Here is a 225,109-nt window from a genome sequence, read left to right as displayed (position 1 = left end):
CAAAGCACTAAGACTTTCTGATGAAGGGAAACAATTAATAACTTCATTTTCACCTTCCCAGATGTTTTCCCTTTCTTTGAGCTGAGCCGCGACCCTCACAACAGCTGGCAGAGAGGATGGGATGAGCATTCCCATGTTCAATACATCTTTGCAAGCTATTTGTGTTGTAAAGCTCAAGGATCACAGAGCAACAAATAGGCCATCAAGAGCCATTCCTTCTACAAAAGACCCACAAAACACATTTAGCACGCACAGACACATAGACACAGCCTAACAGAATGGCCTGCATTTTTTTCCTGCCTCAGATTTTACCACTATACCACTGGTGGCCATGAGACGCTTTTCTTGCATTATCATTATCATCATCCTTCTCCTCCTCATCTTGGGACGTCAGCTGTCCTCGTATCTATTCTGAGTGTGGATCCAAAAGCTCTCATCAAAGTCATTCATAGATTAATGGAGCTGGAAGGGGCCTCGAAGGCCACAGAGTCCATCCCCCAGGAATCCTGATCAAAGCAGATCGGACAGAGGGAGATTGTCCGATTTCCTCCAGTGTTGGGAGCGCTCCCCTCTTCTTAAGGTCATGGGTTCTACTGTCATACCGCTTGAACAGTTAAGAAGGTTTTCCTACTATTCAGCCGAAATCTGGCTTGCTGTCGCTTGAGCCCATTATTGCATGTCCTCCTCTCTGGGAGGATGGAGGACAGATCCTGCCCCTCCTTTGTAGGACAGCCATTCAAGTATTTGATGAGTGCTCTCCTCTCTCCCCTCTGTCTTCTTTTCTCAAGGCTAAACATGCCCAGTTATTTCTGTCTTTCCTCGCAAGACTCGGTTTCCAGCCCCCTAATCCTCCTTGTTGCCCTTCTCTGAATGTGCTCCAGTTTGTCGGCCTCCTTCTTCAAGGGGGGTGTCCAGAAATGGACGCAGTCCTCTAGACGAGACCTAACCAGTGCTGAATCGAAGGGGACTAGGACCTCACAAGACTAGACTTCCATTACTGCAGCCTAAAATCACATTGGCTTTTTTTGCAGCCACCTCACACTGTTGGCTCATATTCACTGTGTGATTTACAACAATTCCAAGATCCTTCTCGCTCGTAGTATTGCTGAGGGAGGTAACCCCCATCCTGTAACTATGCATTTGTCCTCCCCCCCAGTGTAGAAGTTCGCACTGATCCCTGTTGAATTTCATTCTGTTCTTTTCAGCCCAGTGTTTAAGCCTACCAAGATATTTTTTTTCAAATTTGTTCCTGTCTTCCAGGGTGTTAGCCATTCCACCCAATTTTGTTTCATCTGCAAATCTGACTAGCATTTCCTGCATCCTCTGTATCCAGGTCACTTTATGTAAAGACAAAAAAAAAAAAAAAAAAAAGACAGAAAAATTACATTACCTCTAAATCAGGCTCCCAGATTTATCCACCAAACATTTTCACCTCCTTCCCCCCTTCTTTTCCCATTTATTTTCACCTTGAATGATCAGCTGTTACAAACTCTCGTTCTCATTTCTCTTAAGAGCAAGATGCTCGTCATATTCTTACAAAGCTTCTTCATTTATTATTCTGCCGTGATGGGTACTAGAGGAATTACAGCCTCCCTCATCTATCGGAAAATGCGAAGCCTACGATAATAAGGAGGGGCATTCCCCCCCCTTCCCGGGTGCGGCTCCTTTCCACCAGGGACGGTTCAAATCACTTTGGTAAACACTCATTTCCACCTCCTGCCCCGTTATCTGTGAAATGAGGTCACAACAGGCTCCGTTTCGCACATTCCCCAAGGCAAACAGCCCAGCCTTAACTTTATTCTCTTGGCAGTCATTTCCCTTAATTACAAGCCTGCTGGCTTTCTATATGTTAAACATTAAATAAATACCGGTTTGGAGCAGTAAGGCAGCATGAAACCTTAAAAACCAACATTCCTGTTTCAAAACTTTGATTTGTTGTCCCCCCACACCAGACGGAAACCCTGTTTTCCCCTCCCACCATCTATTCCAGTGGTTGCTAAACGTGAGTCTCCAGACGTTCTCAGACTGCAAACCCCAGCAGGGCTAGTGGTGAAGGCTTCTGGGAGTTGTAGTCCAAGAATACTTGGAAACCCGAGGGTGGGAACTGCTGATCAAATACAAATAAAGCCCAAGCAATTTGGAGGAACAACATCAAGGCATCTCCGTGTTAGATTGGGCACCTAAGCGGCCATCTAGTCCAATCTAATGTGTGATACAGGAAATCCGGAACTAGATCATCTCAGACATGACTTTTCCGTGTGTCCTTGAAGAATCCTCACAAGGCAGAGCCCACCTCTTCTCTGGCTTTCCTCATCAAGGAAATGGTCTACTCCTGTAACTCTAGAAACCTTGCACTGCTTAAGAATATGCAAAGTGATTGGGGACCTTTAAAGCCAAAGTGATGGTTTTTCCTGTCGTGATGTATGGAAGTGAGAGCTGGACCACAAAGAAAGCAGACCGCCGAAGAATTGATGCCTTTGAATTGTGGTGCTGGAGGAGGCTCTTGAGAATCCCCTGGACTGCAAGGAGAACAAACCTATCCAATTTGAAGGAAATCAACCCTGAGTGCTCATTGGAAGGACAGATCCTGAAGCTGAGGCTCCAATCCTTTGGCCGTCTCATGAGAAGAGACGACTCCCTGGAAAAGACCCTGATGTTGGGAAAGTGTGAAGGCAAGAGGAGAAGGGGACGACAGAGGACGAGATGGATGGACAGGGTCATCGAAGTGACCAACATGAATTTGACCCAACTGCAGGAGGCAGTGGAAGATAGGAAGGCCTGGCGTGCTCTGATCCATGGGGTCACGAAGAGTTGGACACGACTAAACAACTAAACAACAACAACAAGGACAAGGAGCTGTGGTTTTGTCCCCCTAATTGCCATGAGAACGCTCCAGCAGAAGGAAGAGTCCGGACCTAGCGAGGTCGGAAAAAAGAGAGAACCAATTGCCAGAATCGAACTGGATGTTCACACCAGCGTAAGTATGAACTGTGAATAGCCACTAATCAGCAAGTACGGGGCGAAATTTCTAGCTGTGTGCCAAGCCACCTCCTTCATGGATTGCTGCCTTGTCGTGGCGAAGGGGCTTGAGTAACTCAGAGAAGCTATGGGCTATGCCGTGCAGGGACACCCAAGACGGACAGGACATAGTGGAGAGTTCCGACTAAACGCAATCCACCTGGAGTAGGAAATGGCAAGCCACTCCAGTATCTTTGCCAAGAACGCCCCATGATCAGAAACAAAAGGCTAAAAGATATGATGCTGGAAGATGGGCCCCTCAGGTCGGAAGGCGTCCAACATGCTACTGAGGAAGAGCAGAGGACAAGGACAAGTAGCTCCAGAGCTAATGAAGTGGTTGGGCCAAAGCCGAAAGGACGCTCAGCTGTGGACGTGCCTGGAAGTGAAAGGAAAATCCAATGCTGCAAAGAAGAATACTGCATAGGAAACTGGAATGTAAGATCTATGAACGTTGGGAAGCTGGAGGTGGTCAAACAGGAGATGGCAAGAATAAACATCGACATCCTGGGCATCAGTGAACTAAAATGGACAGGAATGGGCGAATTCAGCTCAGATGATTATCATATCTACTATTGTGGGCAAGAATCCTGTAGAAGGAATGGAGTAGCCCTCATAGTCAACAAAAGAGTGGGAAAAGCTGTAATGGGATACAATCTCAAAAATGATAGAATGATGTCAATACGAATCCAAGGCAGACCATTCAACATCACAATAATCCAAGTTTATGCACCAACCAGCATTGCTGAGGAGACTGAAATTGAACAATTCTATGAAGATTTACAACACCTTCTAGAACTGACACCAAAGAAAGATGTTCTTCTCATTCTAGGGGACTGGAATGCTAAAGTAGGGAGCCAAGAGATAAAAGGAACAACAGGGAAGTTTGGCCTTGGAGTTCAGAATGAAGCAGGACAAAGGCTAATAGAGTTTTGTCAAGAGAATAAGCTGGTCATCACAAACACTCTTTTCCAACAACACAAGAGGCGACTCTATACATGGAAATCACCAGATGGGCAATATCGAAATCAGATTGATTATATTCTCTGCAGCCAAAGATGGAGAAGCTCTATACAGTCAGCAAAAACAAGACCTGGAGCTGACTGCGGTTCTGATCATCAGCTTCTCATAGCAAAATTCAAGCTTAGACTGAAGAGATTAGGAAAAACCACTGGGCCACTCAGGTATAATCTAAACCAAATCCCTTATGAATACACAGTGGAAGTAAAGAACAGATTTAAGGAACTAGATTTGGTGGACAGAGTGCCTGAAGAACTTTGGATAGAGGCTCGTAACATTGTCCCGGAGGCAGCAACGAAAACCATCCCAAAGAAAAGGAAATGCAAGAAAGCAAAGTGGCTGTCCAACGAGGCCTTAGAAATAGCAGAGAGGAGAAGGGAAGCAAAATGCAAGGGAGATAGGGAAAGTTACAGAAAATTGAATGCAGACTTCCAAAGAATAGCAAGGAGAGACAAGAGGGCCTTCTTAAATGAACAATGCAAAGAAATAGAGGAAGATAACAGAAAAGGAAAGACCAGAGATCTGTTCAGGAAAATTGGACATATTAGAGGAACATTTTGCGCAAAGATGAACGTGATAAAAGACAAAAATGGGAAGGACCTAACAGAAGCAGAAGACGTCAAGACGAGGTGGCAAGAATACACAGAGGAATTATATCAGAAAGATTTGGATATCCCGGACAACCCAGACAATGTAGTTGCTGACCTTGAGCCAGACATCCTGGAGAGCGAAGTCAAGTGGGCCTTAGAAAGCCTGGCTAACAACAAGGCCAGTGGAGGTGATGGCATTCCAGTTGAACTATTTAAAATCTTGAAAGATAATGCTGTTAAGGTGCTACATTCAATATGCCAGCAAGTTTGGAAAACTCAACAGTGGCCAGAGGATTGGAAAAGATCAGTCTACATCCCAATCCCAAAGAAAGGCAGTGCCAAAGAATGCTCCAACTACCGTACAATTGCACTCATTTCGCACGCTAGCAAGGTTATGCTCAAAATCCTACAAGGTAGGCTTCAGCAGTATGTGGACCGAGAACTCCCAGAAGTACAAGCTGGATTCCGAAGAGGCAGAGGAACTCGAGACCAAATTGCTAACTTGCGCTGGATTATGGAGAAAGCCAGAGAGTTCCAGAAAAATATCTACTTCTGCTTCATCGACTATGCGAAAGCCTTTGACTGTGTGGACCACAGCAAACTATGGCAAGTTCTTAAAGAAATGGGAGTGCCTGACCACTTTATCTGTCTCCTGAGAAACCTATATGTGGGACAGGAAGCAACAGTTAGAACTGGTCATGGAACAACTGAGTGGTTCAAAATTGGGAAAGGAGTACGACAAGGCTGTATATTGTCCCCCAGCTTATTTAACTTATATGCAGAATACATCATGCGGAAGGCTGGACTGGAAGAAACCCAAGCCGGAATTAAGATTGCCGGAAGAAATATCAACAACCTCCGATATGCAGATGATACCACTCTGATGGCAGAAAGTGAGGAGGAATTAAAGAACCTTGTAATGAGAGTGAAAGAGGAGAGTGCAAAAAACGGTCTGAAACTCAACATCAAAAAAACTAAGATCATGGCCACTGGCCCCATCACCTCCTGGGAAATAGAAGGGGAAGATATGGAGGCAGTGTCAAATTTTATCTTCCTGGGCTCCATGATCACTGCAGATGGAGACAGCAGCCCTGAAATTAAAAGGCGCCTTCTTCTTGGGAGGAAAGCGATGACAAATCTTGACAGCATCTTGAAAAGCAGAGACATCACCTTGCCAACAAAAGTCCGAATAGTCAAAGCTATGGTTTTTCCTGTCGTGATGTATGGAAGTGAGAGCTGGACCATAAAGAAAGCAGACCGCCAAAGAATTGATGCCTTTGAATTGTGGTGCTGGAGGAGGCTCTTGAGAATCCCCTGGACTGCAAGGAGAACAAACCTATCAGTTCTAAAGGAAATCAACCCTGAATGCTCACTTGAAGGACAGATCCTGAAGCTGAGGCTCCAGTACTTTGGCCATCTCATGAGAAGAAAAGAGTCCTTGGAAAAAACCTTGATGTTAGGAAGGTGTGATGGCAAGAGGAGAAGGGGACGACCGAGGATGAGATGGCTGGACAGTGTCTGCGAAGCAACCAACATGAACCTGACACAACTCCGGGAGGCAGTAGAAGACAGGAGGGCCTGGCGTGCTCTGGTCCATGGGGTCACGAAGAGTCGGACACGACTAAACGACTAAACACACAACACACGTGCCAAGCCACCAAATTGGCACAAGACTATGCATTCAGTTGCTGACTTGTTCATTAGCAGCAATTTGCTAATCCTAGTTATGCCAGAATAAATATTTGTATCTGGCCAATAATTCTTGGGCAAGCTAGAACCTTTTCTTAGATTTCTCAAATTGCAGATGATTTCACCATGTCCTCCCTGTTTAGCTTGCATCTCCGTCATTTAACCACCAGATCAGCACTTCTATGTAAAACCTATACTTTCTGTGGGGGAAGGCGTCAAACGGCCTGTAAGTGAGCATCCACCAACCACTTGGTATGACCTTCCTTACTTAAAATTAAGTCCCATAAATGTGCTTAAGACTCGGGCCCTCGGCTGCAGTTCCTCAGCCAAGAATGTTTGTTATTTATGATCCAGACGTATTATCTCTGCCTGGTTTAGTAAAAATAATAATCATCACAATACATTATAAGGTTTCAGCCGAGAGCCGCACATTACATTCCAAACCATTCGTCATCCCATAATGTTGGTTTTTAAACTGGCAGCGCCGTTTCCAAAATCAACATCCATTTCTGCAGGACCGGGGGGGGGGGACGTTTTCCTATTCTGTTGAGAGCGCCTTAATTTTAAAAACATGGTTGGAAGTGAAGCACTGGAAAACATTTTAAACAAGAGTTTCGCTGGGTCGGCAGTCGGTCAAAGGGGTTTACAAATCCTCGAAGACGGATTTGTAAACTGCTTTGGAGGACTTCCTATCTAGAAACTCCCAGGAGAGCTGGCATGAGTTAGAACAGACTCGATGTCCCAGGGTGGCAGGGCATGTAAACCCATCATCCACACAGACCCCGGGTGATTTCAGCTGACCCTTCTCCTGGGACACACTACAGGGACTTGAATTCGTGGCCCCTGGCTCCACAGCCAAGCATCCCAACCCACCGATCTAGACCAGCTCAGATAATAAGGACATTATAACCCTGGTCTCCTCCTCCTCGCCCTCCCTTTTTCTCTAACCAGCTGTTCCTATTTTTGTTTGATGGATTTTATATATCTATTATTTCATCAGCTCTGCTCCAAGCAAACGGTTTTCTACGAGGGCCTTGGCCTAAATCTGGAACGTGCCTGGATACCATCTGGCTACCTCTGGGTTAGACCGCAGGACTGTTGTGCATTTGGACAAAGCTGAATGCACACAAAAAGAGAAAGAGGCAGACAGACACACACATATATATACACACAAGCAAAACTCCGGGCAGGAAGAACTAATTGTGAGGCTCACAAACATCTCACTCTCCCCAGCTTTAGCTCAGAAACAAAACGCTCTCCCCACAGCGAGAACATTTTGTTCAAACTGAAAACAAGGACCCACCCCAGCCTAGGAACTTCTCTAACTGTGAAAAGGGAAATTTCACAGTAAAATTTCAAAGGGAAATTTCTCTTCCACTTGACCCACACGTTGCCCCAGCAGATACCTTTGCTTTATTTATTCCTAATATTTATTTAACAAATACAGTGATACCTCGCTAAACAACGATCCCGCTAAATGACGAATCTGCATGACGATGACTTTTGCGATGGCTATAGCGATTCGCAAAACAGTCATTCCAATTGGGGGATTTTCGCTGGACATCAATTAGGTCCGTGTTTTGTGAACCGTTTGTTCGCAAGACAACAATTTTTTCGACTCCGCAAAACGGCTGCTCTGTGTTTTCCGGATCTATGCTTCGCAGGGCAGCCATTTTTACAGCTGATTGGCGCTCACAAAATGGCTTCCCTATGGGCGATCTTCGCTGGACGACGAGGTATTTCCCCCATTGGAACGCATTAAACCAGGTTTCAATGCATTCCAATGGGGAAAGGGTTTGGGGGTTCGGTACCTGATTAAAAAAAAGAAAAGAGCCAGCCCGTGAGGCCTTGGGCCGGCTGCACGGTGGCCCCAGGGCTACCTCCGGAGGAAGGGAAGGGGAAACCACTTCTGAGTACTGCACTTTCTACCTGGAAAACCCTGAAAAGTCAACATTGACGTGACACACTCAATTACTACTATTTCAACACTTATTTATTTCGCCTCTCTGTGCCACCTCCCTCCCAGTGTAGGGACGGAAGACCGCTCACAACCGATTACAACGTGGGTACGGATAAAAACACAATGACCAAGATCCTGTTGCTTAGCGTAGTAAATCGCACTAGAGGAGGCCCACTGAATTGGGCGGGGAGGGGATTCCCTGAGCCAACTCCACCGCAGGTCCCACTGATTCAAATGGGCCTCCTCTAATCCGCGACTTCCTATGTGCCAAGACGTTTTGCCAGTTTGTTAAAATGTTAAATGACGATTAATAATACTGTATTAAAAAGACAACTGATATAGAAACAATGTGAACATACTTTAAACACACACGACTTGTTTATAAACGATTTAGAAACACTTTTTGACACACACGACCAAACAGTAAAATGGGCGCAGTATCCTCCCATAAGTTACTTCTCGGCCATCTGAGTCCGTTTCCAAAAACTCTGTCTAGAAGGAAACGTTTTTGGCTGGTGGCCGAAGGAAGGATACGAAACTTATCTACATTTACTTTGCATGTTTATTTGCCTCCACGAAACTCAAGGTGGCTCAACAGAAATCCTTCCCCAACACTGTAAGATACTTCAGACGGCTGACCATGCTGGCTGGGGCTTATGGGAGTTGTAGTCCAACACTCCTGCAAGGCGCCAGCAGCCAAGCCCAAGATGGGAAGTGAAAGTTTAAACCCTCTCCCGTAGAAAAACATAGGAAAAAAAACTGCAGCAAATATAAACTTGAGAAGAAGCTTTTGTTCCTGTACGAGAGTGAAACAAAGGAGAGCCTCCCCTAAGATCAGGATCAGCACCTTGAGCCTTTCTCAATGTTGCTGGACTCCAGCTCCCATCAGCCCCAACTAGAAGAGCCAAGGTTGTGATGGATGTCAAGATCTCTTGCCCACCAACATCTGGAGGGTCGCCTGTGGCCAACCTTTGCAAGAATTCACCACCACCTGTATTGTAAGTGCTTCTTTGGAGGTGCTAGAGAAAACAAGGAAGCAGCAGGAAAAGAGGAGGACCAAATACGAGACGGATCAACCACACTAAGGAAACCACAACACCAGAGTTTGCAAGAGATGAGCAGGGCAGTTAAGGAGAGCATATTTTGGAGGTCCCTCATTCATACGATCATGATAACTCAGAGAAACTTAACGACACGTAACAAAAACAGTAAGGAGGCCTATTTCTGAGTACAGTATAGATGTTTCGGGTTCCAGAAAAGGCAACGTCTTAACACCACGTGGGTCTCTCTCTCCCCTCTTTGCTGCCCTAAGAGGTTTTTTTCAGCGCCAAGGAACAGAGAACGCCAGAAAACAGGATGAGGATCCCAACGGAAGTGGCTTAAACCCCTGCAGAATTCCACCGCCAGGGCCAGAGAATTCAGGGCCTACCCCAGATATTTGGACGCCTGAGGCTACATACCACCTGGCACCGTGTAAAGAAGGGCACCACACTCAAGAACTGAATCTGAATTCAGGGTTGGTCATGGGTTCAGGTCTTACGCGACCCCTCCAGGCAGGAATGGCTAGCTTGTGGGAAGCGGATGCAGGAGGCGGCGTATAAAACCCTTGTCTTCCAACCGAGAGGGGGACCAGGCAGGAGCAACAGAGGTTTAGAACGGCACCGCTGACCCCCCAACCTTCGCCACCCGAGGCAGGCGCTGCGGTCTACTTCACGCTAAGGCTGGCCCATAAAATGGGAGGGGGGGGGAAGAGAAATCCATCCTTAAGCACCCTCTGAAGGAAGCATCAAAATATTCATTACTCCACCCTTTCCTTTCATTCCCGCTACTTTCAGAAATTAAAAAGAAATGACAAGAAGCGGAAGCAGGAGTGGAAGACCAGAAACAGACCACCGTTCCTCCGGGGGACCCCTCCTGCCTGCAGAATCTTAAGAGGCAGGCAGGATGATGTCTCTGAACGCCACTCACCTTCTTTATCTCAGGAGTAAAGCCGATTAGAGGCGGCCGGCGGGCCGGACCCCTCCCTGGCCTTGAGATCGGGCTGGGCTGCGGGTTCGAGTCCCACCCATCCCCGGCCGAGCCTCTCCCGGGGAGGAGGGCCAGCCTGGGCGAGGGGTCCCCGGGCGCTCTTTTTAGGAGGAAAAGCCGAGGCAGGAGTCGGGGTCGTCCCCCCACCCACGGGAGGAAAGCCAGCCTGGAGAAGAAGAACCCCCCCCTTAAAAAAAGAAAGAAATGCATCTTACATCTCACCTGAGCGCGCCTCTACTTGGCAAGCCCTGGAAAAGGTCGCCCGGCGTCGGAACGGACTTGCTTGGCCATTGCCTCCCCCCCCCCAACTCTCCTGGATTCCTCCCGTGGGGTTTACTCCCGAGTAGACTTTTCCCTGCCTTTTCCCACCGACCTTTCTTTTTTTGTTCTTCCCTCCGAGGGTTCAGCCCCGAGGCTTTCCGACGACGCGCGCCTCCCGGTTGCTTAGCAAGCCCGGAGCCCGACGCGCACGGGCGGCGCCCATGAATGGGTGTGTGTGGGGGGGGAATCTCCGTCCCCTCCCCTCTCCTCCCCTCCCTCCCTCCTCGTCCCGGAGGTCACCCCGGCAACCCAAGCGGCTAGTCCCTAAGAAGGGGCCAGGCACAAAAAGGGAGGCGCGCGGCGGCGGGGGGGGGTTTGAGGCGGCCAAGGGGGGGGAACCCTCTCCCAACATCTGGACCCGACCGGGATGGGGTGGGGGGAGAGGAGACAAGGATCGGGGCCCCTTTCCTGACTCCAACCACCGGGGAAGTCCTGCAAGGGTGGCCTTGCAAGCGGCGGGGGGGGGGGAAGACCGGCAAAGGGACCCGATCCTGCTCCTGGACTGCGCCCCCTCGTACCCCCCTCCCCATCTCAGCCCCGATCCTCGCCTTCCTCTTCCTCCTCCTCCTCTTCTTCCTCTTCCTCCGCCTGGAGGCCCCTTTTTTTCCCGGACTTGGAAGTTGGCGGCTCTCAAAAGCGCCCCCCCCGCCACGGCCCGGGAGGAGGAGGAGGAGGAGGGGCTCATCTGCATATCCCCCGCGCTTCCGCCACTCAGCGCGCCTCCCGGGCGACCTCGTTAGCATAAATCGCGGCATTCCAGAAAAGGGAGCCTCGCCGCCTTCGGAGTAGGAGAATCCCAAAGGGAGGGAGAACGGGGCGGGGGCTGCATTTGCATAAGGGAGGCGCCCCGGCCAATCAGGACGCCGCACTCACCCAGGGAGGCGGAGCCCGGCAGGGGGAGGGGCGTGCAGGAGGAGCGCGCCGGCGGGAAAGTTTGGGAAAGTTAGTTTTTGCAAAACTCCGGGAGCGCCTCCGGTCGCGTCCCCGGAGCTGCCCGGGAAGAGGAGGAGGATGGAGGAAGGGGGCCGTGCTTTCGATTTCGATGGGGGCTGGTCTTTTCATGGGGGTTGTCATCATCCTCAAAGGCGTTCCCCCCCAAAAAAAGGTGGCGGTGCGTCTGTCGGTTGCACCCCGCGGAGCACAACCCAACACGCGGGCGGGCGTGCACACGCGCACCCCGAGGAAGGGGGTGTCTTCTTCGGGTGCCCTTCTTTCTGGCCATCCTGGAGGGCCGACGGGCTCCCGGGTCGAGGGTGATGCCCGAGGCGCCCTTGCCCGGCCCTGCAGCGCCCTAGCCCCGGGCTCCCCGCTGGATGCCCACATGGGGGGGGCTTCTCCGGGTTTCCCCAGGGAGAGAATAGCCTGGGGGGGGGTGTTGGTCGCCCTGAGACCCTCCGTGCCGCTGGCCCACGGCTAGCCGCCCAGGGCTGCCTCTCTAAGATGAGATTTGATCGCAAAAAAACATTGAAAGCATAAGGGAGTTGGAAGAAGGGAAAGATGGGAAGGATTTGGGGGGGGGGGGAGAATAGCCTTCAGGATCAACCAAAGCAAGATTCAAGATTCCCAGACACGTTTTGCCTTGACGAAAGCTAAACCAGAATTGATGTATTTATTTGATGTATTTATTAATCTCTTTATATGTATTTACTGTATTTTAGACTTCTACCCCACCGATGTAGTTGACAAGCCCCGATGCTGGACAGCTTCCAGGATTTTCAAAATGAGCATATAATGATATGATGATAATATTTTAAAATTTTTATATAAAACCCTCAGTCAAACAGATAGTCCAAGACTCCTCCGGAGTGGCGAACCATGAGACGGCATAAACTCAGTGCAAAATTAGTACTATTACAAAAGGGGAGAATTTTGCAAAAGCCTGGTGGGGAAAAAAAACCCACCAGGTTTTCGCTGGCTTAGGGCAGCTCTGGAGGGTGGGGGCCGATAAGTTAACAGTACCTTGAATTTGGCCTGGTAGCATCCTGGCCGCTGGCAGAAGCGGTCCAGGACGGGCAGAATATACAGTCAATTTTGGACCAACCTGGCCCCCACCTTTTGCGCTTGCTGCAGCTTCTGAACCGCCTTCAAGGGCGGCCCCACGTAGAGCGCCTTGCAAGAGTCGCTCCTCAAGATCACCAAGGCATGAATCCAACCTCAATCCTTCCCCCCCTGCCCCCACATGCTGGTCGTGGATTAGTGGGTCTTCTGTCCTCATTGACCGTTGCAGGCCGTTTCCATGGGTGTAAAGAGAGGCTGGGCATCACCCTCCAGCCAGCAGAGAGAGAGAAGACCACCGCTGCCACCATGTGCCGCAGTTGCCCTCCGCCCCCAGGATCGGCTGCCTGAAATGTTTGCCTCGTTATCTCTCTACCCAACGGTAGGGCCGGCCCTGCACGCTAGCTGTTGGTTCCAGTCAAGGTCTGACTGCACATGGGTCATTCGATTTGCTCCCGATCCTGCTGGACAATGTCTAAGAACCTTCTCTGAACCAGCGTCCTCGGTCACAACCATGGCGAGCTAGAAGCCGCTGGGGAGCCCAGATTCTTTCCCTCAGCTCAGGGGGTCGAGGTCTCTGGCGGTGGAGCCAGAGGTTGGGAGTTTGACCCCCACGGGAACCTTCAGGGAGAAAAAGCATCTTGGGTGGCCATGGGCGAGCAGCACCGTCCTCCAGGAGAACCACTTCTGAATGTTCTCCACCTGAAAAACCCTGAAAAGGGCCATCATAAATCAGAACTGACTTGACAACGCATGATGATTATTATTCCTTGTTAAAGTTTTAATAGGTTATGTGTTTGTTTAGTCGTTCAGTCGTGTCCGACTCTTCGTGACCCCCATGGACCAGAGCACGCCAGGCCCTCCTGTCTTCCACGGCCTCCCAGAGTTGGGTCAAATTCATGTTGGTCACTTCGATGACACTGTCCTACCATCTCGTCCTCCGTCGTCCCCTTCTCCTCTTGTCTTCACACTTTCCCAACATCAGGGTCTTTTCCAAGGAATCTCTTCTCATGAGATGGCCAAAGTATTGGAGCCTCTGCTTCAGAATCTGTCCTTCCAATTTGGCTATTTACTCTGTTATTCGTTCCTGTTAGTGTTTTGGTGAATCATAACAACAGTAATAATTGTTTAGTCTTTTGCAGAATTGTTCACAATTCAGAACTTTGTTTCTATATGTATCAGAAGCCTTTTTTTCTTGCTTTATAAGAGTATATATATAAACACTCTTATAAAGCAAGAAAAAAGAGGCTTGTGATACATATAGAAACAGTTCTGAATTGTTAACAATTCTGCGAAAGACTAAACAATTATTACTGTTGTTATTATTTTATATTATTATTATTTGTGTATATATATATATATATATATATATATATATATATATATATATATATATATAGAGAGAGAGAGAGAGAGAGAGAGAGAGAGAGAGAGAGAGAGAGAGAGAGAGAGAGAGAGACCAACCCAGGTTTTATATGATTAATGTCTACTGCAGCTTTATTTCTCGAATGGTATGTTACATTTCTGAGCTATATTTAGCCCGGTTTTCCCAGGCTCTGCTTCATGGGACCCAAGACAGCCTTTGGGAGTCTTGTTTCCAGATGCTTTTATCAAAGGTTCATTTTTGCTCATTAAATGGCAGCTAAAAATAAGCATTCAACCCGTTTTCTATTGAAGTGAAGTTTCCAAATCAGAAAAGTTTAAAGTCCTTTAGTGTAAGAATGTAGTGTGTGTGAGTGAGTGAGAGATCAAAAGGGTATCCATCTATTGAATCAGGCATACAGTGGTGCCCTGCATGACGATAATCCGTTCCGGGAAAATCGCTTTTAAGCGAAATCGTTGTCATGCGAAAAACAATTCCTCATTGGAATGCACTGGAACTCATTTAATGTGTTCCAATGGGGAAATTACCTCATCGCCCATAGGGGAAGCCATTTTCTGAGCACCCATCAGCTGTTAAAATGGCTGCCCTGCGAAGCATGGGTCCGGAAAACACAGGGCAGCCATTTTGTGGAGCCGGAAAAATCGTCTTGTGAACAAACAGTTCGCGAAGCACGGACCTAATCGACGTCCAGCGGAATTTCCCCATAGGAATGCTATAGCAATCGCAAAAAGTCACTGTCCTGCGGATTCGTCATACAGCTGGGTCATTGTCTAGCGAGGTACCACTGTATTCCTATTTTTACTTTGGCACAACTCTCTTAAATTTCACCCATTTCTTTATTTTAAGTACTGAGCAAACGTCTTCAGTGGGATACCAGAATTTAAAAACAGGTCAGTAACTAAGGAGACAGGTCAGTGGAGCCTGGTAGCCAAAACGAAAACCCAAATCAGTTGCGCACCTTCGCAATTCACAAATTCAGTGCCGTGATACTCTGGGTGTTGAACTTCCTTGGTTTATGGCTGAAATAGACTGAGGCGGCTACACCTTGAAAACTTTTTGAACCCAAACTGTAACTCGGCTAAAAGGCTATATTCATCAATTTCCCAGAAATCCTGGCCAGCACAGCTTGTGGCAAAGGCTTCTGGGAGTTGTAGTCCATGAACATTTGGAGAACCAAGTTTAGGAGCCACTGCCCTCGATAATGATGGACTATGTTTCCCATCATCTTGAACGGTAATCCTCAAACAAGGAATACGAAAATGGCTGCATGTTTAAGAAGGAACCAGGGATTTAAATGGGCATGCCGAGTTTGGTGTACACCGTTCGTGAAACTTAACAGTTGAAGTGACAAATGACGAACTTCCAATTCGCTGCAGTTCTCATTGATTCTCCGTGATGTTTAACATAATCTATGTGTCTCTTCCTTGTGGGCAAGGTTATGATTTGCCTTCCTCTATTTTATTTCTTAATCTGAAAATATCTCCACCATTTATAATATTTGCTTTCACCATTTGATTTTTTTTTTAAAAGTAATCTTCATTTTATTCACGTAGGCTGTTCTGAAAAATTATCAGATCCTGGAAATTGTAGCGCTAATTCAGTAATACACATTAAAAACCCTTTTTTTAAAAAAAAAATCTCCCAAGGATAAGAACTTTATTTCATCAATGTGCTGATAAAGTTGCTCAATTCATTAACTTTAACCTATTAATTCAATTTCTGGAAGTAACAAGTCAATTAACTTAGACAGAAATATGGGGGGGGAATCATCATTTGCCATTTTCAGGTGTAAAGTTAGCATCTTGTAAAGCTGTTGTTGCAAAATGGAACAAACTGATTTCTAAAAAATTATTTCCAAGCTCTGAAAACAATGGTTAACACAAACTTGAGTTTTGCAAAGGTTTTTAAGCCGGCCACCAGGCAAAAAGGCACACATCACTTGTTTTTCCCTAAGGTGTCAGCTTTATTGAAAAATTAAAAGTACAGACTATTTTGTATATAAATACCGTGACTCTCAATGCCCTTTACAAGGCATATTCCATGGCTGGCTGTGAATGGATGAAAAGGCAGCAAGACGGTGGGCGCTCACTTCAGGTGGGCTGGAGGGATTGAATCCCAAAGAGCTACAGGTGGTACACTTTGGAGGCTCCTCCCATATCTAGCAAATGCTCAGGGACCAAGGTGTGGGGCAATGCGTGGCTCTTCCCCTTTCTGGTTCACCATGGTCCTACAGTGTTTGCATGATGCTTCCGGAAGGGGAGCAAATGGACAGCTGGGGGGGGGGCGCAGGTGAAGTTTTGGAATGAACCAGCAACCAACCGTTCGAGGCATTCCAACACAGAGACAAAAGTGTGTGTGGAGAGAGGTGAGGCATTGAGACCATGGTTGGCTCAACCAGGTAGACATGATCGACAGGAAGAATTGGTATCAGGAGATGCACCTCTTGGTCCCTAATCCCCTTCCCCCCTCTTCCATTCCCCGTCTCTCTTTTTTAGGTCGATCAGTTGTGGGATATGGTGGCAGCGGTGGGATATCCTTCCAGAAAAGCAGCCTCCACTTTGGGAACACCAGCCCAAAGTCCATTTAGTAGGAAAGCCTGGTGTTTTCCACCAACGATGTGTTTCCTGGCCATGCTGGGCTGCACAAACGTGGCGACCGTTCCCCTGTCTGCCCGCCATCTTGCCACCCGACTCATTCCGTCTCTCTTCCGTCCCTGTTTCTCATTTGGCTTCGGGGCTTCAAGACCCCCCTAAAGTGCAACATTAAACTCTGTGACGAGGAAATCGACGTAGTCTTGGTCCTTCCTTTTAAAGGCCTCGGCAATGATGCGGGCCGTCTCCCGGTGCTCCTTCCCCCGCAAGGCCACGCCGTTCACCTCCAGGATCACGTGGCCCACCTTCAGCTTCCCACAGTTGTGGGCAGAACCGCCCCTCTGCCGTTTGGGTAGAGGACAAGGGAAAAGAGAAAAAATACAGAACAAATGAATGTTCTCCTTAAGGCCGTAAGCCTGAACTCAGCTGGAGCAGATTTGCTGAGGACCTGCTGAGTGAGTGCTAGAGTACTTGCTAAATAGTAATGATTAGTAGAGTACCTGCTGAATCGTAATTAACGCTACCCATTGAATCTGCGGGTCTACTCGAGATGGAAGTAGCAAATGGATGTATACAATAATGTAAAGATCCAAACGGAGCGGGTGACTACAGTGGTGCCTCACTAGACAGTTACCCCGCATGACAGTTTTTTCGCTAGACATTGACTTTTTGCGATCACTATAGTGATTAGCAAAACAGTGATTCCTATGGGGGAATTTCGCTGGACAATGTTTGGTCCCTGCTTTGCAAACCGATTTTTGCTAGACAACGATTTTGACAGCTCCCCCCGTGCTCACAAAACGGGTGTTTTCGGGACCTAAGCTTCGCAAGACAGCTATTTAAACAACTGACTGGCGGTTCGCAAAGCGGCTTTCCTATGGCCGATCTTCGCTAGACAACGACGATTCTTCCCCATTGGAACACATTACACAGGTTTCAATGCATTCCAATAGGGAAATGCTTTTCGCTAGACAATGATTTTGCTAAACAGAGATTTCAGTGGAACGGATTATCATCGTCTAGCAAGGCACCACTGTAGTTCTATTTCTATTCCATCTTCCAGCCACTCTTGACTTCAACAAGGAACAAAGGTGTTACATATCAGAAATGACATACTCTTGTTACTTTCTTTGGGTATAAGAAGCAATGTTTTGTGGTCACTTTTCCAAAGCCTTGTTTTAATGCCTAAAGGGCAAATCATATGGGCACCAAAGTTAGGAGAAAAATTGTGATGAATTTGGTGGAATGAGCAAATGTGTCCCAGTTACTTTTTAAAAAGTTCCTATGAAAATGAGGACTGTTTGGCATTTTGAGCAACTGTCTTAAAGTATCACCCTGTTCTTTTATCAACCCCAAGATCCGTCCCCAAAAAGGAACGAAAAAGGAACAATTAGCAAATAATGTTAAGAAGGTGCAATTTTTGGGGGTGCACAATATTTCGGATGGGGAGGAGAGTACTTTGTTACAAGTAATGTAATGAATGACTTTTAAAGTACAGTGGTGTTTCGCTATGGGGAAAATCGCTATACGGATCAAAAAAACCCATTGGTTTTTTTGGCGTTCCAAATGACGTTCCAAACACCCATTGGCGTTCCAAATGGGCCCAAAACTCACCGTTTTGCAATGTTTCCCCATGTTCCGGTTGCCATTTTGGGTGTTCCGGCGGCCATTTTGGGTGATTCTGGCGGCCATTTTGGGTGTTCCGGCCACCGCCGAACAGCTGTTCCCCCTCGCAATGCGAAGAAACATCGGTATGCAATCGCATTAGTGATTGCAAAATCCGCATCGGTATGCGGATTCATCGTTAAACGGTGCGCTCGTTATGCGAGGCACCACTGTATATATATATTTCCAGGCTCTTTTAAAAAAATGCTTTATGGCAGTCACCATGGAAACCCCTCCATCAGTAACGGCCCGTTGCTGTCGTCTTTACCTGTATGGTTACGATCCGAGGCAGGGGCTGTCGGGTGTTGGCGCCTCCTTCAATAGCGATGCCCAGGGTGGGCGCACTCTTCGCCACCCGGATGAGATGGGATGTGGGTTCCAGGAGGCCAGGCTAGAAAAGAAAACAAGCCCCCAAGCAGAGCCCATTACCATGGCTAGCGAGAAAACTCTGGGGTAGATGCTCGAAACCAGAACCACACCAGGTTGTGATTTTAAGAATTTCGAGAGTTGTCATCCAGAGCCACAGCCAGAGCGAATCTCTGCAACAGACCCCCCCTCCTTCTTGCCCTGAATCAGTTTCTTTTTTCAGAGGGTTGGAATTACAAGGGCTCCCCTTTCAATATCTGAAGACATTCTGCACATTTTGGAACATTCTCATTTGTTTAAAAAAATGGTAAAGAAAAAGATAGAACAGAAACTGAAAGGGAAAACCAGATTTCAACCAATCCTTTAGAACAGAAGTCGTCAACCCCTGGTCCGCAGCCCGGTGCCGGTCCACGGCCTCAGCTGGACTGGGTGGCGGAGACAGACCTCCTCCCTGCACGTACTCCCCTCCCCACACCCGCTTTGCGTACATGCACGTGTACTAGTGTCGGCATGAGCACTCCCCCATCCCTTCACGCATGCACCCGAGAGCACGTGGGGGGGGTGCCCCACCTCTGTCAGAGGTTCAGCCAGTCCATGGTCCCAAAAAGGTCGGGGACCGCTGTCCTAAAGGATACATGGTGGCTTACAGTATCAAAGTTAAACGCTAAATAATAAATTGTTGTTGTTTAGTCGTTCAGTCGTGTCCGACTCTTTGTGACCCAGTGGACCAGAGCACACCAGGCCCTCCTGTCTTCCACGGCCTTCCAGAGTTTGGTCAAATTCATGTTGGTCGCTTCGATGACACTGTCCTACCATCTCGTCCACTATCATCCCCTTCTCCTCTTGCCTTCACACTTTCCCAACATCAGGGTCTTTTCCAGGGAGTCTTCTCTTCTCATGAGATGGCCAAAGTACTGGAGCCTCCGCTTCAGGATCTGTCCTTCCAGGGAGCACTCATAGTTGATTTCCTTCAGAACGGAGAGGTTTCTTGTCCTTGAAGTCCAGGGGACTCTCAAGAGCCTCCTCCAGCACCACAATTCAAAAGCATCAATTCTTTGGTGGTCAGCCTTCTTTATGGTCCAGCTGTCACTCCAATACATCGCTACTGGAAAAACCATAGCTTTGACTATGCAGACATTTGTCGGCAAGGTGATGTCTCTGCTTTTTAAGATGCTGTCTAGGTTTATCATCGCTTTCCTCCCAAGAAGCAGGCATCTTTTAATTTCGTGGCTGCTGTCTCCATCTGCAGTGATTATGGAGCCCAAGAAAGTAAAATCTGTCACTGTCTCCATATCTTCCCCTTCTATTTGCCAGGAGGTGATGGGAACAGTGGCCATGATCTTAGGGTTTTTTTTATGTTGGGCTTCAGACCATTTTTTGTGCTCTCCTCTTTCACTCTCATTAACAGGTTCTTTAATTCCTCCTCACTTTCTGCCGTCAGAGTGGTATCATCTGCATATCAGAGGTTGTTGATATTTCTTCCGGCAATCTTAATTCTCGAGGTGCTTAATTCTTAGAAGCTCAGTCGGTTCGTGTTCCCAAAAAGGTTGGGGACGGCTGCTTTAGAAGCTCAAAAAGTGGTGTGTGCTGCCCTCTAGAGTCTGAAAGGGTCTCTGCAGGACCTGCTGATCTCCGTGTGGTTGCACTGTAACTGTTATCCATGCTATGTGATCATGGGATATGTAGTTTGTGGAGCTACTTTAAATCCCCTTGTTGAAGTGCCAAGGAGATTGTGCTTTATTATAAGTTCACAGAAATGCCCCCTGGGTCTAAACTACCCAAACGTCGCATCCCATTCTCTCCTCCTGGGGTCGCCCTCGGACTGTGCGGCTTTGCCCACGGCTGGCTCTCCTCCTGGAGAAGAACGCGACCCCCGGGGCCAGAAACCAAACTCTCTGAGCGACCCTCCCGCAAACCTGAGGTGGCTTTTCTCTTGCAGAGCCCTGTTCCAGGCAGTAGATCGACCCCATAGAGACACAAATGAACAGACGGCTTTCCAACAGGGCTCTGAGGTACTTCATCCCTCCAGAGGTGAAGCACGCTTGCCCAAATCCTGTTGCTGTGTTACGCCTGCAGAAGGCAAGGGGTGTAACCCTTGATGTTAATTAAGGAACCACGGCTCAGATTTTCAACGGCACGCCAGCCTGGTTGGTTTGTCACGTATCCAAAATCCTAGCAGAGACCATTGAATAGCCAGCGAGAAGGGTCAGTGAGTTACTCCATTTGCTGTCCGCAGGCGCAACTAAGCAACAGGATTCAGACTGCTGAGTCATTTTCAACATAGGGCCTTTAAAAAAATGACCTATTGACCAATACTTGAGAACCAGCCCCTCCTGGCCATCCCTTCTCCATAGAAGCCAATACAAAGATGGCTTGAATTCTCTGCCTCAGTGGTTCCCAACCTGGGCTCCCCCCCAGATGTTCTTGGACTGCAACTCCCAGAAATCCTGGCCAGCACAGCTAGTGGCGAAGGCTTCTGGGAGTTGTAGCCGAAGAACAGCTGGGGGACCCAAGGCTGGGAAACACTGTTCTTCCTAAAGCCCCACCGCGCAAAGGATGACCAGGAGTGGCTTACGGGTTTCGGGCCTTTCTCCACCGGCCTGTCAGCCTGCGAGGCATCCTGAGAGCTCCGGCTTTTGATGGGACCCTGCGGCTGGCTCCGGTCTTTGGTGCCGAGTTCGGTGTCCCCGATGTCCACACCACTGTCCTCGCTGAGGGTCTGCCCGCTGTCCGACAGCTGGGAGAGGGTGGAGGCTGGGGCAAGCGACAATGAGAGAAAGGCTGTTAAGGAGACAAGCAACCCCGAAAGAGAGAGAGAGAGAGAGAGAGAGAGAGAGAGAGAGAGAGAGAGAAGGTGGCCTGGTGAAAAGTTTCTTTGACATTGCAACAGGTTCTACCGCACTTGGGGTCCCCTCCCCGTCTCCAGACAACAAGGCCAAGCTTGTTTTATCCCTCCTGGTCTCTGTAATTTGCACCCAATGCCTCTAGGGGGGTGTCTTCCCCTCCGAGCAGCAAAGAGCAAGCAGGGGGAAAGTGGAGGATTGGCAAGAAAGATACAAACAACCCATCTAAGGCTGCAGATTCTTGAGCAAATGTGGCCATTTCTCCAGCTCACGGAATTGTGCATATTATGCATACTCTACAACTGTGCACAAATTACAGTCTATCTAATGCAAAAAAAAAAAAAGGGGGGAGAAATTCAGCAATTTTTGCATCAAATTGACCTCAGTAGAAGAACTATGCTGGTGATTTCCTCCCATTGTTCTGAGAAAAATAATAATAGCGTCGGTTTTCACCTCACTCCCGCAATGGAAAGAAGCACAGATTTGCACCATTCTCTCCCATGCTGGCACAGGACTCCTCACTTGTCTCCTTCATAAGGTTGCTGTTGAGTCAGAAATGACTTGCTGGCCCTTAACAGCAGCAACACAAAGGCAGGAAACACACTGCCTTGGAAAGACTGACAGTCAGGTACTAAGAGGAAGGAGTTTTGGGGAGAAAAGGAAACATGGGTGGAATGTGCAGTAAACCAACATGACCACGGGGGGGAGACCAAGTCACATTAACGGCCCCCTTGCAAAGTTGGACAGCAGCACAAAACCCACAAAGCCTTCTTTTCGGCCAGAAAGTGACTCCTTTTTTTCACAGCTAACGACATCTCTAGCAGAGGTGGGAGAATGGGTGGCCCTCCGAGATGTAACTGGACAGCAGATTGGAGACAGAAGTTTGCTTCTCCCTCCCTCCCTCTGCAGTCAAAATCCACTAAGAGTAACCGTTGGTTGCTCTTTCACAACCAGGGATATTTAGAATCGGAATCCTCCTCCCTGACAGGCCTACTGAGGCGGCTGCCTCTCCTGGCAGGGTGCTGAGGGTGGCAACCATGTCGTTCCGCTCCCAACACCCCTGCAGGCTCAGGGCCCTTCTCCTACACACCCCCAATATCAGCAGGGTGCTCCCCAACAAGAAACGTGGTTGAAATGGAAGTATACTTTGAGCAGAGGTGGTTTGCCCTTCCGCAAGCAGGCGGCCAATTTGCTGCATTGCCTGCTCCTTTTCTGGTGTGTGTGTGTGTGTGTGTGTTAGCGAAAGGACCCAGGAGCAAGCAAAGGACACGGCGCCTTGCTGAAGGTTCTCTCACCTCGGGCTTGGGGCAGTGGTCTGACCTCGTTCACGTCGGGCTCGCCGTTGGGGCGATGGACTTCCACCATGATAAAGTGCTGGCTTGTCCCCGGTTCCGGGCTGCTTTTCTGGCTGGGCGGAGGGGGCGCCGGGTGGGTCGGAGGGGGTGGAGGCGGAGGGGACCGGGGGGCACCGGCTGGCGTGGCTTCGGGGGAAGAGGAGTCCTTCGGCCACGTCGGGGACTGGACCCGGGGAAAGGGCCCAATGGGCCGTGGGTTGACCAGCAGCAGGTGAGCATCCATAAGCTTCCTGGAGGTGCGGGTGATGGACGCGTAGATGGCGCTGGAGGCTGAGCCCTCGGTGGAGGTGGCAGATGAGGAGGTGATGCTCCCGGTGTCCCGCTCGGAGGGGCTGGGGGGCGGCGTGGGGTTTCGGGGGGCCACGAAGAACAGGCCGGACTGGGAGGACTCCGAAGAGGGCCTCTTGAGGGTGTCCTTCGACCTGACCTTGCCCTGTGACGGGGAGGCGTCCGAGGCCCTTCGCGGAGACGGCGGCGGAGGTTTGAAAGCAGGGGGATCTTCCGGGAAGGCAGAGACGTCGTCCTGGTGGAAAGCAGAGACATCCCCTCAAACAGAAGGCTTCCACCCAGGAGTGGACCACTGGCGGGCCTGGAGAGAGGACCCTCTCTGCCCTGGCTTCATCTACCTTCTCAGGCCACCAGAGGAGGTCACGGCCCCTTTCCTTGAAACCGGGGGGGGGGTGTCACTTGCTCTGCCAGCAAGGAAGAGTTTCCATGGAAAACACCCCTTCTGGAAGGCCACCTTGCTTACCGGCCACTGTGACACTTCGGGGGCTCCTCTGTGAACGTGCACAACCCCCCCCCGCGAGGCAGGCGGAGGGCCTCAACTGTGCCACCCACCGAGGCCCCCGTCCCAAAGAGACCAGAAATTCATTTCGAGACCAGAAATGTTTCTCGTCTTAGAGCCGCCGAGCCGGAAGGGACCCAGTAGGTCCGGCCCCTGCCAAGGAGGCACCGAGGGGGAACCGAACCCCCCTCCCGTCCCCTGGCTCCCCAACCCCCTAGCGGTCCAGAGACTTTTGAAGACTCCCCACCCGGATTGAAAGGGCTCATCCCGAGGGCCCACCGTTCAGGTTTTTCGGGGACTGCCTCCAGCTGTTTGCACGTCAGCATGGATGCGTCGCCGAGGAAGAGAAATGTCAGACACATGCCAGATGGCTCCTCCACACCCTGGGCCGCGTGTGTGGAAACGATATGCCAATTACATTAATTCAGCGTGTCAAAACAGACACACGGGGGGGGGGGGATTGGGCAGCATCCAGGATCAGCAGCCAAATCCCAGGAGAGCAAGCATTCTGCTCAGGGGGTGTCTTACCAGAGAGATGTCGGGCAAGGCGTTAACGCTGCCTTCACTTCGGTTCCCTCCCGCATCGACATCCGACGTATTCTAGCAGCAAGGAAGGAAAAAGAGACGTTACGTTGCCCGTGGGATCACAAGGGGGGAAAATGTACAGCATGGATCTCTCCTTCTGGGGTTGCTAGCTGGACACAGAGCGGGGGACATTTTAACACGGCTTCGCGTACATTATTTTTCACAAGACAGGAGGCACCGGGAGCAGATCTTCCTGCTCAGTGTGGGAGTAACGGATGTGCCGTTCACGTATGAAATCGAACCCGTTACTTCTGAGCTCCGGAAAGCCATGTGCACATGGGGAAAAAAGCTTTAAAATCCACACAGGGGAAAAAGAAAACCTTTTTTATGTAGCCCTCATGATCTAATGTGAAAGGTCAGGAAGAAACAGCAGGTGGGGTTTAAAGAAACCCGACAAAATTTAAATGGACTGAATTTTAAACCCCTTTTTAGGCAGCACAGTTTGATCCTGGGGGAGAATCTGCACTTTGGCCACATTTACGGGGACCGCGTTTCCACCTCTCCCTCTTCCCCCTGTCACTGGATCATCGTGGAAATACGTGAGCGCCAGATGTTCAGTTTTACCCCACCTCGTCATTATAATTATAACCCCACTACCATGAGTGAATGTCAAAATACAGCTCAGAACGAATCAACGGAATCGGCGGAGCTTAGCAAATGGCACGTAGCGAGTTCCGATCTTCGGCCGGCAAGCTTGGCCTGGCTGTCAATTAGGGAAATATGTCTCTGGGGTGGGGTTTGGGGAATAAAGAGGAAAGATGGGGAACAGCCAGGAAAGGCAGGCGCCTCCTGCTGATTTCGTTGAGCTTGGGGAATTGGGGGTGGGGAACGTGATCTCTATGGGCAGAGCTGATGAAGGCCAGGGGTGCAATTTTGCATTCAAAGGCCAAACTGATGTGAGAGAATGAAATAAGAATCTCCGTCTTGGGGCACCGTCTGGCCAGCCCCCCTGGGATGCCCTAGAGATCACAAGCGTTTCCAAAAACGGAGACTTGTTGTGATCCATCAGAACACACCCGATCAAGTTGTTTTTCATCCTTCCGGAGAACAAGTCTTTTGTAAGGCTAATGGGTCTTGATTGCCAATTTAAGAAAAAACACCACAAAACACTGCAGGATAGGAAGGATCACTTTCAACAATATACTGCTGCTGAGAACATTCATTCCACTCTCACCGACGGAGGGCTGCGGCTGAACTTGGAAGGGACCAAAGGGCGACAGAACGTCACCTACCTTGTTGATTGACAAGTCCTGAAAGCTCTAGTTTGACCGCAACACAGAATGTGTATCAGGTCTTTTATATAATAATCTTAATAACCTTAGAACTGCAGAGTTGGAGGGGATACTTTGGATCATGGTATCCAGCCCCTTTCAAATAAGGCCCAGCGGGGGAATCAAACTCCCATACTCTGGTTCTACAACCAGAGGCCTCCGTCTATCTATAGGGCCTTCATCTCTTTGAAGAGCACGTCTTTCATAAGCTCGGTGGCTCTTAAGATCCAGCTCACCCCTTCCAACAGGGGCCGTCTCCACAATCCAATCACCATGCAGACTGGGGGGGGGGAATTCTGGTTCTTGTAGTGCCCAAACAGCAACTTCTCCTGCCTCTCCATGCACAAATGCCCAACCCTTTGTTGGGCACTAATTTTCTTTTCCAAAGGAGAGGATCCGGGAGGACGCCGCTGGTTCGCTTGAGAGACGGCAACCGTTTGTAAAGCGAAGGAACTTCAGCCGCCTGGGTGGTTGCGTTGGAGAGACTGATGGGGTGGTCAATGACCCGGTGCCCGGGGGGAAAGAAACCCATTAATGTTGTCCATGGCTCTCAATTCCGTTCCGCTCTGGCCTCTGCCTTCTGTCATTCATCATCCTTTAAGCACTGAGCGGAATGAGAGACAGTTCCCAGCCCAGTGTTGACAGCCTGCAGAAATATCTGGACACCGCTTCTGTTCACTGGCCCTGCGCTGCCGTTTCAGAGACGCACTCCGCAGGCAAGGAAGTCCTGGGCCGAGCGCAGCAGGCTTTCTTTCTTTCTTTAATGACATAGCCCAGAATCCCCTTGCTCTGGTGGCTGGGGGTGGGTGGGTGGGTTCTGTAAGGTGCCATCCCCCAAAACAACTGGGACGAGTTCTCGCCCTCTTTTCTGCCACAAAATACTTCTCAGAGGAGAGGAGAATCATTTCTCAGCTCGGCCTCTGGCTGTGCCAGGACTTGACACGCCGGGCGTTGCATCCCCATGCCCAGGTTTCGTAATTTTGGCAGGACTTGAACGCGGGGCCTTGGTCGTGCCTGGCCTATGCGTCACCGCTGAACTGTGAAAGGGAGTTAAATTAAACGGACGCTAGGTGGCCCCCGCCTGTCAGGGATGCTTTAAGCTGCGGGCTCCCTGCATCGACAAGGGGGGTGGAATAAATAACCTCCTGGGGTCCCTGCCTGTTTCAGCCTATGACTCTGCGATCATTATTCCACCATTGGGGACAAGAAGCAGAAAGAAGAGGCGCAAAGCAGCCAGCGTACATTCTCCCGCTCTCCCCTTTGCGCCGGGCTCTGATTTTAAGTCAATTAGAAATAAGCACGGCCGCCGTGATCGGACAAAGCTGTTTCCAATTATGAAAGCAAGCAATTAACCTCCCACTTATAGGACCCGGCGGTGATTCGGAAAATCATTAGCTAGGGAGGTGAGGAGGAAAAAGGCAGATGGTCTCCGCTTGGCCAAGAACACACACAGAGAGAGAGAGAGAGAGAGGGAGGGAGGGAGGGAGGGAGGAAGGAAGGAAGGAAGGAAGGAAGGAAGGAAGGAAGGAAGGAAGGAAGGAAGGAAGGAAGGAAGGAAGGAAGGAAGGAAGGAAGGAAGGAAGGAAGGAAGGAAGGAAGGAAGGAAGGAAGAGGGAGGGAGGGAAGGAAGGAAGGAAGTATGGAAGGAGGGAGGGAAGGAAGGAAGGAAGGAAGGAAGGAAGGAAGGAAGGAAGGAAGGAAGGAAGGAAGGAAGGAAGGAAGGAAGGAAGGAAGGAAGGAAGGAAGGAAGAGGGAGGGAGGGAAGGAAGGAAGGAAGTATGGAAGGAGGGAGGGAAGGAAGGAAGGAAGGAAGGAAGGAAGGAAGGAAGGAAGGAAGGAAGGAAGGAAGGAAGGAAGGAAGGAAGAGGGAGGGAGGGAAGGAAGGAAGGAAGTATGGAAGGAGGGAGGGAAGGAAGGAAGGAAGGAAGGAAGGAAGGAAGGAAGGAAGGAAGGAAGGAAGAAAGAAAGGAAGGAAGGAAGGAAGGAAGGAAGGAAGGAAGGAAGGAAGGAAGGAAGGAAGGAAGGAAGGAAGGAAGGAAGGAAGGAAGGAAGGAAGGGGGCTGTTTTCCCCTCCGTGGCTGGTTTTTATCATCATTTGCCCATTTCTCTCCATCCGCAGCAACCACACAACTATTGGGACATCCATCAGAGAGAATGGGAGGCCGTCCCTCGCCCCCTGCCCTCTGATGGGCTGCTCTTAGGGAAGAGACAGTGAAGGGAGGGGGGGAGCTTTACCGGTTGAACGTCTACCTGCTAGACACATCACCAACACTGAACATGGGCAACTCCTACAAAAGTCTTCCCCAGACAGGCACCACCGAGAGGCATATTTCTGGCCAGGGATAGTGGACATTCTAGTTCCAGTGCTTTGAAGGCCATCAGGTGGTTTTGGGTGCAGGAGATGATGGGGAAAAAGCCTTTGAACTCTTCTCTCACGGTGTTGTGATCCAGAGAGGGAAAAGTCCAGGATTTTTTTTTTTTTTTGGTAACTTGAATTCTCCACTCGTGTCGTTCAAGCGATGGCTTTCAGAGGTCAACCCGGTTGCACCGGGCACCATCTAAGGGTTAAAGAGGAATCTGGCACATCAGAGCTGGCCACTCCGAACAAATTTTCCCTTGGGTTTTGGCTCTGATTCGGCCAAAGTGGGTGGTTCTAATATCAGAGGAGTGGTCGTTACAGGGAGAAGAGCCAGGGATTCGGAAAACGCTGGTTAAAGTTTGGGCAAAACCAGGAGTGGCCGCTCCGCTCCCCACTGATGCTGGAGCTGAAGGCCTCCCCTTTGACCCTTACTCAGCCTCTCTGAGGAGCCCCAGATCACATCCGTACCCAGGAAGCACTGCTTACCTCCATGAGGTCAATGAGCCACAGAAGCCGCTCCTGGGGGCGGGGACGACGAATGGAGCGATCAAAAAACGAACAAACAAATGAAAAACGGACCGTTAGATAAATTCATCACAAGCAAGGTAGAACAAGGAAGGCAAATGTCATGAGACGACTTCCCCGGCTAGTGCCTATTGGAAGCTCGTGCAAGGTAGAGATCTAACAACACAACCTTCCTATCTGTGCTCCCAAGGGGCTGGAAATCAAGGTAGACTGCCTCTACCAATGGAGGCTCCATTAGGAAAACACAGGCATGGAACTTCCCGTTGGCGGAGAAGGCCATTCCGGACCAGACCCAAACATTTATTCTCGGAGCAGAGGAAGAGGAGAAGCGACCAACATTTCCAGGACGAGTGGCTTGGGGAGAAAAACAAATGGCAGTGTCCCCCCCCCCTTCCCGCTTCCAAGCCCCGAGATGCTTTCGGTTCAGCTCTGCTCCTCGTTTATTAAAAGCAGCTTTCAATTCCCACGCCCGCTGATGCATTTATGATGAAAGGTGTTTTACAGCCGGGCAAATTGATTTCGCGTCCGCGGGGCTGAATACTTAAGAGGTGATTATGCTAACTTAATTAGGTGCGCCGTGCATGCTTGAGGTCTTGCCGATTGGGCTGGGATGACACTGGCTTGCCAGCAGGAGAGATGGTTGGTGGAGGTGGGGAGGATGAGTGGATGAAGAACCTGCCCATCGGTCCTCAAGAGTACTGATGCTTGCGGCCTCTGCTGCCCAAGTCCACCGGCGGGGTAGGGGGCACTTCGCTTAAAGTCCCTACCACCTGGAGGAAGTCCTGCATCTCATCCCCCACCGAGCTGATTTACTTCTTTGTCGATTTCAAAGGTCAGGGCCAAAGTGGAGCCTGAAAAGTCCCTTTGAGCCTCCCTTGCCCCCACCCCGTTAGAAATAATTTTCACCAATATTTTAGCCTTCTTCTGGATTTTGCACTGGTGACGTTTTCTCCAAAAACCTTCTCACCGATCCCTCCCAAACTGGAAGCAGGCATCTGTTCCTTTCTGGTTCGCCCCCCCCTTCCTCATCTGGGGTCCTCTGGAGCCATACTGGGCCCACCCCCACCAGATGTCGGGGGCAAACATTTTGGCCCCCTCAACTCACCAGAGTTTGCATGTCTCCAGTTTAAGGGTCAAACGTATAGCCTGCCTTTTTCTGGAGAACGCGACTCGTGGAGCCCCATGATTTTGACGAAGAGGCAGAATTAAAACACTCTGCAAGGTGCAGACATGGAACCCTGATTGGTTGGCCCCACTTGGCTACAGCTGCTGTCTAACAAAAAAACAATTTAAAACATTTCTGCAAAAATCAGAAATGGTGTAGGGGGCTAACCCCATGGCTAGTTTCAAGCTGAGAAGGCCTATGGATTTGTGGCATTTGTTCACTGGCTACCTGGAAATAGCAAGTGGATTGGGCCCATATGGTTCACTAGGTATCCACTGCTCTACACAGTCATGAGCCACAGAGGCCAAGAGGTCCTTAGGTTCATCAGGGTGGAGGAGCATGCAACGACAACACGCACAACCCCCAACTCTTACCCGAGCTGAGCTGACGGTGGTGGAGGTGAAATGGCTCCCGGTGGAAGAGATGGTGTCGCTGTAAGACATCATGGAGTACGAGTCGGTGCCTGTCCCTGTCCCCGAGGGTTGCCGGGCTTTCATGAATTCAATCTCCCTCTTTAGGACCAGGTTGTCGAAACGGTCAAGGTCCTGCGGAGAGATCACTCCCCTGACTTCCGACAACAGAGAGAACTGGAGAAGAACAGGAAGGACGATAAGTTGAAATGAAAGTGCCAGGACACCCTTCTCTCTCCTCTGGGTGTGCACTCATGCGTGTGTTTTATAAGAGATCCAGTGCTTGGACAAAAAAAAATCTGGACAACTTCCAGAATCCCCAGTTAGCAGCGAACTTCAGCTCCCAGTACCCTCAGTTAGCAAGACAAAGTTAGCAGTTTGTCTGAAAAAAAAAAATCAACTACAGTGGTGCCCCGCTAGACGATGAATGGCAAAATCTCATGATGATGAATTTTTTTGTGATCGCTATAGCGATCGTAAAATGATGTTTCCTATGGGGGATTTTTGCTTCACGATGATTAGGTCCTTGCTTCGCGAACCGTTTGTTCGCAAAACGACGATTTTTCCGGTTCTGTAAAATGGCTTCCCTTCGCAAAATGGATGGCTTCCCTTCACAAAATGGGTGTTTTCCGGACAGAAGCTTCATAAGACACTGATTTAAAACAGGTGATTGGTGGTTCTCTATGGGCACTCTTTGCTGGACGAGCAGGTATTTTCCCCATTGGAACGCATTAAATGGTTTTCAATGCATTCCAATGGGGATTTCCCCCCCTGCATGATGACAATTTCGCTGTACAGCGATTTTCCTGGAACGGATTCTCGTCATCATGCGGGGCACCACTGTACTCTGGGGATATCTGTTTGGTGTGATTCTAATAGCTGCTGCCTAACCCCTGACTGTTTGGTCCCACTTGCCTACTGCTGTTGCCTAAACCCTGATTGGTTGGCCTCGTCCTTCCTACGGCTGCTGATTAAGCCCTGATTGGTTGGTCCCATTTGTTGTGCTGCTGCCTGAACCCTGATTGGTTGCTCTCCTCTTTCCTACCCCCCCCACCTGAGCTCTTCCTGTCCCACCTTGGCATGAGTGTTGAGCAGTTCAAAGAGAGCCATGACGAGGGCATCGACTGGGATGTTGTTCTCCTTGTACTCATCCAGGTAGTAGGCCATGGTGGCCCTCTCGGGCTCATTCAGGAGGTGGCGGGCTTGTTCCTCTAACATCACTCGGCTTTGATTCACCAGGCTACTGAGCGTCACCTGGGATCCGGCCAGGCCTTTATAGAAAGAGGGCTGGGAAAAGGGAGAGGAGAGGAAGGGGAAACAGAAAAGAGCATATGGGATGTCTGGTTACAACCCTCAGTGGTCAAGAGCTTCAAAGTGGGCAGCAGGGGTCTAGTGGGAAATTCAGAAGTGTTCGCGCTCAGCATGGGCTCCTATAACCACTCCTCTAAAAGGAAAGACCAAAAAACACCCCACTGAATGGGTGCATAGAAGCGAGTGAGAAGCCAGGTCTTTTGTAAAGCTAATGGCTCTTAACTGCTTGCGGAAATATTAAAATCTTTTCTCTTGGAGAATCCAAGTGTGGGTTTTCTGGCAATGTTTCAGACGTGTATATGAAGTATGAAATGGAGGGAGATGTCATGTTTGAATCCTGTTATAGCAGGTTGTTTAAGCCGAAAGCTGGAACTGCCTGTAACTGAGGCTTCAGGGAGGAAGGCCAATACTGTAGAATAGGGAACATCCGGTACAAAACTCAGGGGTTTATGTGGAAAAGCTAAATAAGACAGATTTGGCATGAGGGCCGGAGTCTGCTCACCCCCACATGCTGCAGAGTGGGTATTGAAACCGAATGGAAGGAACCTGGCTTATAGGGTGGGAATACCTCATGATTTTTATTTAAAGCAAAACAGGCAGCTCGTCTGTATTCGAAAAGTGGCCTGTGGGTGGAGTGAGGGGAGTCCTCACCCCAACATTTGAAGGGAGAAGCTATGCTGTGCTCCGGAGAAAGGCAACGGGGGTCTCTTCGGCTTTAATGGGATTCATTCCCGGGCATATGAAGGCTGGAGTGCAACCGGTTCCGGAACTCAGCCTGGTTTTTGCAAACGGAGCGACGCTCATTCTTCCACGGTCAATGCAGCGGGGGGGGGGGGGATGTAAACCGTAGGTGCTGGGATTCTTGCCCTGAAAGAAATATCGCCGGCTGCGCCAGCAAGCCGTAAAGACCGGCCAATGCGACTCATGGAAGAAAGACCCTCATAAATCTCTTTATCAGCACCGGCCACCTGTGCCACCAAGCTCCGGGTTGCTGTTTTGAAAGCACAAAGCCTCGGCCAGGCAGGCAGGGGAAGGGCCCCTTGAAATGGGATTTTTGCACACTAAGGGGGGGGGGGGAGAGGCAGGCAGGGGGGAAGCACGTGGCGCCCGGGTGGACTGCGGACAACCCAGTCACCAAACCCCCAAACAAAGCGAGGACAAAGGGCCCAAAATGTACGAGGGCAGCGCTCTTCCCTGCGGTCCTTACAGAAGACAGGCAACACTTGCGATTAGTGCACCGATGATATGGCTGAGAAAAACAACCAGCCTGGGGCCAGCCGGTCGGAAGCCGGGGAAATGGACATGGGCCCGTTGTGAAGCTCAACACCCCCCCTGGAGCAAAAGGGTCCCTCTCTTCCTGTAGAAAAGTGGCCGGCACTGGGGCCGTTTCACGACGCTCGGCGGGAGGACCCCAGGGCAGCCCAAGCGATTCTGCTGCCTGAGGCAGGAGGCACACCCCAGTCTGCAGGGCAGAGGGTGTGCCACCACACATACACAGACATACAGAGCACGTGGGTGCCCATCTTAGAGAAATGCTCAGAGGGGTGAAGCCGTAGGTCGTTCTGATGATGAGGGATGATGGCATCCTCCCAGGCTTTCCTGTGGCCTCCGAGCTGAGCCGCAGCCCTCCTGGTCACCGGGAAGAACCCCCCATTTCCCCACACGCCGGCTACAATGTGAGCCATCCATGTTGTCAGGCCACGTATTTTGGGCAAGCAAGCCTCCTTAGCTTTACAAAAGACCTGCTTTTATTTGGTGGCATGAAAACCAGCTAGGAGTGGTTTGTAGGTGCAGGCCCCAATTGCGGCTTGCCCCAGGGCCCTCGTCCAAATTCTGGCGGGGGAGACGGTTGTGGTGAACGCCTGTGCTTCAAAGCATGCAATGATCCGGCTGCCTGGAGGTTTTGCTGAAGCTGGCTGACAGAGAGAGTGCTGGAGGTGGCCCCAGAGTTTTTGCCACCTGAGGAGAAAGACAAAATGGCACCTCTCCATTGGGGATGCTCAACCGACGGCCGGTGGGATCCGACGGCAGCCCCGGGGACATCAGGTGAGCCAAGGAAGCCTGCCCACCCCGCCCTGCCGGATCGGGTGCCCACGCCTCTGGCGCATGCTGCCTGAGGATGCCGCGCCACTCCGCCTTGGGACAGGATCCACACGCTCCCGCTGGAGCCCCACTGACGCCCCTCCTGGGTCTCGACCCGGAATCTCAATCCATCAAAACGGGGTCATGGACCGACACCGGGAGGCAGGAAAGGGCCCTCGTCAATTGCTCCTGATTCACTCATCGTCTTCCATCACACGTCTGCTGCTTCCCCCCCACATTTTTTTTATGATCTCTCCCTCCTGGTTGCAGCACAGAAACAGAATGAATAAAGGAAAAAAGGGGGGGATGTGAGATGCTCTCTCTCTCTCTCTCTCTCTCTCTCTCTCTCTCTCAATTCTTGCTGAAACACAGGATGGCTGCTGGGAAACCAAGAACAGATTTTTGCCTAGAAAGGTCCGTGAGCTCAGTTCTGGCCCCAGAAACCCCGTTCCCGAGCTGATCAGCTGTTCAGGTGCGCTCCTCTTTGGTCCTCGTAAGCCCATAGCGGACAGAGGGCAAACGTCCAGGTGCTGGGAGACGACACATCCCATCATCCCTCACCGTCCTAGCCCCCACCTATTCTAAGCATGCATCTCCGGGCTGAGGCTCAGCTGTAGTTCATGATCAAGTCACCGTGAGATATCTTTTTTTGCAACTCCCGTCTGTGTCCTGGGTGTGAGGAATCGCCGACAGAAAGGGAGCCGAGTGCGAAACTCCCCAAACAAGAGAGAGAAAAGGCTCTGCTTTCAAAAAACGGAACCCGCTGAGGCGGGGGGCCGGATGTGCTGCCCCTTATTTTCCTAACCCTCGCCCCTAGGCCCTTTTCCAGATTTTGGCCCCCTCTCCATTTTGGTGCCCTGGGGCAAAGGCTCACGTGCTCTGCCCACGTAGCAGTTAGGGTTGGTGAATCCCCGGGGGACTGGATTTAAGAAGCAGAAACTTTAAAAGGTCTTCTGTTCCTGCATCAGCTGCAGCTGAGGTAGGGAGCACCAGGGGTGGGAAACATCTGAGTTTTTCCTCTTGAGCGCCAAGCCAGATTTTGGGAGGCGGTGGAGGCCTCGGGGAGCTGCAGTCCGAGAACCTCCAGGGACCCTTAATTTTCTCTGGAGCGAAGGAAATGGGGCTGCCTGAGAGACCCAACCGGGCAGCCCCTCAAGATGGTTCCTCTGACTTACACCCGACACTGGGAAAATGTCTTACCTTTGCGGTCGCGTCCGTTGCGGGATCGCCAGAGGCCCTAAGAATTAAGACAGTCGGAATGAAAACTAGAGGAAGGCTTTAACCACTATTCCCCGCCACCAAAGAGGGCAGGAATTCAACTGGAGAAGAACAGTTTGTCTTTCAATGGTTATGTTAGAGACTGCTGTTTAAAAAAAAAATTAGACATTTGCCTTAAACAGTTGTTTCCAAGAAGGAAGTACTATAAGATTTGGAATAAATCCAATTGTTAGGGGAGTAGAAATATGGTAAATCCCAATAAAAACCTGGCAAGGCTGAACAGCTCAGGGATTGGGAGTTTGATTGCCCCATGGGGCTGATCTAGACTAGAGGGTCCCTTCCGGCTCTGCAGTTCTAAAATGATGAGGATGAGGATGAAGGCAAGATTTTTTTTTCCTGCAATGGGTCTGTTCTAGTTTGGATGAACACCCAGTTTAGGTCCTGGTAGCATTTTCTCCTATCTCTGTTTCTGTACTTTTGAGTATTTGATCCTAGCTCATCAGAGATCATACCATATACCAAAAGAGGTCATGATGAAATACAGCCAGTCAGTTTTTGCTATAAAGTGTTATTAGGTATTTTTTTAAAACTTCATAGAGCAGGAACACGGACATGAATTTGAATTACTTCCCCAAACTGTAAGGGAACAAAGAACTTCCCTTAGCGTATGGTGAGAAAGGGGACATCTTTCAATTGCTTCAAGAGTGAAGCTCCAGAGATGTAGCCATGTTATCACTCCGAAATAAACTTGTTAGCACGAAAGAGCTAGAAAATTTTACTTTTATTTCTTTAAGAGCAATGAGAAGCACTGTTCCCCCACCCCCAATGTATGTAATGGCCAAAATATTTCCGTCCTTCACATCCAGGCGAAATTGCACTTTTTTATTTTTTTCACATGATATGACAAATATTTCCATAATCTGGATTTCAGAGATTAGCATTTGAAGGTCAGCCCCGGCTTGAAACAAATAAACCACAGCCACATTGAAATCCCTCAAGTGTCAAGGTTTAAGAGAACAAAGCACGTCACCAGTCAGAAGTATTCAGAGACTTATAAATGCGGGACTTAAAAACAGACTCAGCGGCCATATTTCAAAGGCATACAAACCTTGCCGGATTGATGATGGTCTCACTGATCTGCGAGCTGGTGATCCACTTGGTCTCGTCCACCGTGGTCCGAGCGTGGGGCAGCCTGCCGACGTCTTTGACCGTCATGATGAGGTGGCGTGAGGATTTGAGGAGCTTCACCGCCTCATCGTGGGGGATGCTGAGGAAGCTGCGGCCGTTCACCTCCAGAATCTGGTCCCCAACCTGTGGGTAGACGGAGGGGAGAGACGGTGGCATAGAGAGAGACAGAAGCTTTGAGGAACCTGATGAGCACCCCGGACGGTCTAAAAATAATGTAAAATTTGTTATCTTGTGTCTCGGAATCAAGTTCTAAGGCAGTGAGTCACCCGGGCGTTTTTGGGGTGCTCTTCCAAGAAGGCTTCACCACCAGCTGTGCTGGCCAGAGTTTGTGGGAGTTGCAGTCCAAGAACACCAGGGTTGCCTAAGATTGGAAACTATTGTTCTAAGGTATAGGAAATGGGAAATCACAGGTTCATCCAGCCCAGCCCTTCCCAAACTGGGGTCCCCAGATGTTCTGGGACTACAACTCCCAGAAATCCTGCCCAGCACAGCTGGTGGTGGAGGCTTCTGGGAGTTTTAGTCCAAGAACATCTGGAAACTCAAGGTTAGGAACCACTGATCTAGCTCACGTTATCTACACTATCTGGAAGAAACTCTCCTGGCTCTTTCTCAGTTGCCAACGGGGGTGGGGTGGGTGTTTAAAAGTGCTCTCCAAGGTGCTGAATGTAAGTTGACTGCCTGGGTTCAGCAGCTTGGCCCTGCTCCTGTAAAGTTCAGACCACAAACCCGGAACTAATTCGCCTCCGCGGCTTCGCCCGGAATAGAAACAAGAATCGCAGGCCACTGCTGAGTCCGCACAGCACAACTGGAGAGATGGGAGGTTCGGAATTCAACAAGAATTGTGAGGACGGAGTCCTGAAAGAACTGCTGGCAGAAATTGCCACCTTCCAGCTATGTGGAATAACCGCCAGTCCCATTCCCCCCACCCCAGGATCCCTCAGGCTGTGCCTCGACGGCCACCTCACAATACCGCCGGACCAAAAAGCTCAAACTGCGCATTAAGGAGAACTGTGCGATTGTTCTTTCTCTCCACCCCTTCCTTTTCCCTTTTCTTTTTCGAGACAAAAGCAGATTAGGATAGGCTTAAACTGCAACAAAATTAGAGCAGGAGTTTGCTTAACTCTTTGTCTACCAACCCTTTTCTGCTTCAGAAAACCCAACATTAATTGTTGGTTGTTTTTTTTCCCCTGTCCCATTTCAACCCGTTCGCCTGAACTCAAAGTGGAAACGGACTGCAACAAGGACAACTTGGAGATTGGGCAGCATCAAGGCAGGGTCCTGTCCAGCAAAGTCGGGACAGGTCAAGCTATGGCACAGTCATACCGAGGAAAGCAAAGTAGATGTAGGCCACTCCTCAGATTCCTGCAGATGCCCTTCAGTGCTGGATGGCTCAGGGGTTTTGGGAGTTTGATTCTCCACTGTGCCTCCTTTACCGGGGCTGGACTTGATGACCTATAAGGTTCCTTCCAGCTCTGAAGTTCTAGGATGATGATCATGATTGCAGCATGATTTGGCTCAGACAAGCATCTTCAGCACCATGGACAGATCTCAGGAAAAAAGCTGGGCAGCAGGAAGACCCTTTGCTTCAGCAAAGCTGGTCAGGCTTTACGGATGTTTGGCCATCCACCTACTGTCCTCTCTCTGGGAAGGATGGGGCCCCCCGAATCAAAAACATAAACACAGTGGTGAAGATTGTTTTAACATTATGAGAACTGGGAGGAAGACTCTCTCTCTCTCTCTCACTCACTCTCTCACTCTCTCTCCTTCTCTCAATCAGTTTTCTCCAAACTGTCTTGTATTTCTTTATTCGGGGAGGGGAAAGCAAACATGATTTGGAAAGTGGGTCACAGAAACAGAGCACTGGGCAAAGAAACGGATGAAACTGAGTTTGCTTCTCGTTGTTCTTTTCAATCACGTCTCTCGTTTGGCTTCTTCCTCCTCTTCTTGGTCCAGAATTTCTATTTTTATTGATGTATTTATTTGGGAGGAGGAAGGAAAAGGGAGCCGAGAGGGACGGATTCTCACCAAAGGCTTCCAGACACGGGGCACTCCGCCCCCCCCACCCTCCACTGTCTTCCTACCATCATTATTTCACCAAGTTCTCTTTCTTTAATTTCCCTTTCCCGGTTTTACCTGCAGGCAACAAACTGGCTCAAAAAACCTTTTGCTGCTTGTCAGAGATTTCTTTCTCTGCCAACGGAGGAGTGACAGCATAAGGCTTTCAGCTTCTCCCTTTGCTTTTTCCCTCTTTCAATTGGGTCATAAATCATCTGCCAAGTTTTGGACAATCCAGGCTGTCCTTAAAAGGAGCAGGATTAATGCTGGCATTTCAGCACAAAGTTTCAGGCTGGATAAAAAAGGAAATGGATTCCTTTCCTGCCAGCAACACAGAAATAGTGCAGCTTTCCCCTTAAAACAGCCCTCCAGATTGACCACTGGTCAAACCACAGAAGCCTCTGTGCTGCAAGGTCAGAAGACCAAGCAGTCGTAAGATTGAATCCATGCAACGGAGGGAGCTCCTGTCGCTTGTCCCAGCTCCTGCCAACCTAGCAGTTCGAAAGCATGTAAAAATGCGAGTAGATAAATAGGTACCACCTCGGTGGGAAGGTAAACAGCATTCCGTGTCTAGTCACTCTGGCCACGTGACCATGAAAACTGCATTCAAACAAACGCTGGCTCTATGGCTTGGAGATGGGGATGAGCACCACGCCCTAGAGTGGACACGACTGGACTCAATGTCAAGGGGAACCTTTACCGTTACCATAAGACTTATTTTCTAAAATATTTTTTCAGGGCGCATGGGGAGCACTGGTTTCATGAGACTAGACCAAGAGCGGGCACCCTCCATAGGTCTGGGACCCACACGTCCCTCCCTAGATCTTGGAGGGCCATACAATGTCCTGCACCCATCAGCTCCCAAGTTTTTAAAACATTGTTTTAAGTGCAAAAGTCCTCTTGCCCCCTCTAGTGGCTAAAAATAATTTTAAACAATTAAGTACATGGCGGGGGTGGTCGTTTGGAGGGCCTTCAAACCATGTACAGTGAACATGTAACGTTCTGAAGGCCTAAATGTCAGAGATGGACAATCGTGAGCCCATTTCCCCCACCTCTAAAATTACTTTAAGTGGCGGAAGTGCCCAGGTTGCCCTTGGGTGCTTAGGGCTGTGTGCAGGTCCCAGGCTCCGTGTCGCCCACCCTATCGAGGACAGAAAAGGTGCCAGAAAGATGGGGAGAAACAGACCGGAAGGGAAGATGGAGCAATGAAGGGAAGGAGGAATGATACATGAAATGAGGAACGGGTGGCTGGACTCAGAGGTGGATGGAAGTAGATGGAAAGAACCAGGATCGCTTTTATCACCTGTTCCTCCCATTGGCTTTGTCCAAGTATGATGACGACAATGATGATGATGATGATGATGATGATGATGATGATGATGATGATGATGATGATGATGATGGTGATGGTGATGGTGATGACAATGTTGATGTGCCATCAATTCTTACCTACAAGGTTTCCCAGGCAGAGAACACTCAGAGGTGGTTCCCCCCTTCCCTTTTTCTGGGGAAATCCAGGGGCTGTGCAGCTTGCCCAAGGCTACCCAGGCACAACGTGGGGGGACTCAGACTCACAACCTCGGGCTCCACAGCCAGGTGCCTAAACCACTGGGATCCCATGATCCTTCAAGGTTGGCTGAGCAGGCTATGAAGGGCAGGAGGGCCAGTTTAGGTACCAAATACACAGAGGGCGACCTGGCCGCCGACCCTGGATGTCCGAGATGCCAGGCACCTTCTCCACTCAGTGAAAATAAAGGATGATGGCTTTTGCTGATGAGACGAAGATTCAGGAAGATGACAGAATGCAAGCCAATGCCCGGGAATGGCCTTCCTTCCCCACCCTCCCATTTCACAGGATGTGTGGAATCTATACTAAATCTGAAATACCTTCACTGCTGTGGCTGAAGGTCTCCCAGAAGGGCAGGCAAGTCAATTGCACCACTAAACAACGAGCGCCACAACAGCCTGCAACAAATACATCCCATCTGACATTTGTGACAATGAATCTGGACCGCATTTCTCTCCTTTCTAATAAATAACAACCCTTGCTTAAACGCCTGTGCTTTAGCCTGTGGGTGCCATTCGCCGAACCAGCTTTGAAGCACGACACCGCGCAGTCTATCTCATTTAACGCTTTGATTCTGAAGAGGACGATGGGTTACTTTAAATAACTCTCCTTTTCAAAGAATTCTTTGGCCGTTCTCCTTTTGGTTGTTGCTTAATGCCCTGCAAGGCCCACAAAATAAATTATTTTCTGTTGTGATCCTTCTCGTTTCATCCCATTCATCCATTACGCCTTGACGCGAGTATTCGGAAGGTCACTGGAGTGGGGTTCTTCGTTGACCATGGACCATCTTGACCTCTTACGCTTCCCGAAGTTAGCAGACAAAGGGGCAACCCTGTGTCATAGCGTCCCCACCCTGGAAGGTGGAGTGGACCTCTGAGGTCCAGATGTGTCAGACTTCAACTCCCAAACCTTATCAGGAGAGCTGTCAGACCTCTCTGTGATGGAGCAGCCTTCCACTCCACTGGCTCTCTTAGGACTGCAACCTAATACATTTTAAACAGAAGGGGGTGTCAGAATTCAGAATTCATCATGTTCTGTTCTCATCTCCATCCTAAATGGCAAGAAACAAACTTGCACAGCAGGTCTGCTTTAAGTCTCTCTTTCAAGCGATCGTAATGAAGATCACGTGGCAACTGTGCAACATTTCCGCAATCTCACAAAATCTAGTTTGCGTACAAATCCTGTTTCTGCACCAGACCGGTCTCTTCCTCCGTTGCGAAGCGAAGCATCCACAAAACAAGCACAACAGAACAGGCTGGTCACTTTCCCATTTCCATCACCCCAAACCCCTAGTTTACAAACAACGCAACTGTTTCTGCGTTGGTGCCTGTGAGGAAAACCTTTTCCCCAAAAATGCACACACACAAAAAAACCAGATTTTTTTTGGCGAAAATGCAGAAAAATGATACTACGCCTCACGGTACCCCTTTTGCAGCTGCTAGCATCAAGGCGGGGGGGGGGGAAAGAGAAAATGATGTTTTACGATTTGTCACCTGAGAATGGATCAAATCCAGATGACCTCTCCACTCTGTAGACGCGGGCATCCTTAGGGACGGAAGACCATGATGGGCAGAAAGGTAAGCCCTCTATCACCGCACCTGCTTGGCAAGGGTTTCCCTGCCAGCTTCTTTTCCAGCACTCAGACCCCCGGATTCCCCCCTCTGTGCCCCCCTCTCCCGTATCAGGGCTGCCAACCAGCACTAAGGCTGGAATTAAATGCCAAAGGATGCCCGTATCTCAGGGGGCCTCTTTCTGCCAGCAGGGAATCCTGCTTCTAAAACCAGGGGGTTGCATCAGCCCTCTTAAAATGCCAAATGGAGCAGGAAGAAAAGAAAGAATTTTTATCTCATCCATGATTTTTAACTGCTTTCATACAAGGGGCTCCTTTTAAAAAGAAAACAAGGCAGGCCGGGTGTTTTAATGAGCCGTCTCATCATTTTTTTCATTGCTTTCTCCTTGTAGATGGAGAGCAGTCCAGGATGGAGAGAGGAGAAGGGGGTCTTGGGGTTGTCGGTGCTTCCCTTAGACCCGATCCCCCTCCGTGCAACAAGCTCGCCACCTCGGAGGGTGGCATGACATTAGGCAGCGTGCAATGTCACCGGATGCCTTGTGGTGATGAATAATGCACGGCCGCGCTCGGCAGCCCTTGGTTTCTAATGATCCGCCCAAGCTCAGGGACCGGGCCAGAGAATCCTCTTTCATTCCCAGAGAGGCAAGTGCCTCTGCACCGTTCCGCTCATCCCGCTTCTGGGCCGTGTGGAGATGAACAGATCTACCGAAACCTCAGAGAGGAGGGCTGAACATCTGGAGGTGTGCCAGGCAGAGAGAGAGGGAGGAGGTTGAGAAGTCTGGCTTTGCCGGAGAAATGAGGCACGGAAGCTCCCACATTAATGGTCTTGGACATTGTTCAGGGGTAGCAAATCTTCTTGAGGGGATCAGAATGGAATCCTGCGGTACCTTTGGCTCCCTCTTTCTGGCTTCATAGGGAGCTGAAAAGCAGCTCTCCATCTGACCCTAACGGTCTTAGAGTCGCTTCGCCTGTCTTTCCTTTTGCCTTTCGAAAAAGCAGGAGAGAATCCCAGAGGATTCAACCTGTCTCTCTTAGGATATAATTTACTCCCCCGCTTCCATTTCATGCACAAGACAAAGGAATCCAGAGAGCCCCATCATTGCTGACGGGGAGCATGGGATTGGGTTCGGGAAGCAGGGGAAATCACAGATCCCACATTACCCGGTACGAAATTATCCTCCCGAGAATTTGTCCAGAGCATAATGACTGATCAGAAAGTCACACCAGAGCAAGGAAGGGGGGGGGGGAGAAGAGAGAGCTTGGTGGCTGCTTGGGTGTCTTTGGACAGAAGAACAAGATATAAGTGACCATAACAAATCAAATAATAAAATAAATTGGATGCAGGCAACGAAACATGGAGCTCAAGGAAAAGACAGAAAATAATAGCTACAGGGTAGACAAAGGCCCGCAAGAAACATCAGCTTCAACCTGCAAGCCACCTCACAAGATTGGCAAGCTCTAATGCATCTCATTGCCATGCCTGCATTTTGGAAGAAGTTTTAATTCAATGGGAATCCAATCTAATCATTGTGGTATTATTCCCCCCTCCCCCCACTTCCACCTGCTGATTCCAGGTAATTGAGGATGGACGGCTGCTGTTTGATATGCAAATGAGTGCATCAATCTGCTTGCAACCTGGAGCTTCAACTTTCAGACTTTTTTTTTTTTTAAAAATGCCACTCAGTGTTCATTTAATTTAATTTGGGGTGGGTGGGTGTTGGTCTTTTAAGCTTGAAAGGATCTCTTCCACATCAATTAACTTGCTGAACGAACCTTTTGTGGCTTTGAGTGGGGAGATGCTGGGTGCTCACCCTCAGGCCGAGAAATGGAGAAAGTAACTGTTTAAAACAACAGTTCCCTGGCCGGGAGGTCCAAGAAGATGTATTCGAAAAGAGCAAAGGTCCCCATGACTCTTGGCTTTCACCGTTGCTCCATGTGAATCAGACTTCGGTTGGGTTTCATCAACCCTTCTTGTGGTTGACAGCCACCATTTTTAAAAATTCTAACCAGCATGCCCCTTGGGAGCCCAGCGTGAACCATTCCTGGTGGTGGAGGGGGAAAAAGAAGAAAGGAAAACAGCAGGAAGGAAGGGGGAAATGGAAGGGAGTATCCTGGAAGAGGTTGTCGTTGGCTGGCTGGCAAGACAGCTTCCGGAAGTCCAAACGACCAAGGGCGTGGATTCCGGATATACAGTAACTGAATGCAGTGATTCAAACCATGCAGGCACCAAACAAGCCCAACATTTTTAGGATGTACTCACATATTTGGGAAGCATCCATGCCACAATCCCATTGCAATGGACAGAAAGGAGCAACAGAATGAAATTCAACAGGGATCAGTGCAAAGTCCTGCACCTCGGAAAGAAAAAACAGTTGCACAGTTCCAAGATGGGGGAGACCTGGCTCAGTGAAACAATGAGCGAGAAGGACCTTGGAATGGTTGTCAATCACAAGGTGAATATGACCTAACAGTGTGATGTGGCTACAAAAAAAAGGCTATTGGCATTTTAACATAGGCTGAATTAAATAGAAGTATAGTTTCCAAATCCCGCGAGGTCCTCGTCCCTCTCTATTCAGCCATGGTTGAGCCCCGTCAAGAGTATCATGTCCAGTTCTGGAAACCCCACTTCAAGAAGGAGGCCAACAAATTGGAACGTGTTCAGAGGAGGGCAACAAGGATGATCAGGGGGCTGGAAACCAAACCCTAGGAGGAAAGGCTGGAAGACCTGGGCATGTTTAGCCTTGAGAAAAGACAACAGAGGGGTGATATGATAGCACTTTTCAAACATTTGAAAGGCTGTCCTCCAGAGGAGAGGCAGGATCTGTTCTCAATCATCCCAGACTGCAAGACATGTCATGATGGGCTCAAGTTAAAGGAAGCCAGAGTTTGGTTGAATACCAGGAAAAACTTCCTAACTGTTAGAGCAGTACGACAGTGGAACCAGTGACCTCGGGAGTGGGTGAGCGCTCCAACCCTGGAGGCCTTCAAGAAAAACTTGGATAATCTCCTGGCAGACATGCTTCGATGTGGATTCCTGCACTGAGTATGGGGTTGGACTTGATGGCCTTGTAGGACCCTTCCAACTTCACTTTTCTATGATTCTATGATCCACTCAGGAAATCTAACTTAGTTCGGTTTGTATTAAAATGAAAACAGCCCATTTCTCCCCATGCCTGGGACTAGAGAAGTCATCAAGGAAGAATATCTAACCATACCTACGGCCGCTTCGAGATTATTGCTTATGTCAAGATTGATTAATACGAGCACTGTCAAAATGTGGCACAATAAAGGTGGCTTTTGCGACTGCGAGATGGATCAGAGTTTCAGTTTTTTAATAAAGCAAGGAAGAAAGGGAAACAAAGATAAGACCGTTAGGTTGATTGCTCATTGTGTTAATCGCGACATGTGTGGGTTTTGTACAGAATGCGGCCCCCAATGGTGAAGTTAGACCAGGGGAAAACGGGGTGGGGAAATCTATGGAAACATGGCAGAAGATCTTCCACATCACCTTGATGTGGTAGCTGTTTTATGCGCCAGTGTTTACCTGTGATGTTGGCTCGTTGAGAAAAGGCTCCTAAAAGGATATTTTTTTAAAAAAAACATTTATTTCCACAGGCCGATGAAGGATTGCTCCCATCACGGTAGGAGTATAGGGGCAATGCCAGCTTCTGAAAGAACACGAGGACGTTTGCTTGGCTGATACTCAACGAGAATGGCCCTGGGGGACACACGGGGGCAGAAATTCAACCAAGAAATGCTTTGGATATATAATAACATTCATATACCATCACCCCAATTCTGACTTAGGGTGAGCCTTTCCAGGTAGAGTGCTTAGAAGTGCTTTACTCTCCCCTTCCTCTAGGGGCGCTGTGGGACTGTGCAGCTGGCCCAAGGCCACCCAGGCTGGCTCTTCTGGTAGGAGGCATAACGAGGCTAAATGCCTACCTGGATGCCTGGGCTTTGGATAAATAATAAGTAAACAGAAATAACTCTCCTGCATTTAGATATTGATTTGAAATAAAGCATATTTTGTGCCTATTTGGAGAAAGAACACATAGAGTAGACGACATATACTGCCTGCTGTTGTTAAGTTGCTTCTGTCTTGTGGCGGCCCTAGTAGGGGTTTCAAGGTACGTCAGAGCTTCAAGAGATGGCATCCCCATTGAGACCATCTCCCCCAGTGAGTTTCCGTGGCTAAGCAAGGATTTGAGCCCATGTCTTCTGATTCTTGTTCTGGCACACAAACTACTATATCACCGGTTCTTGATTAGTTAGCCTTCGCCATGCAGTCTGGGCTATCTGGAAGTTGACATCTAAAACATCTGGAGGTCCAAAGGTTCCCCACCCTGCAAAAACAGAGGGGTGTGTGAAGCTTGGGTCTCCCTCTCTCTTCCAACCGTTTCAAGATCTCTCAGCTCTGACTGAGATGCCAGTTTCTCCCCTTCTTGGTTTTGCAATTTGCCCAAAAGGCAACTCAGCTAAAACTCCCATCTCCGTACAAAAGCTCTGTCATCCTCCTTTATAAACTTAAACACAAACCTTCAGCGCACACAGTGCAACAGGCGGACGGAACACAAAGACACAAATGACCCACCCAGCGCAAATACAACCCTTGTACAGAAATTTGCCAAAATCACACAATTTTCTCAAAACAAAGGCAACGAGGAGGAGGGGGAGGAACCCTTTCCATCTCACACAAAGGATAATTTTTCAAAAGTGGTCCCATTTACCACGTAAGGACCAATCAGGCCAGAATTTGCACCCCCCCTACCTTCAATCCGGTGCTTTCTGCTTCAGAGCCCTTGTCCACGCCCGTGATGTAAATCCCGAGAGCGTATTCGGCTCCTCCTCGGATCATGAGCCCCAGGGACCGCCCTTCGTCCAAGACCAGGTTCACCTGTGCCGAGAAAGAAAGGGTTAATTCCGAATGCCCATAAGCATGCGCAGAGTCCCTCGCATGGAAATGGTGACCTGGATCGTCTCTCCTTTCATGCATCCGGTTGCGGTGGCTCATTTCCAAAACCAATGGACAAAGACTGTCCTCCCTTTAGGGAAGGGAGTGTGATGCTTCTAGAGACTGGGGTGCGCGTGTTTCCTCGCACGGTCCCGGAGGCAGTCAGTGGTGATGTCCCAGAAACCGGGCGGGCGAGGGCTGGGAGAGGCACTGGGGGCTGCCCCTGGGGCCCACGGCTGTCCACGGAGACCAGGTGGCTTCAGAATCTAGGCCACACCGACCTCATCAGGTCAACCCTGCTTAGGTAGATGCGCACAAGGGAGCCCAATTTGGAAGTGGCCGTTCAGGGCTCATGGACAGGTGCAAGGGGCAAAGGGGGCTGAGCATACTTTGCGAAATCCTGCCGAAATGTGCACTTTCCCAGGGAGAGGGTTCCCTCCGGGCGGACTCTTTGTGCCTGGAGGGAAGGACAACAAATGTTAACGGTCAACACCACCAAGAAAGAAATGTTGGTTCTGGAGGAGGCTGAGGGAACCAAGCGGGGGCTTCATGAAACATTGCTCTGCCCGCCGTTCTTCGTCTCCTCGTTCCGTGGGTTGCCCGCCTTCCCTCCGTGGAGCTCACGACGGAGTGCCATGACCCACCAGCTCCCTCCCAGCTCTGATGTTCTAAGATGGTGTTGTTGTTGTTGATGATGTGAAACATCCACATTAGAGTCCAGTCATGTAGCTGGCTGGATGGTTGAGGCATCTGGCTGCAGATCCAGAGGTTGGGAGTTTGGCCCCCGACAAGACAAGGGGATGGAGCTCCCTTAGGATCCCTCTCAGCTCAGTTGGTCTACAATGACCTGCCAAGCACTGCAGCTTCTCGGCGTTGATGTGGGCGGCTATCCGGCTCAGAGCCGGTGTGGGGGGGAAGCAGGAACAAGACGGCTGACCCCCAGTGACCCCCCTCCCAGTACAAACAAAGCAAGACAGGAGAACCGCATGAAAGGCTCCTGAAACAGCAAACCGAGGTGGGAAGGGGAGCAGGAATGGAAAAGCCCGCAGGCATCAGCCTCTCTTGCTGGAGAGAACAGGTTACAGATCAATGAGGAGGAAGAGGAGGAGGAAGGCCTGGGGCTACACACAGAATATCGCGTCCCTTTCAGTAACTGCCTTAACAGACAGAAACGGGAGGAACTGCTTCCCCCACAGCCTACATTTATTTCATATTTTGACGCGCCCAGTTAAACACCTTTGAAATATCGAATGACACTGTCCCTGCCTTCACCTTTTCCTTAGATGTCCCCTGCCTTACATCCAGCTCCCTCCTGGCCAGAGCCGCCATTTGGCCGTCCTGGCATAAAACCACTTTGACCTTCTTCTATGTATTTAGTATATATATTCATTCCCTTTTGCAAATATCTTCTTAGCATTGCCATGATTTATGGGAGATGTGGGTCTATAAGCTTCAGGGTCACTAGGATCATTATTCATGTTTTAAAGTTAATATAATTATTGACTGCTTCCAGGATCACGGACCCCTTTTCTCCCTTGGTTGATTTAGGCGCCAACGTTTTCCTTAAAATAATTATGATACTCTGGACCCAACCCATCAATTCCTGGTGTCTTCTCTATTCTTAATTTCTTAATTCTTTCCACCCTCTCTTCTCCTCTTATCGGCTACTCCATTAGATCTCTATCCCCATATTTTATTCCCCACACTTTTCTCTCTATTTTCCTTAAATCCTCCTGGAAATAGCTTCCCCACAGTATATAATTTTTGAAAAAAAGAAAATCTTGGAAGGCTTCTAATTGATCTCTCATCGGATCACACATTATATCTCAGCTCCAATATGGCTCTTAGCTTTTAAAAAAACTTGTGTTGCTCTGACTGACATTCTTGAATTCTTATTACTAAACTCAAATAACCTCTTTTCCAATATATGAAATTTCTCTGAATTTCTTGCCGTTTCAGTTATTCTCTATCCTTTCTCTTTTGCCAGTGTATGCTTTTTTGAATCCTTATATATAATATACAGTGGTGCCTCGCTAGACAGTTACCCCGCATGACAGTTTTTTTCGCTAGACATTGACTTTTTGCGATCGCTATAGCGATTCGCAAAGCGGTGATTCCTATGGGGGAATTTTGCTGGACAATGTTTGGTCCCTGCTTCGCAAACCAATTTTTGCTAGACGACAATTTGCTTTTCGCTAGACAATGATTTCGCTAGACAGCGATTTCAGTGGAATGGATTATCATCGTCTAGCGAGGCACCACTGTATATGGGAAACAGGGGTCTGCTTGCATTGATCTCATCCACCGCCTTGGGTCTTGCATCAGAAAAAGGCAAGACAGTACGATGCAAAATCAAGGGCCTGGATAGGTCCATTTGGGTCCATTTACGTGTACTGGGGAAAAACCCATCAGTCATAGAGGTTTCCCTGCTTCTTCATTTTGGAAGATTTCTTTTTAAAGTGGGGTCTCCTAGGTTACCTTAGAAGTCATAAAAATCCTCCAATGGGCAGCATGTACCCCGCATGCCGAAGGTTGCCAACCCTGCAGTACAGCATCATTGAGAACTCAGTAGAGTCCTTGCAGTTCTTCTGTTGTTATTTTTATTCTTATTCCTATCCTTACTCTTATCTTTTTTTTACCCTGGGTTTCCATGAAATGACGGTGCTCGCGGCGGCTAACACGTGCCTTTAAAAAGACATTAAAAGCTCATTAAAAAGGAATTACACAACCAGACCATTAAAATGTCATAATCATGGAAAGCATTAAAATGCTCCCAAATTATTCCAAACCTCAAAAGGAATTTAGGAAGCGGGTCTGAAGAGGGGATTCTCAGCACGGCCCTCTTAAAAACATGGAAGGGGAAACTGATTAAAAAAAAATCTGGGAAGGAAGACGGTCTACTTTTCCTGCTGTCTTAAAATGAAGTTTACATAGGAACCCACTCAGAGTTGGGAAATATTAAGTGACCAATACAGTGCTACTTGTATGTTTGATGGTATTTAGAACTTCTGGATAGCTCAGGAGGGTTAGGTTGGGAGTTCGAATACACCACTGTGTCTTTTTGGCCGGGGTCAGACTTGATGATCCGTAGGGTCCCTTTTAATTACTATTAATTAAACTGTAGCTGAACTCTTTTAAGTCACAGTTATACTGCAAAGCCAGTTTTTTTAGTGTACATGTTTCGATTTCTCTCTCTCTCTCAAATAGGTGAAATCCACTGCAAAATTCAGAAAAATGGAAATACTAAAGGAGAACTGAATTTCAGTTTGGAGACCAAGTCCAAGGGTGAAATTAGACCCTTCTGCATTAAACAGCGAGCTGAAGAAAACTCTTACCCAAATTCTGCTTATCTCTAGAAGACAATTAACGTGGCCGCTTCCAGAAGGAAGACAGACTTTTGAAATCCTGGTCGCTCTGAGTCAAAAACTGTGGATCAGAAGGTGGAATGTTTTAATTGCATTTTGCCACCAAGCTCTCCGGAGGAAACCCAAGACAGATCTGATTTTGATTAAAATTCAGGCTTCGCACCGCTTCAGCGGATGTGGAAAGAGGAGGGAAGAACGACCCCCTTCTCCTTTAAATATTACAGCATACGACTTATTGACAAAACTCGGCCGCAGGCTGCATGCCGAAGCGCTCAAAGGAAACAGATAACTGGGGGAGTAAATTTATTTCTCTTTAGACTGTGGAGCAATTATCTGGGCAAAATAGATGGAAAAATTATGAAGGCTTTCCAGGAGGCCCCCGCTGATGGAGACAGATGCTTTTTATTGCAACACTAGAGAGAGAAGTACATTAATTCCACATTAATTGGGGTGTTTAGCAGCCGGCATAAAAGGCAGGAGAGCTAAAGGCACAGATAAGTGTAATAAGAGGTAAAAGTGTAGATCCTGGAGAGGGTTTTAAAAAAAGCTCTCTCTGCTATTTTTGATATGATTAATTGTGAAATGATACCAGGAAGTATCTATTTCATATGGCTATATTAAGAAACATGTGGAATTAAAATATTGGACATGCGGGTTTGAATCAGAGATGGATTCCTCCCCACCCCCTACCCCCAGACCACAAGAATGCTGGCTAAAGAATTCTGGGAATTGTAGTCCAACAAAAACTAATATTTCCAAGCTCTGGTTTGGATCCAGCAGATTACGGGCTAACAAGCTGTCAAGGGGCCACATTTCAACCTTGGATGGCGGAGATTGTCCTCACGGTTTTCTCACTTCTTTTCAGGCCGAGAGCCCAGTGTTCTAGCTCAGACCAGCCCTCCCAGAGGGTTCCTGAGGACTACAAGTCCCATTATCCCCATTCACCAGGAACACGAGTCACGCTGGTCACAGGCTAAAGTCTCCAGGCGGAAGAACACACGCGGTGGCTGCCATTATAACTTGTGTGGACCCATGGCAGGCAGAAACGTAGACATAATTGGGCAATGCAGATTTGAACTCGTGTCTCCCTGGTCTTTCTTGAAAACCAATGAGGCGTAGAAACTGCTGAGCGTTTCTTTCCTTCTCTTTAGGCAGTTTATGGTTCATTTTGCTGCTGATCTGTTCTCCACGGTAGGTAATGACACACTTTTATTCTTTCTCCTACCCATGTCCCAGAGTGAGTTCTTGAGACTGTAAGTGCCAGTCGATGAGAAAAGGGGCGGACTAACTGGGGAACGTGTAGCTAGGCTACAACAGCAAAAAAGGAATTATAAGCAGGAATTCAAAACCCTGTAATAACTACGATAGCAGTGCCGAGCTGTGCACACACGGAACGTCCCGTTTTATGGCAACCGGCCTCAAAGGGTGGGCGGATTTGGCTCCTCGAAATTCCAGGAGCTGGACCATTCTGGCCAGAAATGGTGGCCACAGCTCTCTCCCTGAGAAACTGTACAGCCTGTGGCAATGAAGAGATGGCCAGTATCAGACCACAGTGGCTAGTGAATGGCACACGGAGGATGAGGAGATAATGACAAATTCCAACAGTTTCTTTGTCCCGTTACAGCCCAGAAGGAGGAATCGGTCCCTTGAAAGCCGCAGATGCTTTTAAAAAAATATGGATCACCTGCTTCTTCCAATTCAAGACAATTCAAGCCTTCACGAACCTGTGAAACTAGGCAACGGCTATTTATTCCAGAAAAGAAGAACGGAGACGCAGCACCGGGAGCCGTCCTCATCAGCAGACACAGGCACACGGATTAAATTTGGCTGGGGCTAATGGAAAATCATCAGAAGGTTGAAGGTTCCATGGAAAACATTCCCCTTCTGCCACGTGTGCGCAGCGTGGCAGGATTTCTCCCCTTCTTTGTTGTTTGCCTGGAGACTAGGGAGGCAGTTTTCTCCACTAAATTATTCTCTCACCTCTGTTTTTCTTACGCCTTCTCCTGCCTCGCCCGCTCCACCGCCACCGCCACCATGGACTGTTATGTGGCTGGATTCGAGAAACAAGCCCTCGCTATTTGCTGCTGCCCTCGAGTTGCATGGAATTCAAGGTCTGTGAGATATTTAAGGGGTGGCTTTGGTGGGGCACCACCCTCGGTGAGTTACCATCTTGAACCCAGTTCCCCTGGGTCCTCTTCCTGGTCTTCACTGCTTCTCGCTTTTATTCTACTTGTAAGTAAAGGCAAATCTACCTCAAACTTGTGCTAAGCTGGCTTCCTAGATCTATTTCAATGACTTTGATAAGAGTAATAAACGAGTCATTTAAAAAAAAAGACCCATAAAGATGTCAGATGGGTTATGGATGGTTCTCCAGGGATTACAACTCCCATTACCCCCCACAGGTGGCCAAGCGGTGTCCTCTCAACCCGCCAACCTAGTCCAGCATTCTCTTCCCAAACAGATGTCTCCGGAAAGCTCTCCAGCAGCAGGAGAAACACGCTCCCCTTCCTCCGCCAGGAGGATTCAGCGAGACAATATTATATTCCCAGCAGACAAGGGCTTGGTAGGGTTGAGAATTGCGTGAAACCTCTCTCCCGATCTGAATATTGGCACAAAAAGTGTGGATCTGGTCTGGTCACTTCAAAGGGAGGGTCAGAACATTGTGCAGAGGTCATCGGGTGACAACGGAGGCCCGGGAGCAGCTCAGCGTCAGAGCAAATGGCGTGGAGTGTCATGGAAATGGGGCCACTTCTGATCGGCTGTCTGGAGCCTTGAGTCAACTCATCCCACCGTGCAAGGGGTTATTGGAGGTCCTTCAGCTTAAGGCACACCGAACCCAGTGGAGGTCAATGTAGAAAAACCCCTCAAGCATGTCTCTCTTTCCTTGGCTGTAAACTTACAGTAACAATCCTGTTTCCAGGCAAGATGTCCCCAGCAATGTCATTTCACAGCCCCAGGTCAAAACAAGGAAGGTTACCCATAGCTAGAGAACAGACGAGGGGAGAGGAAACCAGAGGATAGGTCAAAAATAATCAAACTGAGGTCAAACAAACAGACTCGTGTTGGTAAGTCAGGTAAACTGGGCGAAGGAGATCCAAAACCATGGATTGGGAACAAACCTAGTAACCAGTGACTCAAGTACAGAACAATAACGAGGCAGGATGGACAGACACATCATTCCTTATACCAAGTATGGAAAACTTTTGGCTTTCCAGTTATTTTGGACTCTCGTTTCCAGAACTCAGATATCATGGCCAATGGCAAAGGAATATGGGCAGTGGAATCCAAAATTCGAAGGGCAGATGGTTCTTCACCCCTGGCTTATATAATGTGGCGAAGGTGGTCTATAAACACAATTCGATCCATCTACAACTCTGCCTTATGCTGGTCTTTGATTATAAGAAATTAAATTCAGTCCATCCATCCATCCATCCATCCATCCATCCATCCATCCATCCATCCATCCATCCATCCATCCATGCATCCGTCCATCCGTCCGTCCGTCCGTCCATCCATCCATCCATCCATCCATCCATCCATCCATCCATCCATCCATCCATCCGTCCATGCGTCCATGCGTCCATGCGTCCATGCGTCCATGCGTCCATCCATCCATCCATCCATCCATCCATCCATCCATCCATCCATCCATCCATCCATCCATCCATCCATCCATCCATCCATCCATCCATCCATCCATCCATCCATCCATCCTATACCTTTGCCTTTAATGCTCATGTTTTATTTAGTTACATTTTCAAGCTTTCTTTCACCCACCTCACCCTGCTTTCATCAAGTACGTTTCCTATTCAAAAACCCTGTTGTTTACTCCAAGATGCTTGGTATGACTGAGAGCCGAAATAAGAACATTTTATAAAATGAAGGTGAGGAGAAGGAGCCCCCTCCAGATTCAACTGCTGATTAGACATCAAATCCATTTGGGGGGTCAGATCGGGGGGGGGTTGATCCTCATAGGCTTACCACGCAGAGGATGTCAGAAGAGCATCCCACTAATAGCATATACAAGAGAAGGAAAATCTGCATGAAATGAAACTGGGTGGCTCAGAACAAACCTGAAAGCGAAACAACGACTAAAGAAGAATAGAGCACCGAGACTCATGAGTGAAATGCCTTATTTTAGAACTTCTCAGAATAATGTAGTTGCACATAATGGCTTGGGTGTTGCATTTACCCCCCTGAAGGGACACAGAACAAAATTGACATAAATCTCCCACATTACTGCAAACATATTCTAATACGGTTGCTGAGTCACGCTCCTGCTGGCGCCGTTTGATCATTTCCACACGCACGCACACACACATATATATTTGGTCGGAACTCGGTGGAGGTGAGCCACCTCGGTGTCAGCGGCTTGCAGAGAGCGCACCGATTAAGCAAGATTTGTCATCTCCTGCGGCTTTCCCCAGCTCCAAATGTCATGGAAATGTGTGCTTTTAGCTTCCGGAAATTAGTTGTTTGGATTGCCTTTATTTTAAGCCTGCCATTCTGGCTTGAATGTTGCAACCTTCCAATGCTCCCCCTCAGAGCATAATCATAAAACAAAATCGTAAAATGTACCCTATCCTCCCATCCCATCGTATCAGTGGCTCGTCCTATTTTAAGACAGGCTGTTGAGGCAGTAAGGCGGTCGCCGAATCCTTCCGTTCTTACACAGGTGTCACTGGATTCCAGGATCATCTCAAGAGGTAGATCTCCTGTGTCCAGACTTCGCACACGAGGACCACAACAATGCTATATTCGCCACGGTTAAGATATCTCAGAAGACAAAGGCCTTCCATATTGCTCTTCTCCCTCTTGCTAAAGTATAACACCAAGTTCAAAAATGATCACTGCGCTCAACGCAAGAGCAATGAAGTCAACATTCAGCCCATATTCCGACACTCCCTTGGTTAAGTGAGGCCCAAGCGTCTTGATATTTACAGACCTTGGCCACTATCCTGGTGCATGCAGGTAATCATCTTCAAACTGTGGAGCTGGAAGGGACCCTATCGGTCATGGAATCCAGCCCTCTGTCAAGAAGGTGCAGGGAGGGAATCAATCTCCCAACCTCGGGCTCCCCAGCCAGAGACCTCAACCACTGAGCTATCTAGCAGTGCAGTCAGACGGAGGCAACGCTCTGTCCGGGCGTCATCTCCCTTTCGGAGGCACAGAGGACCTGGGTGAGCAGGAACACTGCTTCCTCATGTGTAAGGAAATCCTGCCCACCAAGCTCCATAGATCTCCAACTGCTCAAGCAACAAAAGGGCCATTATTTCCGTACGTGTCGTGCTTTGACTTTTCGAGAAAGAGAGGGATGTCTCTTTGCACCTATACAAAATGGCCCATGGCAGATCAACCTGTTCTGCGGTCTCCTTGTGGGCAAGAAATGGGGTCTCTTGGGGGTGAATCCAAGCTTCTTCCTCTTTTGCGCTGTTGATTCAAAGGACGCCCAATATAATCCAGAAAGGGCTAACGAATGACTCATGCTTCCTATTCCAAAACAAAGCTCCCCCCCTTCCCCACCCCAAGTGGCGTTATGCAGCTCTTCTGAATCATCGGTGCTGTCAACAACGCCGGACGCAAATCAGCAAGCTTAACAGTTCGGGCACTTTTTTTTCTCTGAGCTACCCGGAGCTGCTGATGGACAGAACTACAGGCAAGTGAGGGCATTTACATCAGACTCCAGTGTCTTTTTTGGCCCGTGCAGTCCAACGATACAAAATGCCCCTTGCAGAGCCATCTGGTCCGTAATCCAATCTGATCTGGCTGCAAAGGGAAGAGGGAGGCATCCTAGAGGCTAGTCTTTAATCCTGAAATCCTTATGATAAGGCACGAGCCGAGTGCCTGGAACTGGGAGCTTCCAGTCAACTGGCTTCCCAATCGGAGCGGCCCACACCAGAAACACAGCGGTGCTTCTCTAAGCTTAAGGGTCAAATTGCACATTACAGAGAACACATCATGAAAAGAGGGGATCCTTTAAGTGCTGAATGCCTCTGATTGTCACTGCAGCAGCTTTTCACTCCTGATGTCAATCAACTGGTAATGGCTTAGCTTTTCTCCCCCAACTGCTCCATTCTGAAGATTGAGACACCATCTGGTCACCTCTTGTCTCCCGAGGCCTCACTTCTTCTCTAGTGCCAACGTTTTGCTAAGAAATCCTGCTCGCAGAAGGGTGACGGGGGGCATGGTCTCTCCCTCCCTGCAGGCTGGCCGCTGCGGCATGCTCAGTCGCCCTTCCACAAAGATGATTCTCAACCAATGGGATTCTGGCCCAAGAATTCCCAAAGATTACGAGACAGATCCTTGCAGACGGCTTTGCCCACGTGGCTTTGTTTGGTCAAGGAGTCTTGCCTCTAAAGGAGCTCCGTCGTCTTTTTGGGAAGAAGACAGAGGTTGAGCAGAGTTGAACAGGTCCAACCTGGTGGCATCTGTCGCTGGAAGGGACAGCCTTCATCAATCTAACGGTAGGGCCGGCTCTGGTCAATGGCGCTAAATGGTTGGGACACTGATCTGATGCAGCAGGCCGGTGAATCCCCCTTCCACGAGGACCTCTGTCGTATCCTTACTACTCTGCTGCAGGACTTGTAGCCAAGGACAGCTCCACGAACCGCTCTCCATCTTTTGAGCAGAGATACAAAAGAGGAGAGGAGGAGAAAAGGCGAGGAGGATCGCTAAGCGGTCACGTCTTGCGGCTGGACCTTTGAAAGGGACTCGTGCTGGATGTGCACGAAGGGAGCATGATGTGAAGGATGAGCATATCAAGGGAAGCACTCCTTCACAGAAGAGCCGGCGTCCCTCCTTCCCCCTCCCTTCCCTCATCGTCTGGTTTAATTTCAGCATCTGCTCCCTGAGGGTGGAAGGAGACCCACAGTGCGAGGGCCAGGCCAGACATGCAGAGTCTTCTATGTGCCATGTGCCCCCAAGGAAGGAACCCCATAGCAATGCCTTTGAAGAGGGGTGAGGGTGTGGGATCCACAAAATACGGGCTCCAGAGAAGGCTAATGCAGATTCAGAACCTTGGAGAGCACTTTAAAAGTTCATATTAAAACTCAAGGTGGATTCAAGCTAGCCAGTCCCCGCTGCTCTGAGCACCAGCTGAAGTCTCAGGACATTGCGACGTTTCCCTGAGAAGCCTGGGGGGTGGATCTCAAGGCAAGAGGCACTGCTGGATTTTCAAGCAGGAGATGTCTTTGAAGCTTGGGTGCTGGTCTCCAACCAGCCCCACTGGCCCAGTAAGGATGTGTCCGCTTGCCTCCCCCCTTGACCTTGGCCTGCCTATGCAACATCCTACAGGCCCAATCTCAGGACCTCACAAGGACCGACCCTCCTGTTGTCGGTTTTGGCCTTAAAACCCAAAGGATGTGACATGGACGACTCAGCACCTCTTGCCCCCAGGTATACCCAGGGAGAGTTGTGAGCATTTGCAAACCTTTGGAAAATCCACCGCTCGGATGGCACCAAGGGGCAGACCCAAGACATTTTGCTGCCTGAGCCAAAGAACAAGATGGTAGACTTTCCACTTCCATGCACAGAAGCCAGCTACAGAGGTGGTTAGATCTTCCCTAGCCTCCCTGATCATACGGGAGGCTTCTCTGCAACAGCTAAAGGCAGCTGACCAGTTCAGGGGGTGCTCAGTGGGTCACTGGGCTCCCAGTTCTCTCCTCCAGTGCCTCGCTGGAGCCTCCTTGCATCTCTGCCTCACTTTGCTTGAGGCCTGGTCGTGTTGGGAAGCTGTGGCGGGCGGTGGAGCTTTCATCGTCTCCGAAGCTAAGAGACCGAAGGGACTACGGAGGTCATCAGGCTTGGTGCAAGAACAGCAGTGGAGGCTTAACCTAAGAAAGTCAGGCGTGCAGGCGAAAGAGAGAGGAAAGGCCAAACCAGCAAAAAACAGAAAGAGATGACCTGTATTTCCTTCTTTTCTTGAGAACTACCAGTCCTTCCCCCTAAATGAGGTAGGGCTGCTAGACCAGCTGAGCTGAAAGATCGCCAGGGACTTGACTAAACAGAGGAGCCATTTATGCATCACACACACACACACACACACACACACACACACACACACACACACACACACACACACACACACACACACACACACACACACACACACACACACACACACACACACACACACACACACACACACACACAAAGACCACAACTTAGGAGAATACTTTCATAAGTCCACGGGCGTGTTAGCTCTTAGACACCATGCTTTAATTTAAAGAGTAATCTGACAGCCCTGTTTTGTAAAACACAGCCGCCGTGATGTGTTTTAAACAGTCCTTTCAATTTAATTGCATTTTAATCTTGTAAAACTGTAGGGACTTTAAGGGAATGTTCTATTTAATCTCACTGAGCATCACCTGGAAGAATCTGCAAGAATCCCCTGACTTTTCCTCGTTGAAATGATTTTCCAAACACCAGGGGGCCAGTGGAACTCCCAGCAACAGGAAGCTGCTATTTGTGGACGGGCGATTCTGAGGATCCTGTTTTCTGTTCCTCTTATGAACCTTTACCTTTCCACTGGCTTTGATCTGGCAGTCTTTTGACGTTCACATCCGATTCTTTTCCTGCCTCATTATTCAGTGAACGTCACTTAAACGTTCTGTCCTACAGGCAGCCTCGGAGTGTCCAATGGCTTTTTTCAAAGGCGGAAAAGAAAACTCACAGGGGAAGGAAATATTACTGACATTTACAAAACCTTTACCAAGCGCAGAAATCAATAAGGACTCGCTCATTACTATAATGGGATGTGGTGGAATAATCCTGAATTGTCTGAAATATGAAAGGATAGTGATTAGATGGTTGTCTGAACCCCACTGAAATTCAATTTGGCCTGGCAACGGGGTTTGTATTAATTTTAATCATATGCTGTCAAGTCAGTTCTGGCTCATGGCAACCCTTTTGTGGCTTTCCAGGTAGAGACGACTCAGAGGCGGTTGCCCATTTTTTCCTTTTATTTGGGACTTTGTGCAGCTGGCCCAAGGCCCCCCAGGCTGGCTTTTCTCCCAGGAGGGCCCATGGGGGGAATCGAACTCCCAACGTCTGGCTCCACAGCCCGAGAACCTAAACTGTGCTATCCAACCGGCTTGGGTTTGGACACTGGTTGCCAAGCTCTCAGATTCAGAAAGCTGATGGCTAGAGTGTCTGAAAACGGCCTCTCAAACACATTCCCTATTTTATTAGTGGAGAGAATAAAGACCAGGGAGAAAGCTTTTCACCAGAATTCCCCAACGCGAGGGGTGGGGAAGTTCTGATACCATTTCCTCAGAGGTGGGGTTTCCCACGAGCAGCTTCCATACCGTATTGTTTCGGCTTTTCCTCCCAATTATTAGCGGGTAGCCCTGAGAACAAAATATGGCGAGGAATATATTCAAAGCAAAACGTGCAAAAGGTGGGAGGGGGGGCCTCGCCATCTCTTCCAGCATGTGTGGGTGAGAGAAAGCAAACCATTTCAGAAATTTTGTGTGGTGAACGACGTCAGGAGCACAAGCTCCCGCTGAAGACAACGAGGTTTGGGTTTTACGTTGCTGAAATTTAGCACCTCCTTTTAAAACTAGGAAATCACAAGGTTCCTCTTCCACTCTCATCCTTTACATTGGTGGTTCCCAACAGTGGGTCGCCCCAGATGTTCTTGGACTGCAACTCCCAGAAACCCACAAATTTTCTGGGAGTTGTAGTCCGGAACCACGTGGGTGATCGAAGCTTGAGAAACACTGCTTCACGTCAAGAAGTGGTATAAACACACAAGACCAAGGTACACCTGTGGACGGATGGACGTACGTACGTACGGACAGACAGACAGACAGACAGACAGACAGAGAAAATAATATTTCATTGGTTCTGTATAATCCTGGCTCTCAGCTACTTTTCCTTTCAGGAAATGCCACTGCTATATTTGATCAGCGGTCACACACACACACATACACGGACGCATTCTAGCCCAAGGAAAACCACATTTATAGTACAGTAGACCCTTGACTTACAGACGGCTTGACTTACAGACTTTTTGAGTTACAGACTTCTCTGGCCGCAAAATTTAGGTTTGACTTGCAGACTGAGATTTGACTTACAGACCAGAAAGAAACCAAAATGGAACAAAAATGGCCTGTTACGGGATTAATCGGTTTTCAATGCACTGTAGGTCAATGGAGACTTGACTTACAGACTTTTTGACTTGAGAACCGCCTTCCAATACGGATTAAGTTCTCAAGTCAAGACCCCACTGTACTGTAATTCAATATTTCCCACCCACACTGGGCCGTATCATCCCCTCTCTCTCAGCACGAAGATCACGAGGACCAAGAACGGGTGAACGGCATGGAATCCAGAGGAAAACTAAGCTTTGCAAATTAACACTTCACCACTAAAAATCTCTGAAAGTAAATCTGGGAATTAGCCCGTTTAAAAGAATGACAACAGGCAGTTCTAAATTCAGACCTGTCGTCTCTGCCCTGGTCTGTTTCTTATCCTTATTTGCTCTCTTTCCTTCCTGTCTTGCTTCAAAGAGTCCAAGGTGGCTATGAATCTAAAGGTGCCCCTACAGATTTGGTCCCCACAAACACCCTCCCCAAAAAAGAAAAAACTGGTGCAGAGATCCCCCGGCTGCCTGCTCTTCCTTGTCCTCTTAGGCGAGCATGAGGAATCCGTACCTTCAAGATGCTTTCTGGGCTCTGGCCGGTGTTGTTGAAACACAACGGAAGTCATGACTGGACCAGAAACGGAACATGATAAAGATCCTGTCCTTCCCTAGGTTCTGAGTCTTGAGGTCGGGTCCTACAGGTGGGGACAACCAGCCATGGACAAAGCAGAAGCCAGCATTCCAACAGTGGCTGAAATCCAGGGGTAAGGCACCACTAGAGTAGGCCCATTGAAGGAATGGACCTGACGGTGGGCTTGGCTTACCAAATACCCACTGGTTCTCTTGTGACTTACTATTGGGTTTTAGCCACAGAATCTGAAAATGATGCCTTTCCAGATGAGTTACAGCTCACCTCCTAGAATTTCTCCCCATTGCACAACCTGGTAGATGAAAACCAAGTCATCTGGAAGACTGAAGGACAGAAATCCCTAGTTTAAGGAAAATACCAGTGCTTGGTGTTACATACAGCACTGATGTTACCTGTCTGTCATGGGTTTGGAGGGAAAGTTCCATCCTATGGGGAGTGGAAGGCGGGACATCAGGAGGAGGGGCTGTACTGTATATATATGGGAATCTTGTGTGGAGAAGTTTAGAAGAAGAAGAAGCAGCTGAGAAGAAGAAGCTGGTGTGGGAGTCTGTGTGTCAGACAGGGTACTACTATGTGTCAGTCAGTACCAACCTGATAGGTTCAGGTGTCTGTATGGTTAGCCAGAACTGATAGGTTCAGGGTCTGTGCTTTATTTAAAAGTGTTCTGTGTGAACCAAACTGGTGTATGCATGATTGAGACTAAGCCACGTTACTGTATCTTATTCACTTGATCATTTTATTTTCCCTGTGTGTTCTTTAAATAAACCTTATTCTTTTATTTGTTGAAAATCCATTCCTGGTCTGTGTGACTCCTTACAGGGAATGGTTGGTGGCAGCTTAGTGAAACTGTGGCATATCCCAGTAGGTCTGGGTTTGTCACATTGATTGGTGTCCAGCGTGTGGGATACGACTGGTCCAGTTGTCCAGTGGTCCAGCAAAGCCTTGGCAAGTGTGCCCAGAGCAAGGGGGGTCTAGTCAGGGACAGTCTGAGGGCGCGTAGGTAATCTTCTAGGCGTACCTCACGGGGAGGTGCGCTAGTGGAAGAACGTGCCAACTGGGGACTAGATTAGGGAGCTCTGAGGCAACCTGTTTTGGCGGGAAAAAAGCTGAGGCAAAACTGTGGAAAGTAGCAGTGATCTAGCCTGTCTGCTGAGAGGCCTAGCAGAGGGGGGTGGACTCTGGCTGGCTACAGTTGCAAGTTAGTGCTGAAGAACAGCAGCAATCTATAGAAGGCTGGTTCTGAGGCAAAAGAGAGAGAGAGAGAAAAAAAGTGGTCGCTTTATTTTGAGGCTTGACTTTTGAAAGCAGCCTGTTCTGGGGGGGGGGGGAATTATGCCCTTGACTCAAAGCCAAATGGCAGAAATGGGTGAAGTGAAAGACCCACAGGTAGACCAAGGTTCTGAGGATGAATTTGGCTCAGTGCAGGATGACAGCACGGGAGAACAGAACCCAGAACTCAGGAAAATGCTCATAGCCCAACAGCATGAACTGAGGATGAGGCAATTGGAAAGAGAAGAAAGAAGGGAGGAAAGGGAAAGGCAAAGACAATTTGAAATAGAGAGAATGGAAAGAGCAGAAAGATTAGAGAGAGAGAAAATGGCGTTTGAGTTGAGAAAATTGGAAATGATGAATCAGAACAATAATAACAATAGGGATTCTGAGGGAGGCCAATTGTCTAAAACTGACCTAAAGAAATTCCCTGTGTACCACAAGGGAGATTGCCCTGAGGTGTTCTTTTCCCTAGTGGAAAGAGCGTTTGTGGACTTCTCAGTAAGGGAAACTGAGAAGATGACCATTATGCGATCTTTAATCAGTGGCAGCCTGGCAGAAGTCTATGCAGAGATGCCAGAGGAACTGCTAAAAGATTTCGCAGAGTTTAAAAAACTGGTGTTTGCCAGACATGGGATAAATGTGGAACAGCTGAGGCAGAGATTCAGGTCACTCACCAAGAAACCAGAGCAGACTTTTACCCAAGTGGGGGCCCAATTGGTGAGGCTGCTAGAGCAATGGCTATCTCAGGAGGGGACAGAGACCTTTCAGCAGCTCAAAGACTTGATAGCGCTGGAACAGTTCTATTCAGTCCTGCATGGGGAACTGAAGTTCCAGGTGAGGGAAAGGAAACCGAAATCTGTGGCGGAAGCGGCCGAGATCGCAGATTTTATTTCCCAAATAAGAAAGCCCTTAGGTGCTGAGGGGAAATCGATAGGTAAACCTAAAGAAACCTACAGCAAGTACTCTCAGGGACCAGGAGGAAACCAGCAAGGGGGAGGGACCCATGGTGAAGGGAAGCCCTCAGACATGAAACCAAGACCTCAGATTTTGGAGGGAAAACCAAAACAAGATAAGAAAGACTCAAAATACAGCAGAAAATGTTATATCTGTCAAGGAAAGGGCCATCTAATCTCAGAGTGTGAGAAATTAAAGCAGCTAAAAGGAATTGTGCCTCATGATTTGAGTGGAACCAAGCCAAAAGCTGTGTTCTGTGTCCAGAAAGAGCAAAGCTCCTTGCCACAGAGGGAGCCTGTTGCCATGGCGACTCAATCTGGAACAGTTACATCTGCTGATCAGGCTGAGGAAAATGGTCCTCTTGTGGAGGTCAAGCGCTGCTTGCTAGTGAGAACAGATTCACAGTTGTTCGAAACTGCAGGGGTGGACGTAGGAATACTTGACCATCAGTATCGGGGGTTAAGGGATACTTGTTCCCAGGTGACCCTGTGCCATCCAGATATTATTCCTAGGGAGTATATAATCCCGAATGAGAGCATAAAGGTGGCAGGGATTGAGGGACAGGTGATCTCACTGCCAGTAGCTGAGGTACCTATGAACTTTCAAGGCTGGAGGGGAGTTTGGCGGCTAGCGATTTCATCGACTCTGCCAGCAGCCGTGCTCGTGGGAAATGACCTGGCTGAACATGTGAAACGGGTGCTAGTGATTACACGTTCACAAGCCACCACGGGGACAGTTCAGGGGGGTAATGATGAGCCCGAGACGGAAGCAGGTGGGGGGAGTTCCGAAGCTGTGGTGGAAACCTTAACCACAGACAGCCGATTTGGCCAAGAGCAAAAGGCAGACGCCACTCTCCAAAAATGTTTTGAACAGGTGACAGACGCCCAGCTAACACCTGAAACCCCAGTGAGATTTCATGAGAAAAAGGGAATTTTGTATAGAGAGACCCTGAGGAATATCTCAAAAGGGGGAGATGGGATCAGAAGTCAGCTAGTAGTACCTGAAAAGTATTGCCCCATGATCTTACAAAGGGGGCGCTCTGACATGTTTGCTGCGCACTTAGGGGTGAACAAAACACAGCAGAGAATCACACAGAATTTTTACTGGCCTGAAATAGGGAAGCAGATCAAAGAGTTCTGTAAACAATGTGATGTGTGTCAAAGGCAGGGGAATAGCCGCGACAGGACCAAAGCAAAGTTGTGCCCTTTGCCTGTGATTGACACTCCGTTCAAATGCATATGGGTGGATATTGTGGGTCCTTTGCCCAAGGCCACAAAGAGGGGGAACAGGTTCATTCTCACCATTGTGGACCATGCCACGAGGTACCCTGAAGCCATACCCTTGACTAACATTGAAACTAACACAGTGGCAGATGCCTTGGTGGGGTATATGTCCAGGATGGGATTTGCCTCAGAAATAATCACAGATTTGGGAGCATCATTTACATCGAAGCTCATGAAACGGTTATGGCAAATCTGTGGAATTAAACACAAGGAAACCACTGCCTATCACCCTGAAAGTAATGGGTTAACTGAGAAGTTCAATGGGACTCTAATGCGCATGATTAGGGCTTACTTGGCAGAGAATCCAAACAATTGGGACCAGAAGCTGCAATCCCTTTTGTTTGCTTATCGATCAGTGCCACAAGCCAGTACCGGGTTCAGTCCGTTTGAACTTTTATTTGGGAGAAGGGTGAAAGGGCCCCTTGATTTGATCAAACAAAATTGGGAGCAGATCACCCAGGATGACCCACAAGACGTTGTGACATACATAGACACCTTGATGAATGACCTAAAGAGAAACCTAGAGCTAGCAGCAGAAAACCTGCAAGCTCAGAAGGTCAGACAGAAAACATGGTATGACCACAAAGCTAGAGAGAGGCACTTTGACCCAGGGGAGGAAGTGCTTTGGCTTAGGCCCTGCAGAGAGAACAAACTGCAGCTCAAATGGGCAGGACCATATAGGGTCATTTCCAAGATGTCAGACCTGAACTACCTTATAGAGCAGGAGGAGAACCAAGCCAGGAGGGTGGTTCATGTGAATGCCCTAAAACCATACTACAGAGGGGAACAGAGGGTTTTATTTGCGATAAAAGCAGCTGAGAGTGAGGAAGCTGAATTACCCTTCTGGGAGGGTAGAGGGGAAGTAAAATACAACCCAGAGGAGGTGAAGATCAGTCCTGCACTCACCCAAGACCAGCAGCAAGAACTAAAAATGCTGCTCATCAAATATCAAAAGGTGTTTTCCAATAAGCCGGGGATAGTGAAGGGAGTGATGCATCGGATCCACACAGGGGATGCACCCCCGCAAGCAGTATCCCCATACCGAGTGACGGGACCCTATAGGGACAAGGTGCGGAAGGAGCTGGACGAGATGCTTAGGGAGAACATAATCGTCCCCTCTTCTAGTCCTTGGTCCTCTCCGATAGTCCTAGTGGACAAGCCTGATGGGAGCATTAGGTTTTGTGTAGATTACAGGAAATTAAACCGCGTAACCACTCCTGATGCCTACCCAATGCCCAGGCTAGACAACCTGATTGAAACCATAGGGGGTTGTCGGTTCATCTCATCATTGGACCTGGTAAAGGGATATTGGCAATTAAGAATTGATCCCAGGGATCAAGAAAAGACCGCCTTTTGCAGCCCTTTTGGTCTCTATGAGTTTCGAGTCCTGAGCTTTGGTCTCAGAAATGCACCAGCCACATTCCAAAGGCTGATGGACCAGACCTTAGCAGGGCTCAGTGACTTTACTGTGGCCTACATTGACGACATAGGGATCTTCAGTAATACCTGGGAAGATCACCTGAAACACCTGGAGTTAGTGCTGCAGAGGTTAAGTGCAGCAGGGCTAACGGTAAAGGCGAGCAAGTGTCAGCTGGGTAGCCCAGAAATAAAATACTTGGGTCACATAGTAGGGGGAGGAGTGATAAAACCCCTAGAGGCTAAGATAGAAGCAGTTCGTGATTGGCCTAGACCCAACACCAAGAAAAAAGTCAAATCATTTCTTGGGTTGGTGGGCTACTACAGAAAGTTCATCCCGAGGTTTAGCGAGATTGCGGCTCCGCTGACCGATCTGACGAGGAAGAAGACTGATGACCGCATCCCGTGGACCAGCGACTGTGAGGAGGCGTTCCAGAGGTTGAAGGAGGCCCTCATCAACTATCCAGTGCTGCGTGCGCCAGACTTCGACCGGGAGTTCATCATCTACACCGATGCGTCTAACAGCGGGGTAGGAGCAGTTCTTTGCCAGGAGGATGAAAATGGTGACCAGCATCCAGTGTCCTACCTGAGTAGGAAACTCCAGAAAGGGGAGAGACATTTGGCAACCGTGGAAAAGGAGTGTCTGGCCATAGTCTACGCGATCCAGAAGGCCAAGCCTTACATCTGGGGAAGACATTTTATTCTGTGCACTGACCATTCACCACTGCAATGGTTAAAGACAATGAAAACCCACAATAGTAAACTTATGAGGTGGGCTTTAAACCTGCAAGACTATGACTTTGAAGTGAAGGTGGTCAGAGGGTCAGTGAACTGTGTTGCTGACGCCTTGTCAAGAAGACCTGAAGAATGAAGACGGCGAAGAAACATGGACTATGTATATATTTTGGTGACCAAAGGTTAAATGTACTTGTTTATTAAACATGTTTGGTTTGTATGAATAAAGGTAACTTGATGTATTGTAAATGGTTATTGTTTAAATGCCTAATTGATATGGTTAACTTAGAGTGTAAGTATAAGTAAGTATGGTATTGTATGTATAACTGTTTTTGTGTGTTTTATCCAGGTTGTTTTTTGGTGAAAAGCACCTTAGCTTTCCCCCTACAAAACAACTTATAAAGAGGGGAGGTGTTACATACAGCACTGATGTTATCTGTCTGTCATGGGTTTGGAGGGAAAGTTCCATCCTATGGGGAGTGGAAGGTGGGACATCAGGAGGAGGGGCTGTACTGTATATATATGGGAATCCTGTGTGGAGAAGTTTAGAAGAAGAAGAAGCAGCTGAGAAGAAGAAGCTGGTGTGGGAGTCTGTGTGTCAGACAGGGTACTACTGTGTGTCAGTCAGTACCAACCTGATAGGTTCAGGTGTCTGTATGGTTAGCCAGAACTGATAGGTTCAGGGTCTGTGCTTTATTTAAAAGTGTTCTGTGTGAACCCAAACTGGTGTATGCATGATTGAGACTAAGCCACGTTACTGTATCTTATTCACTTGATCATTTTATTTTCCCTGTGTGTTCTTTAAATAAACCTTATTCTTTTATTTGTTGAAAATCCATTCCTGGTCTGTGTGACTCCTTACAGGGAATGGTTGGTGGCAGCTTAGTGAAACTGTGGCATATCCCAGTAGGTCTGGGTTTGTCACACTTGGGTCCCCAGGAATGTGGTGGCGCTGTGGATTAAACCGCAGAGGCCTTTGTGCTGCAAGGCCAGAAGACCTGCAGTCGTAAGATCGAATCCGCGCGACGGAGTGAGCCCCCATTGCTTGTCCCAGCTCCTCGCCAACCTAGTGGTTCGAAAGCATGCATGCAAATGCAAGTAGATAAACAGGTACCACCTCAGTGGGAAGTTCACGGCATTCCATGTCTAGTGGCGCCGGCCACATGACAACGGAAGATTGTCTTCGGACAAATGCTAGCTCTATGGGTTGGAAACTGAGATGAGCACTGCCCCCTAGAGTTGGACACGACTGGACTAAATGTCAAGGGGAACCTTTACCTTTACCTTACCTTGGTCCCTAGATGTTCGGGGACTGCAACTCCCAGAACCCCCAGCCAGCACAGCTATGGGCGAAGGCTTCTGGGAGTCTTAGTCCAATCACATCTGGGAACCCCTGGGACACACAACATGAATGCTGCAGAGGTGCAAAAAGGTTCTCCCTCTTGCTTCCCCACCGTCATGGGGTCACTCACCTTTTTCTCGTCGCCTTCCTGCAAAAGCTGGAGGTGGCTCCTTTTCTCGCCGTCCTTGCGCAAGGAACTGCTCTGGTGCTGGGGCAGGCCCACCGGGGGAGACACGCTCCGGCCCTGAGGATCCACCCAAGTGTAGATGTGGTTGGTCACGTAGCCTCCAGGGATGCGCCCCACAGAGTGGACCGAAAGGTTCAGCTTCTTGGAACCTTTGAGGGCCTACAAGACAGCAGAGAAAGGGAGAGAAGCCATCAAAATGGACGCCACACATCATTCAAGCCCATAGCTCAGTATGTTGGCCGCTCGGATTCCCAGCCCTACGTATCTTCTTACCCAATGCTCTGTCAAGGATCCAGGTCTCATCGAGGTAGAAGCAAGAGGCCTTTCCCCCCCAAAACAGGAATGGCAGCCTGCTTTATTTTCCACGTAACAGTAAATTTTAAGGACATTTAAAAATGTCAGCCTTATTGCAGAGTGCAGGCAAAAAAAAAATTACAATTCCATTGGTAACGGAAAATCACAGGAATACAGCAGACTATAAACTTTATGACAGTGGTTACGGTAAAGCCCACAAATACAGGAAGACATTGAGGGAGCATTATCTCTATGGCCAAAACCTAGAACAAGACAAGCAATTCTGCAGGGGGAAACCTCACAGCCCACCTCAATGACACCTGCACCCCAGCAGAATATAACGGAGAACTCTCTTGCCTCACAAGATGCCTGATCCACATACTGTCAAAGGTCTGCTGCTGATCCCAGAAATACATCTTTTCCATTCATGATCATTCATATTAATTTTTGAAAAATATTTTTAAATGTTAATTTTAAAATGTGTCTTCTTTTTTTTTTTTGTTCTTCCTATCTCGTTTTGTCTGAATTTTAGAACTCTACTTGCAAATTGCTATATTGCTGAATGTATTTTCTTACGTGGGTGGAGTAATGTTTTTTGGGGGGTGGGGTTAGGGTTAGGATTTTAACCTGTAAACCACCCAGAGTAGGGCTTGCACTCATGGGGTGGTCAATCAATCAATCAATCAATCAATCAATCAATCAATCAATCAACCAATCAACCAACCAACCAACCAACCAACCAACCAACCAACCAACCAACCAACCAACCAACCAACCAACCAACCAACCAACCAACCAACCAACCAACCAACCAACCAACCAACCAATCAATCAATGGGATACAAGCAACTGGTTCCCCTCCCCCAGCTGGAGAAAAAAGAAAGAAAGACAGAACAAAACAAAGCAAGACAGGAAGAAAATACATAAAATATGAAATTTGTTGTTGTTATTTTGTTTTTAAAATTAGAAACCTAGAGGAACAGGAAAGAACAGATACCCTTTGCAACGGAGAAGACACAAACCCTGTGGGAGTCGGGGTGAGGACATATTATCACAATATTGCAGTCAGTTCTCTTTCTCTCCGTTTCTTTTTCTTTTTTCTTTTGCAAAACTAATGTGACGGAAAATATTATTAAAGGTTTTCTTTTTAATAAGACACTTAAGCAGTAGTTAGACTTGCAATAATCACCAGCTAAGACCATCTCTTGTTGGTTTTACGACAGGCTGAGACTCGGCAGTTGTAAATCCAGTCGCCTTCAAGTTTTATTGCCGAGGAACTTGGGTTTGCCTGTCTACAGGTTTGATCGTCCTTGAGCGCCAAGCGGGATCAACGCTGAGGGTTTACGGTCCACTTAGAGCAATGCTTCCCTAACTTCATGTCGTTGTGTTAAATTCCAGCTCCCATTATCCACACACACATCAAGACAACCTTCCCTTCAGTTCTAGGGGCCTGGCTCACATTGTGGGTCTCCTTGGGTCTTCCTGTCTTGAACCAAGCGGCTGTTTCACAAATTACTACTAGAGAAGGCAACCCAAGGGAGTCTTCTAACAGCTGTTTGTACATTAAGCCTTCCCGAAGAGTGGATGGCAAAATTCACTGGAAACCACAAAACAGAATGAAACCCACTTTATGGGAGCCACTCTGGCGTGTCAAGGGTTGGAGGGGGAGACCTCAGTCATGGCTTGGCTAGATGTCCAGGGCAAGTAAAAGTATTCTCAGAGGGCCTTTCATCCAGCAGAGAGAGCCATCCAAGTCCAGGAAACCAAAGTTGGACAATAGAGGTCAAAGCCATTAGAAGGGACGTTTCAGGACCTTGGACAGCGCATTCCAGAAAAGCTCATCGGAGTGCTGCCTTCTAAGGCAGTGCTTCCCAACCTTGGGTCCCCAAATGTGCTTGCACTACAACTCCTAGACATCCTTGGCCAGCACAACTAGTGGTCAAATCCTCTGGGAGTTTTAGTCCAAGAACATCTCGGGACCCAAAGCTGGGAACCACCGTTCTAAGAAGAGCTGTTGTCCTAGCAAGGCGCTGTGGCCAACTGAGGTCTTAGGCAAACTGGAGGGTTCAGATCTTTCAGAAAGCGCACCATGAATCAGATGGCAGTTGCTGGCGCCGATACTCCCAAGGTTATTCTTGTAGTGTCGTGCTATTGTACGGCTGAGGGACAGGAGATGCTGTGGAGGGAGCCACCCCCAGAAATGTCAAATGGCCAGTATAAAGAGTGTATGGTCTTGGTAGAAGGAGATGAGAACAGCCATCCTGGATCAGACGCAGGTTTCTCTAGCCCAGGATGTTATCCCCACGGTGGTCAATCCATGCTTCTGGGAAGCCCGTATGCAGGAAATACAGGCAACAGGCTTCCCCAGTTGTTGCCCACCATAATTCTGCATCTGGGAATATACCACTTCCACGCACAGAGTTTTTCTTCACATGTATCTATGGAAGTCGTATTCCGAGGGACAGAATGGTAGTATCTGTTCATTGCCATCTCCTGAGCCATCTGCTCACCTCAGTATATAGGATTAGACTAATTCATGGTCAGTTCATAGCTGCTACGGGCTACCTCCTCCCATCTAGTGCCTGAGGCAGTTTCCTCATCCCACCTAACAACAGAGCCGGCCTTGTGCAGTTCAGCGGTTGGCCACAGGGAGGCACTGTGCAAAGCTCTTGCAAGAAACATAAAACCATCTCAGGAGGGGCAGGGAGAGAGTTAGCTGAAGACTGCAAGCATCTTGGATGGAGGGATGGGTCTCGCTTACAGATCAGATGTGAGGCACGTAAGCAGAGATTTTTCAGACGTCTGCATGATGCTAGCCTCCACTTACATATGGAAACAGACGGCACATGAAAGAAAACTCGCTATGAATCTCCTGTACTCTCTTAACCCAATGAAACCAAGATGATTAGAGATATCAATGGGCATATTCACTACACAGGCATGAAGCCATGTGCAACAGTGAGGAGGGGGGAAGACATGGCAAGGGGGCAAATCTCCCTCTCGTTACAGGAAGCACTACTATTATCCACAATGCCAATTTAATGGGACTGTTGCCCGAATCCATTCGTTTTCCCTTTCTCAACAGAACACTTAACCAAGACTCTTAAATGCACGGCAATCATTTCCAAATCAATGAGCTTTTTCCATCAGAGAACGGTGCATTTGAAAGCATAATGAGACATTCTGATGTAAAGGGGCTTGGGGTGGCTCTGGATTGGCAAGCTCCTAGCGCAGTGGAGAACATCTTCTTTTTAATGGAGCTCATCGTTGGTGCGTTATAAATATAGACATATAATGAATTGCTACAGGGCACTTTTGCAGAACTAAAAAGAAAAACTCCCCTCAAGAAGGACATCACGGTCACCTTCAGACTTTCAGATGGGTGAAGGAGCTGTGTGGCCTTCTAGATGTTGATGGACTACACATCCCATCACTCCCAGCCATTGTCCGTGCTATCCAATGCTGGTAGGGGCTGGAGTGCAACAACATTGGACCGTAAGATCCTCATTTGTTGCAAATACTTATTCACCCTACAGATGCCCACCAAGTGCCTTCCAGATGGTTCAGATTCTGACTCTCACAAACCTTGGCCAGCATGGACAAGCATGGTCAACAGTGATGGGAGTTGTAATCCAAAAGTCTGGAGGGTGCCATATTTACCTACTATTGTACCCTATCCAATGAGTAGATGAGAGATGAAAATGTATGATGATAATGGATGATGGGTGATGTCTTCCGTGTCGGAAGTCTTCAAGCAGAAGGGGGAGGACCATGCGTCAGTGACACTCTACGTCTGGAGCTCCAACATCAGGGACAACGCCGAACAATAGGACATGTGGTTCTAAAGTTTTCCCCAGGAGTGTCGGTCACACTATTATGGATTGCGTGAGCAGACCCACGGGCACCGAGGGGATGTGACTTCGTGAGATGTCAAGTCCCATATTGCTGATTCCAAGAGAAATCTGAAGTGGAAAGAACTCCGAGATGAAAAGTGAGACTTTAATGCATGTTTCTTCTAGCTGATGAGCAAGTGAAAATGGAAAATAGTTGAGAGTTGAAGAAGTGGAAATCTTGGGGGATCTGCCATTGAGTGATGCATATTGGTGGATCCCTCAAGCTATGGTGGTATACCGATGTTTATGGCAACCCGAAGCAATTGCTTTATTCGCAATCTCACCTGTTCACTCTACACTTTGGGTCAAAAACTAATTCATTCCCGTTCTTAGTGTGTAAGAATCATCTCTTGCAAACTGAAGGTTGTGGCTTCCTTTCTTGAGTTAATTCATCCCTTATTTGGTCTTCCTCTTTTCCTGCTGCTTTCAACATTTCCTAGTACTGCCTCAGTTTTCTCATTGTTGTTTCTTGGGTAAGTTTAGGCCTGATTTAACCTAGCGACTAGTGAAGTACAGTGGTGCCTTGCTTGACGATGTTAATTCATTCCAGCAAAATCGCTGTAGAGCAAAAACATTGTCAAGCGAAATAAAAAACCCATTGAAACACATTGAAAACTGGTTCAATGCGTTCCAGTGGGCTGAATACCTGCTCGTCCAGCGAAGATCCGTCATACGGCGGCCATTTTCGGTGCCTGTATAGCGAGGAATCCATCCTAGAAAACAGCGGGGGGGGGCACTTTGAAAGCTGGTGGCCATTTTGAAACCCGACGATCAGCTGTTTGCTGATTGCTGTAAAGCGAAAAATCGGTTCCCGAAACAGGGAACGGATCAATGTGAAGCGAAAAAACCCAATCTAAACATCGTTTTGTGATCGCTTTTGCGTTAAGCGGATTCGTTGTTAAACGGGGTAATTGTCCAGTTCCTAATTTTGGGTCCCCAGATATTCTTGGATTCCAACTCCCAGACATCGTGGCTAGCACAGCTAGTGCTGAAGGCTTCTGGGCATTTTAGTCCAAGAACATCTGGGAACCACTGGCCTATTGAATTTGCTGTTCTGGCAGTCCGTAGTATCTCTAAATCTCTCCTCCAGCACCACAGGATGTCACGAGAAGCAGAAAAGCTCTAGAGGGCATTTTAAATTCATGGGAGGAAAAAGAGGATATAAATTTAAGTAATGTGCCTTTTGCTGTTCCTCCTCAGGTGACAAAATGCCGTGGGTCAGCCTTTCTCTCCTTAACTTCTCCCCCATCTCAACAGCAGCATGTTGCTGGTAGATTGTATAACGGACGAGGGTGCACGACCAGGAGTACTGAGAGCCAAACGGGATGGGAGCCAGAGAGATCTCATCAGGCGATCGATCTTTTTCAAACGCAATCTTTTAATTATCTGTCAAGCCTCCAATGATTTAAGCCAATGGCCTTGTTAATAAAAGAGCGACATAAAAGGCTGTGCACCACGAAATCAGAGAAAGCCCGCTTTTAAAATAGCATTTTTCTTTTGAACTCCTCTGCTCCGTCATAAATAGCAAGAGACTGACGGAGGACAGCTTGAGGCGCTATTAAATGGATTTGCGGCACAGCGTTTTATTTGCCGGGACCGAGCGATGCGGCACAGATGCTATCCTTCATGGATATCAACGCATGACAGTAGCTGATTCCACCGGCTGCCGTTGAAAGGATCATGGCAGGATCAGGCCCAGGACTGGACATCCTCCCTTCTATGCTTGGATCCAGGTCTTCATTGGATGACTCACTTTCTCAGGGGGCAACTTCACCCCTCCCATGGAGTGCTGAGAAGCCTGTGGTACTTTCAGGTACAGTGGTGCCTCGCTAGACGATGATAATCCGTTCCACTGAAATCGCTGTTTAGCGAAATCATTGTCTAGCGAAAAGCATTTCCCCATTGGAATGCATTGAAACCTGTTTAATGCGTTCCAATGGGGAAGAATCGTCGTTGTCTAGCGAAGATCAGCCATAGGAAATCTGCTTTGCGAACCGCCGATCAGCTGTTTAAATCGCTGTCTTGCTAAGCTTAAAACCCAAAAACACCAATTTTGCGAGTGCGGAGGGAGCTGTCAAAATCGTCGTCTAGCGAAAATCGGGCTGCGAAGCAGGGACCAAACATTGTCCAGAGAAATTGCCCCATAGGAATCACTGTTTTGCGAATCACTATAGCAATCGCAAAAAGTCAATGTCTAGCGAAAAAACTCATGCGGAGTAACTGTCTAGTGAGGCACCACTGTATTGGTGACTTAGTTCTCCCACCACCCTCCCACCCTCAACATGCCATTCAGACGTGATTTCAGAAATGAAACAGAGTCAGATCTGGTTCCGACTGAGATGGAGGAGCATTGGCAAATACCTACATGGGTTCTCCGGATAGGAAAGGATCCTGCCTGAATGGGGAGCTGTTCATTGCAGTTGGGTCCGATAATGTTGCTGCCACGTCTCCCTCCACACCCTGATCTTGAATATTTCAGATGCTGACCAGCCTCCAATGGTTCGGCTAGCGATTTGGGTGCGTGATCATCAGGAAATCCCAGACATTGTCTTGGGGGGAGGCTGTGGCTTCAGGGCAGAAGATGCACTTTGCAAACAGCAGGTCCTGGGTTCGATTCCTAGCATCTCCAGCTAGGGCTAGGAAAGAATCTTGCTTGAAACCACCATGGAGAGCCATGGCTGCAAGCCAGAGCTGAGAATTCTGGGATAGAAATTTGGTCTGACCCTGGTCACATGAGGGAAATGTTATGTATTTATCCACTAGTTCTGTCGGTATTTTTTCCCCTGGTCAGACGACACAGAGTCAGGACCAAGACATTTTCCCGGCTAGCAGTATAACTGCGGGACACTTCCCTGTCGCCAAGAGGGTTGTGTTATTTTGTACCTTGGTTGTGCCTTCCTTTCTGGGATTGCCTGGGCGCATGACCCGGCCCGCATCTTTTAAGAATCGAAGCCAGGAAGGTGGCCACCTTGACTGCAGTGTGCACATTATTATTACTATTATTTTAATTTTGTGCCTGATACATCAATACGTTGGTAAAAGTATGTAACTGGGGAGGAACGGCACCATTACATGAGTGCAGAGTAAATAATTTTCTTTATTTCTATGGGAAGATACATTGAACTGTTGGTAGGCCAATGTAACTGGGGGGTGGGGGTGGGAATGATTGCCAGTACAGCTGCGGGAACATCCCATGTCCGGTGTGTGCAGTGCATTTTTGCAGGAGCAGCTAGTACAACAGAGAGACACTTTCATAAACAGAAACCCCTTCCTGATCAATGTTCCCTCTAATTTCCCCCACCCACCCCCTTGCGGATCTGTTTCCTCTCCCTTGGGGTTCTACTGCAACTGGAATGAAAGGGGCTGGAAACGCCTGGGGGGTCCTCAGAGGAACAGCAGGCCACTCCCATTGCACCTCCCTGTCAGCCCGTCTGTGTGAAACTGATGGGGGGCAGAGTCAAGTAACATCAAGAGGAGCACGGGTTGCCTGGCACAATTTCACCATCATTTCGCCCATTCACTATTATTACAAGCTTATCTTTGATCTGTCTTTATTCATGTGACGGATGGCCCACCTTTCCCCCCAAACTGCTTCCCATTTCAACTGTCCTTTACCATTCTTTCCCAACATAGATCAACATCTTAGGCGGCTTTAGCTTCCCTCCTCCCTCTGCCTTTTCTTTCCTCTTGAGTAGCCTAACCCTTCTTGGGAGGAAAGCGATGACAAACCTCGACAGCATCTTAAAGAGCAGAGACCTCACCTTGCCAACAAACGTCCGCATAGTCAAAGCTATGGTTTTTCCTGTCGTGATGTACGGAAGTGAGAACTGGACCATAAAGAAAGCTGACTGCTGAAGAATGGATGCTTTTGAATTGTGGTGCTGGAGGAGACTCTTGAGAATCCCCTGGACTGCAAGGAGAACAAACCTATCCATCTTGAAGGAAACGAACCCTTGAGTGCTCCCTGGAAGGACAGATCCTGAAGCTGAGGCTCCAATCCTTTGGCCATCTCATGAGAAGAGAAGACTCCCTGGAAAAGACCCTGATGTTGGGAAAGTGTGAAGGCAAGAGGAGAAGGGGGTGACGGAGGATGAGATAGTTGGACAGTGTCATTGATGCCACCAACATGAATTTGACCCAACTCTGGGAGGCAGTGGAAGACAGGAGGGCCTGGCATGCTCTGGTCCGTGGGGTCATGAAGAGTCGGACACGACTAAACGACTAAACAACAACACCCCAACCCTTTCCCTCCTCCTTTCTACCTGCTCTAGTGCCCAGTTTCATCCCCTTTCATTCTGCGCTTCCTTCCGGCTTCCAAAAGTTTCTACTCTCCTCAGCAACAGAGAGCTTTGAGCCTTTTCATGCCGACACCCCCCACACACCAGCACCACCAGGAGGTCTGCAGAGGCCATAAATCAAGGCCCATTAGCCAGCGGTTGCTTCCTGGCGGGTCTTATCTGCACTCTTAATTAAATGAGCAATCTAGCTCAGTTTCTTTGGTTCGTCATGGTGCCAGCTGTTGCTGTTCCCAGTGGGAGACAAGGAGCTTTAAGTACCGTCCGTCTGCAACCTTGTTTCTACAAAAAAAAATGACCCTTTAATTTAGCCGCAATGGATTCTGGAATGCAGCCTGCCGTTGATAGGGAGGGAAGGCACATTTGTATGCCTGCAGTTGGCTTGGTTGATCCTATATGCCTGAACAGGGTGCATTTCATCATCAACAACAATTACAACAAGAGTCACATTGACTAGTCCTCCTGTTTTGAGAATAGTTAAGGGCTGTCGAAAGCAAAGCCTATTCAGAGTGAAAGAAGGAAGCGTTGCCCTCTCTCTGAGCTGGCTTCGTCGTAATAGTCCAATCTGAGGATAGTGGTGTTGTGTGCAGCTTCATCATCATGGCTCCACCAAAGAGCGGTGCTCCATCAAATCAAAGGCTGGGAGAATCCAGCGTTATCTTCCCACGGAGGCCAGGAAGGTGTTTATGGGATGCCCACTAGATGGGTACAAGCACCAGAGTGCTTTCGCACTCGGCACCCCAATATATTTCCACAGGTAGTGGAGGGTACCATAGCCGTTGTGACTAATAACCCCCAGCAGTCTTATTCTCCAAGGGTTTATTTCATGCAAGGACATCACAACATCTTGGAGATTTCTGTGCTCTAGCTATACGCTGCGTGAAGAAATCTCCTACCATCCAGCTTCCTTCAATGCCCCAGGCTCTAAAACACAGAGAAACAGGAAAACATCTGTCAACTTACTCCGTAGGAGGCATCATCTTACACCCATCTATCATGTCCCTCAGTCAGCTAGATCACATAGCCAGCCAGCCAGAAGAGGAAGAAGGAACATTTTGAAACACTACAGAGCAGCCACTTCTGAGAAAGGCAACCGACAAGAGTGGCAAAACAGTGCGGACAGAATATATACGTTTCTGGAGAGCTCTTTCTGGTAAGCTTGTTCTTTCTGTTCATGTGGGGGAGAGAACATCAGCTCCTAGTTTCACTGAAAATAACCAGCCAGGACAAAGGAACAGCCATGAAACAACCTGCCCATAATCTTAACTGCTGGATAGCTCGGTGGTTTAAGTATTTGGCTCCAGAGAAAGAGGCTGAGAGTTTGATTCGCCCACTGGGCCTCCTTAACAGTGTCACTTCCAGCTCTGCATGCAATTCGAAGGTTATCATTATTCAAAACCACCAGGCACAGTCAATCAAAATTGTAAAAACATTGACTGGTATTATATGACAGATACAAGTTTTAAACAAAAAATCCTAAGTATCTCTTAAATATTGTCGCAGTATGTATACAGTTCTTCATACTGCAATTTTTGTGTGGCTCTGATGCTGTGATTTCTGAGATCTGCAACTGCTTATAATACTGTGTGAAATTTCTTGATATTGATGATAGGGACCACTGAGGTGTCTTTCTTCCAGAGGCGAGATGTTTTGATTGCCAGGTCTCTGCATTTTGTTAGTTTTTCCAATTCTTTATTTTCAACTCTGGCATCCCCTAGAATTGCAATGTCAATGATCTGGACATTTTTTTTCATTCTATTACTACATTGTCTGGCGTGTTATGCTCAAAGTGTATCTCAGTTTGGATCTGGAAATCCCACAGGATCTTGACTTCCTCATTTTCTGACACCTTCTCTACCTGATGTTCCCAGGGATTTTTGGAGGCTCACAACTTATATATATATTTGCATAATGCCCAGTGCACTAATTTTGCACTCCATCATGTCTAACTTTGTAACCTGTTTGTGCAATCTTTGGACATTCACAGATGAGGTGTGACACAGTTTCATCTTTTTCTTGGCAGAGTCGACATTTGCTGTTAGCACTAACTCCTTGGATCTTAGCTTTCATCACGCTGGTTTGGAGTGCCTGTTCTTATGCAGCAAAAATCAAGCCTTCGGTTTCTTTTTTAATGATCCCCAGTTTTAGCCATGCCCATGTTGAATTATTATGATCATGATTTCCATTAATATTTCTCAGGTGTTGTCCATGTAGTGGTTTCCCCCCTAGCTGTTTAATTTATTTTCAAATTGTTGTTTCTTATATTGGACCTTTGTTTCTGTTGTTTTCAAAATATTCTCCATTTTCACTGCTTTAAGTAATTTTCTCTACTTCTACTGATATAACTATGTAGGCTTCTCCCCCCCCCCCCCCACTACCTGCCATTTTTCATGGCAAATATCATCTGTCCACATCACCTTTTGGATGTACTGCGTCATGCATGTTCATTGGTTTCCATGTTTTTTGACCCATTTCTTCTTATTTGGTTTGGGTCCAATCTATTATTCCAGCTGGTTATCTGGGTATCCAGCTGGAAATGTCCATATATTTATGGCTTTGATTGCATTTCCACTATTTAATTTTGATTTTAAGATGATGATGATGATATATTGTGTTCCCACCTACTGGATTGATTCACACATTCAAGCCACAATGATGTAATTATGCACACCCAGCCTCACAAGCCAGTCCACTGAAGAATCTCCAGCCCCCTTGAAACATCTCAACTTCAGTGCGAGATCAAGACATCAGTGACTTTTCCCCTCTCCCTATCCAGGCTTTCACAATCTGCTCCAAATGTTTCTCTACAAAAAGCAGCATCTTTCCCCTTTTCCCTTTCTGAAGCTGAGCACACAGAGACACAGTAAGCATAGAAAAACACAGGATTGAGTATGAAGGCATGTACAACCTTATCTGATGCTACTACGTGCCTTCCTGGTTCATGCAACAAGGCCATCACATTTCCCAGCAGTGAGCATTTCATGGAGATGCCCAAAAATCAGTCTCGTAAATATGAAACCTTTCTCCAAAGAAATTCCTGCTCAGTATTTTGAGTTTTTCTGTTAAATGTCCACAGATGATCCAAGCCAGGATTTACATCTATGGGAAGGAAATAAACTTGCACTTTTTTGCATGTGGCTGTCACTGTAATTTGGAATACTAGTTTGTAGCTGGGGAAACCAGTAACTAACCACTTTCTTGGCTCTGACTCTGAGCTCAAAGTAAGGAGAACAACTGATTGAATCCAAGGCTTCCAGGCCATTGTCTACATTCTTCCAGCATGCTGGTAGAACCCGCAACTCTCCCAATTTTGGCTGGAGAGATTGGCTGGAGCTGATAGAAACAGATCCAGCAACAATCAGGGGTACTACAGGGCCCCTGGTACCCTAGGCTAGAGCTCCAGAGGGGCAGAGAGGAATCAGAAGCCTGTTAGACCTCAATTCAATGCCAGCCTCTATTAGGCAGTTGAGAGTTGACCATTGGGAGGTCTCCATGGTCCTGAAACCACACAGGGCCTCTCTGATCATCACGGTACCTCCTGGTTAGCAGCTGTCCATGGTTCTGAAACTACTGGCCTACCCTGCAACTTTGCCTTGCAGGTAGCCACAGAAAATGGAAGAGCCTCCATATGAAAACACACATCTATGAAGATGCTACATCTGCAAAAGGGGGAACTCTTTCTTTGTCCAGATAGCAAGAAAAACCTGGAGAGAAAGCATTCTATTAAACTAGGGAGAACTCCTGCCTTACCCCGAGGTTTTGTTACGCCATTAGCAGAAACAGGTGAAGTATAATAGGTCAAACCCCTGCAGCGCGCAACTCGGTGGGGCCAATTAAATGGAGAAAGACATTCTGAACATAGCCGGCAGCTGTGGAATTAGATTACAACTATTTGGGCTCCAGGAAGGGAGGGGAAAAAAGGTAGGCTGTGAAGCAGAACTTGGAAGCTGGCTGAATCGCTCAGTGGTTTATGTATCTGGATGTAGAGCCAGAGGTTGGGAGTTCAAGGCCCCTCTGTGCATCCCAGAAGAACCGGCCTGTGTAGCCGTGGGCAAGCTGCACATTTCCAGGAGGCCCCGGAAGAAAGGAAGAGGAAACCACTTCTGAATACATTCTGCCTAGGAAACCCAGAAGCCAGAATGGGCTGGATGGCACGCAGTTGTTATTATTAAGACCGAAGCAGAGCATGTTGGCTTCAGAGACAGGAAAGGGAAATCTTGTAGAGAAGCCAAGCAGAAGTGCAGATCTGGCCTATTGTTCGGCAGAAGGAAGCAGCTGCCCCCGGGCAGAAGCTAAAGGGGGCAGGACAAGCAAGGAGAAATCCCACAGAGGCGGAAAGTGGAATAGAAATCCATCAGCCAGTCATCCGGCAGCACTTGAAAACCTACACTTGGTGTTTCTCCTGGGTACAGATTTGAAAGAAGGACAACCTGGCTACTCCTCAGACGTCACTCAGCTTATGGAACGGTTCGGCCTTTCATATAAACCTAATTCACCACCCTTGTCCTTAAACAAGTGCAGGGACAGTGTGTGTGTGTGTGCGTGTGTGTGTTCTATCCCTCAGGTTCAATTCTATTTCAAAATAAAAAATCATTGTTGTTCCTTTCCAGTGGCAGGTGGGTCCACAGGCTATAGGGTAGCAGCAAAAAGGCCAACACTTTTCAGCTTTACTTCCAGCCACTAAATCCAGAGAGCGGCATTTCAAACTTCAAAGGAAAATGCTCCTCCTTAAACTGGGGAATAAGGAAAGGGCAGTGTCAGGGGAATGGGACAGGGCCATTTGGGGGAGCCCAGACAGCTCAATTTGGCTTGCAGGATGATGGATTTGGTCCCCAGGAGTCCCCCCCCCCCAGTTGTGTCTAAAAACCGTTCATACAATTCAACCCTCTCCAGGAACAGTGGAAAATCAGCAGGAAAAGAGGAAGACCAAACAGGAGATAGACGGACTCGATAAAGGACGCCACAGCCTTGGGTTTGCAAGAGATGAGCAGGGCAGTGAATCACAAGACATCCTGGAGGTCACTCGTTCATAAGCGACCTGATGGCACGGAGGAACAACAGGTGATGCAACCTCCTTCTTTAGGCTTCGTGAGCGGGTGTTTTCCCTGTCCGAAGCCCGGCCCACGCCCGGAATAAACGAAGGCAATCCTCTTAGGAGCCAAGGAAGGCATCTAAGCTTTTAATGGCCAAAGCTTTCTCAGGCCGCGCTACGACACCCAGACCAACTGCAATCGAGCAACGAAGCCCACCTTTTCAGGGGGTAACTCGGAACAGGGGTAGGAAGACTGCAGAATCAGAGCTGCTGGTGAACTACAAGTCCCATCATGCTCCACTATAGGACAGGCTGGTGGGGGATAATGGGAAGTGGAGTTGACAGCTTCCCTAGCTCTACAGTAGAAGGAAAGTTGGCAAAGCAGGGAGTTCAAGGGGGGGGTCTTCAAGAGAGAAAGCGAAGGAATAGGATGGAGTGAAATGTTGGCTTTTTAAAAAGGAAATCTGAATAAGACCACTCCACTCCAATTTGTTCAGGGCTCCCACTTCTATTATGACGGATTCTGATGTTTAAAAATGTATTTCGAGGAGAAGAAGTTAAAAAAAAAATTCATGCCCTAAGCATGCAATCGACAATTCAGTATTGAACGGTACCAGTTAGGTCAGCGATCAACACAGGCAGAATCACAATCAAAGCACTGTAATTTTCTGGAGCATCCATTGCCATGAAAGAGGAATGAGATAATGAGGCTACTTCAAAGTTTGCAAGAGGGATGAACAAATAACACCCTCAGCCATGAATTATTTCTCTACAATGCAGCTCCTGTTCCCCCCATGAGATGTTTTAGTTGCGGAGGGGCGTGGAGTGATGCTTTGTTTACCCTGTTATGTGGTTAAGTTCAGTCAAGGCCCTTTCATTTATTCCTTTGGTTACCTTTAGCAAGTTGTACATAACTGATCGAGAGAAAGCAACAAAAAGGAAATGGAAGCAGGTAAGCAGTTTAAGGATCGGGTTGAGTTTGGGAGTGGAGAACTGGAAGAGTTCATTCATATGAAGGAAGGAAGGAAGGAAGGAAGGAAGGAAGGAAGGAAGGAAGGAAGGAAGGAAGGAAGGAAGGAAGGAAGGAAGGAAGGAAGGAAGGAAGGAAGGAAGGAAGGAAGGAAGGAAGGAAGGAAGGAAGGACGGACGGACGGACGGACGGACGGACGGACGGACAGAAGGAAGGACGGAAGGACGGAAGGACGGAAGGAAGGAGCTGATGGTGGATAGAAGGAAGGAAGGAAGGAAGGAAGGAAGGAAGGAAGGAAGGAAGGAAGGAAAGAAGGAAGGAAGGAAGGACGGACGGACGGACGGACGGACGGAAGGAAGGAGCTGATGGTGGATAGAAGGAAGGAAGGAAGGAAGGAAGGAAGGAAGGAAGGAAGGAAGGAAGGAAGGAAGGAAGGAAGGAAGGAAGGAAGGAAGGAAGGAAGGAAGGAAGGAAGGAAGGAGCTGATGGTGGATAGAAGGAAGGAAGGAAGGAAGGAAGGAAGGAAGGAAGGAAGGAAGGAAGGAAGGAAGGAAGGAAGGAAGGAAGGAAGGAAGGAAGGAAGGAAGGAAGGAAGGAAGGAAGGAAGGAAGGAAGGAGCTGATGGTGGACAGAAGGAAGGAAGGGAGGGGAAAAGAAGATGCTGGATGTTGGCCCATTCTGGAACTGTTTCTGTCAGGGCTGTGCTCCAGAGTTGAAAAATCCTGAATTATAAGCAGGACCAGCATAACTCAGATCTCTTTGCATCATGGCTGGATGAAAGCCGAACGGCCAGGTTCCTTTTTTGCAGCAAAGCAAATTTACAAATTAATTTGTGTCCGGAGCCCAAAGCAAATTGGATGAGACACAGTCCATTTCAACCTTCCTCCCCAGCAAAGCCAACTTGGGAAGATTCAGATTTAATCCCCTCTACCAGGTCTCCAGATTCCAGGTACCGAGGCAGAACAAGAACCAACAAAACTTGTAGCTGTTTTGGTTTGTCCAAGGCAACTTCAGGGTCAACGTACATGCTGAGATCCAGAGCATAGACTGAATCAGAGTGGGCAAAAACAGTTCCGGACCGAACAAGAGATCTATTCAGATTTGGCTTCTCAATTGAATCAAGGAGCCATGGAGAGCCTTAAGTTCTGCATAAAAGGCATTATGACTCAACGATACAGCATCTGCTTAGCATTTCCCGTATACTGAGGAAAGATTCCTGTCTAAGGCCACGAAGAGCCACCAACCACATAGGGCAGGCGCAGCTGGGTCCCCCGTTGATTCACTCCGCAGTGGAGCCAAGGAGCGGATGAACAACAGCGTGGCTCTTGAGAAATTGTACCCTTTGCTGAAGCTTGCAGGCCGTGCACCACGAGGCTGTGCTCAGGCAGGAGTACTTACAGCTCTTTCTAACACGCAGATGACGGCTGCCGGTTTTTAAAAAGGTCACTCCGTCCAGCAGGCAATGCAAAGGGAGCATTAAAATAATTTGATTTTGAAACGGAAGGGGGGGGGAAGCAAGCGAGGGAGAGACCGGGTGACTTGGCATAATAATCGTGGCGCGCGATGAATGTTCCAGAAAGAACACGGTGGAGCTAAATCATCTCGAGGAAAAGAAACAAACGTCCCCAAAGAATATAGATCACCCTTCTGCAACCCGAGCCTGGCACAGCCTTCCAGGCACGGCTTCCAACACAGAGCTGCGGAGAAAAGACGGCAATACGCCGAGTGATTAGACTAAGAGGCTGCTATGGATACCTCCCGCCAGCCTCTGCTATCCTAGATCTGTCTGGCACCCTCCGCTCCGGCCAGGTCTGGAGCTGCTGAACAGCCAAGCCGAGGCTCAGCTCCCAAGTTGTGAGAACCTAGGCAATGATAGTTGCAGGGACCTCTTTGAGCCGGTGCTTGGATTGAAGCAGAAGTAACGGCCAAGCCAAGGGCATGCGCTCCTTGGCTAGTCAATGGGTCTTGGGGATGCGACCAAGGTGGTACCCCCAAAACCTATAACGGATCTTCTTTTACTTTCAGGATATTTTACCTACAGGATATTTCGGCCCCAGTGAATCAACCCAGTGAACTTTAGATGATGTTCTGGACAACACCTCCCCCCCCCCAAGAATCAACCAGACTGGTTTCAGTTCTCAGGGGTTGGTGGTTTATATCTGCTGGGCACCCAGATGGCATACATCTCAATGTTATATGCCAGAGATGGGCCATATGAGGCCCTCTAGATCCTGTTGGATTACAAGTCCCATCAGCCCCAGCCAGGGGTGAGGGATCAAAGGAGCCATGGCCCCGAAACTTTGAGCAGGCAACAATTTGCCCACCCTCGGTATATGTTCTCACGGCATATACTGATAAAGGAACCCTCGTTGTTTTTTTTTTTCTGATTCTTGTCCAGGGCGATTCATGATCCTTGCTTTAATCGGGCATCCCCGTGGGTATCGGGGTGCAAGAACAGTGGGGCTCGGGCGTGTTTGGAGGGCCACCAATTGAGATGGCTTTAAAGAAGGAGGAGAAAAAAATCACGTCGGGTGTAAAGGGTATCAATGGTGCATAGGTTAAATGGTTAATATTGGCTATGTGCTACTGGGTCCATTTCCCAATACCCGCACAGGAGAGTGGTGAGAGATCTGAGTTCTAGTCCCTTACCGAGTGATGGAATTCCTCAGGTGACCTCGAGTCCCTCTCAACTTGCCCTCCCCCACGGAGCTGTTGTGAAGCTAAAGTAAGGGATGGGAGAGCCAGGTAGAACATCTTGAATCTGCTCACACCCTGCTTCCGGGCTTCACAAAATCCCAGCAAAAAACAGGACTATGATTTTCTCATATCTTCCCTCCAACCCCTTCTGCAACCCAATCACACATCATCACCTCTAGTGCCTAAGCATCTACGACAGGTGACTAGTGAGCACTCCAAGGCTGGAGGCATCCAAGAGAAAACTGGACCGCCATCGGTCAAATCAGTGAAGAGAAAGTTAGACCGCCGTCCTTGTCTGATCTGCTTTGACTTCGATCCCGGTCTTCAGCAGGGCCTTAGAGTCCCCTTCTAGCTCCATGATTCTAGGAACACTAAGACATCAAACGTCAGATGCCCCAACTGCGGATGCTTGAGCTGAGTTATGGATAGTGGACTGGAGGATAACTAAGTCAAGCTATGTTTTTAGGCTGGGTGGAGGGTTATAAGAGTTGAAATCCTAGGAAGAAGCTTTTCCAAGTGGCCCTCATTCTGCGGTAGAGCACAGGCAGGTCTTGCCTGCAAATATATTAATGTTGATAAAAGATGGACGGGAGGGTGTCCAAAGAGAGCCATGAATTGGGAACACGACCCTCATCTCTTTTGTGCGGCGGTAGGCGAGGGCCAACTTATTTTGGCCGTGAACTTCCACTCCTAAGGCAGGAGCAAGAAAATAACTTTACACAAGCTTTTGGACCAAATCAATCAATCAGTCAAGCCACGGCATACAAGTGTTGTTTTCTCCGGAAGAATCAGAAGGAGCGAATACCCAGCTGACAAGGAGAGGATAAATAAGACACACAAACATTATATCCAGGCATAATTTAGCTTGTCTGTGCCGGGAGAAAAGCTGAATACAAACGGGAGCCGAAACGAGCGGCACTAAAAAGAGAAGGATATGCAAAGCCATCTACCATTGATGATTTAAAGCTCAGCAGTTATTGCCTTTCCGTAAAGATTTCTTAAAAGACTTGAGGGGAAGTATTCGTCCGCCCACCTGCCAGGATAAATGACTGGTCCACCCCATGCATTTTTCTATCCACTGCCTCTACTCCGAGTCACATCCATCATTTCAGTCTGGAGCTCCGGTCTGTTAAACCGGCATATAGAAAATGTCATCAGGAGCCCACCTGATGCGCTCCAAGCAAGAAACCCGGGCGCCACGCTCCGCTTGTGAGAAGAGAGGGTGCCACTGTAGCCGGCACCCCCCCCGTGCCCACTGCCCTGGGCGTTCAAGGGAAGTCCCTCGATGACTGCCGACTGGACGACGGAGCATTTTGTACATCCAGAAATGGACGACCGCCGTTGGCACCACGAGATGACGACTAGAACACTGCTAATGTATTATCCAGCGGTGACAATTCACTCAGGGCAGTGATTAATTTCTCCCACACAATTTGCAGGTCCACACCCTTACATTTGAGTTAGCGTGACGGAGTCACTGAGCGGATAGCCTGGACCTGCCCCATAAGCCCAAGGGAGCACGGGGGGGGCAGCGAGTTGGCCAGGCCCCTGGCCAGTGGAGGGGGTGACTCTACATGGGGAGGGATGGCCACCCCCTGAGGCAGGCCCTTGGGAGTGTTTAATGGCCAGAATAAGAGGGCTGGAGTTGTGGGGTGCAGAGTCATCCCCAACCACGTTGGATGTAGGAGAAATGGGGGGGAGAGGCAGTCAAGCCCTGGGACCCCCATCTTCTGTGCCTCTGCAGAGGATCAAACTTGAGACAGACGACAAGTGGGACCACCCCCTTCTCACCCAGCTCTTTAGGCCGGGAAAGAGGTCGGGGGTCTATGGGGGGGGGCTGGCAATGCAGCCCTCAGCTGGTCCAGCGCCACACCGGCCTTGGCAACCGCCCTGCCCAACCGCTTCAGTGCTGGAGACAAAAGCATCAACCCATGCAGGACAGGAGGGTCCGGGAACAGCAGCACCCCACAGAGCCTGTCCCTGTCACCCACCTTAACCAGCCCTTAAAAGGACCATGCCCCAGACTGGGATTCGTATTTCCCGCCTGCTTCTCCGAACATGGACTTTCAAGGATTTCGGTGAAGCCTCAAGAGTGGCTATCTACATGTAGATCTAGAAAAGACGAAAAAGGTGGGCTATATGAAGAGAGAGTGAAGGTAAAGGGGCTCCTCCTCTTGGTTCAGAGCAGTATGTGTGTTCTGTGCCATCAAGCCGGAACGGACATACAGTGACCTTAACAGGGCTGACAAGGTAAGTAAGATATTTAAGGAGCGGTTTTACCAGTTCCACTACCCCAGTGAGCTTCCATGGCTGAGCGGGGGATTTGAACCCTGGTCTCCAGGATCCTAGTCCATCCCTCTACCCAAACTGGGAATCCCTAGTTCAGATCAGTAATGGTGTTTATTCTAACACTGATCACATCAACCTCAATCTCTGGAGATCGCACACTTGCCTGTCCTCCAACCTTCTCAGCTGCCAACCACGTTCATCTTCGTGTGATGTGCCTGACGTGACTGTCGGTTTCTAGGACACCAGAGAACAGGTGAGCACAATTTGTTGTTTATTCCTCAAGTCGTGTCCGACTCTTCACGACCCCGTGGACCACAGCATGCCAGGCCCTCCGGCCTCCCATGGCCTCTCAGAGAGAAGCACAAACACAAGACTCAAAAAACAGCAGTGGTGGCTGATCTCAACGTCAAGACTTATTCCCACCAAGGGTGGGAAAGGAAAGCGGAAAAGCAGAGCACCCCTACGAAAACCCATAAGCAAATTTAATACCCATGATCTCGCACTCAATCACAACCAGGGGTTGCTTCCCCACTCCAGAAGGTAACTACCTTACTTTTGAATATCTTTGCTGCCATCTTTACTGCTGTTAGAAGATCCATCTAATTTTGCTACATAGATAATGCACCTTTCACAGAAATAGGGTTACTCTTCCTTAACAACAGCAACAACACCAATAATACTCACCTAAATGTATAGACATGCTGCCTTATGAAATAAACGTCAAGCATCTGACAAAATCAGAGCTAGGCTATAAAACATAATAAAATCTTTTTTTTAAAAAAATCATTTTTAAGCTGATGCAGAAAACTTTGAAAAACTTTAAAAAGAGGTGACCTCGTCTGGACTCTGCTGTCTTTGACCTTTCCGGCATGATCAAGAAAAACAAACAGCCTGGTTCCTTTGTGATTTATGGGATGCCAGCTACGAAGCAGGCAGGCAGCATCAAATCAGAAAGACGACGGGACATCGATAAAGCCGACTTCTCCAGAGGAGACAAGGCGGTGAGTGTTTCTTTGGGAGGCTAATTTATGGCCTTGCGTCATACAAATCGGCTTTCCATGCAAACGCTCTAAAAAGGGACCCATCAAACGCTGAGCAATTTCTACTATAAAGTGTTAAGTGACAACTTTCAGAGAAGAGGCCAACGACCCCGTCCTCTAGGTGTTTTTGAGCTGTCTCTCCCCTCCTCTTTCCTGATTGGCTACACTGGTGAATGCTGGTGGGAACTATAGGACATCCGGGTGGCCTCGGCCGCCCTGGATGATGGGATTACTAGTCTCTGCTCCGTTACTGCTCTGTTACTGCACTGTCCTGCTCCCCATTTAATGCTTAGGTCCTGCCCTTTGGAACAGCCACATCGTTGATCCCAAACAATCAGGAATCACAGAACGAACATGATGATTGTTGCGACACCAGAAAAAGGCAATCGGGTCTGGCTTCATCATGGCACTACAGAGGGAAAAATAACCAAGCTGATCCAAGGACAGCGCTTACTTGTCTCTGATTGGCAAAGACAACAATTCCTTCATCGCTGTTGATTGCCCAGCTTTGGAGCAACTCTGAGCAAACGTAGGGTTTGTTCCAAGAGCAGCTAAGAATGCAGTTTTATTAACAAGAGAGCCAGATACATTGGCGAGCGGGAGCATAAAACAGGTGGACTACAACTCCCATCCTCTCCTCATGGCCTAGCCAGTGGTCAGGATTGGAATGATGGAAGGGGCAGCTCAAGGTATCGGCGGGTTGCCCGCTTGCTTCTGTCTGCTGTGAACATGTATTGAAGTCAGCAAGCAGCTTAGCAACGCAGGCTGAGGACGATGGGATGCGCAGTCCATAGCAGGCTGGCAAACGCTGCTCTAAACACGAGCTGTCATTTTTAGTACATCCACAAAAATGATGCACATACTAAAATTTAAGGCCAAGAACAGAGCAGAGCAACGAAACAGCCTCACAAAAATTTCTTTAGTATTGATCCAGTTCAGACTGCGGCATTTAAGCCCCGAAGCAAACAAACCGCGGGAAGTGAAACCCCGTCCTCATTTTCAGCAGGGCGACGTCTGCGAGGGCTTTAGGTTTTTTTACTGTGTGTTTGCTCAGCGGATTCTAGCCACGGATGGTCCGAATGGATTTGGCCGGCTCATTCTTGAAACCCATCACGCCGCCAGGCACTCACAAGAAGGCTGGAGTCTGTTGGTTCCTTCTCGAGAGAAGGACGAACGAGCTGTACAAGATCGGCAGGGCATGAGGCTTAGCTAGAATGCCACCAACACGTTCGCCCAAAGGGACATCACTCTCATGAGCAAGCACGGACAACAATGCACATCGTTCTGCCCCTGTGGTAGAAGGATTTAGCACCCGGAGCAGTATGTTTCTGCAGGGTCCTGTGCATCAGCCTTCTTTCCAGGCACGGTTGATTCTTGAAGCCTGCAGTGAAATTCTATGGGCAATGCCTCTTGAAATTCTGGAAACTCCACAGTGGCAGGAAAGTTGAGAAGATTTTGCATTGGCCAGACATATGTTTCAGCGCCTGCTTCTCTGTAACAGGGTGACTAATCTATGCAAACTAAACCCATTTCTGGTGTTTGTGCTTGATTTGCATAATTAGCAGTAATAAATCTAAGGGTTCCCCCCCCCATCCTCCTTGCAGCTATTTTGACTTTTTAAAAAAATGCACAGAATAAACACCAGCCAGGGAATATGTTATATATGACATATCTCAACTAGAAATGCTATAGCTTGTTGAAGACTGATCGTTTCTGTAGCAGCCTTGATGAAGGAGAAGATCTGGACTGAACCTTGTTTTATGGGGAAGGAATCAGAGCAGTGGCTCCCAACCTGGGGTCCCCAAAAGTTCTTGGACTACAACTCCCAGAAGCCTTCACCGTTAGCTGTGCTGGCCAGAATTTCTGGGAGTTATAGTCCAAGAACATCTTGGGACCCAAGGCTGGGAATGCCTTGTTACATACAGCACTGATGTTACCTGTCTGTCATGGGTTTGGAGGGAAAGTTCCATCCTATGGGGAGTGGAAGGCGGGACATCAGGAGGAGGGGCTGTACTGTATATATAGGTGAAGCCTGTGTGGAGAAGAGGAGACGCTGGGATGTGAAGAAGCAGCAGCTGGGAAGAAGAAGCTGGTGTGGGAGTCTGTGTGTCAGACAGGGTACTACTGTGTGTCAGAGTACCAACCTGATAGGTTCAGGTGTCTGTTGGTTAGCCAGAACTGATAGGTTCAGGGTCTGAGCTTCAAGTTAAGGGTTCTGTGTGAACCAAACTGTATGCATGTATGAATGAGAATAAGCCACGTTACTTTATCTTATTCACCTGATCATTTTATTTTCCCTGTGTGTGATTTAAATAAACCTTATTCTTTTATTTGTTTAAAAATCCATCCCTGGTCTGTGTGACTTCTTATAGGGAATGGTTGGTGGCAGCTTAGTTAACGTGTGGCAGATCCCAGTAGGTCTGGGTTTGTCACATTGATTGGTGTCCAGCGTGTGGGATACGACTGGTCCAGTTGTCCAGCGGTCCAGCAAAGCCTTGGCAAGTGTGCCCAGAGCAAGGGGGGTCTAGTCAGGGACAATCTGAGAGCACGTAGGTAATCTTCTAGGTGTACCTCACGGGGGGGTGCACTAGTAGAAGAACGTGTAACCTCAGATTGGGGACTAGATTAGGGAGCTCTAAGGCAGCCTGTTTTGGCGGGGAAAAAGCTGAGGCAAAACTGTAAAGTAACAGTGATCTAGCCTGCCTGCTGAGAGGCCCAGCAGAGGGGGGTAGACTCTAACTCGCTACAGTTGCAAGTAGTGCTGAAGGACAGCAGCAATCTATAGGGAAAGCTGGTTCTGAGGCAAAAGAGAAAAAAAAAAAGTGGTCGTTTTATTTTGAGGCTTGACTTTTTAAAGCAGCCTGTTCTGGGGGGGATTATGCCCTTGACTCGAAGCCAAATGGCAGAAATGGGTGAAGTGAAAGACCCCCAGGTTGACCAAGGTTCTGAGGATGAATTTGGCTCAGTGCAGGGTGACAGCACGGGAGAACAGAACCCAGAACTCAGAAAAATGCTCATAGCCCAACAGCATGAACTGAGGGTGAGGGAAATGGAGGAAGTGAGAGAACCACAGGGAGACCTAAGAAAGTTTAAGTTATCACTAGAACATGAATTCAGAATGAAAGAACTAGAGAAGGAGGAACAAATTGAACAGCTTAAAATAAGAGGAAAAGAAAGAGCTGAAATCAGTCAGGCAGAGGCAGATGCCAAGAAAAGGGGAATGGCCATGAGGATAGAAGAGATGGAACTGAAACACAGAAGTAGAATGGCACAATTAGAATTAACATTCCTCAATAAGAGAAATAACAATTTATCAGTTGAAGAAATTTCAGAAAGAGAAAAGTATGAGGCTCAGGCCAGACAAAGTGAGCAAGATCTTGAAAAATATAATCAGCAAAAAGACATTAAATTAAAAGAAATCAGAGATAAAACTGAAGAAAAAGTAAAAGAGATAAAAGCTAGGGCTGAGGAAGAAATTTTACAGATCAGGGCTGAGTTTGAGGCTAAGCGAAAGGAGCTGGATTTGAGAATAAAAGGGAAGAAATTGCAGCAAGGGGGAGGGGCCCATGGTGAAGGGAAGCCCTCAGACATGAAACCAAGACCTCAGATTTTGGAGGGAAAACCAAAACCAGAGGAGAAAGACTCCAAGTACAGCAGAAAATGTTATTTCTGTCAGGGAAAGGGCCATCTAATCTCAGGGTGTGAGAAATGGAAGCAGATAAAGGGAAATGTGCCTCAGGATTCGAGTGGAACCAAGCCAAAAGCTGTGTTCTGTGTCCAGAAAGAGCAAGGCTCATTGTCACTGAGGGAGCCTGTTGCCATGGCTACTCAATCTGGAACAGCTACATCTGCTGATCAGGCTGAGGAAAATGGTCCTCTTGTGGAGGTCAAGCGATGCTTGCTCGTGAGAACAGATTCTCAGTTGTTTGAGACAGCAGGGGTGGACGTAGGAATACTTGACCGTCAGTATAGGGGGCTGCGGGACACTTGTTCCCAGGTGACCCTGTGCCATCCAGATATTATTCCTAGGGAGTATGTAATCCCAAATGAGAGCATGAAGGTGGCAGGGATTGAGGGGCAGGTGATCTCTCTGCCAGTAGCGGAGGTACCGGTGAACTTTCAAGGCTGGAGGGGAGTTTGGCGGCTAGCAATTTCATCGACTCTGCCAGCAGCCGTGCTCGTGGGAAATGACCTGGCTGAACATGTGAAACGGGTGCTAGTGATTACACGTCCACAAGCCACCACGGGGACAGTTCAGGGGGGTACTGATGAGCCAGAGACGGAAGCAGAGGGGAGTTCAGAAGCTGTGGTGGAAACCTTAACCACAGACAGCCGATTTGGCCAAGAGCAAAAGGCAGACGCCACTCTCCAAAAGTGTTTTGAACAGGTGACTGACGCCCAGCTAACACCTGAAACCCCAGTGAGATTTCTGGAGAAAAAGGGGATTTTATATAGAGAGACCCTGAGGAATACCTCAAAAGGGGGAGATGGGATCAGAAGTCAGCTAGTGGTGCCTGAAAAGTATCGCCCCATGATCTTACAAAGGGGGCACTCTGACATGTTTGCTGCACACTTAGGGGTGAACAAAACACAGCAGAGAATCACACAGAATTTTTACTGGCCTGACATAGGGAAGCAGATCAGGGAGTTCTGTAAACAATGTGATGTGTGTCAAAGGCAGGGGAATAGCCGCGACAGGACCAAAGCAAAGTTGTGCCCTTTGCCTGTGATTGACACTCCGTTCAAATGCATAGGGGTGGATATAGTGGGACCTTTGCCCAAGGCCACAAAGAGGGGGAACAGGTTCATTCTCACCATTGTGGACTATGCCACGAGGTACCCTGAAGCCATACCCTTGACTAACATTGAAACTAACACAGTGGCAGATGCCTTGGTGGGGTATATGTCCAGGATGGGATTTGCCTCAGAAATAATCACAGATTTGGGCGCATCGTTCACATCGAAGCTCATGAAACGGTTATGGCAAATCTGTGGAATTAAGCACAAGGAAACCACTGCCTATCATCCTGAAAGTAATGGGTTAACTGAGAAGTTCAATGGGACTCTAATGCGCATGATTAGGGCTTACTTGGCAGAGAATCCAAACAATTGGGACCAGAAGCTGCAATCCCTTTTGTTTGCTTATCGATCAGTGCCACAAGCCAGTACCGGGTTCAGTCCGTTTGAACTTTTATTTGGGAGAAGGGTGAAAGGGCCCCTTGATCTGATCAAACAAAATTGGGAGCAGATCACCCAGGATGACCCACAAGACGTTGTGACATATATAGACTCTTTAAGGAAGGACCTAAAGAGAAACCTAGAGCTAGCAGCAGAGACCCTGCAAGCTCAAAAAGTCAGAAAGAAAGCTTGGGAGGACCAGGAAGGCAGGGAGAGGCACTTTAACCCAGGAGAGGGAGTGCTTTGGCCTAGGCCCTGCAAAGAGAACAAACTGCAGCTGGGTAGCCCAGAAATAAAATACTTGGGTCACATAGTAGGGGGAGGAGTGATAAAACCCCTCGAGGCCAAGATAGAAGCAGTTCGTGATTGGCCCAGACCCAACACCAAGAAAAAAGTCAAATCATTTCTTGGGTTGGTGGGCTACTACAGAAAGTTCATCCCGAGGTTTAGCGAGATTGCGGCTCCGCTGACCGATCTGACGAGGAAGAAGGCTGATGACCGCATCCCGTGGACCAGCGACTGTGAGGAGGCGTTCCAGAGGTTGAAGCAGGCGCTCATCAACTATCCAGTGCTGCGGGCTCCAGACTTCGACCGGGAGTTCATCATCTACACCGATGCGTCTAACAGCGGGGTAGGAGCAGTTCTTTGCCAGGAGGATGAGAATGGTGACCAGCATCCAGTGTCCTACCTGAGTAGGAAACTTCAAAAAGGTGAGAGACATTTGGCAACCGTGGAGAAGGAGTGTTTGGCCATAGTCTACGCGATCCAGAAGGCCAAGCCTTACATCTGGGGAAGACATTTTGTTCTGTGCACTGACCATTCACCACTGCAATGGTTAAAGACAATGAAAACCCACAATAGTAAACTTATGAGGTGGGCTTTAAACTTACAGGACTATGACTTTGAAGTGAAGGTGGTCAGAGGGTCAGTGAACTGTGTTGCTGACGCCTTGTCAAGAAGACCTGAAGATTGAAGACGGCGAAAGAAACATGGACTATGTATATATATTGATGACAAAAGGTTAAATGTACCTGTTTTTTCTGAACTTGGTTTGTATGAATAAAGGTAACTTGATGTAATGTATATGGTAAATGTTTAAATGCCTAATTGATATGGTTAACTTAGAATGTAAGTATAAGGAAGTATGATATTGTATGTTATTATATAACTGTTTTGTGTGTTTTATCCAGGTTGTTTTTTGGTGAAAAGCACTTTTAGCTTTCCCCCTACAAAACAACTTATAAAGAGGGGAGGTGTTACATACAGCACTGATGTTACCTGTCTGTCATGGGTTTGGAGGGAAAGTTCCATCCTATGGGGAGTGGAAGGCGGGACATCAGGAGGAGGGGCTGTACTGTATATATATGTGAAGCCTGTGTGGTGAAGTTCAGGAGACGCTGGGATGTGAAGAAGCAGCAGCTTGGAAGAAGAAGCTGGTGTGGGAGTCTGTGTGTCAGACAGGGTACTACTGTGTGTCAGAGTACCAACCTGATAGGTTCAGGTGTCTGTTGGTTAGCCAGAACTGATAGGTTCAGGGTCTGAGCTTCAAGTTAAGGGTTCTGTGTGAACCAAACTGTATGCATGTTTGAATGAGAATAAGCCACGTTACTTTATCTTATTCACCTGATCATTTTATTTTCCCTGTGTGTGATTTAAATAAACCTTATTCTTTTATTTGTTTAAAAATCCATCCCTGGTCTGTGTGACTTCTTATAGGGAATGGTTGGTGGCAGCTTAGTGTAACTGTGGCATATCCCAGTAGGTCTGGGTTTGTCACATGCCTGAATTAGAGAATATATTGAGATGACTCTCACAAGTCCAGTATTGACTCCACCTTTTCATATGGATTTCCAAGGGAGAAGAGTTGGATTCAACTTAAGATGGGACAGAAAGCTTGAGAAAACTGGTAAAACTGACTTGAAGACTATCTGAACAAAAAAAGGTGGTGGGGAACAGGGAACCAGTGGCCTCCTAGATGTGACTCCAAAGCTCATCAGATCCAGTAGACATGGGCTTTGTAGTCCAAAATCAGGACGGTCACAGATTTTCTAACTACATACAATCAAGGTTCAGTCTACTGATGCGCTTCGTCGTGTCTCAGAACATGGGTTTCTCCAACCTGGGAGTAGGCAGGCTTGATATAGTTTGGCTTTTGAAGAGCCTGCTCTGCAAAATCGAAGAATTCAGAGTAAATGCACTGCCCAAACTCTCCTTCCAAAAAGGACCAGCTTCCAGTCTCGGGTAACCTAATTCAGGAGGCAGCCCTTCAAACATTTCAGGCAACAGCTAAAGATATCTTAGAATTATTGGGGGACGAAGACAATGCACATCTCCCCTGTTGACTTCCCCCCACAGGTGACCCACTTCCTGGACAGGAAGCGGTATAAGAGGTTTTCCTATTTCATTTGAGCTACAATTGATCAACACAATTGCTTCTTGGGATTTCCTGTATCCTCTCATCCTTTGGTCCTGATTTTCGGGCCTGCTCCTCTCCTGGGTCCCTCTCTGGTTCAGCCATTGCTCCACGGTTCTTATTTCTGGTTCATCCCCTGGATCTTGGTTCCAGAAGTCTGGTTCACTTCAAGCTGCTACCCCATAGCTCAGTACCTCGGAGGCTGTATGGCTCAAGGGTAAGAGCACTCTCTTGGCACATAGGAGATCCTATTATTTCCGAGGGACCGAAGAATGCATGATTACTAATGATGCTGCTTGAGTTTCAGAAGCTGCCTCCATGCAGATGAGAGAATCCAGGCCACCCCAAGACATATTGCTGTCTGAGACACAGCCCCTCTCAAAGACACCGTCCATAGTATCCAAAAGCCAGCCAGGCTGTTCTACCACACCATGCAAAGCGCTCTTCGTTCACTTCTCCGTACCTTCAGCGCAAAACTGAGCAGGTAAGGATTTGTTGACCTCTCGGGGCATCCAAAATCTGCCGCCCGAGGCAGATAACATCTCTGTGCCTCCTCACAGGACTACCCTGGAGACAACACCGGGCTTGATGGGCAATTGCCAAGCATGATATTATGGCAGCTTTTGATGATTCTGCTCTTCAAAATCGATAAATCCAAGGGAAGCCTATGGCTCAAACTCAGCTTCAAAAACAAAACAAACAAACAACAACAACAAAAAAGCAGCCAAAATTATTTGGTCCCCCAAGATACCTGAGTTTTCCACTGTGCTCTCTTTCCTGTAAAACATCTTTTTTTAAAAAAATAAACCTTGCCAAGATCCACCTGCTATGCAATGACTTTACATGATTGTCTAGTCTTTGAAAAGAAACCATCAGAGGTCTCTACAAAAAATCACTTTCATGAGAAATGTATTGTTTTTTCCCTCTCTCTTTCCTTTGTAAAACAAGAAAGCTTGTCTGGAGGGGGCCAGCCAAAAAGATCATGCAAATCCTTTCTGTTTCAATGGGCCTCCGAGGGCCCCCAAAGGCTCAGCTTGGAGCGTGTATGTCAGATGTGCAAAGCAGATCTAATCGTAAAGCAGAAATACTGAACAGGAGCATATTGCGCTGGAACGCTCCTGAGGGTATTTGACATAAATGCTAATTACTGATGCACAAAAATCATACATGGCAAGAAAGCCAATATGATTAGAGCTAGGGTAGCATCAAGGAAACTAAGGGTGCAAAGATTTTAAGTGAACGGTGCCAGCCAACCACAAGAATCCTGTCCCTGGATCTGTCCATTTCATTTGGGAACACAACAGATAATCTCTTCTCCTTAGCACAACAATCACCCACAACAAGACACACTAATCACCCATCTACAGAAAAAGACAAAAGCCTATCTCACAGCCATAAATGCTGCACTCCCAAGCCAACTACATCAGAGCACAGAGTGCTGTCCTCTGAAGATGCCCATGGCCACAGAGACTGGTGAAACGTTAGGAAGAACAACCTTCAGAAAATGGCCAAAGAGCCCAAAAAATCCACAACAACCATGGGAACACATCTTTCCCCCCCCCCTCTCATCTGGCAAGCATAAGAGAAACATTCTCACGTTGGGACAACCAACACCCCAATTTTTCTAATAATGGCCAATGCAGTGCATGCCGCTAATTTCCCGAAGTGTCAAGTGTTGAGTGTATTTCCCAAAGTGGTAAATGTTCATTAAAGATGATTCCCCCCCCCCAAGATAATGAAAATTGATCTGCAACAATGTCAGGACAGAGCAAAGAAAGGACTGCTTCTTGTGGGGCAGAAAAAAAATGTACAGGGTCCACTGGGAGAAAATACAGCAATGCCAATGGGATTGTCGACATGATGCAAATCAATGATTTATCAAGGATTCTGAATGATGACAAGTAATGGGAACCTCTGCATCTATTGCAGTGGTTCTAAATGTTGGGTCTCCAGATGTTCTTGGACTACAACTCCCAGGAAGCCCAACCAGCACAGCGAGGGGGCGAAGGCTTCTGGAAGCTTTAGTTCAAGAACATTTGGGGACCCAATGCTGATATAAAGGCATCAACCTTAAATACGATCATCTATGAACAGGTACTGTGGGAGGTGGAGGGTGAGGGAAAGACCATTGCTTACAAGAATAATCATTAAGATTACTAAATAAATCTGGCCACCTACAGGCATTATAATAAGGATTTCTAAACAACTTCTTAGGAGTACTGTGGCCCCTAGGTTTTCCAAGCTTTGCTGTTGCAAAGCAACATGTAGTTGGATTTATCTGCGGCAGCTGGAGACTAAATGTATAGAAGGATAACAATGAATTCCTATTTGCGTCATCACCATCACCATCATCTTTGAACGGTAGAGTTCGAAAGGACCCTATGGGTCATCCAGTCCAGCCCCTGTCAAAGAGGCACCAAGGGGGAATTGAACTCCCAACCTCTGGGTCTAAACCTAAAACACTGAGCTACTCAGTGGTTCATTCCTGGAGTTATCCATATAAACACTGAGCTTTCTTTCTTATTTTATTTCCTGGTTTATGTCTCTCTCTCTCTTTTTTTGGATGTCTTCATGTAAATACGTCTTTAAAGGCAAATGAAATTGTTTGCCGGTGAATACGCTGCTTTTAATTATACAACAACACATTTACTTGAGCGTACAATATGAACCGGTGCTGCTGTTGTGTTGGGTAATTAGCGATATCGTTATTAAGGATGTGAAACGGTTAGATAATTACAGAGCGGCTGATTGCAGAAGGATTTAGCAAACAGCACGAGGTTTGTCATAACACTTCTAATAATGACATTGCATTTACAGATGTGAAGATATGTCGTCCTGCAGGGGACAGGCTGGCAAACAGAATAGCGTGCAAAAATCTGTACAGACGCAAACGTGCTTAGGACATGTAACTAAAAGACGACAATGCCCACTCAGATGAAGGACTCATTGAGCTCCATGACAACTACCACAGCATCGGTCTTTGCTTTTAAATAATACACAATAATAATGTACCGGCAGGTCAATTCTGATTTATGGCGATCCTTTTCCAGGTAGTTAATCCTAGAACTGCAGAGCAGGAAGGGACCCTACGGATCATCAGAATGACTTAATTACAGTAATTGCTAACCCCCTCAACTGTTGGTTAGTTTTTTAAAAAAAGAAGCGACTCTTAACTGCTTCGCAAAAGTAACTAAAGCAATTACTTTCAGTTACTGGTCTGGTTGTCTATTCGGAAGAGCACTTTCTGACCATGTCCGTTGTCGCGATCACTTTGCCCCCCTATCTTTTATTTATGAGAGGTCTTTCCCCCAAGAGGACACCCACAGCAGCTTACCGTAGAGTTAAAATGCAACTTCTACTAAAAAGACTTCGATATTCACAGTTCACCGTCTTTTTCAGCGGCACTTGCTTTTTAGCTATATTAAGAATGCAATAAAATCAGTTGTGGTGTTTAAGCACAGATTAAAAACATTAAAAGAACAAGAGTGAGTGAAAATCAAAAAAAGAGAGGAAAGGGTGGGGAGAAGCCAGAGTCCTTAAAAAACCCCTGCCTGGATAAAGAGGTCTTTGGCTGCTGGTGGTGGAAGGACCACATGAGAGGCCAGCTTCTCTTGTGGAAGGGAGTTCCAGAGGCTTGGAGAGGCTACTGCAAGGGCTCTGGTCTTTTGTCCTCATCCAAGGAGCCAGAGAAGGGCCTCTCCTTGAGTGGGGGAAAAAGAGTTTCTCATGCCTATTTACATAAAACAAAATTATAGCCTATTGTGGTGGCTCATGACATGTTCTCTCGGCGAATAGCAAAAACCAGAGGCAGGCAATAGATTTATCTCTTCTTTCCTCCTCCTTTTTCGCCCCCCCCTTTTAGTCTGCACCCGGCGGTTAAGAATCAATTTCAGAAACTGCAGTTTGAAAAGTGTCGGGCGAAGGGAGAGATCAGGGAGATCAGAAAGGGTGCGCTGTCCGCCACCGTCAGACCTGCAGCTGTTTGGAAACTGGCCCCCGAAGCGAAGACAACTCTTTCAAAGATAAGCCGGAGGAGGAGAATCCTCAGGAAAGTGATGCAGAGCATCACAGCCTTCTGTAACCTGGTAAGCCTTCTGTGGATGCTAGACTACAACTGCCATCATGCCCAATTAGCAGAGCTACAACCCTTAATCCAGGGATTTGAACTCAGGACTGCCCGTTCTAGGTATAACATTGATTGCTACATCGGTGTATCTAGGATTCAGGGACTGTATGAGGGGTTGGGACACAGTGAGCACCCTGAGTTTCTCTTCTCAAATGGCTGTACTTCTGCAAAGGGTAATCCTTGTGTTGGAAGGGGGCCTCTAAGGCCATCCAGTCCAACCCCCTGCTCAAGGAAGGAATCCAGATCACAGCAGATCGGCCAGGCAGTTGTCTCCATTTATCTTGAAGGCCTCCAGTGTTGGAGCGCTCACCGCTTTTTGAGGTCACTGGTTCCATTGTCATACTGTTCGAGCAGTTAAGAAGTTTTTTCCTGGTATTCAGCCTAAATCTGGCTTCCTGTCACTTGAGCTCATTATGACGTGTCTTGCACTCCGGGATAATTGAGAACAGATCCTGCCCTTCCTCTTTAGGACAGCCTTTCAAGTTTTTGACAAGTGCTCTCCTCTCTCCCCTCCGTCTCCTTTTCTCAAGAATCATGGGTGATGTTGATCGCCAGCGGTTCCCAACCTCTGGTCCTCAGATGTTCTTGGACTAAAACTCCCAAAAGCCTTCGCCACCAGCTGTGCTGGCCAGGATTTCTGGCAGCTGTCATCTGCAAGTCACTCATTTGGTTTTGTAGACATGTTTGGCGTCATGCCCACAGCCTCATTGAGAGTTGGTTATGGATGCCTGCCGGGTGACAAACTGGGTTGGTCTTTAAGGTATGAAAAGGCCTTAACGTTCCATGGTTTAGCACCTTTTAAAATTACTCTCCCTTGTCATAACGTACAGATGTATCATAAGCACCCTGTGACAGCAACAGCGTGTATAAAGATATAAAGGATTGCATTGAGAATTCAAGAGCCCAATCCACCAGTAATATGAACTCAAAGGACCTTGGGCTAAATTGCAGATCCCCGGGCATGAAAAGTTCTAGTTGGTCTATGCCCCAGTTTGGAAGAGATTTGACTCTGGCCTCTTTCTGGACCTCGGTTAGTCTGAACGAAACTACGCTGTGCTTCCTTCCACCCTAACTCCATTGAAATCCCACCAGTCTGAGGAAGAGGCAGGGAAGGAAAGCAGGATCATGGCCACACTTCCCGAGAAGCAAGCTCAGCCGGGTTTTCCTCCACCCACCCTATGTCATCCAGCAGCCGCTCCATCAAAGATGAGGAAGACCATAAGGAGCTAATGTGCTTCTGGTTCTTATTTTCCTTTGCCTTCCTCATCCCCATTTCCTCTTATGTCATCCCCCCCCCTCTTATATTTGAGACCTGCTTGCCATGTTGTTGTTGCTGCTATTGTTGTCCTATTGATCTGTAAACGGGTCTGAAAGCCTTTTGAGAAGAAAGCACTCTAAAATGCACAGCTATCCAGATGCAAATACAGCAAATAATAGGCAGGATGGCTATAAACTGCGTTTTTATTTATTCCTTTCTTTTTAAAAAATGCTGCGAGCCACATTAGGTCCTAATTCTGGAAGAAAAGAGGGCTATTAACATATTAATTGAAAAATGCACTGTCGGAATATTCAGTACTTTTGCCTTTACAGTCAAATGCGTTCTTCCCCAGGACATGAGAAAACAATCTGGTCCGGTCAATTAAATAAGAATTATTCCTTTGAAAGGCTCTTTGGGGCTAGTAGCAAGATCGATTTGGTCGAAAAGCCCCCAAACGTGTGCCAAAAATAGACAACGGCATTCATTTTGAGAATGTCAAGCACATGTACTTGTTCATGCGATGCAAATATCATAACATAATACTATTTTTATAAGCGTGGTTGTGGGGAACAGAGGAATTGCAGGACTCTGGAGGGAGAAGGAAATGGCTAAGGTGTGCCGAATATAATTTCTCTCTCTCTTTTTGACATAGTCTTAAGAAAAGTCTCCTTGCTGAAGTTTGTAAGGAAAGTTCCCATTCCATTAACAGAGGCTGTCCTTGAACGTATTGGGGGGGTGATTGAGGATATTTGTTTATTTTTAAATGGACTACAGCACCAACCGGCAATGCCAACCCCACCCAACAGGCCCTTTCTTACCCACGGGCATTTCTGTTCATTGCACTTGCACCCTGAGTCATGCATTTGAATTTGGCCCACCAGGCGAAGGGAAGGCTGAGCCCTGACCTCCTCGTGGGGTCGGATCCCCCTCGGATAGACCCAGCCCAGAAGGAGGGGATCCGTGATCCAAGAGCATCGGCCACATTTTGCCCGCTGATTCCTCCTCTCACGGGCTCCTTTTTCCCTCTTGCTTCCCATCTCAATAACGGTGACGGGCCAAAGAGATGCCTTTGGAACCACATCATTCCGGTGCATAGTTGGAGAGGATACGAACGGAACCAACATCTTTTGGGAAATGGTTTAAGGAAGTTTGTTTCCTACTTTGGAGACTCTCAAAATGAAGAGGTTTGCTTTTAGCTGTTCTTTTTTTAAAAAAAACTTGCATACGTATGAACTGCTGAATTGCTCAGGGGCCGAGGTCTCTGGCTGTGGAACCAGAGGGGTTGGGGGTTCGATTCCCCCACTGGGCCTCCCTGAGAGGGGCTGGGCTGGATGATCCCGAAGGTCCCCCTTCCAGACCTGCAGTTCTAAGATTATTAGCTGGCTGGATTGCTCAGTGGTTTCAGCATCTGGCTACGAAGCTAGAGGTTGAGGGTTTGAATCCCCACTGGGCCTCCTTGAGAGGGGCTAGGTCTGGATGATTCATAAGGTCTCTTCCATTTCTGCAATTCACAGGTTTTTTTATTATTATTATTATTATTATTATTATTATTATTATTATTATTATTATTATTATTATTATTATTATTATCATTATTATCATTATTATCATTATTATCATTATTATCATCATCATCATCATCACCATCATCATCACCATCATCATCATTAAAGCTTGTTCTAACACACCTTAATTCTCAATCCTGCAGAATATCAATGAAATTCACCATTGTAATCATTCTCCTTCATCCACGCTGGACATCTCTTTGGGGTGGGATCCATCTTTTTAGTTAGGTAGTTATTTTATATTTTAATACGTAGTGGTGTTGAAAAAAAAGTTATCTTGGCATTTTTCTGAGTTTCAGCAAGCAACCAGAGTGGAAATGACCTGCTCGGAATCTGAGCTGGGTGATGAAAAAATACATGTGTCGTAGCCCTGGTATTTTTAGCTAGGCTATAAAACAGAGGTATTTTTAGCTCAAGTTCCTTTGAAATGATTTTTATACCCCTTCATCGGTCTTATTTGCGACTTGCCTGCTGACCTTTGAATTGGGAAGGCCTTAAGAGGGGAAAAAAAAAACCTACCATCACAAGGTGATTTAATCTATTTATATCCCATCCTCGAAGAAGCCCAGGATGACAGCTACGAAGACAGGCTCTCATCAGCTTCTCCCTTGGTCACGAAAACTCTCGGAGGTACCCCAAGGATTCTGGATGCTTCCAAATGAGGATCTCTAGCATCCACCCAATGTTATGCTTTGTGAATGTGTTTCGGGCTGCTTGATTTCCCCCCTAAAACAGTCATTCCCAACTTTGAGTCTCCCGATGTTCTTGGATTGCAACTCTCGGAAATCCTGACCAACAAAATTTTAGTGGCGAAAAGTTCTGGGAGTTTTAATCCAAGAACATCTGGGGGAAGCCAGATCGGGAGCCACCCTGTGATTTCTCATGGATTGTTTGGTCTTTTCTCACTTTGGGAAATCCCCAAATTTTTAAGGATAAGAAAGCACAGCTTCAAAACAAATTTTGACCGATGGCAATCGGAGGGGTGCAGCTCAAAGCCACCTGCAAAGGTGAACCTGGGTGAAAGGAAACCCATTCCTCCAGTGGGATGCAGTGGGTAGACTGTGACTTCAGAGAGCCGAATTCAAGTCCTCGTCGAGCCATTAAGCTCACCGGCTGGCATGAGGCCACACCCTTTCTCCCAGCCTGTCCTGCCTCACAGAGATCTTGCAGGGATCCAGTGGAAAGGAGGTAAACCATGCATGCCACTTGGGGCTCACTGGAGAAAGTGTAGGAGATCAAAGCAACTAACAGATGAATAAAACGTGATAAAGTCCTGCCTGCGTTTGTCTCTGAGTCTTACTCGTGGAGCGGGGGTACCTGTCAGAAAAGAAAGGCCTCTGAGTCAGTGGCCAAGAGCAGGGGTCTCCAAACTTTTCAGTATGAGGGCCACATCACAGACGTTACACATTTTCAAGGGCCGAAGGGGGAGAAAAAACAACAAGACAATTTTATAATGAATGAACGACAGATGGGTTCCCCAGCAAGGCTGTACACCAGACTCACTTGTCAATTTTCCTATCAAAACAAAAGCTAAAAGACCTAGCTATGGTTCTAATCACAACTTGAGGTCTCCAGGTTAAAGGAGGACCCTTTCAGGGTCCCTCCATTTAAGCCTTTGTGTCTAACCACTACACCTCATTGCTTGTACACAGAGACTAAACATGCCCCAAAATGTTATCATTCTAGAACAGGGCTGGGGGCGTGTGATCCTTCAGACATGGGTGATCTGCAATACCCCATTACTCCTAGCTAGCTGTGGGGGATGATGGGAGTTAGACCTTGCACCGCCTGTTGTCCTGTGCTGGCCGGTTATTTATGACTTACGGGGACCCTATGCTGGAGTGATCATTAGAAGTTCCTGTCCTCAAGAGCCCTGCTTAGGTCTTGCCAAGGAAAGGAAGCGGTGGCTTCCTTCATGGGGCCACAGCAACATCTGGAGGACCTCCGCCTCATCTGGAGGACCTCTTCCTCCTTTCCTTACCTTGACGGCTTCGGCATGGGTCACCTTGTCCAAGGGCTGGTCGTTGACTTTGAGGATCTGGTCGCCGACCCGCAGGCCCTCCTTCTCGGCCAGGGAGCCCGGCTCCACCAGGGAGACGTAGATGCCCACCCCGTGCTCGGACCCTCCGCGGATGCTGAAGCCCAAGCCTTCCTGGGCCTTGGTCCTCTTGAGGGTGAGGCGCCTCACCTGCCCGCCGCCGCCTTCCTCCAAGCCCGCCCGGCTCCAGGGCGCTGTCCCGTCCAGGGTGGTGCTGAAATCCCCGGGAGGCCTGGCGGAGGCGGCGGGGAAAGGAGGAAGAGGAGGAAGAGGAGGAGGAGCAGAGGCTGGCCAGAATCGGGGGACAGGAGGAGGAGGAGGAGGAGGCGGCGAAGGCGACAGGACTGGTGCCCCGGGGGCCCCGAGGACGGCGGCCGAGGGCGGGAAGGGTCCCTCCGGGCTGGCCCCGGCGGCGAGGAAGTCGCCCTTCAGGTAGGGGCCCTCGGAGGTGTACTGGTCGAAGAGGAGCTGGTCGGAGCGCGGGATGACCAGGCGCAGCATGGGCAGGAGCTGGCGCTTCTCGGGCCGGTCCAGCAGGACGCGCAGGGTCTGGACCAGGTCGTAGACGTTGCGCCGGCCGTGGTAGACGTTGAGGCAGTGGATGAACTGCTCCCGCTCAGCCGCGCTCAGCAGCAGGTTGAGCGCCCCGTGCAACTTGCGCACGTTGGCCGACAGCAAGCGCATCCCGGGGCCCGACGAAGCGGAGGAGGAGGAGGAAGAAGAGGAGGCGGTGGCCGCCGCCGCCGTCCCCGAAGGGGCTCCGCCGGGCTCCTCTGCTCCGGGCGCCCCGAGCCCCGGCGTCGGGGAGGCGGCCAAGAAGGAAGGCGCGCACGCGGAGGAGGCGGCGCACTCCACCGAGAGGCGATCCAGATCCGCGCTCATCGCCGCCGCTGCCGCCGCCGCCTCCTGCCCCACCGACGACGACTGAGCCCCCGGCGGCAGCCCCTGGAGGCGAGGCGGGGGGGGGCTTTAGGACATGGGGAGGGGGCACGTCGAGGGGAGGGGAGGGTCCCTTGGCGGGCCAAGACGGGAGAGCCCCGCTCTCAGCTGCGGGGCGCGGAGACCTTCACCCTCCTGGGCCAAAGCGGGGCCGCCGGGGCGGCCATGGGGAGCGCAAGGAGGGGGTCGCAGAGGGGCGAGGAGAGCTCTCCCTCCTTCCTCCTCCTCTTCCTCTTCCTCCCAGCCGTCGGGGGAGTCTCCGCCACTTTTCCGCGCAAGGAGAGCCGAGCGGCGCAAAGCCCCTTCCCGGCCAGGGGCGCAGAAATCGCCTCTTCTCCCTCCCTCGAGTTCTGCAAAGGCGCCCTCGTTTCAGATCTTTCCCCAGGCTGGGGTGCCGGCGCTGCTGCTGGCGGCTCTATGTCGATCCTCGGGCAGCGAGGTCGCCTCCCCGGTCCGGCTTGGGCTCTCCGATCCCCTCCTCCTGGACGTCTCCTGGCGGGGCCACAGCCCACCCGACCCCCCAGGTAAAAAAAAATCCCCGGCGGTCTCTTTCTTTCTCTCTCTCTCTTTGCGGACTAAAGGCTCCGAACTGCTGCAAACGCAGCGCGCAGAGAGCTAGATCTGTCCTCGGGAAACGAACCCGTTAATTGCATTTATCTCTTCGTGATCTGCATGCCCGGATCCTGCCCTGGCTTGCAAAAAGAGGACCTCCGCCGCTTGCATCCTCTTCTTCCCTCCCCGCGCTCGGCCGTGGCCAAGGAGGAGAAAGCCGGGAAGAGTTTGCCGAACTGTTGAGCGCGCCTTGCTTTCCAGCCGCTTCCTCGCTCGCTCGCTCGCTCGCCCGCCTGCCTCTCGCTCAGCACCACCACCAGCACCACCAGCAGCTGCTCAGGAAGTGACGCGCCTCCCGGCGTTGCCAGGCGACGGCCTGATACAGTCCCGGGCAGAGAAGGAGGCTCAAGTGTTGCAAGCCATGCGCCCGGCTTGCAGGCGGGCAGGCATGGCGAGGGAGCCCTGAGCCCGCCTCCCTGCAAAATAAGGCGAAAGGGGCCGCAGGCCATGGCATGCCCTGCTTTAAAGGGTTAAAAAATGCGCAGCTGGGCATGCTTTTTCGAAGCTGATGCTCATTCCAGGACGTTCCGCTTCGGGCAGGAAGACTGATGTCAGGAGACCCAGGTGTGATGCGAAGTCTTTCGTCTGGGGGGGGGGGTCCCCTATGTGCCATCAAGTCGCCAAGGACTTACCGCTCCCCAGAACGCCCTGTCCTCAACTACCCTGCTCATCATTTGCAAACTCAAGCCTGAGTCTTCCTTGAGGGAGTCAGCCCATCTCCTGTTTGGTCTTCCTCGTTCTCTGCTGCCTTCAACTTTTCCATGCGTTATTGTCTCTTCCAGAGAAACCTGCTTTCTCAGGATGTGCCCAAAACAGGACAGCCTCAATTTCTTTCTTCCTTTCTTTCTTCCTTTCTTCCTTTCTTCCTTTCTTCCTTCCTTCCTTCCTTCCTTCCTTCCTTCCTTCCTTCCTTCCTTCCTTCCTTCCTTCCTTCCTTCCTTTGCCTCTAAAGAGAGTTCAGGCTGGATTTGATCTAGGACCTGCTTGTCTGTCTTTCTGGGAGTCCAGGGTTATCCACAAAGCTCTCCTCCAGCCCCACATTTCAAACGAATTAATTTTTTCCCTCTGTCAGCTTTCTTCACTGTCCATCTTTCACACCTGTACATGTTCAGTGTCCCTAACTATGAATCATGGAAAACTTTTGAGATCTCTGATTCCTCTTCTAGAATTCTTTAGTTTTCAGTCAATGAAAAAGGCTGGGCTGTCTAGCCTATTTCTTGTTTCTTATTTTTTTCCTCCTCCTCATACTGTATCTCCCAAGGCCTCAGTGGGTGCCTTTAAAAGAGGCATGGCAGACAGAAATCTGGCCGGTGAAGCTTCCCCTTCCCATTGAACAAAGAATGGCCTCTGCTGAATTTCTGCCTGCCACAAAGCACTCAGAGCTGCGTGGTTTGTTTATGAATCACTCCACTACCCTGCCTTTGCCCAGCCAGCTTCGTGGCGGTGATGTGATTCTCCTCCTCCTTGCTGTCCTGCGAGGGAGGTCTGGCTGAGACAGCGTGGCCTGCTCCAGTGAGCTTTTTGGCTAGATCTCCGGGGTCCCAGTCTACAGTTTCCACCCGCTAGCCACACCGGCATTCACTGGCTCAGATGGCCAGTAGAAGACAGAACAGGCAAACTGGCCTTGGACTCTTTCAAGATCTGCCATGCGTATGTGTTTCTCCTTCTCTTTCCACCAACAGGCTGAGCCTGCAAACTCGAACCCCAGACCTAAATAACTATGCAGAACAAGAGGAAATACAAGAGGTGAGGTTTCCCTCATCTCTTCATCTTCATCACCATCGCAGAAGTGCACCAAATGACTTCATATCCACCATGTGGCATCTCAGGTCACAACTTTGCTCTGGATCCCCCTCCCCCATCTTACACACTCAAACGCACTTCAGCACTTTGACAGATCAAAAGATTCCAAGTGCCCAAAACCCAATGGGTGAAGCAAAACATCACCTGTTGAATTTCTACCTGCTAAGGGCTGAAAAGCCCGGCAGTCTACATTGCTTCTTCCTTCCTTCCCCTCAATAAACCAGTAAATCACCGGGCCCAGATGGCTTCCACCCGAGGGTTATCAAGGAACGGAGGAATGAAGTTGCTGATCTTTCAACTAAAGTATAGAACTTGTTCCTTAAAATGGCCACAGTGCCGGAGGACTGGAGATCAGCACATGTCACGCCAAATCTTTTAAAAGGGAAGGAGGGGGGCCCCGGGAAGTTACAGGCTGGTTACCCTAACACCTGTTCTGGGGAAGATGGTAGAAAGCGTCATCCAAGATAAAATCTTAAAACACATAGAAGAACAAGCCTTGCTGAGGGAAAAATCAGCATGGCTTCTGTCAGGGTCAGTCTTGCCTCACAAACCTTTTAGAATTCTTTGAAAAGGTCAGCAGGCGTGTGGATGCGGGCAAACCAGTGGATGGGGTCTATCCGGACTTCCAGAAGGCGCTTGACGGGGCCGCTCACCAAAGGCTGCTGAGAAAATTCCACCGTCAGGGGATAAGAGGGCAAGTCCTCTTATGGAGTGAGTATTGGTGGAGAACCAGGAAACAGAGAGTAGCTGTCAGTGGGCAGTTTTCACCATGGAGAGAGGTGAAGAGCGGTGTGCCCCACGGATCTGTTCTGGGACCGGTGCTTTTCAACCTGTCCATCAGTGACCTGGAGACAGGGATAAGCAGTGAGGTGGCCACGTTTGCAGATGACACGAAACTTTCCCGGCTGGTGAAGACCAGAAGGGATTGTGAAGAGCTCCAGAAGGATCTCTCCAAACTGGGAGAATGGGTGGCAAAATGGCAAATGTGTTTCAGTATAAGAAAATGTAAAGTAATGCACATTGGGGCAAAAAAATAAAATAAATCAAAACTATCAGTTGATGGGTTCTGAGCTGATGAAAGTGTCAACACAGTGTGCGGTGGCAATGAAGAAGGCCAATTCCATGCTAGGTCTCAATAAAAAGGGGGTTGAAAATAAAACAGCCAGTGTTATAATGCCATTGTACAAAATGCTGGTAAGGCCGCACCTGGAGCATTGTGTACAGTTCTGGTCGCTGCACCTCAAAGAAGACACAGTAGAACTGGAAAAGGTAATGTTGTACGCCGCCCTAATGTTGTACGCCACCCAGAAGCCACTGGCAATGGTGCGGCTAAAAAAATATTGTAAATAAATAAATAAAAATAAGAAGAGAGCAACTCAAATGATGACTGGGCTGGGGCACCTCCCTAATGAGGAAAGGCTACAAGGTTTGGGCTCTTGAGTCTAGAGAAAAGGCACCTGATGGGAGAGATGATGGAGACATATAAAATTATGCAGGGGATGGAAAAAGTGGATAGAGGGAAGCTCTTTTCTCTCACACACAATACCAGAACCAGGGGACATCCACTCAAACTGAGGGTTGGGAGAGTGAGGACAGACCAAAGAAAAGATTTCTTTACCCAGCATGTTGTTAGTCTGTGGAACTCCTTGCCACAGGATGTGGGGATGGCGTCTGGCCTAGATTCCTTTAAAAGGGAGATTGGACAGATTTCTGGAGGAAACGTCCATCACAGATTCCAAGCCACGATGGGGACGTATCATCTCCAGGCTTCGAAGGGAGGGACCTCCAAAGGCCAGAGGCAGGGGAGGGAGGGGGATCAGGAGAGAGTTCCTCGTGGGCTCCCAGAGGCACCTGGTAGGGCCACGGTGAGATCCAGGAAGCTGGACTAGATCGGCCCTTGGCCTGATCCAGCAGGGCTCTTTTTCTTCGGTTCTCCCTCCTTCCTGTACAGGCTGCAGTAAAATGTTCAGTCCCAGCCCCATTGTCTTGGGTTCAAATTCATCCCATAGTTAATGTGCTGGTCTTCAAAACCACATCTTCTTCTGACAGCCATTTCCCCCAACCTTTTTTGAAGCAGGCCGAAATCTTTGGAAATGTAAAAAAGTGAGTGGGCCTCTGAGCATGCACAAAATGCACTTTCCATCCTAATGGCATGCTGCCACCTCTTAATTTGAGATTATTTATTGTTTTAAGGGTTTGTGTAACCCTAAACTGCAAAACCATAGGTCAGTGCTGGTCACCCTTATGAGTAGGCTAAGCACCCTTCCCTTTTTAAAAGGCTGGCTTTTGCGAAATGCCTGCCTGCCAAGGAAGGGTCTTTCCACAGGTCAGTGGGGGTGGGGTGTCATAATTTAAATGGGTTTCCATTGAACCAAATAGAACTCAGCAAGAGAAATCTTGACAGCCTACCCAGGGTCCCCCAGGAAGCTTTACAGCAGAGCAAAGTTTGCCATCCAGATATCCAAGAGCCGAAGGCATTGTTTTAGTCACCCGCTTTCCTTGGAAGACGAGACCATACAAAATGCCTTGCTCAGAGTTCCTTTCTTGGGATCACAATTCCCAGAATCCCCAAGCCAGAAAGAAGAATGGAACGGCTGGCCGGGGGATGATGGAAGTTGTTGTCCAAAGATCAGATGAGAAGCGGCATGTTTTTGGGGCTTCCTTACAGAAATGGTAAAGCAGATGTTTTTAGGAAACCTGCATGGCGGGAGAAGAAAGAAGGAGAGAAAGCTTCCTTACTGTTAGGTTCCAGAAAAATCTGGTATTCTAAGATAGACTGTCTCTAAACATGGAGGGACTGAGGCAGACAGCATGGCAGACCTCATTCCACCAGCGATCTCCATCTTAGATGTCCACCAACCTCTCAGGCTTGAAACAAAAACAACAGCAATGGGTAGCTATGAATTTCTACGGTCAGGAGAAAAAAATCCACTGAGGGGCAATGCTTCTAGAAGGACCAACCTAAATGCTACCAAATGTGCAAGGTTTTGAATTCCACAGAGATCTTCCTCAGGAGATTTCCTAAGAGTTCATTGGTTTAAAAAATGGAAAAGGAAGACTGCAATGCTAATCCATAATTAATAACTGCACGCGGCAAAAGTCAAGCTCATCTTATTGGGCCCCTTTTCTGGCAGAGAATGCATAGAACTGGTTGGCCGTTCCCTTCTTTTGGGGTTGCCCTGGGGCAGTCCAGCTTGCCCAAGGCTACCCAGGCTGGCTCTACTTGCAGGAGGCACAGTGGGGGGGGGATTCAAACTCCCAACCTCTGGCTCTGCAGCCAGAAAGCACTGAGCAATCCCGCCAGCTATGCTATTCCACAGGACAGAGTGAATCTAAAAGACATTGTCAGGTGATATATGAGAATCAAACCAAACACTGAAAAAAGAATACGTACTGGATTGCTATGGGGTTTAGGTCTTTGGCCAGGTTGGGAGTTCGATTCCCCTACCAGGGCCTCCTTGACGGGGCTGGACTGGATGATCCCGCGGGTCCCTTCCAGTAATGCAGTTCTATGATGATTATTGTCATTATGATATAAGCTTCTGGAAAGCTAGAAAGCTTCCCCATTTTTCCACACCTTAGCTAAGACATTTTGCCGACCCTCCCTGATTAAAGTAAAGTGCATGATATCCACCGACCACCACGTTATACTTCTGGATTAGACAGGAAACCTTATAAACCCATCTCACCAAGTACATAAAACATCTTTTCTCCTCATCTAAAATCTGCTGCCTGAGACACTCGCTTCCCTCGGGCCTGTGGGAAGGCTGGCCTGATGCAGGACATGGGGGGGGGGCTTTTCAAAACCCCATTAAAGTTCTTACCCCACTGTGGGTTCGAGTCCCAATGTGCTGGTTGTTCTTCACAAAGACAAAACCATCGGAAGCCGCAGTATTTTATTGCAAGGGTTTTCCTTTGAGTGGGGAGAGGGTTAGCGCTGGGGGTTTATAACATGCAATGCCTCCTTTAAAAAAAAAACCTGGATGTCGTTAAAGGTAGGATTAATTGCGTGCAAAAAGAAGTTAAGCTCCCTGAAGTGTGTTTCAGGCACCTCAGCCTGGGCTGCCTGATTATAACAAAAAGGGTTTTTCATATTTACAGAGCACTTGCCGGAGCTAAAGTGCTCTGGAAATGTCAGCCAATTAGCAGGGGGAGGGCCGCGCGTGGGTCGTGGGAGCGAGCGCACCTTGAGCGCCAATCAGAGCAGATCGGAGTTTTAATTTGGGCAAGGACGATTAAGTGCCTTTTGCCGGAGGGGCCGCCTGGCATCCAGGAGACGCGGGCAGAAAAGGCACCAAGCTGCTTCGAAAGATCATTGATTTGACTGCGCATGATTATTATTAGAACACTAATTTGTGAAGCCTATCGGTGCTTATTTTTTTATAACCTTCGGCCAGCCAGGAAAGGTCATTGCTATGTTCATTTTACATCCCAGGCAACTGAGGCTTCGAATGCTTTATCCTATGGGTTTGGCACCCTTACCCTGGAATATTAGAATTGTTTTGTTGGCTTCATAACTGGGGTGAGTCTGAGACAGTTTGCTGCATATTTTATGTCAAGATTCTTCAAGTTTTGCTCAGGCAAATTATTTTAATGCCTGAGGCAGGGAAAAAAATCCATAAATTCCTCTCCCTGCAAGGGAAAAATACAATGTTCAAATAATTAACCATGTATGGCCCATTCTCAATCTACCGATGGACGTGGCCGCCTCGCTCTGCCTAATGACAAGGCCGGCTCTGTTCACAAGTGAATGAACGCCTAACTTAGCCACCCCACAATGATCTCCCGTCCGTCCACTTCTTTCAGAGCATTTTTTTTTTCCAACCGGGACAGCTAGTGACTATAAGACTGAGCTACCAATCCAGGTATCAAATCACGCTCATCTCTCATTGCAGCTGATCAAAGTTTGCTATTTGATCGGGCTGAACCCTTCTGGCCTCAGAGACTCCTCTGTGAAAATGGGGATAATCGTTCTGATCATCTTTATTGCCTCTTCCATAACCTTACATGTGGATGTCCCATAAAACATGGCCTCGTGCTGCCGTTGACAACTCTTAAAATAATGTCTTATGTCTCAAGAAGTGAAATTGTCCATGAAAGCTCACGTTCAGTTACAACAGTTAGTCTTTTAAGATGCCATAAGGTTTTTGTCTTCCTTAAAACAAACTACAACTCCCATCAGCAGAACTGACAGGGAGGGATGATGGGAGATGTGATCCACCAACATCTAGGGGAGGCCCACACAATCCCCATTTCTCCTTTGAACTTCAAAGCAATGGATGACAAGGGGTTCACCTCTCCTTTTCTTACTCCCCTCCTGCTTTTTTTAACTGGAGCACAAAACCGCCCCCTTCCACCCTTCATCTGTTTATTAATTGCATAGCCTCAGCACCTAAATTATAATTAGCAAACTGTGCACGACTGTTGTTTTGTTTTTTAAACAAAGGGACCCGAGAGCTCAGAAGGAAGCTTTGATAAAAACAGAACGGCTTCCAACCGAAGCCAGGCCGTTGCCTCTCTTTCATCCCATCGAGAAATAGAATGCATTATTCCGCTGCTGCAGAACCATCCAATGAATTAAACTTAATCCTTTTATACCACTGTAGATTTTTCTTTTTTTAAAAAAACCCTCTTTGGCTAGATAGAGAAAAAGAGAGGGGGGGGGAGCAAAGAGAAGACTTTGTAATGCAAATATATATATATTCCAAAATAAACAAAAAATGGTTTCAGTCACCCTTCTCCCCTCCCCATGGTGCCCTCCAGACTCTACTTCTACATGGACTTTCTAGCTCAAAGCATTTGGTGAGTATCTGATTCGCTACCATGAGCCTCCTTTACTGGAACATCATCAACACACCATTGAAGGAGCCAAGCAGTGGGTGCCCACTTCTAGATTTAGGGTCACCCCAAATTTCTTCTCCTGCTGCTGCTCTGTGATTCTTGTATTTTAAAAGAGAGCAGGTGGGGGGGAAAAATATGTGTCTTTCTTTTTTTAATTTTGCTTCTCTTTTGGTAAAAGGACTTCAAAAGAGCAATTTATTATCAAACAGAATCATGCAAGTGGGGAGTTGCGGGAAAGGGTTCGCATCTCCAGGGAGGGACCTTTTTTCTAATGGGATCACGAGACCTCCCGCGTCGCCAACTGGAGTGCACGAAATCAAAGCATGTGGGATGGGTTAGTAAGCTTTCTTTTAATGTAAAACACATAAACGCACACACATACACACACAACTCAACAACAGGTCTGGGGCCAAGCTTTGAGGAACTCAGAAATACATTTTTAAAAGCCTTGAAAACAAACCATCACATAAAAGCAGAAAGCAATGATTGCTTGAAGATGCATTTGGCGTTTCATTTTTCTGGGTTTTAGGGATTGCGCCTGGAAGTGTTCAAGAAGAGGAAATGGCTTTTTATTGCAGTATATATATTTTTTGTTCTGGTTTTTTACAACAGGGAGATATCTTGGCGGGGGGTGTTTCAGTGTCGCAAAAATAGCTGCGGAGGGCGGCATGTGCCCACCTGACTTTTAGTCTTTTTCAAGGCCCATGTGGCTAATGTGGTGCTCTTAACGAAGAAACATTTGCACGGAGCCGAGATGATGCCATCGAAATCTGAAAATCTGAGGATACAGGATTCACAGGCGTCCCGCTGGAGTTCTTGCCATCTGCCGGTGCGGTTCCGTCATGAAAACAAAATGAAAAATAACACAACCCAGGGCCAGGATGTTGGGGCAGTTTCAGCCCACCATGGGGAAAAGGTTTGCATCAGCAAACAAGGGATGGAGCCAGCTGAATCTCTAAGCGCTCCGTCCATTAGGACATATTGTTATGGTGGGAGAGGGGAGGATCCTGCTGCCGGAGAAGGAAGGCCTTCCCATGGGGGACCGGAGCAAAATTCCTTAAAACATATGGGGGGGGGCCAAATCCCAATGAGAGCCATCCCATTCAATCAATGGGACCTACGTAAGAGGAGACCGTGACCGTCTCGTGGATTCCACTGGGTCTTTTCCTTTCAAGAGAGGTTGGAGGGGGAGGTAAGAGAGTAAAATATAATTTCTTTCCCTCTTTGCTTAGCCTGATTCCGGTTTCAAACGTTTTGTGCATTCGTGGGAGCTTGCAGGAGATTTTAAAAGTAACATTTTATCTCGGGGTGGTGGTGGTGACTAATATGACTAAGGCGGTGTCTCACAATTGGGTTCCACCGTATCTTTTGATAGACTGACCACCTGGCTATAATCTAAGGAAACCTTAGGCCAGCTTTCACCAAACCGGTCCCTCTCCAGATCTGCCCAATGACAAATCCCATCCTCCTCTAATCAGGGTGAGTGGTTGAAAAGAAGGGAAACAGATGATTCTCTGGCATCAGCTCCACACTCCCCCCCTTCCTTTTCTCCCGTGAGGGAGGTTAGGGGAGATGGTGGGGGGATTTGAATCCAGGTTTACCTAGTTTAGGTGAGAAAATTTTGGCCCTCCAGATGCTTAGCCTTCAGTGCCCAAAAATCTTCAGCCATCTTAGCCACTGGTGAGCGATTATAAACCTGATGAACTCAAACATTGGGAGGAAAAAAAGGGTTTCTTATCCCTGCACCATAACACCTCTTTCCCCTCCCTGAGAGCTAGAAACTTATTTCGTATTTCAAGGAAAATACTGAGATCTCCTGGAAACTTAATTTCCTACCTAGGTAGTATCACGGTGCCTTTTTCGTCCCTTCCCATCTACTTTGCAACAAACATCATCATCTCAGAAGTGCAGAGCAGGAAGGGACCCCTAAGGATCATCTAGTCCAGCCCATGCCCAGTGGGGGAATCAAACTCCCAACCGCTAGCTCTGCAGTCAGAGACCGAAATCCCTGAGCTATTCAGCACCTCTGCCCCTAATCCAATAATCTGTGAGTTCCAGTTTTTAATCTGGATGTACTGCAAATAACACCCTCTTTCTCTCCTTACTGGGAACTTGGTTTTAACATCACCCTGTGCCAGACACCATCTTTTTAGCATTCTTGGCAGTGTTACGAACTTTTCCAAGAGCGCTTTAGCAAATAAAAACTGCCTTGCCAGTTTTGTGAAAATAGCTGGCCTGGAAAGAACGAGAGAAGACCCTTCTCAAGTTTTCCAAGTGTAAAGGTCTCCAGATTAATTATTAGCCGCCCATTTGTGCTTTGCCAGAGCAGCACCTTCTTCCCTACTCAAATTACAATAACAGGTTACCAAATGAGTACAGTGGTGCCTCGCTAGACGATGATAATCCGTTCCACTGAAATAGCTGTTTAGCGAAATCATCGTCTAGCGAAAAGCATTTCCCCATTGGAATGCATTGAAATCTGTTTAATGTGTTCCAATGGGGAAGAATCGTCGTCTAGCGAAGATCGGCCAAAGGAAAGACACTTTGCGAACTGCTGACCAGCTGTTTAAATAGCTGTCTCGCGAAGCTTAGGTCCCAAAAACACCCGTTTTGGGAGCGCGAAGGGAACTGTCAAAATCGTCGGTTTGCGAAGCAGGGACCAAACATTGTCCAGCGAAATTCCCCCATAGGAATTACTGTTTTGTGAATCGCTATAGCAATTGCAAAAAGTCAATGTCTAGCAAAAAAACTGTCATGTGGGGTAATTGTCTAGCGAGGCACCACTGTATTTAGGGACTTCCATCCTTTAATCAGTGACAAAAAGGGCCACTGATTGCTTGGGGATGACATTATGGGTTCACTTCCGGGCCCGTCTATTATATTTAATATTACATTTGTTAGCTGAAAGGTAAAACCCTGCCCCTCTTTCTAAACAGGTGAGATCCTGACTCATCTCTCTTAGCTGCCTCAGGTCCTTTGAAAGAGAAAGGCAGGGTATAATTAATCAATCAATCAATGGAAGAGATATAAAAGATGGATCATTTTCTGGAAAATTAAACAACATAATTTTTTATGGGCTTTCCATATCCATGAGTTACAAGATTAAAAACAGTAACATTGTAGAGCTGATAAAATTAATAATCCTCCTCCTCAAGTTAATTCTGATTTATGACAACCTTTTTTTCCCCAGAGTTTTCCCAGGTAGAGAGTCCTCAGAAGGTGGTTTCCCCTTCCATTCTTCCGGGGGTGCCCTGGGACTTTGTGCAGCTGGCCCAAGGCCACCCAGGCTGGCTCTTCTCCCAAGAGGCTGAGGAGGTGGGGAATCGAACCCCCAATCTCTGGCTCCACAGGCAGAAATCTATTAAGGGGGGGGGAACAGAGACAAAATGTTGTGGCACCTGTTTCAAGGCAGGTTTCATGGATCAAAATCCACTCCCTCCCCAGGCATTTACTTCATCCCTGTATCCAAACAGATTGCTTTGCAGCACAAGCCTTTATATGTCTCTGTTTTTCCTTTTTACAGCAAAGTGGAAGACGCCCCACGATGGCACGCAGCAGGAGCTGCTGCCTTTCCCTTCACGCTCACGGTGGGTGTTCAAAGCTTGCGCTCAGGAGAGGCTTTGATTGACACCCGCCAAGGGCAAAGGGGCAGGCGACGTCCTTGCTCGGCACTTGTCAAATGCTGCCGCCACCAGAACCCACAGGAGAGCCGAAACCATCCAGCGCACGCTCTCCAATTCCTCTGTCTTTCAGGGGAAATAATTCTACCGAACCAGACAAAGCCTGGCTTCTGGAGTGAATTTCTTCCCCTCGCTCTCCCTTTTCTTCCAGTCCATTCTTCCCGAAGCAACCCATTCAACTGTCTCTGGGGATGTTATTACATTTGTGATTAAACTGCACCCGAGCCAGCTCAAAACGGTGTGTGTCTTTTTTATGAAATGCAAGCCTGCACATAATTCCTTGGAGCTGTGGAGGAAAACACAGAAAGGGCAGGGAAGGAAAGGGAGCCCAGCTCTCTGGATAGCCTTCTTAATTGGAATATTAAACAGCTGCTGGTCGGCTTCGGATCCAAATCCAGGTTTAATAAAGAGGCTTACAGGCTGCTTTTTAGAGCCAGCCTCCTTTGAGGAAGGGCGGTCGATCCATGGTGGGGACGACCTGCTGGGGTCCAACCCTCTGGTCAGTGCAGGAATCCAAATCAAGATGATTGCCTTGTTTTCTCTTGAATGCCTCCCAGTGTCGGAGTGCTTATCACCTCCCAAGGTCATGCGTTCCATTGTCATGCTGCTCTAAAATTTAAGACCCTTTTCCTGACATTCAAGCAAAATCGGGTTTCCTTTAACTTGAGCCCATGGTTGCGTGTCCTGCCCTCTGGGATGATCAAGGACAGATCTTGCCCCTCCTCTGGAAGGCAGCCTTACAAATATTTGAAAAGTGCTCTCCTCTCTCCCCTCTGTCTCCTTTTCTCAAGGCTAAACATGCCTAGTTCTTTCAGCCTTTCCTCAAAAGGCTTGGTTTCCAGCCCCCTGATCCTCCTTGTTGCCCTCCTCTGCACTTGTTCCAATTTGTCAGCATCCTTCTTGAAGTGTGGTGTCCAGAACTGGACACAACGCTCAAGATTAGGCCTAACCAGTGCTAAATAGAGGGGAACAAGTACCTCGTGGGATTTGGAGACTATCCTTTTGTTAAAGCATCTCAAAACTGCATTTGCCTTTTTTGCTGCCGCATCACACGGTTGGCTCATATCCAGCTTGTGATCTACAGCAATTCCAATATCACTCTTGCTCACAGTATTACTGAGTCAAATACAGTACTGTTATGTTATTTTTCCCTGCTAATACAAGTCTCTGCTAACGAAGACCCTGCTAATAAAAGACAGAGACTCAGAAGGGCAGCAACAAAGAAACTAGAAAAGATCAAATCTAAGGATATGTCACTGCAGACAAAGGTCGAGATTATCCACACTCTTGTGTCCCTCCCGCCTCCCCCGATCACCATGAATGGGTGTGAAAGCTGGACTGTAAAGAAAGCCGACAGGGGAAAACACACACACACAGATTAATTTGAAATGTAATGCTGGAGGAGGCCTCTGCAGATACTCCGGACGACCAGAAAGATGAACAAGTGGTTTGTAGATCAAATGGAGCCTGAACTCTTTCCAGAGGCAAAAAGGATGAAGCTGAGGCTGTTCTACTTTGGGCACCTCCTGAGAAGGTAGGATTGTCTGGAAAGGATAATCCTGCTGGGAAAGGTGGGAGGCAGCAGGAAAAGAGGAAGACCCCAATGTGAGATGGACGGACTCCCTAAAGGCTTGCATTTGCCAAGGCTGAGCAGGGATGTTGACGGCAAGATATCTGGGAAATCACTTACTCATAGGGTTGCCATGAGTTGGAGACAACTTGACAGCACATGACAGCAATCATCCACGTCTTAGTGTTTGGATGCCACAAGCTTGGCTCTGCTACGACAGTGGGCTTGCCTTTAAATCAGAGCAAGATGCCCCTTCCACACACACACACATCCCGCCCCCAGGAAAGATCCACTTGGTGTGCAACTATGTAGATGTTATTCCGGCAATGTAAATGACAGCCTCATGGATAACGTGGCGGATAGCAGATGATCTGTATGCACCCCAGGCTTCTGCACCACATGCGAAGAATCATCAGTATGCACCTCATGGCTGCTCCTCTCCACATTAACTTGGAAGGAAGCTCTGCTGAAATCTGCAAGCTTCCTCTCTTTTTTTGCCTAAAGACACCCAAGTTCAGGAGACAAAAAAGAGGGGGGGGTTGAAGGAAGAGATGGACTCATGCAGAGATCTGGGAGGAGGGGAATCCCACATGATGCCAAAGAGGTCAATGAAGCGCTAATCTCGGCAGAGGCGCTGATTAAACTGAGTGCAAAAAAATAAATCAACCCCACGGTGGTTTTGTTGGTCACTTGGCTGTTTTCGTGGGACGTGGTGGCGCTGCGGGCTAAACCGCAGAAGCCCCTGTGCTGCAGGGTCAGAAGACCAAGCAGTCGTAAGATCGAATCCACGCGACGGAGTGAGCGCCCGTCGCTTGTCCCAGCTCCCGCCAACCTAGCGGTTCGAAAGCATGCAAATGCGAGTAGATAAATAGGGACCACCTCAGTGGGAAGGTAACAGCGTTCTGTGTCTAAGTCGCACTGGCCATGTGACCACGGAAGATTGTCTTCGGACAAACGCTGGCTCTATGGCTTGGAAACGGGGATGAGCACCGCCCCCTAGAGTCGAACACGACTGGACAAAAATTGTCAAAGGGAACCTTTACCTTACCCTAACCCTAACCCTAACCCTAACCCTAACCTGGCTGTTTTCAGCTTTGCCCAGGTAAAGCGGCTAGGCTGGCTGTCAGTTAACGGGATGAACCAGATTCCCCTCATCAGATTTGCAACTTCCAGGATGGCCAGCCCACATTCCCCCCCCCCACACGGCTGGGGAGTGACTCCCATAGACTCCTGTCACTCCCCAAACTCTGCACCCACAAAGTTGGAGGGATTCGGGGAAGAGGACGCAGCAAAGGCGTCAAGAGGGGCCTCCGTCTTCTCCCCGTCAACAATTCCTCTCCTTCGCCGCCTGCCCCCGCGATGAGCGAATGCGCTCCAGCATCGAGACGGAGATGTTCTTCCAGGCGGCGTGATGAATAAATATTTGAAGCCGTAATTGCCATCATTGGGGAGACACAACAGGGTTTAAAATGGTAACGTGGCGTGCCTGCCGTGTCTCCAAAGCTCTGACTAATGAAAGAAAATGGAAGGGAATTAGGGAGGCCGCCGGGGGGGAGTAGAGTCAGATAAGCCATGGAAAGTACTGCTCATGTCTCTTCTCTGCAGTGTGTGTGTGTGTGGGGGGGGGACAGGGAAGCTGTGCCCCCTCCAGGCATTGGATTCCAACTCCCATCATCCTGGCCACCACCTATGCTGTCTGTGGCAGAGGAGAACTGGAGTTCTGGACGGTTGCAAGTCTCCCGCCACTGCTTTACACAGAAGGATGATGGACCGTGGACTGCTTGATCTGACCGCCTCGCATTTCTGTTTTGAATTGGGGCCTAGACGAACCCCAGGAAATAGCAACACCTTCTGCTCCTGCAATTGACAAGCCAGGCCATTGCTGCTTCGGTTGGGCTTAAGGAACCTGGGGTCTGCATGCAATCCACCTTCCTATATTCCTGACGGGGAGAGAAGACCCGTTGGGGGGTCATTTCAACTAGAAAAAGGGAACAGCCTCCAGAAGTATCACTCTGCAAGAATCCCGGCTTTCCCCTTGGGAACGTCCTTCCATGGAGACGTGCACCAACGAATGGGTCCCTTCATTGAGCGACGAGAATTTGAACCAAAGGTTTGCACAGAGAGACCCAACCTCTAAGGAGCTGTCCGGTGCATGACCATTTTTGCAGAAGCAAGCAACAAAATCTCCTCTGACACAGCCATCAGCAAAAGAAGATAAATATTTATGGGCTGTTCCCTTTAAATATTGCCTGTAACTGTCTTGTTTTCTTACGTTAGGCTAACTGGCTGTGACCTCGTTTTCGCTTATGTCGGTCCCTGCTAATCACTGTGTGGGACACATGAATCCTCCTAGATTGGCTACTTTGACCACCACAAGCTGTCTGTGGTTTCAAGGACAGTGAGCTCTTCTCATCATCACCCATGACCCGATCAGGAGATGCTTCTTGTGACCAAATCTCAGGGCTCCAACTGAGGATGTAACAAATATGTACAGATTTGCTTTTTGTCCTTCATGTCAAAATCTGCTACCTTGTTGAGTAAAATGAGAAACTTATGGCCAGATTTTCCACTTCTGCACAAGAGCAAAAACACAAGCACCTTTGGGTCAGCAGCTTTCGAGAGAGAAACAAAAGGTATTTTTTTTCCTTCCCTGGAAGCCCTACATTTTGCTGTGAAACACAAGAGTCCTTTGTGCAGAGATGTTTTTCTTGCAGAAACAATACTGCAAATCAACAAAAATATTCATATTCAATAATTTATTTGCAATTACTTCCTTATACCAAAGTATAAGTGTAAACTTAACAAATGATACCTTTATTACTTTTGTAGTATAAACTGTAATTGTTTAGTTACATTTACAGAGTATAGGCCCACTAAATCAGAAGCGAATATTTCATGGTTCCAGTACCAGCTCATGCTACATCTCCTGACTTGGTATTTATTTATGTATTTTTAAATAAATAAATAAATAACAAGTAACTATCAGTTTAATCAAGACAATCAGAAAGCAAGAAGCTTTGTTTCTCCACAAAGGACAACTCCGATTGTTATTTTTCAGGGACTCAACTGTAGCTGTAACCAATTATATTTTAGAAGATAACTTTCCCTAACTTCTTCCTTTCCCTTCGACTTTTCCTGGCCACTCACCTCCCTAGACTTCTTTGCACCACGGAGGGAGTGACCTATTTTAAAGTGACCATTCCAGCCCGGCCGCTAACAGCAGAAGCCCTCCAACTGAACCAAAAATGTCCAGCTAGGAGGCCGACTGGAGTTGGGGTGGACAGCGTTTCTCCAGATGTCATGGTGGAAAGACCATGCTGAACTGCTCCACAAGACAGATTGCTACCAATTTCCCCGTGGATCAGACCCTTAGCTTTCATGCTGGACTCAATGACCCATAGGGTCCCTTCCAGTTCTAAGAGGAGGGTGATGACGATTCACCTTTACTCGCTGCTCACTGTGAAATCGTTCAGCAAAACCAGAGTTTCAGAATTGCTCGGCACTTCCTCTCGTGCAGCAATTCCCAACCTTGGCTCACCCAGGTGTTCTTGGACTGCAGCTCCCAGAAGCCTTCACCACAAGCTGTGTTAGCTAGGGTTTCTAGGAATTGCAGTCCAAGAATACCTGAATGACCCAAGATGGGGAACCACAGCTCTAGTGTTTGCACACCACATAAGTTTGGTTTGTTTCCTTAACACATTTCCTTAGCACATTGGTTTGGTTTGTTTCCTTAGCACATTTTTTTCAGTGGCTCTGTTTTTTCATTACTTTTCCTATTGATGGTTGCATATGTTCTTTTCAATACATCCTGCATATTATTGAGAAACTTAGACATAGTCATTTGAGTGCCGCTAGGTTCATGGCGTTATAAATCCTGAGATCCAAAATGAGCCCCCCCCGCCCCCGTTGTTGCAGGCTAATTCTGTAGCTTCTCCGTAAGATCTCGATTTGGCTCAGTTGAGCAAAACACTATTTAAAATCAACCAACCAACAAAAACCTGCGAAAAGAATAAAAGAAGAGGAGCAATACCACTTCCTGAGGGATGACTACATTGCTGTGGGTGTAAATAGACCTCAGAAAATAATAACTTTAAAAAGACTCGTCTCTCAAGACAAGTTGAAGCCAAAGGCCTGCTTTGCCTCCCAGTCATTTTCTGCTTTCTCACAAATTGGTTTGTGCTTTCAAAAGATAAAGCAAGGGCTCAGTCGTTCGCCCTCCTCCTCCCCGTTCTTTGCCTTCTCTTTTTTAAAAAAAGAAGCCACGTGGAGCATAACAACCGCAGTTGCAACCAGCCTTGTCTCATGCATGCAGGCAGGGTGTAGGAGATGCAGGGCTTGGAGGATTGGGGCCCCTGGATTTCTGGCAAGCGGGTTCCTGGAAATTTCAATTTTCTCCCCAGCTTCCAATCGCTTTTTTTTTTCGGAACAGGGCAGTGCCTGCTGTCGTCCCTTGTACTCAACGGTGTAGCTTTGGGATCCAGGCCAGGAGGTGTCACGTGTTCATCTCACACGGTCTTCCAAGACAGAGAGGAGATTCAGAAGTCTGGTTCAGCAGCTGCTCCTGCTGCTTACACACATCTGCTGCCTATGGTGATCATTTCAGACTGTTTAACTGCAGAGTTTTAATGAAATCTATCTTCCCTTCCCATTCCGGCCTCTCAGTGTTGAACTTCTAAGAACAGCAGCTAAAAATTAAACCAGATGTTATGGCGAATGCATGCTGCCTGCGAGTAATCACATGGGGATTTCCTCAGAGCCAAGCATGTCAGACATGCAAACTCCATCTGTGTTTATCGTTCAACAAGGAATCACAAAGCAAAGCACACTAAATGCAACATAAACAGGTAAGGAACATTCCATACTATCATAAGCAGACCTCTTTTACCACTTGGGGAGCACCTCTTCTACAAATGTCCTAAGCGCATCATCTAGTTTGGCCCTATTAGAGGGACTACATTCCAACTCTTCTTGTTAGCCCTCCCCTTGTCTTGGATGTCAGGAGGGCCAGACCCTTTCTGCACCATTTAATCTTTAACCTGATCTCGATTCAGTTCCTAAAATCTTCAAGCAATGTCGTGGAAAGTAATAGAACTGTTGGATAGCTTAAGTCTCTGGCTGCGGAGCCAGACACTGGGAGTTCGATTCCCCCCGCACTTCCTTGACAGAGGCTGAATTTCATGATTCATAGGGTCTATTCCTGCTCTGCAGTTCTAAGATGATACTGATAATTAAATTCATAAAGGAGATCACATTATTCGGAAATAAAATGTGTCCGGAGTGGAACAAATGCATTTCCTTGAATTTTTTCTTCGTTACTTGAGATTTCTTGTCTTCTAATCTATTTGCCTTTTGTATAATGTCTTTTAAATTCCAATCCCAAGAACAGGGACTGTCACATTATTGATTTTCATAACTGCCTCTGAAAGCCGTCTCTCGCCAGGCCTTCCGAAGGTGATACGACCCCTGTGCCAGGTGGGGGAGGTTTTCCAAACTCTGAGAAGAGGGCCCTTACCCAATCACTGCTACACCGAGACCCTCTCCACATCTAGAGCTCGCTAAGGGCACAGGGGTTGCCTGCTGCCACCAGTCCTAAGGCTTGCTGACCGTCATCCAGTGTCACTTTCTCCCGCCATGAGAAATGCAAGAAGTTATCACATTAACAACTGTCGAAATTGCATCACTCCAGCAAGGCAAGGCTTCAGGTGTGAACCGTTTTCATAAAGAGCAGAGAAGAAGGGGGAATCACAGGCAGGCACTGCAGGAAAGCAAAGAGAGCCCTTTTTAAGTATCCTCACAGCCTTAGGATAGAGATACAGGCAGTGCCTCCCTGCCAACGGCTCTATTGGGTCCAGGCTTGGCGAGCCAGCAGATCGGCTCGGTTGGAGACTTGGTAGCAAGAGATCCCTAGACAGGTTTGCTCCTAGGGAAGGAAACGGGAATGAAAAATAAATAATTGTATGTTTTTTAATGCTAAGAAAGCAGCCATATAAATAAAGGAGCAAACCCTCAGCCGGGTCCCTGGTGGATTTGGTGAAACTGGACGTTGACCCCTGATGCCAGCCGGCTTAGGATGATGCTGAATGCCCCAAGGGTCCAGCCCTTCCAGCAGCTTGAGGTTGTAAAAGGTAGCTCATGTCATGCCAGCGGCTCCTGCACTTCACCGGATGCTCTTCTGGGCTTCCGCTGTGCGAGCGGGGACTGCTGCCAACCTCTGTCTTTTATGACCCCCCCCCCCCACGATTGTCATGCTCCTTGGCGTTTGTTGATGTTTCTCCACTCAAGCTGGACCGAAGAATGAAGGAAGGATGGGTGCTCCAGATGGTCTGGACTATTGCTCCCACAGGCCTTTATCCATGGCAGTACAGCCTGGGGATTCTGTAGGTTGCCGTCCAAAACATTTGGCATGCCGAAAGTGCGCCCTTCCCGACATCTAGTCTGTCAGACACAGAGAAAGAGTCCTGCTGGATGAAACCGATGGCCCATTGAATCCAAAGTCAGAGAAGCCCTTTGTGCCCTTGTGGTCTGAATTTATTTTCAAATAGGTTTCTAAGGAATTGGGACAAAAGAAAGAGAGATGGACCAAAAAGGCTTCTGCTAACAGCTATTGCTGCTAGATCAAGAGAACCATGAAGAAACCACATATAAAAGCTGTGAATCCACCCAATGAGGTTGTGATGAAAGAGTCGGGGGTTATCGATCTTCAGGAAACCTCAGAGGTTTGGTTCAGGAGGGCTGGTGTTCCCCATCTTTAATTAAGTTCAGATATTTGACACAACATGGGATAGCAGGATGGTTTTGGAAGCCTGTACACAGGACATGAAGACAACACAGCCTTATTACAGGTTGTCCCTACAGACACCCATCAACTGATATTCAGAGAGAGAGAGAGAGACTGCAGTGGTCCCTGTGATCGTATGAGTTTTGTCTTCACCACTTTCCTAACGGAGGGGGAGGCTGATTAGGGCAGGAAGATGGTAAGAAGAGAGCTTCTGAATCTTCTGCTAGCCAAATTAGACCCACAGGTTGGAAGATCCTCTCTCCTGAATCATGGGGACCACCAGAAGGCAGAGCATCTTCCTTGCTTTTCAGCAGGTACCGCTAACTCTACTGATTTTTAAAATCATCTTTGAGCTGTGAGTTGCTTAGCTAGACACCCTCCCCAGGGCAACAAATTCCACACCCCACTTTTCACTCAGATGGTAAGCCTTTCCTGATATTCAATCTAAGCCCACTTTGCTGTGATCTGTGAACCCATCGCCTACAATTCATGTACTTTTCATCACGCCTTTAGTTTCATGTATTTGATCAAAATTGAGCACAGCCTGTTTCCTATGCAGTGAAATTAATCCCGCTTGTTTTAATCTCAAGGTCATTGGCCTTTCGGAGAAACTTTTCCAGCAGGATATAGCTAATTCACCTTTGATCAATGGCAAGCAGAATCTGATAGGGAGAAAAACTGGGTTTCTTTCCAACGGAAAGAAAAAGCCACAGGCTAAGGGGAAGAAAATCCATTTACTTCTCTTGGCACTGCTGTCAAGACTAATTTTCCTGAGCACGCTTCGAATCAAGAGATGTACTGACAGAAGGTTCACTCTTCATTTCTTGCGCAAGGCGAGCCTCTGTTGAATAGCTTTTGGGGAGAGCTGATGCCTCAATCAGGCCTAAGATTTATTTGAGCTAAACGAAATGTTTAAACATTAATTACATGGATGTCATGTAGCCTCAAAGTCACAGATTGCCTGGGTGGATCGCTGCTTTCTCCCCCATTTCTGGAGAATTAGAAGGCTCAAGTCCAGCTTCTCACAAGGCAAGAAAAAAAAAGCTCATCTAGATTGCATAAATTCAGGTTGCTGGAAGGGAAACATCTCGCCCGGGGGCATCAAAATTCCTCTCACACCCAGCACGCATGAGGTTACCACTTCTACTGTATGTGAAAACCGAGCCTGCGATGAAACATTCGTTTGTCATCATGTGATCTTCCTAGCCTATTTATCTTGCATTTAGAATGCTTTGTTTTATAATTGATTATTATTGGAAGGGCAACCCAGGCTTAATGTGCCAGTCTGATTCCTAAAACACATACCTTTGGAACACATACCTGTTCTACTGCTTTTAACTTCCAGATCAAGTTGGACTATACGTCTATTTTCAGGAGCACCATGGATCCGGGATTCTGACTTCAAGGATCTCCTATCTGATCTGTTGAAATAGAGATGCTAAGATTGAACGTGGGATTCTCTCCCGTTGATCTACACAGTAGTTCTTTTTCACTTGTAATCCTTAATATGAGAAGATGAGTGTAGTAAGTACGGAGTGCTAATATTTCCATCTGTGAAACACAGAAATGTAATCCGATTTTCCACCGCCCATGTGAGCAAAGGACAAGAAGGTCGGGAGGATGCATTACCTTGGCTTCCGCCACCTGCTGATATCACAGTCCCTGGACTGGCAAGCAATTTCTCTGCTGCTGTTTTGGTCGGTGTACATCGGCCTTGTCGATAATTTACCCTCGGGTAAAATACGTGAAAGCTTTACAAACAGCTTCCAGAAGAACACATGTTTTTTTCCTGCTTCCTTGGGGGAGGGGCGGGAAGAGAAATCCTCAAGGCAGATGTTATCTTGGGAAATAAAGTCAAGGCCAGGCCAGGCTAAGGATAGAAACGCCTCTTCCTGCATGTGAGCCTCTGGAGACAAAGCACGGTGGGACATCTTTCCTGTAAAGAGGCTGTTGACAGAAGATGTTCTTGATATGGGTGACTAAGCCGTGTTTAAGTTTCTTTTCTTTCCCCGAGTAATTCAGAGCAAGTTGGTGAAGCAGAAAAAAAATTGTGTGTATTCTGATGATGGATATATTTATTCCACTTCATCCCGCCCAGCGTTGGAATTAGCAAGCACTGAGGCAAAACTGATGTTCCACTTGTTATTGAAACACTATACGGGGAGCATGGTTTGGCTAACACCAACGCTTAGTCCTCCCACATGTGCAGGTCTGCTGTTAGGAGAGTCCATATTCACAGTACCCTGATCCCTTGAAACTTAATCTGAAGGTCAGATCATAGATCTTGGGTAGCCATTTCTAGAGAGGGATGGAAGCCCATAAACGCCTTTCCATCCACATTGGAGTGCGTGCCATGATCCCTGCCGGCTGGAGGCTAAATTTGTCTTCATGTTCGATGCACAAACCCATTCAACATATAAGCCAGAACTGCTGTGGGGTTAGGTCACATTTCACATAAACTGTGAGGGTTCAGATCAGGACTGGGGCGAGGGAGAAGGTTTAACCTTTCCCCAAACACTGGGCCCCTAGTGGACGGCTCCTTCGTTTTAGCAAGGCAGAGCAGCAGACCTGCAAACGGGGAAGCTCGCTTGAGGGGTACCTGGGAGTTTTTAAGAACAAGCTGAAGACTTGGTTCTTCAGGCAGCCCCCCCTTTTTTCCATTTCTTAGTTCCCTATGTCTTACCATCTTGGACTTTGTTTATCTCTGTGCTGTTTGATATTGTTGGTTTTAATTCTTGGTTTTATTGGGCCTGTAAACTGATAGGACAAGGTTGGGAGGATTCGTGAGTAGATTCACAAAGCCATCAGCTGCCGCACTCCTCTAGGCTAAGCTCACTCCTTACTCGCCTGGTTTAACATGGAGGGAGGGTAACTGAAACTCCCCTTTTATCCAACAACCACAAATACATGTACACTTACCCATACATTGTCCCTCCTGTTTGTAAATTCAAACCTCCAATACCTTTGCTCTGCAACTGCCTACGGCGTGAGATTATGATCTACTATATCTTGGACTGTTGTATTTTTGCAATTGTGCTGGACAGATGGATGGTTTTTGAGTGAGGAAAAGGAACAATGGGAATCTTAGAAGAACAGCTCACTCTTGTCTCCATGAACAAAGCCCCTAAACAAAATAAGACTCTGCTTGGCAGGCTTCTGGATCTCTCCACACGCGTCTGCCCGAGGCGTTTATACTCCTGCGTACGGTGCACGAATCCTGCTTCCAAGCCTCCCCCCCCCATCCTTGAACCACCTATGACTGTGAGGGAAGCTGATTTATTGTTCTTGATTATTGGGTGTGTTGCTATGGTTATTTCAGGTTAATCCAAGCTATTAATTCCAGAAACCTACAGAAATGCAATTGCATTACATCAAGTTTTAGCGGGCGGCGTCGCCTCTCTCCAAACTCAATTAGTTGTTTGCTTTTGCTGCTCCTCGGCAGGAGTAGATATTTCAGTCTGGACAGCCTTGGGGGCCCCTTTCCCCGATGAAAAACATGGCTTGACAGCCAAAGGTTTGTGGTTAAGGGGACTCTCAAAGCTGATGGATGAGGCAGAGAGGAGAGAGATTGATTTTCAGCATCTCCAATTTTCCTTGCATAAGTAGCAGCCCGCGATGTGGGTTATGGCGTTCAGGATGGATCCGGAGAACAGAAAGGTAAAATAAAGCAGATTATTTTCCACTTTAATCAGTGGGGCTTCAGTATCAAATATAAACAAATTGGAATTCTCCTTTCAGGCATGACATTTTTTCCCCTTACTCTTGCCAAGTTATTAACTAAATTTGTAGCTGAGAGGAAGCTACTGCAACATGCTTGGCATCTTAGCCACGGGAAGGTGGTCTCAAAACGTCTGCTGTTACAGAATGCCAACATATCGAACAGTGACAGGAATATGTCACCCTATTCATATTGCTACCACATTTTCTGACTTGGTCATCAAATCTGTATAATGACTTCAGAAAGAGGTAAATATTCCAGGTTTCTGGGGCAGCCACCAAAAAGACCCTAACCCCCAACTCATTATTTTATTCCAAACTTTGGGCAGGTTCATACAAGAGAAACTGCTCCTGAAGACATTCAGAATCCAGATCAACTTGGGCTTTAAAGGCCAAAACCAACACTCTGAATGAGATTCAGAAATTCAACACCGGTGGAAACTGAACATGTTCTTAATCAAGGTGTAGCTTCAAGTTTTCCTTCTGCACAAGACTCCGGGATTGTGAAAAGAAGGTGAAACAGCAGACATATTTATATTTTTTAGCTCCTATGGCGTAATTCGGAATGTAGAAGCTTGGAGCTGAATCCAATAGTTATATTTTTTTTTAAATGCATCTCCATCTCATCAAAAGAGAGAGACCATGGTCTGACACTGTGCATAAATAGGGCCATCTGTAACAAGCCATTAGTGCACCTTACGGCTGCATCACCGTCTGGCATTAAACACCAGGGGGTTGTGCACAGTGCTCTAATTATTCAGGTAGCCAAATTCTTTCTTTTTTCGCTGTTGTTGTTCTTCAGAATCATGACCTTGAAATTCTAGGCTTAACCTTTAAAGTGCTTATTTTGTGCTCTGCTTATAACTCATCCTCCACACTACCTGTGTTTCAACCGTGGCATGGCAGGCAAACATTCAACAGAGAAAGCCTTCACATTCCCAGGAGTTCTAAGGTGCTTCCCGATAACATCTTTAATCAGGCTTTCACTCTATGCCTCATTCGCAGAACCACTGTTTGTACACTTTGCTTTTCCACTCAAAACAGGCCTCTGGCACCCAGCTGAGTTTTAAATGACAAAAAACAGTTGTTTCCATTTACCCATCCTACTGAAGAAAAATACATAAAAGAATCACGCAAGCGTTTCCCCTTTTGTTGACTGACTGGTATGTGACAGATCATATAAGGCAAATAAGATTCTGACCTCCCTATTTAACCATATTTTAAATATTATTTTCAATGTTTTAAATATATATAATTGTTTAAAATTCAAAACCTATTGTTGTTGGCTGCTCATTGTTCTTTTATTTATTTATTTATTTATTTATTTATTTATTTATTTATTTATTTATTTATTTATTTATTTATACATACATACATACATACATACATACATACATACATACATACATACATACATACATACATACATACATACATACCCCACCCACCTCGACAGATAGTCTACTCTGGGTGACACAACAAAGTTTAAAAACAATAAAACCAATAACATACAAAAATCCAAGATGTAAAAATATAGATATTAAAATACAGCAAGAGGGAAAGCCTGCCTAAATAGCCATGTCTTTAGTTTACAGTGGTGCCTCGCTTAGTGACGTTAATCCATTCTGGAAAAAACGTTGCTAAGCGAAAACATTGCTAAGCAAAATTAAAAAGCCCATAGAAACGCATTAAAACACGATTAATGCGTTCCTATGGGCTTAAAACTCACCTTTAAACGAAAATCCTCCATAGCGCCACCATTTTCGTTGCCTCTTAAGTGAGGAAAAACAGTGGGCGACCATTTTGTTTTCCTGGTGGCCATTTTGAAACTGCCGATCAGCTGTTAAAAAAGGGTCGCTTTGCCATGATCGCTTCCCCATGATCATCGCAAAGCGAAAAAAACCCATAGGTACATCGCAAAGCGATCGCTTTTGCGATTGCAAAAACTCCGTCGCTAAGCGATTTCGTCGCTCAACGGAGCGATCGCTATGCGAGGCACCACTGTACTTCTAAGGACACCCAGAGAGGGAGCCAAGCGGATCTCTAGGGACAAGTTGTTCCATAGCCAAAGGGCCACTGCCGAGAAGGCCCAGTTCCTCATTCTTTCCTTTCAGGCCTCCCTTGGCGTTAGGCCCCTCAATCGCCCGGCCTGGCTAGAACGAGTGTCTCTGATAGAACTGGGTGGGAGAAGGCACTCTGCCAGATTTTGAAGTCCTAAACCATTTAGGGCTTTATAAGTAATTGTAAGAACTTTGAAATCAGCGTGGAAACGAATGGGCAACCAATGCACGCTGGCCAGCATGGGGGAGATATGTTTGTGCCTTTTCACCCCAGTTAGAAGTCTGGCTGCGGCATTTTGCACCATCTGAAGTTTCCGCGTCAATCTCAAAGGCAGCCCCACGGACAGTGTATTACAGTGGTCTAATCTGGAGATTACAAGCGCATGGACCAAAGTGGTGAGCGCCCCCACATCAAGATAGGGACGCAGCTGGGCAATCCGCCGAAGGTGGAAATATGTGGAACGGACCACTGACGACACCTGGGTCTCCATGGTGAGCGCCGGGTCCAGATGTACACCCAAGCTGCGAACCTCATTCTTGGTGGTAAGAGTCATGCCCCCCCCAAAAGAGAGGGAATTTTCCCAGACCACAGATGTCTGGGGCACCCACCCGAAGGACCTCCGTCTTGCCCTTTCTTAGCAGAAAGGTGGGATATAGGGCTTCATGGCGAAGTGGCTAAAATGCAGTACTACACCCAAGACTCTGCTTACAACCTGAGTTCAATCCCAACAGGCTCAAGATTGACTCAGCCTTCCATCCTTCTGATGTCAGTGAATTTGACAGCCTAGCTTGCAGGGGGGAGGGGGGGAGAGACAATGTGTACAGTAGCTTGCATAATGAAACTAAACCACCCAGAGAGAGCCTTAAATGCTATGGGGTGGTAAATAAGAGGTACAGCTGGTTTTTCTATGTTAGATATAAATCTATGCTTTCTGATCCTACTGGTTACAATCTCCTACCCATCCACAGTATATGTGCAATAATCTGCCAACCGAGGGAACACTAGGTGCATGAACATCTTAATAAAATACACTAGTCATTAAGGTGTCACAAAAACGAGGACCACCAAATCTAGCTGAGGACATTCCTGGCGATTTTTTGAAGCAAGGTTAAATGTCTACATGCTGCTTTGCCCATCCAAATCCTGGTGAGAATACACAAGATCAATTCCAACCCTTCGATTCACCTCCAAACAGGAAAACACAGACAACCGCTCACACTTGGCGGCTATTTCTGCCACTCTCCTAAGCATATTGTATCCACTTTTCTTGCAGGCTGATGAATACATACCATAAATACCTGAATTAAGGGTGAAGTTTTCATCACGAAGCTGGACGGGCTTATCCCTGGCTTTCTTCCTTTGGAAAGGTCCACCTAAGTTGGCTTCTTGCCACTTTCAACAGATCCAAGTCCATTTTTAAGAAGTCAAATAATTCCACACAAGACATGTTAATGTTCAGTTGCCCCCGCAGCTTGGCTTTCTCAGTTCTACCACACGGGCTTTTTCTGCCCTCCTTGGCACGCAGTTGTGCCATCAATTGAAAACTCTCTCTCGCACACAGTAGGTATCAGACCGTCTGTCACCTCACCTGGGTTCACAAATCTTTTATAGTCATGGGCCTGGTGCATCAAACACGGAAGCGACACCATGCTATCCCGCAATTAACTGATTATGAAATGAAAGCAATTCTGATTTGCCCAGTGAGGACTGAGACAAGCTCATGTTAGAGCAAACAGCAAGTCTTTTCTTATCGATGTACACTTCTAGGTGGAGAATCATTATCTCATGTCATGAGGCTCACAGGTATGGGAAGGGTGAATAACTGTGTTTTATCCCCCCCCCCTTTGGTTATGCCATGGTGTCTATCTGATAACCTCCACCCATTTTTGATTTATGTTCTGCTCCTTTCAGGATGCTGTAACTAAGAACCTAAGCGTGCAATCTGAGGGTGAAAAGGGACTGTATTGGATCTCAACGGAATGGATTGCTTTGCCAACTTTGTTCTCTCTTAAAGCCATCCTTTCAGGAATCGCTGCAGCTTGCCCCCCCCCCCAAGAGTAAATGTGCTGCTGGGCCAAATTGGACCAGCTTGGGCACAGATCAGGATTGGGTTGGAGCCCTATTGCCCGTACATCGTGTGATTGTCACAAGTGGTTCATTCACCATGCAAAGTATTTCCCTGTTTGTTTGCACCCCATCTCTGCCCAATTCACACTGCAGTAGAGCGAGAGCACTGCCATTTATTAACTGTTTTAATACGATGTTTCATCATCATATAATTCCCTCAGAAGCTCAGTGCACATTGGAAAGTTGTTTTCTCTCTGAATTTTGGTTGTCGGCTTGTTGCGGAGCAAAGGTTCGTGAAAGTCTAAGAGAAAGTCCAGCAGCAATGTCTATCTTAATAATCTTGAGGTCACAGCCAAGGAATCTCCCGGACGAGGTGCAGAAAGAGAGAAGCAATGCAGAAGAGATAAACAAACCAAACAAGGAGACCAACAGCTATGTTTCTGACCATCAACAAACCACTGAAGCTTCCTGATGGCGGTTTATGGTGCTTCCTCTTTCCCTCCGTGTGCCTTTGATCTGTAATTAGGACTCTTTAAACAAGGTGTCTATGCTTTATTCTGGTGCTATACTTAAACTGCAGTGAAGACTCTGCTCACAACCTGACAAGCTCATGGAGCCGGCTCAAGGTTGACTCAGCTTTCCACCCCTCTGACGGCAGTAAATTCAGCATCCAGCATAATTAAATTGTAAACTGCTCAGAAAAAGCTTTAAGCCCTCTGCTGGTCTCTGCTTTAAAAAAAAAAAAGCAACGTGGTGGCACTGCGGGTTAAACTGCAGAAGCCTCTGTGCTGCAAGGTCGGAAGACCAGCCATCGTAAGATTGAATTCACGCAACAGTGAATGAGCCCCCGTCGCTTGTCCCAGCTCCTGCCAACATAGCAGTTCGAAAGCATGTAAAAATGCGAGTAGATAAATAGGTACCACCTCGGTGGGAAGGTCACAGCGGTGAGTGTCTAGTTGTGCTGGCCATGTGACCATGGAAACTGTCTTTGGACAAATACTGGCTCTACAGCTTGGAAACAGGGATAAGCACCGCACCCTAGAGTCGGACACGACTGGACTAAATGTCAGGGGGAACCTTTACCTTTGGCATCCTTCAGTCTCGAGGGATGAGGGTCACATGCTCTGAATGGAGGACTTGGAACAGCATCTCGTGTGGCTGAGAAGGCCAATTCCATACTGAAGACAAATACAATCTGTCCCCTCTCCAGCTCCCTGGTTTTGCTGTTTTTGGGTCTGCCTCTTTGCCTCGGCCTGCTGGACAAGGGTCTCTTCAAATTGGGACAGCCCATGAGGCACCATGTGCCTCCGGGCTGAACGCTCAGAGGTCAAGGTTTCCCATCTGTTCAGGTCCATTCCTAAGGCCTTCAGATCCCGCTTGCAGCTGTTCTTGTATCTCAGCTGTGGTCTCCCTCTGGGGCGATTTCCCTGCACTAATTCTCCATACAGGAGAACTTTTGGAATCCGACCATCAGCCATTCTCATGTCATGGCCAAGCCAAAGTAGATGTCACTGTTTCAGTAATGTATACATGCTACAAATTCCAGCTCGATCTAGGACTACTCTATTTGGAACTTTGTCCTGCCAGGTGATACCAAAAATCTGTTGGAGGCAACGCATATGGAAGGTGTTTAGCTTCCTCTCCTGCCATGCACAAAGGGTCCAGGACTCACTGCAGTACAGGAGTGTGCTCAGGAAACAGGCTCTATAGACCTGGATCTTGGTATATGCCGTCAGCTTTATTCAGCCATACTCTCCTTGAGTCTAGAGAATGCGCTTTCCCAATGCGTTTATCCAGCTCGACATCTAGGGAAAGGGTGTCAGATTGTTGAGCCAAGGTACACAAAGTCATGAACAACCTCCAATTTTTGTGTAGTGATGGTAAAAAACAACAACACACATTTTAGGAGCCTGGTGATGCAGTGGTTAAACTGGAGTCAAGACTCTGCTCATGACACGAGTTCAAGTCCAATCAGTTCAGGAAGCCGGCTCAAAGGTTCACTCCGTCTTCCATCCTTCCGAGGTCCAGAAACTGAGTGTCCAGCTTGCTGGAGGCGGGGGGAAGAAGTTGCCATGTGTAGTTTGCAGAACGAGATTGCAAACCACCCAGAGCATGCATGAAGCCCTGGGAGGGGGGGGGGGAAGAGGCAGCATATAAGCAGCCCTCTTTGCTTTTTGGCTTTGCTTTCTCTTTTTCTGCACTTTTAGCTGGAAATGCTTTTTTTTTTAAAGGGGGCAGGGGAGGGGATGACAGCAGAAGACCTCCTTCCCTCTCCTGGCCTTTCGAGACCAGAAGGACCAAGTCTTGGAGCCCATTTAAGGCTTTTAAACTCTCCCTCCACCTCCGTGTCTCTCACAGAAGTGGCTTCCTAAATCTTCCAGGATTTTTGCCCTCAGGAGATTCTGGATGAGTCCCAGAAAAGGAAAAAAAAAACGGTGGAAATTGCTCACCCTATACACTATATTATATTTGCATAATAACATTAAGCTATTAAGATGTTATTAGCTTTCAATGGCGCCCCCCAGGCCCTTGGTTTGGGGCTTCTCGGCGGCCAAGATCACGATTCCCGCCTTTTTTAATTTATTTTTTTGCGACCCCTCTGAGGAGAAACTGAAGCGGGAAAGAAAATTGCGCGGCTGGGAGGGGGGAGGTGAGAAGAGGGGGACGACGCGCATGCGCCCTCGGATCTCGTGGGAACAAGGGAAGGCAGCGGCTGCCGTCACTGCCAGTAAGGGAAGATGAGCATGCGCAGTCGCTCGGGGTGGGTTGGAGTCTGCGCAGTGAGAGCGGGGAGGATAGGCCACGTAACTAGCAGAGCGGGGACAATCCATAGAGCAAGACGCGCGGGGTGTGTGTGTTGGAGAGAACCCTAGAGATTATTCGACCTGGCGCGAACCTTTCTCCCATCTCCCTCCCGTTGAGAAGATTTTAACACATCCCAAAAGAAACATTTTAAATTTGAATGCTTGATTGGTCACCGAGACTTGTGCCTATCCGGGAGCTTCCCCTTCCCCCCCCGTTCCCTCATGCGGATGTTCGAAGTCTTTTCCGTAGACAAGCGCGTGCCCAGAGCGGCCTCGCGGCTGGCCGGAAGCGCATTTGACGAGCCCCCGCCCCAGCCTATCAGCGGCAGAGGACGAGAAGGCGGAGCCGGATCCCGCCGTGGGGGGGGTTGGGCCAGGCGTTTCGTTTCACATGACCAAGTCACCTGACAGCCGCCCAGCCGTCAGTTCATTCCCTGAGTGAGAAGAAGAGAGGCAGGGACGCCGATCCGTTGCGGAGGCGGCAGGTCGGTCGGTCGGTCGGTCGGTGGGAGAAGGCCGAAGGAGGGAGAGAAGGGAGCCGGCAGGAGCTTGCCTGGGAGCCCCGCGCCCGACGCCGACGCCGCCATGGCCAGCCAGTCGCAGGGCATCCAGCAGCTGCTGCACGCCGAGAAGAGAGCCGCCGAGAAGGTGGCCGAGGCCCGGAAGAGTACGTGGCGGTTGGGGTTAGGGTGGGTGGGCTTGGGAGGGAGGCCCCGGGGGGGGGGACCGTTTCCCTTCACCAGTCAGTCAATTAATATCCTATTATTATTGGTATGATTGTTGTTATTGCTTTTACTGTTGTTGTTTATGGTGAGGAAGTCATAGTCATTAATTACCAGGATTCATTGACGGGTATTTTGCATTAGCTTATCTTTTTCTTGGGGGGGGGGCTCAAGGACTTCTCCTGCCTTCTCTCCTCTCTTCCCAGCAGCCCTGGGATGTCGGCCAGGCTGAGGAGAGAGTCATGAGGGGAAAGCCCTCTGAGTAGCATGCCCTCAGTTCATCGTACATTCGTTTTTGTTATTGTTATTATTGCTGAGTTGCTGCGTTTTTAGATCTTCTTGCATTGTGGGGGATCAGTGGTAATTGAGCAGATAGGCGGGATATAAAATACTGTAAATAAATAAACAGGACGTCTCCTGCCTTTCCTGGGTGCCTTCCCAACAGCCCTGTAAGGTAGTCCAGCCTGAGGGGGAGCCACAGAGGAAAGCTCTTTGATGAACATGTTCTCCGGTCATCTGTTATTGATTGAGTCATTGTTAATTCTTTACTGGTTAGTTGCATTTTTAGATCGTCTTGCTTTGTGGGGGTACCAAGGAGGTGCGTGGGAATTTTCCTGTCCTCTCTTGGGCTCCCCAGCCATTGTGTGAGGTCAACCAAAGCGAGGGGGGGGAGGAGTGTGGATGGCCCTGGGTCACCCTCTGAGCTTCAGTGGCAGAGTGAGGGGTGGAATCCAGGCTTCCTGAGTCGTAGTCTAAAGAACATGTGGCATTAACTTTCCTGTTTTTGAGCATCTCTTTGTTCATTGTTGCTTTGGCTTTGAAAAGCCCTCATTTTCCTCTTTTAGTTTTGAGTTCTGCATTTTGTCTTTTCCCTAGTGAGCAGAAGGCTTCTGCTCATTTCTTCCTGTAGCTCATTCTCACGTGGTGAGAGGTTGATCAGAGGGAAGGAGAACGGCGAGCCCAAGATCCGCCAGATGGCCTGTCCTGTTTTAATGGGACATACGGCCGGGTGTGGGCGGGAAATGTTATCCAGCCAGGAGCTGCAGTAAATCCGTGTATATGTACTTGTCTGTTTTCCCAGTGAGTTCAAAGTGGCATCCACGGTTCCTTCTTTATCCTGACAGGCCAAGCTGAGAAGATCTCTTAAGTGACCCACGGTTGGTTCCTTGGTCAAGGATCTTGAATCTGGACCTCCAGAGACCTTAGTCAACGCTGTAACCAATTGTACCACACTGGCCTTTGTCTGAAGGACTAATAGCCACCTTGTTTGGCAAATTACACAGTGCTTCATCATATGACCATGAGTAGCTAAAGCTATACTGCTGAAATTGGTCAGCTAGTCCTTCATACTGCTGGGTCTCGGGGGTGCAGGTCTTTCTGAAGCAGCTTGCATCAAAGCTGTAATGTTGCCTGCAAAGCAGTGGCCGAGATGCAGCCGTGCATTGCAAGACCTGGAGTGGATTACACACACACGCTTTTTATCGTGGGCCCTCATGCAAGTAGTACTCTAGTCTCTTTTGAAGCAGAGGTGGTCATGGTGACGGCTCCCATAGACCCAACTCCTCCTTCCCCTGGATATTCGCAGAACAGAGGCAGCTGCCTCAGGGTGCATTAACAAACAGTTCTGTAGCAGTTCTCATTTCCAATGAGAGCTGACTCTGTGTAAAGTAAATGGCTTTTAATTACCAATTCCAGACCAAGCTACCCCCTGATGCTTTGCATTATACCAAGATTAACTGGTATTATGTAGTTGCCAGGAAAATCTATTATTCCTTACAAACACCCCACAGCTATTGTGATGACTGCGTCAGCTCAGTGGATGTGAACAAGGTCAATCATGTCATCACTGCAGATCTAAAGTTCCCTGCACACCAGTTCTGTGAGCATTGATCTGGTTATTTATTTATTTATTTATTTGATTTATACCTCGCCTATCTGGTCGGCTGGTTAGACAGTGAAATACCAATAAAGCCACTGTGAGGAGCATGGTTATAACTGGACAGCTTTATTTACATGGAGCTGGCAAGCAGTGGAAAGAAAAAAAATATCTGTCCTTGGTGTCTCCCCTTAATAAATGTCACTAGATGGAACCTCTTTGAAAAAGGTGGCTAAAAGCAGATTAAGTTGGTGCCTTTAAGGAGGGGGGGGAAAAAAAGCAAAAAATAGAGCAGAGCAGTGGTCAGGCCGTATTAATCAGAGAGGAAATCTTGAAGCCTGAGTCGGCTGCTGTTGACTCAAATTGTAACTTCTGCTTTTGTAATTATTTCCAGAGCAATAGAAACCGTTGCTTTGTTGTGCCGGGAACACACATGCTTGTGGCATTTTAAGGACTGCAAATGTGAAACCTGAGGGTATAGTTCGTTATTCTCTAAGGTGCCAAAGAATGCTGTGTTTCTTCCTCTTTTGGTTACCAGAGGGGTAAGCACCGTCTGCCATCTGCGTAGCTTGACAGTCTTATTCTCAGTTTCTCTTCTCTGCAATTTGATAATATGAACAGATTCTAGCCTGTGAGGTTTGTTGTGGTCTGCTGAGTTTCATGGTATGTGCAGATGCCATCCTGTGTCTCATTGTGTCTGATTCTGTTTTAAATAAGTGAAGCTGAGCAGTGGTCTCAGAAAGGTGGTTGAAAATTGAGGGGGACACCTTTGCTGAGATGCCTGAAAATGGGCAAATCAGGAGCATCGGGCTCAAGTAAAATACTTGTGTTTGGATTAGATCCTGATAGGGGTTGGTGTGTGAAAAACAGAGCATACCCAGATCCCACCCACCCTAGGTCTGTGAGCAGGGGGAGGGTGAGATAAAGTGGGTTGCTTTGACACCAGAGTGGATGGAAGCACCTCTTGGGAAGACTTGCTAATTAGGAAGCGGCAGGCTAACCCACATTCTGAAACTGTAACGACCCCCTCCCTCTGGCTGAGGACAGCGATTCTGGCTGGATAGGTTAGCTCAGAGGAGCAGAAGATGAGAACATGATGGAGGTGGCTTTTCCTGCGGCCCTAGAGACCGGCACGGATCCTGCACGTCTCTGCTCAGAACTAAGTTCCGCTGAGTTGACATGATAACATTTGTTAGATGAATAATGTGGGGCTAAAAAGAGAACTGAGATACAGCAGGTTTTTGGAGACAGTGAATGTAAAGGGGTGAAAAAACTGCTGTCATCATAGGCTTCAATCCAGTTAAAATGTATTTTTAGTTTCCTTTTGGATTTCCGAAGGGAGACCTACGAAAGCCCAAACTTTTTTTTTTTACACCTTTGGCTGACAACCTCTTCTGCTGTGTGGGTGGCATTAAAACCTCCGTTTTAACTGGGGGTTTCTCTACAAAATGTGCACTTCTTGTACCTTTCAAATGCCGCGCTAAGGTGACTTCGGTGGGGGTGGCAGTACCAGCCTCGTGTGTGTGTGAGAAAAGGCCCCGTTAGCCTCTCAGGCAGACCAAAAAGGCCAGGGCCTTGGCTGCATTCAAGTCAGGGCTCTGATTTGCCGCACGGAAGCCGTTCCAAATAAAAGCAAAAAGCTATTTCCCTTCTGCCGCTCCCCATTAGCCCAGCCCTTGACATCTTTAAATGGCGCCGTGCCCCCCGTGCGAGGATCTGAAAGCCCTGGCAGAGCCGCTCGCTGAATCGATTTTTCACTTTAATCCACGATAAGCCTCTTACTGTCTTAGATACCTTAACCCTCTTGCCTTCTCTCTCTCTCTCTCTCTCTCTCTCTCCCCAAAAAAGGGAAGAACCGGCGGCTCAAGCAAGCGAAAGAAGAAGCTCAGGCTGAAATTGAGCAGTATCGCCTGCAGAGGGAGAAGGAGTTCAAGGCGAAGGAAGAAGCGGTGGGTGTTGTTTGTGTGTCCAGCAGCTCTTTTTCGTCTGCCTGTTCCTTTGTTACGTTGGCCGCTTGTCCCCTTTAATCGTCATCACCATCTTAGAACGGCAGAGCTGGAAGGGACCCCTAAGGATCATCGAGTCCGTCCCTTGTCAAGGAGCCACAACGTGAGAATCGAACTCCCAACCTCTGGCTCTGCAGCCAGAGACCGAAACCTATTCTGAATACAGATGGGGATGAATCACTGTCTTGATTCATGGGTCGTCAAGATTGACAACCCTTGAATTTCCACCCAGTAAACTGATGAATCACAAGTCAGTTTGTTGGTCTGTAGGGCTGTCAAAAAATAAAAATGCTGAGCCTCTGGCTTGCTTTCCACTGCCCTGTTGCTTCCCTTCCCTGCTCCTCCTCCACTGCTGGATCGTAAGCTAGATGCCAGAACAGTGGTTTCTGCTCCGGCAGCCTAGCTTCTGTTCCATTGCAAACAGCAAAGCTTCCCTTCGGGCGGCCAAGTGGCTTGCCTCTCTGTCTGAAGTCCATGTGAATCAGCTGGTCTGTGGGGCCATAGAAAGTGGAGGGGATTCCCCTGGATCATGCTTCCCCTGCCTGTCTATGCTGATCCGTGAGGGCATAGGCAGAGATAGGGATGCATGGATGAATATCAAAGGTGTATATTCATGCCTTTGTATTCAATGGAGTCTCCGGATTTCATGAATAGCAAGGGACGAATATCTGACGAATCAGTGGTATTCAGCGAATATCATAAGAACCTAAGAAGACCCCTGCTGGATCAGGCCAGGGGCCCATTGGATCTCACTGGGACCCCACCAGTTGCCTCTGGGAGCACACGGATCTATGAGAGACCGGTCTCCTGATCCCTCTCTTCCCCTCCATCTGGCATTTGGAGGGACCTTCTTTCGAAGCCTGGAGATTGTACATCCCCATCAGGGCTTGTAACCTGCGATGGACATTTCATCCAGGGCATCTTTTAAGGGCATCTAGGTCAGATGCCATCATCACATCCTGTGGCAAGGAGTTCCCCACACTAACAAAATATTTTCTTTGGTCTCTTCTCACTTGCAAGACTCGATTTGAGTGGAACCATTTCAGTGGCCTCTCCAAGCCTCTGGAACTTCCTTCCACAAGAGAAGCTGCCCTGGCCCCCTCTCATGTGTTCCTTCCACCACCAGCAGCCAAAGACCTCTTTATCCAGGCAGGGTTTTTTAAAGGACTCTGGCTTCTCCCCACCCTTTTTGTTGTTTAATTTCACTTGCTTTTCTTAATGTTTCTAACCTGCACTTGGAAACCACAGCTGATTTTACTGCATTCTTAATATAGCTAAACAACAAGTACCACTGAAAAAGACAGTAAATTGTGAATATCGAAGTCTTTTTAGTAGAACTTGCATTTTAACTCTACGGTGAGCTGTCGTGGGTACCCTCTTTGGGGAAAGATCTCTCATAAATAAAAGATAGGGGAGCGAAGTGATCGTGGCAATGGCCACGTTCAGAAAGTGCTCTTCCGAATGCACAACTAGGCCAGTAACTGAAAGTAATTGTTTTACAGTGGTGCCTCGCTTAACGAGCGCACCGTTTAACGACGAATCCGCATAGCAACGCGTTTTTTGCGATCACATAGCGATGTTTATAGGCTAAACATCGCATTGCGATGATCGGTAAGCGTTTCTTGAACAGTGGTCCCCAACCATGGGCCTCCAGATGTTCTTGGACTTCAACTCCCAGAAATCCTGGCCAGCAGAGGTGGTGCTGAAGGCTTCTGGGACTTGTAGTCCAAGAACATCTGGAGGCCCAAGGTTGGGGACCACTGCTCTTGAAGGCCTCCAGCATTGGAGCGCTCTCCTGAGGTCACTGTCTCCACTGTTTTACTATTGTAACAATTATGAAGTTTTTCCTGATATTCAGCTGAAATTTGGCTGAGCCCATTATGGTGTGTCCTGCACTCTGGGTTGATTGAGAATGGATCCTGCACCTCCTCTGCAGGACTACCTTTCAAGTCTTTGAAAAGTATTCTTCTCTCTCCTTTCATTCTTCTTTTCTCAAGGCTAAACAAGCCCAGTTCTTTCACTCTTTCCCTTATAGGGCTTGGTTTCCTGGCCCCTGATCCTCCTTGTTGCCCTTCTCTGAACTTGCCCTAATTTGTCAGCCTCTTTTTTTTTTAAATGTGATGTCTGGAACTGGGCACAACCCTCTTAGATGAGGCCTAACCAGTGCTGAATGGAGGGAGGCTAGTACGGGATTTGGAGAGCCTGTACGAGATATTGCTTTATTTTATCTATTTATAAGTATTTAGCTATTATTTCCTGCCAAATATTCTGTAGCAGTATGCAATGAAGCATACAACGTTAGAATGGGATAAATATATAACATCTAGGCTATGCACAAGCCGGCGGGATAGCTCAGTGGTTTAGCTCATCTGGCTGCAGAGCCAGAGGTTGGGAGTTTGATTCCCCACTTGTGCCTTCTAGGAGAAGAGCCAGCCTGGGTGGTCTTGGGCCAGCTGTACCATCCCAGGGCAACCCCAAGAGAAGGGAATGGTCAACCACTTCTGCGTTTTCTCCCTCTCATTATTGATTTAGGCTATCAGTTTCAACCCAGGTTTGCTTTTCCATGTACCACTTCGTTTAGTACATGCTTTCTTTTCTCCTCCTGGTTTTTCTCACGGCATTAGGCTCTCGGTTCCCACGGCAGTTCCACCACCGAGGTGGAAAAGGAGACCCAGGAGAAGATGATGGTTCTGAACAGCAACTTCCAGAAGAACCGGGAGGAGGTGCTGACGACCCTCCTGAACTTAGTCTGTGACATCAAGCCGGAAATCCACATGAACTACCGCATCAACGGGTAGAGGAAGGTTTTGGCCTTCCGGAAGTGTTAAGCAATACCGGCTCTTCCTTGGCCCCTTCTTCTGTCAACGTTTCAAACTTATGTCCAAGACTTGTAGGTGACTCTTCCTGCTGTTGGATTTTTTTTGTGTAGCTTGTTCCAATACATTAGTTCGTTGTCCGGAAAGTGTATTTATGGTACAGGGGTTCAAGAGAGAAAGTGAATACTGGATTATTTGTGAAAGGTTTGGAATGGACCTCTCCACAGTATTTGGAGGTCAAGATGAGTGGGAAGGGTCAGTCCGGCTGTTGTACTATATACCTCTTAAACTTAGAATGTGTGAATTGGGTCCATTTTAGCCTCCACTTCACCCGAAACATAAGTGTAGAGGTCAAAATCGTGAATGTTAAGTTAGAATGACCAACTGGACTCCCAACAGTGTTTTGAACGAGGGTCTGTTTGAACAGCCACACACTCTGTCTGTCCTCCTGTTTGACTTGAATCTACCCTTAAAGGTGCTTGAAGAAAAGTAAAGAACTTATTGAACTTCAGATTAAGGTGTGTTTTTTTAACCCCCCCCCTTCCTCCACTTGAATCACAAAATATCTGACGATGGAGTCCTCGGATGTGAGTTACATTTATTTCTGGTGTTTATGGTTGAACATAACGGGCGAAATCAGCTCAGCTGATGCTGGTGGGCTGCTGTTCGTATCCATCGGAGCCAGTGCCGAAGCGTGACTCTGTCTGACCTGAGCAACGCCTGCCATTCCTTGGATAAGCTCTTGTTATGTTAGCAGTTGTGGTGCCCCAAGGCCTCCCTAAGGAGCGCCAAGCACTCAGTCAGAGAGTTCGACAGGCCATTGATCTTTGCGCTGAGGCAAGTCCCAAGACCTCAGCCATGCATAACGTAAGCCCCTTGAACCAGTCTGACCTTAAAAAGAACAATTTACATTTACTCAGTACTTTGCAAGTACAGACACATGGGCTTTGTGATTCCTCAGAACTCGCAGCAGCTCAGTTAGGTAGGACTCTTAATGATAGCTAGTTTGTGGCCCTCTCCACCTCCTGGATTTAGCCAGACCCTGCTGTTCAAGAGACTAGTCCTTTTGTAAGAATGTTTAATTTTTTTAAAAAAATTAGAATAATAGAGTTTCATAGCATCAGTTTATATTGCTCAAGCTTAAGCCTAAAGAACATACTCAAAGATTGATACAGTTAAATAAAAAAACTAGTTCCCCATTAAAATAAAAAACACTATGAAGATGGGCTAGCCCCACCTCCTCCTTTCTCTTTACTCACATTTTCTCTCCTTCAAACCACATGCTCAAGTTCTTTCTCTCGCCCATCATCATGGAATTGAACTTTTCCCACATAACCCATCGTCCATTTCCTACATTCTCTAACACTCTAACCCTTCTTGACACTTCATGGCTGTTAACAACTTAGCCTCAAGGGGCTGTAACCCCTTCCACCGCCCTCAATTCCCATGAAGATTCAGGTATTTTATCTCTTCTCCCAATAACTTGGAACGTTGAGTCTTCCAGGGGCTTCTTTGTCCGACCTTCAGCTTTCTCTCGAACCACGCTGTATCGGTCTTCAGAAAAACACTCTCATAGCACTTAGAAAAACACATTCCAATGTTTCTCAAATCATCTTCACATAGAAGCTCTCTAACTCCATCTTACATTTCTCTGACTACATAGCCCACCCTGTGTCAACACCATCACAGTAGTGACAGTATTTTTGAAGAGCCAGGATTTCACTGGCTTTCAAACAACACAAAGCTGGGGAAGGCAGTAAGTTGAGGTCACTTGGGAAGCGATTGGATTTTTGTGGTAAGATGGGGTTGTTTTAATAGCCGTTGTCTTAAATCTCAGGGCCAGGCTTAAAATCCTGAATTGTCTAGCAGGAGTGTGAGATACAACACTAGAAGGGACTGCCAGAAAGACAAACCAAATCAAGCTTGAATGATGAGGGGGAAAAGGTTGAAAGTGAGGTTTGTCCTCCTTTGGGGACATCACGAGAAGGCAGGATTCTTGGGGGAAAAGACCATCGTGCTGGGAAAAGTCAAAGTCGCCATGCGTCAGAGGTTGGCTTGATGACACCTAACAGCAATAACAACATAGCAGGGATGGGTGGCTGTAGTTCTTCAAAGGGTTTGAACCCGCAGCATCTTAGTCATTAACAAGGTATCCCTGGGGACTGAGGGCTCAAAATGTCTTGTGCTTGCCTGAGTTGTACAGGAGGACATGTTTATTTAAAAGGCTATTGGGACTGAACATGATGTCTCTAGGCGTTGCCATGAGGAAAGAAACGTGAAGAAATTCACTGGGGCCAATAATGTGACTTTCCTTCTACACCTTTTAAGTCTGTTATCTTCTCGCCCAGCCCTCTTTTTCCGCCTCTGGTTCTGGTGCTTAAACTTAAAACTTGAAATGATCATTAAAAAAAAAATCACCCTTGGAAACATTGTGTTTCACATATGGGAACACTGTAAAAGATCTAAAAGATACCAGTGAGAAAAGAAAAAGAAACATAAACTTCAGCAAAGTGATGCAAGATCTGGCTGTGAGAATAGAGCCATTTACCTCAGGGGAATGGATCTCTTTATGATGGGTGTGTTATTAAAATAGTCTTTATTTTTCACTTTTTCCAAGGATACATGAAGGAAACCGATCGTTGTGAGGCTGTAGGCTGTACCGCTTTTGTGAGGAGAGGGTTGCAAGAAACTGCCGGCAACCTGAGATAACATCACAGTGCATGATTTCACTCAGCGAGAGGGTTGAGAGGCTTCTCGGGGGACCAGAAGCATTCAGATCCGCTTCCTCCATCCGCTTCCTCAACCGCGTGCAAGGCGCCTTTGATTTCTTTCAGTCAGTTTCAAACCAGTCCGTCTCTGTCGTCCCACTTGTTTCTTGCTTCTGCCAAGCAAGAGCTTCTGTTCGGCGGCTGCCCTCTGAAATCTTAGGGTTAAAATCCTGGGTTCTGGGATGGTGGAGGGCAAGCGGTGCCCTCCACCAACCTAGCCGGTAAAGAGACATTGTAGGAACGACCATCTCAAAAAAAACATCTGGAGGGGCATGCTTACTCATCTGGGCTCTGTGGGAGCAGAATGTTATTTAAGCAGGGAATGGTGGTAGCTGTTTCAGAGTGGATTTTTTAAAAATTATTTCTGTTATGGACAGCTTCAACCACACTTTCTGAAGCCTTGATTCGTGCTGTCTCGGACGTCTAGGAGCGGGCGTCTTAACAGCCTCTGGGGTCCCGGATTCAGGACCCACCGCGTTAAGAATGATGCAGCCTTTTCCAGCCAGCGAGCTACAGGCCTGAAAATGGAAATCCACACAATAGATGTGTTTAAAAATAAAGTTATTCAAATAAGTTTTTTATACTGCCCGACATAGTGACGATATAGTAGCCATTCCCAAACCACCCCCGAGGCTGGACAGAACTCCAAAAATAACAACAGATGCCAAAATTATAATCCAGGTCGATAATCCAAAAATTAGTGCTTAGTGGAACGAGACACCCCCCCCCCAGCTCTCTTACAAGATTGCTAAGGTGCCATTTGTACAGGGTACTCCCTAAGGGATACCTTGTTTGGTTCAAAGTTCAAATTCTCTGTTCAGTTCAAAAGGAGGAATGGATGTCTCCAGAGTCGGGATCCCGGGGAGATCTACCTGCCCCCCCCCGTGCAGGTGCCACTGAGCGCTATTTATTTAAAAGGGCGTTGTACGGGGCTGCCGCAATGAGCATTCAGGACAGTCTAAGTATCATGGCTAGAAAACGAAAGAAGGGTTCTCTTCAGCAAAAGTGGAAGCCACTGATGTTGCTGCCTGTGGTTTTTAAGGAGGCGAGTGCAATTGTAATATGTTTTCAGTCTCTGATGCTTCTCCTCATTTATCACATGTATGAGATGATAAAAATGGCACTTCCCTCTTGCCAGGCAGTCTTGAGAGCTGATCTAGGTATAACCCAGCACCTGATGGCCTTTCTTTGATTTTAAACCTTAACTCCTCTGTTGCGTCTCATAAATGCCAGGCAGACGAGAAGGATTTGACCAAGCTTCTCCTCCCCACCCACTCCCGCACACATGGCTTAATCTTCTGACATCCTTCCTGATAAAGAGATGAATAATCTCCATCGCTCACATGCTGCGTGAGGTCTGTTGTGCAACCTTAATAGAAGACATCACCCCAGTATGGATTTTGCAATCTTCCTCACTTGTATCTGTTTCTCTGACGTGCCTTGGAAGGAAATCAAAGGAATGAACAAGAAAATAGCAAAAGTCATGATTCTGCTTTGTATTACGACCATTTAAGTGCATGTAAGATGTTATACTTTATTTCACTTTCCATCTGCAGAGTTGTGCTGGCAGAGAGCTTCCATGTCTCATGGAGTAAATGCGGAAAACAGATACGGCCACAATGCAATTAACATCTGCTCCTTCTAAACTGGTCATTCCCAACTGCGGGTCCCCAGATGTTCTTAGAGGGCAATTCCTATAAAATCCTGGCGAGCAGACCAGGATGAGGGGACGGCTGTTGAGAATTTAAATTCCAGACTCTGGGGATCCAAAGTTGGGAAGCCGCAGATGGTTAAAGTTATCGGAAGCATTAATCATTTTAAACTTGGTTAAATTTGTCCTCGGTTCCTTGTCTGAGCAAAACGAGGGCACTCCATTGTTCGGGTTCCCACAAGGCCCCGCATCCCGAATCAAGTTTATTTTTATGGCATGCCACTTTCACCGCAAAACACTCCCCTTCGAGAGGCCTTCTAACCAGCATCGCCATTTGCGGGAAATGGCCCCGAGCGTTTATGGGGCTTCCGTAGCCATTTTACAAGGAAAACCGACGGTTTATCTTGAAAGAATCTGAAAAGGGTGCGAGGCTGCAACATGAAAGTTGATGTGAGTATGAAGGAAGTCCCGGCTTAATGAAAGTGTTAAAGGTAAAGGTTCTCCTTGACAATTTGTCCAGTTGTGTTCAACTCTAGGCGGCGGTGCCCATCCCCGTCTCCAAGCCATAGAGCGAGCGTTTTGTCCGAAGACAGTCTTCCGTGGTCACGTGGCCAGTGTGACTAGACAATGAACGCTGTTTTACCTTCCCACCGAGGTGGTCCCTGTTTATCTACTCGCATTTTTGCATTTCGCAAAACCGCTAGGTTGGCAGGAGCTGGGACGAGCAACGGGAGCTCCCTCCGTCGAGTGGATTTGATCTTACAACGGCTGGTCTTCTGACCTTGCAGCCCAGAGGCTTCCGCGGTTTAACCCGCAGCGCCGCCACATCCGTAATGAAAGTGCAAGGAGGGAACAAATGCTGAAGAATTAAAAGACCCAAACATTCCTTAGACATAAGCTGCTCTGTGCATGGGCGGCTGCCTTACTCAGAGCCGAGAAGTTGTCCTCAAGGCACGTATTCCTCAAGGACCAAGGAACGGCTGCCTCCTTTTGTTCGTTTACTTTTGTTCTGTATCAAAACTCGAACCCTCTTGATCTCAGGGTCCCCCACCTTGCCGGGCACCCTGGTTTGATCTGAATCAACCTCTCGCCCTCTCCTCGAAGAAACAGTCCACTGATTATTATTGCTCGAGAGTTGGCTTCATAGAATTAGCTGAGCCGCCGAGCCCCGGAGTAATAAACGGGTTGCGTTACCTCTTGAAACCAGAATGTCTACAGCTTCAGCTTGGTTAATTCAGGGATGACCTGTTATCTCCCAAAATGTCACAGGCACCATGAAGGTCCCTTAGCAGCCTGTTTGGGTCTTAAGATCCTCAGGCGAGGCCTTCCTCTCCCTCCCACCACCTACGCAGGCGCATTTGGTGGGGACACAGGAGAGAGGGCCTTCTCTGTCGCTGCTCCCAGACTGTGGAACTCCCTCCCACTGGAGGCCAGGGTGGCCCCATTTCTACTCAAGCAAGCTTTTGCTTAATGATGGGCTATCTAGGAAAGGTTTCGAAACAAGATGGTTTGTATTCTGTTGCTCGCAAATCAGCTTGAGTAATGCTTGACCTAACATTTTTAATATAATGTTATTGATTGATTTAATATTTGAATAATCCACAGTTTTTAGCCTTAATACTGTGTTTAAACGATGCAAACTGCCTTAGGTCCTTCCTTGGGAGAAAGGGAGGGTAAAATGTTTAAAATAAATAATAAATATACCATCACCCTTCTTCTGTTGTGGTCTACCATAGAGTTTTGAAAGTTTTCCCCAATTCCAGGTATCCAACAATTAATTTTTTGTTGTTGTTCTTCTAGGAAAATAAGTCTTTCCTCTCTGGTCAGGTGCATAGCTGGTTTTGACTTGTCCCGCAACCCGTACACGAGAGCCAGAGCAAATAATTACAGTAATACCGTCCTGCCTTCCTGTACACTATAAGTTCCCTGAACGAGCTTAAATTGCCTTCTGAGAAGTCGAGAGTGCTAAGCAAACAATGAGTAACAGCTGGATCATTCTGGAAGGCTTCCTTCTTTAGATAATAAGTCACAAATAGCCCATGTGATGATTAACACTGCAGCTGTTCCAACCGGTTAAAAATCCCAGAGCAGAAGACATTTGGAGATGCTTAATGCTCAAAGCGGAAGTCCGTCTGTATTTTCTCTGCACCACTTCAGGGCTCACCCAACTCAAGATGTTCTTTCGTGCAAACGATTCCCCGCATATAGAAAGCCAGCGTGTCAGGGTTCAAACACAAGCCCTCCTAGGCATATACAATTCTAGCTGCAGTGATCAAGTGTAAGGTCAAATAGGTTTTGTTTTTTCCCCCGAGTGTGGCTGGTAATATATTCAATGAGAAAATTTCTGGTGTCAAAGCCATTTTAAACCTTAAAATTTTATCATTTCATGAATCATTTTCCAAAAGTCCTTGGCCCTACGGAACATCCACCACATAGGACAGAAGCTCCCTACTTTCTTTTCACATTTCCAACACTGATTAGAAACATTTTTTTATTCATTTTTGTTAATTTCTTTACCATCTGTAAAACATTTTGTGTACCTTTTCTTTCAGATTTATAGATTTAGTCATTTTAATATTTCATTCCCAGATTGGTAACCAGGCACTTAGTTCAATAGGATGACCTACGTTTTGAGCCCATTTTACTGTACAATCCTTCACAATTTCATCATCCATTTTTTTGCGACATCAAAATATATAAACATTTAATCATTTTTTTCTGCCGAGTCCAGCAACCCCTTATCCAAAGGTATTTCTGTCTTTTCTTTTTAAATTTAGCTTCTACATGTTCGTCTCCTGCTGGGAGGCACCAGAATGGCTATTTTTGATATCGGGTGGAACCACATCCAACGATGATCTTGCTGTGGATTCATAGATTTTTCAGCCAATGACTTTGCCTTCTTCCTGCCCTTATTTTATTTTTATTTTATTGCCGTTTGATGGACCCTTAAAAGATCCACAGATGGCCATACCTTGCACGCCGGTATATGAAATGGGGAACATGTCATCCGTTGTCTCAGGCAGCGAAATGTCTTGGGATGGCCCTACATTGTACTTCTAAAACTTTCCCAAGCTTAAAGTGGAAAAAAAGAGTAATGTTCCAACTTCGTTCCAAGGTCCCACCTGTGCTTCTAACACTAATTGCATCTTTTTTTAAAAATCTGCTTACTTGTATGTTTCACCGATAATTTATTGTGTGAAAAAAAAGAACAGGCCAAGCTGGGCAGCTCAGAAAAAAAAATATGCCAGCATTCTACTGAGGCCGATTAAGCACCGTTGATTTAATAGCAATTTAAAATAAGCTATTATGATTTGGAAAATGCATACCTTGGGAAAAAACCTTTCAGGGAGATGGAAAAGCCTTTACCCAAATCCCACTTTTTTTGGGCTCCTGCTGCCAGCGTTGTTCAGATCGGCGTGCAAAAAAAGATTAATTAAATGGATTTTGAATTCCATCCTGCAACTTCAGCAGGGAGACGGAAACCTTATGGAGGAGAGGGTGGCTCAATAGCACAGCTCTAATCCTGGCTGCTGAGCTGACTTTTTCCATCATAGTTGTTTTTTTCCCTTTGAATTTTGAACATCTTTTGTTTAGCTTTGTTGTTGCGTTGCCTTTCTCTTTAATTAACCAAACAGGGTGTTAAAGGAGATTTTTTTTTTTAAAAAAAAGAAAAACAACAGAGCAAAAGATTTTAGATTCTTATAATAGCTTCAAATGTTGGTTTATTCTGCATTTGAGCCGATTTCCCCTTGCTGTTTTCAAAGCTTCTGGATAAATGACAATTATATTTTAATCTCATCTGCAGCAAGACCTCAAAACATAGAAAAAGAGGAGAAAAGGAGGCTGTGGCTCGTAATTAATCAGCCAAGGATGATGGAAGCCTTAATTACAGCCTCCTAAGATTCTCTGGGCGCTGCTGCTGTGTTCAAGTGTATGGAAAGTTATGAATTGCTTCCGGACTGGAGCAGGGAGTGGGGCCAGATTGATGGGGGTCAGGAACCTTGTTTATTGCAAGAGTTTCTTTGCCTCCCGGCTTGTTGAGAAGCATCTCTCCAAAGCGCTGGTGTGCAAGACGGCTGAGAAAGGGCGGCCATACAGTTTGAGATGGTTGCCAGGTTGTGTGTGTGTCTGTGCGTGAGTATGGTGTGGCTTTAAAACATCACACTCATCTGTTTTGTGCTGGGGTCCCGGTGGGGGTTCTGGGGGATCCTTTCGATCCACCGATCAATCCGGGAAGGGTCAATTCAGTCGATCAGCTGAAAGAGATGGAAGGGCGCTCCAGTCTTCCCTACTGCTATTCCCCCTTTTTAAGGTTTTGAACAGAATGTACGGCATTTACATCCTCCTCATTTCCCTTAGAAAGAAAAGAGAAACGTTTGAGAGATGTTAGGTAAAGGTAAAGGTTCCCCTTGACATTTAGTCCAGCCGTGTCCGACTTTAGTGGGCGGTGCTCATCCCTGTTTCCAAGCTGTAGAGCGATCGTTTGTCCAAACACAGTTTCCGTTGTCACGTGGCCACCGCGACTAGACACGGAACGCCGTGACCTTCCCACCGAGGTGGTCCCTATTTATACATGCTTTCGAATGGGTTGGTTGGTTGGCAGGAGGTGGGACGAGCGACGGGAGCTCCCTCCGTCGCGTGGATTCGATCTTACGACGGCAGGTCTTCCGACCTTGCAGCACACAGAGGCTTCTGCAGTTTAACCCGCAGCGCCTCCACGTCCCCCTGAGAGATGTTAGCCAGTAGATAATTCAAACATGAAGAAACTGAACTGCACTCCATTTTACGGATATGGAAGTAAAGGTTCATCAAAATGGTCAATTCAAGATGACCCTGAAGTCCTGACCGGGAGACAAATGGCATAGCTACACTATACACGTATAGCTGTTTAAATGCTGGCACTCCCTCTTAGCTCTTGCATGGCTCAGGGGCTGAGGTCTCTGGCTGTGGAGCCAGAAGTTGGGAGTTTGAATCCCCCACTGGGCCTCCTTGTCAGGGGCTGGTATCCAGGTCACTTGCAGCTCTGCAATTCTAAGATCATCATCATCATCTCCTCCAAGCCACTACAGAATGAATTCCCCATGTACCCATCCACTCAGTTCTGAGTTGCCACACGACCACGTTGTCGTCAACACTGTGTGTGTTCTGTGCTTTCAAGTCGGAACTAACTTATAGCGACCCTTTTAGAGGTAGATATTTTAAGGAATGGTTTTAACAGTTCCATACACACCCCAGTGAGTTTTCCATGGCCGAGTGGGGATTCGAACCCTGTTCTCCAGTATCCTAATGCATGTCAGCTACACCACACTGTGAACAATTGGTGTGATTGATGTGTTATCAATTGCTTTTGAGTTATGGTGACCCTAGTAGGATTTTCAATGCATTTGAGGTGTGCAAGGTTTAGGCAACCACTGAGATGAGCAAAGAGTTCCCACAGCTGAGAGGGGATTTGAACCCGGGTCTGAGCCCTATCCCTATCGCCCACAGAAGTTCAGCACCTTGGATAACTCTAGAAAGGGCAGACTAAACCCCGCAGTGGATTCACAACAGACACAGACACATGAAAATGAATTTGTTAGTATCTCTACTCATATCAGTTGTAGTTCTTCAGAGTTTCAGGTCATATTCTTTCCCTACCTGGAGATGCTGAGGATTGAACCCCCATCCTTACTGCAAAAAAATAACCTGCACTCTGCTCTTGAGCAGTGGCTCCTCCAGAAGGGTGATTTCGGCCTCCTCTTTCCAAAGCTGCAAAAAGTTCTCAGCCTCAGTGTGAAGCTAGAGAATTCAAAACCTTCCCCCCCCCCACCTCTCATGCGCAGGAAACTGAGCGGAAGGATTTTGGGACCTCGTGACCGCATTCCTTTAGAGTTGGCCGAGCAAGAAATGGGGAATATTTCAGACCCGCCATCTGGCCTGTTCAGTTTGCAAGGCACCCCGTCCGTGCCTGCTTTGTCCCAGATGGCTGCATCTCAATCATTTCTTTTCAAAAGTCTGATTATGCAGGAAATGTAGAACAACATGCATGCCCATGTTCCACCATCTCTACTCCTTAGAGTTACTACAGAGCCATTCAAGGAGGCAAGAGGTAAGTAGGCCTGGAGGAATCCAGCTGTTCTCCTTCTATGTCCATTCATTCATTTGTTCCACATTCTTCTTCCTTTGAATTGTTGGCATTTACCACAGACTCTCCACCCCCTATGTTTGTTACATTTAAATGTTTTTGTCCTTGTTGCTGAAGGGTGTCTAAACCAGTGGTTCCCAACCTTGGGTATCTCAGATGTTCCTGGACTACAAGTCCCAGAATCCTTTGCCACTAGCTGTGCTGGCCAGGATTTCTGGGAGTTGTAGTCCCAGAACATCTGGGGACCTCCATCTGGAAAGCACTGGGCTAGGGGGTTCTGAGGGGAGGAGAAAGAGGGGTGTGATCCTGTTGTTCGGACGCAATGAGGCTCAGCAGATGTCTACCAACGGATTCTGCTACGAGATGCCACACAGGTGACAGCGGAGTAAAAATCCAGCAGGAAAGAGTTTGGTTTGAGCAGACGCTCGTAGACAGATGTGCCCCCCAAACCCCAGGATTTAAACTTCTAGATTCAATTCTTATTCTTCTTCCCAGTGGGTGCTTTACAGCGGGGTTGTGGCGGTGTACCATTTCCCATCATTTCCAGTTTGACAGGCTTGCCAGGCTTGTGAAGAGAGAGGCCGGTGTTAGGGATCATTCTGTAAAACCCAACCGTCCAGCCCCAGACCTGAGTCACACGAGAAGCACAGAAGTTGCACAACGGCATGAAAGAAAAAGAGGAATGGAGGAGAAATGAAGGAAGGAAGCGGCTCAGACATTTATCTATGTTCTGTAGGCATAGGACTGTTATTCCTTCTGTTGAAAGGCCCATAAAACCTTGAGGATAGAGGGCCAGAATCTTATTTATGTTTGCATAAGATTTTTATGAGCTGGCTGTATAGCTCAGTGGTTTAGGTAACTGGCTGTGGAGTCAGAAAGTTGGGAGTTCGATTCCCCCCTCTGGGCATCCTGGGAGAAGAGCCAGCCTGGGTATCCTTGGTCCTGCCCAGCCAGGACCCCAGGGCTACCCCCAGAGGAAGGGAAAGGGAATTTACTTCTCAGCTACTCTCTACCTGGGAAACCCCAGAATGGTTTGCTATAAGCCACGATCGACAACGGCGCACAACTATTAATTATTTAAGATCTGTAGCACTAGCCGCGACTAGTGAGATTTCTTTCTATACGTTATCTTTGTTGGATCGAGCGATGGTTCCCAATGTTGGGTCACCCCACTGTTCTTGGACTGCAATTCCCAGAAGCCTTCACCCCTCGCCGTGCTGCCTGGGGTTTCTGGGAGTTGCAGTGCAAGAACGTCTGGGCGACCCGAGGTTCGGAACCACTGGGGTAGAGGGTGAGATTCATTCACTAGAATATTTTTGGCAGACTTTTATAATGAGTACGTAAAAAGATTTGTAAGGTGTGGTTGTGTATGCTACTAGTTATTCTTGCACAATGTTTACAGCCATGGAGAGAAGCTTTGAAGAAACATTGCCCTGAAATGCATAACATTTTTGTTTTATGACTCAATCTTAGATTCGAGCCCCCTGAGTCATTGTTTTCCCTGTGGTTTGCAACTGGAAACGGAAATATTTTAAAACCTGGAGCCCTCCTGGACCTTGCTGCAATCTTTTGGTGCTGTTATGTTTGTAGCCTTGTAAGGTAGCTAGCTGACACATGTAATAATCCTGCTCCTTTCGACCTGGTGTTGCCAGTTCCAGATGTGTTCCGGTGCATCTGAGGTCGTAAAACTAAAATCAACCAGTCAACGAGATCCTCTTTGCTGGAACAACAGGAGTTTTCGATTATCTGGTCTACAAACGGCACCATTTTCTATTCTGGGGAGTTCTACCTGCCTTGCAGGCACTTAACAAACACCCAGAGGTGATGAACCTCTGAGGAAGGTCCAAATCAGAAGGTCTTGGAAGGCTGAGCGAGGCCTCGCTCCACCCGAGCTTCTGGTGCTACCTGGGAGTTTTCTTTCCAAGAAAGAAGTTTGTGCAGAGCTTGGCCAGCTAAGCTCAAAGCTTTCTGATGTAGACGTTCCCCCCCCAAAGAACACCACATTGAGGTGCACCTACGCCATCTGCAAGCCAAGTAGAATCCTAGAATGGGGAATTATGGTGTTTGTAGTCCAGAAAATCCAAAAATCTCTTCCTCCTTGCTTTCTGAACCAAAGAGGGAAGGCCTTAGGCACGCTGCAACCAACTATACCTATTTCAGTCACTCAACCTGAGGAGAGAAACCCTGGCAAATATATTGCTATCTATCTATCTATCTATCTATCTATCTATCTATCTATCTATCTATCTATCTATCTATCTATCTATCTATCTATCTATCTATCTATCTATCTGTCTATCTATCTATCTATCTATCTATCGGTCGGTCGGTCGGTCGGTCGGTCGGTCGGTCGGTCGGTCGGTCGGTCGGTCGGTCTATGCCTTCCTTCCTTCCGTCTGTCTGTCTGTTAGTCTATTTAATTGATTAATTAATTGATTGATTAATTAATTAATTACTATCCCACCCATCTAGACTACATCTACTCTGGGTGGCTTACAGTAAAAACATGAGAAAAACAACATATAAACAATTAAAACGACAATTCAAATCAATAATATTAGTGGCATTCAAGATGGAAAAGCAAAATGGAAGTTAAGATAGAAAAGAAAATCAAGTCGTGATCGGAAGGGAAGGCCTGCCTGAAGAGCCAGGTCTTAAGCTGGCTCTTGAAAACACCCAGCAAGGTTGCCAGGTGAATTTCCGACGGACGCTTATTCCATTTTTGTTACCCTTCTCCTTTTTTTCTTCCTTAGCACTGCTCCGTGTTGCATGTTCGAACAGGCTTTGTTACAAGGCTCGCCCCACCCCGACTGTGTTGTAAACTGAATGTTGCTTCAGAGGGTGCCGGAGACGCTTAATGAAAGATTGACGAGGAAGTAAAACTGTTCTGTAGAATTCTGGCCAGATCAGCTTGAAAAAACCCCTCCATCGCCCGGACATCCGGCGTGGGCTGCCATCTCCCAGACCGCTTGGACTTTCAGGTCCACCTTTCCATGAACCTCTTGGACCCAACACGGAGGAGATGACACGGCTTCCTTGTACGATTTCTTTTCACCCAGCCATTAAGAGCCACCCATCCGTCAAACCCGCGATGATATCATCGGAGCCAGAGATGTGAATGCAGAAAGCAGAGCCTTTCCTTGGGTAATCTGGGACTTTAACGAGCTTAATTGTCATTATGGCTTGTGGCACAAGTCAAGGAAGCTCAGCTGAGGAAGAGGAACGGCTGCTCTCTGTCTTTGCTTCGCCAAGGCAAGGTAAAAGGGGTCGTTTTCGAGCAGCGGGTTGCCGCAGAGGGAGATCGTGTGAATCGGCCAAGAGGGGAGATAAAGGCAGAGATGAAAACATCACTTTACTGGTTTCCTTCTGTGTTTCGACGCTTTCGTGATATCTTTGGCTTGTCCCAAGCTGTGGGTGAAATGAAAGACGTGGGATGTTCAGTTGTTCTGTGTCAGTGCGGGATTCTTGTTTTATTTATTTTATTTATTTGTTCGATTTATATCCCGCCCATCTGGTATATTCTACCACTCTGGGCGGCTTACAGAACATCAAAACAATTTTAAAAAACTTAGAAACATTAGCATACAACAATAACAAATAGTGCAGGAATATAATAAATAATAAATAGCAAAGTAAAAAGAAATCAGTAGTTGATAGGAGGGAAGGCCTGGATGTACATCCATGTTTTCAGCTGACATTTGAAAGTACCCAGCGACAGGGCCTTGCAAATCTCCGGAGGAAGGTTGTTCCAAAGGCGAGGAGCCACCGCCAAGAAGGCCTGGCTTTGAGTCTTTTCCTTCTGGGCCTCCCTCGGCGTAAGGCTCCTCAGCCTCACCTCCTGACTCGTGCGGGTGATCTGAGTAGATCTTGGTGGGAGCAGGCGCTCCGCCAAGTATTGACGTCCTAAATCATTTAGAGCCTTATAGGTAAGCATTAGAACTTTGAATTCAATGCGGAAACAGATGGGCAGCCAGTGCAGCGCAGCCAGAACAGGAGAAATATGTTGGTGTTTTCTCACTCCAGTAAGGAGTCTGGCTGCTGCATTCTGCACCACTTGAAGTTTCCGCATCAGCCTCAAAGGCAGCCCCACGTAGAGCGCGTTACAGTGGTCTAATCTTGAGATTACGAGCGCATGCACCAAGGTAGTGTTTTGTTTCAGAATCCAGAGAAAAGTTATCCTTGTTGGCTTTTTGTGATCTGGTCACCTGAACAGCTACACATTTCAACCACTTGCTGTCTTTTTTTACCCCTTTTTTTTAAAGCAGCAGGATGGGAAAGATCCCAGCAAATATATCACTTTTTTGCCATTGGGGTCCTTTTCTATCCCTGCATGGGTCAAAAAGGGTCAAGTACAAGAGAGATATTTTGCACAATCTCAGTCTAAGGCAAACTCTTGGGTGATGGGAAGACAATTCGCTAAATTACGTGTTCTTTATGGTTCAGGCTGTTTAAGCACAATGAAATCATGCGACGTGGAATTTTAGAACCTCATGAGATTTGGGACCTCTAAATGAGACTGCTGAGACCGAGTTATTATTTATTTTTTCATCCTGAAGATGTTTGAAGGGAGTAAAAAAAAAAAAATCTCTGCTGCCCTTTCCCTTTGAGGAACAAAGCAGGCAGACAGAAGCATGAAGCAAACACAGAAGGAGTGGATTTTGCTAAGAAAGATGTGAATACCCCATCTGGTGCTTCAGATTCCTGCGTCAAGCAACGGTCTTCCTAGTTGAGGGCAATTTGAAGAATTCATACACTAGCATGAATTGTGCAGTTTTGGACAAAACCATGCGAAGCTGCATAGTCATTGGTATTTTTGTCAATGTGGAAAAAAAATCTATGCAGAACACCTGAACGTTCTGGCCGGTATTAGTTATTTGACCAAAATCCTGTTGTATCCTGGTGCGGAGGAGAAACTTGCAGTACCTTATTCACCCCAGAAAGGAGAGAACATGATCTTCAATGCCTTTGAAACCTCATTATGTTGCAGAATATCCCAACCAGGTGTTGTTGTAATTTTTTCCTGATTCATGAGGTTTAAATATAGGAAAACTAGTGAATTATGTACAGACAGCTCTGTGGATTCTGCTTTACATGTAGAACTATCCAGACTCCCTGAAAAAACTTAATCTGATATTAATTCATGTCAGATCGTAAGCATCCTTCAGTCTCAAGAGATGATGGTCACGTGCTCTGAATGGAGGACTTGGAGCAGCTAATTTGAGAGTGACCATCCCTTCCACACTGAAGACAAATACTATCTGTCCCCTGTCCAGCTCCCTGATTTTGCTGATTTCAGGACTGCCTCTTTGGCTTGGCCTGCTGGACAAGGGTCTCTTGAAATTGGGAGAGGCCGTGATGCAACGCCTGCCTCCAGGCTGAAAGCTCAGAGGTCAAGGTTTCCCATCTGTTCAGGTCCATTCCTAAGACCTTCAGATCCCGCTTGCAGATATCCTTGTATCGCAGCTGTGGTCTCCCTCTGGGGCGATTTCCCTGCACTAATTCTCCATACAGGAGATCTTTTGGAATCCGACCATCAGCCATTCTCACAGCATGCCCGAGCCAACGTAGACGTCGCTGTTTCAGTAATGTATATATGCTAAAATTCCAGCTCGTTCTAGGACTTCTCTGTTTGGAACTTTGTCCTGCCAGGTGATAACAAAAATCCGTCGGAGGCAACACATATGGAAGGTGTTCAGCTTCCTCTCCTGCCATGCACAAAGGGTCCAGGACTCACTGCAGGACAGGAGTGTGCTTAGGACACAGGCTCTATAGACCTGGATCTTGGTATATGCGGTCAGCTTCTTATTAAGTCGTACTCTCTTTGTGAGTCTAGAGGACGCGCGAGCTGATTTGCCAATGCGTTTATTCATGTTGGAATGAATATTCATATTATAGACCAGTGGTTCCTCACCTTGGGTCTCCAGATGTTCTTGGACTAAATCTCCCAGAAACCTTCACCACTCACTGTGCTAGTTGGGATTTCTAGGACTTTGTAGTCTAAGAATATCTGGGGACCCAGGGTTGGGAATCACTGATATAGACATTGGTCTAACCTTAGTAAGTTCAAATTTTACTGAATCGCACAACTTTCCTTTGCAGGTTTTCACAGAGAGATGAATCCCCCCCCCTTAATCTGGCATCGGATCATTTCTGAACTATAGAGGACAGGGCTGTGCTTGTGAACTTGTGCCCGTGGAACATGTACGGTGCCTTTGAGCTATGTCCTAGTTCCCTCTGATGCTTAGCCTCCTTTGCTCTTGCTTTTCAGAGTTGAGCAATGGACAAGTACTTCTAGTCCTGACGGCTCACGAGACCTCTTTTCCCAGCACTTTGAATACGAATCTTTGGGCAGAGAGACTGAAGAAGCTGGGAATTCAGGTGATGTTCCAGATCTCATTGAAACTTGCACAGCAGAAGTAGACCTGCTGGTAAAATACCGTTGATGTATTGCCTTTTTTTCATCTCCTTTATATACAGTATGCATGAGGTTATGCTGATAATTATTACTCATAATAGTTAATGGCCAAAATCCTGTTGCTTCCAGGCAGAGAGGAGATGGCATTGCTTGCAGTCCCTGTTTGAATTCCAGGTCACATGCTAAGCCTCACGACTGGCATGCAATGAGATATCCAAGCAGGGACTTACTAATTCGTAGCAGTTTCTTTCTGTAAGTTACATTGTTTCCTTTCTGCTGGTGTAACTGCACAACAGGATGTTGGCTATGTTGTTATTGTTCTTCTCATTGTTACCCCCCCATGCTTATAGTGAAATGTGTCTGTAAATCTGGGTATGTGGATAATGATTGTGTCATTGCACAAACAGGTGACACCTGACCAATGGAAAAATTTAATTCAAGGCACGGTGTTGCAGCCGGAAGTTAAACAGTATCTATTCTACAATTCCAGAGGATTCAGAATAACCATTGCTGTGGTAAGGGATGCATGGCAATCCTGAATGTTGGCATGGGTAAAACCATGGCATGCTGCCGCCTTGTGGGACTGCCTGATTGGGTGGGGCTGAGAGAAGGTGACTCCGGTGTCAGTGGAGCAGTGAATCTGCTCCGGGTTTTAGTCCGAACCCAGCACCTTGGACAGAGAACTCTTGTAAAATTCAGGCGGGAGTGCCACCTTTGAGTCGACATCTAAAACATGTCCCCTGCTCCTGGCCACAGGCTTCTTTGGGGCCACAGACTTAGATATTTCCCCACCTCTTCTGCCATTTCAGGTCCTGTACGTGACTCTGTGGATCAACCTTTATTCCACTCTGATGGTATTTTCTGTAGGACCTTCTTGGGAAGTCAGCATCGTGGCCACTGTCGTAGCCCTGGCGGTTGCTTTGGCCGTCCGACTCATCATTTATCGACGCCAACGTAAAGTAAGAAGAGACGAGGTCTCTATGTAGTTGGGGTTTCCGCAAATATCAATGGATAGTTGTGTCCTTTTCAGACACAGCCCGGAACTGAACCCAGTTGTACCCAACTGAATGGGCTTTGATTTCTTGGCCAAAATCTTGTTGAGATTTTACACCAGCGGCGTCGCTTTCTCTGGCCTGTTCCCCCAAGTTGGCACAGGCATTATCTGCCTTTGTCCTTCACCGTACTGGCTGTCTGCATTACACTGAAAAGTGTGTTTCCTGTCGTTGTCCTCAAGATGCCAGCGACTGGGCTGCGTTCACATCTTCCCTTTCTCTGTCATTCTCCAGTGGAACGCAAACACCGACATGAGGCTCTCGGCTGCCAACGAAGTCTTCATGAAACAGGACTTTCTGGTGGGACTCACGGACCTCCCGCATAAGCTTCATAGCATCCCCCAAGTATCCTTTCTGTCTGAAATAGACGTGGGCGAGTCCTCCAAATTTCAGATCCTTGAGCAGGTATCCTCGGCAGCCGGTTCATTTCAGCTTTCCTAGGTAGCTCTCTGTGAATTGTGCCGTCATTCATCCAGAAAAAGTCTATTCCTTTAAAGCAGTGGTCCCCAACGTTGGGCCTCCAGATGTTCTTGGACTTCAACTCCCAGAAATCCTGGCCAGCAGAGGTGGTGGTGAAGGCTTCTGGGAATTGTAGTCCAAGAACATCGGGAGGCCCAAGGTTGGGGACCATTGCTTTAAGGGGTGGTGGTGGTGGTCCTAACTTGCATATCACATGTGGGTTTTCTTAAAAGAGTGCCATTTTGGCAGTTTTCGCTCCCAGTATCCACAGTCAATCACAGTCCATTTGGTGCTTGTATAAGTCACTGTGTTAGGTGCCAAAAGGGGACAGCACTGGTAATGTCATGGATGTTGCTCTGTGCCCTCCCGTCGCCCCCGACTTATTGTGATCTGATGAATGAATGACACACACACCCAGAATGTCCACTAGCAAATCTGCTCGGTTTTTGCAATTTCAAGACCATGAACTCCCCTTTGGTTTCCCTCTTTTCCTGCTGCCTTCGGTTTTTCCTGGCAATAGTGCTACACCACCACTAGCATGTTGTGTGCAACATTGTTGCTGTTGCGATGCATTGCTTCCAACCGCAATCGGAAGACCTCAGTCTAGACCCTCCTTTCAAGCATTTGGCAGACGGCTCATGAAGCATAGACACCAGGGGGGCTTCAGTAGCTCCTCCAAGGCAGAGTTGTGGTCAAGCCAACTCTGCTTGAACATCCTGCGCTTCTCATCCTCATTCTGCGCAGAGTTGCCTTGCAGTTTGAAGAGCTGGCCAGTAGGAGGAGCAAGTTGGCCACCGATTGCCAAAGGCTGGTGGACAAGCTGGGTTTGCTTCCTTTCCTTGAAAAAAAAAAAAGCTTAATTACGAAATTCTGTGCATCATATGGAAAAGCTGGATTTCAAATATTTCCATCTTTAAAAATAAATATAGTTGCTTACATTAAAGCCCACAGTTTGGTGCCATGTGTCATGCTAGAGAAAGTTTTTACGGGAATAAATCGCTTTTCCAGCATGAAATAATCAAAAGGAGCCTTTCTGCAAGAAATGTATACAGTCCAGCTGTTTGCTGAGTTGATGATTGAGACTGCTCTCGGTCCTGATTAATGGCCTGCATCTCCATTCTTGCTAGAAGCCAAAACAAAACAGCCCACCATCCAACATCTTTCTCGGATTCGACGAGGCCGAAGAAATGACAGCTTTACGACTTGCAGCCGGGCCGGACCGCACTCCAAACTTGTGTTGCAAAAGGCACCTAGTTAAGGTGTGCATCAACTCGAGCGGAAAAGCCAGACCAGCTACAAGACTCGTGGTGACAGTTGAGGTGGAGTCTGGTGGATAGTGTGGCGGCAGCAGACGTTCTGCGCTGCCAGCTGACAATATCTTTTGATGGTTGTTGTGGGTTTTCCGGGCTCTTTGGCCGTGTTCTGAAGGTTGTTCTTCCTAAGGTTTCACCAGTCTCTGTGGCTGGACATCTTCAGAGGACAGCACTCTGTGCTCTGGTGTAGTTGGCTTGGGAGTGCAGTATTTAGTGCTGTCCTCTGAAGATGCCGGGCCACAGAGACTGGCGAAACATTAGGAAGAACAACTTTCAGAACATGGCCAAAGAGCCCGAAAAACCCACAACAACCATTAGATCCCGGCCGTGAAAGCCTTCGCGAATACAACATCTTTTGAAGTTGTGAAGGCACCAAAGCCCTCTCTTACCACTTCAGGGAATGTTCTGCCCAGACTGAGGGGTGGGCTTGGCTGCAGGTGGGGTGGATGGAATTTCGGTCTACTTTATCATCTCCACCACCACCTTCTCCTCCACGTCTAGCTCCTTCTCTTTTTCTTTCCTCTTCTCCTCTCAAAAAAGCAGTTCTGCAGATTCCTTTCTAAAGGTAGGAGAGAAAGAAGTTGAGACTGACAGCAGGAGGGGGGAAAAGAAAACCGAAACGGAAGAAAGCTAGGACAATAAGATTTCTTAGCACTTCTGAATTCTAGAGCCTGCCCCATGCAGCGGTTCCCAACCCAGGGTCCCCAGATGTTCTTGGACTACAACTCCCAGATATCCTGGCCAGCAGACCTGGTGGTGAAGGCTTCTGGGAGTTGTAGTCCAAGAGCATCTGAGTTACCCAAGGTTGGGAAGCACTGTGTTGGCACCTCAGCCAACGTGCCTGTTTTATAGGAGCGGAGATTTTGTCTAAAGATTAGGATGGGATGTGTGTGTAAAAGCTGTCCAATGGTGGAATGGAAGAACTGGACGATGTTGGGCTATTTTTCATTGGAGAAGCTTGTTTGCTTGTTCAGAAGAGACCCAAAGGCCATCTGTCAGGGGAGGTTTCAGCTGTGGGTTTTCTGCTTGCCAGGGGTTATGGCCAGACTGGGGTTCTTGTCCTTTGCGCACAGTTGATGGGAGCAAAGTTCCAAAATATCTGGACGCCTCAAGATTGATAATGCATGGACAAGAAGACATTCGAGGTCCCTTCCAGCGCTAAAATCCTGCGGGTCTGTGAAACTCAGATGCTCTCGGACACCAAGGACATGTTGTGCTAGGTCACAACCCCTTATCTAGATCCAGCCAAGACTCACCTGAAGGCTGAGCTTCCTAGCCAAGGTTGCAGCGCCCAACCTTGGCCCTCCGTGCAAATTTGACCACTCCAATTCTGGCTCCCCTCCACTGGTGGTCCGTGGCGTCCTGGAATCAGGTTCTGGATTTTGACACATACAGTTACTTGTTGGAGCGTCTCTCCTGAATGTCATCTGCCCGACCCACATGATTATCCCAGTCGAGGCTCCTCTGGGTGGCCACCCCGAGGGAGGCCTGTAAACCCTCTCCAAGAGGCAGGACCTTCTTTGGGGTGGCTCCCACTTGACAGAACCATCTTCCGGAGGAGCTCCGCCTGGGCATTTAGGAAGCCATTAAAGACATTGCTTTTCAGGGAGGTTTTCCCCACCAACAGCAGCTGATCACCTTTCCCCCCCCCTCACTTTTCTTTCTTTCCCCTCCTCTTCTTCCCTCCCCTCTTCCCTCCATCCGCTCTGAGATTAATTCGTGCCATCTGTTTTTTTGGGGTTTTTAAAGGGTTCTTGCTATTGGTTTTAATATTTCTATTTTCATTTGTCTTTTCTGTTTTATGTGTTGTAGCCTGTCCAGAGTAGTGCTGTGACACTGATTGCAAGGGATATGAATAGAATAGAATAGAATAGAATAGAATAGAATAGAATAGAATAGAATAGAATAGAATAGAATAGAATAGAATAGAATAGATTGAATGAATGAATGAATGAATAGATTGAATGAATGGATGAATGAATGAATGGATGAATGAATGAATGAATGGATTGAATGAATGAATGAATGAATAGATTGAATGAATGAATGAATGAATAGATTGAATGAATGGATGAATGAATGAATGAATGGATTGAATGAATGAATGAATGAATGAATAGATTGAATGAATGAATGAATGAATGAATGAATGAATGAATGAATGAATGAATGAATGAATAAATAAATGAATGTTCACCTGTCCAGATAAACTCATGTCCTTGTTTCACTGTAACAGTTCCTGTCCTCCCCTCTCTGTGATGCATGGTTGATCTGTAAGTCACCCCAGAGTGTGCTCAGAGGAGACACAAGACTGGAGGTGTTACAAGCCAAATCCCACATTATAACTGAACTCAGCCGTTCTGCCTGTCTATCTGAAGGCATTTCCTTTAACTCCCGTCGTCTTGCGTCAGCTGTGGTTTGTTCATTTCGCGGTGGGGCCCTGCCTTCGGTCCTTGGAGGACACCATAGCCAAAATGGAAAGGCTCCAGAGGGTGAGTTCTGTGTGGTTGTGTCTTACCTAGAGCAGGTGGTTTCTAAAGAGCAGGCCAAGAACTCCGACTTAACCCACACCACAATCAGGTTGCTAAGGCAGGCGGGCGATCGTACGGCTTGCGTGCATGTCCCGGATGGGTATGAGAAGTAAGTAGCAAACGTCCTAGTTCACTCTTATTCCCTGTCATTGTTATTTAAAGGCTGAACTCAGTGGTGCTTGGATGGAGTCGCTTTAGATGGATGGCTAACTGTGAATATGAATGGGACGGACTAGCGCAGTGGTTTCCAACCTTGGTTCCCCAGGAGTTCTTGGACTACAACTCCCAAAAGCTGTCACCATGAACCGTGCTGTGGCCAGGATTTCTGCGGTCCAAGAACATCTGAGGACCCAAGGTTGGCAGCCACTGCGCTAGCTAATCCCACAAGATCAGATTAAAGGTCAGTCTAGCTCCAGTGTTTATGGTAGCTTTAGCATTCAATCCTCTGTCCTGCATGCGTTTTGTCTAATTGCCATTTCAGCCCAGGGGCTATGGCTGGATCTTGTGGTAGGGAGTTCCTGAGACTTCTTATGCATTTCACATTTAGCGAGGTCCTTCATTCTGGTGGTCCCCAGACTTCTTGGTGCATGTGTATTAAGTAAGTGTGTGTGTGTGTGTGTGTGTGTGTGTGTGTGTGTGTGTAAAACAAATCAAAATGCTCCCAAAATAAAACAAGCAGGTCTTCTTGTGTGTCAGCAGCTGGGACTGTATTATTGTTCGTAAGGTTGCCACCCCTGAAATGTCCTAATTGAGAATACCTCTGGATTTTGAATACCTTGAGTTCCACCTCAGGGGAGTCCAAGAGGTGGCCATGGGAGGTGCGGAGGTATGAAATTTCCCCAGGCCCCTTTCAGGTTTCCTGCAAGGTCACGCTTTTTCCCCTCTTGTTTGCCCAGACGGCTCTGAAGAGCAAACAGGATGAAATCTGCATCGTTCTAGAAATGGCCGTCGCTCCGAGTCTGGGGAGAAAACTACCAAGCGCCTTGGAGGAGTCACCCTTGCTGCCCGAGAGAACAAAGAGCAACCAGGGGGCTCTTACCTGCCGGGAGACCCTCCGTCTTCTTCCAGATGGACCCCCGGAGGTAAGGCTTCTTCAGCCCAGGGTCTCCCCCGTGGTGTTTTCCTTGACTCAGCTTTCCTGGAGAGGGTTGAGGTGTATTATTCGTGTCTCTGTGTTCCTTGTCTGTGCTGGGTGTTCTCCCATGACCTCCAGGGTCCAGTCCTTGGCTCTCTGCTTCCCCTACTTCATCTTCACAATCGCCTTACGAGGTAGGTCAGGCTGAGAAATCCTGAGCCCTCGTCCGGCAATAGGTACAGTGGTGCCTCGCTAGACAGTTACCACACATGACAGTTTTTTCGCTAGACGTTGGCTTTTTGCGATCGCTATAACGATTCGCAAAACAGTGATTCCTATGGGAGAATTTCGCTGGACAATGTTTGGTCTCTGCTTCGCAAACCGATTTTTGCTAGACGACGATTTTGACAGCTCCCTCCGCGCTCACAAACAGGTGTTTTCGGGACCTAAGCTTCACAAGACAGCAATTTAAACAGCTGATCGGCGGTTCACAAAGCGGCTTTCCTATGGCCGATCTTCGCTAAACAACGACGATTCTTCCCCATTGGAACGCATGAAACAGGTTTCAATGCATTCCAATGGGGAAATGCTTTTCGTTAGACAATGATTTCACTAAACAGCGATTTCAGTGGAACAGATTATTATCATCTAGCGAGGCACCACTGTACATCGGATTCCTTCCTACCAACCGGAAGGAGGGAGCCTTGAATGAGCTTAGACCTTCTTCGATCTGATTTTTGTCCAGGGACTGCCTCTCATCCCACAAAGCTGGCCAAACTGACCTTTATTTTAGAAGGAAGCACAAAACACACACTTTATCCTGAATCCCAGCCCAGGCGACTAGACACCCTTTTCCCCAGAATTATTTTTTTAATGACTCTGTTTGCAAAATGATGTGGCTTCTGAAATGTCACAGTTGAAAACACTTCTGGACTTCTAATCCTCTCAGTTCCAGAGTGTAGTGGCCGTGAGATCAAGAGTAGACCTTTGTTCTAGATGGGGGGGGGGATAGAAATCCAAATAAATAAATAAATAAATAAATAAATAAATAAATAAATAAATAAATAAATAAATAAATAAATAAATAAATAAATAAATAAATAAAATAAAATAAAATAAAATAAAATAAAATAAAATAAAATAAAATAAAATAAAATAAAATAAAATAAAGAAGGGCCCTGGGAAGGGGCTGAGTCCCCCAGGCCCCTTTCTTTTTTTACCCCAAGGCCCCTTTATAATTAAACTCTAGCCTAATAGTTAGGGGAGCTGGCTGGATAGCCCAGTGGTTTAGGTCTCTTGCTGTGGAGCCAGAGGCTAAGAGTTCAATTCTCCCCCTCGACCTCCTTGTGAGTAAAGCTGACCTGTATGGCCCTGGGCAAGCTTCACACTCCCCAGGGCTACCCCTAGAAGAAGGGAAGGAGAGACCGATTCTGAGTACTCTGTACCTGGAAAACCCCTGGAAAGGGTCACCATAAGTTGACGATGACATGTGATTATTTTGAATAGGTAGTGGAGTTATTGACTGTTGAAAATTGTGTTACCTGGGAGGTCATCTGTAAAGGATGCCTAATTACAGGGGCTTTTCAGCCGGCGGGATGTAATCTAATGCCCGCTCAGCAGAATGCCGTGGCCAGCTGTCCACCTTGCCCACCCTTAGAGCCAGCTCTGCATTTAAGATTGTAGCTTTGTGTTTTTGCTTGGACATTAATTCATCCCTTAGTTGCCTTTCTCTCTCTGTGTGTGTCTCTTTCTCTCTCTCTTTCTCTCTCTAAACCAAGTGTTTTAGGGCTAGAATTGGGTGCTATCATACACCTAAACTGCAAGTAAGAGGGAGACGCTCCATTGTGTTGCTGTTGTGGCATTGTGCTGATGTTTGCCACGGTGGGGGCAGAAAATGGACAGCTAGGGCTATGGAAATGGCCCCAGGAGCTGCATACGGGGCCATGGACCTGGTATTTCCCATGTCTTGAATGCTCCCCCTGACGATGTTTCAGAAGGAGGGCCTTTCCCATCACTTCTACCCAGTCCCTTGAAATGGGATTGAACCCCATGGTTTTCCATAGGAGTTGGCCTCCTTGGTTCCTTCCTCAATTCTCCCTCATTATCCAAGCTTCAAGGATCCATCCACCCACCCACCCACCCACCCACCCGTCCGTCCATCCATCCATCCATCCATCTCCTCCTCCTTTGCATTTGGTAGCTCTCAACCCTAGCACGTTACTAGTCCTCAGGAAATGTCTGCACTTTATCCATTGCAGGAGATGGCCATGCACTTGTTGACCGTCTTTGCAAGCTACTACATCAGGCTCCTGGTCCTCGGTCAGCTCCCGAAGGTCCCGGCCAGGCGGCATACGGACCTCGGCCATATCCCCTGCCTGTGCCAGTTTATTGAGACCCGTGTGTTGGGAAAGAGATCTTGAAGGGACGAGCCTGTGTTGCTTTTATCCCCCCCCCCCCCCGTACGTGCTGAAGGCTAGCCGGTGCTGGATAGAGCATCAGAAGAAGCTGCAACTGGGAGAAACCCATGAAGGACAAGCCTATTTCCCATAAAGGTGTTGCCTACAGGAAATGTTCATGATAAAGGCTGGGCTTCCTTTTAAGGAGCCGCTTGTCTTAAGACACCAGGCTGATGCTCGGCAGCTGGAATGTGACCAACGCAATCCCACTCCTCCTACCCAAGATGGGGCTTCTTGGGTAGACGGGATGTCTACCAAAGTAGGGGCTTTCCAGACCTGGGTCCCTATACGTTTGTCCCTGAAAGGAATGACTACATCTGAGCCCTTGTGGGAACGAATGGAGAGCATTATCTCATGGGTATGATGCATGAGAACCTGGCCTTTTGATAAACTTGAACTGAGGACAAGAAAGAGAGAGAGAGAGAGAAGCTCCTAGAATGAAAAAACATTGTCTCAGTGGAAAAGAATGTTGATTCTTTTTTTAAATTTATTTTTGGGGTGGAAGGTGGAGAGAGGTGTTTGGAGAAGCTGGTGTCCTCTCACCTGTCGCGAAAGACAACCGACAATTGAGCATTTCGGCTGAAGGAATGCAGTGCGTTCCCACTCTTAAGACTTTGTAATTTCAACATTGGTCTCCATCAGTGTCACAGCTAAGGGCGGGAGGGTGGGTGGGATTCAGACTCCTTCGTCTCCTTCCGAAAGAGGAGTTTGCAAAGTTGTCTTCATGGCCACCTGTGATGATGCAAAGATGGAGCGACAGTGTGGTTTTCTCAAAGGGGGAGGATCCTCCTTCCAGAAGGGCTGGGCTCCGTGCGGTGTCTTATCTTCATGTTCTCATGGGCTCCTCTCTGAAAGAAAAGCTATGGGTGGGAGGGGGTCTCCTTGGGACGAACCTCGGTTGGCTTGTCTTCTCCTGCCAGACCTCGTCCTCACTTTGACAACAGCACCCGAAGCAAGCCCCCATTCTGACTGCCGCCTGGACCCCGGAGCTAGAGAGAACGAGAACGCCATCAGCTAGACGTTGAGTCCATGTTTCACACGGGCCCGTTCCCAATGAAAGTAACAAAACCTCCACAGGACACATACAAGAAGAGGGGGAAAGTGCATTTGACCCAGTTGAGCTAACAAAAGGAGATCCCACATAAATAACAGAGTTGTGGAGTCGAAAGGAACACCAAAGGCCACCTCAGTGAACCCGATGCTATTCCAGGACTTTTCCTGGAAAGGGATTTCTGTGTGATTTCTGGGTGATCCCTGTTCAGGGAGCTCTAAATGGGGAGAATCCACCACCTTCCAGGGCGATCTGTCCCATTCTCTGACAGGTCTCACCCTCAGGGTGTTCTACCTAATGTTTAGTCACAGTCTCCTTTCTCAGAATCCCTTGATTTGGATTCTACCCTTCGGGTCAATAGAAACCAAGTTTGCGCCATGTTTCCTGTGATAGTTCTTGCTGTATCTTAGGATGGCCATCATGTGGTCTCAGTTTTCTGTTCTCCAGGCTAGACACACACCCAGGTCCCTCAACTGCTCCTCAGACGGTTGGTTTGCAGACCCTTTACTATCTTGGCAACTTTCCTCTGGACACATGATAGCAAAAATGCAGTGTCCAGAAACCTGACAAGCTGTTCCAGGTAAGGTCTGACCAAAGCATAATAGAGTGGTGTTATCTAGGGACATGGTGGCGCTGCGAGTTAAACCACAGAAGCCTCTGTGCTGCAGGGTCAGAAGACCAGCAGTCATAAGATCGAATCCACACGATGGAGGGAGCTCCCGTCGCTCGTCCCAGCTCCTGCCAACCTAGCCGTTTGAAAGCATGTAAAAATGCAAGTAGATAAATAAGGACCACCTCGGTGGGAAGGTCACGGTGTTCCGTGTCTAGTCGTGCTGGCCACGTGACCATGGAAAACTGTCTTCGGACAAAGGCTGGCTCTATGGCTTGGAAACAGGGATGAGCACCACCCCTTAGAATCAGACACTGGACTAAATGTCAAAGAGAACCTTTACCTATTTAGGGATTGGATTTTTGATTTTTTTTAAACTACAGATTCCATAATTCAAGGGGTTCTGCCTGATTTACAGACACTTCACAGACACCTAAGTGGAAGAAAAGGTCTTGAACCGTGGAAGGCTTTGAGGCTAAGCCCCTGAAAGGCTAAGTCTTTCAGCTTTAGTCTTTTCTCCCAGGTGAGACATGCTTAAATGTCTGGAAGATGTGTGTAAGTGGAGTAGAACACTCAAAAGGGGAATTTACAGGACTTGTAGCCCAAGAGACCCCAAAAATCCCATCTCTAAGATTATATGTACAACAACGCAAGAGAAAAAGAGCCCCCAGGAGCACATGAAACCTTGTCTGATTAATAGTGCATTACTAATCTCTGAATGTCTGGTCATCTAACCATAAGGGGGTGAATAAAAATACAAAATCTGATATCATTTTAATTATGTATTAATGAATAGGAATTCCACAGATCCCTATCTCAATGTAGACATACCGTTCCCAAGCCCAGTATTAAAAACCCTGCATTAAAGAGACTTTTTAAAAATATTCATATTCAAATGGCTTTTTTGGGTAGATTCTTGTTTTCTGTCCTGATTCCTAGAACATGTCAGAGTAATAAATTTACCCATGGATCATGGCAGAAAAGTTTGGTTTCAGATCATATCTGTCTCCTTAGAGCAGGGTCTAAGTGGGACGCCCCATGGGGCATTTACCCCCTCCTTATGGGTAAAAGGGCCGAGACACACACTTAAAATCAAAACGATATAGTAAACGATGTCACAGTAATTTCCTGCCCCCGCCCACCCCTTTTCTCCCCTCCATTCCAGGGAAGGGGAGAAACGTAAGAACGATGGCCATTATGTTGTGGAATATGAGACAATAGTGGGTACTGAAATGTCGTGGAGAAGCAGTGGAGGTGGACTTCCAGAACGACCACCAAGAGGATGTGTCGGGCTATTTCTGATCTCCCCCATCAGTTAATAATAATAATAAGCTTAGAACTGCAGAGCTGCAAAGGGATCCTAGCATCACCGCAAAATTGTCTTTGAAATCAGACATTTCCCCTCCTTTAGGTAACCAAGTTTGTTCACTTACCTTGCTAATATAACTCAGACCATATTTATGGGGGCTTCAGGATGCCCCCCCCCTCTCTCCTCTCTATTTCTCTCTCCTCCTTGGCCAGGAGGAAAAAGGATTGTTTCCTGATGTCAATTACCTTTTTCTTATGCCAACCCAGCCCACCATCACCTTTTAAGAGGTTGCCCCGGTAACATCACCTGGTGAAGCAGGATGGGCTTCTTTGTGACCCAAGCCACTCCATTGTTGACTTAAGGTTTGACAAAGGAGGAGGGGGGAGGATGGGGAAGTTTTCCACACCTCTGTGGGGCAATCCAACCTTGTATGAATCTCCTGGGTGAAAAAAAACTGTTAAATGGAAAGTAAGGTGGAGCAGCTTTTGGATTTCCTAAAGAACAGATATCAAAGAGCAGATGACAAAACCCTAGGCTTAGGGGATGATGGATGCCCACGAGGACACCAATAGATTGTGCTGACAGCAGGATTTGGTATTTCGAAAGCCACACTGTTTGAAAAACAGCCTCCGGCTGTTGCTTTGTGTTTGGGTGATGAGTGGTGAACTGATGAAAAAAGGAGTCCGCTTCTGGGATTTTCCCTCGCGTGATGTGACATTGAGAATGGCCGCGGTGCTGGGGGACTGAGAGAAGGGCCTTCTGGAAGAGCGTAAACAGAGGGAATGGCATCAGCTCACCGATGGCACCAGACCAGAAAATTCTGGACAGCCTCTTCCAGGTTTTTCACATACATGTGAAATAGAATGGGAAGGCCTGTATCCTAAGGCTCCCCACACAGGCTAATGGTCAATGTGTTGGCCAGGAGTCCCCAAACCACCACCACCAATGGCAAAGTGACATCATGCAAGGGAAAATCCCAGAAGCGGACTCCTTTTTTCATCAGTTCACCACTGACTCATCACCCAAACGCAAAGCAATGGTCAGGGCTGTTTTGCTGTTTTTCAACAAGTGTGAATAGTAGTGAGCGCACGAGGAGAATAGTAGTGAGCACACTCTGTAGAGACCAGCTGGACTGCTGCCATGGGTGTGGTCAACATGCAGGCTGCCCTCTGCTATGTGAAGCTTGGCATCCTTTCTCCTGCTTGCCTGGTTTTGCAAATCGTGGGTACAAAAGCACAATATCTCACATTAATAAACCGTATGGTTGTGGTTTTTTTTGAAGAATTGACTTAATAATCAAGTTGATTTCAACTTAGAGCAACCCTTTCCAGGGGCTTTCCAGGTAGAGAGTGTCCAGAAGTGTATGCTTTTTGAGAGACACCCACTCATCAAATTTATTTTTCCCTTGAAAGTATGCTACATCTGTTCTCCCCACCCCACCCCTAACTCATAAAACTTTCTTGTACAGGGGAGATTTTTCTTCGTTCCTTACTCACACCTCACCTGGGTTGCTCAACCTCTCCACTGCCTGATGACGGAGTCCACGAAAGATGGGTGCGGTCTCTTTTGGGTTTTTCTCTTCCAACCTCCCGACCCATGGAAAAGCCCTCTGGGTTGGACTTAATCATGCAGGTTGCAAATGAAGCAAGCATAGGAACAAGGGATTTGTAAGATAACATCTCACTCATCTTGTTTGAAGTGCTATAATGCATTTGAATAACCAGGAGATAATATTTACTGATGGGATCAATTAGCACCTCAGTAATCTTCTCCTTTATTCCATACATCTTAATTAATCAAAACTCAGCCCATTGCCTGCTTAAGCGGCTACTGGCCAACCTTACAACAACAACAATAACAATGACAGCAACCTTAGAACGGCACAGCTGGAAGGGGACCCTGTAGATCATCCAGTCCAGCCCCTTTCAAAGGAGGCCCCATGGGAGAATCAAACTCCCAACCTCTGGCTCCACAGGAAGCAAAACTAATATTACCTATACAGGGTACCTGAAGACCTGCATCTCCCCATATGCCCCGTCTTGGTGTTTAAGATCATCCGAGGAGGCTGTAGAGTAGCGAAACAATTTTGGATAGGAGCACATATTGTGTTACAACAAATACTGCTTTGTAAGGTTCCATTAACCCCAGAACTATTTTTATTGAGTATGATATCAGATAATATAGATAAAGCAAAGAAGTGTATAGTTATACATATTGTCACCGCAGCCAGAATTCTCTATGCCAAAAATTGGAAAAGTCCGGTGGTACCGAAACAAGATCTTACGGAGATGATAAAGGAAACAGCAGAAATAGACATATTATCGGAAGTGAGGAAGGACTGTCCATTACAAAAGGCAACTGAAAGATGGGACTTATTCTACAAATGGTTAGAGTCACCAGATAGTGCTCGAATAACACAAATCAAAATGTGAACTGAAATCTGGAAGGCAGAAAATAGTAGAAAAGCGGAATTTGAATCTTGATATTGCAATGTGAATAGAATGGATGTTAGTATATATTTGTTTCTCCTCCCCCCCCAACCCCAACCCTTTCCCCCCCTCTTACCTTCTGTATCCCACACCCTAACCCAACTTATCAAAATTAAAAAAAAAAAAGATCATCAGAGGAGGCTCTCCTCTTGGTCCCATTACCAGTGCAGGCAATGGGATCGAGCTGATGGGGGCCTGACAGAGCTTTCTTTATGGATATGGGATGCTCTCCTTTGGAAGATCAGGGCCCCTTCCTTCTATCCTTCCACCAAAGGCAGGTTTTTAACATTCATGACTGAGCCCCATAATGCCATTTTTAAAAGTTAAGATAGTTTTTAATGTTTGCCTGCTTTTAATTATTCAATCAATTTTAATGTGCATAGGGTTTTAATTGATTAACTTACTATGTTTTTAATTCTGCTCTGCAGGCCACCCCTGGTCCTCTTCTAAGGAGAAAGGTGACCTATAAATAAAATGGATAAAAATAATAATAAAGGAATAGTAATAGAAATGTCTATAAGAAGATATTGGAAGCAGGTACAAAGATTAAGTGATTTACTAGAACAGCAAAATTGCTTGACTGTTGATGAGTTTGATAAGAACAGATTAAAAAGGAAAATAAATAACATTCTGGGAGTATTAGCAGAAAGAGGGGGTACATGTTTAGGGAGAGAGATGGGGTGGGTGGAGGTTAGAATTTATTCTCTAAACCTGTACTAATATGATGTTGTTTTTTGTGTAGGCTCTGATTTATCAAATTTATCCATGTTGCTGTGACTCATCACTGAGAGTTATTAACTTCACTATTTGGCAGTATCTCACCTTCTCTAAGTTTCTATCAGTCTAGTTCTGACACATCATACTTGACCTTATAAATATACGTTTTGTAAATAATCACTCACAAACATTTTCTTGTGTGTGTTTGGAAAAATATAAGAGGGAAAACCAGGTATTTTGGGAAACCCAATTGGCCAAACTTGCAAAGGGACAGGAACTTAAGAAAGATCCAGAAGAAAAAAAGAACATTATGCAAGGTGTAAAATGTTGTTCCGGTTCCCACTGGAATGAACTCCTTTTGGGATAAAGGCCAGCTGTGATGAACAGGGGCTTCTGATTTTCTTCTTGAAGCTCTCCTAAGCTCTGTAGGACTCTTAGGTTCAGACATCCGTTTATCTGGCTTGACGTCGTGACAATTGTTCACCAGGACTGGGAGGTTATTTCAGAAATTACATTTCAAAACAGATGTACAGTGGTGCCTTGCTTTATGATTGCCCCGCATTACGATTGCCCCGCATTACGACGATCTTTCTGCGATCGCAATTGCGATCACAAAACGATGGTCTGAATGGGGTTTTTTCTCTTTGTGATGATCGGTTCCCTGCTTTGGGAACCGATTCTTTGCAAAACGACAATTTTCCTCCAGTTGATCGGCGGTTTCAAAATGGCCACTGGGTAAATAAAATGGCTCCCCACTGTTTTCTGGGACGGATTCCTCACAAGACAGCCACCGAAAATGGCCGCCCTATGGAGGATCTTCACTGGACAGTGAGTTTCCAGCCCATTGGAATGCATTTAAGGGGTTTCAATGCGTTTCAATGGGCTTTTTATTTTCGCATTACGACGTTTTCGTTCTACAGCGATTTCACTGGAACGAATTAATGTCATAATGCGCGTCACCACTGTCCTGGCTTTGTCTTACAAAGCCTACGGTACCAGAACTCTTGACTGGCGGTGGTGCATTTTTAGGTCAGTAACTCAGAAACAATTCATAGCCTCCGCGCATAGTTCTGAGTGCAAAATGTTTCCAAGATCCACAACATATTTGAAAAATATCCATGGGACTAATGGAATTTCCCAGATACAGTGGTTCCCGACTTTGGGTTCCCAGGTTCTCAGAACCCTTCACCCTAACTGTGCTGGCCAGGATTTCTGGAAGTTGTAGTCCAAGGTCTGAGACCCAAGGTTGGGAAGCAATTGGGAACGCTAAAGCATGCAAATGCAAGTAGATCAATAGGGACCACCTCGGTGGGAAGGTAACAGTGTTCCGTGTCTACGTCGCACTGTCTACGTGACCACGGAAGATTGTCTTCAGACAAAAACGCTGGCTCTATGGCTTGGAAACGGGGATGAGCACTGCCCCCTAAGGTCGAACACGACTGGACAAAAATTGTCAAGGGGAACCTTTACGTTTACTAACCCTAACCCTTACCCTCAGGCATTTCTCATTAATGCCCAGTCACAATGTCCTTCCTTATCATTTGAACCCACTGGCTTGGAGCCCTACCCTCTGGAGAAGCAGAAAAATGCTTGCTCCATTTCCCGTACGATGACCTGCCCAATATGTGTCAAAATGGCAGCCATACCATCTCTGACTCTTTCCGCTCTGGGCTGTGCATATTCAGCTTGTGAGTTGTGTACAGAAGAAGGCTAATATAAATCTCCTGGCATACAAACTATTCATTATGTTTCTTTTAAAACAGAACTTAAAGTAATGAATGACAGGTAATTATGTGATGTAACTAGTTACTTTCAAGCCCTGAAATGGTGCTTATTCAGGGAATGACATTGCTGAGCAATAGCAGGAAATCAAAAGTTGAAAGATCTGTCTGTCTGTCTGTCTATCTATCTATCTGTCTATCTATCTGTCTATCTGTCTATCTATCTATTCGCAAAAGCTTTCACGGCCGGGGACTAATGGTTGTTGTGGGTTTTTCGGGCTCTTTGGCCGTGTTCTGAAGGTTGTTCTACCTGATGTTTCGCCGGTCTCTGTGGCCATGGGCATCTTCAGAGGACAGCAACCTGCTGGAATGTTTGCTTAAAGTTTGGGTAAATTGCTGCAGCAAATTGACAAGGTGCAGTGGTGGGTCTGGGTCCCATGCCTGGTCATATGCCCATCGCAACGGGTTGGCAAAGTGGGTCTTGGTTGTGCAACAAGACCCACTTTGCCAACCCGTTGTGATGGGCTCCGGTGGCTTAATGCAAACATTGCGTGAACCCCCTCGTAGCTAAGGCACCCATTGGAGTTTCATGGAAGGACTCCTATCCTGAACAGGTTTCCTGAAAGATCTATCAACTCCCTTGCAGTCAAACCTACTTAAGCTGCGGAGTTGCCTAATTCCCACCCAGCACTCTGTGTTTGTACAGGCAGGGCGAGCCGCTTGTCTCGGATCTATAAACTTCCTCCCTCGGCCTCCTCCTACTGTGTATGCCTATGCTATTATAAAGTGGCTCGTAGTTCATTCCAGAAGAGTGAGATCAAGGCTTGCCAATATAATCCTCCTTTTAAATGCTGCAGTATATATTCATTTTATTTGAACGCAGCACTCCATAATCTCACCATTAACTTGTAAGGGCATCACAGCAAAAGGGAAAGAATTCAGGCCCATTCATCTCCTTGCGGAGCTGGTGAATGTGTCGTCATGGCTTTGTGTGATAACCCAACTGGCGATCGCCTTGGTGGGTTTAGCAAAATCAGGTTTCTCTCCATCAGCAGCGCAGGGTCCTGTTACGAAGAACGGTCCCGGCACGGTCTTCTAGCCTCATGTTCCCGCTGGCTGAGATCTGATGGGAAAGTTGGACTCGGAAGGCGGGTCCACCTCTCTGGGTTGGCGTCGTCATCCTCCTCCTACTTCTGGAGCTGCACAGTAACAGATATAGATCAAGTCAGATTTAAGGTTAGGGTTGGGGTTGGGGGTGAAGGTTTGGGGTTGGGATTTGGGTCAGGGTTGATTTCAGGGTTAGGGTTAATGTTGAAATGAGAGTTGGCATTGGGGTTAAAGTTGAAATGAGGGTCAGGCTTGAGTTTAGGGTTGGGTTAGGGTTGACATGGTTGTGATTCCAGTCGGGGCTAGGTTTAGGGTTTGGGCTAGGAGTGGATCAGGGAAGGGATTAGGGTTAGGTTTGAGGTTAATGCTGAGTTTTTGTTTAGGGTTGGTCTTGGGTTTGCAGTTAGGATTAGGGTTAAATCCATGCTTCAAGTTATTGTTGAGGTTGGGTTGAGGTTGGGTTGCCCTGTCTTCCCCCTGGAACCTCTTTGACAAAGGCAGAAGACTCTTCTTCTTCTTCTTCTTCTTCTTCTTCTTCTTCTTCTTCTTCTTCTTCTTCTTCTTCTTCTTCTTCTTCTTCTTCTTCTTCCCCCCCCCTCCTCCTCCTTGCTGGAAGGAACCTACTTTTCTGGTAAGCTCCATCAAGAGAGAGTCACTAAATGAGGCTCTGTATCCACTTCCCCCTTTCCTCCAATGGAGAGAGAAAGGGGTTGAACCAACTTAAACCAAGTCCTTCTAATGGAACAGTTCCAGCCCCCTCCACACCTGACACCCTTTCGCTCTCTTCCTCCTCCTCTTTTGTGGTCAACTGGCAAGAGCATCTGTATCAGGGGCACCGAGCGGGCTCCCCTCAGGCATCCTCTTCCAACTTGGAAGAGGGTCGTTCCATGAGGGACCCGCTCACTTGGAGGTCCCTTCTCTGATGGTTGGGCTCCTCCTTTCTTTTCTTCCTGACTCCCTTCAATAAGAGGGCTGGTAGGGTGGACGATGGCACCTCTGGAGCTTGGCTTCTCCCTCAGGGCACATGCCTTTCCCCCACTCCTGAATCCATGGGTTTTCCTTCCACTCCCACACCCTCCTCTTCCTTGGCCTCAACGGTTCCTGCTTCCACCACTGCCTCTTGGGAGTTGCGTTTGGGATGGAGATTGGGCTTATGGTTTGCTTCTGGGTTAGGGTTAGGGCGAAGGTGAGCTGAGGCCGGGATTTTTCACTCATTGAAAAATTCCATAAAAAGAACAACGTTCAGGATATGGAAGAGACCCAAAAGCAGACGAGGAATAAAGGGAACTGGCAAAGAAAGTTCATGCTGGTGTGTGCTGGCACCATAAAGGAAACCATTGATCGCCCCATCCCCCAAATCCTACCATTGTCCCATTTTCAAGATTTCCAGGTGAGCGTCTTCCTGGCCAGGGCACTTGCTGGTCAGGGAAATGCCATCGAGTGCTCCTGCTTCCCTGCGGTGGTGGTCGTGGGCTTGCTTGGCGTGATTTACCAGCCCTCGCGCTCTGCTGTCCTCTCCTTCCTAATTCTTCCACCTCCAGCTGCATCAGGGAAGCTCTTTGAATCCATCACGTGTAGGCTTCAGTTGGGTCATATGGGACAACGCACCGTTTAGACTCTGCTCCCTGAGCTCGCTTTCTCCTCCTGCCTAATGGCAGAGCCGGCCACCGATCTCCCCTTTCCCTGGGTTCCTCTGTTCCCCACCTCCCCTTTGGCCTCTTCCCACCTGTTCATCTTTGCTCCTGTCCTTTCTCCTCTTCCCTTCTCCTCTCCTCTCTTACCCACCTGGGAAGAGATTGCCCACCCAAGGGTGGGTGGCAGCAGAAATCATCAGCGGCTAGCAAATCACAGCAAGAGTAGGCCCATGGAATCAGTGTGGATTTGTTGAGTCAACTCTTTGGTTGACTCTAGGTGTGTCCAATTGCTTCTGTCTTTTGTGGCATTTCTATAAAAGAGGGGAGGAGGAAGCGGCTTCTGTCTCTGCCCATCCTCTGCCGCTACCACCCTTGCCTCTCCCAGGACTGAAAGAAGTTGTCCTACTTCTTGTTTACTCCCAGATCAACTCACTGGCTGTGGCTTGCTTTCCCTCCCCCAAGGAGGATGTGGTAAGCTCTTTTCTTCCTGCCTCAGTAGTGAAGTTCCTGATGGCACCCGGCCGTTGACAACAGGGGGTTGCAAGAGAATGATCGTTGATTGTGCTAGTGGTGGATGATGCTCACCAGCACCGGTAGGGAAGAGGGCCTGGTGGAAGGGAAGCGGAGGGTGACCGTGGGTGCTGCACATTAATTCTGGTCCGGTTCCTCTCCTCCTCTCTTGCTGTATCGCTACAGCTGCTTAACTTTGCTGTAGAACTCATGACCATTTACTATCCACCGGAGCAACAGCTACACCGACAGCCCCTCTGTTCTGTAGGCTTCCACAGGTCCTGCTCTGCTTGAGGAACACACATGGGACCTCCACACCCTTTTCCTATCCACCGGGTAACAAGCCCTGTCGGTCCTCACAGACCAGCCTCCAACCCAACGGGGTCCTCCACCCGCTGTTCTATGGAGACGGCCCGACCCATCTCACCTTTATCTTTCGGTGGGACCGACGCGTCGTGCCGCTCCGCTTCCCCGTCTTCACCACAACAGCTGCAGCAGCTCCTGATTCTTGCCGCCACATAGCTGCAGGCTGGGAAAGGAGTGCTGGGTTAATTGGGAAACGTGTCCGTTTGGCCGATGAAAGCAAATATTTTGTTGACTGTCCTCTGTGCCGGTTAAGCCCCAGGAAATCTCGGGGTGGTCAGTGGTCTCCCAAACCCAACACAAAGGCATGGTTTCAGAGGACCTTTGTTCCCCTGGATCAGGTGTTCCTCTGGATAGCCCCGTGGGACATCTTTTGCCTCAGTCCTCTTTTCTCCCCTAATAATGCTGCTCCTCCCCCACGAAAATTCTGCATTTCCTACTTTCCCCAGCCCAGTTTTAGGTCTTTGCTGTTGAGGCTGCTGTTATTACTCACCGCCTCTCATACTGGCTGAATCCGAGATGGTTTTTTCTGCAAAACATTCTGTTGGGAGTTTCAAGGAAGTTGTTTGGTTCTAGATGGTTTTTGTGCACAGAGAGGGAATTGAACTGGCAGAAAACTTGCCAGGGTTAATCGGCTGACATTTGACTATCTCATTTAGTCCCCTGCAGGTTACTCTAGCCTGCAACTGCTAAGGTTTACAAAAATGTGCACTGCAGATGTCATGACTCCAGGATCTGGATGATGTCCATACAATTGTGTGTGTGTGTGTGTGTGTGTGTGTGTGTGTGTGAACTGCTACTACACATAACATACAGGTAAAAGTTCCCCTTGACATTTAGTCCAGCCATGTCCGACTCTAGGGGGCGGTGCTCATCCCCGTCTCCAAGCCGTAGAGCCAGCGTTTTTCCGTAGACAGTTTCCGTGGTCACGTGGCCAGCGCGACTAGACACAGAATGCTGTTTACCTTACCACCGAGGTGGTCCCTATTTATCTACTCGCATTTTTACATGCTTTCGAACTGCTAGGTTGGCAGGAGCTGGGACAAGCGACGGGTGCTCACTCCGTCGCGTGGATTCGATCTTACGACGGCTGGTCTTCCGACCTTGCAGCACACAAAGGCTTCTGGGGTTTAGCCCGCAGCGCCACCCCCGTCCCTTCTATATACCATATAAGATGAGTGCAAAAATGTAATTGTATTCTCGAAGGCTTTCATGGACGGTATCCGATGGTTGTTGTGGGTTTTCCAGGCTGTTTGGCCATCTTCTTAACCCTTACGAACACGGCCAAACAGCCCGGGAAAACCACAACAACCAAAGATATAATTCCTTCCCACCTCCAGATTTACGCAACCTGACTTGGAAATCAACTCCGCGTTTACCTCACAAAAGCAAGCCAATTCGTAACACGTGGAGGCGAGGAAACCTGAAGTGAAGGTTATTTTAAAAAATTCCTTCAGGGTCTTCGCTCCTCCTGATGTGCTCGATCCGGCCTCTTGGCCCTCAATCTCTAGATCATGAAGACCCTGGATCTTTATCTATTGCCGGTGAACCGAATCATTACTGGGAATAAACAGACCTACCAGGTTACAGGAGCCCACAGTGACCACAGGGAATACTTGACTATTTCCTGGCTTCAAAACCCAAGGGGCAGTTACACTGACATCATAGCATGTTTCTAAGCAACACTGGGTGGACAATAGAAGTACATTTTTCTTTTAAAAAAAAAAGAGTTAGGATGGAAAGAGACCTGCTGAGTAATGATCTTGCAACAGGGGAATGAATCACCTGGAGCCTCTCCCCACCTTCCTCCCACCCTTCTTCCACACGAATAAAATGAGAGAAGAAAACACCACTTAGGTTGTTTCCCCCCCTAGGAAAATGTGAGATTTGGAAGGTGTGTGTGGGGGAGCCGAGGACAAAGTAGGGTCTGGCAGAAGAGGTCCAAAAGCTCGCAGCAGAAGCACCCCTTTGGTGTGCCCTAATCTCCACCCGTAGTGCCTGGAAATTCCCACTGGAGCCCCACATTGTTTGAATCTGGAGGTACAGCTTGGTTTACCGTTGATGATAACTCAGACCATCCTTCCCAGGGGTGGGGGGTGGGTGCCAGTCTCCCTCTCTCTTTCTCTCTCTCTCCTCCTCTCTTTCTCAGTCTGCCCGTCTGTCCGCCCGTCCTCTGCCGGTTGCTTGCCACTTGTCAGTTCCTCCTGGGGCACAACCCTGGCGCTCTTCCTCGGAGGGTGTTGCTCCAGGGACGTCATCCAGTCATGTGGGAGGGCAGGCAGGGAGGGCTGGTTTGTGACTTGAACAGACACCCTCGGGTTACAGGAAGGAGGGGCTGGGCAGCTGCCGGTGAGCACCTTGCACCCTCGGCCAGAAAGTGGCCCTGGAGAGAAAAACCAAAGGCCATTTCCTCCAACCACAGCCTGCAAAGTGAATTTTCCCAAATCAGTTCGTTACTAGGATCCTTCCTGTGTAGAGGCTCTCAAAAGTGGCTACTTTCTGTTGCGAGCTTTAAAACTAACTTTTTGCTTCCTCGTTTATGCAAAACTAACAAACAACATTTTTAGAATGGCAGAGACTGGAAGGGACCCCTCGGGGTCATCCAGTCCAGCCCCTGTCAAGGGGTTCCCGTGGGAGGGGGGGAATCGAACTCCCAACCTTTGGCTCCGCAGCCAGAGATCTCGACCACGGTGATATGCAGCCGTTAGTTGCTTTTTAGCCATTTTAAACCCATATCCTTTTGCAGAGCTTCCACCTGCACAGTTGGAAGGATGTGATCCCCACCAGCAGATAGTTGGTAATGAAAGTAGTTTTTTAAAAAAATATTATGGGGTGTGTGTGACCCATGCACAACAAGACAAAAGTCACACACATTCCAAAATTGGGGGAAAGAAAAGCAACTCTTTTAATTCCTGGCCACTGATTTCCAACGTTCTCATTGCACAGATAAAGTTCTCCTAAAGGGTCATCAAATGCGCAGAGAAACTATAAAAGTTACTTTAAAATCCACTTACACCAGAAAGGGAACAGCCCATTCTCCTGTTTATCGGGCCTTTGGCTGTAGAATAAATTCATATTGTATAATCCCTTGTTATATCACGATGTCTGTCTGACAAAGTGGACTTGTCCACAGAAGATCATATTAAAAATATAGATCTAAAAGTTAGTCTTTAAGTTGCCGTCACGTTTTACCTATCATGCTTGCACAGACCAACACGGCTACCCCTTCGGTAACTATAACAGATTATAACTTAGTTACTCCTCAGTTGTTGCAAAGAGAGGTTAATGACAACCCATTAGTTTTTTGTAACCAGTTCCTGTCCAACTCTTTTCTGCAACATCTTCCTCATTCTTTGCAGCCTGGCGAAGGAGGTGCCAATATGTCTTTGTGACTGGGCCAGTTTTACGGAAGAGTAGCCAGCAAAGAACGAAGGAAAGGGTTGATGGTTGGAAGAGAACGAGATCTTTGTCCCGAGCAGCACATGCTGGCGGAGGGCACCAGAGTGTGGTGTGCGTTGGAAATCTGTGGGCTGCTCTGCCTGCCCTCGGTCCCCTTCGCCAGCTTCCTGCCTTCAGGATCTGTAACTACAGATGCAACATCGGAAGGACAATTCAAAGGATTTTACGATGCATGTGTACGTTTGGGGGTCTTGGTTTCCCAAGGACACATTGCTGAAAAGCTTTCTCATCAGGAAGTGAACGTTCTCCTCTGATGATGCAACACACTAACAGCTGCAGTTCCAGTCTGACTTTCCAGATGCTGTTTTGTTGACAATCTGGAAGGAGGAGGAGGACAACGATTGGTTGCTTCTTACTGGTTTAACCCAGTGCTTCCCAACCTCGGATCACTCGGGTAGTCTTGGGCTACAACTCCCAGAAATCCTGGCCAGGACAGCTCGTAGTGAAGGCTTCTGGGAGTTATAGTCCAAAAACACCTGGGGACCCACAGCTGGGAACGAGCAGTTTAGAGTACAGTGGCTCCTCGCTTAACGATCACCTCATTAAATGACGAATCCGCTTTACGATGAGTCTTTTTGCGATCGCAAAACAATGTTTAGATAGGGAAATGTTGCTTGACAATGATTGGTTCCCTGCTTCGGGAACTGATTTTTCGCTAGACGATGATTCTAAAACAGCTGGTCGGCGGCTCTAAAATGGCCACCTTGCTATGCAAAATGGGTCCCCGCTGTGCTTTAGGACGGATTCCTCGCTTTACAGGTGATCCATGGAGGATCTTCGCTGGAAGCTGATGTATTTAGCCCATTGGAATGCATTGAACCGGTTTTCAATGGGCTTTTTCCATTTCGCTTGACGAGGATTTCGCTTAATAGCGATTTCAACAGAAAAAATTATCCTCGTCAAGTGAGGCACCACTGTACTATCAGCTTTGCTGGTATATGTGCTGGTGCTTTTTCTCATATAGGAGATTAGGGTGAGCGCTGGTTCCAGTCATTCCTGGAGGGTAAGTTCAGGAGGTAGTGTTGGAGAACCTATGTTTGGTGTTTTGGTTGGTTGATATTTGTGAATTCCGGAGGTTTTGATTCCATTCCAGATGCTCATCCATCATTTACGCACATAAACATTGGTAGACGTTGCCAAAAAGGCATGTTGTGATCTATCAGAGTGGAGGTGACCCTATGCTTCCTTGTCTCCATCCAGTGTCTTTATGGATGTTCTGGATTAGTGCTTAGTGAGAGGAGAAGGAGAAGAAATGCAATTCACACGAGACAAATTTGCTTGCTGATGGTCAACCCAGACACATTAATTTGTTTATTCATGTTTGTTTTTCCCCTGCCCTTCTCCTGAAGAAGGACCCAAAGCAGCTTATATCACCAAAAGACAATATTTAAAGCTGAAAACAATAAGTACACAAAAGGAACAAATACCACTCTGAGAAATAAATGGTAAAACAAAAACAATACTAAAAACACATTCCAAGCAGTAAAGCAGAATGAGTCATTTACAAAAAATCCTACTCAGGCAGCCGGTCACTCAGGGGTAGCTTGGCTGAAGAGAAAGGTCTTTGCTTGCTTGTAGAAGGGCAGCCAAGAGGGGGCCAGTCTGGCTTCCAGTGGGAGGGAGTTCCAGTGTCTCTAGGAGCAGCGACAGAGCTAGGTCACTATGTATGCACATACACATTAGTAATCATGCCTTCCTTGAACTTGATTCACATTTTCCAAACAAGTAAAACTGTAACAGTAATCCTACTCTGAACTCAAAAAGAGCTAACCCTGTGCTTAAGGCCACCATGATGGGTATTTATCCGTGTTTCCCCGTTGTTCTTGGATTTCAACTCCCAGAAGCCTTTACCACCAGTTGCGCTGGACTTCTCTGGGAGTTGCAGTCCAAGATCATCGGGGTGACCCAAGGCTGGGAAACATGGGTAGATGTGAAAGAAAAAAGAAGTCAGTGTGCAGCTGCTTTATGTATCTTTACATAAGCCAACCAAAGTGCTCCTTTGATTGAGGAGCCCAGTCATTTCAGAATTCACACGCCCAGAAGCACAGCATTTCATGTGGTTTCTCTGACAGTCAACCATGTCCAAAAATGCCGGGAAAACCTCCCAATTTCTGCTCATCGGCCTTACGGCAGCAAGCGTTATGTCGTCGTTCTTGACTGAAGTTTCCACTCATCTCCAACTTCACCGAGAGAGACAGCTGTTTACTGTATACATCTTCTGAGCGACATTCATTTCCCCAGACCAGTTAGGAGACCATCTTCCTGCTGGGAGAGAATGAGAGATATCAACGGGAAGACATGGCGCATGGTTGACCGCATCGCTCTGATGAATTCATCACCTCTTACGATTAGACAGAGATTTCAAAGAATGATAATTTATGAAAGAGTAAGTCCTCCTCCGCCCGTCTTCTCAGGTTTTCCCACGCTTTTGTCGAAAGTAGGCCACGATTTCTTGCTACATCATGACAAGACGGTTAGGAATCTTTCACCTCTGTGGTTCAGCTCCATGGAGAGCAGAGCTGTTGATGTGATGTTCTTTCTCCATGACGTGTAACTTCATCAGAACCACCAGAACATCATCACGTGGCATCTGCCGTTGGAAATCCTGATTGAGAACCGCAGGGCCTGGATGCCCAGGTTTTAATTCTTCCTTATCCTACTACAGTCCCACCAAATCCTGGGACAATTAGAGATGGTGATTAGGGCCAACCTGGCACCAACCTGAAGCCAGAGGAAGGCAGTGGTAGGACTTCCATTGCTCCGTCCTTAGGTGGCCAAAAGCAACCTTCCAGAGCTAGCTGGAGTTCCCACTAGCATCATCCAGCAGAGCCATGGATGAAGAATGATGCGCCACCAACATCTGGAAAGTAATACTTTGTTCGTCATTGATTTAATCCAAAGGGAGGGTCGTCTCCCCAAAATTAGGCTTCTGCACTCATGACTTTGTTTTGTAATTTTGTAAATCTTGGAGTGTTGGAAAGGGGGTGGCTTCTTCCTTCATGAGTATATGGACGGTGCCATTTGCTCTACATAAAGATCCAGCCTCAGTGTTTGAGTCTGTTATGCTGACATAGCCATGGTGAGGGACTAGTAGCTTACCAGATGTTGTAGGGCTCTTCCCCCCATGGCTGACCCTTGGCCACACTGGCCAGGGTTGATAAAATTGGAGTCCAAGAACATGTGGGGGGCCACCAGTTTCTCATTCTTAGAACCTACATCCAGTTGCTCTTCCCAGTTAGATAGAGTCCTATGCATCCATTGCCTAATGGTATGTCAACTTACGAGTGTCTGCCACATCTCACTGGCCAACATCCTATCAATGATGATCCAGTCAACATCCTGCTCTTGCATAAAGGATGTCGTGTCAAGTCTTGGCAGGAAATGGCTGCTATTGAATGCATGGCTTGTTGCTTTCTTGAGGGTGCAGCCAATGGCTTGCATGGCTAAGAATGCGGTCAATAAAAAGCCGTTTTGCCAGCAAGAAATACTCATTTTGTCTTATGAAGGTACATATCACTGGTAGGATTCAATGGGTATACTCTAGCTTGGACTAACCATTGGGTTTAGGGGCCCTGGTATGTAAGACTGCCATAAGAGTCCTTTCCTTCCTTAGATAAGAAAGAAGTACTTTACATGGGTGGAGGAAGTCTCTGTTGAGTCACAACTAGCCTTTCAGGTTGTGATGGAGTAAGAATCTGTGGGTGGGACACAAGACCAGATGGAGCATCACAACTCTCAAAGCTGTTTATTGGTACGCATTCAATAGGACAAAACTAAAAGTTATTTTTAGAAGCAGATGGGAAAGAAGATTTTAAAAAAGGACCATGGATTTCAACACAGAGACTGTTCTACAGTTTTGTGGCTATATTTAGCATTTGTTGTCCAAGAGAGCTTCATGATTGCCATCTGTCATGGAGTTGAAGCAGTATGGGGTATGTAGTCAGAGAAATGTAAGATGGAGTCAGACAGGTTCTATGTGAAGATGATTTGGGAGACATTGGAATGTGTTTTTCTACAGAGAGTACAGCTTGGAGAGAGGGTTTTGACCCCGTGGAGCCTCAATTGTGGGGTTCCACAGGGGTCGATCATCTCCCCAATGCTGTTTAACATCTACATGAGGCCGCTGGGTGGGGGTCATCAGGGGGTGTGGAGCCTCGTGTCACCAGTATGCTGATGACACACAGCTCTACATCTCCTTCTCATCTTCCTCAGTGGATGCCATTCTGTCCCTTCAGCGCTGCCTGGAGACTGTACTGGAATGGATGCAGTCGAATGGGTTGAGGCTGAATCCGGACAAGACGGAGGTCTTGAGGGTGGGTGGTCCTTCCGTCAGTGGCATAGGCAACTCCCTTTCTTTCGGGGGGATGACCCTTGCCGCAAAGAATGAGGTTCGCAGCTTGGGGGTACATCTGGACCCGGCGCTTACCATGGAAACCCAGGTGGCGTCCGTGGTCCGCTCCGCCTATTTTCATCTATGGTGGAGTGCCCAGCTGCGCCCATATCTTGATCGGGAGGCCCTCACTACTCTAGTACATGCGCTCGTAATCTCAAGATTAGACCATTGTAATGCACTGTACGTGGGGCTGCCTTTGAGGCTGACGCGGAAATTACAGATGGTCCAGAATGCGGCAGCCAGGCTACTGAGTGGGGTGAGAAAACACTAACACATCTCCCCCACCCTGGCTGCTTTGCACTGGTTGCCCATCCGTTCCCGCGTCGACTTCAAACTGCTAATGATTACTTATAAATCCCTAAACGGTTTGGGACCTCAATATTTGGCAGACCGTCTCCTCCCACCCAGATCTACCCGAACCACCCGTTGTAGCCAGCAGGGACGGCTGAGGGGCCTGACTCCGAGAGAGGCTCAGAAAGTAAAAACAAGAAACCGGGCCTTTTCGGCGGTGGCCCCTTGGCTGTGGAACACCCTTCCAACAGAAATTCGGCTGGCACCCTTGCTGGGTGTTTTTAAAAGACTGTTAAAAACTTGGCTATTTAGGCAGGCCTTCCCTCCAGTCAGCTAACTCTTTTCATTTCTTTTTTCTTATCTTATCCCAACCTAGTATTCTTTCTTAATTAATTGTTTTAATTAATATAGAAATTGTATTTTATGACTATACATATATTATATACTGTAGATCTATTTTATGTTATAAGCCGCCCTGAGTAGACATGGTCTAGAGGGGCGGGGTATAAATTTAATAAATAAATAAAAATAAAATAAGTGCTTTGTGACTGTTTTTCTGAAGATCGGTACAGCCTGGTTTGAGATAAAACTGAAGGCTGAACCAAGAGGCCCGTAGAAGACTCAACATTCCAAACTAATTGGAAAAAAGATAAAACACCCGGAATTTCATGGGAATTAAGGTAGGAGGAAGGCGTTACAGCCCCTTGAGGCTAATTGGTTAACAGCCATGAAATGTCAAGGAGAAGGGTTAGAGAATGTAGAAAATGGACGATGGGTTATGTGGGAGAGGTTTGATTCCATGATGATGGGAGAAAAAAAAGGACTTGATGGTTTGAGCATGTGGCTTGAAAGGAGAATGTGAGTAAAGAGAAAGGAGGAGGTGAGGCTAGACCCCCTTAGCCCAGTTTAATAGTGTTTATTATTTTAATGGGAATTAGTTATTTTATTTAACTGTAATAATCTTTGATCATGTTCTTTATGCTAAAGCCTGAGCAATATAAACTGATTCTATGAAACTCTATTTTTCTAATAAAAATTAATTATAAAAATCCTTACAAAAGGACTGGTCTCTTGAACAGCAGGGGCTGGCTAAATCCAGCAGGTGGGGAGGGCCACAAACTAGCTATCTCTAAGAGTCCTACCTAACCGAGCTGTTGTGAGTTCTATGGAATCGCAAAGCCCATGTGTCTGTACTTGCAAAGTACTGGGTAAAAGTAAAGTGTTCTTTTAAAGTCAGACTTGTTCAAGAGGCTTACGCTACCCACTGCTGAGGTCTTGGGACTTGCGTCAGCACAAAGGTGGTAGGTCAGTGGCCTATAGAACTCTCTGACCGAGTGCTCGGTGCTTTTTAGGGAGACCTGAGTATTACGCCATCCATTGCTTTTTTAGGTGATGCTGAAATGGATGAATATTGAGGACGGGGCATTTATAGATTCCCTGGGTCCCCATTTTCTTGGAATGAAGAGACAAAAGATCTTCTTCTGGGTAAACACACTTCAGACTGGTGGGTTAGTGGGGAGTTGCATGGCTGTTTAGAAGGTTTAACGAGGCCTTGCTCCACCCAAGCTTCCTGCCTCGGTGCTTGGTGGAAGTTTTCTTTCTAAGGAAGAAGCTCGTGTGGAACTTGGCCTAGCTCAGCCTCAGATTTAGGCTTTTCTCCCAGGTGAGCCATACTGAGGTGTGTGCATGAGAGGTAGAACTCCTAAAGTGGAGAAATATGGTATTTGTAGTCCAGAACACCTGAACCCATCGCTAATAAGAAGCGCACCACAATTCATTAATTACTGTATTTTTCGCACCATAAGACGCACTTTCCCCCCACAAAACAGGGGTGGTGGAAAGTCTGTGCATCTTATGGAGCGAAGAAAACAGATTATATTTTCCTGTTTTCTTCTCCTAAAAATTGGTGCGTCTTATGGAGCGAAAAATACGGTACTAGCCATAAAAGTCCACTGCCAATAAGTACTGCTAATAATTAAGTGCTCTCAAGTCTGTTATGACTTATGGCAACCTTTTCTAACTAGAGAATACACAGAAGTGGCCCACTTTTCTCTTCTTCAGGGGTAGCCCTGGGACTGTACAGCTTGCCCAAGGCCACCCAGGTTGGCTCTACAAGAAGGGCAACCCTAAGTAGCATGGATTTGCCAAATCCCAGACATAGGCTAATTGAAACAAAATTAGGGACCCAACCTTACATGACCAAGAAATGTCACCTCTAATCCCAACATCTTCCTCGAGCTTGTCGCTGGAAATTCTTGAGGCTCGTGACTGTGAGATTTTTCACTCGGGAAGCGAGTTTCAGACTTGATTACTCTTGGAAAGAAGCCATTGGTACCAGCGGCATGGAAGCTAAGCACCATGATGGACCCGGTGCCTGCTTGTTTCCTTGGACTCTGTCCTGAGCGAGTTTTCTAACCTCTGATCTGCTTTGGGCTTCAGTCATATGCTCCTGGTTGTTGTGGTTTGAGCATTTGCAGGCTGTGATCCTTATTTTCTTGTGACTATGACGGAATAGGTGGGGGTCATTTCACAAGTCATTTCTACAGGGTTTCAAACTCTGAAGTGATCCTAAAATGTGAACACATTGGGTTGATTTTTTTTTTTTTTGGTTGGGAGCAACCCAACAATATTCAAAATGACTCTTATCCTGAGGAATTTGTAAAATGTGGGCCGCAGATGGAACACGTTTCCAGAAGAAGTCTCTCGTCTGCATTTCCAGAGGCCTGTTTAAGAGGCCCCTTGTCCTTCTCAAGACGAGAAACCCAGTCCCTTACAGCCCAGAGCAAATATTTCTGCGGAAGGGTGGGCGTCTAGATTTGAAGAGGTGGACAATAAATATATATATATAATCTGGGAATCAAGAATGTGAGAAAAGCCAACATGACAGAATGAAGTGAGTTGAAGTGAGATATGCCTCGCTCTAGCCAACAAAATTAGATATCGTAGCTCTGAACGGATGTTTTGGAGACTGGGAAATGAGTCTCCATGAAATATTTATTTAAAATTAAAAAAAAATTAGAAATAGGAGGAAGGACTGCCGATGGGGGGAAAAAACAGGATTTCTTGGAGGAAGGTGCAAGGAAGTTCTGCGCTGTGCTGCGCTGCACAGGGCAACCCTGAGACAAAAGACGAGGGTGGAATGGAGCAGGCGATCGGCGATGGCGCCCGGACATTTTGGAGACAAGAACACTTGGCGCAAGTCCCCAGCCCCATTCGAGAGGAAGCTGTGCTTGTTTTTGGTCTACCCCGGGTATGTTTTCAAAATGTTGATGCATGGCGAACATGCACCGTTCTAAGGCTAGTTGGGAGGCTGGTGGGAAGGGGAGAATCCAACATACTTGGGCATCCAGAGGGTTTGTCAGGAGCTGTTGCTTTGAAAAATCCTTCGGGCAAGGCCGGCTCCTCTGTCCAACAAAGTGAGATGACCATGTGAATAATTCACCCATTGATCTCTCTCTACCTGGGAAGATGGCTTGAGTTGTTATGTCTTTTCTTCCCTCTTTGATTTCAAAGGGGGGGGTTGCAAGAACCACATCAATGTTTTTGCTGAGGGTTCATGGGGAATCAATCACACTTTTACAGTGGTGCCTTGCTAGACAGTTACCCTGCATGACAGTTGTTTTTGCTAGACATTCACTTTTTGCGATTGCTATAGAGATTCTCAAAACAGTGATTCCTACGGGGGAATTTTGCTGGACAATGTTTGGTCCCTGCTTCGCAAACCGATTTTCGCTAGACGATTTTGACAGCTCCCTCCGCGCTTGCAAAACAGGTGTTTTCAGGACCTAAGCTTCGCAAGACAGCTGTTTAAACAGCTGATCAGCGGTTCACAAAGCGGCTTTCCTATGGCCACTCTTCACTAAACAACGACGATTCTTCCCCATTGGAACGCATGAAACAGGTTTCAATGCATTCCAATGGGGAAATGCTTTTCGCTAGACAATGATTTCGCTAAACAGAGATTTCAGTGGAACGGATTATCATCGTCTAGCGAGGCACCACTGTATTTAGTGACAGTAATTTCATGGATGGGCAGGGTTCTGCTTTGTTTTGCTGGTGGTACTTAACAGGATTCTCTCCTGTTTGTGGGCTTTCTTCCTGCATAATCATTGTCTGTGTATGTTTTATGCACGTTCTACCTGTGTATCTGTTGGCTGGATCAATGCATTCAGTTTGATCTCTTTTTTAAAGGAGATTTTATGAACTTGAAGCCTGTCCACCCTCAAAACCTACATAGGAGAGGTGTTCTTCATGAGAATATATATATAAAGTATCTAAAAGGAAATTTGCTGAACTTGGCCTTAGTCTTCCGAAGTTTCCTCTGACTCATCCGGTCCTGCTTTGCATTTCCACAAAGAACTGCTAATCTCAATAATAACACTGGCACGGTGATTGTTTGGGAATTACTGTCTCAACGGAAGGCAACTTTCTGCAAAACATCTGAACAACTCTGTGAAGTGACATATGCAAGGGGCGTGTGTGAGTCACAGTAAAACGGAAAGGAGTGAGTCAAGCAAAATGCACCTATTTCCCAATTTGGAGGCACATTTGCTGCAGACAAACAAGGAACGAGACTTAGGCGTGACAGTGAATGGGTCAAAGTAAAGGCTGCAACAAAGGGAAGTGGAAGTCGGTGCTTAACAAAAACTTAGCCAGTCATTCCTTCCTCAGACACTGCCGGTAAATTTCAAACAGTGGCACGGTCGTGAATATACGGTGGTGCCTTGCAAGACGAGTATAATTTATTCTACGAGGAGCGCTGTCTTGTGAAAAAAATTGTCTTGAGAAAAGCGGCTTCCCATAGGAATGCATTGCAATGAATTCCTATGGGAAGCGCCGAAGACGAATGAATTTTTTTCATTTAGCGAGGCATCGGACTTGAAAAAAAAAACCACATAGTTTTGCGAAGCATGGCCATAGAAGAAGCCGTCTTGCGAGGCACCATAGCGATAGAAAAAAACATTCGTCTTGTGGTTTTTTTCGTCCTACAAGGTGTTCGTCTTGCGAGGCACTACTGTATTGGATAGTCACATCTCTCATCGGTTGGGGGTTCGATTCCCCACGGGCCTCCTTGTCAAGGGCTGGACCTGATGATCCCTAGCATTTCCGGCACAAGTAGTTCTAAGATTAAGATGCTTTGGGTGGGTTTCCAGATGAGCTGGTTGGCATGAGTGTCAAAACCCTGGTCTCTGAATAAAATTTGGCAGCGACCCGAGCCGTGGACTCCATCGCTTCTGAAGGCTCTCCCTCCCCCACGGTTTACAGGGGGAACTGCAAGCCTTGGAACAAGTTAAGAAAGGGCTAGAGAGCATCTGGAGGAAAGCTCCCTCCAATGACAATAGGGCTGCAGTTAAACACATCTCCGGCTGCTATTGTAACACCATCAAGGCTGCTAAGGAAGCCGATAATGTAAGACAGATTGGTGAGACCACTAACCAACAGGTGGAGCTTTATAAAGTCTTCCGTCATCTCATTGGAGCCAGGTGACACCCAGGATGCCAACCGGATGTCACAACGTTCGCAGCCCAATTTCGACCTAGATGTCCTGCGCCCCATCTGGTCCAGTTTTATTGGTTCCATTTTACCCTATGATGCCTGAGGACGTTGACAAGGCCCTGGCACATTCTAAGCCAACCTTCTCTCAATCAGACCCTTGTCCCTCTTGGCTCTTAAAAGCTGCTGGGGTGTGTGTTGCCGATTGGGCCTGTCGGGTCATCCATTCCTCCTTGCGGGAGGGGTATCTTCCCCTCTGCCTGAAGGAGAGGGTGGAGAGTCCCATCCTGAAAAAGGTGACTCTTCCATCCAATGACCTTAACAACTATCTAGTCTCACCTTCATGGGCAAACTGATTGAGAGGGTGGTGGCCGGACGGTTGGCGGGGTTGAGGATTGGAGGTCCTGCTGTATGCTGGCTCCTTCCTTCCTTGAGGGTCAGTCCCAGAAGGTCCAGGTAGTTCGCCTCTCAAGATGTCATCTTTTGTCTAACTGTGCAACACGATTTCCTCCAGGATCTTGCAAGACTCTGGCTTATGAAGCAGCAGGAGCGCAAACAGATCTCTCATGCACGTTTAGCTGAGCAAACATGTCATGGAAAGATTACGGCACATTGGCCTTCTCCAATCCTGGGTGGGTTTCTGGACGTTCTTGTATTTACAGTGGGGTCTCTACTTAAGAACTTAATCCATATTGGAAGGTGGTTCTCAAGTTGAAAAGTTCTTATGTTGAATCTGCATTTCCCATAGGAATGCATTGAAAACCATTTAATCCGTATCTGTTCTTTTCCGTCCATAAAAACTACAGTGGAACCTCTACTTAAGAACTTAATCCATTTTGGAATGGTGTTCTTAAGTTGAAACGTTCTTAAGTTGAAGCAAAATTTCCCATAGGAATGGACTGAAAACCAATTAATCCGTTCTGGCTGTTTTTTTGTTATGTAGAGGTGCGTTTGTACATTGAAGCATTAGTTCCCATAGGAACTAATGCAAAGCTGGTTAATACGTACTCTACCACTAAGGGGAGAATTTTTTTTTAAACCTAAGATGACCTAAGGTTAAAAAAAGAGCAGGAAAGGTTTTTTTTTTCCTGTTCTTATCTTGGATTTCTGTTCTCAAGTAGAAGCAAAATTTAGCAAATGGAGCTGTTCTTAAGTTGGATTGTTCTTAAGTAGGGACGTTCTTAAGTAGAGACCCCACTGTACCAGCTCGCGGTTCTTGAGAACTCTTGTTTGCATGAAGAGAAATGCATCCTTCCAAAGAAGCCTCCGGGGGAGAGTTTTCTCTCCTGCCCTCCGTGTGACATGAAAAATGGAGTTTTTAAAAAATCCTTCTGATCTTTCTCAATGTTCTTTGAGTGGCCTTGTCATTCAAGTCTGTAAGGAACAACGTCCTCCTTGTCGTGTCGGGGCCGGCGCAGCATCCGCATTGCACCATGCTGCTTTGGGGGAACGGCAGGGGAAATCCTGGATCGCTTTCAAAATGAGTCACACTTAGCTCACCAGGCCGGCCAAGTCGGAAGGGTCTACATGTGAGGTGGCTTCCTGGGCAACTCCTCGTGGTCCACAGTTTCAGTGGTAGGAATGGGGTTCAAAAGCGCTCAGCCAGAGCTGAGTCAATTTCTCTCCCTTCCTTCTCTCCCTCACTCATTTGTTTCTCATAATAGCCATAACAATGGTGGTGGTGAGGGGACGGGACGTGATTTCCGACAGAGGGACTGAACGGCTCCACACCTCCCACTGGGCTGTGATGAGACCCCTTTTTGGCCCTTCTGTAGACGTGGAGGAGGTAGCCATGCCTATGAGAGCAAGACCCACAGAGGGATTTGTGGCATCTTATAGATGCACAAATTTTATTTGCCAGAAACATTGGTTGATGGCAGGCTTCTTTCGAGCCCCACAGAAGTGTCGCAAACACCTCAGCATCGAGGGCTTCAGGTTTTCAGGTCGAAGCCCGGGGGGGGGGTCAGGTTTAGAGACAAATGCAGGGACTGCATTCTGGGGTTGACCGAGCCCAAAGGTCAAAGGGTTGGACCAAAATAACCAACAGCTTTCAGGGAAATGTTTTCTTTTAATTGCTCATGAATAAGCCTCAGACGAGTGATACATTTCAGACATTTTGAAAACTGCATAAAAAGCCAGAAAAGCATGATTTGTCATAGAAGAGGCATTTACACTATTATTTTCTCTTGAATTCTCCCAGTGTCGGAGTTCCCACCACCTCCTCCTGAGTTAATCGGATCCATTCTCGTCTTGCTGGAACACTTAAGAAATCAGCCTAAATCTGGTTTCCTGTCACTTGAGCCCACTGAGTCCTGCACACTGGAATGATGGAGAACAGATCCTGCCCCCTCCTCTGTAGAACAGCCCTTCAAGTCTTTGAAAAGTGCTCTCCTCTCTCCCCTCACTCTTCTTTTCTCCAGGCGGAACATGCCCAGTTCTTTCCATCTTTCCTCCTAGGGTTTGCTTTCCAGCCCCCTAATCATCCTCGTCCTCCTCTGAACTTCCTCCATATTGTTGGCATCCTTCTTGAAGGGGGGAATCAAGAACTGGACACAAGACTCAAGGGGAGGCCTCACCAGTGTCAAATAGAGGGAGACTAGCACCTTTCATAGGTTAAAGCATGGCACATGGAAAAGCCCAGGGACCTGACTGATTTCCAAGAAAGGCTCCAGATTCTTCATCTTAACAAAGATGTAAACAGGGGTTTTCTTCTCATGCTCCTGTCCTTTATACTACAAATTGGCCACTGCCATCAGGGAACCCTCGTGTTCCTGCTCACCTTGCAAACTTTTTTCCTTGCTAAGATACAAATAAAAGCCTGGCTGATTGATTGATTGATTGATTGATTGATTGATTGATTGATTGATTGATTGATTGATTGATTGATTGATTGATTGATTGATTGATTGATTGATTGATTGATAAGGGAATGTTTCCTCCTCCAACCTGTAGTTTTTCCTTTCTGCCACTGGGGCTTCTAATTCCCCCCCCCCAAAATATGGATCTGTTTGCATCAGTTCAGGCGCATGATTGCTTGAAATGATGTAAAAAGCAAAGCAACCACTCCACGCATGTCCAACACCAGCACATACTCAGAGAAGAGTGAGCAAAGATTAGGTGGAAGATGCACATGCATACAGAGAGATGTGGTGATAGGAAGGGAGTATTATATATCTTAAATTTTTGGAACCTCACCCAGATTCAGTATACAACCCAGATAAGACTCCTTTTGAAACAACACAGCCTTTGACAGAGGAAAAGTTTGGAGACCAGACAAAATGGATGTCCCGGAGAGTGAAAGAGGATCAGCTTGTCACAGACTTGTCTTCCCTGACCTAAATATTACTATAAAAATATATTACCTCTGAGAGACCTCATAAGACTTTAAACGAAAACAAAGAAACCAGTCAATCCTTTCAGATAATCGATCTGGCCCCGTAAGGACCAGGAGGTTATGTCTGATGAAAACCCACCTTGATTTTGCAGTAGAAAATGGTGAACGAAACAATAGTGCAACGTCTGCTCCGCCGACAGTCTAAGCACCCATAAGACACATCATGTTGGTCCAAGGTGGGTCGTAGAAGCGGGAAGGAACCTTAGTTTGACAGTTTGTGCCAATTTGTGCCAGTTTGAGTGTTCCCTTCCCCGACTTCTCAGGCAGGATCCCCCACTCACCAGCTCCTCTCCTCCTCCTCTTTGGCTCTTCCACCAGTTTCCAGCAGAAGCACGGGCTTCTCTGCCCTGCCTCCTCAGTTGATCGTCCACTCAGACAAGGAGGCGGGACAGGCAAAGCTGTGCTCCTGCTGGCAACTGGTTGAACAGCCCAAAAGAAGGGGGAGAGCAGCACATTCCGACTGGTGGGGAGGCCATTGACCGGGGAGGCAGGGAATGAGCATGTGTGGCCCCCGGGGTGCTGTGTGTACAAACTGGAACAAACCACCAAAGCAAGGTTCATGCCCATTCCTCTTGGGCAGATGTAACCCTTCGAAGAGTATTACAAGGGTAGAGAACCTGTTCCAGCTTTTGGTCCAAACTTTACAGGATGAGCCTGTCTGGGGATTGGGGTTCCAAATCACAGAGAGCAACTGTAAATGTATTTGCGAAGGCTTTCACAGCCGGGATCTAATGATTGTTGTGGGTTTTTCGGGCTCTTCGGCCGTGTTCTGAAGGAAGAAGAACCTTCAGAACATGGCGAAAGAGTCCCAAAAAACCCACAACAACCATTAGCTCCTGTAAAGTTTGGCATAAAACCCAGAACAGGTTCATCACTTCCCCTTCCCTGAAACTGGCCTCCCCGGTCTCTCTTGGTGCACTAGAAAGGAGTTCTGAGAGTTGTATTCAGAAATCTCTAGAGTCTCACATTTTCCAATAGTGACTTCTCCTAAAAATAAAAAAATAAAAAAACTGAGCTAGGCCTAGCTTCCTGTGCTCAGTCGCTAGATTAAGAAAGCACCAAAGAAGGTTCTCCCAGGTTTGTGGATGTCCACAAGTCCAGGATCACTAACTTTCACCATGACTTGATCGTTTTCCCTGAGTTGGATGACACCCCCCAGATAAAGGGTCGTTTTCCACTTCTCTTTCTTCCCGATGCTACTGCTGATCCTCAGTTGTTCCCTCTCTTGGCTGCCGTACGCGGCACTTTTCTTCAAGATGACCTGCTCCACCAGTATCCCCGCCGATATATTCATGCCGCAGTACATGGTCTCTCTGGCGATGCCATCGTGGAACAAGTAAGTGACTTGAGCATAGACGAAATAATCGCCATCCTGAGGGACTGTCACGGAACCGTTCTGGTACGTGATTTGGTCCCCATTTCCTCGGTCGTTCCTCCAGTGAAGGGTCTGAAGCCTGTCAGGTATGCATTTTGGATTGGAGTCCATGGGGTCTCCTAGGAGAAAGAGAAAAGCGTTCCGAATATTCGTGCCTTTCCTCCCCATCCATTCAGCCACTGCAAGGGTTCGTGCGCCTGCACACCGAAGCAGAAAGTCTTGAGTAAAGATGAACATGAACCAGCCAAAGCAGCGGTTCGCCATGGTTCGTGGTTCGTTGAAGTCCACGAACCACGGACTTTCCAAATTTTGGGGGGGAAAAACCAACGACAAACCAATTTGTTTTGGTTTGGAGGTTTGGGAGCACTAGAAGGGCTCCCCAGCCACCAAGAGATACCACAAGCTTCCCCCGACTCTCCTCCACACCCCCTCCAAGGTTGGCGAAGTTTGGACTTCAGATATTTGGGTTATACACCCTCAAAACAGTTCCCCCTGGAAAAGTGCTCTTTAGCAGCTGGCTTGGGGGAAATTCCAGCAATGGTTCATGCCAGGGGGCCTGACACACAGGGTGTTGCTCCTCGGGACGTGGACTGGGGAACCCTTTCTCCCAACCCCATGGACAATGCCACACTGGAAGTCTGAGCTGAGGTACAGAGAGCAGAAGGGTTCCTCTAGCGAGCAGAATTAGCTCTGAGATGAAAGTGGCTCCTGCAAATCTTTCTTATAAATAAGAACAAGCATCTCTTGGTTGTGCTCTATTTTTTTTTACACATGTTTAAATATTGATTTTATTTACCATCTTAAACATTTGTTCAGTTCTTTAAAGATATTTGTATATTTACAGTTTTTAGCTTTCGAATAATGACGTAAGCCGCCTTGGGGAGAAAGGTGGGAGAGGAATACTTTCGATAAACAAATGTTTTAAATCAAACTTGCCCCTTTGAGCCACGTGTTTGGCTGTTTGGCCTGCCAATCCAACAGTTTCTAGATCCCTCCCATGGATGCCTAGTGCTTCTGATTGGCAGGAGTGGACTATTAGGGGTGAGGAGGGAGAAAATGGGCAAAACGAACCGGACCAAAACCAAAAAGTGCTTTAGGAGTTCATTAGCTCGGTTCGTTTTGGTTCGTTGCTTTTGATGATCCTGAACCAACCCAAACCAATAAACCAGCAATTTTTAAATGAACTTTCTGGTGTGTTTGTTTTGGATTTTTTGGTTCATGCCCATCTTCAGTCTTGAGGTGTTTTCTCCCCCTCTATCAGAATCAGCAATGGCAAAGCTATTGCGTTTTATACAAATTTATTGCAGATTTGCACAAAATGCTGCATTTTGCACAAAAAACATAATGTTTCTTCAAAATGCAAAAAAATAAAAAACCCAACCCTGCAAAACTTCTAATGGTCTCTTTATCAACCAACCAACCAACCAATCCCTCCCTCCCGTAGGGAGAAAACATTGTGGGGCCTTTTTCTTTATTCTTTAATGTGAGAATGAAATATGTGAAGATTTCTGCTAGGAACTGAATCTGTCATCCTAATGCTGTAAGCACTATACCACACTGCCTTTTCCCTTACAAATTCCATGGAGTGGGCATACACACAAACCTTTTAGGCATACTCTAAAACATACCTGAGAGGTGGACCCTTGGCTTATTGCTTGGAGCTGCAAGGTTCGAAAGGAAGAGAAAACAGAATTAACTTTGGTGCGGTCAAAAGCTACATTTCTATATTTAGGGTGTAAATCCTCCCTGGACTGATGAAGTGTGGACAGAGAGATTTTCTTGAATTTTTCCAAGTAGAAGAGAAAAAAAAAAAAGAATAGCTGTGTGATTCACAAGTAAGCACAAAATTCGGGGTTGTGTAACACTGTTTCGGTAAGCAAATATGTGCTGGAAATAACCTGATCCCATGATTTAAAAAAAAAGACTTCAAAAAACTTTTTCATGTTTTCTTTAAATTTCTTTTCGGAAAACATCTTAAGAACTTTTAATTTTTTTAAAAAAAATGTAATTAAAAAAATCATCTAGCAGAATTTGGGGTGGTGGTGGTGGTGGAAAGAGCAGCTCTCCAAACACTTTGACCCAAACAAAACCAACCAGGAAATGCTGCTTGTAAGTGAACATGTATTTACTTCCTTTCCTGGGAATAGTGATTGGAGAGCCTGGAAGACTCTTTCCTCCATATTGGAGGATATACCTGACAAAAAAGACCAGCTACCCTCCGGCCCCACTGAGTTACCATTCCTTCGCATTTTCCGAATACAGGCATCTGGAGACACATTATCAGGCTCTCAGATTGTGCAACTGGCAACTACTGTATCCATCCATCCATCCATCCATCCATCCATCCATCCATCCACCCATCCACCCACCCACCCATCCATCCATCCATCCATCCATCCATCCATCCATCCATCCATCCATCCATCCATCCATCCATCCATCCATCCATCCATCCATCCATCCATCTATCTATCTATCTATCTATCTATCTATCTATCTATCTATCTATCTATCTATCTATCTATCTATCTATCTATCTATCTATCTATCTATCTATCTATCTATCTATCTATCTATCTATCTATCTATCTATCTATCATCTATCTATCTATCTATCTATCTATCTATCTATCTATCTATCTATCTATCATTTCCAAGAAAACCTGGCCATCATAGAACTTTTCCTAAGAAAGATCCCTGCCTAGTTGTGACCCACCCACTGCCGCCACAGAGAGCAGCTGTTCTTCTAAAATGTATTGATCTCAAGCCTCAGCACCCTTCCTTTTTCGCTGACGACCTGCAGGAGGTGTGCCTCCAGGCTGCCGTTTTCATTCTCCTACGTAGGATGTCGGGGGTCCCCCTCGGGGCAGGGTACGGCTTTTTCTGTTTTTTTGTTTGTTTGCCCAGACTGAAGTTGTAAGAGGCTTAAGGCTGAACATCCAAGAGCAGTCAATCAAAGAAGCCGACCCTCCCCCCCCCCCAAGATACTTGGGACAATGATGCTCAGATGTTGAGGCATACTCTTCTGTTTTGAGCAGTGGAGAGTCCTCGCTTGAGTCATGTCTAGTATCTGAAGGGCTGTCTGGTCTGGCCTGATCTAAAGGCAAAGACCCACAAGGACCTGGATGTTGCCCATCCCCAGTTAGAAGTACCCAGACAGCAAACTGAACAAGTACCCAGGTCATGCGGTCATCGGTCTCGCCCACCAGGTGAGATTTATTGCAACTCTCTTCAAATTATCTAATTCTGCACCTGTACATGCCAGCGAGTCCATGCAATTTAGTACCTTTAATCATCCTCTTTTAACGGTGTGTTTGTGAAGTGTTTCCCTTTTCTTTAGGTGATGGGTAAGTAGCCATCTGGTCTTCTTGGAGAAATCAACTGTAATGGTCCATGTAAACTTATTCACTCTCAAATGTGTCATTAAGTCAATTCTCACTTAAGTCAATTCTTTCCCAGAGTTTTCTAGGTAAAGAATACTCATAAGTGGTTTACTCTTCCTTTCTTCTGAGGTTGCCCTGGGACTGTGCAGCTTGTTCAAGGGTACCCAAGGCCAGCCCGGACACCCAAGGCTACCCAGGCTGGGTCTACTCTGAGGAGGCACAGTGGGGGAATCAAGCTCCAACTTTTGGCTCTGCGACCAGAGCCCTAAACTGCTGAGCAATCCTACCAGCTAATCATCTTAGAACTGCAGAGCTAGAAGGAACCTTAAGGATCATCAAGTCCAACCCCTGTCAACTTGGCCCCGTTGGGAATTGAACCCCCAACCTCTGGCTCCATAGGCAGAAACCTAAACCACTGAGCTCTCCAGCTAGTGCTTTTACTCTCAAACAGGGTGGAAAATCTAAGACACACATTTTGTCTGCCAGAATTTGAGATTATTTCAGTTGACGACGTCAGGAACTGAATCCGCAGCTTTCTGAACGTAAGATGGGCACACGAAAGGATGAGGTGCATTTACCCCAAACCTGATAAAGCGGGAGTGGGCCCTAATTTTTGGGATGAACTTTGCAGGAGCTATCAAAGATGCTGATTCAGGGTTCAGCATGTTGGACAGCACCTGTAAAGTTCAGGTGAAAACCTGCCACGAACCCCTCTTGGATCACTGCTCGATCATAACAACGGTGATCCCTCTCAGAGAGATTTGTGCCAGGATTTGCAGTTGGAAAGATGGCTTCCTCTTTTTTTTTGCAGAGTGCACGTCAGTCTAAAATGAGTCCCTGGAACAACAACAAAAACCACTCACAGCAGCTGTAGAGGGACGGCGGATCACCTTTTACTCTTTGCGCTTCGGGCATTTTTCCGACGGGCATCTGAAAGAAGGAAACAGAGAAAGGCCACAACACTGAGACAGGAACCAGGAGGGGCGATGAAAACAACCAAATCAAACACAACGGAGGGAAGAAAGCTTTCTTTCATTTATTTATCTCTACCGCCCTCCGAGTGTCATAACTCTCTGAGCGCTTCTGAACAAACCATGACATCCCCACTTTTTACGAAACAGAAATCTGGGCTTCTCTCATTTGGCTAAGCCAAACTGTTTTCAACAAGGGTGCTCCTGGGAAAGAAAGAAAGACAGACATGATGGAATATGTAGTGTTCCAGACCTGCAGCATTTCGTGTTACTACCATTCTCCAAGCCTTCTCCGAGTGACTGGCTTCCTGCGTTGGGTTTTTTTTAAAGGAGCTGTTATGCCTTGTCACTTTGGAAGTTCTTTTTGGCGCTGACTTCATTTACTATTTATAGTGCGGCATTCCTTTTTTGTGTACTTATTATTTCTAGCTTATAAATATTGTCTCTTAATGATTTAAGCTTCCTTGGGTCTTAAGGAGAAAGTCTGTGTAAAAATGTTTTACATAAATAAATAAATCCCTGGAGTATCAACGCGGTGCCACCGGATTCTCTTCAACTGTTTGGAAAGAGTTCTCCCTTTTGTGCTCAGAGGGCGAAAGCAAAGCAGTCCAATCTCTGGCATTTATGACCCAGGAGGGGGGGAAAAACGTCCTGTGTAAATCCCTTGGAAACGGCTTCTCGCCTGTATTGTGCGCTCAACAAATGTCACAACATGTCAGTAACTTGATGTCCCTAGCCAAGTTTCTATCTGTCAGAAATAAAAACAGCGACAGCAGTGTCAATATCTTGATTCTAAGGCAATGTATCTTGGTTTGAATTTAGCAATACCATGCTTATATATATATTTTTTTTAAAAATGGACACCAGGGATTCTGGAGGGTTGCTCAGATTCTTACTCCCTCCAGCATAATACCAGTAGTGTAAGTATCAGCTGAGATTCCTAGCATTTTAGGAGGTCAGAGTGGGTGTTTCCTCTCCCACACTGAATCATGCACGGGGTGCCCAACAGGAGATGATGACTTTAAGTCTTCAACTTGAACCAATTTGCCATGGAAGGTTACTCCACCCCACTGTCCACCAGTGAACTAGAATTCTCCATTCTGGGAGCCGCACCTGGGAAACTCACACCTACAGACACCTAAATTTTGCTCACCTCGCTTGAAGGCTCCCAGCCAGCACTGGGGCAGTGCTTTTAACAGGAAGCCAGGCCTGGAAGCTTCCCAGCTGGGCCTTTCTCCAGGTGAGTGGAATCTCGGTGTCTGTAGGCGGAGCTCCCAGAATGGGGAATTTTGGAACTTCTGAGAGATGCAGTCCAAAAAAATCCAGATGGCACATCCCTCGTAGGGACAGACACTTCTGAAGAGGCCTGACCCGTCTGATTGCAGATGATAAACAGGTTCTAGCCTGGTTAGGAGTTCGATGGGAACCTACTCAGTATCTCCAGATAGGGCTAAGACGGAAGGCCACCAAGGGATTTCTAGATAGGGCTAGGAAAGGATCGTGAGTGAAATTCTAGAGAGCGACAGTCAGTCGCTTCTTATATTCTCATATTCTCTTTAGGGCCATAGATGGGCTGAGAAAGAGCAGGGTCCCAATGTGGCCCTTACAATGTGTCACAGTGGCCTCCCAAATGTAGAGCTGCACCCCCTCAAGTTACTTTTTTTAAAAAAACAAACCTACATTTCCAGAAATTCCAGCTAGCCTGGCCATGGTCAACGAACACCCAACATCTCCAGTCTGTATGGCACACACACCTCTCTGAAGGAACAGCCAGCAGCCAGGAGCTTCTGGTGCCAACCCACTAAGCGCCTGTTGTCTGGAACAGTTGCCTCCTTCTGCCTTATAGCAGGGTCAGGATGAGGACCCTACCCTGCTGTTCCTTGAAAATAAACATTTCCTTTTCTTTTTCTGCTATCAGCACCCCCTCCAAGAAACCAGACTGCACCCTCTCGGCCAGTGGAAGTTAGGCTACGATTCAGCTGGCTGGTTGGCTCAGTGTTTTAGGCATCCAGCTGCAGAGTTAGAGGTTGAGAGTTCGATTCCCCCCCACACCGCGGGGCCTCCTGGGAGGAGAATCAGCGTAGGCGGCCCCGTGCCAAGGACTTCCCCAGAAGAAGGGAAGGGAAAACCATCTCTGAGGATCTCTGTGCTAAGAAATCATGGAAAGGATTGCTGTTAGTCAGGACCAGCTTGGCAGGACATAAACACTATTGTCGAGAGGGATCCTCTCACTCTTGACTCAGCAGGAGGTTTGCTTGGGGATGATGGAATGGTCTGTCTTTGGCACGTTGGCATCTGTTTTCCTGAGCATGTGCTCTCAGCTGTTGCTTTATGGCCTCCAGACGTGCCCAGACGTTGGTCTGTTTGGATCTTACATCTACGAAGAGAGTGGTTTCCTTTCCCCCTCTTCCTCTGCATTTGACCGAGGATTTGGCAACGACCGTCTGGAATGCCGACTGGGCTGGGCCGACGGGCCCGCTCCCCTTCTTGCTTGGCAGAGGGCCCAACTAGCAGCCGCTCAGCTGCCCTGTCGCCCCTTGGCAACGTTGGCTTGCTCTGAAGGAAAGCTGTTGGAGTGCCGTTTCATGGGTAATCGATGCAACAGGTCACGGACAATATCATGCTTATGACAAAACGCCAGGAAGCTGTTGCTGATGGGAAGAGGGCGGCCCAGCACTCCTAGCTCAAGACTGCTGTGTGATAAGGAATTGAGCCTACTTTTGTGACACATGACCCTAGCCACGTGTGGCCTTTGATCGCTTGCCTTTCAGAGCAATATTGGGCTCACAGCTTGGAGGGTTTCGATTCTCGTGCAAAAGTTACTTTTCCACTACACTTCCAATTCTCATGCAAAAAGTTCCTTCTTCTCTGCTCTGAAAATGTCCTTTGTCGCTGAGGGTATTTAAGGTTTTGGTTTTACCAGTTCCCTGGCTGAGCGGGGATTTGGAGCCAGTTCTCCTGAGTCCTAGAGTCCGACACTCTACCCACAACACCACACGGGGGTGTCCCAGTAGATAGACCGTGGTGGAATAAATTAATATTACAAAATAAATTAATAATACAACACCGGACAAGTGAGCGAGAGAGAATTTTGCTTAGTTTAACACCCACAAATACCTTTTTGATCAAATGTCCATGGGGGAGCCATGAGAATCTGCTGTGACCACTGCTTCTTGTCTCATTCATAGCCAAAGGATAGTTTCTTAGCTGGCCCAAGACTTCCATTCTTCCAGCCACAAGGGATGATGAGAATTGTAATCTACAGGCCACTGGAAAGACTCAGGTTGGAGGAGGTGTTACATACAGCACTGATGTTACCTGTCTGTCATGGGTTTGGAGGGAAAGTTCCATCCTATGGGGAGTGGAAGGCGGGACATCAGGAGGAGGGGCTGTACTGTATAAATATGTGATGCCTGTGTGGTGAAGGAGGGAGATGCTGGGAGACACTGGGATGTGACGAAGCAGCAGCTGGGAAGAAGGAGCTGTTGTGGGAGTCAGTGTGTCAGACAGGGTACTACTGTGTGTCAGAGTACCAACCTGATAGGTTCAGGTGTCTGTTGGTTAGCCAGAACTGATAGGTTCAGGGTCTGTGCTACAAGTTAAGGGTTCTGTGTGAACCAAACTGTATGCATGTGTGAGTGAGAATAAGCCACGTTACTTTATCCTATTCACCTGATTGTTTATTTTTCCCTGTGTGTATTTAAATAAACCTTATTCTTAATATTGTTTGAAAATCCATCCCTGGTCTGTGTGACTTCTTATAGGGAATGGTTGGTGGCAGCTTAGTAAACGTGTGGCAGATCCCAGTAGGTCTGGGTTTGTCACATTGATTGGTGTCCAGCGTGTGGGATACGACTGGTCCAGTTGTCCAGCGGTCCAGCAAAGCCTTGGCAAGTGTGCCCAGAGCAAGGGGGGTCTAGTCAGGGACAGTCTGAGGCGCGTAGGTAATCTTCTAGGTGTACCTCACGGGGAGGTGCGCTAGTAGAAGAACGTGCCAACTGGGGAGACTTAGATTAAGGTGCTCTGAGGCAGCCTAGTTTTGGCGGGAAAAAGCTGAGGCAAAACTGCGTAGTAACAGTGAGCTAGCTTGCCAGCTGAGAGGCCCAGCAGAGGGGGGTAGGCTCTGACTCGATACTGTTGCAAGCTAAGTGCTGAAGAACAGCAGCAATCTCTGGGGAGAGCTGGTTCTGAGGCAAGAAGGAAAAAAAGTGGTCGTTTTATTTTGAGGCTTGACTTTTAAAGCAGCCTGTTCTGAGGGGGGATTATGCCCTTGACTCGAAGCCAGATGGCAGAAATGAGTGATGTGAAAGACCCCCAGATTGACCAAGGTTCTGAGGATGAATTTGGCTCAGTGCAGGGTGACAGCACAGGAGAGCAGAACCCAGAACTCAGAAAATTGCTCCTAGCCCAACAGCATGAACTGAGGGTGAGGGAAATGGAGGAAAGGTTAGAGAGAGAAAGGATGGAGGAAAGAGAGAAACAGCGGCAATTTGAATTAGAGAGAGAGAGAGAGAGAATGGAGAGGGAAGAAAGAATGGAGAGAGAGAAAATTGCTCTGGAAAAAGAAAGAATGGCGTTTGAATTAAGAAAATTGGAAATGATGAACCAGAACAATAATAATAATAGGGATTCTGAGGGAGGCCAATTGTCTAAAGCTGACCTGAAGAAATTCCCTGTGTACCACAAGGGAGATTGTCCTGAGGTGTTCTTTTCCTTAGTGGAAAGAGCGTTTGTGGACTTCTCAGTGAGGGAAACTGAGAAGATGACCATCATGCGATCTTTAATCAGTGGTAGCCTGGCTGAGGTTTATGCCGAGATGCCTGAGGAACTGATGAAAGATTTTGCAGAGTTTAAAAAACTGGTGTTTGCCAGACATGGGATAAATGCGGAGCAGCTGAGACAAAGATTCAGGTCCCTCACCAAGAAACCAGAACAGACTTTTACCCAAGTGGGGGCCCAATTGGTGAGGCTGCTTGAGAAATGGCTATCGCAGGAGGGGACAGAGACCTATGAGCAGCTTAAAGACTTGATAGCACTGGAACAGTTCTATTCAGTCCTGCAGGGGGAATTGAAATTCCAGGTGAGGGAAAGGAAACCGAAATCTGTGGCAGCAGCCGCAGAGATCGCAGATTTTATTTCCCAAATAAGAAAGCCCTTGGGTGAGGGGAAATCTGTAGGTAAACCCAAAGAAACCTACAGCAAGTACTCTCAGGGACCAGGGAAAAGCCAGCAAGGGGGAGGGGCCCATGGTGAAGGGAAGCCCTCAGACATGAAACTAAGACCTCAGATTTTGGAGGGAAAACCAAAACAAGATGAGAGAGAATCAAAATACACCAGAAAATGCTATTTCTGTCAAGGAAAGGGTCATCTAATCTCAGAGTGTGAGAAATTAAAGCAGCTAAAAGGAATGGTGCCTCAGAATTCTAGTGGGACCAAGCCAAAAGCTGTGTTCTGTGTCCAGAAAGAGCAAGGCTCCGTGTCACTGAGGGAGCCTGTTGCCATGGCTACTCAGTCTGGAACAGCTACCTCTGCTGATCAGGCTGAGGAAAATGGTCCTCTTGTGGAGGTAAAGCGCTGCTTGCTGGTGAAAACAGATTCTCAGTTGTTTGAGACAGCTGGGGTGGACGTAGGAATACTTGACCGTCAGTATAGGGGGCTGCGGGACACTTGTTCCCAGGTAACCCTGTGCCATCCAGATATTATTCCTAGGGAGTTTATAATCCCAAATGAGAGCATGAAGGTGGCAGGGATTGAGGGGCAGGTAATCTCTCTGCCAGTAGCAGAGGTACCTGTCAACTTTCAAGGCTGGAGGGGAGATTGGAGGCTAGCGATTTCATCGACTCTGCCAGCAGCCGTGCTCGTGGGAAATGACCTGGCTGAACATGTGAAACGGGTGCTAGTGATTACACGTTCACAAGCCACCACAGGGACAGTTCAGGGGGGTAATGATGAGCCAGAGACGGAAGCAGAGGGGAGTTCAGAAGCTGTGGTGGAAACCTTAACCACAGACAGCAGATTTGGACAGGAGCAAAAGGCAGACGCCACTCTCCAAAGGTGTTTTGAACAGGTGACTGACGCCCAGCTAACACCTGAAACCCCAGTGAGATTTCTGGAGAAAAAGGGGATTTTATATAGAGAGGCCCTGAGGAATATCTCAAAAGGGGGAGATGGGATCAGAAGTCAGCTGGTGGTACCTGAAAAGTATCGCCCCATGATCTTACAAAGGGGTCACTCTGACATGTCTGCTGCACACTTAGGGGTGAAAGGGCCCCTTGATTTGATCAAGCAAGATTGGGAGCAGATCACCCAGGATGACCCACTAGACGTTGTGACATACATAGACACCTTGATGAATGACCTAAGGAGAAATCTAGAGCTGGCAGCAGAAAACCTGCAAGCTCAGAAGGTCAGACAGAAAACATGGTATGACCACAAAGCTAGAGAGAGGCACTTTGACCCAGGGGAGGAAGTGCTTTGGCTTAGGCCCTGCAGAGAGAATAAACTGCAGCTCAAATGGGCAGGACCATATAGGGTCATTTCCAAGATGTCAGACCTGAACTACCTTATAGAGCAGGAGGAAAACCAAGCAAGGAGGGTGGTTCATGTGAATGCCCTAAAACCCTACTACAGAGGGGAACAGAGGGTTTTATTCGCGATAAAAGCAGCTGAGAGTGAGGAAGCTGAATTACCCTTCTGGGAGGGTAGAGGGGAAGTAAAATACAACCCAGAGGAGGTAAAGATCAGTCCTGCACTCACCCAAGACCAGCAGCAAGAACTAGAAATGCTGCTTAGTAAATATCAACAGGTGTTTTCCAACAAGCCGGGGATAGTGAAGGGAGTGATGCATCGGATCCACACAGGGGATGCACCCCCGCAGGCAGTATCCCCATACCGAGTAACGGGACCCTATAGGGACAAGGTGCGGAAGGAGCTGGACGAGATGCTGAGGGAGAACATAATCGTCCCCTCTTCTAGCCCTTGGTCCTCTCCGATAGTCCTTGTGGACAAGCCTGATGGGAGCATTAGGTTTTGTGTCGATTACAGGAAATTAAACCGTGTAACCACTCCTGATGCCTACCCAATGCCCAGGCTAGACAACCTGATTGAAACCATAGGGGGTTGTCGGTTCATCTCATCATTGGACCTGGTAAAGGGATATTGGCAATTAAGAATTGATCCCAGGGATCAAGAAAAGACTGCCTTTTGCAGCCCTTTTGGTCTCTATGAGTTTCGAGTCCTGAGCTTTGGTCTCAGAAATGCACCAGCCACATTCCAAAGGCTGATGGACCAGACCTTGGCAGGGCTCAGTGACTTTACAGTGGCCTACATTGACGACATAGGGATCTTCAGTAATACCTGGGAAGATCACCTGATACACCTGGAGTTAGTGCTGCAGAGGTTAAGTGCAGCAGGGCTAACAGTAAAGGCCAGCAAGTGTCAGCTGGGTAGCCCAGAAATAAAATACTTGGGTCACATGGTAGGGGGAGGAGTGATAAAACCCCTGGAGGCCAAAATAGAAGCTGTTCGTGATTGGCCCAGACCCAACACCAAGAAAAAAGTCAAATCATTTCTTGGGTTGGTGGGCTACTACAGAAAGTTCATCCCGAGGTTTAGCGAGATTGCGGCTCCGCTGACCGATCTGACGAGGAAGAAGGCTGATGACCGCATCCCGTGGACCAGCGACTGTGAGGCGGCGTTCCAGAGGTTGAAGGAGGCGTTAATCAACTATCCTGTCCTGCGTGCTCCAGACTTCGACCGGGAGTTCATCATCTACACCGATGCATCTAACAGCGGGGTAGGAGCAGTTCTGTGCCAGGAGGATGAGAATGGTGACCAGCATCCAGTGTCCTACCTGAGTAGGAAACTTCAAAAAGGTGAGAGACATTTGGCAACTGTGGAGAAGGAGTGTTTGGCCATAGTCTACGCGATCCAGAAGGCCAAGCCTTACATCTGGGGAAGACATTTTGTTCTGTGTACTGACCATTCACCATTGCAATGGTTAAAGACAATGAAAACCCACAATAGCAAACTTATGAGGTGGGCTTTAAACCTACAGGACTATGACTTTGAAGTGAAGGTGGTCAGAGGGTCAGTGAACTGTGTTGCTGACGCCTTATCAAGAAGACCTGAAGAATGAAGACGGCGAAAGAACATGGACTATGTGTATATAATGATGACAAAAGGTTAAATGTACCTGGTTTTGAATTTGGTTTGTATGAATAAAGGTAAATTGATGTAATGTATATGGTAAATGTTTAAATGCCTAAATTGCTATGGTTAACTTAGAATGTAAGTATAAGTGAGTATTATATGGTATTGAATGTATAACTGTTGTTGTGTATTTTACCCAGGTTGTTTTTTGGTGAAAAGCACGTTAGCTTTCCCCCTACAAAACAACTTATAAAGAGGGGAGGTGTTACATACAGCACTGATGTTACCTGTCTGTCATGGGTTTGGAGGGAAAGTTCCATCCTATGGGGAGTGGAAGGCGGGACATCAGGAGGAGGGGCTGTACTGTATAAATATGTGATGCCTGTGTGGTGAAGGAGGGAGATGCTGGGAGACACTGGGATGTGACGAAGCAGCAGCTGGGAAGAAGGAGCTGTTGTGGGAGTCAGTGTGTCAGACAGGGTACTACTGTGTGTCAGAGTACCAACCTGATAGGTTCAGGTGTCTGTTGGTTAGCCAGAACTGATAGGTTCAGGGTCTGTGCTACAAGTTAAGGGTTCTGTGTGAACCAAACTGTATGCATGTGTGAGTGAGAATAAGCCACGTTACTTTATCCTATTCACCTGATTGTTTATTTTTCCCTGTGTGTATTTAAATAAACCTTATTCTTAATATTGTTTGAAAATCCATCCCTGGTCTGTGTGACTTCTTATAGGGAATGGTTGGTGGCAGCTTAGTGTAACTGTGTGACATATCCCAGTAGGTCTGGGTTTGTCACAGGAGGCACAGCACGAAACCAAATCCTTGCAGGGCAATTAAGTAAGGGGATACCCTCATCTCTAAGATTTCCCATGTCTAAGATTTCTGGGGTAATGACGGTGGGGTTTGAGGCCACCTGCTCAGGTGAGAATTTTTCTCCTGCAAGGATCCTCCCGTTGGGGACCTCAGACAAACCCAGACTTGACGGGTCCGTCCCCTTTTCTCCCACGAAAGACAGGGTGGCAGATGCACATGTCCACATCATTCACAGACATTCACTTCTTCTTCATTCTCCTGACGAAATCCACAACACGTTAAAAAGCCCACCGTTGCAGAATCCAGCCCCAAACAGCCCCGGACTGGAGGCCCTGAACCCCAATCGCACCCCGGGCTCAAACACCCTGAATGGAGAGCAGGATGTTCGCTCATCTCAAACTCTTTCTAGGGACACCCCGGATCCCCAACAACCAGCACACAGCTTGATGGGGACAGAGTTGGACCGAGGAGCTTGGAGTCTGAAAGCTGGGCTCCCGAGATGCTGCTTTTTAGTTTCCTGAGGGCGGCTCACCACCTCTCCACTTCAACCTGCCTACCTTACAGGGCTCATGGGAGGAAATGAATGGCAGCCTTTGCCTACGGAAGGAAGGTGGGCAAATTCTGAGACGCTCCTCGTTTCCTGTGGCTGGAATCGGTGTGCGCTCCAGATCCCATTGGGCAACCTTGCTTTCCAGAACACACAACATCATACGGGGGAAAGGAATGAAATGAATGAGGTCATTCTTGACTTCTTCTTGATTTAGAGGAAGAAAAAAGCGAGAAAGAAGAATTGAAGATAGTGTGGGAACAAGACATTGGAAAAAGAATAAATGAGGAAGAATGGAGGAAGATACGGAAAATGAGGGTCTTAAGATCTATGTCAGTGAGAATAAGGGAAAACTTCTTTAAAATGGGTCTAAGATGGTATTTAACACCAATAAAATTAAATAAAATTAATACTAGCTATCCAGAATGTCTGTTGGAAATGTGAGAAAGAAATTGGTACATACTTCGAGAATACGTTAAATTGGTTCATACTTTCATATGTGGTGGGAATGTGAAAAAGTACAAAGATTTTGGAAACAAATTTTTAAAGAATTAAACGACATATGTGAAAAAGATATAGACTTAAATTCTGAGACTGCTTTGTTATCAATATTTGAGAATGTGGAATAAGTTAAGATGACTAAAGAATTGATAACTAATTTATGAACAGTGGCTAGACTGATAATAGCTAGGCAATGGAAATCAAAATCTGAATTTCAAAACGATGAATGGTATAATGAAATATGGACTATAGCTATAAATGATAAGCCAACTTGTAATTTAAAGCTTACGAAAGGAGAGTTGAAAAAGAATATTTTTTATGAAATATGGGGCAGATTTTTGGAATATGTGTTAACAAGAAGAAAAGAGAAAGCTCCAAATCAAGAATCAACGCAGTTCTGGAGAAGAGGACAATAAAACAACAAGAAGAATAAAGATAGAGGAAGAACCACCGTCTATGTTGGCGGGGAACATTGTTAAACTGTATTTTGGTTTGTGTATTTTATATTTATGTTTATGTTATAGTTATAAAAATAAAAAATTCAAATATAAAAAAAATGAATGAAAAGGATGATGACGGCGATTCTCATAATCTTGGAACAGCAAAGCTGGAAGGGACCGTATGGATCATTGGGTCCAGTCTCCTGTTCAGGAGGTGCAGTGCACCTTTTCCTCTGCCCTCCTGATCCCTTTTTTCCTTTCATGCTATTTCTGTTCTGGTTGGAAAAAACTGCACATTGCAGAGGTCGGTGTCAGAGGGGCTAGTGCTAAGAGCACTGGTGGTGATATCAGCCAGAAAAAAGGTTGAGTCTTCTAAACTCACAATTTCTTTTTCTCCTTGTCTTAAGAAAGATGCAGCAACGATGTGGAAAAGGAAGTGCATTTTCAAACGACAGATCCAATTCATCACATTCTGCAGATGGCACGAAAATTAAAGGAAGTGCTCCCGTCTTAGCTGCTCTGCTGTCGAGGGATGTTCCAGGAGAAACGGGAGGGTCCTCTCGCTTTCAGTTTCGGACAGCGGCTATCAGCTGGACCAAGCCCACAATGAACTGGTGGAGAATTTCATGATTCCTGGAGATTAGCTTCCAGAGACATCTCCTCCTTGGCTCAGGGGGAATGTCAGGAGAGATGTGCTTCTCCTTATGGGCCATCAAGTTGGAACCAACTTAAGGGGACCCTAATAGGTCTTGCAAAGCGTGATACTTCAAGATACCTCCACACGCCCAGTGAGCTTCCACGCCTGAACAGGGATTTGAACCCAGGTCTCCGAAGTCCTAATCCAACACTCACACAATTGGCCGGCCAGCATGACTCTCCCTTGTCCCCCTTCAGCAAACAGTAGACTGAGCTCCAAGCAGCCTAGGCGTGGGGGGGGGCGGCGCGCGAGGGGGGATTCTGGGCTTTGTAGTCCCCCTCCCTCTCCGGACCGTCTGCCTCCCGTCTCCCCGCTTACCTCTTGCTCCCGGGCACGAAAGCTCTCGCGCAGAAGATACAGGACGGGAAGGCTCAAGGTCAGGCTGAAGACGAGGCAAAAGGCGGTCAGGTAACGCAGCGTCCTCACGTCCGCCTCGGACGCGTGCATGGCGAGTCTGGAGGATGCTCTCTGGCCGGCGCGCCCTCGGGGAGGGGGGGACGACGACCCTTTTTATAGAGGGAGGGAGGCGCCCCTCTCGCCCCCCGGGCCCGGGCGGGCGGACACGCCTTTCGCGCGCTCCGGGAGCATCCCCAACGCGCGCCGGGCGGCGAGCGTGGGAAAAAGAGTGCGGCCGACACGCGAGCGCTTCCCGGTTCCTGGGAGGGACGCGCCCGCCGCCGCCGCTGCTTGCTGAACGAGTGGAAAAATCTGTCCGGGCTGGGAAGGGAATCGGCAGACGGAGAAAGAGAAAGAGGGAGGCAGGGAGCCCGAATGGTCGTGCGAACCCGCCCCTCCGCGCAATCTAGACACCGGGAGTTGCTCTCCCGCATGCCGCCCGGGGAGGCGCGCGTGTTTCCCGCCTGGCTTCCCAGCCGGAGCTCCTTTTCCCTCCCCGTTCACGTTTCCTCTCCTCCTTGTCCCACCTTGGCCATCCGCGAACGTGGGAACGGCGTCCTTTCGGGTGCCCTTTCCTCGTTTCGCAGGCGCCCCAGGGTTGCCGGTACTGGCCTTCTACCTATCAGGGTTGTTGTGAACAAACAGTATTTGGGGGGGTGCTCAGAGGAAGGACCGTTCTAGCGCTCACTGGAGGAAAACGGGGTGTCGGTGTGATTAAGAAAGGAGGATAATTTTTTAAAAAATAGGGTTTATCTCTAGGGCGTGGTTAGGCGATAACTACCATTTAGATGGACGGAAAAGCTAAGCCCTTCTCTGACAAAGAAAGAATGTAAGATCAACCCATCCCTCCTGGTGCCTCTTATTTTTTTATCTTCTCCACAGCCCTGTGAGGTAGGCCGGGCCAAGAATATCTCAGGATGAGTCTAAGTTCAGCCGGCGAACTTCATAGCCGAAGGAATCTCGGCGCAATGCGCAAACGTTCATCTCTTTCGCCAGAGCTGACCCAAAAAGTTTTGCCGCCTGAGGCAAAGTAAAAGCTGGTGCCCTTGCTTAGGATCCCCCCCCCCGCCCCGTCTCGCTCCAGTACACCTGAGGCGCAGGAAGGAAGCCCGGGAGGCCCACTGAATCGATGGGACTTAGGTAAGTGTTGGTTTAAATAATCGTATCCAGTGATTAGGTCTACTCTGTGGCCTACCCATTAGGAACCAAGTTGGCTTTTGCTGATGGTGTGCACCTGTATCAGGTGATCTGGAGCAAGACAGGGCTGACGGCGCGGTGCTCCGTTTTGAGTCCCCGGTCCAATTTCTTGCAACCACTTACCATACATACATACTCACAGCCCAGACTCCCATCTGGGGTTTCCACTTCAGAGGTGCTGTCCAGCGTGCTGAACCTATTTGCGAGTAAGGTTCAGCATCTTGGTGAACTTTTGTAAAGTTTGGACCAAAAGCTGGAATCCCCCACTCCTGCTGACATCGGAGCCCCCACCCTCCACTATGTAGAGCTCTCTGTATCAACAGTCCCTCTAATTTTTCACTCACACACACGGGTTTGTGGCTGTGATCAGAAGCAAACAGGCAGCAGCTGTGGCTCGGCTCACGGATGGGCACCCACAGAGCCCTCACAGCTCAGAGGGAACATTGCTCTGCGTGTCTAAATCAGGAGTAAGATCCTGTTTGTTCCTCTGGGCTTGTTCTCAAGTGAGAAAGAACAGGATTTTAGTGTGATGATCTTAGGGTCTTTGATGTTGGAATAAGCTTGACTGAACTCAACGGAAACGCATAAAAATGCACTCAAACGTTCATATTCTCACTTAAGGGGGAAACTAAGGTAGCACTTGTCTGCTTTATCTGGTGCGCACACACACACACACACACACACACACACTTTGCAGGATAAAACAAAATCATCCTGATGTTCTTGACCCCATGCTTTCCATTACACTTTGCTTTTCTGTTCAGTTGGGCACCAGCCACAGTATCTTTCCAGGGCATGGAAAAGTTCAGGTTGCACCGTGAAGTCAGTGTCCACACAGGCAGGCCGTTAGGTCACCTTAACAGCGATGTAGTCTAGCCTTTTTTTTCAAAGACTGGAGATGTTGTCATTCAGAGGAGGGCCAGGATCTCTTCTGGACCATCCCAGAGTGCAGGACATGCAACCGTGGGCTCAAGCGACAGGAAGCCAGATTTTGGTTGAACATCAGGAAACATTTCTTAACTCTTCCAGCAGTACGGCAATAGAACGCATGACCTCCAAGAGAAGGTAGCGAGCACTGCATCGCTGGAGGCCTTCAAGAAGAACTTAAATAACCACCTGGCAGATACCCTTTGATGTGTTTCCCTGCACTGTACAAAGGGGTTGGACTCAATGGTCTTCGAGCCCCCTTCTAACTTCATCACGATTCTATGACCACAGAGCCCTCCGGCTTCGGCTGCAACTTTGCTTAGGCTTCGGCTGCAACTTTGCTTAGGCAACAAATATTTTTGTAATTTAATATCTCTGAGACGGTTTCCAGAGTTCAGCGTGAGACTCTTTCCCTCTGTCCGATGCACTTGTTTCTAGCGCTTCGGCTCTCTCACTCCCACCAGCTAATTCCTGCTTTTGATGAACTTCTAAAGAATCTGAGGAAATGCAAGCCAAAGGGAGGGTGGGGTGGGAATGTAGTTCCTGCATTAGTTCAAGCGTATCTTCTTGAATGTTTCTTGGAGTGCTTGGAATAGCTGGCTGGAGAGCCCAAGAGTTCAGGTCTCTGGCTGCGGAGACAGAGGTTGGCGGTTTGATAGTTGGGGGTTTGATTCCCCACTGCCCCCCCCCCCAGGAGAAGAGCTGAACACATTATTGACTGCTTGAAACTATAGAATACAGTGGTGCCTCGCTAGACAGTCACCCCGCATGACAGTTTTTTCGCTAGACATTGACTTTTTGCAATGGTTATAGTGATTCGCAAAACAGTGATTCCTATGGGGGAATTTCGCTGGACAATGTTTGGTCCCTGCTTCGCAAACCGATTTTCGCTAGATGATTTTGACAGCTCCCTCCGCACTTGCAAAACAGGTGTTTTCAGGACCTAAGCTTCACAAGACAGCTGTTTAAACAGCTGATCGGCAGTTTGCAAAGCTGCTTTCCTATGGCTGATCTTCGCTAGACAACGACAATTCTTTCCCATTGGAATGCATTAAACAGGTTTCAATGCATTCTAATGGGGAAATGCTTTTCGCTAGACAATGATTTCGCTAAACAGCAATTTCACTGGAATGGATTATCATCGTCTAGCGAGGCACCACTGTATGTAGGATAGCTTTTACTATCTGGGGAAACCTGTGATACAGGGCCTTTTCTATGGTAGAGACTCCCAGAATCTGGAATGGTCTCTCCTGGAAGTTTAGGGGAAATCTTCTCTTTATCCTTCTGCTAACAGCTGAAACCACCCCTCCCATCAGGCAGACTTTTAAACTTTTAATTTTAATGTCTCATTTTTAAAGTGAGTCCCAGGATGATGTTTTTAGCTTTCCGGCTTGTTAGTTTGTTTTTTAAAGTTAATGCTTTGAATGTTTTAATACATTGATTTCTTGTGATAGTTTAATTTGCTTTTTTTTTTTTAACAAAATGCGTTCTTTCTTGTGTTTTAAACTTACTCGCTTTCGCCTTACGAGATGCCCGGAGCCTTCTTAAGGAGGAAAAGGGTGGCTTGCAAATGAGACTAGATGGAATCAATCAATCAATCAATGAAAATAATAATAAAAATCTTAGAATGGCGGAGCTGGAAGGGACTCTGTGAGTCAAGGAGGCCTAGTGGGGGAATCGAACTCTCAACCTATGACCTCTGGCTGTGGAGCCAGAGACGTAAGGCAGCAGTTCATATGTTCCTGGCATCTGACTGTTTCTACAAAAATTTAATGTCATTCCTCGCCCTGCCCCCCCCCCTTTGCAAAGCTAAGTGTGTGCACACTTTGAATTGTCTTGGGCCCCCATCTTATTTCTGGAGTGCTTCCCAGAAGCTGACAGTGCATTCTCCGTCAACTTGCGTATTGAATTACGTTTTCCAGGGGGCACGCCAACCATGACTCGGAGAAATGGTTCCCAGGTTCCCAGATGTTCCTTGGACTGCAGACTTCCAAAACCCCTGCCCAGCACAGCTAGAACTGAAGGTTCGCAAACATCTGGACTAAGTCACTGACGTAGTGGGTGTTGTGTTTTACAGTGGTGCCTCGCTAGACAGTTACCCCGCATGACAGTTTTTTTCGCTAGGCATTGGCTTTTTGCAATCGCTGTAGCGATTCGCAAAATAGTGATTCCTATGGGGGAATTTCGCTGGACAATGTTTGGTCCCTGCTTCACAAACCGGTTTTCATTAGACAACGATTTTGACAGCTCCCTCCGCACTCCCAAAACGGGTGTTTTTGGGACCTAAGCTTCGCAAGACAGTGATTTAAACAGCTGATCGGCAGATCGCAAAGCGGCTTTCCTATGGCCGATCTTCGCTAGACAACAACGATTCTTCCCTCTTGGAACACATTAAATAGGTTTCAATGCATTCCAATGGGGAAATGCTTTTTGCTAGACAATGATTTCGCTAAACAGCGATTTCAGTGGAACGGATTATCTTTGTCTAGCGAGGCACCACTGTATTTTTGAACCAGCATGGCAGAGGGGCAGGGAGCACTGTGCAAATAGTCTGCTCGGCATATGGAAGCAATTTGGCATTTTTGAGAAGCAGGAAGCAGGTGAAGAAACCAAAGCTAAGCTCTGCAGGATGTTGGCAGGCCGGGTGTTGCAACAGCCTGCCACTCAGCTTTCCCGTGAGGGCTTGCTTTTGTCCCCCCCCTTGCAGTGGCCGAAAACAACACCACAAAGCACAAAGAGCAGCCCTCGCTGGAGTGGGGAGGGGGCCAAAAATGCCAGGATTTGAAAGAAAGAAATGCCTTAAAGCTACGTGACGGTCAGATAACATTTGAACATCTGTCCTGGATCTCATATGTGAGCCAAGGCAAATACTCTGATGCATTCTTCTCTGCCTACGGAAACCTAATGGGTTCCCACACCCCCAACCACAGAAGATTTCAGCAATGTTTTGAGACTTTGGTGGACTTTTTTTTTGGCTCATCCAAATTCTCTTGTTCTTTCTAAAGAGGCAGGGTTCTCTCTCGCTCTCCTCCCATCTCTCTCTGGCCCCCCTCTCAAATGTTCTGCTTAAGATATAGGTGAAGAACTTTTCACAATCTAAAGGAACTGTTGCAGAGTTTTGAATTCTTGGTTAAAATTCTCTTTTTGGTGCATAGTAGAAGGAAGGGGATTCACAGAGGAGAATAGAATCATAGATTATATTATATTATATTATATTATATTATATTAGATTAGATTAGATTAGATTAGATTAGATTAGATTAGATTAGATTAGATTAGATTAGATTAGATTAGATTAGATTAGATTAGGCATCCTTCAGACTCGAGAGACTATGGTAACGTGCTCTGAGTATAGATCTTGGAACAGCATCTAGTGTGGCCGAGAAGGCCAATTCAAGAGTGACCATCTCTTCCACATTGAGGACAAATGCAATCTGCCCCCTGTCCAGCTCCCTGATTTGGCTGGTTTCGGGACTGCTTCTTTGCCTTGGCCTGCTGGACAAGGGTCTTTTCAAATTGGAGAAGAGGCCGTGATGCACTCAACACTCCAGGCTGAACGCTCAGATGTCAAGGGTTCCCATCTGTTGAGGTCCATTCCTAAGGCCTTCAGATCCCGCTTGCACAGATCCTTGTACTATGTAAAGAATCACAGAACCATAGAACAATTCAGTTGGGACTTCTATGGCCATCGAGTCCAAACCCCCTGCTCAAGCCTAGGATCCAAAGCAGATGGGACATGTGGTGGTCCAATGTTCTCTTGAAGACCTCCAGTGCTGGAGCGCTCACCACCTCCTGACATCCCTGGTTCCATCGTTGTACTTCTCTAACAGTTAAGAATTTTTCCTGATATTCAGATGAAATCTGGCATCCTGTAGCTTGATCCCATTATTACATGTCCTCCGTGATTTCAAGAAAATAAGAGAAAGCTGTTCTACAATGTGTCAGGTCCCTCAGAGATCCAGCTCATTTAAAGTCTCAATGACTATGGGCTGGTGTGGTGGTCAGTTTACGTGGAGTAAGCCAGATATAAAAATTGGATTGAGCCATGGAAGGGACTGAGATAGATAAAGAGATAACGTTAATGCTGTACATACACATATGAAGGTATAAGAGTCTACAAATAAGGTGTTCACTATGATTGTATTATAAGTTATATTGTTCTATTCTGTTATTGTGAATGGATCGTCAATAAAAATGTTAAAAATTGTAAAAAAAAGTCTCAATAATGCATTCTGAGACATTTGTAGGAGAAAGAGTAAAAATGTTTCTTTACTTACAGTTGCTTGAATTTGCGGACTTGTATCTACTGCTTCACCAAACACAAAGTAGCAACTAATCAAACAGATCAACAGCAAAAAAACAACTGCCACCAACTGAAGAAAGAGAGTGGTAGGGAAACGAACTCAGCAGACATGGCTCTCATTCAATTCAAAGACTGGAAGGAACTATTAGTTATTGCTGAAAGACAGTTTCTCTAGTCCAGAAAAGTCACTCAAACTACAGACAACCTGCGTGCTTGTAAGTAAACCTCCATCCGAACTACTTTGCACTTGACTGTGCCACAAGCATTTCAAAATATGAGTTATTCCATCACTCCATCCTTAGTCTCATGTCATCAGCCTTCTCTGCCTCTTTGAGTTGGAGAAAGTTATTAGTGAATAGAAATGGAGGTATTAGAGAAGTTATTATTATTAGAGAAGTTATTATTATTATTAGAAGTGGAATGAGCAAAGGCGTCGAGTGATTCTCCAGTCTGCATTATTAAACGATAGCCTTCAGAAGACGAGGAACAGCCAGGCGTATGGCTTCAAATAAGGTAAATGGCAGGGGAATTAAAGATGGTAAAACTTGGGATTGTGTGTGTTTTACACTGTGGGATGCAAGAGAGCAGGGAGGTTTTTTGATACATGTTTTCAAAAAAGAAAAAAAGAAGCAGACAAAGAGAGTTGAGAAATCTCTCCGTGCCTCATTGGCACAGAGAAGGGCTGAGTCAGGAAGATCTCAAATAGCAGAGCGCTTGCCAGCTCGAATCGAGCAGTACGGTGCCTTCCAGGCCGTGGGATGATAGCAGGAGGGAGGTGTTGAACTGTCAGAAGGCCTTTCTTGCCTGGTTTTTGACACAGCCCTCCCTGTCTGCCAAGGGTGTCGGAAATGGCCCCGGAGAAAACTAGGAGTGCAAGCAGAAACAGGTGCCTCCGAAGCCATAGACTGTCCAAACATATTCTGGATTTGAGTAGATGTTCATTGGATTTTGTTTGTATGCATACGTGATTCATTCGAAACTTGGAGCAGTTCCTCAGTTTTGGCGGGAAATGACTGAAACTTATCTGGACTGTTAACGACTTGAACTTTATTAACTTTCGGTATTTCCACAATCGCCTCTATAGGATCGAAACATGATGAACTGGTAAATGTCCATAACCTGATGATGTAAACTCTTTTTGGAAGTTTGGATAACTCACTGGGGGGGCTGGGCCAAATTGCTCCCGATCGGTGGGGTTCCGTAGAGGGGCACTCCGCACTGCGGATATGGTGCCGCAGCACGAGTGCCGAGCCCAGTCCCCTTCTTTTGGCAGTTGATTGTATGTCTGATCCGGCCGCATCACTTTCTTTCCACACCCTTGTCCCCATGGGAAAACAATCACTGTCCATTCTAGAATCTTGAACGTGGTCTCTCCCTCTCTTTTCGCCTCTGAGTCCGGTAGAAGCCCACTGACCTTTAGGTTGGGAAAGTCTGCATATTCTCTCTAGGTGGTTGCTTTTTCTCCCCTATCTTTCTTCTCCTCTCTCATTACCATACTCTCACTCTCCAATCTACTACCAAATCTCCTCTCCCCTTGATCTTTTATATCCTCTTCCCATAGTGCCACCTTTAGCTCCTCCTCCTTCCCTCTTTCACCTAGACAAACGTCTACCGTATTTTTCGCTCCATAAGACATACTTTCCCCCCCCAAAAAAGTGGGGTGAAAAGTGTATGCATCTTATGGAGTGAATACACTTCTGCAAGGGCTCCCTCTGTTGTTGGAGGAAAAGCACTTTGAGACCTCTAGAGGCAAAAAGGCAGCGGGAAAGGGTGGGAAATTTGAATCTCCCATCTTTTCCCCTGCCTTTTTGCCTTCGGAGGTCTGCAAGGGCTCCCTTCAATGATGAGGGAAAGCCCTTGGAGACCTCCTGGGAGTCCAATTGTGGTGGCAGGGGACCCCCAGGAGGTCTCCGTTGGTTTGGAGGAAGCCATTGGAGACCTCCTGGGGGTCCTCCACCACCACAAAGGCAAAAAGGCAGGGAGAAAGGGTGGGGAATTCAAATCTCCCATCCTTTCCCCCTGCCTTTTTGCCTTCGATGTACCATATTTTTTGCTCCACAATTAGCTGTGTCTTATGGCCAGGTGCGTCTTATGAAGTGAAAAATGCGGTACCTTCCCTTTTTCTTCTTTTGCCTCTTTCTTTTCCTCCATCAATATCTCTTTCTCCTCAATCATCTCTCCCCTTTTGGTTCCCTTCTCCCCTTTAGACATCTCTGTCTGTGAGGACAGCTCACTAAGCTGCTTCTCTCCTTCACATCCCCCCGCTTGCATATATCCTTGTATCGCAGCTGTGGTCTCCCTCTGGGGCGATTTCTCTGCACTAATTCTCCATACAGGAGATCTTTTGGAATCCGACCATCAGCCATTCTCACAACATGCCCAAGCCAACGTAGACGTCACTGCTTCAGTAATGTATAAATGCTAAGAATTCCAGCTCATTCTAGGACTACTCTATTTGGAACTTTGTCCTGCCAGGTGATACCAAAATGCATCTGAGACAAAGCATATGGAATGTGTTTAAATTCTTCTCCTGCTGTGCACAAAGGGTCCAGGACTCACTGCAGTACAGGACTGTGCTCAGGACACAGGCTCTATATACCTGGATCTTGGTATATGCTGTCAGCTTCTTATTAAGCCATACTCTCTTTGTGGGTCTAGAGAACATGGTAGCTGCTTTCCCAATGCATTTATCCAGCTCGACATCTAGGAAGAGAGTGTCAGAGATCGTTGAGCCGAGATACACAAAGTCATGAACAACCTCCAATTCTTGTGTGGAGATGGTAATAGAGGGAGGTGAGCCCACACCCTGACCCATGACTTGTGTTTTCTTCAGGCTGATTGTTAGTCCAAAGTCTTGGCAGGCCTTGCTAAAATGATTCATGAGTTGTTGGAGGTCTTTGGCAGAGTGGGCAACAATGGCTGCATCATCAGTGAAGAGGAAGTCCTGCATGCATTTCAGCTGGACGTTGGTCTTCGTTCGCAATCTAGAGAGACTAAAGAGCTTTCCATCTAGTCCAGAGATAGACATCTTCTGTTGCAGTTCCAAAGGCATGCTTCAGCATGATAGCAAAAAAGATCACAGCCCTGTTTCACTCTGTTTCGGATGTCAAAGGGATCTGATGCTGAGCCAACAAAAACTACAATGCTCTTTATTTCCTCATGAAAGAACCTGATGATGTTAAAGAGTCGAGGTGGACATCCAGTCTTGGGAAATATTTTAAAAAGGCCATCCCTGCTAACCAAATCAAAGGCCTTTGTGAGATCTATGAAGGCCACAAAGAGTGGCTGTCGTTGTTCCCTGCATTTCTCCTGCAACTGTCTGAGGGAGAACACCATGTCAGTGGTGGATCTATTAGCTCAAAATCCAACTGTGATTCTAGATGGACTCCATCTGCAAGCACCTGGAGCCTCTTCAGCACAAAATGGGCAAACAGCTTTGCTACAATGCTAAGAAGAGAGATGCTATGGTAGTTATTGCAGTCGCCTC

At 47.4% G+C, this 225,109-nt stretch overlaps 5 protein-coding genes and 1 long non-coding RNA gene across 11 annotated transcripts; 3 read left to right on the top strand and 3 right to left on the bottom strand.

The window, feature by feature from the left end:
• Nucleotides 1-15,941: 15,941 nt before the first annotated feature.
• WHRN (whirlin) lies at nt 15,942-106,127 on the bottom strand. Its single transcript, XM_072984649.2, has 13 exons — nt 104,188-106,127; nt 67,100-67,315; nt 45,687-45,812; nt 35,644-35,846; nt 34,518-34,554; nt 30,999-31,211; nt 29,889-30,101; nt 28,311-28,343; nt 24,138-24,209; nt 22,763-23,345; nt 21,200-21,378; nt 18,527-18,649; nt 15,942-16,934 (listed from the first exon to the last, which is right to left on the bottom strand). Exons 1-13 carry the CDS (start codon nt 105,124-105,126, stop codon nt 16,752-16,754), a joined length of 3,120 nt encoding a protein of 1,039 aa, XP_072840750.2. The 5' UTR covers nt 105,127-106,127; the 3' UTR covers nt 15,942-16,751.
• LOC144585147 (uncharacterized) lies at nt 89,578-211,925 on the top strand. The gene is made up of 2 exons (XM_078382763.1): nt 89,578-90,608; nt 207,979-211,925. The coding sequence occupies exons 1-2, from the start codon at nt 90,545-90,547 to the stop codon at nt 211,785-211,787; spliced, it is 3,873 nt and encodes a 1,290-aa protein (XP_078238889.1). The 5' UTR covers nt 89,578-90,544; the 3' UTR covers nt 211,788-211,925.
• ATP6V1G1 (ATPase H+ transporting V1 subunit G1) lies at nt 136,539-144,047 on the top strand. The gene is made up of 3 exons (XM_072984583.2): nt 136,539-136,783; nt 140,563-140,663; nt 143,345-144,047. Exons 1-3 carry the CDS (start codon nt 136,702-136,704, stop codon nt 143,516-143,518), a joined length of 357 nt encoding a protein of 118 aa, XP_072840684.1. The 5' UTR covers nt 136,539-136,701; the 3' UTR covers nt 143,519-144,047.
• Nucleotides 152,152-172,790, top strand: TMEM268 (transmembrane protein 268). Of its 2 annotated transcripts, XM_078382764.1 has the most exons (9): nt 152,152-154,043; nt 156,833-157,336; nt 160,348-160,457; nt 160,902-161,009; nt 161,304-161,453; nt 161,781-161,891; nt 165,730-165,810; nt 166,746-166,931; nt 169,183-172,790. In XM_078382764.1, the coding sequence occupies exons 2-9, from the start codon at nt 157,258-157,260 to the stop codon at nt 169,342-169,344; spliced, it is 987 nt and encodes a 328-aa protein (XP_078238890.1). In that variant the 5' UTR covers nt 152,152-154,043; nt 156,833-157,257; the 3' UTR covers nt 169,345-172,790. The 2 variants fall into 2 exon arrangements, with proteins under 2 accessions (XP_078238890.1, XP_078238891.1); XM_078382765.1 differs by lacking the exon at nt 165,730-165,810 and having other exon boundaries at nt 161,781-161,951.
• LOC110089880 (uncharacterized) lies at nt 169,848-183,166 on the bottom strand. Of its 5 annotated transcripts, XR_012082167.2 has the most exons (5): nt 182,948-183,166; nt 180,956-181,057; nt 178,177-178,476; nt 175,244-175,302; nt 169,848-170,369 (listed from the first exon to the last, which is right to left on the bottom strand). It is a non-coding gene; the product is annotated as an uncharacterized LOC110089880 (long non-coding RNA). The 5 variants fall into 5 exon arrangements; XR_012082168.2 differs by lacking the exon at nt 175,244-175,302 and having other exon boundaries at nt 182,948-183,164; XR_012082166.2 differs by lacking the exon at nt 169,848-170,369 and having other exon boundaries at nt 174,454-175,302; nt 182,948-183,164.
• On the bottom strand, nt 196,576-215,571 carry TNFSF15 (TNF superfamily member 15). The gene is made up of 4 exons (XM_020813251.3): nt 215,118-215,571; nt 203,543-203,609; nt 200,925-200,957; nt 196,576-199,415 (listed from the first exon to the last, which is right to left on the bottom strand). Exons 1-4 carry the CDS (start codon nt 215,244-215,246, stop codon nt 198,964-198,966), a joined length of 681 nt encoding a protein of 226 aa, XP_020668910.3. The 5' UTR covers nt 215,247-215,571; the 3' UTR covers nt 196,576-198,963.
• Nucleotides 215,572-225,109: the final 9,538 nt, after the last annotated feature.

This window comes from Pogona vitticeps, chromosome ZW-PAR (assembly GCF_051106095.1).
Source record: "Pogona vitticeps strain Pit_001003342236 chromosome ZW-PAR, PviZW2.1, whole genome shotgun sequence".
In the NCBI taxonomy this organism is placed as follows: domain Eukaryota; kingdom Metazoa; phylum Chordata; class Lepidosauria; order Squamata; family Agamidae; genus Pogona; species Pogona vitticeps.
This window is presented reverse-complemented; position numbering and strand designations above follow the sequence as displayed.

Coding starts and splice junctions, on each gene's coding strand:
- TMEM268 (XM_078382764.1), top strand. CDS start 157,258: ATGGCTTGTGGCACAAGTCAAGGAAGCTCAGCTGAGGAAGAGGAACGG. Junction 160,458..160,901: donor TGAAGAAGCTGGGAATTCAG/GTGATGTTCCAG, acceptor TTGCACAAACAG/GTGACACCTGACCAATGGAA. Junction 161,010..161,303: donor TCAGAATAACCATTGCTGTG/GTAAGGGATGCA, acceptor CTGCCATTTCAG/GTCCTGTACGTGACTCTGTG.
- LOC144585147 (XM_078382763.1), top strand. CDS start 90,545: ATGCCCTTGACTCGAAGCCAAATGGCAGAAATGGGTGAAGTGAAAGAC. Junction 90,609..207,978: donor AGACCCCCAGGTTGACCAAG/GTTCTGAGGATG, acceptor AGATTGACCAAG/GTTCTGAGGATGAATTTGGC.
- ATP6V1G1 (XM_072984583.2), top strand. CDS start 136,702: ATGGCCAGCCAGTCGCAGGGCATCCAGCAGCTGCTGCACGCCGAGAAG. Junction 136,784..140,562: donor GGTGGCCGAGGCCCGGAAGA/GTACGTGGCGGT, acceptor TCCCCAAAAAAG/GGAAGAACCGGCGGCTCAAG. Junction 140,664..143,344: donor TCAAGGCGAAGGAAGAAGCG/GTGGGTGTTGTT, acceptor TCACGGCATTAG/GCTCTCGGTTCCCACGGCAG.
- WHRN (XM_072984649.2), bottom strand. CDS start 105,126: ATGAGCGCGGATCTGGATCGCCTCTCGGTGGAGTGCGCCGCCTCCTCC. Junction 45,813..67,099: donor AGGAAGGCGACGAGAAAAAG/GTGAGTGACCCC, acceptor TTCTCGGCACAG/GTGAACCTGGTCTTGGACGA. Junction 30,102..30,998: donor TGCTCAACACTCATGCCAAG/GTGGGACAGGAA, acceptor GTTCTTCTCCAG/TTCTCTCTGTTGTCGGAAGT.
- TNFSF15 (XM_020813251.3), bottom strand. CDS start 215,246: ATGCACGCGTCCGAGGCGGACGTGAGGACGCTGCGTTACCTGACCGCC. Junction 203,610..215,117: donor TTCGTGCCCGGGAGCAAGAG/GTAAGCGGGGAG, acceptor TCCTTCTTTCAG/ATGCCCGTCGGAAAAATGCC. Junction 200,958..203,542: donor GCCGTCCCTCTACAGCTGCT/GTGAGTGGTTTT, acceptor CGAACCTTGCAG/CTCCAAGCAATAAGCCAAGG.